Raw genomic sequence first — 288,358 nt, forward strand, 5'->3', positions numbered from 1 at the left:
CAATGCGAATTAAACATTTTGCACCATATTGTTCACAAGGTACTTTTTAGGATCTATATAACTAATGTATAGTTGCAAATGATTTAGTTAAGTTCTTTTAACGATAACCGACAAACCTTTTATTAGTTAACTGTTATACTTTTATTATTTACTTAATAGACTCTAATAAACATTTTGAGAACCGTTATAACTTTTTGCAATGTGAATTAAAAATTTTGCACCGTATAATTGACAAGGCACTTTTTAGGACCTATATAACTAATGTATAGTGCAAATGTTTTAGTTAAGTTTTCTTAACGATAACAGACAAACTTTTTATTGTTTAACTGTTATACTTTCATTATTTACTTATTAGACTCTATTAAACATTTTGAGACCAGTTAGGACATTTTGCAATGTGAATTATCTCTTTTGCACCATATAGTTCACAAGGCACTTTTTAGGACCTATATAACTATTGTAAAGTCCAAATGTTTTAGTTAAGTCCTGTTAACCATACAGACAAACCTTTTATTGGTTAACTGTTAAACTTTTAATATTTACTTATTAGACTCTATTAAACATTTTGAGACCCGTTATAACTTTTTGCAATGTGAATTATCTTGTTTGCACCATATAGTTCACAAGGCACTTTTTAGGAACAATATAACTAATGTATAGTGCAAATATTTTAGTTAAGTTCTTTTAACGATAACAGACAAACCTGTTATTGGTTAACTGTTATACTTTTATTATTTACTTATTAGACTCTAATAAACATTTTGAGACCCGTTAGAACGTTTTGCAATGGGAATTAAACATTTTGCACCATATAGTTCACAAGGCACTTTTTAGTACCAATATAACTAATGTATATTGCAAATTGTTTAGTTAAGTTCTGTTAACGATAACAGACAAACCTTTTATTGGTGAACTGTTATACTTTTATTATTTACTTATTAGACTCTAATAAACATTTTGAGACTCGTTAAAAAATTTTGCAATGTGAATTAAACATTTTGTATCATATAGTTCACAAGGCACTTTTTAGGACCAATACATCTTATGTATAGGGCAAAATTTCTAGTTAAGTTCTTTTAACGATAACAGACAAACCTTTTATTGGTTAACTGTTATACTTTTATTATTTACTTATTAGACTCTAATAAACATTTTGAGACTAGTTAGAACGTTTTGCAATGTGAATTGCACATGTGGCACCATATTGTTCACAAGGTACTTTTTAGGACCTATGTAACTAATGTATAGTGCAAATTTTTTAGTTAAGTTCTTTTAATGATAACAGACAAACCTCTCATTGGTTAACTGTTATACTTTTATTATTTACTTATTAGACTCTAATAAACATTTTGAGACCAGTTAGAACGTTTTGCAATGTGAATTGCACATTTGGCACCATATTGTTCACAAGGTACTTTTTAGGACCTATATAACTAATGTATAGTGCAAATTTTTTAGTTAAGTTGTTTTAACGATAACAGACAAACCTTTCATTGGTTAACTGTTATACTTTTATTATTTACTTATTAGACTCTAATAAACATTTTGAGACCAGTTAGAATGTTTTGCAATGTGAATTGCACATTTGGCACCATATTGTTCACAAGGTACTTTTTAGGACCTATATAACTAATGTATAGTGCAAATTTTTTAGTTAAGTTCTTTTAACGATAACAGACAAACCTCTCATTGGTTAACTGTTATACTTTTATTATTTACTTATTAGACTCTAATAAACATTTTGAGACCAGTTAGAACGTTTTGCAATGTGAATTGCACATTTGGCACCATATTGTTCACAAGGTACTTTTTAGGACCTATGTAACTAATGTATAGTGCAAATTTTTTAGTTAAGTTCTTTTAACGATAACAGACAAACCTCTCGTTGGTTAACTGTTATACTTTTATTATTTACTTATTAGACTCTAATAAACATTTTGAGACCAGTTAGAATGTTTTGCAATGTGAATTGCAAATTTGGCACCATATTGTTCACAAGGTACTTTTTAGGGCCTATATAACTAATGTATAGTGCAATTTTTTTAGTTAAGTTCTTTTAACGATAACAGACAAACCTCTTATTGGTTAACTGTTATACTTTTATTATTTACTTATTAGACTCTAATAAACATTTTGAGACCAGTTAGAACGTTTTGCAATGTGAATCGCACATTTGGCACCATATTGTTCACAAGGTACTTTTTACGACCTATGTAACTAATGTATAGTGCAAATTTTTTAGTTAAGTTCTTTTAGCGATAACAGACAAACCACTCATTGGTTAACTGTTATACTTTTATTATTTACTTATTAGACTCTAATAAACATTTTGAGACCAGTTAGAACGTTTTGCAATGTGAATTGCACATTTGGCACCATATTGTTCACAAGGTACTTTTTAGGACCTATATAACTAATGTATAGTGCAAATTTTTTAGTTAAGTTCTTTTAACGATAGCAGACAAACCTTTCATTGGTTAACTGTTATACTTTTATTATTTACTTATTAGACTCTAATAAACATTTTGAGACCATTTAGAATGTTTTGCAATGTGAATTGCACATTTAGCACCATATTGTTCACAAGGTACTTTTTAGGACCTATATAACTAATGTATAGTGCAAATTTTTTAGTTAAGTTCTTTTAACGATAACAGACAAACCTGTTATTGGTTAACTGTTATACTTTTATTATTTACTTATTAGACTCTAATAAACATTTTGAGACCCGTTAGAACGTTTTGCAATGGGAATTAAACATTTTGCACCATATAGTTCACAAGGCACTTTTTAGTACCAATATAACTAATGTATATTGCAAATTGTTTAGTTAAGTTCTGTTAACGATAACAGACAAACCTTTTATTGGTGAACTGTTATACTTTTATTATTTACTTATTAGACTCTAATAAACATTTTGAGACTCGTTAAAAAATTTTGCAATGTGAATTAAACATTTTGTATCATATAGTTCACAAGGCACTTTTTAGGACCAATACATCTTATGTATAGGGCAAAATTTCTAGTTAAGTTCTTTTAACGATAACAGACAAACCTTTTATTGGTTAACTGTTATACTTTTATTATTTACTTATTAGACTCTAATAAACATTTTGAGACTAGTTAGAACGTTTTGCAATGTGAATTGCACATGTGGCACCATATTGTTCACAAGGTACTTTTTAGGACCTATGTAACTAATGTATAGTGCAAATTTTTTAGTTAAGTTCTTTTAATGATAACAGACAAACCTCTCATTGGTTAACTGTTATACTTTTATTATTTACTTATTAGACTCTAATAAACATTTTGAGACCAGTTAGAACGTTTTGCAATGTGAATTGCACATTTGGCACCATATTGTTCACAAGGTACTTTTTAGGACCTATATAACTAATGTATAGTGCAAATTTTTTAGTTAAGTTGTTTTAACGATAACAGACAAACCTTTCATTGGTTAACTGTTATACTTTTATTATTTACTTATTAGACTCTAATAAACATTTTGAGACCAGTTAGAATGTTTTGCAATGTGAATTGCACATTTGGCACCATATTGTTCACAAGGTACTTTTTAGGACCTATATAACTAATGTATAGTGCAAATTTTTTAGTTAAGTTCTTTTAACGATAACAGACAAACCTCTCATTGGTTAACTGTTATACTTTTATTATTTACTTATTAGACTCTAATAAACATTTTGAGACCAGTTAGAACGTTTTGCAATGTGAATTGCACATTTGGCACCATATTGTTCACAAGGTACTTTTTAGGACCTATGTAACTAATGTATAGTGCAAATTTTTTAGTTAAGTTCTTTTAACGATAACAGACAAACCTCTCGTTGGTTAACTGTTATACTTTTATTATTTACTTATTAGACTCTAATAAACATTTTGAGACCAGTTAGAATGTTTTGCAATGTGAATTGCAAATTTGGCACCATATTGTTCACAAGGTACTTTTTAGGGCCTATATAACTAATGTATAGTGCAATTTTTTTAGTTAAGTTCTTTTAACGATAACAGACAAACCTCTTATTGGTTAACTGTTATACTTTTATTATTTACTTATTAGACTCTAATAAACATTTTGAGACCAGTTAGAACGTTTTGCAATGTGAATCGCACATTTGGCACCATATTGTTCACAAGGTACTTTTTACGACCTATGTAACTAATGTATAGTGCAAATTTTTTAGTTAAGTTCTTTTAGCGATAACAGACAAACCACTCATTGGTTAACTGTTATACTTTTATTATTTACTTATTAGACTCTAATAAACATTTTGAGACCAGTTAGAACGTTTTGCAATGTGAATTGCACATTTGGCACCATATTGTTCACAAGGTACTTTTTAGGACCTATATAACTAATGTATAGTGCAAATTTTTTAGTTAAGTTCTTTTAACGATAGCAGACAAACCTTTCATTGGTTAACTGTTATACTTTTATTATTTACTTATTAGACTCTAATAAACATTTTGAGACCATTTAGAATGTTTTGCAATGTGAATTGCACATTTAGCACCATATTGTTCACAAGGTACTTTTTAGGACCTATATAACTAATGTATAGTGCAAATTTTTTAGTTAAGTTCTTTTAACGATAACAGACAAACCTTTCATTGGTTAACTGTTATACTTTTATTATTTACTTATTAGACTCTAATAAACATTTTGAGACTAGTTAGAACGTTTTGCAATGTGAATCGCACATTTGGCACCATATTGTTCACTAAGTACTTTTTAGGACCAATACATCTAATGTATAGTGCAATTTTTCTAGTTAAGTTCTTTTAACAATAACAGACAAACCTTTTATTGGTTAACTGTTATACTTTTATTATTTACTTATTACACTCTAATAAACATTTTGAGACTAGTTAGAAATTTTTGCAATGTGAATTAAACATTTTGCACCATTTAGTTCACAAGGCACTTTTTAGGATCTATATAACTAATGTATAGTTGCAAATGATTTAGTTAAGTTCTTTTAACGATAACCGACAAACCACTCATTGGTTAACTGTTATACTTTTATTATTTATTTAATAGACTCTAATAAACATTTTGAGAACCGTTAGAACTTTTTGCAATGCGAATTAAACATTTTGCACCATATTGTTCACAAGGTACTTTTTAGGATCTATATAACTAATGTATAGTTGCAAATGATTTAGTTAAGTTCTTTTAACGATAACCGACAAACCTTTTATTAGTTAACTGTTATACTTTTATTATTTACTTAATAGACTCTAATAAACATTTTGAGAACCGTTATAACTTTTTGCAATGTGAATTAAAAATTTTGCACCGTATAATTGACAAGGCACTTTTTAGGACCTATATAACTAATGTATAGTGCAAATGTTTTAGTTAAGTTTTCTTAACGATAACAGACAAACTTTTTATTGTTTAACTGTTATACTTTCATTATTTACTTATTAGACTCTATTAAACATTTTGAGACCAGTTAGGACATTTTGCAATGTGAATTATTTCTTTTGCACCATATAGTTCACAAGGCACTTTTTAGGACCTATATAACTATTGTAAAGTCCAAATGTTTTAGTTAAGTCCTGTTAACCATACAGACAAACCTTTTATTGGTTAACTGTTAAACTTTTAATATTTACTTATTAGACTCTATTAAACATTTTGAGACCCGTTATAACTTTTTGCAATGTGAATTATCTTGTTTGCACCATATAGTTCACAAGGCACTTTTTAGGAACAATATAACTAATGTATAGTGCAAATATTTTAGTTAAGTTCTTTTAACGATAACAGACAAACCTGTTATTGGTTAACTGTTATACTTTTATTATTTACTTATTAGACTCTAATAAACATTTTGAGACCCGTTAGAACGTTTTGCAATGGGAATTAAACATTTTGCACCATATAGTTCACAAGGCACTTTTTAGTACCAATATAACTAATGTATATTGCAAATTGTTTAGTTAAGTTCTGTTAACGATAACAGACAAACCTTTTATTGGTGAACTGTTATACTTTTATTATTTACTTATTAGACTCTAATAAACATTTTGAGACTCGTTAAAAAATTTTGCAATGTGAATTAAACATTTTGTATCATATAGTTCACAAGGCACTTTTTAGGACCAATACATCTTATGTATAGGGCAAATTTTCTAGTTAAGTTCTTTTAACGATAACAGACAAACCTTTTATTGGTTAACTGTTATACTTTTATTATTTACTTATTAGACTCTAATAAACATTTTGAGACTAGTTAGAACGTTTTGCAATGTGAATTGCACATGTGGCACCATATTGTTCACAAGGTACTTTTTAGGACCTATGTAACTAATGTATAGTGCAAATTTTTTAGTTAAGTTCTTTTAATGATAACAGACAAACCTCTCATTGGTTAACTGTTATACTTTTATTATTTACTTATTAGACTCTAATAAACATTTTGAGACCAGTTAGAACGTTTTGCAATGTGAATTGCACATTTGGCACCATATTGTTCACAAGGTACTTTTTAGGACCTATATAACTAATGTATAGTGCAAATTTTTTAGTTAAGTTGTTTTAACGATAACAGACAAACCTTTCATTGGTTAACTGTTATACTTTTATTATTTACTTATTAGACTCTAATAAACATTTTGAGACCAGTTAGAATGTTTTGCAATGTGAATTGCACATTTGGCACCATATTGTTCACAAGGTACTTTTTAGGACCTATATAACTAATGTATAGTGCAAATTTTTTAGTTAAGTTCTTTTAACGATAACAGACAAACCTCTCATTGGTTAACTGTTATACTTTTATTATTTACTTATTAGACTCTAATAAACATTTTGAGACCAGTTAGAACGTTTTGCAATGTGAATTGCACATTTGGCACCATATTGTTCACAAGGTACTTTTTAGGACCTATGTAACTAATGTATAGTGCAAATTTTTTAGTTAAGTTCTTTTAACGATAACAGACAAACCTCTCGTTGGTTAACTGTTATACTTTTATTATTTACTTATTAGACTCTAATAAACATTTTGAGACCAGTTAGAATGTTTTGCAATGTGAATTGCAAATTTGGCACCATATTGTTCACAAGGTACTTTTTAGGGCCTATATAACTAATGTATAGTGCAATTTTTTTAGTTAAGTTCTTTTAACGATAACAGACAAACCTTTCATTGGTTAACTGTTATACTTTTATTATTTACTTATTAGACTCTAATAAACATTTTGAGACCAGTTAGAACGTTTTGCAATGTGAATCGCACATTTGGCACCATATTGTTCACAAGGTACTTTTTACGACCTATGTAACTAATGTATAGTGCAAATTTTTTAGTTAAGTTCTTTTAACGATAACAGACAAACCACTCATTGGTTAACTGTTATACTTTTATTATTTACTTATTAGACTCTAATAAACATTTTGAGACCAGTTAGAACGTTTTGCAATGTGAATTGCACATTTGGCACCATATTGTTCACAAGGTACTTTTTAGGACCTATATAACTAATGTATAGTGCAAATTTTTTAGTTAAGTTCTTTTAACGATAACAGACAAACCTTTCATTGGTTAACTGTTATACTTTTATTATTTACTTATTAGACTCTAATAAACATTTTGTGACCAGTTAGAATGTTTTGCAATGTAAATTGCACATTTGGCACCATATTGTTCACAAGGTACTTTTTAGGACCTATATAACTAATGTATAGTGCAAATTTTTTAGTTAAGTTCTTTTAACGATAACAGACAAACCTTTCATTGGTTAACTGTTATACTTTTATTATTTACTTATTAGACTCTAATAAACATTTTGTGACCAGTTAGAATGTTTTGCAATGTAAATTGCACATTTGGCACCATATTGTTCACAAGGTACTTTTTAGGACCTATATAACTAATGTATAGTGCAAATTTTTTAGTTAAGTTCTTTTAACAATAACAGACAAACCACTCATTCGTTAACTGTTATACTTTTATTATTTACTTATTAGACTCTAATAAACATTTTGAGACCAGTTAGAACGTTTTGCAATGTGAATTGCACAATTGCCACCATATTGTTCACAAGGTACTTTTTAGGACCTATATAACTAATGTATAGTGCAAATTTTTTAGTTAAGTTCTTTTAACGATCGCAGACAAACCTTTCATTGGTTAACTGTTATACTTTTATTATTTACTTATTAGACTCTAATAAACATTTTGAGACCAGTTAGAATGTTTGGCAATGTGAATTGCACATTTGGCACCATATTGTTCACAAGGTACTTTTTAGGACCTATATAACTAATGTATAGTGCAAATTTTTTAGTTAAGTTCTTTTAACGATAACAGACAAACCTCTCATTGGTTAACTGTTATACTTTTCTTTTTTACTTATTAGACTCTAATAAACATTTTGAGACCAGTTAGAATGTTTTGCAATGTGAATTGCACATTTGGCACCATATTGTTCACAAGGTACTTTTTAGGACCAATATAACTAATGTATAGTGCAAATTTTTTAGTTAAGTTCTTTTAACGATAACAGACAAACCTCTCATTGGTTAACTGTTATACTTTTATTATTTACTTATTAGACTCTAATAAACATTTTGAGACCAGTTAGAACGTTTTGCAATGTGAATTGCACATTTGGCACCATATTGTTCACAAGGTACTTTTTAGGACCTATATAACTAATGTATAGTGCAAATTTTTTAGTTAAGTTCTTTTAACGATAACAGACAAACCTCGTATTGGTTAACTGTTATACTTTTATTATTTACTTATTAGACTCTAATAAACATTTTGAGACCAGTTAGAATGTTTTGCAATGTGAATTGCACATTTGTCACCATATTGTTCACAAGGTACTTTTTAGGACCTATATAACTAATGTATAGTGCAAATTTTTTAGTTAAGTTCTTTTAACGATAACAGACAAACCTCTCATTGGTTAACTGTTATACTTTTCTTTTTTACTTATTAGACTCTAATAAACATTTTGAGACCAGTTAGAATGTTTTGCAATGTGAATTGCACATTTGGCACCATATTGTTCACAAGGTACTTTTTAGGACCTATATAACTAATGTATAGTGCAAATTTTTTAGTTAAGTTCTTTTAACGATAACAGACAAACCTCTCATTGGTTAACTGTTATACTTTTATTATTTACTTATTAGACTCTAATAAACATTTTGAGACCAGTTAGAACGTTTTGCAATGTGAATTGCACATTTGGCACCATATTGTTCACAAGGTACTTTTTAGGACCTATATAACTAATGTATAGTGCAAATTTTTTAGTTAAGTTCTTTTAACGATAACAGACAAACCTCGTATTGGTTAACTGTTATACTTTTATTATTTACTTTTTAGACTCTAATAAACATTTTGACACCAGTTAGAACGTTTTGCAATGTGAATTGCACATTTGGCACCATATTGTTCACAAGGTACTTTTTAGGACCTATGTAACTAATGTATAGTGCAAATTTTTTAGTTAAGTTCTTTTAACGATAACAGACAAACCTCTCATTGGTTAACTGTTATACTTTTATTATTTACTTATTAGACTCTAATAAACATTTTGAGACCAGTTAGAACGTTTTGCAATGTGAATTGCACATTTGGCACCATATTGTTCACAAGGTACTTTTTAGGACCTATATAACTAATGTATAGTGCAAATTTTTTAGTTAAGTTCTTTTAACGATAACAGACAAACCTCGTATTGGTTAACTGTTATACTTTTATTATTTACTTATTAGACTCTAATAAACATTTTGAGACCAGTTAGAACGTTTTGCAATGTGAATCGCACATTTGGCAGCATATTGTTCACAAGGTACTTTTTACGACCTATGTAACTAATGTATAGTGCAAATTTTTTAGTTAAGTTCTTTTAATGATAACAGACAAACCTTTCATTGGTTAACTGTTATACTTTTATTATTTACTTATTAGACTCTAATAAACATTTTGAGACCAGTTAGAACGTTTTGCAATGTGAATTGCACATTTGGCACCATATTGTTCACAAGGTACTTTTTAGGACCTATATAACTAATGTATAGTGCAAATTTTTTAGTTAAGTTGTTTTAACGATAACAGACAAACCTTTCATTGGTTAACTGTTATACTTTTATTATTTACTTATTAGACTCTAATAAACATTTTGAGACCAGTTAGAATGTTTTGCAATGTGAATTGCACATTTTGCACCATATAGTTCACAAGGCACTTTTTAGGACCAATATAACTAATGTATATTGCAAATTGTTTAGTTAAGTTCTGTTAACGATAACAGACAAACCTTTTATTGGTTAACTGTTATACTTATGTTATTTACTTATTAGACTCTATTAAACATTTTGAGACCGGTCAGAAATTTTTGCAATGTGAATTATCTCTTTTGCACCATATAGTTCACAAGGCACTTTTTAGGACCTATATAACTAATGTATACTGCAAATGTTTTAGTTAAGTTCTTTTAACGAGAACAGACCAACCTTTTATTGGTTAACTGTTATACTTTTATTATTTACTTATTAGACTCTAATAAACATTTTGAGACTCGTTAAAAATTTTTGCAATGTGAATTAAACATTTTGTATCATATAGTTCACAAGGCACTTTTTAGGACCAATACATCTAATGTATAGGGCAAATTTTCTAGTTAAGTTCTTTTAACGATAACAGACAAACCTTTTATTGGTTAACTGTTATACTTTTATTATTTACTTATTAGACTCTAATAAACATTTTGAGACTAGTTAGAACGTTTTGCAATGTGAATTGCACATGTGGCACCATATTGTTCACAAGGTACTTTTTAGGACCTATGTAACTAATGTATAGTGCAAATTTTTTAGTTAAGTTCTTTTAACGATAACAGACAAACCTCTCATTGGTTAACTGTTATACTTTTATTATTTACTTATTAGACTCTAATAAACATTTTGAGACCAGTTAAAACGTTTTGCAATGTGAATTGCACATTTGGCACCATATTGTTCACAAGGTACTTTTTAGGACCTATATAACTAATGTAAAGTGCAAATTTTTTAGTTAAGTTGTTTTAACGATAACAGACAAACCTTTCATTGGTTAACTGTTATACTTTTATTATTTACTTATTAGACTCTAATAAACATTTTGAGACCAGTTAGAATGTTTTGCAATGTGAATTGCACTTTTGGCACCATATTGTTCACAAGGTACTTTTTAGGTCCTATATAACTAATGTATAGTGCAAATTTTTTAGTTAAGTTCTTTTAACGATAACAGACAAACCTCTCATTGGTTAACTGTTATACTTTTCTTATTTACTTATTAGACTCTAATAAACATTTTGAGACCAGTTAGAACGTTTTGCAATGTGAATTGCAAATTTGGCACCATATTGTTCACAAGGTACTTTTTAGGACCTATATAACTAATGTATAGTGCAATTTTTTTAGTTAAGTTCTTTTAACGATAACAGACAAACCTCTCATTGGTTAACTGTTATACTTTTATTATTTACTTATTAGACTCTAATAAACATTTTGAGACCAGTTAGAACGTTTTGCAATGTGAATCGCACATTTGGCACCATATTGTTCACAAGGTACTTTTTACGACCTATATAACTAATGTATAGTGCAAATTTTTTAGTTAAGTTCTTTTAACGATAACAGACAAACCACTCATTTGTTAACTGTTATACTTTTATTATTTACTTATTAGACTCTAATAAACATTTTGAGACCAGTTAGAACGTTTTGCAATGTGAATTGCACATTTGGCACCATATTGTTCACAAGGTACTTTTTAGGACCTATATAACTAATGTATAGTGCAAATTTTTAGTTAAGTTCTTTTAACGATAACAGACAAACCTTTCATTGGTTAACTGTTATACTTTTATTATTTACTTATTAGACTCTAATAAACATTTTGTGACCAGTTAGAATGTTTTGCAATGTGAATTGCACATTTGGCACCATATTGTTCACAAGGTACTTTTTATGACCTATATAACTAATGTATAGTGCAAATTTTTTAGTTAAGTTCTTTTAACGATAACAGACAAACCTTTCTTGGTTAACTGTTATACTTTTATTATTTACTTATTAGACCCTAATAAACATTTTGAGACCAGTTAGAATGTTTTGCAATGTGAATTGCACATTTGGCACCATATTGTTCACAAGGTACTTTTTAGGACCTATATAACTAATGTATAGTGCAAATTTTTTAGTTAAGTTCTTTTAACGATAACAGACAAACCTCTCATTGGTTAACTGTTATACTTTTGTTATTTACTTATTAGACTCTAATAAACATTTTGAGACCAGTTAGAACGTTTTGCAATGTGAATTGCACATTTGGCACCATATTGTTCACAAGGTACTTTTTAAGACCTATGTAACTAATGTATAGTGCAAATTTTTAGTTAAGTTCTTTTAACGATAACAGACAAACCTCTTATTGGTTAACTGTTATACTTTTATTATTTACTTATTAGACTCTAATAAACATTTTGAGACCAGTTAGAATGTTTTGCAATGTGAATTGCACATTTGGCACCATATTGTTCACAAGGTACTTTTTAGGACCTATATAACTAATGTATAGTGCAAATTTTTTAGTTAAGTTCTTTTAACGATAACAGACAAACCTCTCATTGGTTAACTGTTATACTTTTTTTATTTACTTATTAGACTCTAATAAAAATTTTGAGACCAGTTAGAACGTTTTGCAATGTGAATTGCACATTTGGCACCATATTGTTCACAAGGTACTTTTTAGGACCTATGTAACTAATGTATAGTGCAAATTTTTTAGTTAAGTTCTTTTAACGATAACAGACAAACCTCTTATTGGTTAACTGTTATACTTTTATTATTTACTTATTAGACTCTAATAAACATTTTGTGACCAGTTAGAATGTTTTGCAATGTAAATTGCACATTTGGCACCATATTGTTCACAAGGTACTTTTTAGGACCTATATAACTAATGTATAGTGCAAATTTTTTAGTTAAGTTCTTTTAACGATCGCAGACAAACCTTTCATTGGTTAACTGTTATACTTTTATTATTTACTTATTAGACTCTAATAAACATTTTGAGACCAGTTAGAATGTTTTGCAATGTGAATTGCACATTTGGCACCATATTGTTCACAAGGTACTTTTTAGGACCTATATAACTAATGTATAGTGCAAATTTTTTAGTTAAGTTCTTTTAACGATAACAGACAAACCTCTCATTGGTTAACTGTTATACTTTTCTTTTTTACTTATTAGACTCTAATAAACATTTTGAGACCAGTTAGAATGTTTTGCAATGTGAATTGCACATTTGGCACCATATTGTTCACAAGGTACTTTTTAGGATCTATATAACTAATGTATAGTGCAATTTTTTTAGTTAAGTTCTTTTAACGATAACAGACAAACCTCTCATTGGTTAACTGTTATACTTTTATTATTTACTTATTAGACTCTAATAAACATTTTGAGACCAGTTAGAACGTTTTGCAATGTGAATTGCACATTTGGCACCATATTGTTCACAAGGTACTTTTTAGGACCTATATAACTAATGTATAGTGCAAATTTTTTAGTTAAGTTCTTTTAACGATAACAGACAAACCTCGTATTGGTTAACTGTTATACTTTTATTATTTACTTATTAGACTCTAATAAATATTTTGAGACCAGTTAGAATGTTTTGCAATGTGAATTGCACATTTGGCACCATATTGTTCACAAGGTACTTTTTAGGACCTATATAACTAATGTATAGTGCAAATTTTTTAGTTAAGTTCTTTTAACGATAACAGACAAACCTCTCATTGGTTAACTGTTATACTTTTCTTTTTTACTTATTAGACTCTAATAAACATTTTGAGACCAGTTAGAACGTTTTGCAATGTGAATTGCACATTTGGCACCATATTGTTCACAAGGTACTTTTTAGGACCTATATAACTAATGTATAGTGCAAATTTTTTAGTTAAGTTCTTTTAACGATAACAGACAAACCTCTCATTGGTTAACTGTTATACTTTTATTATTTACTTATTAGACTCTAATAAACATTTTGAGACCAGTTAGAACGTTTTGCAATGTGAATTGCACATTTGGCACCATATTGTTCACAAGGTACTTTTTAGGACCTATATAACTAATGTATAGTGCAAATTTTTTAGTTAAGTTCTTTTAACGATAACAGACAAACCTCGTATTGGTTAACTGTTATACTTTTATTATTTACTTATTAGACTCTAATAAACATTTTGAGACCAGTTAGAACGTTTTGCAATGTGAATTGCACATTTGGCACCATATTGTTCACAAGGTACTTTTTACGACCTATATAACTAATGTATAGTGCAAATTTTTTAGTTAAGTTCTTTTAACGATAACAGACAAACCTCTCATTGGTTAACTGTTATACTTTTATTATTTACTTATTAGACTCTAATAAACATTTTGAGACCAGTTAGAACGTTTTGCAATGTGAATTGCACATTTGGCACCATATTGTTCACAAGGTACTTTTTAGGACCTATATAACTAATGTATAGTGCAAATTTTTTAGTTAAGTTCTTTTAACGATAACAGACAAACCTCGTATTGGTTAACTGTTATACTTTTATTATTTACTTATTAGACTCTAATAAACATTTTGAGACCAGTTAGAACGTTTTGCAATGTGAATCGCACATTTGGCACCATATTGTTCACAAGGTACTTTTTACGACCTATGTAACTAATGTATAGTGCAAATTTTTTAGTTAAGTTCTTTTAATGATAACAGACAAACCTTTCATTGGTTAACTGTTATACTTTTATTATTTACTTATTAGACTCTAATAAACATTTTGAGACCAGTTAGAACGTTTTGCAATGTGAATTGCACATTTGGCACCATATTGTTCACAAGGTACTTTTTAGGACCTATATAACTAATGTATAGTGCAAATTTTTTAGTTAAGTTGTTTTAACGATAACAGACAAACCTTTCATTGGTTAACTGTTATACTTTTATTATTTACTTATTAGACTCTAATAAACATTTTGAGACCAGTTAGAATGTTTTGCAATGTGAATTGCACATTTGGCACCATATTGTTCACAAGGTACTTTTTAGGACCTATATAACTAATGTATAGTGCAAATTTTTTAGTTAAGTTCTTTTAACGATAACAGACAAACCTCTCATTGGTTAACTGTTATACTTTTCTTATTTACTTATTAGACTCTAATAAACATTTTGAGACCAGTTAGAACGTTTTGCAATGTGAATTGCACATTTGGCACCATATTGTTCACAAGGTACTTTTTAGGACCTTTGTAACTAATGTATAGTGCAAATTTTTTAGTTAAGTTCTTTTAACGATAACAGACAAACCTCTTATTGGTTAACTGTTATACTTTTATTATTTACTTATTAGACTCTAATAAACATTTTGAGACCAGTTAGAACGTTTTGCAATGTGAATTGCAAATTTGGCACCATATTGTTCACAAGGTACTTTTTAGGACCTATATAACTAATGTATAGTGCAATTTTTTTAGTTAAGTTCTTTTAACGATAACAGACAAACCTTTCATTGGTTAACTGTTATACTTTTCTTATTTACTTATTAGACTCTAATAAACATTTTGAGACCAGTTAGAACGTTTTGCAATGTGAATCGCACATTTGGCACCATATTGTTCACAAGGTACTTTTTACGACCTATGTAACTAATGTATAGTGCAAATTTTTTAGTTAAGTTCTTTTAACGATAACAGACAAACCACTCATTGGTTAACTGTTATACTTTTATTATTTACTTATTAGACTCTAATAAACATTTTGAGACCAGTTAGAACGTTTTGCAATGTGAATTGCACATTTGGCACCATATTGTTCACAAGGTACTTTTTAGGACCTATATAACTAATGTATAGTGCAAATTTTTTAGTTAAGTTCTTTTAACGATAACAGACAAACCTTTCATTGGTTAACTGTTATACTTTTATTATTTACTTATTAGACTCTAATAAACATTTTGTGACCAGTTAGAATGTTTTGCAATGTGAATTGCACATTTGGCACCATATTGTTCACAAGGTACTTTTTAGTACCTATATAACTAATGTATAGTGCAAATTTTTTAGTTAAGTTCTTTTAACGATAACAGACAAACCTCTCATTGGTTAACTGTTATACTTTTCTTATTTACTTATTAGACTCTAATAAACATTTTGAGACCAGTTAGAATGTTTTGCAATGTGAATTGCATATTTGGCACCATAATGTTCACAAGGTACTTTTTAGGACCTATATAACTAATGTATAGTGCAAATTTTTTAGTTAAGTTCTTTTAACGATAACAGACAAACCTCTTATTGGTTAACTGTTATACTTTTATTATTTACTTATTAGACTCTAATAAACATTTTGAGACCAGTTAGAACGTTTTGCAATGTGAATTGCACATTTGGCACCATATTGTTCACAAGGTACTTTTTAGGACCTATGTAACTAATGTATAGTGCAAATTTTTTAGTTAAGTTCTTTTAACGATAACAGACAAACCTCTTATTGGTTAACTGTTATACTTTTATTATTTACTTATTAGACTCTAATAAACATTTTGTGACCAGTTAGAATGTTTTGCAATGTAAATTGCACATTTGGCACCATATTGTTCACAAGGTACTTTTTAGGACCTATATAACTAATGTATAGTGCAAATTTTTTAGTTAAGTTCTTTTAACGATCGCAGACAAACCTTTCATTGGTTAACTGTTATACTTTTATTATTTACTTATTAGACTCTAATAAACATTTTGAGACCAGTTAGAATGTTTTGCAATGTGAATTGCACATTTGGCACCATATTGTTCACAAGGTACTTTTTAGGACCTATATAACTAATGTATAGTGCAAATTTTTTAGTTAAGTTCTTTTAACGATAACAGACAAACCTCTCATTGGTTAACTGTTATACTTTTCTTTTTTACTTATTAGACTCTAATAAACATTTTGAGACCAGTTAGAATGTTTTGCAATGTGAATTGCACATTTGGCACCATATTGTTCACAAGGTACTTTTTAGGATCTATATAACTAATGTATAGTGCAATTTTTTTAGTTAAGTTCTTTTAACGATAACAGACAAACCTCTCATTGGTTAACTGTTATACTTTTATTATTTACTTATTAGACTCTAATAAACATTTTGAGACCAGTTAGAACGTTTTGCAATGTGAATTGCACATTTGGCACCATATTGTTCACAAGGTACTTTTTAGGACCTATATAACTAATGTATAGTGCAAATTTTTTAGTTAAGTTCTTTTAACGATAACAGACAAACCTCGTATTGGTTAACTGTTATACTTTTATTATTTACTTATTAGACTCTAATAAATATTTTGAGACCAGTTAGAATGTTTTGCAATGTGAATTGCACATTTGGCACCATATTGTTCACAAGGTACTTTTTAGGACCTATATAACTAATGTATAGTGCAAATTTTTTAGTTAAGTTCTTTTAACGATAACAGACAAACCTCTCATTGGTTAACTGTTATACTTTTCTTTTTTACTTATTAGACTCTAATAAACATTTTGAGACCAGTTAGAACGTTTTGCAATGTGAATTGCACATTTGGCACCATATTGTTCACAAGGTACTTTTTAGGACCTATATAACTAATGTATAGTGCAAATTTTTTAGTTAAGTTCTTTTAACGATAACAGACAAACCTCTCATTGGTTAACTGTTATACTTTTATTATTTACTTATTAGACTCTAATAAACATTTTGAGACCAGTTAGAACGTTTTGCAATGTGAATTGCACATTTGGCACCATATTGTTCACAAGGTACTTTTTAGGACCTATATAACTAATGTATAGTGCAAATTTTTTAGTTAAGTTCTTTTAACGATAACAGACAAACCTCGTATTGGTTAACTGTTATACTTTTATTATTTACTTATTAGACTCTAATAAACATTTTGAGACCAGTTAGAACGTTTTGCAATGTGAATTGCACATTTGGCACCATATTGTTCACAAGGTACTTTTTACGACCTATATAACTAATGTATAGTGCAAATTTTTTAGTTAAGTTCTTTTAACGATAACAGACAAACCTCTCATTGGTTAACTGTTATACTTTTATTATTTACTTATTAGACTCTAATAAACATTTTGAGACCAGTTAGAACGTTTTGCAATGTGAATTGCACATTTGGCACCATATTGTTCACAAGGTACTTTTTAGGACCTATATAACTAATGTATAGTGCAAATTTTTTAGTTAAGTTCTTTTAACGATAACAGACAAACCTCGTATTGGTTAACTGTTATACTTTTATTATTTACTTATTAGACTCTAATAAACATTTTGAGACCAGTTAGAACGTTTTGCAATGTGAATCGCACATTTGGCACCATATTGTTCACAAGGTACTTTTTACGACCTATGTAACTAATGTATAGTGCAAATTTTTTAGTTAAGTTCTTTTAATGATAACAGACAAACCTTTCATTGGTTAACTGTTATACTTTTATTATTTACTTATTAGACTCTAATAAACATTTTGAGACCAGTTAGAACGTTTTGCAATGTGAATTGCACATTTGGCACCATATTGTTCACAAGGTACTTTTTAGGACCTATATAACTAATGTATAGTGCAAATTTTTTAGTTAAGTTGTTTTAACGATAACAGACAAACCTTTCATTGGTTAACTGTTATACTTTTATTATTTACTTATTAGACTCTAATAAACATTTTGAGACCAGTTAGAATGTTTTGCAATGTGAATTGCACATTTGGCACCATATTGTTCACAAGGTACTTTTTAGGACCTATATAACTAATGTATAGTGCAAATTTTTTAGTTAAGTTCTTTTAACGATAACAGACAAACCTCTCATTGGTTAACTGTTATACTTTTCTTATTTACTTATTAGACTCTAATAAACATTTTGAGACCAGTTAGAACGTTTTGCAATGTGAATTGCACATTTGGCACCATATTGTTCACAAGGTACTTTTTAGGACCTTTGTAACTAATGTATAGTGCAAATTTTTTAGTTAAGTTCTTTTAACGATAACAGACAAACCTCTTATTGGTTAACTGTTATACTTTTATTATTTACTTATTAGACTCTAATAAACATTTTGAGACCAGTTAGAACGTTTTGCAATGTGAATTGCAAATTTGGCACCATATTGTTCACAAGGTACTTTTTAGGACCTATATAACTAATGTATAGTGCAATTTTTTTAGTTAAGTTCTTTTAACGATAACAGACAAACCTTTCATTGGTTAACTGTTATACTTTTCTTATTTACTTATTAGACTCTAATAAACATTTTGAGACCAGTTAGAACGTTTTGCAATGTGAATCGCACATTTGGCACCATATTGTTCACAAGGTACTTTTTACGACCTATGTAACTAATGTATAGTGCAAATTTTTTAGTTAAGTTCTTTTAACGATAACAGACAAACCACTCATTGGTTAACTGTTATACTTTTATTATTTACTTATTAGACTCTAATAAACATTTTGAGACCAGTTAGAACGTTTTGCAATGTGAATTGCACATTTGGCACCATATTGTTCACAAGGTACTTTTTAGGACCTATATAACTAATGTATAGTGCAAATTTTTTAGTTAAGTTCTTTTAACGATAACAGACAAACCTTTCATTGGTTAACTGTTATACTTTTATTATTTACTTATTAGACTCTAATAAACATTTTGTGACCAGTTAGAATGTTTTGCAATGTGAATTGCACATTTGGCACCATATTGTTCACAAGGTACTTTTTAGTACCTATATAACTAATGTATAGTGCAAATTTTTTAGTTAAGTTCTTTTAACGATAACAGACAAACCTCTCATTGGTTAACTGTTATACTTTTCTTATTTACTTATTAGACTCTAATAAACATTTTGAGACCAGTTAGAATGTTTTGCAATGTGAATTGCATATTTGGCACCATAATGTTCACAAGGTACTTTTTAGGACCTATATAACTAATGTATAGTGCAAATTTTTTAGTTAAGTTCTTTTAACGATAACAGACAAACCTCTTATTGGTTAACTGTTATACTTTTATTATTTACTTATTAGACTCTAATAAACATTTTGAGACCAGTTAGAACGTTTTGCAATGTGAATTAAACATTTTGCACCATTTAGTTCACAAGGCACTTTTTAGGATCTATATAACTAATGTATAGTTGCAAATGATTTAGTTAAGTTCTTTTAACGATAACCGACAAACCACTCATTGGTTAACTGTTATACTTTTATTATTTATTTAATAGACTCTAATAAACATTTTGAGAACCGTTAGAACTTTTTGCAATGTGAATTAAACATTTTGCACCATATTGTTCACAAGGTACTTTTTAGGATCTATATAACTAATGTATAGTTGCAAATGATTTAGTTAAGTTCTTTTAACGATAACCGACAAACCTTTTATTAGTTAACTGTTATACTTTTATTATTTACTTAATAGACTCTAATAAACATTTTGAGAACCGTTATAACTTTTTGCAATGTGAATTAAAAATTTTGCACCGTATAATTGACAAGGCACTTTTTAGGACCTATATAACTAATGTATAGTGCAAATCTTTTAGTTAAGTATTCTTAACGATAACAGACAAACTTTTTATTGTTTAACTGTTATACTTTCATTATTTACTTATTAGACTCTATTAAACATTTTGAGACCAGTTAGGACATTTTTCAATGTGAATTATCTCTTTTGCACCATATAGTTCACAAGGTACTTTTTAGGACCTATATAACTATTGTAAAGTCCAAATGTTTTAGTTAAGTTCTGTTAACCATACAGACAAACCTTTTATTGGGTAACTGTTATACTTTTAATATATACTTATTAGACTCTATTAAACATTTTGAGACCCGTTATAACTTTTTGCAATGTGAATTATCTTTTTTGCACCATATAGTTCACAAGGCACTTTTTAGGAACAATATAACTAATGTATAGTGCAAATATTTTAGTTAAGTTCTTTTAACGATAACAGACAAACCTGTTATTGGTTAACTGTTATACTTTTCTTATTTACTTATTAGACTCTAATAAACATTTTGAGACCAGTTAGAACTTTTTGCAATGGGAATTAAACATTTTGCACCATATAGTTCACAAGGCACTTTTTAGAACCAATATAACTAATGTATATTGCAAATTGTTTAGTTAAGTTCTGTTAACGATAACAGACAAACCTTTTATTGGTTAACTGTTATACTTTTGTTATTTACTTATTAGACTCTATTAAACATTTTGAGACCGGTCAGAAATTTTTGCAATGTGAATTATCTCTTTTGCACCATATAGTTCACAAGGCACTTTTTAGGACCTATATAACTAATGTATACTGCAAATGTTTTAGTTAAGTTCTTTTAACGAGAACAGACCAACCTTTTATTGGTTAACTGTTATACTTTTATTATTTACTTATTAGACTCTAATAAACATTTTGAGACCAGTTAGAAAGTTTTGCAATGTGAATTGCACATTTGGCACCATATTGTTCACAAGGTACTTTTTAGGACCTATATAACTAATGTATAGTGCAAATTTTTTAGTTAAGTTCTTTTAACGATAACAGACAAACCTCTCATTGGTTAACTGTTATACTTTTCTTATTTACTTATTAGACTCTAATAAACATTTTGAGACCAGTTAGAACGTTTTGCAATGTGAATTGCAAATTTGGCACCATATTGTTCACAAGGTACTTTTTAGGACCTATATAACTAATGTATAGTGCAATTTTTTTAGTTAAGTTCTTTTAACGATAACAGACAAACCTCTCATTGGTTAACTGTTATACTTTTATTATTTACTTATTAGACTCTAATAAACATTTTGAGACCAGTTAGAACGTTTTGCAATGTGAATCGCACATTTGGCACCATATTGTTCACAAGGTACTTTTTACGACCTATATAACTAATGTATAGTGCAAATTTTTTAGTTAAGTTCTTTTAACGATAACAGACAAACCACTCATTTGTTAACTGTTATACTTTTATTATTTACTTATTAGACTCTAATAAACATTTTGAGACCAGTTAGAACGTTTTGCAATGTGAATTGCACATTTGGCACCATATTGTTCACAAGGTACTTTTTAGGACCTATATAACTAATGTATAGTGCAAATTTTTAGTTAAGTTCTTTTAACGATAACAGACAAACCTTTCATTGGTTAACTGTTATACTTTTATTATTTACTTATTAGACTCTAATAAACATTTTGTGACCAGTTAGAATGTTTTGCAATGTGAATTGCACATTTGGCACCATATTGTTCACAAGGTACTTTTTATGACCTATATAACTAATGTATAGTGCAAATTTTTTAGTTAAGTTCTTTTAACGATAACAGACAAACCTTTCATTGGTTAACTGTTATACTTTTATTATTTACTTATTAGACCCTAATAAACATTTTGAGACCAGTTAGAATGATTTGCAATGTGAATTGCACATTTGGCACCATATTGTTCACAAGGTACTTTTTAGGACCTATATAACTAATGTATAGTGCAAATTTTTTAGTTAAGTTCTTTTAACGATAACAGACAAACCTCTCATTGGTTAACTGTTATACTTTTCTTATTTACTTATTAGACTCTAATAAACATTTTGAGACCAGTTAGAACGTTTTGCAATGTGAATTACACATTTGGCACCATATTGTTCACAAGGTACTTTTTAAGACCTATGTAACTAATGTATAGTGCAAATTTTTTAGTTAAGTTCTTTTAACGATAACAGACAAACCTCTTATTGGTTAACTGTTATACTTTTATTATTTACTTATTAGACTCTAATAAACATTTTGAGACCAGTTAGAACGTTTTGCAATGTGAATTGCACATTTGGCACCATATTGTTCACAAGGTACTTTTTAGGACCTATATAACTAATGTATAGTGCAAATTTTTAGTTAAGTTCTTTTAACGATAACAGACAAACCTTTCATTGGTTAACTGTTATACTTTTATTATTTACTTATTAGACTCTAATAAACATTTTGTGACCAGTTAGAATGTTTTGCAATGTGAATTGCACATTTGGCACCATATTGTTCACAAGGTACTTTTTATGACCTATATAACTAATGTATAGTGCAAATTTTTTAGTTAAGTTCTTTTAACGATAACAGACAAACCTTTCATTGGTTAACTGTTATACTTTTATTATTTACTTATTAGACCCTAATAAACATTTTGAGACCAGTTAGAATGATTTGCAATGTGAATTGCACATTTGGCACCATATTGTTCACAAGGTACTTTTTAGGACCTATATAACTAATGTATAGTGCAAATTTTTTAGTTAAGTTCTTTTAACGATAACAGACAAACCTCTCATTGGTTAACTGTTATACTTTTCTTATTTACTTATTAGACTCTAATAAACATTTTGAGACCAGTTAGAACGTTTTGCAATGTGAATTACACATTTGGCACCATATTGTTCACAAGGTACTTTTTAAGACCTATGTAACTAATGTATAGTGCAAATTTTTTAGTTAAGTTCTTTTAACGATAACAGACAAACCTCTTATTGGTTAACTGTTATACTTTTATTATTTACTTATTAGACTCTAATAAACATTTTGAGACCAGTTAGAATGTTTTGCAATGTGAATTGCACATTTGGCACCATATTGTTCACAAGGTACTTTTTAGGACCTATATAACTAATGTATAGTGCAAATTTTTTAGTTAAGTTCTTTTAACGATAACAGACAAACCTCTCATTGGTTAACTGTTATACTTTTTTTATTTACTTATTAGACTCTAATAAAAATTTTGAGACCAGTTAGAACGTTTTGCAATGTGAATTGCACATTTGGCACCATATTGTTCACAAGGTACTTTTTAGGACCTATGTAACTAATGTATAGTGCAAATTTTTTAGTTAAGTTCTTTTAACGATAACAGACAAACCTCTTATTGGTTAACTGTTATACTTTTATTATTTACTTATTAGACTCTAATAAACATTTTGAGACCAGTTAGAACGTTTTGCAATGTGAATTGCAAATTTGGCACCATATTGTTCACAAGGTACTTTTTACGACCTATATAACTAATGTATAGTGCAATTTTTTTAGTTAAGTTCTTTTAACGATAACAGACAAACCTTTCATTGGTTAACTGTTATACTTTTATTATTTACTTATTAGACTCTAATAAACATTTTGAGACCAGTTAGAACGTTTTGCAATGTGAATCGCACATTTGGCACCATATTGTTCACAAGGTACTTTTTACGACCTATGTAACTAATGTATAGTGCAAATTTTTTAGTTAAGTTCTTTTAACGATAACAGACAAACCTCTCGTTGGTTAACTGTTATACTTTTATTATTTACTTATTAGACTCTAATAAACATTTTGAGACCAGTTAGAACGTTTTGTAATGTGAATTGCACATTTGGCACCATATTGTTCACAAGGTACTTTTTAGGACCTATATAACTAATGTATAGTGCAAATTTTTTAGTTAAGTTGTTTTAACGATAACAGACAAACCTTTCATTGGTTAACTGTTATACTTTTATTATTTACTTATTAGACCCTAATAAACATTTTGAGACTAGTTAGAACGTTTTGCAATGTGAATCGCACATTTGGCACCATATTGTTCACAAGGTACTTTTTAGGACCAATACATCTAATGTATAGTGCAATTTTTCTAGTTAAGTTCTTTTAACAATAACAGACAAACCTTTTATTGGTTAACTGTTATACTTTTATTATTTACTTATTAGACTCTAATAAACATTTTGAGACTAGTTAGAAATTTTTGCAATGTGAATTAAACATTTTGCACCATTTAGTTCACAAGGCACTTTTTAGGATCTATATAACTAATGTATAGTTGCAAATGATTTAGTTAAGTTCTTTTAACGATAACCGACAAACCACTCATTGGTTAACTGTTATACTTTTATTATTTATTTAATAGACTCTAATAAACATTTTGAGAACCGTTAGAACTTTTTGCAATGCGAATTAAACATTTTGCACCATATTGTTCACAAGGTACTTTTTAGGATCTATATAACTAATGTATAGTTGCAAATGATTTAGTTAAGTTCTTTTAACGATAACCGACAAACCTTTTATTAGTTAACTGTTATACTTTTATTATTTACTTAATAGACTCTAATAAACATTTTGAGAACCGTTATAACTTTTTGCAATGTGAATTAAAAATTTTGCACCGTATAATTGACAAGGCACTTTTTAGGACCTATATAACTAATGTATAGTGCAAATGTTTTAGTTAAGTTTTCTTAACGATAACAGACAAACTTTTTATTGTTTAACTGTTATACTTTCATTATTTACTTATTAGACTCTATTAAACATTTTGAGACCAGTTAGGACATTTTGCAATGTGAATTATCTCTTTTGCACCATATAGTTCACAAGGCACTTTTTAGGACCTATATAACTATTGTAAAGTCCAAATGTTTTAGTTAAGTCCTGTTAACCATACAGACAAACCTTTTATTGGTTAACTGTTAAACTTTTAATATTTACTTATTAGACTCTATTAAACATTTTGAGACCCGTTATAACTTTTTGCAATGTGAATTATCTTGTTTGCACCATATAGTTCACAAGGCACTTTTTAGGAACAATATAACTAATGTATAGTGCAAATATTTTAGTTAAGTTCTTTTAACGATAACAGACAAACCTGTTATTGGTTAACTGTTATACTTTTCTTATTTACTTATTAGACTCTAATAAACATTTTGAGACCCGTTAGAACTTTTTGCAATGCGAATTAAACATTTTGCACCATATAGTTCACAAGGCACTTTTTAGTACCAATATAACTAATGTATATTGCAAATTGTTTAGTTAAGTTCTGTTAACGATAACAGACAAACCTTTTATTGGTTAACTGTTATACTTTTGTTATTTACTTATTAGACTCTATTAAACATTTTGAGACCGGTCAGAAATTTTTGCAATGTGAATTATCTCTTTTGCACCATATAGTTCACAAGGCCCTTTTTAGGACCTATATAACTAATGTATACTGCAAATGTTTTAGTTAAGTTCTTTTAACGAGAACAGACCAACCTTTTATTGGTTAACTGTTATACTTTTATTATTTACTTATTAGACTCTAATAAACATTTTGAGACTCGTTAAAAATTTTTGCAATGTGAATTAAACATTTTGTATCATATAGTTCACAAGGCACTTTTTAGGACCAATACATCTTATGTATAGTGCAAATTTTCTAGTTAAGTTCTTTTAACGATAACAGACAAACCTTTTATTGGTTAACTGTTATACTTTTATTATTTACTTATTAGACTCTAATAAACATTTTGAGACTAGTTAGAACGTTTTGCAATGTGAATTGCACATGTGGCACCATATTGTTCACAAGGTACTTTTTAGGACCTATGTAACTAATGTATAGTGCAAATTTTTTAGTTAAGTTCTTTTAATGATAACAGACAAACCTCTCATTGGTTAACTGTTATACTTTTATTATTTACTTATTAGACTCTAATAAACATTTTGAGACCAGTTAGAACGTTTTGCAATGTGAATTGCACATTTGGCACCATATTGTTCACAAGGTACTTTTTAGGACCTATATAACTAATGTATAGTGCAAATTTTTTAGTTAAGTTGTTTTAACGATAACAGACAAACCTTTCATTGGTTAACTGTTATACTTTTATTATTTACTTATTAGACTCTAATAAACATTTTGAGACCAGTTAGAATGTTTTGCAATGTGAATTGCACATTTGGCACCATATTGTTCACAAGGTACTTTTTAGGACCTATATAACTAATGTATAGTGCAAATTTTTTAGTTAAGTTCTTTTAACGATAACAGACAAACCTCTCATTGGTTAACTGTTATACTTTTCTTATTTACTTATTAGACTCTAATAAACATTTTGAGACCAGTTAGAACGTTTTGCAATGTGAATTGCACATTTGGCACCATATTGTTCACAAGGTACTTTTTACGACCTATGTAACTAATGTATAGTGCAAATTTTTTAGTTAAGTTCTTTTAACGATAACAGACAAACCTCTCGTTGGTTAACTGTTATACTTTTATTATTTACTTATTAGACTCTAATAAACATTTTGAGACCAGTTAGAATGTTTTGCAATGTGAATTGCAAATTTGGCACCATATTGTTCACAAGGTACTTTTTAGGGCCTATATAACTAATGTATAGTGCAATTTTTTTAGTTAAGTTCTTTTAACGATAACAGACAAACCTTTCATTGGTTAACTGTTATACTTTTATTATTTACTTATTAGACTCTAATAAACATTTTGAGACCAGTTAGAACGTTTTGCAATGTGAATCGCACATTTGGCACCATATTGTTCACAAGGTACTTTTTACGACCTATGTAACTAATGTATAGTGCAAATTTTTTAGTTAAGTTCTTTTAACGATAACAGACAAACCACTCATTGGTTAACTGTTATACTTTTATTATTTACTTATTAGACTCTAATAAACATTTTGAGACCAGTTAGAACGTTTTGCAATGTGAATTGCACATTTGGCACCATATTGTTCACAAGGTACTTTTTAGGACCTATATAACTAATGTATAGTGCAAATTTTTTAGTTAAGTTCTTTTAACGATAACAGACAAACCTTTCATTGGTTAACTGTTATACTTTTATTATTTACTTATTAGACTCTAATAAACATTTTGTGACCAGTTAGAATGTTTTGCAATGTAAATTGCACATTTGGCACCATATTGTTCACAAGGTACTTTTTAGGACCTATATAACTAATGTATAGTGCAAATTTTTTAGTTAAGTTCTTTTAACGATAACAGACAAACCTTTCATTGGTTAACTGTTATACTTTTATTATTTACTTATTAGACTCTAATAAACATTTTGTGACCAGTTAGAATGTTTTGCAATGTAAATTGCACATTTGGCACCATATTGTTCACAAGGTACTTTTTAGGACCTATATAACTAATGTATAGTGCAAATTTTTTAGTTAAGTTCTTTTAACGATAACAGACAAACCACTCATTGGTTAACTGTTATACTTTTATTATTTACTTATTAGACTCTAATAAACATTTTGAGACCAGTTAGAACGTTTTGCAATGTGAATTGCACATTTGCCACCATATTGTTCACAAGGTACTTTTTAGGACCTATATAACTAATGTATAGTGCAAATTTTTTAGTTAAGTTCTTTTAACGATCGCAGACAAACCTTTCATTGGTTAACTGTTATACTTTTATTATTTACTTATTAGACTCTAATAAACATTTTGAGACCAGTTAGAATGTTTTGCAATGTGAATAGCACATTTGGCACCATATTGTTCACAAGGTACTTTTTAGGACCTATATAACTAATGTATAGTGCAAATTTTTTAGTTAAGTTCTTTTAACGATAACAGACAAACCTCTCATTGGTTAACTGTTATACTTTTATTATTTACTTATTAGACTCTAATAAACATTTTGAGACCAGTTAGAACGTTTTGCAATGTGAATTGCACATTTTGCACCATATTGTTCACAAGGTACTTTTTAGGACCTATATAACTAATGTATAGTGCAAATTTTTTAGTTAAGTTCTTTTAACGATAACAGACAAACCTCGTATTGGTTAACTGTTATACTTTTATTATTTACTTATTAGACTCTAATAAACATTTTGAGACCAGTTAGAATGTTTTGCAATGTGAATTGCACATTTGGCACCATATTGTTCACAAGGTACTTTTTAGGACCTATATAACTAATGTATAGTGCAAATTTTTTAGTTAAGTTCTTTTAACGATAACAGACAAACCTCTCATTGGTTAACTGTTATACTTTTCTTTTTTACTTATTAGACTCTAATAAACGTTTTGAGACCAGTTAGAATGTTTTGCAATGTGAATTGCACATTTGGCACCATATTGTTCACAAGGTACTTTTTAGGACCTATATAACTAATGTATAGTGCAAATTTTTTAGTTAAGTTCTTTTAACGATAACAGACAAACCTCTCATTGGTTAACTGTTATACTTTTATTATTTACTTATTAGACTCTAATAAACATTTTGAGACCAGTTAGAACGTTTTGCAATGTGAATTGCACATTTGGCACCATATTGTTCACAAGGTACTTTTTAGGACCTATATAACTAATGTATAGTGCAAATTTTTTAGTTAAGTTCTTTTAACGATAACAGACAAACCTCGTATTGGTTAACTGTTATACTTTTATTATTTACTTATTAGACTCTAATAAACATTTTGAGACCAGTTAGAACGTTTTGCAATGTGAATCGCACATTTGGCACCATATTGTTCACAAGGTACTTTTTAGGACCTATGTAACTAATGTATAGTGCAAATTTTTTAGTTAAGTTCTTTTAACGATAACAGACAAACCTCTCATTGGTTAACTGTTATACTTTTATTATTTACTTATTAGACTCTAATAAACATTTTGAGACCAGTTAGAACGTTTTGCAATGTGAATTGCACATTTGGCACCATATTGTTCACAAGGTACTTTTTAGGACCTATATAACTAATGTATAGTAAAAATTTTTTAGTTAAGTTCTTTTAACGATAACAGACAAACCTCGTATTGGTTAACTGTTATACTTTTATTATTTACTTATTAGACTCTAATAAACATTTTGAGACCAGTTAGAACGTTTTGCAATGTGAATCGCACATTTGGCACCATATTGTTCACAAGGTACTTTTTACGACCTATGTAACTAATGTATAGTGCAAATTTTTTAGTTAAGTTCTTTTAATGATAACAGACAAACCTTTCATTGGTTAACTGTTATACTTTTATTATTTACTTATTAGACTCTAATAAACATTTTGAGACCAGTTAGAACGTTTTGCAATGTGAATTGCACATTTGGCACCATATTGTTCACAAGGTACTTTTTAGGACCTATATAACTAATGTATAGTGCAAATTTTTTAGTTAAGTTGTTTTAACGATAACAGACAAACCTTTCATTGGTTAACTGTTATACTTTTATTATGTACTTATTAGACTCTAATAAACATTTTGAGACCAGTTAGAATGTTTTGCAATGTGAATTGCACATTTGGCACCATATTGTTCACAAGGTACTTTTTAGGACCTATATAACTAATGTATAGTGCAAATTTTTTAGTTAAGTTCTTTTAACGATAACAGACAAACCTCTCATTGGTTAACTGTTATACTTTTATTATTTACTTATTAGACTCTAATAAACATTTTGAGACCAGTTAGAACGTTTTGCAATGTGAATTGCACATTTGGCACCATATTGTTCACAAGGTACTTTTTAGGACCTATGTAACTAATGTATAGTGCAAATTTTTTAGTTAAGTTCTTTTAACGATAACAGACAAACCTCTTATTGGTTAACTGTTATACTTTTATTATTTACTTATTAGACTCTAATAAACATTTTGAGACCAGTTAGAACGTTTTGCAATGTGAATTGCAAATTTGGCACCATATTGTTCACAAGGTACTTTTTAGGACCTATATAACTAATGTATAGTGCAATTTTTTTAGTTAAGTTCTTTTAACGATAACAGACAAACCTTTCATTGGTTAACTGTTATACTTTTCTTATTTACTTATTAGACTCTAATAAACATTTTGAGACCAGTTAGAACGTTTTGCAATGTGAATCGCACATTTGGCACCATATTGTTCACAAGGTACTTTTTACGACCTATGTAACTAATGTATAGTGCAAATTTTTTAGTTAAGTTCTTTTAACGATAACAGACAAACCACTCATTGGTTAACTGTTATACTTTTATTATTTACTTATTAGACTCTAATAAACATTTTGAGACCAGTTAGAACGTTTTGCAATGTGAATTGCACATTTGGCACCATATTGTTCACAAGGTACTTTTTAGGACCTATATAACTAATGTATAGTGCAAATTTTTTAGTTAAGTTCTTTTAACGATAACAGACAAACCTTTCATTGGTTAACTGTTATACTTTTATTATTTACTTATTAGACTCTAATAAACATTTTGTGACCAGTTAGAATGTTTTGCAATGTGAATTGCACATTTGGCACCATATTGTTCACAAGGTACTTTTTAGGACCTATACAACTAATGTATAGTGCAAATTTTTTAGTTAAGTTCTTTTAACGATAACAGACAAACCTCTCATTGGTTAACTGTTATACTTTTCTTATTTACTTATTAGACTCTAATAAACATTTTGAGACCAGTTAGAATGTTTTGCAATGTGAATTGCACATTTGGCACCATAATGTTCACAAGGTACTTTTTAGGACCTATATAACTAATGTATAGTGCAAATTTTTTAGTTAAGTTCTTTTAACGATAACAGACAAACCTCTTATTGGTTAACTGTTATACTTTTATTATTTACTTATTAGACTCTAATAAACATTTTGAGACCAGTTAGAACGTTTTGCAATGTGAATTGCAAATTTGGCACCATATTGTTCACAAGGTACTTTTTAGGACCTATGTAACTAATGTATAGTGCAAATTTTTTAGTTAAGTTCTTTTAACAATAACATACAAACCTCTCATTGGTTAACTGTTATACTTTTATTATTTACTTATTAGACTCTAATAAACATTTTGAGACCAGTTAGAACGTTTTGCAATGTGAATTGCACATTTGGCACCATATTGTTCACAAGGTACTTTTTAGGACCTATATAACTAATGTATAGTGCAAATTTTTTAGTTAAGTTCTTTTAACGATAACAGACAAACCTCGTATTGGTTAACTGTTATACTTTTATTATTTACTTATTAGAATCTAATAAACATTTTGAGACCAGTTAGAACGTTTTGCAATGTGAATCGCACATTTGGTACCATATTGTTCACAAGGTACTTTTTACGACCTATGTAACTAATGTATAGTGCAAATTTTTTAGTTAAGTTCTTTTAATGATAACAGACAAACCTCTCATTGGTTAACTGTTATACTTTTCTTATTTACTTATTAGACTCTAATAAACATTTTGAGACCAGTTAGAATGTTTTGCAATGTGAATTGCACATTTGGCACCATAATGTTCACAAGGTACTTTTTAGGACCTATATAACTAATGTATAGTGCAAATTTTTTAGTTAAGTTCTTTTAACGATAACAGACAAACCTCTTATTGGTTAACTGTTATACTTTTATTATTTACTTATTAGACTCTAATAAACATTTTGAGACCAGTTAGAACGTTTTGCAATGTGAATTGCACATTTGGCACCATATTGTTCACAAGGTACTTTTTAGGACCTATATAACTAATGTATAGTGCAAATTTTTTAGTTAAGTTGTTTTAACGATAACAGACAAACCTTTCATTGGTTAACTGTTATACTTTTATTATTTACTTATTAGACTCTAATAAACATTTTGAGACCAGTTAGAATGTTTTGCAATGTGAATTGCACATTTGGCACCATATTGTTCACAAGGTACTTTTTAGGACCTATATAAGTAATGTATAGTGCAAATTTTTTAGTTAAGTTCTTTTAACGATAACAGACAAAAATCTCATTGGTTAACTGTTATACTTTTCTTATTTACTTATTAGACTCTAATAAATATTTTGAGACTAGTTAGAACGTTTTGCAATGTGAATTGCACATTTGTCACCATATTGTTCACAAGGTACTTTTTAGGACCTATGTAACTAATGTATAGTGCAAATTTTTTAGTTAAGTTCTTTTAACGATAACAGACAAACCTCTTATTGGTTAACTGTTATACTTTTATTATTTACTTATTAGACTCTAATAAACATTTTGAGACCAGTTAGAACGTTTTGCAATGTGAATTGCAAATTTGGCACCATATTGTTCACAAGGTACTTTTTAGGACCTATATAACTAATGTATAGTGCAAATTTTTTTAGTTAAGTTCTTTTAACGATAACAGACAAACCTTTCATTGGTTAACTGTTATACTTTTATTATTTACTTATTAGACTCTAATAAACATTTTGAGACCAGTTAGAACGTTTTGCAATGTGAATCGCACATTTGGCACCATATTGTTCACAAAGTACTTTTTACGACCTATGTAACTAATGTATAGTGCAAATTTTTTAGTTAAGTTCTTTTAACGATAACAGACAAACCACTCATTGGTTAACTGTTATACTTTTCTTATTTACTTATTAGACTCTAATAAACATTTTGAGACCAGTTAGAACGTTTTGCAATGTGAATTGCACATTTGGCACCATATTGTTCACAAGGTACTTTTTAGGACCTATATAACTAATGTATAGTGCAAATTTTTTAGTTAAGTTCTTTTAACGATAACAGACAAAACTTTCATTGGTTAACTGTTATACTTTTATTATTTACTTATTAGACTCTAATAAACATTTTGTGACCAGTTAGAATGTTTTGCAATGTGAATTGCACATTTGGCACCATATTGTTCACAAGGTACTTTTTAGGACCTATATAACTAATGTATAGTGCAAATTTTTTAGTTAAGTTCTTTTAACGATAACAGACAAACCTCTCATTGGTTAACTGTTATACTTTTCTTATTTACTTATTAGACTCTAATAAACATTTTGAGACCAGTTAGAATGTTTTGCAATGTGAATTGCACATTTGGCACCATAATGTTCACAAGGTACTTTTTAGGACCTATATAACTAATGTATAGTGCAAATTTTTTAGTTAAGTTCTTTTAACGACAACAGACAAACCTCTTATTGGTTAACTGTTATACTTTTATTATTTACTTATTAGACTCTAATAAACATTTTGAGACCAGTTAGAACGTTTTGCAATGTGAATTGCACATTTGGCACCATATTGTTCACAAGGTACTTTTTAGGACCTATATAACTAATGTATAGTGCAAATTTTTTAGTTAAGTTGTTTTAACGATAACAGACAAACCTTTCATTGGTTAACTGTTATACTTTTATTATTTACTTATTAGACTCTAATAAACATTTTGAGACCAGTTAGAATGTTTTGCAATGTGAATTGCACATTTGGCACCATATTGTTCACAAGGTACTTTTTAGGACCTATATAACTAATGTATAGTGCAAATTTTTTAGTTAAGTTCTTTTAACGATAACAGACAAACCTCTCATTGGTTAACTGTTATACTTTTCTTATTTACTTATTAGACTCTAATAAACATTTTGAGACCAGTTAGAACGTTTTGCAATGTGAATTGCACATTTGGCACCATATTGTTCACAAGGTACTTTTTAGGACCTATGTAACTAATGTATAGTGCAAATTTTTTAGTTAAGTTCTTTTAACGATAACAGACAAACCTCTTATTGGTTAACTGTTATACTTTTATTATTTACTTATTAGACTCTAATAAACATTTTGAGACCAGTTAGAACGTTTTGCAATGTGAATTGCAAATTTGGCACCATATTGTTCACAAGGTACTTTTTAGGACCTATATAACTAATGTATAGTGCAATTTTTTTAGTTAAGTTCTTTTAACGATAACAGACAAACCTTTCATTGGTTAACTGTTATGATTTTCTTATTTACTTATTAGACTCTAATAAACATTTTGAGACCAGTTAGAACGTTTTGCAATGTGAATCGCACATTTGGCACCATATTGTTCACAAGGTACTTTTTACGACCTATGTAACTAATGTATAGTGCAAATTTTTTAGTTAAGTTCTTTTAACGATAACAGACAAACCACTCATTGGTTAACTGTTATACTTTTATTATTTACTTATTAGACTCTAATAAACATTTTGAGACCAGTTAGAACGTTTTGCAATGTGAATTGCACATTTGGCACCATATTGTTCACAAGGTACTTTTTAGGACCTATATAACTAATGTATAGTGCAAATTTTTTAGTTAAGTTCTTTTAACGATAACAGACAAACCTTTCATTGGTTAACTGTTATACTTTTATTATTTACTTATTAGACTCTAATAAACATTTTGTGACCAGTTAGAATGTTTTGCAATGTGAATTGCACATTTGGCACCATATTGTTCACAAGGTACTTTTAGGACCTATATAACTAATGTATAGTGCAAATTTTTTAGTTAAGTTCTTTTAACGATAACAGACAAACCTCTCATTGGTTAACTGTTATACTTTTCTTATTTACTTATTAGACTCTAATAAACATTTTGAGACCAGTTAGAATGTTTTGCAATGTGAATTGCACATTTGGCACCATAATGTTCACAAGGTACTTTTTAGGACTTATATAACTAATGTATAGTGCAAATTTTTTAGTTAAGTTCTTTTAACGATAACAGACAAACCTCTTATTGGTTAACTGTTATACTTTTATTATTTACTTATTAGACTCTAATAAACATTTTGAGACCAGTTAGAACGTTTTGCAATGTGAATTGCAAATTTGGCACCATATTGTTCACAAGGTACTTTTTAGGACCTATGTAACTAATGTATAGTGCAAATTTTTTAGTTAAGTTCTTTTAACGATAACATACAAACCTCTCATTGGTTAACTGTTATACTTTTATTATTTACTTATTAGACTCTAATAAACATTTTGAGACCAGTTAGAACGTTTTGCAATGTGAATTGCACATTTGGCACCATATTGTTCACAAGGTACTTTTTAGGACCTATATAACTAATGTATAGTGCAAATTTTTTAGTTAAGTTCTTTTAACGATAACAGACAAACCTCGTATTGGTTAACTGTTATACTTTTATTATTTACTTATTAGACTCTAATAAACATTTTGAGACCAGTTAGAACGTTTTGCAATGTGAATCGCACATTTGGCACCATATTGTTCACAAGGTACTTTTTACGACCTATGTAACTAATGTATAGTGCAAATTTTTTAGTTAAGTTCTTTTAACGATAACAGACAAACCTCTCATTGGTTAACTGTTATACTTTTATTATTTACTTATTAGACTCTAATAAAAATTTTGAGACCAGTTAGAACGTTTTGCAATGTGAATCGCACATTTGGCACCATATTGTTCACAAGGTACTTTTTACGACCTATGTAACTAATGTATAGTGCAAATTTTTTAGTTAAGTTCTTTTAATGATAACAGACAAACCTTTCATTGGTTAACTGTTATACTTTTATTATTTACTTATTAGACTCTAATAAACATTTTGAGACCAGTTAGAACGTTTTGCAATGTGAATTGCACATTTGGCACCATATTGTTCACAAGGTACTTTTTAGGACCTATATAACTAATGTATAGTGCAAATTTTTTAGTTAAGTTGTTTTAACGATAACAGACAAACCTTTCATTGGTTAACTGTTATACTTTTATTATGTACTTATTAGACTCTAATAAACATTTTGAGACCAGTTAGAATGTTTTGCAATGTGAATTGCACATTTGGCACCATATTGTTCACAAGGTACTTTTTAGGACCTATATAACTAATGTATAGTGCAAATTTTTTAGTTAAGTTCTTTTAACGATAACAGACAAACCTCTCATTGGTTAACTGTTATACTTTTATTATTTACTTATTAGACTCTAATAAACATTTTGAGACCAGTTAGAACGTTTTGCAATGTGAATTGCACATTTGGCACCATATTGTTCACAAGGTACTTTTTAGGACCTATGTAACTAATGTATAGTGCAAATTTTTTAGTTAAGTTCTTTTAACGATAACAGACAAACCTCTTATTGATTAACTGTTATACTTTTATTATTTACTTATTAGACTCTAATAAACATTTTGAGACCAGTTAGAACGTTTTGCAATGTGAATCGCACATTTGGCACCATATTGTTCACAAGGTACTTTTTACGACCTATGTAACTAATGTATAGTGCAAATTTTTTAGTTAAGTTCTTTTAACGATAACAGACAAACCACTCATTGGTTAACTGTTATACTTTTATTATTTACTTATTAGACTCTAATAAACATTTTGAGACCAGTTAGAACGTTTTGCAATGTGAATTGCACATTTGGCACCATATTGTTCACAAGGTACTTTTTAGGACCTATATAACTAATGTATAGTGCAAATTTTTTAGTTAAGTTCTTTTAACGATAACAGACAAACCTTTCATTGGTTAACTGTTATACTTTTATTATTTACTTATTAGACTCTAATAAACATTTTGTGACCAGTTAGAATGTTTTGCAATGTGAATTGCACATTTGGCACCATATTGTTCACAAGGTACTTTTTAGGACCTATATAACTAATGTATAGTGCAAATTTTTTAGTTAAGTTCTTTTAACGATAACAGACAAACCTCTCATTGGTTAACTGTTATACTTTTCTTATTTACTTATTAGACTCTAATAAACATTTTGAGACCAGTTAGAATGTTTTGCAATGTGAATTGCACATTTGGCACCATAATGTTCACAAGGTACTTTTTAGGACCTATATAACTAATGTATAGTGCAAATTTTTTAGTTAAGTTCTTTTAACGATAACAGACAAACCTCTTATTGGTTAACTGTTATACTTTTATTATTTACTTATTAGACTCTAATAAACATTTTGAGACCAGTTAGAACGTTTTGCAATGTGAATTGCAAATTTGGCACCATATTGTTCACAAGGTACTCTTTAGGACCTATGTAACTAATGTATAGTGCAAATTTTTTAGTTAAGTTCTTTTAACGATAACATACAAACCTCTCATTGGTTAACTGTTATACTTTTATTATTTACTTATTAGACTCTAATAAACATTTTGAGACCAGTTAGAACGTTTTGCAATGTGAATTGCACATTTGGCACCATATTGTTCACAAGGTACTTTTTAGGACCTATATAACTAATGTATAGTGCAAATTTTTTAGTTAAGTTCTTTTAACGATAACAGACAAACCTCGTATTGGTTAACTGTTATACTTTTATTATTTACTTATTAGACTCTAATAAACATTTTGAGACCAGTTAGAACGTTTTGCAATGTGAATCGCACATTTGGCACCATATTGTTCACAAGGTACTTTTTAGGACCTATGTAACTAATGTATAGTGCAAATTTTTTAGTTAAGTTCTTTTAATGATAACAGACAAACCTCTCATTGGTTAACTGTTATACTTTTCTTATTTACTTATTAGACTCTAATAAAAATTTTGAGACCAGTTAGAATGTTTTGCAATGTGAATTGCACATTTGGCACCATAATGTTCACAAGGTACTTTTTAGGACCTATATAACTAATGTATAGTGCAAATTTTTTAGTTAAGTTCTTTTAACGATAACAGACAAACCTCTTATTGGTTAACTGTTATACTTTTATTATTTACTTATTAGACTCTAATAAACATTTTGAGACCAGTTAGAACGTTTTGCAATGTGAATTGCACATTTGGCACCATATTGTTCACAAGGTACTTTTTAGGACCTATATAACTAATGTATAGTGCAAATTTTTTAGTTAAGTTGTTTTAACGATAACAGACAAACCTTTCTTTGGTTAACTGTTATACTTTTATTATTTACTTATTAGACTCTAATAAACATTTTGAGACCAGTTAGAATGTTTTGCAATGTGAATTGCACATTTGGCACCATATTGTTCACAAGGTACTTTTTAGGACCTATATAACTAATGTATAGTGCAAATTTTTTAGTTAAGTTCTTTTAACGATAACAGACAAACATCTCATTGGTTAACTGTTATACTTTTCTTATTTACTTATTAGACTCTAATAAATATTTTGAGACTAGTTAGAACGTTTTGCAATGTGAATTGCACATTTGGCACCATATTGTTCACAAGGTACTTTTTAGGACCTATGTAACTAATGTATAGTGCAATTTTTTTAGTTAAGTTCTTTTAACGATAACAGACAAACCTCTTATTGGTTAACTGTTATACTTTTATTATTTACTTATTAGACTCTAATAAACATTTTGAGACCAGTTAGAACGTTTTGCAATGTGAATTGCAAATTTGGCACCATATTGTTCACAAGGTACTTTTTAGGACCTATATAACTAATGTATAGTGCAATTTTTTTAGTTAAGTTCTTTTAACGATAACAGACAAACCTTTCATTGGTTAACTGTTATACTTTTATTATTTACTTATTAGACTCTAATAAACATTTTGAGACCAGTTAGAACGTTTTGCAATGTGAATCGCACATTTGGCACCATATTGTTCACAAAGTACTTTTTACGACCTATGTAACTAATGTATAGTGCAAATTTTTTAGTTAAGTTCTTTTAACGATAACAGACAAACCACTCATTGGTTAACTGTTATACTTTTATTATTTACTTATTAGACTCTAATAAACATTTTGAGACCAGTTAGAACGTTTTGCAATGTGAATTGCACATTTGGCACCATATTGTTCACAAGGTACTTTTTAGGACCTATATAACTAATGTATAGTGCAAATTTTTTAGTTAAGTTCTTTTAACGATAACAGACAAACCTTTCATTGGTTAACTGTTATACTTTTATTATTTACTTATTAGACTCTAATAAACATTTTGTGACCAGTTAGAATGTTTTGCAATGTGAATTGCACATTTGGCACCATATTGTTCACAAGGTACTTTTTAGGACCTATATAACTAATGTATAGTGCAAATTTTTTAGTTAAGTTCTTTTAACGATAACAGACAAACCTCTCATTGGTTAACTGTTATACTTTTCTTATTTACTTATTAGACTCTAATAAACATTTTGAGACCAGTTAGAATGTTTTGCAATGTGAATTGCACATTTGGCACCATAATGTTCACAATGTACTTTTTAGGACCTATATAACTAATGTATAGTGCAAATTTTTTAGTTAAGTTCTTTTAACGATAACAGACAAACCTCTTATTGGTTAACTGTTATACTTTTATTATTTACTTATTAGACTCTAATAAACATTTTGAGATCAGTTAGAACGTTTTGCAATGTGAATTGCACATTTGGCACCATATTGTTCACAAGGTACTTTTTAGGACCTATATAACTAATGTATAGTGCAAATTTTTTAGTTAAGTTGTTTTAACGATAACAGACAAACCTTTCATTGGTTAACTGTTATACTTTTATTATTTACTTATTAGACTCTAATAAACATTTTGAGACCAGTTAGAATGTTTTGCAATGTGAATTGCACATTTGGCACCATATTGTTCACAAGGTACTTTTTAGGACCTATATAACTAATGTATAGTGCAAATTTTTTAGTTAAGTTCTTTTAACGATAACAGACAAACCTCTCATTGGTTAACTGTTATACTTTTCTTATTTACTTATTAGACTCTAATAAACATTTTGAGACCAGTTAGAACGTTTTGCAATGTGAATTGCACATTTGGCACCATATTGTTCACAAGGTACTTTTTAGGACCTATGTAACTAATGTATAGTGCAAATTTTTTAGTTAAGTTCTTTTAACGATAACAGACAAACCTCTTATTGGTTAACTGTTATACTTTTATTATTTACTTATTAGACTCTAATAAACATTTTGAGACCAGTTAGAACGTTTTGCAATGTGAATTGCAAATTTGGCACCATATTGTTCACAAGGTACTTTTTAGGACCTATATAACTAATGTATAGTGCAATTTTTTTAGTTAAGTTCTTTTAACGATAACAGACAAACCTTTCATTGGTTAACTGTTATACTTTTCTTATTTACTTATTAGACTCTAATAAACATTTTGAGACCAGTTAGAACGTTTTGCAATGTGAATCGCACATTTGGCACCATATTGTTCACAAGGTACTTTTTACGACCTATGTAACTAATGTATAGTGCAAATTTTTTAGTTAAGTTCTTTTAACGATAACAGACAAACCACTCATTGGTTAACTGTTATACTTTTATTATTTACTTATTAGACTCTAATAAACATTTTGAGACCAGTTAGAACGTTTTGCAATGTGAATTGCACATTTGGCACCATATTGTTCACAAGGTACTTTTTAGGACCTATATAACTAATGTATAGTGCAAATTTTTTAGTTAAGTTCTTTTAACGATAACAGACAAACCTTTCATTGGTTAACTGTTATACTTTTATTATTTACTTATTAGACTCTAATAAACATTTTGTGACCAGTTAGAATGTTTTGCAATGTGAATTGCACATTTGGCACCATATTGTTCACAAGGTACTTTTTAGGACCTATATAACTAATGTATAGTGCAAATTTTTTAGTTAAGTTCTTTTAACGATAACAGACAAACCTCTCATTGGTTAACTGTTATACTTTTCTTATTTACTTATTAGACTCTAATAAACATTTTGAGACCAGTTAGAATGTTTTGCAATGTGAATTGCACATTTGGCACCATAATGTTCACAAGGTACTTTTTAGGACTTATATAACTAATGTATAGTGCAAATTTTTTAGTTAAGTTCTTTTAACGATAACAGACAAACCTCTTATTGGTTAACTGTTATACTTTTATTATTTACTTATTAGACTCTAATAAACATTTTGAGACCAGTTAGAACGTTTTGCAATGTGAATTGCAAATTTGGCACCATATTGTTCACAAGGTACTTTTTAGGACCTATGTAACTAATGTATAGTGCAAATTTTTTAGTTAAGTTCTTTTAACGATAACATACAAACCTCTCATTGGTTAACTGTTATACTTTTATTATTTACTTATTAGACTCTAATAAACATTTTGAGACCAGTTAGAACGTTTTGCAATGTGAATTGCACATTTGGCACCATAATGTTCACAAGGTACTTTTTAGGACCTATATAACTAATGTATAGTGCAAATTTTTTAGTTAAGTTCTTTTAACGATAACAGACAAACCTCGTATTGGTTAACTGTTATACTTTTATTATTTACTTATTAGACTCTAATAAACATTTTGAGACCAGTTAGAACGTTTTGCAATGTGAATCGCACATTTGGCACCATATTGTTCACAAGGTACTTTTTACGACCTATGTAACTAATGTATAGTGCAAATTTTTTAGTTAAGTTCTTTTAATGATAACAGACAAACCTCTCATTGGTTAACTGTTATACTTTTATTATTTACTTATTAGACTCTAATAAACATTTTGAGACCAGTTAGAACGTTTTGCAATGTGAATTGCACATTTGGCACCATATTGTTCACAAGGTACTTTTTAGGACTTATATAACTAATGTATAGTGCAAATTTTTTAGTTAAGTTGTTTTAACGATAACAGACAAACCTTTCATTGGTTAACTGTTATACTTTTATTATTTACTTATTAGACTCTAATAAACATTTTGAGACCAGTTAGAATGTTTTGCAATGTGAATTGCACATTTGGCACCATATTGTTCACAAGGTACTTTTTAGGACCTATATAACTAATGTATAGTGCAAATTTTTTAGTTAAGTTCTTTTAACGATAACAGACAAACCTCTCATTGGTTAACTGTTATACTTTTATTATTTACTTATTAGACTCTAATAAACATTTTGAGACCAGTTAGAACGTTTTGCAATGTGAATTGCACATTTGGCACCATATTGTTCACAAGGTACTTTTTAGGACCTATGTAACTAATGTATAGTGCAAATTTTTTAGTTAAGTTCTTTTAACGATAACAGACAAACCTCTTATTGGTTAACTGTTATACTTTTATTATTTATTTATTAGACTCTAATAAACATTTTGAGACCAGTTAGAACGTTTTGCAATGTGAATTGCAAATTTGGCACCATATTGTTCACAAGGTACTTTTTAGGACCTATATAACTAATGTATAGTGCAATTTTTTTAGTTAAGTTCTTTTAACGATAACAGACAAACCTTTCATTGGTTAACTGTTATACTTTTATTATTTACTTATTAGACTCTAATAAACATTTTGAGACCAGTTAGAACGTTTTGCAATGTGAATCGCACATTTGGCACCATATTGTTCACAAGGTACTTTTTACGACCTATGTAACTAATGTATAGTGCAAATTTTTTAGTTAAGTTCTTTTAACGATAACAGACAAACCACTCATTGGTTAACTGTTATACTTTTATTATTTACTTATTAGACTCTAATAAACATTTTGAGACCAGTTAGAACGTTTTGCAATGTGAATTGCACATTTGGCACCATATTGTTCACAAGGTACTTTTTAGGACCTATATAACTAATGTATAGTGCAAATTTTTTAGTTAAGTTCTTTTAACGATAACAGACAAACCTCTCATTGGTTAACTGTTATACTTTTCTTATTTACTTATTAGACTCTAATAAACATTTTGAGACCAGTTAGAATGTTTTGCAATGTGAATTGCACATTTGGCACCATAATGTTCACAAGGTACTTTTTAGGACCTATATAACTAATGTATAGTGCAAATTTTTTAGTTAAGTTCTTTTAACGATAACAGACAAACCTCTTATTGGTTAACTGTTATACTTTTATTATTTACTTATTAGACTCTAATAAACATTTTGAGACCAGTTAGAACGTTTTGCAATGTGAATTGCAAATTTGGCACCATATTGTTCACAAGGTACTTTTTAGGACCTATGTAACTAATGTATAGTGCAAATTTTTTAGTTAAGTTCTTTTAACGATAACATACAAACCTCTCATTGGTTAACTGTTATACTTTTATTATTTACTTATTAGACTCTAATAAACATTTTGAGACCAGTTAGAACGTTTTGCAATGTGAATTGCACATTTGGCACCATATTGTTCACAAGGTACTTTTTAGGACCTATATAACTAATGTATAGTGCAAATTTTTTAGTTAAGTTCTTTTAACGATAACAGACAAACCTCGTATTGGTTAACTGTTATACTTTTATTATTTACTTATTAGACTCTAATAAACATTTTGAGACCAGTTAGAACGTTTTGCAATGTGAATCGCACATTTGGCACCATATTGTTCACAAGGTACTTTTTACGACCTATGTAACTAATGTATAGTGCAAATTTTTTAGTTAAGTTCTTTTAATGATAACAGACAAACCTCTCATTGGTTAACTGTTATACTTTTATTATTTACTTATTAGACTCTAATAAACATTTTGAGACCAGTTAGAACGTTTTGCAATGTGAATTGCACATTTGGCACCATATTGTTCACAAGGTACTTTTTAGGACTTATATAACTAATGTATAGTGCAAATTTTTTAGTTAAGTTGTTTTAACGATAACAGACAAACCTTTCATTGGTTAACTGTTATACTTTTATTATTTACTTATTAGACTCTAATAAACATTTTGAGACCAGTTAGAATGTTTTGCAATGTGAATTGCACATTTGGCACCATATTGTTCACAAGGTACTTTTTAGGACCTATATAACTAATGTATAGTGCAAATTTTTTAGTTAAGTTCTTTTAACGATAACAGACAAACCTCTCATTGGTTAACTGTTATACTTTTATTATTTACTTATTAGACTCTAATAAACATTTTGAGACCAGTTAGAACGTTTTGCAATGTGAATTGCACATTTGGCACCATATTGTTCACAAGGTACTTTTTAGGACCTATGTAACTAATGTATAGTGCAAATTTTTTAGTTAAGTTCTTTTAACGATAACAGACAAACCTCTTATTGGTTAACTGTTATACTTTTATTATTTACTTATTAGACTCTAATAAACATTTTGAGACCAGTTAGAACGTTTTGCAATGTGAATTGCAAATTTGGCACCATATTGTTCACAAGGTACTTTTTAGGACCTATATAACTAATGTATAGTGCAATTTTTTTAGTTAAGTTCTTTTAACGATAACAGACAAACCTTTCATTGGTTAACTGTTATACTTTTATTATTTACTTATTAGACTCTAATAAACATTTTGAGACCAGTTAGAACGTTTTGCAATGTGAATCGCACATTTGGCACCATATTGTTCACAAGGTACTTTTTACGACTTATGTAACTAATGTATAGTGCAAATTTTTTAGTTAAGTTCTTTTAACGATAACAGACAAACCACTCATTGGTTAACTGTTATACTTTTATTATTTACTTATTAGACTCTAATAAACATTTTGAGACCAGTTAGAACGTTTTGCAATGTGAATCGCACATTTGGCACCATATTGTTCACAAGGTACTTTTTACGACCTATGTAACTAATGTATAGTGCAAATTTTTTAGTTAAGTTCTTTTAATGATAACAGACAAACCTCTCATTGGTTAACTGTTATACTTTTATTATTTACTTATTAGACTCTAATAAACATTTTGAGACCAGTTAGAACGTTTTGCAATGTGAATTGCACATTTGGCACCATATTGTTCACAAGGTACTTTTTAGGACTTATATAACTAATGTATAGTGCAAATTTTTTAGTTAAGTTGTTTTAACGATAACAAACAAACCTTTCATTGGTTAACTGTTATACTTTTATTATTTACTTATTAGACTCTAATAAACATTTTGAGACCAGTTAGAATGTTTTGCAATGTGAATTGCACATTTGGCACCATATTGTTCACAAGGTACTTTTTAGGACCTATATAACTAATGTATAGTGCAAATTTTTTAGTTAAGTTCTTTTAACGATAACAGACAAACCTCTCATTGGTTAACTGTTATACTTTTATTATTTACTTATTAGACTCTAATAAACATTTTGAGACCAGTTAGAACGTTTTGCAATGTGAATTGCACATTTGGCACCATATTGTTCACAAGGTACTTTTTAGGACCTATGTAACTAATGTATAGTGCAAATTTTTTAGTTAAGTTCTTTTAACGATAACAGACAAACCTCTTATTGGTTAACTGTTATACTTTTATTATTTACTTATTAGACTCTAATAAACATTTTGAGACCAGTTAGAACGTTTTGCAATGTGAATTGCAAATTTGGCACCATATTGTTCACAAGGTACTTTTTAGGACCTATATAACTAATGTATAGTGCAATTTTTTTAGTTAAGTTCTTTTAACGATAACAGACAAACCTTTCATTGGTTAACTGTTATACTTTTATTATTTACTTATTAGACTCTAATAAACATTTTGAGACCAGTTAGAACGTTTTGCAATGTGAATCGCACATTTGGCACCATATTGTTCACAAGGTACTTTTTACGACCTATGTAACTAATGTATAGTGCAAATTTTTTAGTTAAGTTCTTTTAACGATAACAGACAAACCACTCATTGGTTAACTGTTATACTTTTATTATTTACTTATTAGACTCTAATAAACATTTTGAGACCAGTTAGAACGTTTTGCAATGTGAATTGCACATTTGGCACCATATTGTTCACAAGGTACTTTTTAGGACCTATATAACTAATGTATAGTGCAAATTTTTTAGTTAAGTTCTTTTAACGATAACAGACAAACCTTTCATTGGTTAACTGTTATACTTTTATTATTTACTTATTAGACTCTAATAAACATTTTGTGACCAGTTAGAATGTTTTGCAATGTGAATTGCACATTTGGCACCATATTGTTCACAAGGTACTTTTTAGGACCTATATAACTAATGTATAGTGCAAATTTTTTAGTTAAGTTCTTTTAACGATAACAGACAAACCTCTCATTGGTTAACTGTTATACTTTTCTTATTTACTTATTAGACTCTAATAAACATTTTGAGACCAGTTAGAATGTTTTGCAATGTGAATTGCACATTTGGCACCATAATGTTCACAAGGTACTTTTTAAGACCTATATAACTAATGTATAGTGCAAATTTTTTAGTTAAGTTCTTTTAACGATAACAGACAAACCTCTTATTGGTTAACTGTTATACTTTTATTATTTACTTATTAGACTCTAATAAACATTTTGAGACCAGTTAGAACGTTTTGCAATGTGAATTGCAAATTTGGCACCATATTGTTCACAAGGTACTTTTTAGGACCTATATAACTAATGTATAGTGCAATTTTTTTAGTTAAGTTCTTTTAACGATAACAGACAAACCTTTCATTGGTTAACTGTTATACTTTTATTATTTACTTATTAGACTCTAATAAACATTTTGAGACCAGTTAGAACGTTTTGCAATGTGAATCGCACATTTGGCACCATATTGTTCACAAGGTACTTTTTACGACCTATGTAACTAATGTATAGTGCAAATTTTTTAGTTAAGTTCTTTTAACGATAACAGACAAACCTCTCGTTGGTTAACTGTTATACTTTTAATATTTACTTATTAGACTCTAATAAACATTTTGAAACCATTTAGAACTTTTAGCAATGTGAATTGCACATTTGGCACCATATTGTTCACAAGGTACTTTTTAGGGCCTATATAACTAATGTATAGTGCAAATTTTTTAGTTAAGTTCTTTTAACGATAACAGACAAACCTTTCATTGGTTAACTGTTATACTTTTATTATTTACTTATTAGACTCTAATAAACATTTTGAGACCAGTTAGAATGTTTTGCAATGTGAATTGCACATTTGGCACCATATTGTTCACAAGTGACTTTTTAGGACCTATATAACTAATGTATAGTGCAAATTTTTTAGTTAAGTTCTTTTAACGATAACAGACAAACCTCTCATTGGTTAACTTTTATACTTTTATTATTTACTTATTAGACTCTAATAAACATTTTGAGACCAGTTAGAACGTTTTGCAATGTGAATTGCACATTTGGCACCATATTGTTCACAAGGTACTTTTTAGGACCTATGTAACTAATGTATAGTGCAAATTTTTTAGTTAAGTTCTTTTAACGATAACAGACAAACCTCTTAATGGTTAACTGTTATACTTTTCTTATTTACTTATTAGACTCTAATAAACATTTTGAGACCAGTTTGAACGTTTTGCAATGTGAATTGCAAATTTGGCACCATATTGTTCACAAGGTACTTTTTAGGACCTATATAACTAATGTATAGTGCAATTTTTTTAGTTAAGTTCTTTTAACGATAACAGACAAACCTCTCATTGGTTAACTGTTATACTTTTATTATTTACTTATTAGACTCTAATAAACATTTTGAGACCAGTTAGAACGTTTTGCAATGTGAATCGCACATTTGGCACCATATTGTTCACAAGGTACTTTTTAGGACCTATGTAACTAATGTATAGTGCAAATTTTTTAGTTAAGTTCTTTTAACGATAACAGACAAACCACTCATTGGTTAACTGTTATACTTTTATTATTTACTTATTAGACTCTAATAAACATTTTGAGACCAGTTAGAACGTTTTGCAATGTGAATTGCACATTTGGCACCATATTGTTCACAAGGTACTTTTTAGGACCTATATAACTAATGTATAGTGCAAATTTTTTAGTTAAGTTCTTTTAACGATAACAAACAAACCTCTCGTTGGTTAACTGTTATACTTTTATTATTTACTTATTAGACTCTAATAAACATTTTGAGACCATTTAGAACTTTTAGCAATGTGAATTGCACATTTGGCACCATATTGTTCTCAAGGTACTTTTTAGGGCCTATATAACTAATGTATAGTGCAAATTTTTTAGTTAAGTTCTTTTAATGATAACAGACAAACCTTTCATTGGTTAACTGTTATACTTTTATTATTTACTTATTAGACTCTAATAAACATTTTGAGACCAGTTAGAATGTTTTGCAATGTGAATTGCACATTTGGCACCATATTGTTTACAAGGTACTTTTTAGGACCTATATAACTAATGTATAGTGCAAATTTTTTAGTTAAGTTCTTTTAACGATAACAGACAAACCTCTCATTGGTTAACTGTTATACTTTTATTATTTACTTATTAGACTCTAATAAACATTTTGAGACCAGTTAGAACGTTTTGCAATGTGAATTGCACATTTGGCACCATATTGTTCACAAGGTACTTTTTAGGACCTATGTAACTAATGTATAGTGCAAATTTTTTAGTTAAGTTCTTTTAACGATAACAGACAAACCTCTCATTGGTTAACTGTTATACTTTTCTTATTTACTTATTAGACTCTAATAAACATTTTGAGACCAGTTAGAACGTTTTGCAATGTGAATTGCACATTTGGCACCATATTGTTCACAAGGTACTTTTTAGGACCTATATAACTAATGTATAGTGCAATTTTTTTAGTTAAGTTCTTTTAACGATAACAGACAAACCTCTCATTGGTTAACTGTTATACTTTTATTATTTACTTATTAGACTCTAATAAACATTTTGAGACCAGTTAGAACGTTTTGCAATGTGAATCGCACATTTGGCACCATATTGTTCACAAGGTACTTTATACGACCTATGTAACTAATGTATAGTGCAAATTTTTTAGTTAAGTTCTTTTAACGATAACAGACAAACCACTCATTGGTTAACTGTTATACTTTTATTATTTACTTATTAGACTCTAATAAACATTTTGAGACCAGTTAGAACGTTTTGCAATGTGAATTGCACATTTGGCACCATATTGTTCACAAGGTACTTTTTAGGACCTATATAACTAATGTATAGTGCAAATTTTTTAGTTAAGTTCTTTTAACGATAGCAGACAAACCTTTCATTGGTTAACTGTTATACTTTTATTATTTACTTATTAGACTCTAATAAACATTTTGAGACCATTTAGAATGTTTTGCAATGTGAGTTGCACATTTAGCACCATATTGTTCACAAGGTACTTTTTAGGACCTATATAACTAATGTATAGTGCAAATTTTTTAGTTAAGTTCTTTTAACGATAACAGACAAACCTCTCATTGGTTAACTGTTATACTTTTATTATTTACTTATTAGACTCTAATAAACATTTTGAGACCATTTAGAATGTTTTGCAATGTGAATTGCACATTTAGCACCATATTGTTCACAAGGTACTTTTTAGGACCTATATAACTAATGTATAGTGCAAATTTTTTAGTTAAGTTCTTTTAACGATAACAGACAAACCACTCATTGGTTAACTGTTATACTTTTATTATTTACTTATTAGACTCTAATAAACATTTTGAGACCAGTTAGAACGTTTTGCAATGTGAATTGCACATTTGGCACCATATTGTTCACAAGGTACTTTTTAGGACCTATATAACTAATGTAGAGTGCAAATTTTTTAGTTAAGTTCTTTTAACGATAACAGACAAACCTTTCATTGGTTAACTGTTATACTTTTATCATTTACTTATTAGACTCTAATAAACATTTTGAGACCAGTTAGAATGTTTTGCAATGTGAATTGCACATTTGGCACCATATTGTTCACAAGGTACTTTTTAGGACCTATATAACTAATGTATAGTGCAAATTTTTTAGTTAAGTTCTTTTAACGATAACAGACAAACCTCTCATTGGTTAACTGTTATACTTTTTTTTTTTACTTATTAGACTCTAATAAACATTTTGAGACCAGTTAGAATGTTTTGCAATGTGAATTGCACATTTGGCACCATATTGTTCACAAGGTACTTTTTAGGAACTATATAACTAATGTATAGTGCAAATTTTTTAGTTAAGTTCTTTTAACGATAACAGACAAACCTCTCATTGGTTAACTGTTATACTTTTCTTATTTACTTATTAGACTCTAATAAACATTTTGAGACCAGTTAGAACGTTTTGCAATGTGAATTGCACATTTGGCACCATATTGTTCACAAGGTACTTTTTAGGACCTATATAACTAATGTATAGTGCAATTTTTTTAGTTAAGTTCTTTTAACGATAACAGACAAACCTCGTATTGGTTAACTGTTATACTTTTATTATTTACTTATTAGACTCTAATAAACATTTTGAGACCAGTTAGAACGTTTTGCAATGTGAATCGCACATTTGGCACCATATTGTTCACAAGGTACTTTTTACGACCTATGTAACTAATGTATAGTGCAAATTTTTTAGTTAAGTTGTTTTAACGATAACAGACAAACCTCTCATTGGTTAACTGTTATACTTTTATTATTTACTTATTAGACTCTAATAAACATTTTGAGACCAGTTAAAACGTTTTGCAATGTGAATTGCACATTTGGCACCATATTGTTCACAAGGTACTTTTTACGACCTATATAACTAATGTATAGTGCAAATTTTTTAGTTAAGTTCTTTTAACGATAACAGACAAACCTCGTATTGGTTAACTGTTATACTTTTATTATTTACTTATTAGACTCTAATAAACATTTTGAGACCAGTTAGAACGTTTTGCAATGTGAATCGCACATTTGGCACCATATTGTTCACAAGGTACTTTTTACGACCTATGTAACTAATGTATAGTGCAAATTTTTTAGTTAAGTTCTTTTAACGATAACAGACAAACCTCTCGTTGGTTAACTGTTATACTTTTAATATTTACTTATTAGACTCTAATAAACATTTTGAGACCATTTAGAACTTTTAGCAATGTGAATTGCACATTTGGCACCATATTGTTCACAAGGTACTTTTTAGGGCCTATATAACTAATGTATAGTGCAAATTTTTTAGTTAAGTTCTTTTAACGATAACAGACAAACCTTTCATTGGTTAACTGTTATACTTTTATTATTTACTTATTAGACTCTAATAAACATTTTGAGACCAGTTAGAATGTTTTGCAATGTGAATTGCACATTTGGCACCATATTGTTCACAAGTGACTTTTTAGGATCTATATAACTAATGTATAGTGCAAATTTTTTAGTTAAGTTCTTTTAACGATAACAGACAAACCTCTCATTGGTTAACTTTTATACTTTTATTATTTACTTATTAGACTCTAATAAACATTTTGAGACCAGTTAGAACGTTTTGCAATGTGAATTGCACATTTGGCACCATATTGTTCACAAGGTACTTTTTAGGACCTATGTAACTAATGTACAGTGCAAATTTTTTAGTTAAGTTCTTTTAACGATAACAGACAAACCTCTTATTGGTTAACTGTTATACTTTTATTATTTACTTATTAGACTCTAATAAACATTTTGTGACCAGTTTGAACGTTTTGCAATGTGAATTGCAAATTTGGCACCATATTGTTCACAAGGTACTTTTTAGGACCTATATAACTAATGTATAGTGCAATTTTTTTAGTTAAGTTCTTTTAACGATAACAGACAAACCTCTCATTGGTTAACTGTTATACTTTTATTATTTACTTATTAGACTCTAATAAACATTTTGAGACCAGTTAGAACGTTTTGCAATGTGAATCGCACATTTGGCACCATATTGTTCACAAGGTACTTTTTAGGACCTATGTAACTAATGTATAGTGCAAATTTTTTAGTTAAGTTCTTTTAACGATAACAGACAAACCACTCATTGGTTAACTGTTATACTTTTATTATTTACTTATTAGACTCTAATAAACATTTTGAGACCAGTTAGAACGTTTTGCAATGTGAATTGCACATTTGGCACCATATTGTTCACAAGGTACTTTTTAGGACCTATATAACTAATGTATAGTGCAAATTTTTTAGTTAAGTTCTTTTAACGATAACAAACAAACCTCTCGTTGGTTAACTGTTATACTTTTATTATTTACTTATTAGACTCTAATAAACATTTTGAGACCATTTAGATCTTTTAGCAATGTGAATTGCACATTTGGCACCATATTGTTCTCAAGGTACTTTTTAGGGCCTATATAACTAATGTATAGTGCAAATTTTTTAGTTAAGTTCTTTTAATGATAACAGACAAACCTTTCATTGGTTAACTGTTATACTTTTATTATTTACTTATTAGACTCTAATAAACATTTTGAGACCAGTTAGAATGTTTTGCAATGTGAATTGCACATTTGGCACCATATTGTTTACAAGGTACTTTTTAGGACCTATATAACTAATGTATAGTGCAAATTTTTTAGTTAAGTTCTTTTAACGATAACAGACAAACCTCTCATTGGTTAACTGTTATACTTTTATTATTTACTTATTAGACTCTAATAAACATTTTGAGACCAGTTAGAACGTTTTGCAATGTGAATTGCACATTTGGCACCATATTGTTCACAAGGTACTTTTTAGGACCTATGTAACTAATGTATAGTGCAAATTTTTTAGTTAAGTTCTTTTAACGATAACAGACAAACCTCTCATTGGTTAACTGTTATACTTTTATTATTTACTTATTAGACTCTAATAAACATTTTGAGACCAGTTAGAACGTTTTGCAATGTGAATTGCACATTTGGCACCATATTGTTCACAAGGTACTTTTTAGGACCTATGTAACTAATGTATAGTGCAAATTTTTTAGTTAAGTTCTTTTAACGATAACAGACAAACCTCTCATTGGTTAACTGTTATACTTTTCTTATTTACTTATTAGACTCTAATAAACATTTTGAGACCAGTTAGAACGTTTTGCAATGTGAATTGCACATTTGGCACCATATTGTTCACAAGGTACTTTTTAGGACCTATATAACTAATGTATAGTGCAATTTTTTTAGTTAAGTTCTTTTAACGATAACAGACAAACCTCTCATTGGTTAACTGTTATACTTTTATTATTTACTTATTAGACTCTAATAAACATTTTGAGACCAGTTAGAACGTTTTGCAATGTGAATCGCACATTTGGCACCATATTGTTCACAAGGTACTTTTTACGACCTATGTAACTAATGTATAGTGCAAATTTTTTAGTTAAGTTCTTTTAACGATAACAGACAAACCACTCATTGGTTAACTGTTATACTTTTATTATTTACTTATTAGACTCTAATAAACATTTTGAGACCAGTTAGAACGTTTTGCAATGTGAATCGCACATTTGGCACCATATTGTTCACAAGGTACTTTTTACGACCTATGTAACTAATGTATAGTGCAAATTTTTTAGTTAAGTTCTTTTAACGATAACAGACAAACCTCTCGTTGGTTAACTGTTATACTTTTAATATTTACTTATTAGACTCTAATAAACATTTTGAGACCATTTAGAACTTTTAGCAATGTGAATTGCACATTTGGCACCATATTGTTCACAAGGTACTTTTTAGGGCCTATATAACTAATGTATAGTGCAAATTTTTTAGTTAAGTTCTTTTAACGATAACAGACAAACCTTTCATTGGTTAACTGTTATACTTTTATTATTTACTTATTAGACTCTAATAAACATTTTGAGACCAGTTAGAATGTTTTGCAATGTGAATTGCACATTTGGCACCATATTGTTCACAAGTGACTTTTTAGGATCTATATAACTAATGTATAGTGCAAATTTTTTAGTTAAGTTCTTTTAACGATAACAGACAAACCTCTCATTGGTTAACTTTTATACTTTTATTATTTACTTATTAGACTCTAATAAACATTTTGAGACCAGTTAGAACGTTTTGCAATGTGAATTGCACATTTGGCACCATATTGTTCACAAGGTACTTTTTAGGACCTATGTAACTAATGTACAGTGCAAATTTTTTAGTTAAGTTCTTTTAACGATAACAGACAAACCTCTTATTGGTTAACTGTTATACTTTTATTATTTACTTATTAGACTCTAATAAACATTTTGAGACCAGTTTGAACGTTTTGCAATGTGAATTGCAAATTTGGCACCATATTGTTCACAAGGTACTTTTTAGGACCTATATAACTAATGTATAGTGCAATTTTTTTAGTTAAGTTCTTTTAACGATAACAGACAAACCTCTCATTGGTTAACTGTTATACTTTTATTATTTACTTATTAGACTCTAATAAACATTTTGAGACCAGTTAGAACGTTTTGCAATGTGAATCGCACATTTGGCACCATATTGTTCACAAGGTACTTTTTAGGACCTATGTAACTAATGTATAGTGCAAATTTTTTAGTTAAGTTCTTTTAACGATAACAGACAAACCACTCATTGGTTAACTGTTATACTTTTATTATTTACTTATTAGACTCTAATAAACATTTTGAGACCAGTTAGAACGTTTTGCAATGTGAATTGCACATTTGGCACCATATTGTTCACAAGGTACTTTTTAGGACCTATATAACTAATGTATAGTGCAAATTTTTTAGTTAAGTTCTTTTAACGATAACAAACAAACCTCTCGTTGGTTAACTGTTATACTTTTATTATTTACTTATTAGACTCTAATAAACATTTTGAGACCATTTAGATCTTTTAGCAATGTGAATTGCACATTTGGCACCATATTGTTCTCAAGGTACTTTTTAGGGCCTATATAACTAATGTATAGTGCAAATTTTTTAGTTAAGTTCTTTTAATGATAACAGACAAACCTTTCATTGGTTAACTGTTATACTTTTATTATTTACTTATTAGACTCTAATAAACATTTTGAGACCAGTTAGAATGTTTTGCAATGTGAATTGCACATTTGGCACCATATTGTTTACAAGGTACTTTTTAGGACCTATATAACTAATGTATAGTGCAAATTTTTTAGTTAAGTTCTTTTAACGATAACAGACAAACCTCTCATTGGTTAACTGTTATACTTTTATTATTTACTTATTAGACTCTAATAAACATTTTGAGACCAGTTAGAACGTTTTGCAATGTGAATTGCACATTTGGCACCATATTGTTCACAAGGTACTTTTTAGGACCTATATAACTAATGTATAGTGCAAATTTTTTAGTTAAGTTCTTTTAACGATAACAAACAAACCTCTCGTTGGTTAACTGTTATACTTTTATTATTTACTTATTAGACTCTAATAAACATTTTGAGACCATTTAGATCTTTTAGCAATGTGAATTGCACATTTGGCACCATATTGTTCTCAAGGTACTTTTTAGGGCCTATATAACTAATGTATAGTGCAAATTTTTTAGTTAAGTTCTTTTAATGATAACAGACAAACCTTTCATTGGTTAACTGTTATACTTTTATTATTTACTTATTAGACTCTAATAAACATTTTGAGACCAGTTAGAATGTTTTGCAATGTGAATTGCACATTTGGCACCATATTGTTTACAAGGTACTTTTTAGGACCTATATAACTAATGTATAGTGCAAATTTTTTAGTTAAGTTCTTTTAACGATAACAGACAAACCTCTCATTGGTTAACTGTTATACTTTTATTATTTACTTATTAGACTCTAATAAACATTTTGAGACCAGTTAGAACGTTTTGCAATGTGAATTGCACATTTGGCACCATATTGTTCACAAGGTACTTTTTAGGACCTATGTAACTAATGTATAGTGCAAATTTTTTAGTTAAGTTCTTTTAACGATAACAGACAAACCTCTCATTGGTTAACTGTTATACTTTTATTATTTACTTATTAGACTCTAATAAACATTTTGAGACCAGTTAGAACGTTTTGCAATGTGAATTGCACATTTGGCACCATATTGTTCACAAGGTACTTTTTAGGACCTATGTAACTAATGTATAGTGCAAATTTTTTAGTTAAGTTCTTTTAACGATAACAGACAAACCTCTCATTGGTTAACTGTTATACTTTTCTTATTTACTTATTAGACTCTAATAAACATTTTGAGACCAGTTAGAACGTTTTGCAATGTGAATTGCACATTTGGCACCATATTGTTCACAAGGTACTTTTTAGGACCTATATAACTAATGTATAGTGCAATTTTTTTAGTTAAGTTCTTTTAACGATAACAGACAAACCTCTCATTGGTTAACTGTTATACTTTTATTATTTACTTATTAGACTCTAATAAACATTTTGAGACCAGTTAGAACGTTTTGCAATGTGAATCGCACATTTGGCACCATATTGTTCACAAGGTACTTTTTACGACCTATGTAACTAATGTATAGTGCAAATTTTTTAGTTAAGTTCTTTTAACGATAACAGACAAACCACTCATTGGTTAACTGTTATACTTTTATTATTTACTTATTAGACTCTAATAAACATTTTGAGACCAGTTAGAACGTTTTGCAATGTGAATCGCACATTTGGCACCATATTGTTCACAAGGTACTTTTTACGACCTATGTAACTAATGTATAGTGCAAATTTTTTAGTTAAGTTCTTTTAACGATAACAGACAAACCTCTCGTTGGTTAACTGTTATACTTTTAATATTTACTTATTAGACTCTAATAAACATTTTGAGACCATTTAGAACTTTTAGCAATGTGAATTGCACATTTGGCACCATATTGTTCACAAGGTACTTTTTAGGGCCTATATAACTAATGTATAGTGCAAATTTTTTAGTTAAGTTCTTTTAACGATAACAGACAAACCTTTCATTGGTTAACTGTTATACTTTTATTATTTACTTATTAGACTCTAATAAACATTTTGAGACCAGTTAGAATGTTTTGCAATGTGAATTGCACATTTGGCACCATATTGTTCACAAGTGACTTTTTAGGATCTATATAACTAATGTATAGTGCAAATTTTTTAGTTAAGTTCTTTTAACGATAACAGACAAACCTCTCATTGGTTAACTTTTATACTTTTATTATTTACTTATTAGACTCTAATAAACATTTTGAGACCAGTTAGAACGTTTTGCAATGTGAATTGCACATTTGGCACCATATTGTTCACAAGGTACTTTTTAGGACCTATGTAACTAATGTACAGTGCAAATTTTTTAGTTAAGTTCTTTTAACGATAACAGACAAACCTCTTATTGGTTAACTGTTATACTTTTATTATTTACTTATTAGACTCTAATAAACATTTTGAGACCAGTTTGAACGTTTTGCAATGTGAATCGCACATTTGGCACCATATTGTTCACAAGGTACTTTTTACGACCTATGTAACTAATGTATAGTGCAAATTTTTTAGTTAAGTTCTTTTAACGATAACAGACAAACCACTCATTGGTTAACTGTTATACTTTTATTATTTACTTATTAGACTCTAATAAACATTTTGAGACCAGTTAGAACGTTTTGCAATGTGAATCGCACATTTGGCACCATATTGTTCACAAGGTACTTTTTACGACCTATGTAACTAATGTATAGTGCAAATTTTTTAGTTAAGTTCTTTTAACGATAACAGACAAACCTCTCGTTGGTTAACTGTTATACTTTTAATATTTACTTATTAGACTCTAATAAACATTTTGAGACCATTTAGAACTTTTAGCAATGTGAATTGCACATTTGGCACCATATTGTTCACAAGGTACTTTTTAGGGCCTATATAACTAATGTATAGTGCAAATTTTTTAGTTAAGTTCTTTTAACGATAACAGACAAACCTTTCATTGGTTAACTGTTATACTTTTATTATTTACTTATTAGACTCTAATAAACATTTTGAGACCAGTTAGAATGTTTTGCAATGTGAATTGCACATTTGGCACCATATTGTTCACAAGTGACTTTTTAGGATCTATATAACTAATGTATAGTGCAAATTTTTTAGTTAAGTTCTTTTAACGATAACAGACAAACCTCTCATTGGTTAACTTTTATACTTTTATTATTTACTTATTAGACTCTAATAAACATTTTGAGACCAGTTAGAACGTTTTGCAATGTGAATTGCACATTTGGCACCATATTGTTCACAAGGTACTTTTTAGGACCTATGTAACTAATGTACAGTGCAAATTTTTTAGTTAAGTTCTTTTAACGATAACAGACAAACCTCTTATTGGTTAACTGTTATACTTTTATTATTTACTTATTAGACTCTAATAAACATTTTGAGACCAGTTTGAACGTTTTGCAATGTGAATTGCAAATTTGGCACCATATTGTTCACAAGGTACTTTTTAGGACCTATATAACTAATGTATAGTGCAATTTTTTTAGTTAAGTTCTTTTAACGATAACAGACAAACCTCTCATTGGTTAACTGTTATACTTTTATTATTTACTTATTAGACTCTAATAAACATTTTGAGACCAGTTAGAACGTTTTGCAATGTGAATCGCACATTTGGCACCATATTGTTCACAAGGTACTTTTTAGGACCTATGTAACTAATGTATAGTGCAAATTTTTTAGTTAAGTTCTTTTAACGATAACAGACAAACCACTCATTGGTTAACTGTTATACTTTTATTATTTACTTATTAGACTCTAATAAACATTTTGAGACCAGTTAGAACGGTTTGCAATGTGAATTGCACATTTGGCACCATATTGTTCACAAGGTACTTTTTAGGACCTATATAACTAATGTATAGTGCAAATTTTTTAGTTAAGTTCTTTTAACGATAACAAACAAACCTCGTATTGGTTAACTGTTATACTTTTATTATTTACTTATTAGACTCTAATAAACATTTTGAGACCATTTAGATCTTTTAGCAATGTGAATTGCACATTTGGCACCATATTGTTCTCAAGGTACTTTTTAGGGCCTATATAACTAATGTATAGTGCAAATTTTTTAGTTAAGTTCTTTTAATGATAACAGACAAACCTTTCATTGGTTAACTGTTATACTTTTATTATTTACTTATTAGACTCTAATAAACATTTTGAGACCAGTTAGAATGTTTTGCAATGTGAATTGCACATTTGGCACCATATTGTTTACAAGGTACTTTTTAGGACCTATATAACTAATGTATAGTGCAAATTTTTTAGTTAAGTTCTTTTAACGATAACAGACAAACCTCTCATTGGTTAACTGTTATACTTTTATTATTTACTTATTAGACTCTAATAAACATTTTGAGACCAGTTAGAACGTTTTGCAATGTGAATTGCACATTTGGCACCATATTGTTCACAAGGTACTTTTTAGGACCTATATAACTAATGTATAGTGCAAATTTTTTAGTTAAGTTCTTTTAACGATAACAAACAAACCTCTCGTTGGTTAACTGTTATACTTTTATTATTTACTTATTAGACTCTAATAAACATTTTGAGACCATTTAGATCTTTTAGCAATGTGAATTGCACATTTGGCACCATATTGTTCTCAAGGTACTTTTTAGGGCCTATATAACTAATGTATAGTGCAAATTTTTTAGTTAAGTTCTTTTAATGATAACAGACAAACCTCTCATTGGTTAACTGTTATACTTTTATTATTTACTTATTAGACTCTAATAAACATTTTGAGACCAGTTAGAATGTTTTGCAATGTGAATTGCACATTTGGCACCATATTGTTTACAAGGTACTTTTTAGGACCTATATAACTAATGTATAGTGCAAATTTTTTAGTTAAGTTCTTTTAACGATAACAGACAAACCTCTCATTGGTTAACTGTTATACTTTTATTATTTACTTATTAGACTCTAATAAACATTTTGAGACCAGTTAGAACGTTTTGCAATGTGAATTGCACATTTGGCACCATATTGTTCACAAGGTACTTTTTAGGACCTATGTAACTAATGTATAGTGCAAATTTTTTAGTTAAGTTCTTTTAACGATAACAGACAAACCTCTCATTGGTTAACTGTTATACTTTTATTATTTACTTATTAGACTCTAATAAACATTTTGAGACCAGTTAGAACGTTTTGCAATGTGAATTGCACATTTGGCACCATATTGTTCACAAGGTACTTTTTAGGACCTATGTAACTAATGTATAGTGCAAATTTTTTAGTTAAGTTCTTTTAACGATAACAGACAAACCTCTCATTGGTTAACTGTTATACTTTTCTTATTTACTTATTAGACTCTAATAAACATTTTGAGACCAGTTAGAACGTTTTGCAATGTGAATTGCACATTTGGCACCATATTGTTCACAAGGTACTTTTTAGGACCTATATAACTAATGTATAGTGCAATTTTTTTAGTTAAGTTCTTTTAACGATAACAGACAAACCTCTCATTGGTTAACTGTTATACTTTTATTATTTACTTATTAGACTCTAATAAACATTTTGAGACCAGTTAGAACGTTTTGCAATGTGAATCGCACATTTGGCACCATATTGTTCACAAGGTACTTTTTACGACCTATGTAACTAATGTATAGTGCAAATTTTTTAGTTAAGTTCTTTTAACGATAACAGACAAACCACTCATTGGTTAACTGTTATACTTTTATTATTTACTTATTAGACTCTAATAAACATTTTGAGACCAGTTAGAACGTTTTGCAATGTGAATCGCACATTTGGCACCATATTGTTCACAAGGTACTTTTTACGACCTATGTAACTAATGTATAGTGCAAATTTTTTAGTTAAGTTCTTTTAACGATAACAGACAAACCTCTCGTTGGTTAACTGTTATACTTTTAATATTTACTTATTAGACTCTAATAAACATTTTGAGACCATTTAGAACTTTTAGCAATGTGAATTGCACATTTGGCACCATATTGTTCACAAGGTACTTTTTAGGGCCTATATAACTAATGTATAGTGCAAATTTTTTAGTTAAGTTCTTTTAACGATAACAGACAAACCTTTCATTGGTTAACTGTTATACTTTTATTATTTACTTATTAGACTCTAATAAACATTTTGAGACCAGTTAGAATGTTTTGCAATGTGAATTGCACATTTGGCACCATATTGTTCACAAGTGACTTTTTAGGATCTATATAACTAATGTATAGTGCAAATTTTTTAGTTAAGTTCTTTTAACGATAACAGACAAACCTCTCATTGGTTAACTTTTATACTTTTATTATTTACTTATTAGACTCTAATAAACATTTTGAGACCAGTTAGAACGTTTTGCAATGTGAATTGCACATTTGGCACCATATTGTTCACAAGGTACTTTTTAGGACCTATGTAACTAATGTACAGTGCAAATTTTTTAGTTAAGTTCTTTTAACGATAACAGACAAACCTCTTATTGGTTAACTGTTATACTTTTATTATTTACTTATTAGACTCTAATAAACATTTTGAGACCAGTTTGAACGTTTTGCAATGTGAATTGCAAATTTGGCACCATATTGTTCACAAGGTACTTTTTAGGACCTATATAACTAATGTATAGTGCAATTTTTTTAGTTAAGTTCTTTTAACGATAACAGACAAACCTCTCATTGGTTAACTGTTATACTTTTATTATTTACTTATTAGACTCTAATAAACATTTTGAGACCAGTTAGAACGTTTTGCAATGTGAATCGCACATTTGGCACCATATTGTTCACAAGGTACTTTTTAGGACCTATGTAACTAATGTATAGTGCAAATTTTTTAGTTAAGTTCTTTTAACGATAACAGACAAACCACTCATTGGTTAACTGTTATACTTTTATTATTTACTTATTAGACTCTAATAAACATTTTGAGACCAGTTAGAACGTTTTGCAATGTGAATTGCACATTTGGCACCATATTGTTCACAAGGTACTTTTTAGGACCTATATAACTAATGTATAGTGCAAATTTTTTAGTTAAGTTCTTTTAACGATAACAAACAAACCTCTCGTTGGTTAACTGTTATACTTTTATTATTTACTTATTAGACTCTAATAAACATTTTGAGACCATTTAGATCTTTTAGCAATGTGAATTGCACATTTGGCACCATATTGTTCTCAAGGTACTTTTTAGGGCCTATATAACTAATGTATAGTGCAAATTTTTTAGTTAAGTTCTTTTAATGATAACAGACAAACCTTTCATTGGTTAACTGTTATACTTTTATTATTTACTTATTAGACTCTAATAAACATTTTGAGACCAGTTAGAATGTTTTGCAATGTGAATTGCACATTTGGCACCATATTGTTTACAAGGTACTTTTTAGGACCTATATAACTAATGTATAGTGCAAATTTTTTAGTTAAGTTCTTTTAACGATAACAGACAAACCTCTCATTGGTTAACTGTTATACTTTTATTATTTACTTATTAGACTCTAATAAACATTTTGAGACCAGTTAGAACGTTTTGCAATGTGAATTGCACATTTGGCACCATATTGTTCACAAGGTACTTTTTAGGACCTATGTAACTAATGTATAGTGCAAATTTTTTAGTTAAGTTCTTTTAACGATAACAGACAAACCTCTCATTGGTTAACTGTTATACTTTTATTATTTACTTATTAGACTCTAATAAACATTTTGAGACCAGTTAGAACGTTTTGCAATGTGAATTGCACATTTGGCACCATATTGTTCACAAGGTACTTTTTAGGACCTATGTAACTAATGTATAGTGCAAATTTTTTAGTTAAGTTCTTTTAACGATAACAGACAAACCTCTCATTGGTTAACTGTTATACTTTTCTTATTTACTTATTAGACTCTAATAAACATTTTGAGACCAGTTAGAACGTTTTGCAATGTGAATTGCACATTTGGCACCATATTGTTCACAAGGTACTTTTTAGGACCTATATAACTAATGTATAGTGCAATTTTTTTAGTTAAGTTCTTTTAACGATAACAGACAAACCTCTCATTGGTTAACTGTTATACTTTTATTATTTACTTATTAGACTCTAATAAACATTTTGAGACCAGTTAGAACGTTTTGCAATGTGAATCGCACATTTGGCACCATATTGTTCACAAGGTACTTTTTACGACCTATGTAACTAATGTATAGTGCAAATTTTTTAGTTAAGTTCTTTTAACGATAACAGACAAACCACTCATTGGTTAACTGTTATACTTTTATTATTTACTTATTAGACTCTAATAAACATTTTGAGACCAGTTAGAACGTTTTGCAATGTGAATTGCACATTTGGCACCATATTGTTCACAAGGTACTTTTTAGGACCTATATAACTAATGTATAGTGCAAATTTTTTAGTTAAGTTCTTTTAACGATAGCAGACAAACCTTTCATTGGTTAACTGTTATACTTTTATTATTTACTTATTAGACTCTAATAAACATTTTGAGACCATTTAGAATGTTTTGCAATGTGAATTGCACATTTGGCACCATATTGTTCACAAGGTACTTTTTAGGACCTATATAACTAATGTATAGTGCAAATTTTTTAGTTAAGTTCTTTTAACGATAGCAGACAAACCTTTCATTGGTTAACTGTTATACTTTTATTATTTACTTATTAGACTCTAATAAACATTTTGAGACCATTTAGAATGTTTTGCAATGTGAATTGCACATTTAGCACCATATTGTTCACAAGGTACTTTTTAGGACCTATATAACTAATGTATAGTGCAAATTTTTTAGTTAAGTTCTTTTAACGATAACAGACAAACCACTCATTGGTTAACTGTTATACTTTTATTATTTACTTATTAGACTCTAATAAACATTTTGAGACCAGTTAGAACGTTTTGCAATGTGAATTGCACATTTGGCACCATATTGTTCACAAGGTACTTTTTAGGACCTATATAACTAATGTATAGTGCAAATTTTTTAGTTAAGTTCTTTTAACGAAAACAAACAAACCTCTCGTTGGTTAACTGTTATACTTTTATTATTTACTTATTAGACTCTAATAAACATTTTGAGACCATTTAGATCTTTTAGCAATGTGAATTGCACATTTGGCACCATATTGTTCTCAAGGTACTTTTTAGGGCCTATATAACTAATGTATAGTGCAAATTTTTTAGTTAAGTTCTTTTAATGATAACAGACAAACCTTTCATTGGTTAACTGTTATACTTTTATTATTTACTTATTAGACTCTAATAAACATTTTGAGACCAGTTAGAATGTTTTGCAATGTGAATTGCACATTTGGCACCATATTGTTTACAAGGTACTTTTTAGGACCTATATAACTAATGTATAGTGCAAATTTTTTAGTTAAGTTCTTTTAACGATAACAGACAAACCTCTCATTGGTTAACTGTTATACTTTTATTATTTACTTATTAGACTCTAATAAACATTTTGAGACCAGTTAGAACGTTTTGCAATGTGAATTGCACATTTGGCACCATATTGTTCACAAGGTACTTTTTAGGACCTATGTAACTAATGTATAGTGCAAATTTTTTAGTTAAGTTCTTTTAACGATAACAGACAAACCTCTCATTGGTTAACTGTTATACTTTTATTATTTACTTATTAGACTCTAATAAACATTTTGAGACCAGTTAGAACGTTTTGCAATGTGAATTGCACATTTGGCACCATATTGTTCACAAGGTACTTTTTAGGACCTATGTAACTAATGTATAGTGCAAATTTTTTAGTTAAGTTCTTTTAACGATAACAGACAAACCTCTCATTGGTTAACTGTTATACTTTTCTTATTTACTTATTAGACTCTAATAAACATTTTGAGACCAGTTAGAACGTTTTGCAATGTGAATTGCACATTTGGCACCATATTGTTCACAAGGTACTTTTTAGGACCTATATAACTAATGTATAGTGCAATTTTTTTAGTTAAGTTCTTTTAACGATAACAGACAAACCTCTCATTGGTTAACTGTTATACTTTTATTATTTACTTATTAGACTCTAATAAACATTTTGAGACCAGTTAGAACGTTTTGCAATGTGAATCGCACATTTGGCACCATATTGTTCACAAGGTACTTTTTAGGACCTATATAACTAATGTATAGTGCAAATTTTTTAGTTAAGTTCTTTTAACGATAACAGACAAACCTCTCATTGGTTAACTGTTATACTTTTATTATTTACTTATTAGACTCTAATAAACATTTTGAGACCAGTTAGAATGTTTTGCAATGTGAATTGCACATTTGGCACCATATTGTTCACAAGGTACTTTTTAGGACCTATATAACTAATGTATAGTGCAAATTTTTTAGTTAAGTTCTTTTAACGATAACAGACAAATCTCTCATTGGTTAACTGTTATACTTTTCTTATTTATTTATTAGACTCTAATAAACATTTTGAGACCAGTTAGAACGTTTTGCAATGTGAATTGCACATTTGGCACCATATTGTTCACAAGGTACTTTTTAGGACCTATGTAACTAATGTATAGTGCAAATTTTTTAGTTAAGTTCTTTTAACGATAACAGACAAACCTCTTATTGGTTAACTGTTATACTTTTATTATTTACTTATTAGACTCTAATAAACATTTTGAGACCAGTTAGAACGTTTTGCAATGTGAATCGCACATTTGGCACCATATTGTTCACAAGGTACTTTTTACGACCTATATAACTAATGTATAGTGCAAATTTTTTAGTTAAGTTCTTTTAACGATAACAGACAAACCACTCATTGGTTAACTGTTATACTTTTATTATTTACTTATTAGACTCTAATAAACATTTTGAGACCAGTTAGAACGTTTTGCAATGTGAATTGCACATTTGGCACCATATTGTTCACAAGGTACTTTTTAGGACCTATATAACTAATGTATAGTGCAAATTTTTTAGTTAAGTTCTTTTAACGATAACAGACAAACCTTTCATTGGTTAACTGTTATACTTTTATCATTTACTTATTAGACTCTAATAAACATTTTGAGACCAGTTAGAATGTTTTGCAATGTGAATTGCACATTTGGCACCATATTGTTCACAAGGTACTTTTTAGGACCTATATAACTAATGTATAGTGCAAATTTTTTAGTTAAGTTCTTTTAACGATAACAGACAAACCTCTCATTGGTTAACTGTTATACTTTTCTTTTTTACTTATTAGACTCTAATAAACATTTTGAGACCAGTTAGAATGTTTTGCAATGTGAATTGCACATTTGGCACCATATTGTTCACAAGGTACTTTTTAGGAACTATATAACTAATGTATAGTGCAAATTTTTTAGTTAAGTTCTTTTAACGATAACAGACAAACCACTCATTGGTTAACTGTTATACTTTTATTATTTACTTATTAGACTCTAATAAACATTTTGAGACCAGTTAGAACGTTTTGCAATGTGAATTGCACATTTGGCACCATATTGTTCACAAGGTACTTTTTAGGACCTATATAACTAATGTATAGTGCAAATTTTTTAGTTAAGTTCTTTTAACGATAGCAGACAAACCTTTCATTGGTTAACTGTTATACTTTTATTATTTACTTATTAGACTCTAATAAACATTTTGAGACCATTTAGAATGTTTTGCAATGTGAATTGCACATTTAGCACCATATTGTTCACAAGGTACTTTTTAGGACCTATATAACTAATGTATAGTGCAAATTTTTTAGTTAAGTTCTTTTAACGATAACAGACAAACCTCTCATTGGTTAACTGTTATACTTTTATTATTTACTTATTAGACTCTAATAAACATTTTGAGACCAGTTAGAATGTTTTGCAATGTGAATTGCACATTTGGCACCATATTGTTCACAAGGTACTTTTTAGGACCTATATAACTAATGTATAGTGCAAATTTTTTAGTTAAGTTCTTTTAACGATAACAGACAAATCTCTCATTGGTTAACTGTTATACTTTTCTTATTTATTTATTAGACTCTAATAAACATTTTGAGACCAGTTAGAACGTTTTGCAATGTGAATTGCACATTTGGCACCATATTGTTCACAAGGTACTTTTTAGGACCTATGTAACTAATGTATAGTGCAAATTTTTTAGTTAAGTTCTTTTAACGATAACAGACAAACCTCTTATTGGTTAACTGTTATACTTTTATTATTTACTTATTAGACTCTAATAAACATTTTGAGACCAGTTAGAACGTTTTGCAATGTGAATCGCACATTTGGCACCATATTGTTCACAAGGTACTTTTTACGACCTATATAACTAATGTATAGTGCAAATTTTTTAGTTAAGTTCTTTTAACGATAACAGACAAACCACTCATTGGTTAACTGTTATACTTTTATTATTTACTTATTAGACTCTAATAAACATTTTGAGACCAGTTAGAACGTTTTGCAATGTGAATTGCACATTTGGCACCATATTGTTCACAAGGTACTTTTTAGGACCTATATAACTAATGTATAGTGCAAATTTTTTAGTTAAGTTCTTTTAACGATAACAGACAAACCTTTCATTGGTTAACTGTTATACTTTTATCATTTACTTATTAGACTCTAATAAACATTTTGAGACCAGTTAGAATGTTTTGCAATGTGAATTGCACATTTGGCACCATATTGTTCACAAGGTACTTTTTAGGACCTATATAACTAATGTATAGTGCAAATTTTTTAGTTAAGTTCTTTTAACGATAACAGACAAACCTCTCATTGGTTAACTGTTATACTTTTCTTTTTTACTTATTAGACTCTAATAAACATTTTGAGACCAGTTAGAATGTTTTGCAATGTGAATTGCACATTTGGCACCATATTGTTCACAAGGTACTTTTTAGGAACTATATAACTAATGTATAGTGCAAATTTTTTAGTTAAGTTCTTTTAACGATAACAGACAAACCTCGTATTGGTTAACTGTTATACTTTTATTATTTACTTATTAGACTCTAATAAACATTTTGAGACCAGTTAGAACGTTTTGCAATGTGAATCGCACATTTGGCACCATATTGTTCACAAGGTACTTTTTACGACCTATGTAACTAATGTATAGTGCAAATTTTTTAGTTAAGTTGTTTTAACGATAACAGACAAACCTCTCATTGGTTAACTGTTATACTTTTATTATTTACTTATTAGACTCTAATAAACATTTTGAGACCAGTTAGAACGTTTTGCAATGTGAATTGCACATTTGGCACCATATTGTTCACAAGGTACTTTTTACGACCTATATAACTAATGTATAGTGCAAATTTTTTAGTTAAGTTCTTTTAACGATAACAGACAAACCTCGTATTGGTTAACTGTTATACTTTTATTATTTACTTATTAGACTCTAATAAACATTTTGAGACCAGTTAGAACGTTTTGCAATGTGAATCGCACATTTGGCACCATATTGTTCACAAGGTACTTTTTACGACCTATGTAACTAATGTATAGTGCAAATTTTTTAGTGAAGTCCTTTTAATGATAACAGACAAACCTCTCATTGGTTAACTGTTATACTTTTATTATTTACTTATTAGACTCTAATAAACATTTTGAGACCAGTTAGAACGTTTTGCAATGTGAATTGCACATTTGGCACCATATTGTTCACAAGGTACTTTTTAGGACCTATATAACTAATGTATAGTGCAAATTTTTTAGTTAAGTTGTTTTAACGATAACAGACAAACCTTTCATTGGTTAACTGTTATACTTTTATTATTTACTTATTAGACTCTAATAAACATTTTGAGACCAGTTAGAATGTTTTGCAATGTGAATTGCACATTTGGCACCATATTGTTCACAAGGTACTTTTTAGGACCTATATAACTAATGTATAGTGCAAATTTTTTAGTTAAGTTCTTTTAACGATAACAGACAAACCTCTCATTGGTTAACTGTTATACTTTTTTTATTTACTTATTAGACTCTAATAAACATTTTGAGACCAGTTAGAACGTTTTGCAATGTGAATTGCACATTTGGCACCATATTGTTCACAAGGTACTTTTTAGGACCTATGTAACTAATGTATAGTGCAAATTTTTTAGTTAAGTTCTTTTAACGATAACAGACAAACCTCTTATTGGTTAACTGTTATACTTTTATTATTTACTTATTAGACTCTAATAAACATTTTGAGACCAGTTAGAACGTTTTGCAATGTGAATCGCACATTTGGCACCATATTGTTCACAAGGTACTTTTTACGACCTATGTAACTAATGTATAGTGCAAATTTTTTAGTTAAGTTCTTTTAACGATAACAGACAAACCACTCATTGGTTAACTGTTATACTTTTATTATTTACTTATTAGACTCTAATAAACATTTTGTGACCAGTTAGAATGTTTTGCAATGTGAATTGCACATTTGGCACCATATTGTTCACAAGGTACTTTTTAGGACCTATATAACTAATGTATAGTGCAAATTTTTTAGTTAAGTTCTTTTAACGATAACAGACAAACCTTTCATTGGTTAACTGTTATACTTTTATTATTTACTTATTAGACTCTAATAAACATTTTGTGACCAGTTAGAATGTTTTGCAATGTGAATTGCACATTTGGCACCATATTGTTCACAAGGTACTTTTTAGGACCTATATAACTAATGTATAGTGCAAATTTTTTAGTTAAGTTCTTTTAACGATAACAGACAAACCTCTCATTGGTTAACTGTTATACTTTTCTTATTTACTTATTAGACTCTAATAAACATTTTGAGACCAGTTAGAATGTTTTGCAATGTGAATTGCACATTTGGCACCATATTGTTCACAAGGTACTTTTTAGGACCTATATAACTAATGTATAGTGCAAATTTTTTAGTTAAGTTCTTTTAACGATAACAGACAAACCTCTTATTGGTTAACTGTTATACTTTTATTATTTACGTATTAGACTCTAATAAACATTTTGAGACCAGTTAGAACGTTTTGCAATGTGAATTGCAAATTTGGCACCATATTGTTCACAAGGTACTTTTTAGGACCTATATAACTAATGTATAGTGCAATTTTTTTAGTTAAGTTCTTTTAACGATAACAGACAAACCTTTCATTGGTTAACTGTTATACTTTTATTATTTACTTATTAGACTCTAATAAACATTTTGAGACCAGTTAGAACGTTTTGCAATGTGAATCGCACATTTGGCACCATATTGTTCACAAGGTACTTTTTACGACCTATGTAACTAATTTATAGTGCAAATTTTTTAGTTAAGTTCTTTTAACGATAACAGACAAACCTCTCGTTGGTTAACTGTTATACTTTTAATATTTACTTATTAGACTCTAATAAACATTTTGAGACCATTTAGAACTTTTAGCAATGTGAATTTGGCACCATATTGTTCACAAGGTACTTTTTAGGGCCTATATAACTAATGTATAGTGCAAATTTTTGAGTTAAGTTCTTTTAACGATAACAGACAAACCTCTCATTGGTTAACTGTTATACTTTTATTATTTACTTATTAGACTCTAATAAACATTTTGAGACCAGTTAGAATGTTTTGCAATGTGAATTGCACATTTGGCACCATATTGTTCACAAGGTACTTTTTAGGACCTATATAACTAATGTATAGTGCAAATTTTTTAGTTAAGTTCTTTTAACGATAACAGACAAACCTCTCATTGGTTAACTTTTATACTTTTATTATTTACTTATTAGACTCTAATAAACATTTTGAAACCAGTTAGAACGTTTTGCAATGTGAATTGCACATTTGGCACCATATTGTTCACAAGGTACTTTTTACGACCTATGTAACTAATGTATAGTGCAAATTTTTTAGTTAAGTTCTTTTAACGATAACAGACAAACCTCTTATTGGTTAACTGTTATACTTTTATTATTTACTTATTAGACTCTAATAAACATTTTGAGACCAGTTAGAACGTTTTGCAATGTGAATTGCAAATTTGGCACCATATTGTTCACAAGGTACTTTTTAGGACCTATATAACTAATGTATAGTGCAATTTTTTTAGTTAAGTTCTTTTAACGATAACAGACAAACCTCTCATTGGTTAACTGTTATACTTTTATTATTTACTTATTAGACTCTAATAAACATTTTGAGACCAGTTAGAACGTTTTGCAATGTGAATCGCACATTTGGCACCATATTGTTCACAAGGTACTTTTTACGACCTATGTAACTAATGTATAGTGCAAATTTTTTAGTTAAGTTCTTTTAACGATAACAGACAAACCACTCATTGGTTAACTGTTATACTTTTATTATTTACTTATTAGACTCTAATAAACATTTTGAGACCAGTTAGAACGTTTTGCAATGTGAATTGCACATTTGGCACCATATTGTTCACAAGGTACTTTTTAGGACCTATATAACTAATGTATAGTGCAAATTTTTTAGTTAAGTTCTTTTAACGATAACAAACAAACCTCTCGTTGGTTAACTGTTATACTTTTCTTATTTACTTATTAGACTCTAATAAACATTTTGAGACCATTTAGAACTTTTAGCAATGTGAATTGCACATTTGGCACCATATTGTTCACAAGGTACTTTTTAGGGCCTATATAACTAATGTATAGTGCAAATTTTTTAGTTAAGTTCTTTTAACGATAACAGACAAACCTTTCATTGGTTAACTGTTATACTTTTATTATTTACTTATTAGACTCTAATAAACATTTTGAGACCAGTTAGAATGTTTTGCAATGTGAATTGCACATTTGGCACCATATTGTTCACAAGGTACTTTTTAGGACCTATATAACTAATGTATAGTGCACATTTTTTAGTTAAGTTCTTTTAACGATAACAGACAAACCTCTCATTGGTTAACTGTTATACTTTTATTATTTACTTATTAGACTCTAATAAACATTTTGAGACCAGTTAGAACGTTTTGCAATGTGAATTGCACATTTGGCACCATATTGTTCACAAGGTACTTTTTAGGACCTATGTAACTAATGTATAGTGCAAATTTTTTAGTTAAGTTCTTTTAACGATAACAGACAAACCTCTCATTGGTTAACTGTTATACTTTTCTTATTTACTTATTAGACTCTAATAAACATTTTGAGACCAGTTAGAACGTTTTGCAATGTGAATTGCAAATTTGGCACCATATTGTTCACAAGGTACTTTTTAGGACCTATATAACTAATGTATAGTGCAATTTTTTTAGTTAAGTTCTTTTAACGATAACAGACAAACCTCTCATTGGTTAACTGTTATACTTTTATTATTTACTTATTAGACTCTAATAAACATTTTGAGACCAGTTAGAACGTTTTGCAATGTGAATCGCACATTTGGCACCATATTGTTCACAAGGTACTTTTTACGACCTATGTAACTAATGTATAGTGCAAATTTTTTAGTTAAGTTCTTTTAACGATAACAGACAAACCACTCATTGGTTAACTGTTATACTTTTATTATTTACTTATTAGACTCTAATAAACATTTTGAGACCAGTTAGAACGTTTTGCAATGTGAATTGCACATTTGGCACCATATTGTTCACAAGGTACTTTTTAGGACCTATATAACTAATGTATAGTGCAAATTTTTTAGTTAAGTTCTTTTACCGATAGCAGACAAACCTTTCATTGGTTAACTGTTATACTTTTATTATTTACTTATTAGACTCTAATAAACATTTTGAGACCATTTAGAATGTTTTGCAATGTGAATTGCACATTTGGCACCATATTGTTCACAAGGTACTTTTTAGGACCTATATAACTAATGTATAGTGCAAATTTTTTAGTTAAGTTCTTTTAACGATAACAGACAAACCTCTCATTGGTTAACTGTTATACTTTTCTTATTTACTTATTAGACTCTAATAAACATTTTGAGACCAGTTAGAATGTTTTGCAATGTGAATTGCACATTTGGCACCATATTGTTCACAAGGTACTTTTTAGGACCTATATAACTAATGTATAGTGCAAATTTTTTAGTTAAGTTCTTTTAACGATAACAGACAAATCTCTCATTGGTTAACTGTTATACTTTTCTTATTTACGTTTGATAACAGACAAACCTTTTATTGGTTAACTGTTATACTTTTGTTATTTACTTATTAGACTCTATTAAACATTTTGAGACCGGTCAGAAATTTTTGCAATGTGAATTATCTCTTTTGCACCATATAGTTCACAAGGCACTTTTTAGGACCTATATAACTAATGTATACTGCAAATGTTTTAGTTAAGTTCTTTTAACGAGAACAGACCAAACTTTTATTGGTTAACTGTTATACTTTTATTATTTACTTATTAGACTCTAATAAACATTTTGAGACTCGTTAAAAATTTTTGCAATGTGAATTAAACATTTTGTATCATATAGTTCACAAGGCACTTTTTAGGACCAATACATCTAATGTATAGTGAAAATTTTCTAGTTAAGTTCTTTTAACGATAACAGACAAACCTTTTATTGGTTAACTGTTATACTTTTATTATTTACTTTTTACACTCTAATAAACATTTTGAGACTAGTTAGAAATTTTTGCAATGTGAATTAAACATTTTGCACCATTTAGTTCACAAGGCACTTTTTAGGATCTATATAACTAATGTATAGTTGCAAATGATTTAGTTAAGTTCTTTTAACGATAACCGACAAACCTTTTATTAGTTAACTGTTATACTTTTATTATTTACTTAATAGACTCTAATAAACATTTTGAGACCAGTTAGAACGTTTAGCAATGTGAATTGCACATTTGGCACCATATTGTTCACAAGGTACTTTTTAGGACCTATGTAACTAATGTATAGTGCAAATTTTTTAGTTAAGTTCTTTTAACGATAACAGACAAACCTCTCGTTGGTTAACTGTTATACTTTTATTATTTACTTATTAGACTCTAATAAACATTTTGAGACCAGTTAAAACTTTTAGCAATGTGAATTGCACATTTGGCACCATATTGTTCACAATGTACTTTTTATGACCTATATAACTAATGTATAGTGCAAATTTTTTAGTTAAGTTCTTTTAACGATAACAGACAAACCTTTCATTGGTTAACTGTTATACTTTTATTATTTACTTATTAGACTCTAATAAACATTTTGAGACCAGTTAGAACTTTTAACAATGTGAATTGCACATTTGGCACCATATTGTTCACAAGGTACTTTTTAGGACCTATATAACTAATGTATAGTGCAAATTTTTAGTTAAGTTCTTTTAACGATAACAGACAAACCTCTTGTTGGTTAACTGTTATACTTTTATTATTTACTTATTAGACTCTAATAAACATTTTGAGACCAGTTAGAACGTTTAGCAATGTGAATTGCACATTTGGCACCATATTGTTCACAATGTACTTTTTAGGACCTATATAACTAATGTATAGTGCAAATTTTTTAGTTAAGTTCTTTTAACGATAACAGACAAACCTTTGATTGGTTAACTGTTATACTTTTATTATTTACTTATTAGACTCTAATAAACATTTTGAGACCATTTAGAACTTTTAGCAATGTGAATTGCACATTTGGCACCATATTGTTCACAAGGTACTTTTTAGGACCTATATAACTAATGTATAGTGCAAATTTTTTAGTTAAGTTCTTTTAACGATAACAGACAAACCTCTCATTGGTTAACTGTTATACTTTTATTATTTACTTATTAGACTCTAATAAACATTTTGAGACCAGTTAGAACGTTTTGCAATGTGAATTGCAAATTTGGCACCATATTGTTCACAAGGTACTTTTTAGGACCTATATAACTAATGTATAGTGCAATTTTTTTAGTTAAGTTCTTTTAACGATAACAGAAAAACCTTTCATTGGTTAACTGTTATACTTTTATTATTTACTTATTAGACTCTAATAAACATTTTGAGACCAGTTAGAACGTTTTGCAATGTGAATCGCACATTTGGCACCATATTGTTCACAAGGTACTTTTTACGACCTATGTAACTAATGTATAGTGCAAATTTTTTAGTTAAGTTCTTTTAACGATAACAGACAAACCACTCATTGGTTAACTGTTATACTTTTATTATTTACTTATTAGACTCTAATAAACATTTTGAGACCAGTTAGAACGTTTTGCAATGTGAATCGCATATTTGGCACCATATTGTTCACAAGGTACTTTTTAGGACCTATATAACTAATGTATAGTGCAAATTTTTTAGTTAAGTTCTTTTAACGATAACAGACAAACCTTTCATTGGTTAACTGTTATACTTTTATTATTTACTTATTAGACTCTAATAAACATTTTGAGACCATTTAGAACGTTTTGCAATGTGAATCGCACATTTGGCACCATATTGTTCACAAGGTACTTTTTAGGACCTATGTAACTAATGTATAGTGCAAATTTTTTAGTTAAGTTCTTTTAATGATAACAGACAAACCTCTCATTGGTTAACTGTTATACTTTTATTATTTACTTATTAGACTCTAATAAACATTTTGAGACCAGTTAGAACGTTTTGCAATGTGAATTGCACATTTGGCACCATATTGTTCACAAGGTACTTTTTAGGACCTATATAACTAATGTATAGTGCAAATTTTTTAGTTATATTGTTTTAACGATAACAGACAAACCTTTCATTGGTTAACTGTTATACTTTTATTATTTACTTATTAGACTCTAATAAACATTTTGAGACCAGTTAGAACGTTTTGCAATGTGAATTGCAAATTTGGCACCATATTGTTCACAAGGTACTTTTTAGGACCTATATAACTAATGTATAGTGCAATTTTTTTAGTTAAGTTCTTTTAACGATAACAGAAAAACCTTTCATTGGTTAACTGTTATACTTTTATTATTTACTTATTAGACTCTAATAAACATTTTGAGACCAGTTAGAACGTTTTGCAATGTGAATCGCACATTTGGCACCATATTGTTCACAAGGTACTTTTTACGACCTATGTAACTAATGTATAGTGCAAATTTTTTAGTTAAGTTCTTTTAACGATAACAGACAAACCACTCATTGGTTAACTGTTATACTTTTATTATTTACTTATTAGACTCTAATAAACATTTTGAGACCAGTTAGAACGTTTTGCAATGTGAATCGCATATTTGGCACCATATTGTTCACAAGGTACTTTTTAGGACCTTTATAACTAATGTATAGTGCAAATTTTTTAGTTAAGTTCTTTTAACGATAACAGACAAACCTTTCATTGGTTAACTGTTATACTTTTATTATTTACTTATTAGACTCTAATAAACATTTTGAGACCATTTAGAACGTTTTGCAATGTGAATCGCACATTTGGCACCATATTGTTCACAAGGTACTTTTTAGGACCTATGTAACTAATGTATAGTGCAAATTTTTTAGTTAAGTTCTTTTAATGATAACAGACAAACCTCTCATTGGTTAACTGTTATACTTTTATTATTTACTTATTAGACTCTAATAAACTTTTTGAGACCAGTTAGAACGTTTTGCAATGTGAATTGCACATTTGGCACCATATTGTTCACAAGGTACTTTTTAGGACCTATATAACTAATGTATAGTGCAAATTTTTTAGTTATATTGTTTTAACGATAACAGACAAACCTTTCATTGGTTAACTGTTATACTTTTATTATTTACTTATTAGACTCTAATAAACATTTTGAGACCAGTTAGAACGTTTTGCAATGTGAATCGCACATTTGGCACCATATTGTTCACAAGGTACTTTTTAGGACCTATGTAACTAATGTATAGTGCAAATTTTTTAGTTAAGTTCTTTTAATGATAACAGACAAACCTCTCATTGGTTAACTGTTATACTTTTATTATTTACTTATTAGACTCTAATAAACATTTTGAAACCAGTTAGAACGTTTTGCAATGTGAATTGCACATTTGGCACCATATTGTTCACAAGGTACTTTTTAGGACCTATATAACTAATGTATAGTGCAAATTTTTTAGTTAAGTTGTTTTAACGATAACAGACAAACCTTTCATTGGTTAACTGTTATACTTTTATTATTTACTTATTAGACTCTAATAAATATTTTGAGACTAGTTAGAACGTTTTGCAATGTGAATTGCACATGTGGCACCATATTGTTCACAAGGTACTTTTTAGGACCTATGTAACTAATGTATAGTGCAATTTTTTTAGTTAAGTTCTTTTAACGATAACAGACAAACTACTCATTGGTTAACTGTTATACTTTTATTATTTACTTATTAGACTCTATTAAACATTTTGAGACCAGTTAGAACGTTTTGCAATGTGAATCGCACATTTGGCACCATATTGTTCACAAGGTACTTTTTAGGATCTATATAACTAATGTATAGTTGCAAATGATTTAGTTAAGTTCTTTTAACGATAACCGACAAACCTTTTATTAGTTAACTGTTATACTTTTATTATTTACTTAATAGACTCTAATAAACATTTTGAGACCAGTTAGAACGTTTAGCAATGTGAATTGCACATTTGGCACCATATTGTTCACAAGGTACTTTTTAGGACCTATGTAACTAATGTATAGTGCAAATTTTTTAGTTAAGTTCTTTTAACGATAACAGACAAACCTCTCGTTGGTTAACTGTTATACTTTTATTATTTACTTATTAGACTCTAATAAACATTTTGAGACCAGTTAAAACTTTTAGCAATGTGAATTGCACATTTGGCACCATATTGTTCACAATGTACTTTTTATGACCTATATAACTAATGTATAGTGCAAATTTTTTAGTTAAGTTCTTTTAACGATAACAGACAAACCTTTCATTGGTTAACTGTTATACTTTTATTATTTACTTATTAGACTCTAATAAACATTTTGAGACCAGTTAGAACTTTTAACAATGTGAATTGCACATTTGGCACCATATTGTTCACAAGGTACTTTTTAGGACCTATATAACTAATGTATAGTGCAAATTTTTAGTTAAGTTCTTTTAACGATAACAGACAAACCTCTTGTTGGTTAACTGTTATACTTTTATTATTTACTTATTAGACTCTAATAAACATTTTGAGACCAGTTAGAACGTTTAGCAATGTGAATTGCACATTTGGCACCATATTGTTCACAATGTACTTTTTAGGACCTATATAACTAATGTATAGTGCAAATTTTTTAGTTAAGTTCTTTTAACGATAACAGACAAACCTTTGATTGGTTAACTGTTATACTTTTATTATTTACTTATTAGACTCTAATAAACATTTTGAGACCATTTAGAACTTTTAGCAATGTGAATTGCACATTTGGCACCATATTGTTCACAAGGTACTTTTTAGGACCTATATAACTAATGTATAGTGCAAATTTTTTAGTTAAGTTCTTTTAACGATAACAGACAAACCTCTCATTGGTTAACTGTTATACTTTTATTATTTACTTATTAGACTCTAATAAACATTTTGAGACCCGTTATAACTTTTTGCAATGTGAATTATCTTTTTTGCACCATATAGTTCACAAGGCACTTTTTAGGAACAATATAACTAATGTATAGTGCAAATATTTTAGTTAAGTTCTTTTAACGATAACAGACAAACCTGTTATTGGTTAACTGTTATACTTTTATTATTTACTTATTAGACTCTAATAAACATTTTGAGACCCGTTAGAACTTTTTGCAATGGGAATTAAACATTTTGCACCATATAGTTCACAAGGCACTTTTTAGGACCAATATAACTAATGTATATTGCAAATTGTTTAGTTAAGTTCTGTTAACGTTAACAGACAAACCTTTTATTGGTTAACTGTTATACTTTTGTTATTTACTTATTAGACTCTATTAAACATTTTGAGACCGGTCAGAAATTTTTGCAATGTGAATTATCTCTTTTGCACCATATAGTTCACAAGGCACTTTTTAGGACCTATATAACTAATGTATACTGCAAATGTTTTAGTTAAGTTCTTTTAACGAGAACAGACCAAACTTTTATTGGTTAACTGTTATACTTTTATTATTTACTTATTAGACTCTAATAAACATTTTGAGACTCGTTAAAAATTTTTGCAATGTGAATTAAACATTTTGTATCATATAGTTCACAAGGCACTTTTTAGGACCAATACATCTAATGTATAGTGAAAATTTTCTAGTTAAGTTCTTTTAACGATAACAGACAAACCTTTTATTGGTTAACTGTTATACTTTTATTATTTACTTTTTACACTCTAATAAACATTTTGAGACTAGTTAGAACTTTTTGCAATGTGAATTAAACATTTTGCACCATTTAGTTCACAAGGCACTTTTTAGGATCTATATAACTAATGTATAGTTGCAAATGATTTAGTTAAGTTCTTTTAACGATAACCGACAAACCTTTTATTAGTTAACTGTTATACTTTTATTATTTACTTAATAGACTCTAATAAACATTTTGAGACCAGTTAGAACGTTTAGCAATGTGAATTGCACATTTGGCACCATATTGTTCACAAGGTACTTTTTAGGACCTATGTAACTAATGTATAGTGCAAATTTTTTAGTTAAGTTCTTTTAACGATAACAGACAAACCTCTCGTTGGTTAACTGTTATACTTTTATTATTTACTTATTAGACTCTAATAAACATTTTGAGACCAGTTAAAACTTTTAGCAATGTGAATTGCACATTTGGCACCATATTGTTCACAATGTACTTTTTATGACCTATATAACTAATGTATAGTGCAAATTTTTTAGTTAAGTTCTTTTAACGATAACAGACAAACCTTTCATTGGTTAACTGTTATACTTTTATTATTTACTTATTAGACTCTAATAAACATTTTGAGACCAGTTAGAACTTTTAACAATGTGAATTGCACATTTGGCACCATATTGTTCACAAGGTACTTTTTAGGACCTATATAACTAATGTATAGTGCAAATTTTTAGTTAAGTTCTTTTAACGATAACAGACAAACCTCTTGTTGGTTAACTGTTATACTTTTATTATTTACTTATTAGACTCTAATAAACATTTTGAGACCAGTTAGAACGTTTAGCAATGTGAATTGCACATTTGGCACCATATTGTTCACAATGTACTTTTTAGGACCTATATAACTAATGTATAGTGCAAATTTTTTAGTTAAGTTCTTTTAACGATAACAGACAAACCTTTGATTGGTTAACTGTTATACTTTTATTATTTACTTATTAGACTCTAATAAACATTTTGAGACCATTTAGAACTTTTAGCAATGTGAATTGCACATTTGGCACCATATTGTTCACAAGGTACTTTTTAGGACCTATATAACTAATGTATAGTGCAAATTTTTTAGTTAAGTTCTTTTAACGATAACAGACAAACCTCTCATTGGTTAACTGTTATACTTTTATTATTTACTTATTAGACTCTAATAAACATTTTGAGACCAGTTAGAACGTTTTGCAATGTGAATTGCAAATTTGGCACCATATTGTTCACAAGGTACTTTTTAGGACCTATATAACTAATGTATAGTGCAATTTTTTTAGTTAAGTTCTTTTAACGATAACAGAAAAACCTTTCATTGGTTAACTGTTATACTTTTATTATTTACTTATTAGACTCTAATAAACATTTTGAGACCAGTTAGAACGTTTTGCAATGTGAATCGCACATTTGGCACCATATTGTTCACAAGGTACTTTTTACGACCTATGTAACTAATGTATAGTGCAAATTTTTTAGTTAAGTTCTTTTAACGATAACAGACAAACCACTCATTGGTTAACTGTTATACTTTTATTATTTACTTATTAGACTCTAATAAACATTTTGAGACCAGTTAGAACGTTTTGCAATGTGAATCGCATATTTGGCACCATATTGTTCACAAGGTACTTTTTAGGACCTATATAACTAATGTATAGTGCAAATTTTTTAGTTAAGTTCTTTTAACGATAACAGACAAACCTTTCATTGGTTAACTGTTATACTTTTATTATTTACTTATTAGACTCTAATAAACATTTTGAGACCATTTAGAACGTTTTGCAATGTGAATCGCACATTTGGCACCATATTGTTCACAAGGTACTTTTTAGGACCTATGTAACTAATGTATAGTGCAAATTTTTTAGTTAAGTTCTTTTAATGATAACAGACAAACCTCTCATTGGTTAACTGTTATACTTTTATTATTTACTTATTAGACTCTAATAAACATTTTGAGACCAGTTAGAACGTTTTGCAATGTGAATTGCACATTTGGCACCATATTGTTCACAAGGTACTTTTTAGGACCTATATAACTAATGTATAGTGCAAATTTTTTAGTTATATTGTTTTAACGATAACAGACAAACCTTTCATTGGTTAACTGTTATACTTTTATTATTTACTTATTAGACTCTAATAAACATTTTGAGACCAGTTAGAACGTTTTGCAATGTGAATCGCACATTTGGCACCATATTGTTCACAAGGTACTTTTTAGGACCTATGTAACTAATGTATAGTGCAAATTTTTTAGTTAAGTTCTTTTAATGATAACAGACAAACCTCTCATTGGTTAACTGTTATACTTTTATTATTTACTTATTAGACTCTAATAAACATTTTGAAACCAGTTAGAACGTTTTGCAATGTGAATTGCACATTTGGCACCATATTGTTCACAAGGTACTTTTTAGGACCTATATAACTAATGTATAGTGCAAATTTTTTAGTTAAGTTGTTTTAACGATAACAGACAAACCTTTCATTGGTTAACTGTTATACTTTTATTATTTACTTATTAGACTCTAATAAACATTTTGAGACCATTTAGAACGTTTTGCAATGTGAATCGCACATTTGGCACCATATTGTTCACAAGGTACTTTTTAGGACCTATGTAACTAATGTATAGTGCAAATTTTTTAGTTAAGTTCTTTTAATGATAACAGACAAACCTCTCATTGGTTAACTGTTATACTTTTATTATTTACTTATTAGACTCTAATAAACATTTTGAGACCAGTTAGAACGTTTTGCAATGTGAATTGCACATTTGGCACCATATTGTTCACAAGGTACTTTTTAGGACCTATATAACTAATGTATAGTGCAAATTTTTTAGTTATATTGTTTTAACGATAACAGACAAACCTTTCATTGGTTAACTGTTATACTTTTATTATTTACTTATTAGACTCTAATAAACATTTTGAGACCAGTTAGAACGTTTTGCAATGTGAATCGCACATTTGGCACCATATTGTTCACAAGGTACTTTTTAGGACCTATGTAACTAATGTATAGTGCAAATTTTTTAGTTAAGTTCTTTTAATGATAACAGACAAACCTCTCATTGGTTAACTGTTATACTTTTATTATTTACTTATTAGACTCTAATAAACATTTTGAAACCAGTTAGAACGTTTTGCAATGTGAATTGCACATTTGGCACCATATTGTTCACAAGGTACTTTTTAGGACCTATATAACTAATGTATAGTGCAAATTTTTTAGTTAAGTTGTTTTAACGATAACAGACAAACCTTTCATTGGTTAACTGTTATACTTTTATTATTTACTTATTAGACTCTAATAAATATTTTGAGACTAGTTAGAACGTTTTGCAATGTGAATTGCACATGTGGCACCATATTGTTCACAAGGTACTTTTTAGGACCTATGTAACTAATGTATAGTGCAATTTTTTTAGTTAAGTTCTTTTAACGATAACAGACAAACTACTCATTGGTTAACTGTTATACTTTTATTATTTACTTATTAGACTCTATTAAACATTTTGAGACCAGTTAGAACGTTTTGCAATGTGAATCGCACATTTGGCACCATATTGTTCACAAGGTACTTTTTAGGATCTATATAACTAATGTATAGTTGCAAATGATTTAGTTAAGTTCTTTTAACGATAACCGACAAACCTTTTATTAGTTAACTGTTATACTTTTATTATTTACTTAATAGACTCTAATAAACATTTTGAGACCAGTTAGAACGTTTAGCAATGTGAATTGCACATTTGGCACCATATTGTTCACAAGGTACTTTTTAGGACCTATGTAACTAATGTATAGTGCAAATTTTTTAGTTAAGTTCTTTTAACGATAACAGACAAACCTCTCGTTGGTTAACTGTTATACTTTTATTATTTACTTATTAGACTCTAATAAACATTTTGAGACCAGTTAAAACTTTTAGCAATGTGAATTGCACATTTGGCACCATATTGTTCACAATGTACTTTTTATGACCTATATAACTAATGTATAGTGCAAATTTTTTAGTTAAGTTCTTTTAACGATAACAGACAAACCTTTCATTGGTTAACTGTTATACTTTTATTATTTACTTATTAGACTCTAATAAACATTTTGAGACCAGTTAGAACTTTTAACAATGTGAATTGCACATTTGGCACCATATTGTTCACAAGGTACTTTTTAGGACCTATATAACTAATGTATAGTGCAAATTTTTAGTTAAGTTCTTTTAACGATAACAGACAAACCTCTTGTTGGTTAACTGTTATACTTTTATTATTTACTTATTAGACTCTAATAAACATTTTGAGACCAGTTAGAACGTTTAGCAATGTGAATTGCACATTTGGCACCATATTGTTCACAATGTACTTTTTAGGACCTATATAACTAATGTATAGTGCAAATTTTTTAGTTAAGTTCTTTTAACGATAACAGACAAACCTTTGATTGGTTAACTGTTATACTTTTATTATTTACTTATTAGACTCTAATAAACATTTTGAGACCATTTAGAACTTTTAGCAATGTGAATTGCACATTTGGCACCATATTGTTCACAAGGTACTTTTTAGGACCTATATAACTAATGTATAGTGCAAATTTTTTAGTTAAGTTCTTTTAACGATAACAGACAAACCTCTCATTGGTTAACTGTTATACTTTTATTATTTACTTATTAGACTCTAATAAACATTTTGAGACCCGTTATAACTTTTTGCAATGTGAATTATCTTTTTTGCACCATATAGTTCACAAGGCACTTTTTAGGAACAATATAACTAATGTATAGTGCAAATATTTTAGTTAAGTTCTTTTAACGATAACAGACAAACCTGTTATTGGTTAACTGTTATACTTTTATTATTTACTTATTAGACTCTAATAAACATTTTGAGACCCGTTAGAACTTTTTGCAATGGGAATTAAACATTTTGCACCATATAGTTCACAAGGCACTTTTTAGGACCAATATAACTAATGTATATTGCAAATTGTTTAGTTAAGTTCTGTTAACGATAACAGACAAACCTTTTATTGGTTAACTGTTATACTTTTGTTATTTACTTATTAGACTCTATTAAACATTTTGAGACCGGTCAGAAATTTTTGCAATGTGAATTATCTCTTTTGCACCATATAGTTCACAAGGCACTTTTTAGGACCTATATAACTAATGTATACTGCAAATGTTTTAGTTAAGTTCTTTTAACGAGAACAGACCAAACTTTTATTGGTTAACTGTTATACTTTTATTATTTACTTATTAGACTCTAATAAACATTTTGAGACTCGTTAAAAATTTTTGCAATGTGAATTAAACATTTTGTATCATATAGTTCACAAGGCACTTTTTAGGACCAATACATCTAATGTATAGTGAAAATTTTCTAGTTAAGTTCTTTTAACGATAACAGACAAACCTTTTATTGGTTAACTGTTATACTTTTATTATTTACTTTTTACACTCTAATAAACATTTTGAGACTAGTTAGAAATTTTTGCAATGTGAATTAAACATTTTGCACCATTTAGTTCACAAGGCACTTTTTAGGATCTATATAACTAATGTATAGTTGCAAATGATTTAGTTAAGTTCTTTTAACGATAACCGACAAACCTTTTATTAGTTAACTGTTATACTTTTATTATTTACTTAATAGACTCTAATAAACATTTTGAGACCAGTTAGAACGTTTAGCAATGTGAATTGCACATTTGGCACCATATTGTTCACAAGGTACTTTTTAGGACCTATGTAACTAATGTATAGTGCAAATTTTTTAGTTAAGTTCTTTTAACGATAACAGACAAACCTCTCGTTGGTTAACTGTTATACTTTTATTATTTACTTATTAGACTCTAATAAACATTTTGAGACCAGTTAAAACTTTTAGCAATGTGAATTGCACATTTGGCACCATATTGTTCACAATGTACTTTTTATGACCTATATAACTAATGTATAGTGCAAATTTTTTAGTTAAGTTCTTTTAACGATAACAGACAAACCTTTCATTGGTTAACTGTTATACTTTTATTATTTACTTATTAGACTCTAATAAACATTTTGAGACCAGTTAGAACTTTTAACAATGTGAATTGCACATTTGGCACCATATTGTTCACAAGGTACTTTTTAGGACCTATATAACTAATGTATAGTGCAAATTTTTAGTTAAGTTCTTTTAACGATAACAGACAAACCTCTTGTTGGTTAACTGTTATACTTTTATTATTTACTTATTAGACTCTAATAAACATTTTGAGACCAGTTAGAACGTTTAGCAATGTGAATTGCACATTTGGCACCATATTGTTCACAATGTACTTTTTAGGACCTATATAACTAATGTATAGTGCAAATTTTTTAGTTAAGTTCTTTTAACGATAACAGACAAACCTTTGATTGGTTAACTGTTATACTTTTATTATTTACTTATTAGACTCTAATAAACATTTTGAGACCATTTAGAACTTTTAGCAATGTGAATTGCACATTTGGCACCATATTGTTCACAAGGTACTTTTTAGGACCTATATAACTAATGTATAGTGCAAATTTTTTAGTTAAGTTCTTTTAACGATAACAGACAAACCTCTCATTGGTTAACTGTTATACTTTTATTATTTACTTATTAGACTCTAATAAACATTTTGAGACCAGTTAGAACGTTTTGCAATGTGAATTGCAAATTTGGCACCATATTGTTCACAAGGTACTTTTTAGGACCTATATAACTAATGTATAGTGCAATTTTTTTAGTTAAGTTCTTTTAACGATAACAGAAAAACCTTTCATTGGTTAACTGTTATACTTTTATTATTTACTTATTAGACTCTAATAAACATTTTGAGACCAGTTAGAACGTTTTGCAATGTGAATCGCACATTTGGCACCATATTGTTCACAAGGTACTTTTTACGACCTATGTAACTAATGTATAGTGCAAATTTTTTAGTTAAGTTCTTTTAACGATAACAGACAAACCACTCATTGGTTAACTGTTATACTTTTATTATTTACTTATTAGACTCTAATAAACATTTTGAGACCAGTTAGAACGTTTTGCAATGTGAATCGCATATTTGGCACCATATTGTTCACAAGGTACTTTTTAGGACCTATATAACTAATGTATAGTGCAAATTTTTTAGTTAAGTTCTTTTAACGATAACAGACAAACCTTTCATTGGTTAACTGTTATACTTTTATTATTTACTTATCAGACTCTAATAAACATTTTGAGACCATTTAGAACGTTTTGCAATGTGAATCGCACATTTGGCACCATATTGTTCACAAGGTACTTTTTAGGACCTATGTAACTAATGTATAGTGCAAATTTTTTAGTTAAGTTCTTTTAATGATAACAGACAAACCTCTCATTGGTTAACTGTTATACTTTTATTATTTACTTATTAGACTCTAATAAACATTTTGAGACCAGTTAGAACGTTTTGCAATGTGAATTGCACATTTGGCACCATATTGTTCACAAGGTACTTTTTAGGACCTATATAACTAATGTATAGTGCAAATTTTTTAGTTATATTGTTTTAACGATAACAGACAAACCTTTCATTGGTTAACTGTTATACTTTTATTATTTACTTATTAGACTCTAATAAACATTTTGAGACCAGTTAGAACGTTTTGCAATGTGAATCGCACATTTGGCACCATATTGTTCACAAGGTACTTTTTAGGACCTATGTAACTAGTGTATAGTGCAAATTTTTTAGTTAAGTTCTTTTAATGATAACAGACAAACCTCTCATTGGTTAACTGTTATACTTTTATTATTTACTTATTAGACTCTAATAAACATTTTGAAACCAGTTAGAACGTTTTGCAATGTGAATTGCACATTTGGCACCATATTGTTCACAAGGTACTTTTTAGGACCTATATAACTAATGTATAGTGCAAATTTTTTAGTTAAGTTGTTTTAACGATAACAGACAAACCTTTCATTGGTTAACTGTTATACTTTTATTATTTACTTATTAGACTCTAATAAATATTTTGAGACTAGTTAGAACGTTTTGCAATGTGAATTGCACATGTGGCACCATATTGTTCACAAGGTACTTTTTAGGACCTATGTAACTAATGTATAGTGCAATTTTTTTAGTTAAGTTCTTTTAACGATAACAGACAAACTACTCATTGGTTAACTGTTATACTTTTATTATTTACTTATTAGACTCTATTAAACATTTTGAGACCGGTCAGAAATTTTTGCAATGTGAGTTATCTCTTTTGCACGATATAGTTCACAAGGCACTTTTTAGGACCTATATAACTAATGTATACTGCAAATGTTTTAGTTAAGTTCTTTTAACGAGAACAGACCAACCTTTTATTGGTTAACTGTTATACTTTTATTATTTACTTATTAGACTCTATTAAACATTTTGAGACTCGTTAAAAAATTTTGCAATGTGAATTATCTCTTTTGCACCATATAGTTCACAAGGCACTTTTTAGGACCTATACAACTAATGTATAGTGCAAATGTTTTCGTTAAGTTCTTTTAACGAGAACAGACAAACTTTTTATTGGTTAACTGTTGTACTTTTATTATTTACTTTTTACACTCTATTAAACATTTTGAGACTTGTTAGAACTTTTTGCAATGTGAATTAAACATTTTGCACCATTTAGTTCACAAGGCACTTTTTAGGATCTATATAACTAATGTATAGTTGCAAATGATTTAGTTAAGTTCTTTTAACGATAACAGACAAACCACTCATTGGTTAACTGTTATACTTTTATTATTTATTTAATAGACTCTAATAAACATTTTGAGAACCGTTAGAACTTTTTGCAATGCGAATTAAACATTTTGCACCATATTGTTCACAAGGTACTTTTTAGGATCTATATAACTAATGTATAGTTGCAAATGATTTAGTTAAGTTCTTTTAACGATAACAGACAAACCACTCATTGGTTAACTGTTATACTTTTATTATTTATTTAATAGACTCTAATAAACATTTTGAGAACCGTTATAACTTTTTGCAATGTGAATTAAAAATTTTGTACCGTATAATTGACAAGGCACTTTTTAGGACCTATATAACTAATGTATAGTGCAAATGTTTTAGTTAAGTTTTCTTAACGATAACAGACAAACTTTTTATTGTTTAACTGTTATACTTTCATTATTTACTTATTAGACTCTATTAAACATTTTGAGACCAGTTAGGACATTTTGCAATGTGAATTATCTCTTTTGCACCATATAGTTCACAAGGCACTTTTTAGGAAATATATAACTATTGTAAAGTCCAAATGTTTTAGTTAAGTTCTGTTAATCATACAGACAAACCTTTTATTGGTTAACTGTTATACTTTTAATATTTACTTATTAGACTCTATTAAACATTTTGAGACCCGTTATAACTTTTTGCAATGTGAATTATCTTTTTTGCACCATATAGTTCACAAGGCACTTTTTAGGAACAATATAACTAATGTATAGTGCAAATATTTTAGTTAAGTTCTTTTAACGATAACAGACAAACCTGTTATTGGTTAACTGTTATACTTTTATTATTTACTTATTAGACTCTAATAAACATTTTGAGACCCGTTAGAACTTTTTGCAATGGGAATTAAACATTTTGCACCATATAGTTCACAAGGCACTTTTTAGGACCAATATAACTAATGTATATTGCAAATTGTTTAGTTAAGTTCTGTTAACGATAACCGACAAACCTTTTATTGGTTAACTGTTATACTTTTGTTATTTACTTATTAGACTCTATTAAACATTTTGAGACCGGTCAGAAATTTTTGCAATGTGAATTATCTCTTTTGCACCATATAGTTCACAAGGCACTTTTTAGGACCTATATAACTAATGTATACTGCAAATGTTTTAGTTAAGTTCTTTTAACGAGAACAGACCAAACTTTTATTGGTTAACTGTTATACTTTTATTATTTACTTATTAGACTCTAATAAACATTTTGAGACTCGTTAAAAATTTTTGCAATGTGAATTAAACATTTTGTATCATATTGTTCACAAGGCACTTTTTAGGACCAATACATCTAATGTATAGTGCAAATTTTCTAGTTAAGTTCTTTTAACGATAACAGACAAACCTTTTATTGGTTAACTGTTATACTTTTATTATTTACTTTTTACACTCTAATAAACATTTTGAGACTAGTTAGAAATTTTTGCAATGTGAATTAAACATTTTGCACCATTTAGTTCACAAGGCACTTTTTAGGATCTATATAACTAATGTATAATTGCAAATGATTTAGTTAAGTTCTTTTAACGATAACCGACAAACCTTTTATTAGTTAACTGTTATACTTTTATTATTTACTTATTAGACTCTAATAAACATTTTGAGACCAGTTAGAACGTTTAGCAATGTGAATTGCACATTTGGCACCATATTGTTCACAAGGTACTTTTTAGGACCTATGTAACTAATGTATAGTGCAAATTTTTTAGTTAAGTTCTTTTAACGATAACAGACAAACCTCTCGTTGGTTAACTGTTATACTTTTATTATTTACTTATTAGACTCTAATAAACATTTTGAGACCAGTTAGAACGTTTTAGCAATGTGAATTGCACATTTGGCACCATATTGTTCACAAGGTACTTTTTAGGGCCTATATAACTAATGTATACTGCAAATTTTTAGTTAAGTTCTTTTAACGATAACAGACAAACCTCTTGTTGGTTAACTGTTATACTTTTATTATTTACTTATTAGACTCCAATAAACATTTTGAGACCAGTTAGAACGTTTAGCAATGTGAATTACACATTTGGCACCATATTGTTCACAATGTACTTTTTAGGACCTATACAACTAATGTATAGTGCAAATTTTTTAGTTAAGTTCTTTTAACGATAACAGACAAACCTTTCATTGGTTAACTGTTATACTTTTATTATTTACTTATTAGACTCTAATAAACATTTTGAGACCAGTTAGAACGTTTTGCAATGTGAATTGCAAATTTGGCACCATATTGTTCACAAGGTACTTTTTAGGACCTATATAACTAATGTATAGTGCAATTTTTTTAGTTAAGTTCTTTTAACGATAACAGAAAAACCTTTTATTGGTTAACTGTTATACTTTTATTATTTACTTATTAGACTCTAATAAACATTTTGAGACCAGTTAGAACGTTTTGCAATGTGAATCGCACATTTGGCACCATATTGTTCACAAGGTACTTTTTACGACCTATGTAACTAATGTATAGTGCAAATTTTTTAGTTAAGTTCTTTTAACGATAACAGACAAACCACTCATTGGTTAACTGTTATACTTTTATTATTTACTTATTAGACTCTAATAAACATTTTGAGACCAGTTAGAACGTTTTGCAATGTGAATCGCACATTTGGCACCATATTGTTCACAAGGTACTTTTTAGGACCTATATAACTAATGTATAGTGCAATTTTTTTAGTTAAGTTGTTTTAACGATAACAGACAAACCTTTCATTGGTTAACTGTTATACTTTTATTATTTACTTATTAGACTCTAATAAACAGTTTGAGACCAGTTAGAACGTTTTGCAATGTGAATCGCACATTTGGCACCATATTGTTCACAAGGTACTTTTTAGGACCTATGTAACTAATGTATAGTGCAAATTTTTTAGTTAAGTTCTTTTAATGATAACAGACAAACCTCTCATTGGTTAACTGTTATACTTTTATTATTTACTTATTAGACTCTAATAAACATTTTGAAACCAGTTAGAACGTTTTGCAATGTGAATTGCACATTTGGCACCATATTGTTCACAAGGTACTTTTTAGGACCTATATAACTAATGTATAGTGCAAATTTTTTAGTTAAGTTGTTTTAACGATAACAGACAAACCTTTCATTGGTTAACTGTTATACTTTTATTATTTACTTATTAGACTCTAATAAACATTTTGAGACTAGTTAGAACGTTCTGCAATGTGAATTGCACATGTGGCACCATATTGTTCACAAGGTACTTTTTAGGACCTATGTAACTAATGTATAGTGCAATTTTTTTAGTTAAGTTCTTTTAACGATAACAGACAAACCTCTCATTGGTTAACTGTTATACTTTTATTATTTACTTATTAGACTCTATTAAACATTTTGAGATCGGTCAGAAATTTTTGCAATGTGAATTATCTCTTTTGCACGATATAGTTCACAAGGCACTTTTTAGGACCTATATAACTAATGTATACTGCAAATGTTTTAGTTAAGTTCTTTTAACGAGAACAGACCAACCTTTTATTGGTTAACTGTTATACTTTTATTATTTACTTATTAGACTCTATTAAACATTTTGAGACTCGTTAAAAAATTTTGCAATGTGAATTATCTCTTTTGCACCATATAGTTCACAAGGCACTTTTTAGGACCTATACAACTAATGTATAGTGCAAATGTTTTCGTTAAGTTCTTTTAACGAGAACAGACAAACTTTTTATTGGTTAACTGTTGTACTTTTATTATTTACTTTTTACACTCTATTAAACATTTTGAGACTTGTTAGAACTTTTTGCAATGCGAATTAAACATTTTGCACCATATAGTTCACAAGGCTGTTTTTAGGACCAATATAACTAATGTATATTGCAAATTGTTTAGTTAAGTTCTGTTAACGATAACAGACAAACCTTTTATTGGTTAACTGTTATGCTTTTGTTATTTACTTATTAGACTCTATTAAACATTTTGAGACCGGTCAGAAATTTTTGCAATGTGAATTATCTCTTTTGCACGATATAGTTCACAATGTACTTTTTAGGACCTATATGACTAATGTATAGTGCAAATATTTTAGTTAAGTTCTTTTAACGATAACAGACAAACCTTTCATTGGTTAACTGTTATACTTCTATTATTTACTTATTAGACTCTAATAAACATTTTGAGACTAGTTAGAACGTTTTGCAATGTGAATTGCACATGTGGCACCATATTGTTTACAAGGTACTTTTTAGGACCTTTGTAACTAATGTATAGTGCAATTTTTTTAGTTAAGTTCTTTTAACGATAACAGACAAACCTTTGATTGGTTAACTGTTATACTTTTATTATTTACTTATTAGACTCTAATAAACATTTTGAGACCAGCTTAAAACGTTTTGCAATGTGAATTGCACATTTGGCACCATTTTGTTCTCAAGGTACTTTTTAGGACCTATGTAACTAATGTATAGTGCAAATTTTGAGTTAAGTTCTTTTAACGATAACAGACAAACCTTTCATTGGTTAACTGTTATACTTTTATTAATTATTTTTTACACTCTAATAAACATTTTGAGACCAGTTAGAACGTTTTGCAATGTGAATTGCAAATTTGGCACCATATTGTTCACAAGGTACTTTTTAGGACCTATATAACTAATGTATAGTGCAATTTTTTTAGTTAAGTTCTTTTAACGATAACAGACAAACCTTTCATTGGTTAACTGTTATACTTTTATTATTTACTTATTAGACTCTAATAAACATTTTGAGACCAGTTAGAACGTTTTGCAATGTGAATTGCACATTTGGCACCATATTGTTCACAAGGTACTTTTTAGGGCCTATATAACTAATGTATAGTGCAAATTTTCTAGTTAAGTTCTTTTAACGATAACAGACAAACCTTTCATTGGTTAACTGTTATACTTTTATTATTTACTTATTAGACTCTAATAAACATTTTGAGACCAGTTAGAATGTTTTGCAATGTGAATTGCAAATTTGGCACCATATTGTTCACAATGTACTTTGTAGGACCTATATAACTAATGTATAGTGCAAATTTTTTAGTTAAGTTCTTTTAACGATAACAGACAAACCTTTCATTGGTTAACTGTTATACTTTTATTATTTACTTATTAGACTCTAATAAACATTTTGAGACCAGTTAGAACGTTTTGCAATGTGAATTGCACATTTGGCACCATATTGTTCACAAGGTATTTTTTAGGGCCTATATAACTAATGTATAGTGCAAATTTTTTAGTTAAGTTCTTTTAACGATAACAGACAAACCTCTCATTGGTTAACTGTTATACTTTTATTATTTACTTTTTACACTCTAATAAACATTTTGAGACCAGTTAGAACGTTTTGCAATGTGAATTGCACATTTGGCACCATATTGTTCACAAGGTATTTTTTAGGGCCTATATAACTAATGTATAGTGCAAATTTTTTAGTTAGGTTGTTTTAACGATAACAGACAAACCTTTCATTGGTTAACTGTTATACTTTTATTATTTACTTATTAGACTCTAATAAACATTTTGAGACTCGTTACAAATTTTTGCAATGTGAATTAAACATTTTGTACCATATAGTTCACAAGCAATTTTTAGGACCAATACATCTAATGTATAGTGCAAATTTTCTAGTTAAGTTCTTTTAACGATAACAGACAAACCTTTTATTGGTTAACTGTTATACTTTTATTATTTACTTTTTACACTCTAATAAACATTTTGACACTAGTTAGAAATTTTTGCAATGTGAATTAAACATTTTGTACCATTTAGTTCACAAGGCACTTTTTAGGATCTATATAACTAATGTATAGTGCAAATGTTTTAGTTAAGTTCTCTTAACGATAACAGACAAACTTTTCATTGTTTAACTGTTATACTTTTATTATTTACTTATTAGACTCTAATAAACATTTTGAGACTCGTTACAAATTTTTGCAATGTGAATTAAACATTTTGTACCATATAGTTCACAAGGCACTTTTTAGGACCAATACATCTAATGTATAGTGCAAATTTTCTAGTTAAGTTCTTTTAACGATAACCGACAAACCTTTTATTAGTTGACTGTTATTTTTTTATTATTTACTTAATAGACTCTAATAAACATTTTGAGAACCGTTATAACTTTTTGCAATGTGAATTAAAAATTTGGCACCGTATAATTGACATGGCACTTTTTAGGACCTATATAACTAATGTATACTGCAAATGTTTTAGTTAAGTTTTCTTAACGATAACAGACAAACTTTTTATTGGTTAACTGTTATACTTTTATTATTTACTTATTAGACTCTAATAAACATTTTGAGACCAGTTAGAACGTTTTGCAATGTGAATTGCAAATTTGGCACCATATTGTTCACAAGGTACTTTTTAGGACCTATATAACTAATGTATAGTGCAATTTTTTTAGTTAAGTTCTTTTAACGATAACAGAAAAACCTTTTATTGGTTAACTGTTATACTTTTATTATTTACTTATTAGACTCTAATAAACATTTTGAGACCAGTTAGAACGTTTTGCAATGTGAATCGCACATTTGGCACCATATTGTTCACAAGGTACTTTTTACGACCTATGTAACTAATGTATAGTGCAAATTTTTTAGTTAAGTTCTTTTAACGATAACAGACAAACCACTCATTGGTTAACTGTTATACTTTTATTATTTACTTATTAGACTCTAATAAACATTTTGAGACCAGTTAGAACGTTTTGCAATGTGAATCGCACATTTGGCACCATATTGTTCACAAGGTACTTTTTAGGACCTATATAACTAATGTATAGTGCAATTTTTTTAGTTAAGTTGTTTTAACGATAACAGACAAACCACTCATTGGTTAACTGTTATACTTTTATTATTTACTTATTAGACTCTAATAAACAGTTTGAGACCAGTTAGAACGTTTTGCAATGTGAATCGCACATTTGGCACCATATTGTTCACAAGGTACTTTTTAGGACCTATGTAACTAATGTATAGTGCAAATTTTTTAGTTAAGTTCTTTTAATGATAACAGACAAACCTCTCATTGGTTAACTGTTATACTTTTATTATTTACTTATTAGACTCTAATAAACATTTTGAAACCAGTTAGAACGTTTTGCAATGTGAATTGCACATTTGGCACCATATTGTTCACAAGGTACTTTTTAGGACCTATATAACTAATGTATAGTGCAAATTTTTTAGTTAAGTTGTTTTAACGATAACAGACAAACCTTTCATTGGTTAACTGTTATACTTTTATTATTTACTTATTAGACTCTAATAAACATTTTGAGACTAGTTAGAACGTTCTGCAATGTGAATTGCACATGTGGCACCATATTGTTCACAAGGTACTTTTTAGGACCTATGTAACTAATGTATAGTGCAATTTTTTTAGTTAAGTTCTTTTAACGATAACAGACAAACCTCTCATTGGTTAACTGTTATACTTTTATTATTTACTTATTAGACTCTATTAAACATTTTGAGATCGGTCAGAAATTTTTGCAATGTGAATTATCTCTTTTGCACGATATAGTTCACAAGGCACTTTTTAGGACCTATATAACTAATGTATACTGCAAATGTTTTAGTTAAGTTCTTTTAACGAGAACAGACCAACCTTTTATTGGTTAACTGTTATACTTTTATTATTTACTTATTAGACTCTATTAAACATTTTGAGACTCGTTAAAAAATTTTGCAATGTGAATTATCTCTTTTGCACCATATAGTTCACAAGGCACTTTTTAGGACCTATACAACTAATGTATAGTGCAAATGTTTTCGTTAAGTTCTTTTAACGAGAACAGACAAACTTTTTATTGGTTAACTGTTGTACTTTTATTATTTACTTTTTACACTCTATTAAACATTTTGAGACTTGTTAGAACTTTTTGCAATGCGAATTAAACATTTTGCACCATATAGTTCACAAGGCTGTTTTTAGGACCAATATAACTAATGTATATTGCAAATTGTTTAGTTAAGTTCTGTTAACGATAACAGACAAACCTTTTATTGGTTAACTGTTATGCTTTTGTTATTTACTTATTAGACTCTATTAAACATTTTGAGACCGGTCAGAAATTTTTGCAATGTGAATTATCTCTTTTGCACGATATAGTTCACAATGTACTTTTTAGGACCTATATGACTAATGTATAGTGCAAATATTTTAGTTAAGTTCTTTTAACGATAACAGACAAACCTTTCATTGGTTAACTGTTATACTTCTATTATTTACTTATTAGACTCTAATAAACATTTTGAGACTAGTTAGAACGTTTTGCAATGTGAATTGCACATGTGGCACCATATTGTTTACAAGGTACTTTTTAGGACCTTTGTAACTAATGTATAGTGCAATTTTTTTAGTTAAGTTCTTTTAACGATAACAGACAAACCTTTGATTGGTTAACTGTTATACTTTTATTATTTACTTATTAGACTCTAATAAACATTTTGAGACCAGCTTAAAACGTTTTGCAATGTGAATTGCACATTTGGCACCATTTTGTTCTCAAGGTACTTTTTAGGACCTATGTAACTAATGTATAGTGCAAATTTTGAGTTAAGTTCTTTTAACGATAACAGACAAACCTTTCATTGGTTAACTGTTATACTTTTATTAATTATTTTTTACACTCTAATAAACATTTTGAGACCAGTTAGAACGTTTTGCAATGTGAATTGCAAATTTGGCACCATATTGTTCACAAGGTACTTTTTAGGACCTATATAACTAATGTATAGTGCAATTTTTTTAGTTAAGTTCTTTTAACGATAACAGACAAACCTTTCATTGGTTAACTGTTATACTTTTATTATTTACTTATTAGACTCTAATAAACATTTTGAGACCAGTTAGAACGTTTTGCAATGTGAATTGCACATTTGGCACCATATTGTTCACAAGGTACTTTTTAGGGCCTATATAACTAATGTATAGTGCAAATTTTCTAGTTAAGTTCTTTTAACGATAACAGACAAACCTTTCATTGGTTAACTGTTATACTTTTATTATTTACTTATTAGACTCTAATAAACATTTTGAGACCAGTTAGAATGTTTTGCAATGTGAATTGCAAATTTGGCACCATATTGTTCACAATGTACTTTGTAGGACCTATATAACTAATGTATAGTGCAAATTTTTTAGTTAAGTTCTTTTAACGATAACAGACAAACCTTTCATTGGTTAACTGTTATACTTTTATTATTTACTTATTAGACTCTAATAAACATTTTGAGACCAGTTAGAACGTTTTGCAATGTGAATTGCACATTTGGCACCATATTGTTCACAAGGTATTTTTTAGGGCCTATATAACTAATGTATAGTGCAAATTTTTTAGTTAAGTTCTTTTAACGATAACAGACAAACCTCTCATTGGTTAACTGTTATACTTTTATTATTTACTTTTTACACTCTAATAAACATTTTGAGACCAGTTAGAACGTTTTGCAATGTGAATTGCACATTTGGCACCATATTGTTCACAAGGTATTTTTTAGGGCCTATATAACTAATGTATAGTGCAAATTTTTTAGTTAGGTTGTTTTAACGATAACAGACAAACCTTTCATTGGTTAACTGTTATACTTTTATTATTTACTTATTAGACTCTAATAAACATTTTGAGACTCGTTACAAATTTTTGCAATGTGAATTAAACATTTTGTACCATATAGTTCACAAGCAATTTTTAGGACCAATACATCTAATGTATAGTGCAAATTTTCTAGTTAAGTTCTTTTAACGATAACAGACAAACCTTTTATTGGTTAACTGTTATACTTTTATTATTTACTTTTTACACTCTAATAAACATTTTGACACTAGTTAGAAATTTTTGCAATGTGAATTAAACATTTTGTACCATTTAGTTCACAAGGCACTTTTTAGGATCTATATAACTAATGTATAGTGCAAATGTTTTAGTTAAGTTCTCTTAACGATAACAGACAAACTTTTCATTGTTTAACTGTTATACTTTTATTATTTACTTATTAGACTCTAATAAACATTTTGAGACTCGTTACAAATTTTTGCAATGTGAATTAAACATTTTGTACCATATAGTTCACAAGGCACTTTTTAGGACCAATACATCTAATGTATAGTGCAAATTTTCTAGTTAAGTTCTTTTAACGATAACCGACAAACCTTTTATTAGTTGACTGTTATTTTTTTATTATTTACTTAATAGACTCTAATAAACATTTTGAGAACCGTTATAACTTTTTGCAATGTGAATTAAAAATTTGGCACCGTATAATTGACATGGCACTTTTTAGGACCTATATAACTAATGTATACTGCAAATGTTTTAGTTAAGTTTTCTTAACGATAACAGACAAACTTTTTATTGGTTAACTGTTATACTTTTATTATTTACTTATTAGACTCTATTAAACATTTTGAGACCAGTTAGGACATTTTGCAATGTGAATTATCTCTTTTGCACCATATAGTTCACAAGGCACTTTTTAGGACCTATATAACTATTGTAAAGTCCAAATGTTTTAGTTAAGTTCTGTTAACCATACAGACAAACCTTTTATTGGTTAACTGTTATACTTTTAATATTTACTTATTAGACTCTATTAAACATTTTGAGACCCGTTATAACTTTTTGCAATGTGAATTATCTTTTTTGCACCATATAGTTCACAAGGCACTTTTTAGGAACAATATAACTAATGTATAGTGCAAATATTTTAGTTAAGTTCTTTTAACGATAACAGACAAACCTTTCATTGGTTACCTGTTATACTTTTATTATTTACTTATTAGACTCTAATAAACATTTTGAGACCCGTTAGAATTTTTTGCAATGCGAATTAAACATTTTGCACCATATAGTTCACAAGGCACTTTTTAGGACCAATATAACTAATGTATATTGCAAATTGTTTAGTTAAGTTCTGTTAACGATAACAGACAAACCTTTTATTGGTTAACTGTTATACTTTTGTTATTTACTTATTAGAATCTATTAAACATTTTGAGACCGGTCAGAAATTTTTGCAATGTGAATTATCTCTTTTGCACCATATTGTTCACAAGGCACTTTTTAGGACCTATATAACTAATGTATACTGCAAATGTTTTAGTTAAGTTCTTTTAACGAGAACAGACCAACCTTTTATTGGTTAACTGTTATACTTTTATTATTTACTTATTAGACTCTATTAAACATTTTGAGACTCGTTAAAAATTTTTGCAATGTGAATTATCTCTTTTGCACCATATAGTTCACAAGGCACTTTTTAGGACCTATACAACTAATGTATAGTGCAAATGTTTTCGTTAAGTTCTTTTAACGAGAACAGACAAACTTTTTAGTGGTTAACTGTTGTACTTTTATTATTTACTTTTTACAGTCTATTAAACATTTTGAGACTTGTTAGAACTTTTTGCAATGTGAATTAAACATTTGGCACCGTATAGTTGACATGGCACTTTTTAGGACCTATATAACTAATGTATAGTGCAAATGTTTTAGTTAAGTTCTTTGAACGATAAGAGACAAACCTCTCATTGGTTAACTGTTATACCTTTTTTATTTACTTATTAGACTCTATTAAACGTTTTGAGACCCGTTACAACTTTTTGCAATGTGAATTAACCTTTTTGCACCATATGGTTCACAAGGCACTTTTTAGGACCAATATATCTAATGTATCGTGCAAATGTTTTAGTTAAGTTGTTTTAACAAGAACCGACAAACCTTTCATTGGTTAACTGTTATACTTTTATTTTTTACTTATTAGACTCTAATAAATATTTTGAGACCCGTTACGAATTTTTGCAATTTGAATTAAACATTTGGCACCATATAGTTCACAAGGCACTTTTTAGGACCAATATATCTAATGTATAGTGCAAATGTTTTAGTGAAGTTCTTTTAACGATAACAGACAAAACGTTTATTGGTTAACTGTTATACTTTTACAATTTACGTACTAGACTCTAATAAACATTTTGAGACCCGTTTGAACTTTTTGCAATGCGAATTAAACATTTTGCACCATATAGTTCACAATGTACTTTTTAGGGCCTATATAACTAATGTATAGTGCAAATTTTTTAGTTAAGTTCTTTTAACGATAACAGACAAAACTCTCGTTGGTTAACTGTTATACTTTTATTATTTACTTATTAGACTCTAATAAACATTTTGAGACCAGTTAGAATGTTTTGCAATATGAATTGCACATTTGGCACCATATTGTTTACTTTTTAGGACCTATATAACTAATGTATAGTGCAAATTTTTTAGTTAAGTTCTTTTAACGATAACAGACAAACCTTTCATTGGTTAACTTTTATACTTTTATTATTTACTTATTAGACTCTAATAAACATTTTGAGACCAGTTAGAACGTTTTGCAATGTGAATTGCACATTTGGCACCATATTGTTCACAAGGTATTTTTTAGGGCCTATATAACTAATGTATAGTGCAAATTTTTTAGTTAAGTTCTTTTAACGATAACAGACAAACCTCTCATTGGTTAACTGTTATACTTTTATTATTTATTTTTTACACTCTAATAAACATTTTGAGACCAGTTAGAACGTTTTGCAATGTGAATTGCCAATTTGGCACCATATTGTTCACAAGGTACTTTTTAGGACCTATATAACTAATGTATAGTGCAATTTTTTTAGTTAAGTTCTTTTAACGATAACAGACAAACCTTTCATTGGTTAACTGTTATACTTTTATTATTTACTTATTAGACTCTAATGAACATTTTGAGACCAGTTAGAACGTTTTGCAATGTGAATCGCACATTTGGCACCATATTGTTCACAAGGTACTTTTTAGGACCTATGTAACTAATGTATAGTGCAAATTTTTTAGTTAAGTTCTTTTAACGATAACAGACAAACCACTCATTGGTTAACTGTTATACTTTTATTATTTACTTATTAGACTCTAATAAACATTTTGAGACCAGTTAGAACGTTTTGCAATGTGAATTGCACATTTGGCACCATATTGTTCACAAGGTACTTTTTAGGACCTATATAACTAATGTATAGTGCAAATTTTTTAGTTAAGTTCTTTTAACGATAACCGACAAACCTTTCATTGGTTAACTGTTATACTTTTATTATTTACTTATTAGACTCTAATAAATATTTTGAGACTAGTTAGAACGTTTTGCAATGTGAATTGCACATGTGGCACCATATTGTTCACAAGGTACTTTTTAGGACCTATGTAACTAATGTATAGTGCAATTTTTTTAGTTAAGTTCTTTTAACGATAACAGACAAACTACTCATTGGTTAACTGTTATACTTTTATTATTTACTTATTAGACTCTATTAAACATTTTGAGACCGGTCAGAAATTTTTGCAATGTGAGTTATCTCTTTTGCACGATATAGTTCACAAGGCACTTTTTAGGACCTATATAACTAATGTATACTGCAAATGTTTTAGTTAAGTTCTTTTAACGAGAACAGACCAACCTTTTATTGGTTAACTGTTATACTTTTATTATTTACTTATTAGACTCTATTAAACATTTTGAGACTCGTTAAAAAATTTTGCAATGTGAATTATCTCTTTTGCACCATATAGTTCACAAGGCACTTTTTAGGACCTATACAACTAATGTATAGTGCAAATGTTTTCGTTAAGTTCTTTTAACGAGAACAGACAAACTTTTTATTGGTTAACTGTTGTACTTTTATTATTTACTTTTTACACTCTATTAAACATTTTGAGACTTGTTAGAACTTTTTGCAATGCGAATTAAACATTTTGCACCATATAGTTCACAAGGCACTTTTTAGGACCAATATAACTAATGTATATTGCAAATTGTTTAGTTAAGTTCTGTTAACGATAACAGACAAACCTTTTATTGGTTAACTGTTATGCTTTTGTTATTTACTTATTAGACTCTATTAAACATTTTGAGACCGGTCAGAATTTTTTGCAATGTGAATTAAACATTTTGCACCATTTAGTTCACAAGGCACTTTTTAGGATCTATATAACTAATGTATAGTTGCAAATGATTTAGTTAAGTTCTTTTAACGATAACAGACAAACCACTCATTGGTTAACTGTTATACTTTTATTATTTATTTAATAGACTCTAATAAACATTTTGAGAACCGTTAGAACTTTTTGCAATGCGAATTAAACATTTTGCACCATATTGTTCACAAGGTACTTTTTAGGATCTATATAACTAATGTATAGTTGCAAATGATTTAGTTAAGTTCTTTTAACGATAACAGACAAACCACTCATTGGTTAACTGTTATACTTTTATTATTTATTTAATAGACTCTAATAAACATTTTGAGAACCGTTATAACTTTTTGCAATGTGAATTAAAAATTTTGTACCGTATAATTGACAAGGCACTTTTTAGGACCTATATAACTAATGTATAGTGCAAATGTTTTAGTTAAGTTTTCTTAACGATAACAGACAAACTTTTTATTGTTTAACTGTTATACTTTCATTATTTACTTATTAGACTCTATTAAACATTTTGAGACCAGTTAGGACATTTTGCAATGTGAATTATCTCTTTTGCACCATATAGTTCACAAGGCACTTTTTAGGAAATATATAACTATTGTAAAGTCCAAATGTTTTAGTTAAGTTCTGTTAATCATACAGACAAACCTTTTATTGGTTAACTGTTATACTTTTAATATTTACTTATTAGACTCTATTAAACATTTTGAGACCCGTTATAACTTTTTGCAATGTGAATTATCTTTTTTGCACCATATAGTTCACAAGGCACTTTTTAGGAACAATATAACTAATGTATAGTGCAAATATTTTAGTTAAGTTCTTTTAACGATAACAGACAAACCTGTTATTGGTTAACTGTTATACTTTTATTATTTACTTATTAGACTCTAATAAACATTTTGAGACCCGTTAGAACTTTTTGCAATGGGAATTAAACATTTTGCACCATATAGTTCACAAGGCACTTTTTAGGACCAATATAACTAATGTATATTGCAAATTGTTTAGTTAAGTTCTGTTAACGATAACCGACAAACCTTTTATTGGTTAACTGTTATACTTTTGTTATTTACTTATTAGACTCTATTAAACATTTTGAGACCGGTCAGAAATTTTTGCAATGTGAATTATCTCTTTTGCACCATATAGTTCACAAGGCACTTTTTAGGACCTATATAACTAATGTATACTGCAAATGTTTTAGTTAAGTTCTTTTAACGAGAACAGACCAAACTTTTATTGGTTAACTGTTATACTTTTATTATTTACTTATTAGACTCTAATAAACATTTTGAGACTCGTTAAAAATTTTTGCAATGTGAATTAAACATTTTGTATCATATTGTTCACAAGGCACTTTTTAGGACCAATACATCTAATGTATAGTGCAAATTTTCTAGTTAAGTTCTTTTAACGATAACAGAGAAACCTTTTATTGGTTAACTGTTATACTTTTATTATTTACTTTTTACACTCTAATAAACATTTTGAGACTAGTTAGAAATTTTTGCAATGTGAATTAAACATTTTGCACCATTTAGTTCACAAGGCACTTTTTAGGATCTATATAACTAATGTATAATTGCAAATGATTTAGTTAAGTTCTTTTAACGATAACCGACAAACCTTTTATTAGTTAACTGTTATACTTTTATTATTTACTTATTAGACTCTAATAAACATTTTGAGACCAGTTAGAACGTTTAGCAATGTGAATTGCACATTTGGCACCATATTGTTCACAAGGTACTTTTTAGGACCTATGTAACTAATGTATAGTGCAAATTTTTTAGTTAAGTTCTTTTAACGATAACAGACAAACCTCTCGTTGGTTAACTGTTATACTTTTATTATTTACTTATTAGACTCTAATAAACATTTTGAGACCAGTTAGAACGTTTTAGCAATGTGAATTGCACATTTGGCACCATATTGTTCACAAGGTACTTTTTAGGGCCTATATAACTAATGTATACTGCAAATTTTTAGTTAAGTTCTTTTAACGATAACAGACAAACCTCTTGTTGGTTAACTGTTATACTTTTATTATTTACTTATTAGACTCCAATAAACATTTTGAGACCAGTTAGAACGTTTAGCAATGTGAATTGCACATTTGGCACCATATTGTTCACAATGTACTTTTTAGGACCTATATAACTAATGTATAGTGCAAATTTTTTAGTTAAGTTCTTTTAACGATAACAGACAAACCTTTCATTGGTTAACTGTTATACTTTTATTATTTACTTATTAGACTCTAATAAACATTTTGAGACCAGTTAGAACGTTTTGCAATGTGAATTGCAAATTTGGCACCATATTGTTCACAAGGTACTTTTTAGGACCTATATAACTAATGTATAGTGCAATTTTTTTAGTTAAGTTCTTTTAACGATAACAGAAAAACCTTTTATTGGTTAACTGTTATACTTTTATTATTTACTTATTAGACTCTAATAAACATTTTGAGACCAGTTAGAACGTTTTGCAATGTGAATCGCACATTTGGCACCATATTGTTCACAAGGTACTTTTTACGACCTATGTAACTAATGTATAGTGCAAATTTTTTAGTTAAGTTCTTTTAACGATAACAGACAAACCACTCATTGGTTAACTGTTATACTTTTATTATTTACTTATTAGACTCTAATAAACATTTTGAGACCAGTTAGAACGTTTTGCAATGTGAATCGCACATTTGGCACCATATTGTTCACAAGGTACTTTTTAGGACCTATATAACTAATGTATAGTGCAATTTTTTTAGTTAAGTTGTTTTAACGATAACAGACAAACCTTTCATTGGTTAACTGTTATACTTTTATTATTTACTTATTAGACTCTAATAAACAGTTTGAGACCAGTTAGAACGTTTTGCAATGTGAATCGCACATTTGGCACCATATTGTTCACAAGGTACTTTTTAGGACCTATGTAACTAATGTATAGTGCAAATTTTTTAGTTAAGTTCTTTTAATGATAACAGACAAACCTCTCATTGGTTAACTGTTATACTTTTATTATTTACTTATTAGACTCTAATAAACATTTTGAAACCAGTTAGAACGTTTTGCAATGTGAATTGCACATTTGGCACCATATTGTTCACAAGGTACTTTTTAGGACCTATATAACTAATGTATAGTGCAAATTTTTTAGTTAAGTTGTTTTAACGATAACAGACAAACCTTTCATTGGTTAACTGTTATACTTTTATTATTTACTTATTAGACTCTAATAAACATTTTGAGACTAGTTAGAACGTTCTGCAATGTGAATTGCACATGTGGCACCATATTGTTCACAAGGTACTTTTTAGGACCTATGTAACTAATGTATAGTGCAATTTTTTTAGTTAAGTTCTTTTAACGATAACAGACAAACCTCTCATTGGTTAACTGTTATACTTTTATTATTTACTTATTAGACTCTATTAAACATTTTGAGATCGGTCAGAAATTTTTGCAATGTGAATTATCTCTTTTGCACGATATAGTTCACAAGGCACTTTTTAGGACCTATATAACTAATGTATACTGCAAATGTTTTAGTTAAGTTCTTTTAACGAGAACAGACCAACCTTTTATTGGTTAACTGTTATACTTTTATTATTTACTTATTAGACTCTAATAAACATTTTGAGACTCGTTAAAAAATTTTGCAATGTGAATTATCTCTTTTGCACCATATAGTTCACAAGGCACTTTTTAGGACCTATACAACTAATGTATAGTGCAAATGTTTTCGTTAAGTTCTTTTAACGAGAACAGACAAACTTTTTATTGGTTAACTGTTGTACTTTTATTATTTACTTTTTACACTCTATTAAACATTTTGAGACTTGTTAGAACTTTTTGCAATGCGAATTAAACATTTTGCACCATATAGTTCACAAGGCTGTTTTTAGGACCAATATAACTAATGTATATTGCAAATTGTTTAGTTAAGTTCTGTTAACGATAACAGACAAACCTTTTATTGGTTAACTGTTATGCTTTTGTTATTTACTTATTAGACTCTATTAAACATTTTGAGACCGGTCAGAAATTTTTGCAATGTGAATTATCTCTTTTGCACGATATAGTTCACAAGGTACTTTTTAGGACCTATATGACTAATGTATAGTGCAAATATTTTAGTTAAGTTCTTTTAACGATAACAGACAAACCTTTCATTGGTTAACTGTTATACTTCTATTATTTACTTATTAGACTCTAATAAACATTTTGAGACTAGTTAGAACGTTTTGCAATGTGAATTGCACATGTGGCACCATATTGTTTACAAGGTACTTTTTAGGACCTTTGTAACTAATGTATAGTGCAATTTTTTTAGTTAAGTTCTTTTAACGATAACAGACAAACCTTTGATTGGTTAACTGTTATACTTTTATTATTTACTTATTAGACTCTAATAAACATTTTGAGACCAGCTTAAAACGTTTTGCAATGTGAATTGCACATTTGGCACCATTTTGTTCTCAAGGTACTTTTTAGGACCTATGTAACTAATGTATAGTGCAAATTTTGAGTTAAGTTCTTTTAACGATAACAGACAAACCTTTCATTGGTTAACTGTTATACTTTTATTAATTATTTTTTACACTCTAATAAACATTTTGAGACCAGTTAGAACGTTTTGCAATGTGAATTGCAAATTTGGCACCATATTGTTCACAAGGTACTTTTTAGGACCTATATAACTAATGTATAGTGCAAATTTTTTAGTTAAGTTCTTTTAACGATAACAGACAAACCTTTCATTGGTTAACTGTTATACTTTTATTATTTACTTATTAGACTCTAATAAACATTTTGAGACCAGTTAGAACGTTTTGCAATGTGAATTGCACATTTGGCACCATATTGTTCACAAGGTACTTTTTAGGGCCTATATAACTAATGTATAGTGCAAATTTTCTAGTTAAGTTCTTTTAACGATAACAGACAAACCTTTCATTGGTTAACTGTTATACTTTTATTATTTACTTATTAGACTCTAATAAACATTTTGAGACCAGTTAGAATGTTTTGCAATGTGAATTGCAAATTTGGCACCATATTGTTCACAATGTACTTTGTAGGACCTATATAACTAATGTATAGTGCAAATTTTTTAGTTAAGTTCTTTTAACGATAACAGACAAACCTCTCATTGGTTAACTGTTATACTTTTATTATTTACTTATTAGACTCTAATAAACATTTTGAGACCAGTTAGAACGTTTTGCAATGTGAATTGCACATTTGGCACCATATTGTTCACAAGGTATTTTTTAGGGCCTATATAACTAATGTATAGTGCAAATTTTTTAGTTAAGTTCTTTTAACGATAACAGACAAACCTCTCATTGGTTAACTGTTATACTTTTATTATTTACTTTTTACACTCTAATAAACATTTTGAGACCAGTTAGAACGTTTTGCAATGTGAATTGCACATTTGGCACCATATTGTTCACAAGGTATTTTTTAGGGCCTATATAACTAATGTATAGTGCAAATTTTTTAGTTAAGTTGTTTTAACGATAACAGACAAACCTTTCATTGGTTAACTGTTATACTTTTATTATTTACTTATTAGACTCTAATAAACATTTTGAGACTCGTTACAAATTTTTGCAATGTGAATTAAACATTTTGTACCATATAGTTCACAAGCAATTTTTAGGACCAATACATCTAATGTATAGTGCAAATTTTCTAGTTAAGTTCTTTTAACGATAACAGACAAACCTTTTATTGGTTAACTGTTATACTTTTATTATTTACTTTTTACACTCTAATAAACATTTTGACACTAGTTAGAAATTTTTGCAATGTGAATTAAACATTTTGTACCATTTAGTTCACAAGGCACTTTTTAGGATCTATATAACTAATGTATAGTGCAAATGTTTTAGTTAAGTTCTCTTAACGATAACAGACAAACTTTTCATTGTTTAACTGTTATACTTTTATTATTTACTTATTAGACTCTAATAAACATTTTGAGACTCGTTAAAATTTTTGCAATGTGAATTAAACATTTTGTACCATATAGTTCACAAGGCACTTTTTAGGACCAATACATCTAATGTATAGTGCAAATTTTCTAGTTAAGTTCTTTTAACGATAACCGACAAACCTTTTATTAGTTGACTGTTATTTTTTTATTATTTACTTAATAGACTCTAATAAACATTTTGAGAACCGTTATAACTTTTTGCAATGTGAATTAAAAATTTGGCACCGTATAATTGACATGGCACTTTTTAGGACCTATATAACTAATGTATACTGCAAATGTTTTAGTTAAGTTTTCTTAACGATAACAGACAAACTTTTTATTGGTTAACTGTTATACTTTTATTATTTACTTATTAGACTCTATTAAACATTTTGAGACCAGTTAGGACATTTTGCAATGTGAATTATCTCTTTTGCACCATATAGTTCACAAGGCACTTTTTAGGACCTATATAACTATTGTAAAGTCCAAATGTTTTAGTTAAGTTCTGTTAACCATACAGACAAACCTTTTATTGGTTAACTGTTATACTTTTAATATTTACTTATTAGACTCTATTAAACATTTTGAGACCCGTTATAACTTTTTGCAATGTGAATTATCTTTTTTGCACCATATAGTTCACAAGGCACTTTTTAGGAACAATATAACTAATGTATAGTGCAAATATTTTAGTTAAGTTCTTTTAACGATAACAGACAAACCTTTCATTGGTTACCTGTTATACTTTTATTATTTACTTATTAGACTCTAATAAACATTTTGAGACCCGTTAGAATTTTTTGCAATGCGAATTGCACATTTTGCACCATATAGTTCACAAGGCACTTTTTAGGACCAATATAACTAATGTATATTGCAAATTGTTTAGTTAAGTTCTGTTAACGATAACAGACAAACCTTTTATTGGTTAACTGTTATACTTTTGTTATTTACTTATTAGAATCTATTAAACATTTTGAGACCGGTCAGAAATTTTTGCAATGTGAATTATCTCTTTTGCACCATATTGTTCACAAGGCACTTTTTAGGACCTATATAACTAATGTATACTGCAAATGTTTTAGTTAAGTTCTTTTAACGAGAACAGACCAACCTTTTATTGGTTAACTGTTATACTTTTATTATTTACTTATTAGACTCTATTAAACATTTTGAGACTCGTTAAAAATTTTTGCAATGTGAATTATCTCTTTTGCACCATATAGTTCACAAGGCACTTTTTAGGACCTATACAACTAATGTATAGTGCAAATGTTTTCGTTAAGTTCTTTTAACGAGAACAGACAAACTTTTTAGTGGTTAACTGTTGTACTTTTATTATTTACTTTTTACAGTCTATTAAACATTTTGAGACTTGTTAGAACTTTTTGCAATGTGAATTAAACATTTGGCACCGTATAGTTGACATGGCACTTTTTAGGACCTATATAACTAATGTATAGTGCAAATGTTTTAGTTAAGTTCTTTGAACGATAAGAGACAAACCTCTCATTGGTTAACTGTTATACCTTTTTTATTTACTTATTAGACTCTATTAAACGTTTTGAGACCCGTTACAACTTTTTGCAATGTGAATTAACCTTTTTGCACCATATGGTTCACAAGGCACTTTTTAGGACCAATATATCTAATGTATCGTGCAAATGTTTTAGTTAAGTTGTTTTAACAAGAACCGACAAACCTTTCATTGGTTAACTGTTATACTTTTATTTTTTACTTATTAGACTCTAATAAATATTTTGAGACCCGTTACGAATTTTTGCAATTTGAATTAAACATTTGGCACCATATAGTTCACAAGGCACTTTTTAGGACCAATATATCTAATGTATAGTGCAAATGTTTTAGTGAAGTTCTTTTAACGATAACAGACAAAACGTTTATTGGTTAACTGTTATACTTTTACAATTTACGTACTAGACTCTAATAAACATTTTGAGACCCGTTTGAACTTTTTGCAATGCGAATTAAACTTTTTGCACCATATAGTTCACAATGTACTTTTTAGGGCCTATATAACTAATGTATAGTGCAAATTTTTTAGTTAAGTTCTTTTAACGATAACAGACAAAACTCTCGTTGGTTAACTGTTATACTTTTATTATTTACTTATTAGACTCTAATAAACATTTTGAGACCAGTTAGAATGTTTTGCAATATGAATTGCACATTTGGCACCATATTGTTTACTTTTTAGGACCTATATAACTAATGTATAGTGCAAATTTTTTAGTTAAGTTCTTTTAACGATAACAGACAAACCTTTCATTGGTTAACTTTTATACTTTTATTATTTACTTATTAGACTCTAATAAACATTTTGAGACCAGTTAGAACGTTTTGCAATGTGAATTGCACATTTGGCACCATATTGTTCACAAGGTATTTTTTAGGGCCTATATAACTAATGTATAGTGCAAATTTTTTAGTTAAGTTCTTTTAACGATAACAGACAAACCTCTCATTGGTTAACTGTTATACTTTTATTATTTATTTTTTACACTCTAATAAACATTTTGAGACCAGTTAGAACGTTTTGCAATATGAATTGCCAATTTGGCACCATATTGTTCACAAGGTACTTTTTAGGACCTATATAACTAATGTATAGTGCAATTTTTTTAGTTAAGTTCTTTTAACGATAACAGACAAACCTTTCATTGGTTAACTGTTATACTTTTATTATTTACTTATTAGACTCTAATGAACATTTTGAGACCAGTTAGAACGTTTTGCAATGTGAATCGCACATTTGGCACCATATTGTTCACAAGGTACTTTTTAGGACCTATGTAACTAATGTATAGTGCAAATTTTTTAGTTAAGTTCTTTTAACGATAACAGACAAACCACTCATTGGTTAACTGTTATACTTTTATTATTTACTTATTAGACTCTAATAAACATTTTGAGACCAGTTAGAACGTTTTGCAATGTGAATTGCACATTTGGCACCATATTGTTCACAAGGTACTTTTTAGGACCTATATAACTAATGTATAGTGCAAATTTTTTAGTTAAGTTCTTTTAACGATAACCGACAAACCTTTCATTGGTTAACTGTTATACTTTTATTATTTACTTATTAGACTCTAATAAACATTTTGAGACCAGTTAGAACGTTTTGCAATGTGAATCGCACATTTGGCACCATATTGTTCACAAGGTACTTTTTAGGACCTATGTAACTAATGTATAGTGCAAATTTTTTAGTTAAGTTCTTTTAACGATAACAGACAAACCTTTCATTGGTTAACTGTTATACTTTTATTATTTACTTATTAGACTCTAATAAACATTTTGAGACCCGTTTGAACTTTTTGCAATGCGAATTAAACATTTTGCACCATATAGTTCACAATGTACTTTTTAGGGCCTATATAACTAATGTATAGTGCAAATTTTTTAGTTAAGTTCTTTTAACGATAACAGACAAACCTCTCGTTGGTTAACTGTTATACTTTTATTATTTACTTATTAGACTCTAATAAACATTTTGAGACCAGTTAGAATGTTTTGCAATGTGAATTGCACATTTGGCACCATATTGTTCACAAGGTATTTTTTAGGGCCTATATAACTAATGTATAGTGCAAATTTTTTAGTTAAGTTCTTTTAACGATAACAGACAAACCTTTCATTGGTTAACTGTTATACTTTTATTATTTACTTATTAGACTCTAATAAACATTTTGAGACCAGTTAGAACGTTTTGCAATGTGAATTGCACATTTGGCACCATATTGTTCACAAGGTATTTTTTAGGGCCTATATAACTAATGTATAGTGCAAATTTTTTAGTTAAGTTCTTTTAACGATAACAGACAAACCTCTCATTGGTTAACTGTTATACTTTTATTATTTATTTTTTACACTCTAATAAACATTTTGAGACCAGTTAGAACGTTTTGCAATGTGAATTGCCAATTTGGCACCATATTGTTCACAAGGTACTTTTTAGGACCTATATAACTAATGTATAGTGCAATTTTTTTAGTTAAGTTCTTTTAACGATAACAGACAAACCTTTCATTGGTTAACTGTTATACTTTTATTATTTACTTATTAGACTCTAATGAACATTTTGAGACCAGTTAGAACGTTTTGCAATGTGAATCGCACATTTGGCACCATATTGTTCACAAGGTACTTTTTAGGACCTATGTAACTAATGTATAGTGCAAATTTTTTAGTTAAGTTGTTTTAACGATAACAGACAAACCTTTCATTGGTTAACTGTTATACTTTTATTATTTACTTATTAGACTCTAATGAACATTTTGAGACCAGTTAGAACGTTTTGCAATGTGAATTGCACATTTGGCACCATATTGTTCACAAGGTACTTTTTAGGACCTATATGACTAATGTATAGTGCAAATGTTTTAGTTAAGTTGTTTTAACGATAACAGACAAACCTTTCATTGGTTAACTGTTATACTTTTATTATTTACTTATTAGACTCTAATAAACATTTTGAGACTAGTTAGAACGTTTTGCAATGTGAATTGCACATGTGGCACCATATTGTTCACAAGGTACTTTTTAGGACCTTTGTAACTAATGTATAGTGCAATTTTTTTAGTTAAGTTCTTTTAACGATAACAGACAAACCTTTCATTGGTTAACTGTTATACTTTTATTATTTACTTATTAGACTCTAATAAACATTTTGAGACTAGTTAGAACGTTTTGCAATGTGAATTGCACATTTGGCACCATATTGTTCACAATGTACTTTTTAGGACCTATATAACTAATGTAGAGTGCAAATTTTTTAGTTAAGTTATTTTAACGATAACAGATAAACCTCTTGTTTGTTAACTGTTATACTTTTATTATTTACTTATTAGACTCTAATAAACATTTTGAGACCATTTAGAATGTTTTGCAATGTGAATTGCACATTTGGCACCATATTGTTCACAACCTACTTTTTAGGACCTATGTAACTAATGTATAGTGCAAATTTTTTAGTTAAGTTCTTTTAACGATAACAGACAAACCTTTAATTGGTTAACTGTTATACTTTTATTATTTACTTATTAGACTCTAATAAACATTTTGAGACCAGTTAGAACGTTTTGCAATGTGAATTGCACATTTGGCACCATATTTTTCACAAGGTGTTTTTTAAGACCTATGTAACTAATGTATAGTGCAAATTTTTTAGTTAAGTTCTTTTAACGATAACAGACAAACCTCTCATTGGTTAACTGTTATACTTTTATTATTTACTTATTAGACTCTAATAAACATTTTGAGACCAGTTAGAACTTTTAGCAATGTGAATTGCACATTTGGCACCATATTGTTCACAATGTACTTTTTAGGACCTATGTAACTAATGTATAGTGCAAATTTTTTAGTTAAGTTCTTTTAACGATAACAGACAAACCTTTCATTGGTTAACTGTTATACTTTTATTATTTACGTATTAGACTCTAATAAACATTTTGAGACCAGTTAGAACGTTTTGCAATGTGAATTGCACAATTGGCACCATATTTTTCACAAGGTGTTTTTTAAGACCTATGTAACTAATGTATAGTGCAAATTTTTTAGTTAAGTTCTTTTAACGATAACAGACAAACCTCTCATTGGTTAACTGTTATACTTTTATTATTTACTTATTAGACTCTAATAAACATTTTGAGACCAGTTAGAACTTTTAGCAATGTGAATTGCACATTTGGCACCATATTGTTCACAATGTACTTTTTAGGAACTATATAACTAATGTATAGTGCAAATTTTTTAGTTAAGTTCTTTTAACGATAACAGACAAACCTTTCATTGGTTAACTGTTATACTTTTATTATTTACTTATTAGACTCTAATAAACATTTTGAGACCAGTTAGAACGTTTTGCAATGTGAATTGCACATTTGGCACCATATTGTTCACAAGGTAATTTTTAGGACCTATTTAACTAATGTATAGTGCAAATTTTTTAGTTAAGTTCTTTTAACGATAACAGACAAACCTTTCATTGGTTAACTGTTATACTTTTATTATTTACTTATTAGACTCTAATAAACATTTTGAGACCAGTTAGAAATTTTAACAATGTGAATTGCACATTTGGCACCATATTGTTCACAAGGTACTTTTTAGGACCTATATAACTAATGTATAGTGCAAATTTTTTAGTTAAGTTCTTTTAACGATAACAGACAAACCTCTCATTGGTTAACTGTTATACTTTTATTATTTACTTATTAGACTCTAATAAACATTTTGAGACCAGTTAGAACTTTTAGCAATGTGAATTGCACATTTGGCAACATATTGTTCACAATGTACTTTTTAGGAACTAAATAACTAATAAATAGTGCAAATTTTTTAGTTAAGTTCTTTTAACGATAACAGACAAACCTTTCATTGGTTAACTGTTATACTTTTATTATTTACTTATTAGACTCTAATAAACATTTTGAGACCAGTTAGAACTTTTAGCAATGTGAATTGCACATTTGGCACCATATTGTTCACAATGTACTTTTTAGGACCTACATAACTAATGTATAGTGCAAATTTTTTAGTTAAGTTCTTTTAACGATAACAGACAAACCTTTCATTGGTTAACTTTTATACTTTTATTATTTACTTATTAGACTCTAATAAACATTTTGAGACTATTTAGAACTTTTAGCAATGTGAATTGCACATTTGGCACCATATTGTTCACAGGGTTCTTTTTAGGGCCTGAATAACTAATGTATTGTGCAATTTTTTTCGTGAAGTTCTTTTAACGATAACAGACAAACTTCTCATTGGTTTACTGTTATACTTTTATTATTTACTTATTAGACTCTAATAAACATTTTGAGACCAGTTAGAATGTTTTGCAATGTGAATTGCACATTTAGCACCATATTGTTCACAAGGTACTTTTTAGGACCTATATAACTAATGTATATTGGAAATTTTTTAGTTAAGTTCTTTTAACGATAACAGACAAACCTCTCATTGGTTAACTGTTATACTTTTATTATTTACTTATTAGACTCTAATAAACATTTTGAGACCAGTTAGAACGTTTTGCAATGTGAATTGCACATTTGGCACCATATTGTTCACAATATACTTTTTAAGACCTATATAACTAATGTATAGTGCAAATTTTTTAGTTAAGTTATTTTAACGATAACAGATAAACCTCTTGTTTGTTAACTGTTATACTTTTATTATTTACTTATTAGACTCTAATAAACATTTTGAGACCATTTAGAACGTTTTGCAATGTGAATTGCACATTTGGCACCATATTGTTCACAAGCTACTTTTTAGGACCTATGTAACTAATGTATGGTGCAAATTTTTTAGTTAAGTTCTTTTAACGATAACAGACAAACCTTTCATTGGTTAACTGTTATACTTTTATTATTTACTTATTAGACTCTAATAAACATTTTGAGACCAGTTAGAACGTTTTGCAATGTGAATTGCACATTTGGCACCATATTGTTCACAATGTACTTTTTAGGACCTATATAACTAATGTATAGTGCAAATTTTTTAGTTAAGTTCTTTTAACGATAACAGACAAACCTTTCATTGGTTAACTTTTATACTTTTATTATTTACTTATTAGACTCTAATAAACATTTTGAGACTATTTAGAACTTTTAGCAATGTGAATTGCACATTTGGCACCATATTGTTCACAGGGTACTTTTTAGGGCCTACATAACTAATGTAAAGTGCAATTTTTTTAGTGAAGTTCTTTTAACGATAACAGACAAACCTCTCATTGGTTAACTGTTATCTTTTTATTATTTACTTATTAGAGTCTAATATACATTTTGAGACCAGTTAGAATGTTTTGCAATGTGAATTGCACATTTAGCACCATATTGTTCACAATGTACTTTTTAGGACCTATATAACTAATGTATAGTGCAAATTTTTTAGTTAAGTTATTTTAACGATAACAGATAAACCTCTTGTTTGTTAACTGTTATACTTTTATTATTTACTTATTAGACTCTAATAAACATTTTGAGACCATTTAGAACGTTTTGCTATGTGAATTGCACATTTGGCACCATATTGTTCACAAGCTACTTTTTAGGACCTATGTAACTAATGTATAGTGCAAATTTTTTAGTTAAGTTCTTTTAACGATAACAGACAAACCTTTAATTGGTTAACTGTTATACTTTTATTATTTACTTATTAGACTCTAATAAACATTTTGAGACCAGTTAGAATGTTTTGCAATGTGAATTGCACATTTAGCAACATATTGTTCACAATGTACTTTTTAGGACCTATATAACTAATGTATAGTGCAAATTTTTTAGTTAAGTTATTTTAACGATAACAGATAAACCTCTTGTTTGTTAACTTTTATACTTTTATTATTTACTTATTAGACTCTAATAAACATTTTGAGACCAGTTAGAACGTTTTGCAATGTGAATTGCACATTTGGCACCATATTGTTCACAATGTACTTTTTAGGACCTATATAACTAATGTATAGTGCAAATTTTTTAGTTAAGTTATTTTAACGATAACAGATAAACCTCTTGTTTGCTAACTGTTATACTTTTATTATTTACTTATTAGACTCTAATAAACATTTTGAGACCTGTTAGAATGTTTTGCAATGTGAATTGCACATTTGGCACCATATTGTTCACAATGTACTTTTTAGGACCTATATAACTAATGTATAGTGCAAATTTTTTAGTTAAGTTATTTTAACGATAACAGATAAACCTCTTGTTTGTTAACTGTTATACTTTTATTATTTACTTATTAGACTCTAATAAACATTTTGAGACCAGTTAGAACTTTTAGCAATGTGAATTGCACATTTGGCACCATATTGTTCACAATGTACTTTTTAGGACCTATATAACTAATGTATAGTGCAAATTTTTTAGTTAAGTTCTTTTAACGATAACAGATAAACCTCTTGTTTGCTAACTGTTATACTTTTATTATTTACTTATTAGACTCTAATAAACATTTTGAGACCATTTCGAACGTTTTGCAATGTGAATTGCACATTTGGCACCATATTGTTCACAACCTACTTTTTAGGACCTATGTAACTAATGTATAGTGCAAATTTTTTAGTTAAGTTCTTTTAACGATAACAGACAAACCTTTAATTGGTTAACTGTTATACTTTTATTATTTACTTATTAGACTCTAATAAACATTTTGAGACCAGTTAGAACGTTTTGCAATGTGAATTGCACATTTGGCACCATATTTTTCACAAGGTGTTTTTTAAGACCTATGTAACTAATGTATAGTGCAAATTTTTTAGTTAAGTTCTTTTAACGATAACAGACAAACCTTTAATTGGTTAACTGTTATACTTTTATTATTTACTTATTAGACTCTAATAAACATTTTGAGACCAGTTAGAACTTTTAGCAATGTGAATTGCACATTTGGCACCATATTGTTCACAATGTACTTTTTAGGAACTATATAACTAATGTATAGTGCAAATTTTTTAGTTAAGTTCTTTTAACGATAACAGACAAACCTTTCATTGGTTAACTGTTATACTTTTATTATTTACGTATTAGACTCTAATAAACATTTTGAGACCAGTTAGAACGTTTTGCAATGTGAATTGCACATTTGGCACCATATTGTTCACAATGTACTTTTTAGGACCTATATAACTAATGTATAGTGCAGATTTTTTAGTTAAGTTATTTTAACGATAACAGATAAACCTCTTGTTTGCTAACTGTTATACTTTTATTATTTACTTATTAGACTCTAATAAACATTTTGAGACCAGTTAGAACGTTTTGCAATGTGAATTGCACATTTGGCACCATATTGTTCACAAGGTACTTTTTAGGACCTATATAACTAATGTATAGTGCAAATTTTTTAGTTAAGTTATTTTAACGATAACAGATAAACCTCTTGTTTGTTAACTGTTATACTTTTATTATTTACTTATTAGACTCTAATAAACATTTTGAGACCATTTAGAACGTTTTGCAATGTGAATTGCACATTTGGCACCATATTGTTCACAACCTACTTTTTAGGACCTATGTAACTAATGTATAGTGCAAATTTTTTAGTTAAGTTCTTTTAACGATAACAGATAAACCTCTTGTTTGTTAACTGTTATACTTTTATTATTTACTTATTAGACTCTAATAAACATTTTGAGACCAGTTAGAACGTTTTGCAATGTGAATTGCACATTTGGCACCATATTTTTCACAAGGTGTTTTTAAGACCTATGTAACTAATGTATAGTGCAAATTTTTTAGTTAAGTTCTTTTAACGATAACAGACAAACCTCTCATTGGTTAACTGTTATACTTTTATTATTTACTTATTAGACTCTAATAAACATTTTGAGACCAGTTAGAACGTTTTGCAATGTGAATTGCACATTTGGCACCATATTGTTCACAATGTACTTTTTAGGACCTATATAACTAATGTATAGTGCAAATTTTTTAGTTAAGTTATTTTAACGATAACAGATAAACCTCTTGTTTGTTAACTGTTATACTTTTATTATTTACTTATTAGACTCTAATAAACATTTTGAGACCATTTAGAACGTTTTGCAATGTGAATTGCACATTTGGCACCATATTGTTCACAACCTACTTTTTAGGACCTATGTAACTAATGTATAGTGCAAATTTTTTAGTTAAGTTCTTTTAACGATAACAGACAAACCTTTAATTGGTTAACTGTTATACTTTTATTATTTACTTATTAGACTCTAATAAACATTTTGAGACCAGTTAGAACGTTTTGCAATGTGAATTGCACATTTGGCACCATATTTTTCACAAGGTGTTTTTTAAGACCTATGTAACTAATGTATAGTGCAAATTTTTTAGTTAAGTTCTATTAACGATAACAGACAAACCTCTCATTGGTTAACTGTTATACTTTTATTATTTACTTATTAGACTCTAATAAACATTTTGAGACCAGTTAGAACTTTTAGCAATGTGAATTGCACATTTGGCACCATATTGTTCACAATGTACTTTTTAGGAACTATATAACTAATGTATAGTGCAAATTTTTTAGTTAAGTTCTTTTAACGATAACAGACAAACCTCTCATTGGTTAACTGTTATACTTTTATTATTTACTTTTTACACTCTAATAAACATTTTGAGACCAGTTAGAACGTTTTGCAATGTGAATTGCACATTTGGCACCATATTTTTCACAAGGTGTTTTTTAAGACCTATGTAACTAATGTATAGTGCAATTTTTTTAGTTAAGTTCTTTTAACGATAACAGACAAACCTTGCATTGGTTAACTGTTATACTTTTATTATTTACTTATTAGACTCTAATAAACATTTTGAGACCAGTTAGAACTTTTAGCAATGTGAATTGCACATTTGGCACCATATTGTTCACAATGTACTTTTTAGGAACTATATAACTAATGTATAGTTCAAATTTTTTAGTTAAGTTCTTTTAACGATAACAGACAAACCTTTCATTGGTTAACTGTTATAGTTTTATTATTTACTTATTAGACTCTAATAAACATTTTGAGACCAGTTAGAACGTTTTGCAATGTGAATTGCACATTTGGCACCATATTGTTCACAAGGTAATTTTTAGGACCTATTTAACTAATGTATAGTGCAAATTTTTTAGTTAAGTTCTTTTAACGATAACAGACAAACCTTTCATTGGTTAACTGTTATACTTTTATTATTTACTTATTAGACTCTAATAAACATTTTGAGACCAGTTAGAAATTTTAACAATGTGAATTGCACATTTGGCACCATATTGTTCACAAGGTACTTTTTAGGACCTATATAACTAATGTATAGTGCAAATTTTTTAGTTAAGTTCTTTTAACGATAACAGACAAACCTCTCATTGGTTAACTGTTATACTTTTATTATTTACTTATTAGACTCTAATAAACATTTTGAGACCAGTTAGAACTTTTAGCAATGTGAATTGCACATTTGGCAACATATTGTTCACAATGTACTTTTTAGGAACTAAATAACTAATAAATAGTGCAAATATTTTAGTTAAGTTCTTTTAACGATAACAGACAAACCTTTCATTGGTTAACTGTTATACTTTTATTATTTACTTATTAGACTCTAATAAACATTTTGAGACCAGTTAGAACTTTTAGCAATGTGAATTGCACATTTGGCACCATATTGTTCACAATGTACTTTTTAGGACCTACATAACTAATGTATAGTGCAAATTTTTTAGTTAAGTTCTTTTAACGATAACAGACAAACCTTTCATTGGTTAACTTTTATACTTTTATTATTTACTTATTAGACTCTAATAAACATTTTGAGACTATTTAGAACTTTTAGCAATGTGAATTGCACATTTGGCACCATATTGTTCACAGGGTTCTTTTTAGGGCCTGAATAACTAATGTATTGTGCAATTTTTTTAGTTAAGTTCTTTTAACGATAACAGACAAACTTCTCATTGGTTTACTGTTATACTTTTATTATTTACTTATTAGACTCTAATAAACATTTTGAGACCAGTTAGAATGTTTTGCAATGTGAATTGCACATTTAGCACCATATTGTTCACAAGGTACTTTTTAGGACCTATATAACTAATGTATATTGGAAATTTTTTAGTTAAGTTCTTTTAACGATAACAGACAAACCTCTCATTGGTTAACTGTTATACTTTTATTATTTACTTATTAGACTCTAATAAACATTTTGAGACCAGTTAGAACGTTTTGCAATGTGAATTGCACATTTGGCACCATATTGTTCACAATATACTTTTTAGGACCTATATAACTAATGTATAGTGCAAATTTTTTAGTTAAGTTATTTTAACGATAACAGATAAACCTCTTGTTTGTTAACTGTTATACTTTTATTATTTACTTATTAGACTCTAATAAACATTTTGAGACCATTTAGAACGTTTTGCAATGTGAATTGCACATTTGGCACCATATTGTTCACAAGCTACTTTTTAGGACCTATGTAACTAATGTATGGTGCAAATTTTTTAGTTAAGTTATTTTAACGATAACAGACAAACCTTTAATTGGTTAACTGTTATACTTTTATTATTTACTTATTAGACTCTAATAAACATTTTGAGACCAGTTAGAACGTTTTGCAATGTGAATTGCACATTTGGCACCATATTGTTCACAATGTACTTTTTAGGACCTATATAACTAATGTATAGTGCAAATTTTTTAGTTAAGTTATTTTAACGATAACAGATAAACCTCTTGTTTGCTAACTGTTATACTTTTATTATTTACGTATTAGACTCTAATAAACATTTTGAGACCAGTTAGAACGTTTTGCAATGTGAATTGCACATTTGGCACCATATTGTTCACAATGTACTTTTTAGGACCTATATAACTAATGTATAGTGCAAATTTTTTAGTTAAGTTATTTTAACGATAACAGATAAACCTCTTGTTTGTTAACTGTTATACTTTTATTATTTACTTATTAGACTCTAATAAACATTTTGAGACCATTTAGAACGTTTTGCAATGTGAATTGCACATTTGGCACCATATTGTTCACAAGCTACTTTTTAGGAACTATGTAACTAATGTATAGTGAAAATGTTTTAGTTAAGTTCTTTTAACGATAACAGACAAACCTTTAATTGGTTAACTGTTATACTTTTATTATTTACTTATTAGACTCTAATAAACATTTTGAGACCAGTTAGAACGTTTTGCAATGTGAATTGCACATTTGGCACCATATTGTTCACAATGTACTTTTTAGGACCTATATAACTAATGTATAGTGCAAATTTTTTAGTTAAGTTATTTTAACGATAACAGATAAACCTCTTGTTTGCTAACTGTTATACTTTTATTATTTACGTATTAGACTCTAATAAACATTTTGAGACCAGTTAGAACGTTTTGCAATGTGAATTGCACATTTGGCACCATATTGTTCACAATGTACTTTTTAGGACCTATATAACTAATGTATAGTGCAAATTTTTTAGTTAAGTTATTTTAACGATAACAGATAAACCTCTTGTTTGTTAACTGTTATACTTTTATTATTTACTTATTAGACTCTAATAAACATTTTGAGACCATTTAGAACGTTTTGCAATGTGAATTGCACATTTGGCACCATATTGTTCACAAGCTACTTTTTAGGAACTATGTAACTAATGTATAGTGAAAATGTTTTAGTTAAGTTCTTTTAACGATAACAGACAAACCTTTAATTGGTTAACTGTTATACTTTTATTATTTACTTATTAGACTCTAATAAACATTTTGAGACCAGTTAGAACGTTTTGCAATGTGACTTGCACATTTGGCACCATATTTTTCACAAGGTGTTTTTTAAGACCTATGTAACTAATGTATAGTGCAAATTTTTTAGTTAAGTTCTTTTAACGATAACAGACAAACCTCTCATTGGTTAACTGTTATACTTTTATTATTTACTTATTAGACACTAATAAACATTTTGATACCAGTTAGAACTTTTAGCAATGTGAATTGCACATTTGGCACCATATTGTTCACAATGTACTTTTTGGGACCTACATAACTAATGTATAGTGCAAATTTTTTAGTTAAGTTCTTTTAACGATAACAGACAAACCTTTCATTGGTTAACTTTTATACTTTTATTATTTACTTATTAGACTCTAATAAACATTTTGAGACTATTTAGAACTTTTAGCAATGTGAATTGCACATTTGGCACTTTATTGTTCACAGGGTACTTTTTAAGGCCTATATAACTAATGTGTAGTGCAATTTTTTTAGTGAAGTTCTTTTAACGATAACAGACAAACCTCTCATTGGTTAACTGTTATACTTTTATTATTTACTTATTAGACTCTAATAAACATTTTGAGACCAGTTAGAATGTTTTGCAATGTGAATTGCACATTTAGCACCATATTGTTCACAAGGTACTTTTTAGGACCTATATAACTAATGTATAGTGCAAATTTTTTAGTTAAGTTCTTTTAACGATAACAGACAAACCCCTCATTGGTTAACTGTTATACTTTTATTATTTACTTATTAGACTCTAATAAACATTTTGGGACCAGTTAGAACGTTTTGCAATGTGAATTGCACATTTGGCACCATATTGTTCACAAGGTACTTTTTAGGACCTATATAACTAATGTATAGTGCAAATTTTTTAGTTAAGTTCTTTTAACGATAACAGACAAACCTCTCATTGGTTAACTGTTATACTTTTATTATTTACGTATTAGACTCTAATAAACATTTTGAGACCAGTTAGAACGTTTTGCAATGTGAATTGCACATTTGGCACCATATTGTTCACAAGGTACTTTTTAGGACCTATATAACTAATGTATAGTGCAAATTTTTTAGTTAAGTTCTTTTAACGATAACAGACAAACCTTTCATTGGTTAACTGTTATACTTTTATTATTTACTTATTAGACTCTAATAAACATTTTGAGACCAGTTAGAACGTTTTGCAATGTGAATTGCACATGTGGCACCATATTGTTCACAAGGTACTTTTTAGGACTTATGTAACTAATGTATAGTGCAATTTTTTTAGTTAAGTTCTTTTAACGATAACAGACAAACCTCTCATTGGTTAACTGTTATACTTTTATTATTTACTTATTAGACTCTAATAAACATTTTGAGACCAGTTAGAACGTTTTGCAATGTGAATTGCACATTTGGCACCATATTGTTCACAAGGTACTTTTTAGGAACTATATAACTAATGTGTAGTGCAAATTTTTTAGTTAAGTTCTTTTAACGATAACAGACAAACCTCTCATTGGTTAACTGTTATACTTTTATTATTTACTTATTAGACTCTAATAAACATTTTGAGACCAGTTAGAACGTTTTGCAATGTGAATTGCACATTTGGCACCATATTGTTCACAAGGTACTTTTTAGGACCTATATAACTAATGTATAGTGCAAATTTTTTAGTTAAGTTCTTTTAACGATAACAGACAAACCTCTCATTGGTTAACTGTTATACTTTTATTATTTACTTATTAGACTCTAATAAACATTTTGAGACCAGTTAGAACTTTTAGCAATGTGAATTGCACATGTGGCAACATATTGTTCACAATGTACTTTTTAGGAACTAAATAACTAATAAATAGTGCAAATTTTTTAGTTAAGTTCTTTTAACGATAACAGACAAACCTCTCATTGGTTAACTGTTATACTTTTATTATTTACTTATTAGACTCTAATAAACATTTTGAGACCAGTTAGAACTTTTAGCAATGTGAATTGCACATTTGGCACCATATTGTTCACAATGTACTTTTTAGGACCTACATAACTAATGTATAGTGCAAATTTTTTAGTTAAGTTCTTTTAACGATAACAGACAAACCTCTCATTGGTTAACTGTTATACTTTTATTATTTACTTATTAGACTCTAATAAACATTTTGAGACCAGTTAGAACGTTTTGCAATGTGAATTGCATATTTAGCACCATATTGTTCACAAGGTACTTTTTAGGACCTATATAACTAATGTATAATGCAAATTTTTTAGTTAAGTTCTTTTAACGATAACAGACAAACCTCTCATTGGTTAACTGTTATACTTTTATTATTTACTTATTAGACTCTAATAAACATTTTGAGACCAGTTAGAACGTTTTGCAATGTGAATTGCACATTTGGCACCATATTGTTCACAAGGTAATTTTTAGGACCTATTTAACTAATGTATAGTGCAAATTTTTTAGTTAAGTTCTTTTAACGATAACAGACAAACCTTTCATTGGTTAACTGTTATACTTTTATTATTTACTTATTAGACTCTAATAAACATTTTGAGACCAGTTAGAAATTTTAACAATGTGAATTGCACATTTGGCACCATATTGTTCACAAGGTACTTTTTAGGACCTATATAACTAATGTATAGTGCAAATTTTTTAGTTAAGTTCTTTTAACGATAACAGACAAACCTCTCATTGGTTAACTGTTATACTTTTATTATTTACTTATTAGACTCTAATAAACATTTTGAGACCAGTTAGAACTTTTAGCAATGTGAATTGCACATTTGGCAACATATTGTTCACAATGTACTTTTTAGGAACTAAATAACTTATAAATAGTGCAAATTTTTTAGTTAAGTTCTTTTAACGATAACAGACAAACCTTTCATTGGTTAACTGTTATACTTTTATTATTTACTTATTAGACTCTAATAAACATTTTGAGACCAGTTAGAACTTTTAGCAATGTGAATTGCACATTTGGCACCATATTGTTCACAATGTACTTTTTAGGACCTACATAACTAATGTATAGTGCAAATTTTTTAGTTAAGTTCTTTTTACGATAACAGACAAACCTTTCATTGGTTAACTTTTATACTTTTAATATTTACTTATTAGACTCTAATAAACATTTTGAGACTATTTAGAACTTTTAGCAATGTGAATTGCACATTTGGCACCATATTGTTCACAGGGTTCTTTTTAGGGCCTGAATAACTAATGTATTGTGCAATTTTTTTAGTGAAGTTCTTTTAACGATAACAGACAAACTTCTCATTGGTTTACTGTTATACTTTTATTATTTACTTATTAGACTCTAATAAACATTTTGAGACCAGTTAGAACGTTTTGCAATGTGAATTGCACATTTGGCACCATATTGTTCACAATATACTTTTTAGGACCTATATAACTAATGTATAGTGCAAATTTTTTAGTTAAGTTATTTTAACGATAACAGATAAACCTCTTGTTTGTTAACTGTTATACTTTTATTATTTACTTATTAGACTCTAATAAACATTTTGAGACCATTTAGAACGTTTTGCAATGTGAATCGCACATTTGGCACCATATTGTTCACAAGCTACTTTTTAGGACCTATGTAACTAATGTATAGTGCAAATTTTTTAGTTAAGTTATTTTAACGATAACAGACAAACCTTTAATTGGTTAACTGTTATACTTTTATTATTTACTTATTAGACTCTAATAAACATTTTGAGACCAGTTAGAACGTTTTGCAATGTGAATTGCACATTTGGCACCATATTGTTCACAAGGTACTTTTTAGGACCTATATAACTAATGTATAGTGCAAATTTTTTAGTTAAGTTATTTTAACGATAACAGATAAACCTCTTGTTTGCTAACTGTTATACTTTTATTATTTACGTATTAGACTCTAATAAACATTTTGAGACCAGTTAGAACGTTTTGCAATGTGAATTGCACATTTGGCACCATATTGTTCACAATGTACTTTTTAGGACCTATATAACTAATGTATAGTGCAAATTTTTTAGTTAAGTTCTTTTAACGATAACAGATAAACCTCTTGTTTGCTAACTGTTATACTTTTATTATTTACGTATTAGACTCTAATAAACATTTTGAGACCATTTAGAACGTTTTGCAATGTGAATTGCACATTTGGCACCATATTGTTCACAAGCTACTTTTTAGGAACTATGTAACTAATGTATAGTGCAAATGTTTTAGTTAAGTTCTTTTAACGATAACAGACAAACCTTTAATTGGTTAACTGTTATACTTTTATTATTTACTTATTAGACTCTAATAAACATTTTGAGACCAGTTAGAACGTTTTGCAATGTGAATTGCACATTTGGCACCATATTTTTCACAAGGTGTTTTTTAAGACCTATGTAACTAATGTATAGTGCAAATTTTTTAGTTAAGTTCTTTTAACGATAACAGACAAACCTCTCATTGGTTAACTGTTATACTTTTATTATTTACTTATTAGACTCTAATAAACATTTTGAGACCAGTTAGAACTTTTAGCAATGTGAATTGCACATTTGGCACCATATTGTTCACAAGGTACTTTTTAGGAACTATATAACTAATGTATAGTGCAAATTTTTTAGTTAAGTTCTTTTAACGATAACAGACAAACCTTTCATTGGTTAACTGTTATACTTTTATTATTTACGTATTAGACTCTAATAAACATTTTGAGACCAGTTAGAACGTTTTGCAATGTGAATTGCACATTTGGCACCATATTGTTCACAATGTACTTTTTAGGACCTATATAACTAATGTATAGTGCAAATTTTTTAGTTAAATTCTTTTAACGATAACAGACAAACCTCTCATTGGTTAACTGTTATACTTTTATTATTTACTTATTAGACTCTAATAAACATTTTGAGACCAGTTAGAACTTTTAGCAATGTGAATTGCACATTTGGCAACATATTGTTCACAATGTACTTTTTAGGAACTAAATAACTAATAAATAGTTCAAATTTTTTAGTTAAGTTCTTTTAACGATAACAGACAAACCTCTCATTGGTTAACTGTTATACTTTTATTATTTACTTATTAGACTCTAATAAACATTTTGAGACCAGTTAGAACTTTTAGCAATGTGAATTGCACATTTGGCACCATATTGTTCACAATGTACTTTTTGGGACCTACATAACTAATGTATAGTGCAATTTTTTTAGTTAAGTTCTTTTAACGATAACAGACAAACCTTTCATTGGTTAACTTTTATACTTTTATTATTTACTTATTAGACACTAATAAACATTTTGAGACTATTTAGAACTTTTAGCAATGTGAATTGCACATTTGGCACTATATTGTTCACAGGGTACTTTTTAAGGCCTATATAACTAATGTGTAGTGCAATTTTTTTAGTGAAGTTCTTTTAACGATAACAGACAAACCTCTCATTGGTTAACTGTTATACTTTTATTATTTACTTATTAGACTCTAATAAACATTTTGAGACCAGTTAGAATGTTTTGCAATGTGAATTGCACATTTAGCACCATATTGTTCACAAAGTACTTTTTAGGACCTATATAACTAATGTATAGTGCAAATTTTTTAGTTAAGTTATTTTAACGATAACAGATAAACCTCTTGTTTGCTAACTGTTATACTTTTATTATTTACGTATTAGACTCTAATAAACATTTTGAGACCAGTTAGAACGTTTTGCAATGTGAATTGCACATTTGGCACCATATTGTTCACAAGGTACTTTTTAGGAACTATATAACTAATGTATAGTGCAAATTTTTTAGTTAAGTTCTTTTAACGATAACAGACAAACCTTTCATTGGTTAACTGTTATACTTTTATTATTTACGTATTAGACTCTAATAAACATTTTGAGACCAGTTAGAACGTTTTGCAATGTGAATTGCACATTTGGCACCATATTGTTCACAATGTACTTTTTAGGACCTATATAACTAATGTATAGTGCAAATTTTTTAGTTAAATTCTTTTAACGATAACAGACAAACCTCTCATTGGTTAACTGTTATACTTTTATTATTTACTTATTAGACTCTAATAAACATTTTGAGACCAGTTAGAACTTTTAGCAATGTGAATTGCACATTTGGCACCATATTGTTCACAATGTACTTTTTAGGAACTAAATAACTAATAAATAGTTCAAATTTTTTAGTTAAGTTCTTTTAACGATAACAGACAAACCTCTCATTGGTTAACTGTTATACTTTTATTATTTAATTATTAGACTCTAATAAACATTTTGGGACCAGTTAGAACGTTTTGCAATGTGAATTGCACATTTGGCACCATATTGTTCACAAGGTACTTTTTAGGACCTATATAACTAATGTATAGTGCAAATTTTTTAGTTAAGTTCTTTTAACGATAACAGACAAACCTTTTATTGGTTAACTGTTATACTTTTATTATTTACGTATTAGACTCTAATAAACATTTTGAGACCAGTTAGAACGTTTTGCAATGTGAATTGCACATTTGGCACCATATTGTTCACAAGGTACTTTTTAGGACCTATATAAATAATGTATAGTGCAAATTTTTTAGTTAAGTTCTTTTAACGATAACAGACAAACCTTTCATTGGTTAACTGTTATACTTTTATTATTTACTTATTAGACTCTAATAAACATTTTGAGACCATTTAGAACGTTTTGCAATGTGAATTGCACATGTGGCACCATATTGTTCACAAGGTACTTTTTAGGACCTATGTAACTAATGTATAGTGCAATTTTTTTAGTTAAGTTCTTTTAACGATAACAGACAAACCTCTCATTGGTTAACTGTTATACTTTTATTATTTACTTATTAGACTCTAATAAACATTTTGAGACCAGTTAGAACGTTTTGCAATATGAATTGCACATTTGGCACCATATTGTTCACAAGGTACTTTTTAGGAACTATATAACTAATGTATAGTGCAAATTTTTTAGTTAAGTTCTTTTAACGATAACAGACAAACCTCTCATTGGTTAACTGTTATACTTTTATTATTTACTTATTAGACTCTAATAAACATTTTGAGACCAGTTAGAACTTTTAGCAATGTGAATTGCACATTTGGCAACATATTGTTCACAATGTACTTTTTAGGAACTAAATAACTAATAAATAGTGCAAATATTTTAGTTAAGTTCTTTTAACGATAACAGACAAACCCTTCATTGGTTAACTGTTATACTTTTATTATTTACTTATTAGACTCTAATAAACATTTTGAGACTAGTTAGAACTTTTAGCAATGTGAATTGCACATTTGGCACCATATTGTTCACAGGGTACTTTTTAGGGCCTATATGACTAATGTGTAGTGCAATTTTTTTAGTGAAGTTCTTTTAACGATAACAGACAAACCTCTCATTGGTTAACTGTTATACTTTTATTATTTACTTATTAGACTCTAATAAACATTTTGAGACCAGTTAGAATGTTTTGCAATGTGAATTGCACATTTAGCACCATATTGTTCACAAGGTACTTTTTAGGACCTATATAACTAATGTATAGTGCAAATTTTTTAGTTAAGTTCTTTTAACGATAACAGACAAACCTCTCATTGGTTAACTGTTATACTTTTATTATTTACTTATTAGACTCTAATAAACATTTTGAGACCAGTTAGAACGTTTTGCAATGTGAATTGCACATGTGGCACCATATTGTTCACAATATACTTTTTAGGACCTATATAACTAATGTATAGTGCAAATTTTTTAGTTAAGTTCTTTTAACGATAACAGATAAACCTCTTTTTTGTTAACTGTTATACTTTTATTATTTACTTATTAGACTCTAATAAACATTTTGAGACCATTTAGAACGTTTTGCAATGTGAATTGCACATTTGGCACCATATTGTTCACAAGCTACTTTTTAGGACCTATGTAACTAATGTATGGTGCAAATTTTTTAGTTAAGTTATTTTAACGATAACAGACAAACCTTTAATTGGTTAACTGTTATACTTTTATTATTTACTTATTAGACTCTAATAAACATTTTGAGACCAGTTAGAACGTTTTGCAATGTGAATTGCACATTTGGCACCATATTGTTCACAATGTACTTTTTAGGACCTATATAACTAATGTATAGTGCAAATTTTTTAGTTAAGTTATTTTAACGATAACAGATAAACCTCTTGTTTGCTAACTGTTATACTTTTATTATTTACGTATTAGACTCTAATAAACATTTTGAGACCAGTTAGAACGTTTTGCAATGTGAATTGCACATTTGGCACCATATTGTTCACAATGTACTTTTTAGGACCTATATAACTAATGTATAGTGCAAATTTTTTAGTTAAGTTATTTTAACGATAACAGATAAACCTCTTGTTTGTTAACTGTTATACTTTTATTATTTACTTATTAGACTCTAATAAACATTTTGAGACCAGTTAGAACGTTTTGCAATGTGAATTGCACATTTGGCACCATATTTTTCACAAGGTGTTTTTTAAGACCTATGTAACTAATGTATAGTGCAAATTTTTTAGTTAAGTTCTTTTAACGATAACAGACAAACCTCTCATTGGTTAACTGTTATACTTTTATTATTTACTTATTAGACTCTAATAAACATTTTGAGACCAGTTAGAACTTTTAGCAATGTGAATTGCACATTTGGCACCATATTGTTCACAATGTACTTTTTAGGAACTATATAACTAATGTATAGTGCAAATTTTTTAGTTAAGTTCTTTTAACGATAACAGACAAACCTTTCATTGGTTAACTGTTATACTTTTATTATTTACGTATTAGACTCTAATAAACATTTTGAGACCAGTTAGAACGTTTTGCAATGTGAATTGCACATTTGGCACCATATTGTTCACAAGGTACTTTTTAGGACCTATATAACTAATGTATAGTGCAAATTTTTTAGTTAAGTTCTTTTAACGATAAGAGACAAACCTTTCATTGGTTAACTGTTATACTTTTATTATTTACTTATTAGACTCTAATAAACATTTTGAGACCAGTTAGAAATTTTAACAATGTGAATTGCACATTTGGCACCATATTGTTCACAAGGTACTTTTTAGGACCTATATAACTAATGTATAGTGCAAATTTTTTAGTTAAATTCTTTTAACGATAACAGACAAACCTCTCATTGGTTAACTGTTATACTTTTATTATTTACTTATTAGACTCTAATAAACATTTTGAGACCAATTAGAACTTTTAGCAATGTGAATTGCACATTTGGCAACATATTGTTCACAATGTACTTTTTAGGAACTAAATAACTAATAAATAGTGCAAATTTTTTAGTTAAGTTCTTTTAACGATAACAGACAAACCTCTCATTGGTTAACTGTTATACTTTTATTATTTACTTATTAGACTCTAATAAACATTTTGAGACCAGTTAGAACTTTTAGCAATGTTAATTGCACATTTGGCACCATATTGTTCACAATGTACTTTTTGGGACCTACATAACTAATGTATAGTGCAAATTTTTTAGTTAAGTTCTTTTATCGATAACAGACAAACCTCTCATTGGTTAACTGTTATACTTTTATTATTTACTTACTAGACTCTAATAAACATTTTGAGACCAGTTAGAATGTTTTGCAATGTGAATTGCACATTTAGCACCATATTGTTCACAAGGTACTTTTTAGGACCTATATAACTAATGTATAGTGCAAATTTTTTAGTTAAGTTCTTTTAACGATAACAGACAAACCCCTCATTGGTTAACTGTTATACTTTTATTATTTACTTATTAGACTCTAATAAACATTTTGGGACCAGTTAGAACGTTTTGCAATGTGAATTGCACATTTGGCACCATATTGTTCACAAGGTACTTTTTAGGACCTATATAACTAATGTATAGTGCAAATTTTTTAGTTAAGTTCTTTTAACGATAACAGACAAACCTTTTATTGGTTAACTGTTATACTTTTATTATTTACGTATTAGACTCTAATAAACATTTTGAGACCAGTTAGAACGTTTTGCAATGTGAATTGCACATTTGGCACCATATTGTTCACAAGGTACTTTTTAGGACCTATATAACTAATGTATAGTGCAAATTTTTTAGTTAAGTTCTTTTAACGATAACAGACAAACCTTTCATTGGTTAACTGTTATACTTTTATTATTTACTTATTAGACTCTAATAAACATTTTGAGACCAGTTAGAACGTTTTGCAATGTGAATTGCACATGTGGCACCATATTGTTCACAAGGTACTTTTTAGGAACTATGTAACTAATGTATAGTGCAAATTTTTTAGTTAAGTTCTTTTAACGATAACAGACAAACCTCTCATTGGTTAACTGTTATACTTTTATTATTTACTTATTAGACTCTAATAAACATTTTGAGACCAGTTAGAACGTTTTGCAATATGAATTGCACATTTGGCACCATATTGTTCACAAGGTACTTTTTAGGAACTATATAACTAATGTATAGTGCAAATTTTTTAGTTAAGTTCTTTTAACGATAACAGACAAACCTCTCATTGGTTAACTGTTATACTTTTATTATTTACTTATTAGACTCTAATAAACATTTTGAGACCAGTTAGAACGTTTTGCAATGTGAATTGCACATTTGGCACCATATTGTTCACAAGGTACTTTTTAGGACCTATATAACTAATGTATAGTGCAAATTTTTTAGTTAAGTTCTTTTAACGATAACAGACAAACCTTTCATTGGTTAACTGTTATACTTTTATTATTAACTTATTAGACTCTAATAAACATTTTGAGACCAGTTAGAATGTTTTGCAATGTGAATTGCACATTTGGCACCATATTGTTCACAAGGTACTTTTTAGGACCTATATAACTAATGTATAGTGCAAATTTTTTAGTTAAGTTCTTTTAACGATAACAGACAAACCTCTCATTGGTTAACTGTTATACTTTTATTATTTACTTATTAGACTCTAATAAACATTTTGAGACCAGTTAGAACTTTTAGCAATGTGAATTGCACATGTGGCAACATATTGTTCACAATGTACTTTTTAGGAACTAAATAACTAATAAATAGTGCAAATTTTTTAGTTAAGTTCTTTTAACGATAACAGACAAACCTTTCATTGGTTAACTGTTATACTTTTATTATTTACTTATTAGACTCTAATAAACATTTTGAGACCAGTTAGAACTTTTAGCAATGTGAATTGCACATTTGGCACCATATTGTTCACAATGTACTTTTTAGGACCTACATAACTAATGTATAGTGCAAATTTTTTAGTTAAGTTCTTTTAACGATAACAGACAAACCTCTCATTGGTTAACTGTTATACTTTTATTATTTACTTATTAGACTCTAATAAACATTTTGAGACCAGTTAGAATGTTTTGCAATGTGAATTGCATATTTAGCACCATATTGTTCACAAGGTACTTTTTAGGACCTATATAACTAATGTATAGTGCAAATTTTTTAGTTAAGTTCTTTTAACGATAACAGACAAACCTCTCATTGGTTAACTGTTATACTTTTATTATTTACTTATTAGACTCTAATAAACATTTTGAGACCAGTTAGAAATTTTAACAATGTGAATTGCACATTTGGCACCATATTGTTCACAAGGTACTTTTTAGGACCTACATAACTAATGTATAGTGCAAATTTTTTAGTTAAGTTCTTTTAACGATAACAGACAAACCTCTCATTGGTTAACTGTTATACTTTTATTATTTACTTATTAGACTCTAATAAACATTTTGAGACCAGTTAGAACTTTTAGCAATGTGAATTGCACATTTGGCAACATATTGTTCACAATGTACTTTTTAGGAACTAAATAACTAATAAATAGTGCAAATTTTTTAGTTAAGTTCTTTTAACGATAACAGACAAACCTTTCATTGGTTAACTGTTATACTTTTATTATTTACTTATTAGACTCTAATAAACATTTTGAGACCAGTTAGAACTTTTAGCAATGTGAATTGCACATTTGGCACCATATTGTTCACAATGTACTTTTTAGGACCTACATAACTAATGTATAGTGCAAATTTTTTAGTTAAGTTCTTTTAACGATAACAGACAAACCTTTCATTGGTTAACTGTTATACTTTTGATATTTACTTATTAGACTCTAATAAACATTTAGAGACTATTTAGAACTTTTAGCAATGTGAATTGCACATTTGGCACCATATTTTTCACAGGGTTCTTTTTAGGGCCTGAATAACTAATGTATTGTGCAATTTTTTTAGTGAAGTTCTTTTAACGATAACAGACAAACTTCTCATTGGTTTACTGTTATACTTTTATTATTTACTTATTAGACTCTAATAAACATTTTGAGACCAGTTAGAACGTTTTGCAATGTGAATTGCACATTTGGCACCATATTGTTCACAATATACTTTTTAGGACCTATATAACTAATGTATAGTGCAAATTTTTTAGTTAAGTTATTTTAACGATAACAGATAAACCTCTTGTTTGTTAACTGTTATACTTTTATTATTTACTTATTAGACTCTAATAAACATTTTGAGACCATTTAGAACGTTTTGCAATGTGAATTGCACATTTGGCACCATATTGTTCACAAGCTACTTTTTAGGACCTATGTAACTAATGTATAGTGCAAATTTTTTAGTTAAGTTATTTTAACGATAACAGACAAACCTTTAATTGGTTAACTGTTATACTTTTATTATTTACTTATTAGACTCTAATAAACATTTTGAGACCAGTTAGAACGTTTTGCAATGTGAATTGCACATTTGGCACCATATTGTTCACAATGTACTTTTTAGGACCTATATAACTAATGTATAGTGCAAATTTTTTAGTTAAGTTATTTTAACGATAACAGATAAACCTCTTGTTTGCTAACTGTTATACTTTTATTATTTACGTATTAGACTCTAATAAACATTTTGAGACCAGTTAGAACGTTTTGCAATGTGAATTGCACATTTGGCACCATATTGTTCACAATGTACTTTTTAGGAACTATATAACTAATGTATAGTGCAAATTTTTTAGTTAAGTTATTTTAACGATAACAGATAAACCTCTTGTTTGTTAACTGTTATACTTTTATTATTTACTTATTAGACTCTAATAAACATTTTGAGACCATTTAGAACGTTTTGCAATGTAAATTGCACATTTGGCACCATATTGTTCACAAGCTACTTTTTAGGAACTATGTAACTAATGTATAGTGCAAATGTTTTAGTTAAGTTCTTTTAACGATAACAGACAAACCTTTAATTGGTTAACTGTTATACTTTTATTATTTACTTATTAGACTCTAATAAACATTTTGAGACCAGTTAGAACGTTTTGCAATGTGAATTGCACATTTGGCACCATATTTTTCACAAGGTGTTTTTTAAGACCTATGTAACTAATGTATAGTGCAAATTTTTTAGTTAAGTTCTTTTAACGATAACAGACAAACCTCTCATTGGTTAACTGTTATACTTTTATTATTTACTTATTAGACTCTAATAAACATTTTGAGACCAGTTAGAACTTTTAGCAATGTGAATTGCACATTTGGCACCATATTGTTCACAATGTACTTTTTAGGAACTATATAACTAATGTATAGTGCAAATTTTTTAGTTAAGTTCTTTTAACGATAACAGACAAACCTCTCATTGGTTAACTGTTATACTTTTATTATTTACTTATTAGACTCTAATAAACATTTTGAGACCAGTTAGAATGTTTTGCAATGTGAATTGCATATTTAGCACCATATTGTTCACAAGGTACTTTTTAGGACCTATATAACTAATGTATAGTGCAAATTTTTTAGTTAAGTTCTTTTAACGATAACAGACAAACCTCTCATTGGTTAACTGTTATACTTTTATTATTTACTTATTAGACTCTAATAAACATTTTGAGACCAGTTAGAACGTTTTGCAATGTGAATTGCACATTTGGCACCATATTGTTCACAAGGTAATTTTTAGGACCTATTTAACTAATGTATAGTGCAAATTTTTTAGTTAAGTTCTTTTAACGATAACAGACAAACCTTTCATTGGTTAACTGTTATACTTTTATTATTTACTTATTAGACTCTAATAAACATTTTGAGACCAGTTAGAAATTTTAACAATGTGAATTGCACATTTGGCACCATATTGTTCACAAGGTACTTTTTAGGACCTATATAACTAATGTATAGTGCAAATTTTTTAGTTAAGTTCTTTTAACGATAACAGACAAACCTCTCATTGGTTAACTGTTATACTTTTATTATTTACTTATTAGACTCTAATAAACATTTTGAGACCAGTAAAAACTTTTAGCAATGTGAATTGCACATTTGGCAACATATTGTTCACAATGTACTTTTTAGGAACTAAATAACTAATAAATAGTGCAAATTTTTTAGTTAAGTTCTTTTAACGATAACAGACAAACCTTTCATTGGTTAACTGTTATACTTTTATTATTTACTTATTAGACTCTAATAAACATTTTGAGACCAGTTAGAACTTTTAGCAATGTGAATTGCACATTTGGCACCATATTGTTCACAATGTACTTTTTAGGACCTACATAACTAATGTATAGTGCAAATTTTTTAGTTAAGTTCTTTTAACGATAACAGACAAACCTTTCATTGGTTAACTTTTATACTTTTAATATTTACTTATTAGACTCTAATAAACATTTAGAGACTATTTAGAACTTTTAGCAATGTGAATTGCACATTTGGCACCATATTGTTCACAGGGTTCTTTTTAGGGCCTGAATAACTAATGTATTGTGCAATTTTTTTAGTGAAGTTCTTTTAACGATAACAGACAAACCTCTCATTGGTTTACTGTTATACTTTTATTATTTACTTATTAGACTCTAATAAACATTTTGAGACCAGTTAGAACGTTTTGCAATGTGAATTGCACATTTGGCACCATATTGTTCACAATATACTTTTTAGGACCTATATAACTAATGTATAGTGCAAATTTTTTAGTTAAGTTATTTTAACGATAACAGATAAACCTCTTGTTTGTTAACGGTTATACTTTTATTATTTACTTATTAGACTCTAATAAACATTTTGAGACCAGTTAGAACGTTTTGCAATGTGAATTGCACATTTGGCACCATATTGTTCACAATGTACTTTTTAGGACCTATATAACTAATGTATAGTGCAAATTTTTTAGTTAAGTTATTTTAACGATAACAGATAAACCTCTTGTTTGTTAACTGTTATACTTTTATTATTTACTTATTAGACTCTAATAAACATTTTGAGACCATTTAGAACGTTTTGCAATGTGAATTGCACATTTGGCACCATATTGTTCACAAGCTAATTTTTAGGAACTATGTAACTAATGTATAGTGCAAATGTTTTAGTTAAGTTCTTTTAACGATAACAGACAAACCTTTAATTGGTTAACTGTTATACTTTTATTATTTACTTATTAGACTCTAATAAACATTTTGAGACCAGTTAGAACGTTTTGCAATGTGAATTGCACATTTGGCACCATATTGTTCACAAGGTACTTTTTAGGACCTATATAACTAATGTATAGTGCAAATTTTTTAGTTAAGTTCTTTTAACGATAACAGACAAACCTTTCATTGGTTAACTGTTATACTTTTATTATTAACTTATTAGACTCTAATAAACATTTTGAGACCAGTTAGAATGTTTTGCAATGTGAATTGCACATTTGGCACCATATTGTTCACAAGGTACTTTTTAGGACCTATATAACTAATGTATAGTGCAAATTTTTTAGTTAAGTTCTTTTAACGATAACAGACAAACCTCTCATTGGTTAACTGTTATACTTTTATTATTTACTTATTAGACTCTAATAAACATTTTGAGACCAGTTAGAACTTTTAGCAATGTGAATTGCACATTTGGCAACATATTGTTCACAATGTACTTTTTAGGAACTAAATAACTAATAAATAGTGCAAATTTTTTAGTTAAGTTCTTTTAACGATAACAGACAAACCCTTCATTGGTTAACTGTTATACTTTTATTATTTACTTATTAGACTCTAATAAACATTTTGAGACCAGTTAGAACTTTTAGCAATGTGAATTGCACATTTGGCACCATATTGTTCACAATGTACTTTTTAGGACCTACATAACTAATGTATAGTGCAAATTTTTTAGTTAAGTTCTTTTAACGATAACAGACAAACCTCTCATTGGTTAACTGTTATACTTTTATTATTTACTTATTAGACTCTAATAAACATTTTGAGACCAGTTAGAACGTTTTGCAATGTGAATTGCATATTTAGCACCATATTGTTCACAAGGTACTTTTTAGGACCTATATAACTAATGTATAGTGCAAATTTTTTAGTTAAGTTCTTTTAACGATAACAGACAAACCCTTCATTGGTTAACTGTTATACTTTTATTATTTACTGATTAGACTCTAATAAACATTTTGAGACCATTTAGAACTTTAAGCAATGTGAATTGCACATTTGGCACCATATTGTTCACAAGGTACTTTTTAGGACCTATATAACTAATAAATAGTGCAAATTTTTTAGTTAAGTTCTTTTAACGATAACAGACAAACCTTTCATTGGTTAACTGTTATACTTTTATTATTTACTTATTAGACTCTAATAAACATTTTGAGACCAGTTAGAACTTTTAGCAATGTGAATTGCACATTTGGCACCATATTGTTCACAATGTACTTTTTAGGACCTACATAACTAATGTATAGTGCAAATTTTTTAGTTAAGTTCTTTTAACGATAACAGACAAACCTTTCATTGGTTAACTTTTATACTTTTAATATTTACTTATTAGACTCTAATAAACATTTAGAGACTATTTAGAACTTTTAGCAATGTGAATTGCACATTTGGCACCATATTGTTCACAGGGTTCTTTTTAGGGCCTGAATAACTAATGTATTGTGCAATTTTTTTAGTGAAGTTCTTTTAACGATAACAGACAAACCTCTCATTGGTTTACTGTTATACTTTTATTATTTACTTATTAGACTCTAATAAACATTTTGAGACCAGTTAGAACGTTTTGCAATGTGAATTGCACATTTGGCACCATATTGTTCACAATATACTTTTTAGGACCTATATAACTAATGTATAGTGCAAATTTTTTAGTTAAGTTATTTTAACGATAACAGATAAACCTCTTGTTTGTTAACGGTTATACTTTTATTATTTACTTATTAGACTCTAATAAACATTTTGAGACCATTTAGAACGTTTTGCAATGTGAATTGCACATTTGGCACCATATTGTTCACAAGGTACTTTTTAGGACCTATGTAACTAATGTATAGTGCAAATTTTTTAGTTAAGTTATTTTAACGATAACAGACAAACCTTTAATTGGTTAATTGTTATACTTTTATTATTTACTTATTAGACTCTAATAAACATTTTGAGACCAGTTAGAACGTTTTGCAATGTGAATTGCACATTTGGCACCATATTGTTCACAATGTACTTTTTAGGACCTATATAACTAATGTATAGTGCAAATTTTTTAGTTAAGTTATTTTAACGATAACAGATAAACCTCTTGTTTGTTAACTGTTATACTTTTATTATTTACTTATTAGACTCTAATAAACATTTTGAGACCAGTTAGAACGTTTTGCAATGTGAATTGCACATTTGGCACCATATTGTTCACAAGCTAATTTTTAGGAACTATGTAACTAATGTATAGTGCAAATGTTTTAGTTAAGTTCTTTTAACGATAACAGACAAACCTTTAATTGGTTAACTGTTATACTTTTATTATTTACTTATTAGACTCTAATAAACATTTTGAGACCAGTTAGAACGTTTTGCAATGTGAATTGCACATTTGGCACCATATTGTTCACAAGGTACTTTTTAGGACCTATATAACTAATGTATAGTGCAAATTTTTTAGTTAAGTTCTTTTAACGATAACAGACAAACCTTTCATTGGTTAACTGTTATACTTTTATTATTAACTTATTAGACTCTAATAAACATTTTGAGACCAGTTAGAATGTTTTGCAATGTGAATTGCACATTTGGCACCATATTGTTCACAAGGTACTTTTTAGGACCTATATAACTAATGTATAGTGCAAATTTTTTAGTTAAGTTCTTTTAACGATAACAGACAAACCTCTCATTGGTTAACTGTTATACTTTTATTATTTACTTATTAGACTCTAATAAACATTTTGAGACCAGTTAAAACTTTTAGCAATGTGAATTGCACATTTGGCAACATATTGTTCACAATGTACTTTTTAGGAACTAAATAACTAATAAATAGTGCAAATTTTTTAGTTAAGTTCTTTTAACGATAACAGACAAACCCTTCATTGGTTAACTGTTATACTTTTATTATTTACTTATTAGACTCTAATAAACATTTTGAGACCAGTTAGAACTTTTAGCAATGTGAATTGCACATTTGGCACCATATTGTTCACAATGTACTTTTTAGGACCTACATAACTAATGTATAGTGCAAATTTTTTAGTTAAGTTCTTTTAACGATAACAGACAAACCTCTCATTGGTTAACTGTTATACTTTTATTATTTACTTATTAGACTCTAATAAACATTTTGAGACCAGTTAGAACGTTTTGCAATGTGAATTGCATATTTAGCACCATATTGTTCACAAGGTACTTTTTAGGACCTATATAACTAATGTATAGTGCAAATTTTTTAGTTAAGTTCTTTTAACGATAACAGACAAACCCTTCATTGGTTAACTGTTATACTTTTATTATTTACTGATTAGACTGTAATAAACATTTTGAGATAATTTAGAACTTTTAGCAATGTGAATTGCACATTTGGCACCATATTGTTCACAGGGTACTTTTTAGGGCCTATATGACTAATGTGTAGTGCAATTTTTTTAGTGAAGTTCTTTTAACGATAACAGACAAACCTCTCATTGGTTAACTGTTATACTTTTATTATTTACTTATTAGACTCTAATAAACATTTTGAGACCAGTTAGAATGTTTTGCAATGTGAATTGCACATTTGGCACCATATTGTTCACAAGGTACTTTTTAGGACCTATATAACTAATGTATAGTGCAAATTTTTTAGTTAAGTTCTTTTAACGATAACAGACAAACCTCTCATTGGTTAACTGTTATACTTTTATTATTTACTTATTAGACTCTAATAAACATTTTGAGACCAGTTAGAACGTTTAGCAATGTGAATTGCACATGTGGCAACATATTGTTCACAATGTACTTTTTAGGAACTAAATAACTAATAAATAGTGCAAATTTTTTAGTTAAGTTCTTTTAACGATAACAGACAAACCTTTCATTGGTTAACTGTTATACTTTTATTATTTACTTATTAGACTCTAATAAACATTTTGAGACCAGTTAGAACTTTTAGCAATGTGAATTGCACATTTGGCACCATATTGTTCACAATGTACTTTTTAGGACCTACATAACTAATGTATAGTGCAAATTTTTTAGTTAAGTTCTTTTAACGATAACAGACAAACCTCTCATTGGTTAACTGTTATACTTTTATTATTTACTTATTAGACTCTAATAAACATTTTGAGACCAGTTAGAACTTTTAGCAATGTGAATTGCACATTTGGCAACATATTGTTCACAATGTACTTTTTAGGAACTAAATAACTAATAAATAGTGCAAATTTTTTAGTTAAGTTCTTTTAACGATAACAGACAAACCTTTCATTGGTTAACTGTTATACTTTTATTATTTACTTATTAGACTCTAATAAACATTTTGAGACCAGTTAGAACTTTTAGCAATGTGAATTGCACATTTGGCACCATATTGTTCACAATGTACTTTTTAGGACCTACATAACTAATGTATAGTGCAAATTTTTTAGTTAAGTTCTTTTAACGATAACAGACAAACCTTTCATTGGTTAACTTTTATACTTTTAATATTTACTTATTAGACTCTAATAAACATTTAGAGACTATTTAGAACTTTTAGCAATGTGAATTGCACATTTGGCACCATATTGTTCACAGGGTTCTTTTTAGGGCCTGAATAACTAATGTATTGTGCAATTTTTTTAGTGAAGTTCTTTTAACGATAACAGACAAACTTCTCATTGGTTTACTGTTATACTTTTATTATTTACTTATTAGACTCTAATAAACATTTTGAGACCAGTTAGAACGTTTTGCAATGTGAATTGCACATTTGGCACCATATTGTTCACAATGTACTTTTTAGGACCTATATAACTAATGTATAGTGCAAATTTTTTAGTTAAGTTATTTTAACGATAACAGATAAACCTCTTGTTTGTTAACTGTTATACTTTTATTATTTACTTATTAGACTCTAATAAACATTTTGAGACCATTTAGAACGTTTTGCAATGTGAATTGCACATTTGGCACCATATTGTTCACAAGCTACTTTTTAGGACTTATGTAACTAATGTATAGTGCAAATTTTTTAGTTAAGTTATTTTAACGATAACAGACAAACCTTTAATTGGTTAACTGTTATACTTTTATTATTTACTTATTAGACTCTAATAAACATTTTGAGACCAGTTAGAACGTTTTGCAATGTGAATTGCACATTTGGCACCATATTGTTCACAATGTACTTTTTAGGACCTATATAACTAATGTATAGTGCAAATTTTTTAGTTAAGTTATTTTAACGATAACAGATAAACCTCTTGTTTGCTAACTGTTATACTTTTATTATTTACGTATTAGACTCTAATAAACATTTTGAGACCAGTTAGAACGTTTTGCAATGTGAATTGCACATTTGGCACCATATTGTTCACAATGTACTTTTTAGGACCTATATAACTAATGTATAGTGCAATTTTTTTAGTTAAGTTATTTTAACGATAACAGATAAACCTCTTGTTTGTTAACTGTTATACTTTTATTATTTACTTATTAGACTCTAATAAACATTTTGAGACCATTTAGAACGTTTTGCAATGTAAATTGCACATTTGGCACCATATTGTTCACAAGCTACTTTTTAGGAACTATGTAACTAATGTATAGTGCAAATGTTTTAGTTAAGTTCTTTTAACGATAACAGACAAACCTTTAATTGGTTAACTGTTATACTTTTATTATTTACTTATTAGACTCTAATAAACATTTTGAGACCAGTTAGAACGTTTTGCAATGTGAATTGCACATTTGGCACCATATTTTTCACAAGGTGTTTTTTAAGACCTATGTAACTAATGTATAGTGCAAATTTTTTAGTTAAGTTCTTTTAACGATAACAGACAAACCTCTCATTGGTTAACTGTTATACTTTTATTATTTACTTATTAGACTCTAATAAACATTTTGAGACCAGTTAGAACTTTTAGCAATGTGAATTGCACATTTGGCACCATATTGTTCACAATGTACTTTTTAGGAACTATATAACTAATGTATAGTGCAAATTTTTTAGTTAAGTTCTTTTAACGATAACAGACAAACCTCTCATTGGTTAACTGTTATACTTTTATTATTTACTTATTAGACTCTAATAAACATTTTGAGACCAGTTAGAATGTTTTGCAATGTGAATTGCATATTTAGCACCATATTGTTCACAAGGTACTTTTTAGGACCTATATAACTAATGTATAGTGCAAATTTTTTAGTTAAGTTCTTTTAACGATAACAGACAAACCTCTCATTGGTTAACTGTTATACTTTTATTATTTACTTATTAGACTCTAATAAACATTTTGAGACCAGTTAGAACGTTTTGCAATGTGAATTGCACATTTGGCACCATATTGTTCACAAGGTAATTTTTAGGACCTATTTAACTAATGTATAGTGCAAATTTTTTAGTTAAGTTCTTTTAACGATAACAGACAAACCTTTCATTGGTTAACTGTTATACTTTTATTATTTACTTATTAGACTCTAATAAACATTTTGAGACCAGTTAGAACTTTTAGCAATGTGAATTGCACATGTGGCAACATATTGTTCACAATGTACTTTTTAGGAACTAAATAACTAATAAATAGTGCAAATTTTTTAGTTAAGTTCTTTTAACGATAACAGACAAACCTTTCATTGGTTAACTGTTATACTTTTATTATTTACTTATTAGACTCTAATAAACATTTTGAGACCAGTTAGAACTTTTAGCAATGTGAATTGCACATTTGGCACCATATTGTTCACAATGTACTTTTTAGGACCTACATAACTAATGTATAGTGCAAATTTTTTAGTTAAGTTCTTTTAACGATAACAGACAAACCTCTCATTGGTTAACTGTTATACTTTTATTATTTACTTATTAGACTCTAATAAACATTTTGAGACCAGTTAGAATGTTTTGCAATGTGAATTGCATATTTAGCACCATATTGTTCACAAGGTACTTTTTAGGACCTATATAACTAATGTATAGTGCAAATTTTTTAGTTAAGTTCTTTTAACGATAACAGACAAACCTCTCATTGGTTAACTGCTATACTTTTATTATTTACTTATTAGACTCTAATAAACATTTTGAGACCAGTTAGAACTTTTAGCAATGTGAATTGCACATTTGGCACCATATTGTTCACAATGTACTTTTTAGGACCTACATAACTAATGTATAGTGCAAATTTTTTAGTTAAGTTCTTTTAACGATAACAGACAAACCTTTCATTGGTTAACTTTTATACTTTTAATATTTACTTATTAGACTCTAATAAACATTTAGAGACTATTTAGAACTTTTAGCAATGTGAATTGCACATTTGGCACCATATTGTTCACAGGGTTCTTTTTAGGGCCTGAATAACTAATGTATTGTGCAATTTTTTTAGTGAAGTTCTTTTAACGATAACAGACAAACTTCTCATTGGTTTACTGTTATACTTTTATTATTTACTTATTAGACTCTAATAAACATTTTGAGACCAGTTAGAACGTTTTGCAATGTGAATTGCACATTTGGCACCATATTGTTCACAATATACTTTTTAGGACCTATATAACTAATGTATAGTGCAAATTTTTTAGTTAAGTTATTTTAACGATAACAGATAAACCTCTTGTTTGTTAACTGTTATACTTTTATTATTTACTTATTAGACTCTAATAAACATTTTGAGACCATTTAGAACGTTTTGCAATGTGAATTGCACATTTGGCACCATATTGTTCACAAGCTACTTTTTAGGACCTATGTAACTAATGTATAGTGCAAATTTTTTAGTTAAGTTATTTTAACGATAACAGACAAACCTTTAATTGGTTAACTGTTATACTTTTATTATTTACTTATTAGACTCTAATAAACATTTTGAGACCAGTTAGAACGTTTTGCAATGTGAATTGCACATTTGGCACCATATTGTTCACAATGTACTTTTTAGGAACTATATAACTAATGTATAGTGCAAATTTTTTAGTTAAGTTATTTTAACGATAACAGATAAACCTCTTGTTTGCTAACTGTTATACTTTTATTATTTACGTATTAGACTCTAATAAACATTTTGAGACCAGTTAGAACGTTTTGCAATGTGAATTGCACATTTGGCACCATATTGTTCACAATGTACTTTTTAGGACCTATATAACTAATGTATAGTGCAAATTTTTTAGTTAAGTTATTTTAACGATAACAGATAAACCTCTTGTTTGTTAACTGTTAAACTTTTATTATTTACTTATTAGACTCTAATAAACATTTTGAGACCATTTAGAACGTTTTGCAATGTAAATTGCACATTTGGCACCATATTGTTCACAAGCTACTTTTTAGGAACTATGTAACTAATGTATAGTGCAAATGTTTTAGTTAAGTTCTTTTAACGATAACAGACAAACCTTTAATTGGTTAACTGTTATACTTTTATTATTTACTTATTAGACTCTAATAAACATTTTGAGACCAGTTAGAACGTTTTGCAATGTGAATTGCACATTTGGCACCATATTTTTCACAAGGTGTTTTTTAAGACCTATGTAACTAATGTATAGTGCAAATTTTTTAGTTAAGTTCTTTTAACGATAACAGACAAACCTCTCATTGGTTAACTGTTATACTTTTATTATTTACTTATTAGACTCTAATAAACATTTTGAGACCAGTTAGAACTTTTAGCAATGTGAATTGCACATTTGGCACCATATTGTTCACAATGTACTTTTTAGGAACTATATAACTAATGTATAGTGCAAATTTTTTAGTTAAGTTCTTTTAACGATAACAGACAAACCTCTCATTGGTTAACTGTTATACTTTTATTATTTACTTATTAGACTCTAATAAACATTTTGAGACCAGTTAGAATGTTTTGCAATGTGAATTGCATATTTAGCACCATATTGTTCACAAGGTACTTTTTAGGACCTATATAACTAATGTATAGTGCAAATTTTTTAGTTAAGTTCTTTTAACGATAACAGACAAACCTCTCATTGGTTAACTGTTATACTTTTATTATTTACTTATTAGACTCTAATAAACATTTTGAGACCAGTTAGAACGTTTTGCAATGTGAATTGCACATTTGGCACCATATTGTTCACAAGGTAATTTTTAGGACCTATTTAACTAATGTATAGTGCAAATTTTTTAGTTAAGTTCTTTTAACGATAACAGACAAACCTTTCATTGGTTAACTGTTATACTTTTATTATTTACTTATTAGACTCTAATAAACATTTTGAGACCAGTTAGAAATTTTAACAATGTGAATTGCACATTTGGCACCATATTGTTCACAAGGTACTTTTTAGGACCTATATAACTAATGTATAGTGCAAATTTTTTAGTTAAGTACTTTTAACGATAACAGACAAACCTCTCATTGGTTAACTGTTATACTTTTATTATTTACTTATTAGACTCTAATAAACATTTTGAGACCAGTTAGAACTTTTAGCAATGTGAATTGCACATTTGGCAACATATTGTTCACAATGTACTTTTTAGGAACTAAATAACTAATAAATAGTGCAAATTTTTTAGTTAAGTTCTTTTAACGATAACAGACAAACCTTTCATTGGTTAACTGTTATACTTTTATTATTTACTTATTAGACTCTAATAAACATTTTGAGACCAGTTAGAACTTTTAGCAATGTGAATTGCACATTTGGCACCATATTGTTCACAATGTACTTTTTAGGACCTACATAACTAATGTATAGTGCAAATTTTTTAGTTAAGTTCTTTTAACGATAACAGACAAACCTTTCATTGGTTAACTTTTATACTTTTAATATTTACTTATTAGACTCTAATAAACATTTAGAGACTATTTAGAACTTTTAGCAATGTGAATTGCACATTTGGCACCATATTGTTCACAGGGTTCTTTTTAGGGCCTGAATAACTAATGTATTGTGCAATTTTTTTAGTGAAGTTCTTTTAACGATAACAGACAAACTTCTCATTGGTTTACTGTTATACTTTTATTATTTACTTATTAGACTCTAATAAACATTTTGAGACCAGTTAGAACGTTTTGCAATGTGAATTGCACATTTGGCACCATATTGTTCACAATATACTTTTTAGGACCTATATAACTAATGTATAGTGCAAATTTTTTAGTTAAGTTCTTTTAACGATAACAGATAAACCTCTTGTTTGTTAACGGTTATACTTTTATTATTTACTTATTAGACTCTAATAAACATTTTGAGACCATTTAGAACGTTTTGCAATGTGAATTGCACATTTGGCACCATATTGTTCACAAGGTACTTTTTAGGACCTATGTAACTAATGTATAGTGCAAATTTTTTAGTTAAGTTATTTTAACGATAACAGACAAACCTTTAATTGGTTAACTGTTATACTTTTATTATTTACTTATTAGACTCTAATAAACATTTTGAGACCAGTTAGAACGTTTTGCAATGTGAATTGCACATTTGGCACCATATTGTTCACAATGTACTTTTTAGGACCTATATAACTAATGTATAGTGCAAATTTTTTAGTTAAGTTATTTTAACGATAACAGATAAACCTCTTGTTTGCTAACTGTTATACTTTTATTATTTACGTATTAGACTCTAATAAACATTTTGAGACCAGTTAGAACGTTTTGCAATGTGAATTGCACATTTGGCACCATATTGTTCACAATGTACTTTTTAGGACCTATATAACTAATGTATAGTGCAAATTTTTTAGTTAAATTATTTTAACGATAACAGATAAACCTCTTGTTTGTTAACTGTTATACTTTTATTATTTACTTATTAGACTCTAATAAACATTTTGAGACCATTTAGAACGTTTTGCAATGTGAATTGCACATTTGGCACCATATTGTTCACAAGCTAATTTTTAGGAACTATGTAACTAATGTATAGTGCAAATGTTTTAGTTAAGTTCTTTTAACGATAACAGACAAACCTTTAATTGGTTAACTGTTATACTTTTATTATTTACTTATTAGACTCTAATAAACATTTTGAGACCAGTTAGAACGTTTTGCAATGTGAATTGCACATTTGGCACCATATTGTTCACAAGGTACTTTTTAGGACCTATATAACTAATGTATAGTGCAAATTTTTTAGTTAAGTTCTTTTAACGATAACAGACAAACCTTTCATTGGTTAACTGTTATACTTTTATTATTAACTTATTAGACTCTAATAAACAGTTTGAGACCAGTTAGAATGTTTTGCAATGTGAATTGCACATTTGGCACCATATTGTTCACAAGGTACTTTTTAGGACCTATATAACTAATGTATAGTGCAAATTTTTTAGTTAAGTTCTTTTAACGATAACAGACAAACCTCTCATTGGTTAACTGTTATACTTTTATTATTTACTTATTAGACTCTAATAAACATTTTGAGACCAGTTAGAACTTTTAGCAATGTGAATTGCACATTTGGCAACATATTGTTCACAATGTACTTTTTAGGAACTAAATAACTAATAAATAGTGCAAATTTTTTAGTTAAGTTCTTTTAACGATAACAGACAAACCCTTCATTGGTTAACTGTTATACTTTTATTATTTACTTATTAGACTCTAATAAACATTTTGAGACCAGTTAGAATGTTTTGCAATGTGAATTGCACATTTGGCACCATATTGTTCACAAGGTACTTTTTAGGACCTATATAACTAATGTATAGTGCAAATTTTTTAGTTAAATTCTTTTAACGATAACAGACAAACCTCTCATTGGTTAACTGTTATACTTTTATTATTTACTTATTAGACTCTAATAAACATTTTGAGACCAATTAGAACTTTTAGCAATGTGAATTGCACATTTGGCAACATATTGTTCACAATGTACTTTTTAGGAACTAAATAACTAATAAATAGTGCAAATTTTTTAGTTAAGTTCTTTTAACGATAACAGACAAACCTCTCATTGGTTAACTGTTATACTTTTATTATTTACTTATTAGACTCTAATAAACATTTTGAGACCAGTTAGAACTTTTAGCAATGTGAATTGCACATTTGGCACCATATTGTTCACAATGTACTTTTTGGGACCTATATAACTAATGTATAGTGCAAATTTTTTAGTTAAGTTCTTTTAACGATAACAGACAAACCTCTAATTGGTTAACTGTTATACTTTTATTATTTACTTATTAGACTCTAATAAACATTTTGAGACCAGTTAAAATGTTTTGCAATGTGAATTGCACATTTGGCACCATATTGTTCACAAGGTACTTTTTAGGACCTATATAACTAATGTATAGTGCAAATTTTTTAGTTAAGTTCTTTTAACGATAACAGACAAACCTCTCATTGGTTAACTTTTATACTTTTATTATTTACTTATTAGACTCTAATAAACATTTTGGGACCAGTTACAACGTTTTGCAACGTGAATTGCACATTTGGCACCATATTGTTCACAAGGTACTTTTTAGGACCTATATAACTAATGTATAGTGCAAATTTTTTAGTTAAGTTCTTTCAACGATAACAGACAAACCTTTTATTGGTTAACTGTTATACTTTTATTATTTACGTATTAGACTCTAATAAACATTTTGAGACCAGTTAGAACGTTTTGCAATGTGAATTGCACATTTGGCACCATATTGTTCACAAGGTACTTTTTAGGACCTATATAACTAATGTATAGTGCAAATTTTTTAGTTAAGTTCTTTTAACGATAACAGACAAACCTTTCATTGGTTAACTGTTATACTTTTATTATTTACTTATTAGACTCTAATAAACATTTTGAGACCAGTTAGAACGTTTTGCAATGTGAATTGCACATGTAGCACCATATTGTTCACAAGGTACTTTTTAGGACCTATGTAACTAATGTATAGTGCAATTTTTTTAGTTAAGTTCTTTTAACGATAACAGACAAACCTCTCATTGGTTAACTGTTATACTTTTATTATTTACTTATTAGACTCTAATAAACATTTTGAGACCAGTTAGAACGTTTTGCAATATGAATTGCACATTTGGCACCATATTGTTCACAAGGTACTTTTTAGGAACTATATAACTAATGTATAGTGCAAATTTTTTAGTTAAGTTCTTTTAACGATAACAGACAAACCTCTCATTGGTTAACTGTTATACTTTTATTATTTACTTATTAGACTCTAATAAACATTTTGAGACCAGTTAGAACGTTTTGCAATGTGAATTGCACATTTGGCACCATATTGTTCACAAGGTACTTTTTAGGACCTATATAACTAATGTATAGTGCAAATTTTTTAGTTAAGTTCTTTTAACGATAACAGACAAACCTTTCATTGGTTAACTGTTATACTTTTATTATTAACTTATTAGACTCTAATAAACATTTTGAGACCAGTTAGAATGTTTTGCAATGTGAATTGCACATTTGGCACCATATTGTTCACAAGGTACTTTTTAGGACCTATATAACTAATGTATAGTGCAAATTTTTTAGTTAAGTTCTTTTAACGATAACAGACAAACCTCTCATTGGTTAACTGTTATACTTTTATTATTTACTTATTAGACTCTAATAAACATTTTGAGACCAGTTAGAACTTTTAGCAATGTGAATTGCACATGTGGCAACATATTGTTCACAATGTACTTTTTAGGAACTAAATAACTAATAAATAGTGCAAATTTTTTAGTTAAGTTCTTTTAACGATAACAGACAAACCTTTCATTGGTTAACTGTTATACTTTTATTATTTACTTATTAGACTCTAATAAACATTTTGAGACCAGTTAGAACTTTTAGCAATGTGAATTGCACATTTGGCACCATATTGTTCACAATGTACTTTTTAGGACCTACATAACTAATGTATAGTGCAAATTTTTTAGTTAAGTTCTTTTAACGATAACAGACAAACCTCTCATTGGTTAACTGTTATACTTTTATTATTTACTTATTAGACTCTAATAAACATTTTGAGACCAGTTAGAATGTTTTGCAATGTGAATTGCATATTTAGCACCATATTGTTCACAAGGTACTTTTTAGGACCTATATAACTAATGTATAGTGCAAATTTTTTAGTTAAGTTCTTTTAACGATAACAGACAAACCTCTCATTGGTTAACTGTTATACTTTTATTATTTACTTATTAGACTCTAATAAACATTTTGAGACCAGTTAGAACGTTTTGCAATGTGAATTGCACATTTGGCACCATATTGTTCACAAGGTAATTTTTAGGACCTATTTAACTAATGTATAGTGCAAATTTTTTAGTTAAGTTCTTTTAACGATAACAGACAAACCTTTCATTGGTTAACTGTTATACTTTTATTATTTACTTATTAGACTCTAATAAACATTTTGAGACCAGTTAGAAATTTTAACAATGTGAATTGCACATTTGGCACCATATTGTTCACAAGGTACTTTTTAGGACCTATATAACTAATGTATAGTGCAAATTTTTTAGTTAAGTTCTTTTAACGATAACAGACAAACCTCTCATTGGTTAACTGTTATACTTTTATTATTTACTTATTAGACTCTAATAAACATTTTGAGACCAGTTAGAACTTTTAGCAATGTGAATTGCACATTTGGCAACATATTGTTCACAATGTACTTTTTAGGAACTAAATAACTAATAAATAGTGCAAATTTTTTAGTTAAGTTCTTTTAACGATAACATACAAACCTTTCATTGGTTAACTGTTATACTTTTATTATTTACTTATTAGACTCTAATAAACATTTTGAGACCAGTTAGAACTTTTAGCAATGTGAATTGCACATTTGGCACCATATTGTTCACAATGTACTTTTTAGGACCTACATAACTAATGTATAGTGCAAATTTTTTAGTTAAGTTCTTTTAACGATAACAGACAAACCTTTCATTGGTTAACTTTTATACTTTTAATATTTACTTATTAGACTCTAATAAACATTTTGAGACTATTTAGAACTTTTAGCAATGTGAATTGCACATTTGGCACCATATTGTTCACAGGGTTCTTTTTAGGGCCTGAATAACTAATGTATTGTGCAATTTTTTTAGTGAAGTTTTTTTAACGATAACAGACAAACTTCTCATTGGTTTACTGTTATACTTTTATTATTTACTTATTAGACTCTAATAAACATTTTGAGACCAGTTAGAACGTTTTGCAATGTGAATTGCACATTTGGCACCATATTGTTCACAATGTACTTTTTAGGACCTATATAACTAATGTATAGTGCAAATTTTTTAGTTAAGTTATTTTAACGATAACAGATAAACCTCTCATTTGTTAACTGTTATACTTTTATTATTTACTTATTAGACTCTAATAAACATTTTGAGACCATTTAGAACGTTTTGCAATGTGAATTGCACATTTGGCACCATATTGTTCACAAGCTACTTTTTAGGACCTATGTAACTAATGTATAGTGCAAATTTTTTAGTTAAGTTATTTTAACGATAACAGACAAACCTTTAATTGGTTAACTGTTATACTTTTATTATTTACTTATTAGACTCTAATAAACATTTTGAGACCAGTTAGAACGTTTTGCAATGTGAATTGCACATTTGGCACCATATTGTTCACAATGTACTTTTTAGGACCTATATAACTAATGTATAGTGCAAATTTTTAGTTAAGTTATTTTAACGATAACAGATAAACCTCTTGTTTGCTAACTGTTATACTTTTATTATTTACGTATTAGACTCTAATAAACATTTTGAGACCAGTTAGAACGTTTTGCAATGTGAATTGCACATTTGGCACCATATTTTTCACAAGGTGTTTTTTAAGACCTATTTAACTAATGTATAGTGCACATTTTTTAGTTAAGTTCTTTTAACGATAACAGACAAACCTCTCATTGGTTAACTGTTATACTTTTATTATTTACTTATTAGACTCTAATAAACATTTTGAGACCAGTTAGAACTTTTAGCAATGTGAATTGCACATTTGGCACCATATTGTTCACAATGTACTTTTTAGGAACTATATAACAAATGTATAGTGCAAATGTTTTAGTTAAGTTCTTTTAACGATAACAGACAAACCTTTCATTGGTTAACTGTTATACTTTTATTATTTACGTATTAGACTCTAATAAACATTTTGAGACCAGTTAGAACGTTTTGCAATGTGAATTGCACATTTGGCACCATATTGTTCACAAGGTACTTTTTAGGACCTATATAACTAATGTATAGTGCAAATTTTTTAGTTAAATTCTTTTAACGATAACAGACAAACCTCTCATTGGTTAACTGTTATACTTTTATTATTTACTTATTAGACTCTAATAAACATTTTGAGACCAGTTAGAACTTTTAGCAATGTGAATTGCACATTTGGCAACATATTGTTCACAATGTACTTTTTAGGAACTAAATAACTAATAAATAGTGCAAATTTTTTAGTTAAGTTCTTTTAACGATAACAGACAAACCTCTCATTGGTTAACTGTTATACTTTTATTATTTACTTATTAGACTCTAATAAACATTTTGAGACCAGTTAGAACGTTTTGCAATGTGAATTGCACATGTGGCACCATATTGTTCACAAGGTACTTTTTAGGACCTATGTAACTAATGTATAGTGCAATTTTTTTAGTTAAGTTCTTTTAACGATAACAGACAAACCTTTCATTGGTTAACTGTTATACTTTTATTATTTACTTATTAGACTCTAATAAACATTTTGAGACCAGTTAGAATGTTTTGCAATGTGAATTGCACATTTGGCACCATATTGTTCACAAGGTACTTTTTAGGACCTATATAACTAATGTATAGTGCAAATTTTTTAGTTAAGTTCTTTTAACGATAACAGACAAACCTCTCATTGGTTAACTGTTATACTTTTATTATTTACTTATTAGACTCTAATAAACATTTTGAGACCAGTTAGAACTTTTAGCAATGTGAATTGCACATTTGGCAACATATTGTTCACAATGTACTTTTTAGGAACTAAATAACTAATAAATAGTGCAAATTTTTTAGTTAAGTTCTTTTAACGATAACAGACAAACCCTTCATTGGTTAACTGTTATACTTTTATTATTTACTTATTAGACTCTAATAAACATTTTGAGACCAGTTAGAACTTTTAGCAATGTGAATTGCACATTTGGCACCATATTGTTCACAATGTACTTTTTAGGACCTACATAACTAATGTATAGTGCAAATTTTTTAGTTAAGTTCTTTTAACGATAACAGACAAACCTCTCATTGGTTAACTGTTATACTTTTATTATTTACTTATTAGACTCTAATAAACATTTTGAGACCAGTTAGAATGTTTTGCAATGTGAATTGCATATTTAGCACCATATTGTTCACAAGGTACTTTTTAGGACCTATATAACTAATGTATAGTGCAAATTTTTTAGTTAAGTTCTTTTAACGATAACAGACAAACCTTTCATTGGTTAACTGTTATACTTTTATTATTTACTTATTAGACTCTAATAAACATTTTGAGACCAGTTAGAACGTTTTGCAATGTGAATTGCACATTTGGCACCATATTGTTCACAATGTACTTTTTAGGACCTATATAACTAATGTATAGTGCAAATTTTTTAGTTAAGTTATTTTAACGATAACAGACAAACCTCTTGTTTGTTAACTGTTATACTTTTATTATTTACTTATTAGACTCTAATAAACATTTTGAGACCAGTTAGAACGTTTTGCAATGTGAATTGCACATTTGGCACCATATTGTTCACAATGTACTTTTTAGGACCTATATAACTAATGTATAGTGCAAATTTTTTAGTTAAGTTCTTTTAACGATAACAGACAAACCTTTCATTGGTTAACTTTTATACTTTTATTATTTACTTATTAGACTCTAATAAACATTTTGAGACCATTTAGAACTTTTAGCAATGTGAATTGCACATTTGGCACCATATTGTTCACAGGGTACTTTTTAGGACCTATATGACTAATGTGTAGTGCAATTTTTTTAGTGAAGTTCTTTTAACGATAACAGACAAACCTCTCATTGGTTAACTGTTATACTTTTATTATTTACTTATTAGACTCTAATAAACATTTTGAGACCAGTTAGAATGTTTTGCAATGTGAATTGCACATTTAGCACCATATTGCTCACAAGGTACTTTTTAGGACCTATATAACTAATGTATAGTGCAAATTTTTTAGTTAAGTTCTTTTAACGATAACAGACAAACCTTTCATTGGTTAACTGTTATACTTTTATTATTTACTTATTAGACTCTAATAAACATTTTGAGACCAGTTAGAACGTTTTGCAATGTGAATTGCACATGTGGCACCATATTGTTCACAATATACTTTTTAGGACCTATATAACTAATGTATAGTGCAAATTTTTTAGTTAAGTTATTTTAACGATAACAGACAAACCTCTTGTTTGTTAACTGTTATACTTTTATTATTTACTTATTAGACTCTAATAAACATTTTGAGACCATTTAGAACGTTTTGCAATGTGAATTGCACATTTGGCACCATATTGTTCACAAGCTACTTTTTAGGACCTATGTAACTAATGTATGGTGCAAATTTTTTAGTTAAGTTATTTTAACGATAACAGACAAACCTTTAATTGGTTAACTGTTATACTTTTATTATTTACTTATTAGACTCTAATAAACATTTTGAGACCAGTTAGAACGTTTTGCAATGTGAATTGCACATTTGGCACCATATTGTTCACAATGTACTTTTTAGGACCTATATAACTAATGTATAGTGCAAATTTTTTAGTTAAGTTATTTTAACGATAACAGATAAACCTCTTGTTTGCTAACTGTTATACTTTTATTATTTACGTATTAGACTCTAATAAACATTTTGAGACCAGTTAGAACGTTTTGCAATGTGAATTGCACATTTGGCACCATATTGTTCACAATGTACTTTTTAGGACCTATATAACTAATAAATAGTGCAAATTTTTTAGTTAAGTTCTTTTAACGATAACAGACAAACCTCTCATTGGTTAACTGTTATACTTTTATTATTTACTTATTAGACTCTAATAAACATTTTGAGACCAGTTAGAACTTTTAGCAATGTGAATTGCACATTTGGCACCATATTGTTCACAATGTACTTTTTAGGAACTATATAACTAATGTGTAGTGCAAATTTTTTAGTTAAGTTCTTTTAACGATAACAGACAAACCTTTCATTGGTTAACTGTTATACTTTTATTATTTACGTATTAGACTCTAATAAACATTTTGAGACCAGTTAGAACGTTTTGCAATGTGAATTGCACATTTGGCACCATATTGTTCACAAGGTACTTTTTAGGACCTATATAACTAATGTATAGTGCAAATTTTTTAGTTAAGTTCTTTTAACGATAAGAGACAAACCTTTCATTGGTTAACTGTTATACTTTTATTATTTACTTATTAGACTCTAATAAACATTTTGAGACCAGTTAGAAATTTTAACAATGTGAATTGCACATTTGGCACCATATTGTTTACAAGGTACTTTTTAGGACCTATATAACTAATGTATAGTGCAAATTTTTTAGTTAAATTCTTTTAACGATAACAGACAAACCTCTCATTGGTTAACTGTTATACTTTTATTATTTACTTATTAGACTCTAATAAACATTTTGAGACCAGTTAGAACTTTTAGCAATGTGAATTGCACATTTGGCAACATATTGCTCACAATGTACTTTTTAGGAACTAAATAACTAATAAATAGTGCAAATTTTTTAGTTAAGTTCTTTTAACGATAACAGACAAACCTCTCATTGGTTAACTGTTATACTTTTATTATTTACTTATTAGACTCTAATAAACATTTTGAGACCAGTTAGAACTTTTAGCAATGTGAATTGCACATTTGGCACCATATTGTTCACAATGTACTTTTTGGGACCTACATAACTAATGTATAGTGCAAATTTTTTAGTTAAGTTCTTTTAACGATAACAGACAAACCTTTCATTGGTTAACTTTTATACTTTTATTATTTACTTATTAGACTCTAATAAACATTTTGAGACTATTTAGAACTTTTAGCAATGTGAATTGCACATTTGGCACTATATTGTTCACAGGGTACTTTTTAAGGCCTATATAACTAATGTGTAGTGCAATTTTTTTAGTGAAGTTCTTTTAACGATAACAGACAAACCTCTCATTGGTTAACTGTTATACTTTTATTATTTACTTATTAGACTCTAATAAACATTTTGAGACCAGTTAGAATGTTTTGCAATGTGAATTGCACATTTAGCACCATATTGTTCTCAAGGTACTTTTTAGGACCTATATAACTAATGTATAGTGCAAATTTTTTAGTTAAGTTCTTTTAACGATAACAGACAAACCTTTCATTGGTTAACTGTTATACTTTTATTATTTACTTATTAGACTCTAATAAACATTTTGAGACCAGTTAGAACTTTTAGCAATGTGAATTGCACATTTGGCACCATATTGTTCACAATGTACTTTTTAGGACCTACATAACTAATGTATAGTGCAAATTTTTTAGTTAAGTTCTTTTAACGATAACAGACAAACCTCTCATTGGTTAACTGTTATACTTTTATTATTTACTTATTAGACTCTAATAAACATTTTGAGACCAGTTAGAATGTTTTGCAATGTGAATTGCATATTTAGCACCATATTGTTCACAAGGTACTTTTTAGGACCTATATAACTAATGTATAGTGCAAATTTTTTAGTTAAGTTCTTTTAACGATAACAGACAAACCTCTCATTGGTTAACTGTTATACTTTTATTATTTACTTATTAGACTCTAATAAACATTTTGAGACCAGTTAGAACGTTTTGCAATGTGAATTGCACATTTGGCACCATATTGTTCACAAGGTAATTTTTAGGACCTATTTAACTAATGTATAGTGCAAATTTTTTAGTTAAGTTCTTTTAACGATAACAGACAAACCTCTCATTGGTTAACTGTTATACTTTTATTATTTACTTATTAGACTCTAATAAACATTTTGAGACCAGTTAGAACTTTTAGCAATGTGAATTGCACATTTGGCACCATATTGTTCACAATGTACTTTTTGGGACCTACATAACTAATGTATAGTGCAAATTTTTTAGTTAAGTTCTTTTAACGATAACAGACAAACCTTTAATTGGTTAACTTTTATACTTTTATTATTTACTTATTAGACTCTAATAAACATTTTGAGACTATTTAGAACTTTTAGCAATGTGAATTGCACATTTGGCACTATATTGTTCACAGGGTACTTTTTAAGGCCTATACAACTAATGTGTAGTGCAATTTTTTTAGTGAAGTTCTTTTAACGATAACAGACAAACCTCTCATTGGTTAACTGTTATACTTTTATTATTTACTTATTAGACTCTAATAAACATTTTGAGACCAGTTAGAATGTTTTGCAATGTGAATTGCACATTTAGCACCATATTGTTCACAAGGTACTTTTTAGGACCTATATAACTAATGTATAGTGCAAATTTTTTAGTTAAGTTCTTTTAACGATAACAGACAAACCTTTCATTGGTTAACTGTTATACTTTTATTATTTACTTATTAGACTCTAATAAACATTTTGAGACCAGTTACAACTTTTAGCAATGTGAATTGCACATTTGGCACCATATTGTTCACAATGTACTTTTTAGGACCTACATAACTAATGTATAGTGCAAATTTTTTAGTTAAGTTCTTTTAACGATAACAGACAAACCTCTCATTGGTTAACTGTTATACTTTTATTATTTACTTATTAGACTCTAATAAACATTTTGAGACCAGTTAGAATGTTTTGCAATGTGAATTGCATATTTAGCACCATATTGTTCACAATGTACTTTTTAGGACCTATATAACTAATGTATAGTGCAAATTTTTTAGTTAAGTTCTTTTAACGATAACAGACAAACCTCTCATTGGTTAACTGTTATACTTTTATTATTTACTTATTAGACTCTAATAAACATTTTGAGACCAGTTAGAACGTTTTGCAATGTGAATTGCACATTTGGCACCATATTGTTCACAAGGTACTTTTTAGGACCTATTTAACTAATGTATAGTGCAAATTTTTTAGTTAAGTTCTTTTAACGATAACAGACAAACCTCTCATTGGTTAACTGTTATACTTTTATTATTTACTTATTAGACTCTAATAAACATTTTGAGACCAGTTAGAACGTTTTGCAATGTGAATTGCACATTTGGCACCATATTGTTCACAATGTACTTTTTAGGACCTATATAACTAATGTATAGTGCAAATTTTTTAGTTAAGTTATTTTAACGATAACAGACAAACTTCTTGTTTGTTAACTGTTATACTTTTATTATTTACTTATTAGACTCTAATAAACATTTTGAGACCAGTTAGAACGTTTTGCAATGTGAATTGCACATTTGGCACCATATTGTTCACAATGTACTTTTTAGGACCTATATAACTAATGTATAGTGCAAATTTTTTAGTTAAGTTCTTTTAACGATAACAGACAAACCTTTCATTGGTTAACTTTTATACTTTTATTATTTACTTATTAGACTCTAATAAACATTTTGAGACCATTTAGAACTTTTAGCAATGTGAATTGCACATTTGGCACCATATTGTTCACAGGGTACTTTTTAGGACCTATATGACTAATGTGTAGTGCAATTTTTTTAGTTAAGTTCTTTTAACGATAACAGACAAACCTCTCATTGGTTAACTGTTATACTTTTATTATTTACTTATTAGACTCTAATAAACATTTTGAGACCAGTTAGAATGTTTTGCAATGTGAATTGCACATTTAGCACCATATTGTTCACAAGGTACTTTTTAGGACCTATATAACTAATGTATAGTGCAAATTTTTTAGTTAAGTTCTTTTAACGATAACAGACAAACCTTTCATTGGTTAACTGTTATACTTTTATTATTTACTTATTAGACTCTAATAAACATTTTGAGACCAGTTAGAACGTTTTGCAATGTGAATTGCACATGTGGCACCATATTGTTCACAATATACTTTTTAGGACCTATATAACTAATGTATAGTGCAAATTTTTTAGTTAAGTTATTTTAACGATAACAGATAAACCTCTTGTTTGTTAACTGTTATACTTTTATTATTTACTTATTAGACTCTAATAAACATTTTGAGACCAGTTAGAACGTTTTGCAATGTGAATTGCACATTTGGCACCATATTGTTCACAATGTACTTTTTAGGACCTATATAACTAATAAATAGTGCAAATTTTTTAGTTAAGTTCTTTTAACGATAACAGACAAACCTCTCATTGGTTAACTGTTATACTTTTATTATTTACTTATTAGACTCTAATAAACATTTTGAGACCAGTTAGAACTTTTAGCAATGTGAATTGCACATTTGGCACCATATTGTTCACAATGTACTTTTTAGGAACTATATAACTAATGTATAGTGCAAATTTTTTAGTTAAGTTCTTTTAACGATAAGAGACAAACCTTTCATTGGTTAACTGTTATACTTTTATTATTTACTTATTAGACTCTAATAAACATTTTGAGACCAGTTAGAACGTTTTGCAATGTGAATTGCACATGTGGCACCATATTGTTCACAATATACTTTTTAGGACCTATATAACTAATGTATAGTGCAAATTTTTTAGTTAAGTTATTTTAACGATAACAGACAAACCTCTTGTTTGTTAACTGTTATACTTTTATTATTTACTTATTAGACTCTAATAAACATTTTGAGACCATTTAGAACGTTTTGCAATGTGAATTGCACATTTGGCACCATATTGTTCACAAGCTACTTTTTAGGACCTATGTAACTAATGTATGGTGCAAATTTTTTAGTTAAGTTATTTTAACGATAACAGACAAACCTTTAATTGGTTAACTGTTATACTTTTATTATTTACTTATTAGACTCTAATAAACATTTTGAGACCAGTTAGAACGTTTTGCAATGTGAATTGCACATTTGGCACCATATTGTTCACAATGTACTTTTTAGGACCTATATAACTAATGTATAGTGCAAATTTTTTAGTTAAGTTATTTTAACGATAACAGATAAACCTCTTGTTTGCTAACTGTTATACTTTTATTATTTACGTATTAGACTCTAATAAACATTTTGAGACCAGTTAGAACGTTTTGCAATGTGAATTGCACATTTGGCACCATATTGTTCACAATGTACTTTTTAGGACCTATATAACTAATAAATAGTGCAAATTTTTTAGTTAAGTTCTTTTAACGATAACAGACAAACCTCTCATTGGTTAACTGTTATACTTTTATTATTTACTTATTAGACTCTAATAAACATTTTGAGACCAGTTAGAACTTTTAGCAATGTGAATTGCACATTTGGCACCATATTGTTCACAATGTACTTTTTAGGAACTATATAACTAATGTGTAGTGCAAATTTTTTAGTTAAGTTCTTTTAACGATAACAGACAAACCTTTCATTGGTTAACTGTTATACTTTTATTATTTACGTATTAGACTCTAATAAACATTTTGAGACCAGTTAGAACGTTTTGCAATGTGAATTGCACATTTGGCACCATATTGTTCACAAGGTACTTTTTAGGACCTATATAACTAATGTATAGTGCAAATTTTTTAGTTAAGTTCTTTTAACGATAAGAGACAAACCTTTCATTGGTTAACTGTTATACTTTTATTATTTACTTATTAGACTCTAATAAACATTTTGAGACCAGTTAGAAATTTTAACAATGTGAATTGCACATTTGGCACCATATTGTTTACAAGGTACTTTTTAGGACCTATATAACTAATGTATAGTGCAAATTTTTTAGTTAAATTCTTTTAACGATAACAGACAAACCTCTCATTGGTTAACTGTTATACTTTTATTATTTACTTATTAGACTCTAATAAACATTTTGAGACCAGTTAGAACTTTTAGCAATGTGAATTGCACATTTGGCAACATATTGCTCACAATGTACTTTTTAGGAACTAAATAACTAATAAATAGTGCAAATTTTTTAGTTAAGTTCTTTTAACGATAACAGACAAACCTCTCATTGGTTAACTGTTATACTTTTATTATTTACTTATTAGACTCTAATAAACATTTTGAGACCAGTTAGAACTTTTAGCAATGTGAATTGCACATTTGGCACCATATTGTTCACAATGTACTTTTTGGGACCTACATAACTAATGTATAGTGCAAATTTTTTAGTTAAGTTCTTTTAACGATAACAGACAAACCTTTCATTGGTTAACTTTTATACTTTTATTATTTACTTATTAGACTCTAATAAACATTTTGAGACTATTTAGAACTTTTAGCAATGTGAATTGCACATTTGGCACTATATTGTTCACAGGGTACTTTTTAAGGCCTATATAACTAATGTGTAGTGCAATTTTTTTAGTGAAGTTCTTTTAACGATAACAGACAAACCTCTCATTGGTTAACTGTTATACTTTTATTATTTACTTATTAGACTCTAATAAACATTTTGAGACCAGTTAGAATGTTTTGCAATGTGAATTGCACATTTAGCACCATATTGTTCTCAAGGTACTTTTTAGGACCTATATAACTAATGTATAGTGCAAATTTTTTAGTTAAGTTCTTTTAACGATAACAGACAAACCTTTCATTGGTTAACTGTTATACTTTTATTATTTACTTATTAGACTCTAATAAACATTTTGAGACCAGTTAGAACTTTTAGCAATGTGAATTGCACATTTGGCACCATATTGTTCACAATGTACTTTTTAGGACCTACATAACTAATGTATAGTGCAAATTTTTTAGTTAAGTTCTTTTAACGATAACAGACAAACCTCTCATTGGTTAACTGTTATACTTTTATTATTTACTTATTAGACTCTAATAAACATTTTGAGACCAGTTAGAATGTTTTGCAATGTGAATTGCATATTTAGCACCATATTGTTCACAAGGTACTTTTTAGGACCTATATAACTAATGTATAGTGCAAATTTTTTAGTTAAGTTCTTTTAACGATAACAGACAAACCTCTCATTGGTTAACTGTTATACTTTTATTATTTACTTATTAGACTCTAATAAACATTTTGAGACCAGTTAGAACGTTTTGCAATGTGAATTGCACATTTGGCACCATATTGTTCACAAGGTAATTTTTAGGACCTATTTAACTAATGTATAGTGCAAATTTTTTAGTTAAGTTCTTTTAACGATAACAGACAAACCTCTCATTGGTTAACTGTTATACTTTTATTATTTACTTATTAGACTCTAATAAACATTTTGAGACCAGTTAGAACTTTTAGCAATGTGAATTGCACATTTGGCACCATATTGTTCACAATGTACTTTTTGGGACCTACATAACTAATGTATAGTGCAAATTTTTTAGTTAAGTTCTTTTAACGATAACAGACAAACCTTTAATTGGTTAACTTTTATACTTTTATTATTTACTTATTAGACTCTAATAAACATTTTGAGACTATTTAGAACTTTTAGCAATGTGAATTGCACATTTGGCACTATATTGTTCACAGGGTACTTTTTAAGGCCTATACAACTAATGTGTAGTGCAATTTTTTTAGTGAAGTTCTTTTAACGATAACAGACAAACCTCTCATTGGTTAACTGTTATACTTTTATTATTTACTTATTAGACTCTAATAAACATTTTGAGACCAGTTAGAATGTTTTGCAATGTGAATTGCACATTTAGCACCATATTGTTCACAAGGTACTTTTTAGGACCTATATAACTAATGTATAGTGCAAATTTTTTAGTTAAGTTCTTTTAACGATAACAGACAAACCTTTCATTGGTTAACTGTTATACTTTTATTATTTACTTATTAGACTCTAATAAACATTTTGAGACCAGTTACAACTTTTAGCAATGTGAATTGCACATTTGGCACCATATTGTTCACAATGTACTTTTTAGGACCTACATAACTAATGTATAGTGCAAATTTTTTAGTTAAGTTCTTTTAACGATAACAGACAAACCTCTCATTGGTTAACTGTTATACTTTTATTATTTACTTATTAGACTCTAATAAACATTTTGAGACCAGTTAGAATGTTTTGCAATGTGAATTGCATATTTAGCACCATATTGTTCACAATGTACTTTTTAGGACCTATATAACTAATGTATAGTGCAAATTTTTTAGTTAAGTTCTTTTAACGATAACAGACAAACCTCTCATTGGTTAACTGTTATACTTTTATTATTTACTTATTAGACTCTAATAAACATTTTGAGACCAGTTAGAACGTTTTGCAATGTGAATTGCACATTTGGCACCATATTGTTCACAAGGTACTTTTTAGGACCTATTTAACTAATGTATAGTGCAAATTTTTTAGTTAAGTTCTTTTAACGATAACAGACAAACCTCTCATTGGTTAACTGTTATACTTTTATTATTTACTTATTAGACTCTAATAAACATTTTGAGACCAGTTAGAACGTTTTGCAATGTGAATTGCACATTTGGCACCATATTGTTCACAATGTACTTTTTAGGACCTATATAACTAATGTATAGTGCAAATTTTTTAGTTAAGTTATTTTAACGATAACAGACAAACCTCTTGTTTGTTAACTGTTATACTTTTATTATTTACTTATTAGACTCTAATAAACATTTTGAGACCAGTTAGAACGTTTTGCAATGTGAATTGCACATTTGGCACCATATTGTTCACAATGTACTTTTTAGGACCTATATAACTAATGTATAGTGCAAATTTTTTAGTTAAGTTCTTTTAACGATAACAGACAAACCTTTCATTGGTTAACTTTTATACTTTTATTATTTACTTATTAGACTCTAATAAACATTTTGAGACCATTTAGAACTTTTAGCAATGTGAATTGCACATTTGGCACCATATTGTTCACAGGGTACTTTTTAGGACCTATATGACTAATGTGTAGTGCAATTTTTTTAGTTAAGTTCTTTTAACGATAACAGACAAACCTCTCATTGGTTAACTGTTATACTTTTATTATTTACTTATTAGACTCTAATAAACATTTTGAGACCAGTTAGAACGTTTTGCAATGTGAATTGCACATGTGGCACCATATTGTTCACAATATACTTTTTAGGACCTATATAACTAATGTATAGTGCAAATTTTTTAGTTAAGTTCTTTTAACGATAACAGACAAACCTCTCATTGGTTAACTGTTATACTTTTATTATTTACTTATTAGACTCTAATAAACATTTTGAGACCAGTTAGAACTTTTAGCAATGTGAATTGCACATTTGGCACCATATTGTTCACAATGTACTTTTTAGGAACTATATAACTAATGTATAGTGCAAATTTTTTAGTTAAGTTCTTTTAACGATAAGAGACAAACCTTTCATTGGTTAACTGTTATACTTTTATTATTTACTTATTAGACTCTAATAAACATTTTGAGACCAGTTAGAACGTTTTGCAATGTGAATTGCACATGTGGCACCATATTGTTCACAATATACTTTTTAGGACCTATATAACTAATGTATAGTGCAAATTTTTTAGTTAAGTTATTTTAACGATAACAGACAAACCTCTTGTTTGTTAACTGTTATACTTTTATTATTTACTTATTAGACTCTAATAAACATTTTGAGACCATTTAGAACGTTTTGCAATGTGAATTGCACATTTGGCACCATATTGTTCACAAGCTACTTTTTAGGACCTATGTAACTAATGTATGGTGCAAATTTTTTAGTTAAGTTATTTTAACGATAACAGACAAACCTTTAATTGGTTAACTGTTATACTTTTATTATTTACTTATTAGACTCTAATAAACATTTTGAGACCAGTTAGAACGTTTTGCAATGTGAATTGCACATTTGGCACCATATTGTTCACAATGTACTTTTTAGGACCTATATAACTAATGTATAGTGCAAATTTTTTAGTTAAGTTATTTTAACGATAACAGATAAACCTCTTGTTTGCTAACTGTTATACTTTTATTATTTACGTATTAGACTCTAATAAACATTTTGAGACCAGTTAGAACGTTTTGCAATGTGAATTGCACATTTGGCACCATATTGTTCACAATGTACTTTTTAGGACCTATATAACTAATAAATAGTGCAAATTTTTTAGTTAAGTTCTTTTAACGATAACAGACAAACCTCTCATTGGTTAACTGTTATACTTTTATTATTTACTTATTAGACTCTAATAAACATTTTGAGACCAGTTAGAACTTTTAGCAATGTGAATTGCACATTTGGCACCATATTGTTCACAATGTACTTTTTAGGAACTATATAACTAATGTGTAGTGCAAATTTTTTAGTTAAGTTCTTTTAACGATAACAGACAAACCTTTCATTGGTTAACTGTTATACTTTTATTATTTACGTATTAGACTCTAATAAACATTTTGAGACCAGTTAGAACGTTTTGCAATGTGAATTGCACATTTGGCACCATATTGTTCACAAGGTACTTTTTAGGACCTATATAACTAATGTATAGTGCAAATTTTTTAGTTAAGTTCTTTTAACGATAAGAGACAAACCTTTCATTGGTTAACTGTTATACTTTTATTATTTACTTATTAGACTCTAATAAACATTTTGAGACCAGTTAGAAATTTTAACAATGTGAATTGCACATTTGGCACCATATTGTTTACAAGGTACTTTTTAGGACCTATATAACTAATGTATAGTGCAAATTTTTTAGTTAAATTCTTTTAACGATAACAGACAAACCTCTCATTGGTTAACTGTTATACTTTTATTATTTACTTATTAGACTCTAATAAACATTTTGAGACCAGTTAGAACTTTTAGCAATGTGAATTGCACATTTGGCAACATATTGCTCACAATGTACTTTTTAGGAACTAAATAACTAATAAATAGTGCAAATTTTTTAGTTAAGTTCTTTTAACGATAACAGACAAACCTCTCATTGGTTAACTGTTATACTTTTATTATTTACTTATTAGACTCTAATAAACATTTTGAGACCAGTTAGAACTTTTAGCAATGTGAATTGCACATTTGGCACCATATTGTTCACAATGTACTTTTTGGGACCTACATAACTAATGTATAGTGCAAATTTTTTAGTTAAGTTCTTTTAACGATAACAGACAAACCTTTCATTGGTTAACTTTTATACTTTTATTATTTACTTATTAGACTCTAATAAACATTTTGAGACTATTTAGAACTTTTAGCAATGTGAATTGCACATTTGGCACTATATTGTTCACAGGGTACTTTTTAAGGCCTATATAACTAATGTGTAGTGCAATTTTTTTAGTGAAGTTCTTTTAACGATAACAGACAAACCTCTCATTGGTTAACTGTTATACTTTTATTATTTACTTATTAGACTCTAATAAACATTTTGAGACCAGTTAGAATGTTTTGCAATGTGAATTGCACATTTAGCACCATATTGTTCTCAAGGTACTTTTTAGGACCTATATAACTAATGTATAGTGCAAATTTTTTAGTTAAGTTCTTTTAACGATAACAGACAAACCTTTCATTGGTTAACTGTTATACTTTTATTATTTACTTATTAGACTCTAATAAACATTTTGAGACCAGTTAGAACTTTTAGCAATGTGAATTGCACATTTGGCACCATATTGTTCACAATGTACTTTTTAGGACCTACATAACTAATGTATAGTGCAAATTTTTTAGTTAAGTTCTTTTAACGATAACAGACAAACCTCTCATTGGTTAACTGTTATACTTTTATTATTTACTTATTAGACTCTAATAAACATTTTGAGACCAGTTAGAATGTTTTGCAATGTGAATTGCATATTTAGCACCATATTGTTCACAAGGTACTTTTTAGGACCTATATAACTAATGTATAGTGCAAATTTTTTAGTTAAGTTCTTTTAACGATAACAGACAAACCTCTCATTGGTTAACTGTTATACTTTTATTATTTACTTATTAGACTCTAATAAACATTTTGAGACCAGTTAGAACGTTTTGCAATGTGAATTGCACATTTGGCACCATATTGTTCACAAGGTAATTTTTAGGACCTATTTAACTAATGTATAGTGCAAATTTTTTAGTTAAGTTCTTTTAACGATAACAGACAAACCTCTCATTGGTTAACTGTTATACTTTTATTATTTACTTATTAGACTCTAATAAACATTTTGAGACCAGTTAGAACTTTTAGCAATGTGAATTGCACATTTGGCACCATATTGTTCACAATGTACTTTTTGGGACCTACATAACTAATGTATAGTGCAAATTTTTTAGTTAAGTTCTTTTAACGATAACAGACAAACCTTTAATTGGTTAACTTTTATACTTTTATTATTTACTTATTAGACTCTAATAAACATTTTGAGACTATTTAGAACTTTTAGCAATGTGAATTGCACATTTGGCACTATATTGTTCACAGGGTACTTTTTAAGGCCTATACAACTAATGTGTAGTGCAATTTTTTTAGTGAAGTTCTTTTAACGATAACAGACAAACCTCTCATTGGTTAACTGTTATACTTTTATTATTTACTTATTAGACTCTAATAAACATTTTGAGACCAGTTAGAATGTTTTGCAATGTGAATTGCACATTTAGCACCATATTGTTCACAAGGTACTTTTTAGGACCTATATAACTAATGTATAGTGCAAATTTTTTAGTTAAGTTCTTTTAACGATAACAGACAAACCTTTCATTGGTTAACTGTTATACTTTTATTATTTACTTATTAGACTCTAATAAACATTTTGAGACCAGTTACAACTTTTAGCAATGTGAATTGCACATTTGGCACCATATTGTTCACAATGTACTTTTTAGGACCTACATAACTAATGTATAGTGCAAATTTTTTAGTTAAGTTCTTTTAACGATAACAGACAAACCTCTCATTGGTTAACTGTTATACTTTTATTATTTACTTATTAGACTCTAATAAACATTTTGAGACCAGTTAGAATGTTTTGCAATGTGAATTGCATATTTAGCACCATATTGTTCACAATGTACTTTTTAGGACCTATATAACTAATGTATAGTGCAAATTTTTTAGTTAAGTTCTTTTAACGATAACAGACAAACCTCTCATTGGTTAACTGTTATACTTTTATTATTTACTTATTAGACTCTAATAAACATTTTGAGACCAGTTAGAACGTTTTGCAATGTGAATTGCACATTTGGCACCATATTGTTCACAAGGTACTTTTTAGGACCTATTTAACTAATGTATAGTGCAAATTTTTTAGTTAAGTTCTTTTAACGATAACAGACAAACCTCTCATTGGTTAACTGTTATACTTTTATTATTTACTTATTAGACTCTAATAAACATTTTGAGACCAGTTAGAACGTTTTGCAATGTGAATTGCACATTTGGCACCATATTGTTCACAATGTACTTTTTAGGACCTATATAACTAATGTATAGTGCAAATTTTTTAGTTAAGTTATTTTAACGATAACAGACAAACCTCTTGTTTGTTAACTGTTATACTTTTATTATTTACTTATTAGACTCTAATAAACATTTTGAGACCAGTTAGAACGTTTTGCAATGTGAATTGCACATTTGGCACCATATTGTTCACAATGTACTTTTTAGGACCTATATAACTAATGTATAGTGCAAATTTTTTAGTTAAGTTCTTTTAACGATAACAGACAAACCTTTCATTGGTTAACTTTTATACTTTTATTATTTACTTATTAGACTCTAATAAACATTTTGAGACCATTTAGAACTTTTAGCAATGTGAATTGCACATTTGGCACCATATTGTTCACAGGGTACTTTTTAGGACCTATATGACTAATGTGTAGTGCAATTTTTTTAGTTAAGTTCTTTTAACGATAACAGACAAACCTCTCATTGGTTAACTGTTATACTTTTATTATTTACTTATTAGACTCTAATAAACATTTTGAGACCAGTTAGAACGTTTTGCAATGTGAATTGCACATGTGGCACCATATTGTTCACAATATACTTTTTAGGACCTATATAACTAATGTATAGTGCAAATTTTTTAGTTAAGTTATTTTAACGATAACAGATAAACCTCTTGTTTGTTAACTGTTATACTTTTATTATTTACTTATTAGACTCTAATAAACATTTTGAGACCATTTAGAACGTTTTGCAATGTGAATTGCACATTTGGCACCATATTGTTCACAAGCTACTTTTTAGGACCTATGTAACTAATGTATGGTGCAAATTTTTTAGTTAAGTTATTTTAACGATAACAGACAAACCTTTAATTGGTTAACTGTTATACTTTTATTATTTACTTATTAGACTCTAATAAACATTTTGAGACCAGTTAGAACGTTTTGCAATGTGAATTGCACATTTGGCACCATATTGTTCACAATGTACTTTTTAGGACCTATATAACTAATAAATAGTGCAAATTTTTTAGTTAAGTTCTTTTAACGATAACAGACAAACCTCTCATTGGTTAACTGTTATACTTTTATTATTTACTTATTAGACTCTAATAAACATTTTGAGACCAGTTAGAACTTTTAGCAATGTGAATTGCACATTTGGCACCATATTGTTCACAATGTACTTTTTAGGAACTATATAACTAATGTATAGTGCAAATTTTTTAGTTAAGTTCTTTTAACGATAACAGACAAACCTTTCATTGGTTAACTGTTATACTTTTATTATTTACGTATTAGACTCTAATAAACATTTTGAGACCAGTTAGAACGTTTTGCAATGTGAATTGCACATTTGGCACCATATTGTTCACAAGGTACTTTTTAGGAACTATATAACTAATGTATAGTGCAAATTTTTTAGTTAAGTTCTTTTAACGATAAGAGACAAACCTTTCATTGGTTAACTGTTATACTTTTATTATTTACGTATTAGACTCTAATAAACATTTTGAGACCAGTTAGAAATTTTAACAATGTGAATTGCACATTTGGCACCATATTGTTCACAAGGTACTTTTTAGGACCTATATAACTAATGTATAGTGCAAATTTTTTAGTTAAATTCTTTTAACGATAACAGACAAACCTCTCATTGGTTAACTGTTATACTTTTATTATTTACTTATTAGACTCTAATAAACATTTTGAGACCAGTTAGAACTTTTAGCAATGTGAATTGCACATTTGGCAACATATTGTTCACAATGTACTTTTTAGGAACTAAATAACTAATAAATAGTGCAAATTTTTTAGTTAAGTTCTTTTAACGATAACAGACAAACCTCTCATTGGTTAACTGTTATACTTTTATTATTTACTTATTAGACTCTAATAAACATTTTGAGACCAGTTAGAACTTTTAGCAATGTGAATTGCACATTTGGCACCATATTGTTCACAATGTACTTTTTGGGACCTACATAACTAATGTATAGTGCAAATTTTTTAGTTAAGTTCTTTTAACGATAACAGACAAACCTTTCATTGGTTAACTTTTATACTTTTATTATTTACTTATTAGACTCTAATAAACATTTTGAGACTATTTAGAACTTTTAGCAATGTGAATTGCACATTTGGCACTATATTGTTCACAGGGTACTTTTTAAGGCCTATATAACTAATGTGTAGTGCAATTTTTTTAGTGAAGTTCTTTTAACGATAACAGACAAACCTCTCATTGGTTAACTGTTATACTTTTATTATTTACTTATTAGACTCTAATAAACATTTTGAGACCAGTTAGAATGTTTTGCAATGTGAATTGCACATTTAGCACCATATTGTTCACAAGGTACTTTTTAGGACCTATATAACTAATGTATAGTGCAAATTTTTTAGTTAAGTTCTTTTAACGATAACAGACAAACCTTTCATTGGTTAACTGTTATACTTTTATTATTTACTTATTAGACTCTAATAAACATTTTGAGACCAGTTAGAACTTTTAGCAATGTGAATTGCACATTTGGCACCATATTGTTCACAATGTACTTTTTAGGACCTACATAACTAATGTATAGTGCAAATTTTTTAGTTAAGTTCTTTTAACGATAACAGACAAACCTCTCATTGGTTAACTGTTATACTTTTATTATTTACTTATTAGACTCTAATAAACATTTTGAGACCAGTTAGAATGTTTTGCAATGTGAATTGCATATTTAGCATCATATTGTTCACAAGGTACTTTTTAGGACCTATATAACTAATGTATAGTGCAAATTTTTTAGTTAAGTTCTTTTAACGATAACAGACAAACCTCTCATTGGTTAACTGTTATACTTTTATTATTTACTTATTAGACTCTAATAAACATTTTGAGACCAGTTAGAACGTTTTGCAATGTGAATTGCACATTTGGCACCATATTGTTCACAAGGTACTTTTTAGGACCTATTTAACTAATGTATAGTGCAAATTTTTTAGTTAAGTTCTTTTAACGATAACAGACAAACCTTTCATTGGTTAACTGTTATACTTTTATTATTTACTTATTAGACTCTAATAAACATTTTGAGACCAGTTAGAACTTTTAGCAATGTGAATTGCACATTTGGCACCATATTGTTCACAATGTACTTTTTAGGACCTACATAACTAATGTATAGTGCAAATTTTTTAGTTAAGTTCTTTTAACGATAACAGACAAACCTCTCATTGGTTAACTGTTATACTTTTATTATTTACTTATTAGACTCTAATAAACATTTTGAGACCAGTTAGAATGTTTTGCAATGTGAATTCCATATTTAGCACCATATTGTTCACAAGGTACTTTTTAGGACCTATATAACTAATGTATAGTGCAAATTTTTTAGTTAAGTTCTTTTAACGATAACAGACAAACCTCTCATTGGTTAACTGTTATACTTTTATTATTTACTTATTAGACTCTAATAAACATTTTGAGACCAGTTAGAACGTTTTGCAATGTGAATTGCACATTTGGCACCATATTGTTCACAAGGTAATTTTTAGGACCTATTTAACTAATGTATAGTGCAAATTTTTTAGTTAAGTTCTTTTAACGATAACAGACAAACCTCTCATTGGTTAACTGTTATACTTTTATTATTTACTTATTAGACTCTAATAAACATTTTGAGACCAGTTAGAACTTTTAGCAATGTGAATTGCACATTTGGCACCATATTGTTCACAATGTACTTTTTGGGACCTACATAACTAATGTATAGTGCAAATTTTTTAGTTAAGTTCTTTTAACGATAACAGACAAACCTTTAATTGGTTAACTTTTATACTTTTATTATTTACTTATTAGACTCTAATAAACATTTTGAGACTATTTAGAACTTTTAGCAATGTGAATTGCACATTTGGCACTATATTGTTCACAGGGTACTTTTTAAGGCCTATACAACTAATGTGTAGTGCAATTTTTTTAGTGAAGTTCTTTTAACGATAACAGACAAACTTCTCATTGGTTAACTGTTATACTTTTATTATTTACTTATTAGACTCTAATAAACATTTTGAGACCAGTTAGAATGTTTTGCAATGTGAATTGCACATTTAGCACCATATTGTTCACAAGGTACTTTTTAGGACCTATATAACTAATGTATAGTGCAAATTTTTTAGTTAAGTTTTTTTAACGATAACAGACAAACCTTTCATTGGTTAACTGTTATACTTTTATTATTTACTTATTAGACTCTAATAAACATTTTGAGACCAGTTAGAACTTTTAGCAATGTGAATTGCACATTTGGCACCATATTGTTCACAATGTACTTTTTAGGACCTACATAACTAATGTATAGTGCAAATTTTTTAGTTAAGTTCTTTTAACGATAACAGACAAACCTCTCATTGGTTAACTGTTATACTTTTATTATTTACTTATTAGACTCTAATAAACATTTTGAGACCAGTTAGAATGTTTTGCAATGTGAATTGCATATTTAGCACCATATTGTTCACAATGTACTTTTTAGGACCTATATAACTAATGTATAGTGCAAATTTTTTAGTTAAGTTCTTTTAACGATAACAGACAAACCTCTCATTGGTTAACTGTTATACTTTTATTATTTACTTATTAGACTCTAATAAACATTTTGAGACTAGTTAGAACATTTTGCAATGTGAATTGCACATTTGGCACCATATTGTTCACAAGGTACTTTTTAGGACCTATTTAACTAATGTATAGTGCAAATTTTTTAGTTAAGTTCTTTTAACGATAACAGACAAACCTCTCATTGGTTAACTGTTATACTTTTATTATTTACTTATTAGACTCTAATAAACATTTTGAGACCAGTTAGAACGTTTTGCAATGTGAATTGCACATTTGGCACCATATTGTTCACAATGTACTTTTTAGGACCTATATAACTAATGTATAGTGCAAATTTTTTAGTTAAGTTATTTTAACGATAACAGACAAACCTCTTGTTTGTTAACTGTTATACTTTTATTATTTACTTATTAGACTCTAATAAACATTTTGAGACCAGTTAGAACGTTTTGCAATGTGAATTGCACATTTGGCACCATATTGTTCACAATGTACTTTTTAGGACCTATATAACTAATGTATAGTGCAAATTTTTTAGTTAAGTTCTTTTAACGATAACAGACAAACCTTTCATTGGTTAACTTTTATACTTTTATTATTTACTTATTAGACTCTAATAAACATTTTGAGACCATTTAGAACTTTTAGCAATGTGAATTGCACATTTGGCACCATATTGTTCACAGGGTACTTTTTAGGACCTATATGACTAATGTGTAGTGCAATTTTTTTAGTGAAGTTCTTTTAACGATAACAGACAAACCTCTCATTGGTTAACTGTTATACTTTTATTATTTACTTATTAGACTCTAATAAACATTTTGAGACCAGTTAGAATGTTTTGCAATGTGAATTGCACATTTAGCACCATATTGTTCACAAGGTACTTTTTAGGACCTATATAACTAATGTATAGTGCAAATTTTTTAGTTAAGTTCTTTTAACGATAACAGACAAACCTTTCATTGGTTAACTGTTATACTTTTATTATTTACTTATTAGACTCTAATAAACATTTTGAGACCAGTTAGAACGTTTTGCAATGTGAATTGCACATGTGGCACCATATTGTTCACAATATACTTTTTAGGACCTATATAACTAATGTATAGTGCAAATTTTTTAGTTAAGTTATTTTAACGATAACAGATAAACCTCTTGTTTGTTAACTGTTATACTTTTATTATTTACTTATTAGACTCTAATAAACATTTTGAGACCATTTAGAACGTTTTGCAATGTGAATTGCACATTTGGCACCATATTGTTCACAAGCTACTTTTTAGGACCTATGTAACTAATGTATTGTGCAAATTTTTTAGTTAAGTTATTTTAACGATAACAGACAAACCTTTAATTGGTTAACTGTTATACCTTTATTATTTACTTATTAGACTCTAATAAACATTTTGAGACCAGTTAGAACGTTTTTCAATGTGAATTACACATTTGGCACCATATTGTTCACAATGTACTTTTTAGGACCTATATAACTAATGTATAGTGCAAATTTTTTAGTTAAGTTATTTTAACGATAACAGATAAACCTCTTGTTTGCTAACTGTTATACTTTTATTATTTACGTATTAGACTCTAATAAACATTTTGAGACCAGTTAGAACGTTTTGCAATGTGAATTGCACATTTGGCACCATATTGTTCACAATGTACTTTTTAGGACCTATATAACTAATAAATAGTGCAAATTTTTTAGTTAAGTTCTTTTAACGATAACAGACAAACCTCTCATTGGTTAACTGTTATACTTTTATTATTTACTTATTAGACTCTAATAAACATTTTGAGACCAGTTAGAACTTTTAGCAATGTGAATTGCACATTTGGCACCATATTGTTCACAATGAACTTTTTAGGAACTATATAACTAATGTATAGTGCAAATTTTTTAGTTAAGTTCTTTTAACGATAACAGACAAACCTTTCATTGGTTAACTGTTATACTTTTATTATTTACGTATTAGACTCTAATAAACATTTTGAGACCAGTTAGAACGTTTTGCAATGTGAATTGCACATTTGGCACCATATTGTTCACAAGGTACTTTTTAGGAACTATATAACTAATGTATAGTGCAAATTTTTTAGTTAAGTTCTTTTAACGATAAGAGACAAACCTTTCATTGGTTAACTGTTATACTTTTATTATTTACGTATTAGACTCTAATAAACATTTTGAGACCAGTTAGAAATTTTAACAATGTGAATTGCACATTTGGCACCATATTGTTCACAAGGTACTTTTTAGGACCTATATAACTAATGTATAGTGCAAATTTTTTAGTTAAATTCTTTTAACGATAACAGACAAACCTCTCATTGGTTAACTGTTATACTTTTATTATTTACTTATTAGACTCTAATAAACATTTTGAGACCAGTTAGAACTTTTAGCAATGTGAATTGCACATTTGGCAACATATTGTTCACAATGTACTTTTTAGGAACTAAATAACTAATAAATAGTGCAAATTTTTTAGTTAAGTTCTTTTAACGATAACAGACAAACCTCTCATTGGTTAACTGTTATACTTTTATTATTTACTTATTAGACTCTAATAAACATTTTGAGACCAGTTAGAACTTTTAGCAATGTGAATTGCACATTTGGCACCATATTGTTCACAATGTACTTTTTGGGACCTACATAACTAATGTATAGTGCAATTTTTTTAGTGAAGTTCTTTTAACGATAACAGACAAACCTTTCATTGGTTAACTTTTATACTTTTATTATTTACTTATTAGACTCTAATAAACATTTTGAGACTATTTAGAACTTTTAGCAATGTGAATTGCACATTTGGCACTATATTGTTCACAGGGTACTTTTTAAGGCCTATATAACTAATGTGTAGTGCAATTTTTTTAGTGAAGTTCTTTTAACGATAACAGACAAACCTCTCATTGGTTAACTGTTATACTTTTATTATTTACTTATTAGACTCTAATAAACATTTTGAGACCAGTTAGAATGTTTTGCAATGTGAATTGCACATTTAGCACCATATAGTTCACAAGGTACTTTTTAGGACCTATATAACTAATGTATAGTGCAAATTTTTTAGTTAAGTTCTTTTAACGATAACAGACAAACCTTTCATTGGTTAACTGTTATACTTTTATTATTTACTTATTACACTCTAATAAACATTTTGAGACCAGTTAGAACTTTTAGCAATGTGAATTGCACATTTGGCACCATATTGTTCACAATGTACTTTTTAGGACCTACATAACTAATGTATAGTGCAAATTTTTTAGTTAAGTTCTTTTAACGATAACAGACAAACCTCTCATTGGTTAACTGTTATACTTTTATTATTTACTTATTAGACTCTAATAAACATTTTGAGACCAGTTAGAATGTTTTGCAATGTGAATTGCATATTTAGCACCATATTGTTCACAAGGTACTTTTTAGGACCTATATAACTAATGTATAGTGCAAATTTTTTAGTTAAGTTATTTTAACGATAACAGATAAACCTCTTGTTTGTTAACTGTTATACTTTTATTATTTACTTATTAGACTCTAATAAACATTTTGAGACCATTTAGAATGTTTTGCAATGTGAATTGCACATTTGGCACCATATTGTTCACAAGCTACTTTTTAGGAACTATGTAACTAATGTATAGTGCAAATGTTTTAGTTAAGTTCTTTTAACGATAACAGACAAACCTTTAATTGGTTAACTGTTATACTTTTATTATTTACTTATTAGACTCTAATAAACATTTTGAGACCAGTTAGAACGTTTTGCAATGTGAATTGCACATTTGGCACCATATTTTTCACAAGGTGTTTTTTAAGACCTATGTAACTAATGTATAGTGCAAATTTTTTAGTTAAGTTCTTTTAACGATAACAGACAAACCTTTCATTGGTTAACTGTTATACTTTTATTATTTACGTATTAGACTCTAATAAACATTTTGAGACCAGTTAGAACGTTTTGCAATGTGAATTGCACATTTGGCAACATATTGTTCACAATGTACTTTTTAGGAACTAAATAACTAATAAATAGTGCAAATTTTTTAGTTAAGTTCTTTTAACGATAACAGACAAACCTCTCATTGGTTAACTGTTATACTTTTATTATTTACTTATTAGACTCTAATAAACATTTTGAGACCAGTTAGAACTTTTAGCAATGTGAATTGCACATTTGGCAACATATTGTTCACAATGTACTTTTTAGGAACTAAATAACTAATAAATAGTGCAAATTTTTTAGTTAAGTTCTTTTAACGATAACAGACAAACCTCTCATTGGTTAACTGTTATACTTTTATTATTTACTTATTAGACTCTAATAAACATTTTGAGACCAGTTAGAACGTTTTGCAATGTGAATTGCACATTTGGCACCATATTGTTCACAAGGTACTTTTTAGGACCTATATAACTAATGTATAGTGCAAATTTTTTAGTTAAGTTCTTTTAACGATAACAGACAAACCTTTCATTGGTTAACTGTTATACTTTTATTATTTACTTATTAGACTCTAATAAACATTTTGAGACCAGTTAGAACGTTTTGCAATGTGAATTGCACATGTGGCACCATATTGTTCACAAGGTACTTTTTAGGACCTATATAACTAATGTATAGTGCAAATTTTTTAGTTAAATTCTTTTAACGATAACAGACAAACCTATCATTGGTTAACTGTTATACTTTTATTATTTACTTATTAGACTCTAATAAACATTTTGAGACCAGTTAGAACTTTTAGCAATGTGAATTGCACATTTGGCAACATATTGTTCACAATGTACTTTTTAGGAACTAAATAACTAATAAATAGTGCAAATTTTTTAGTTAAGTTCTTTTAACGATAACAGACAAACCTCTCATTGGTTAACTGTTATACTTTTATTATTTACTTATTAGACTCTAATAAACATTTTGAGACCAGTTAGAACGTTTTGCAATGTGAATTGCACATTTGGCACCATATTGTTCACAAGGTACTTTTTAGGACCTATATAACTAATGTATAGTGCAAATTTTTTAGTTAAGTTCTTTTAACGATAACAGACAAACCTTTCATTGGTTAACTGTTATACTTTTATTATTTACTTATTAGACTCTAATAAACATTTTGAGACCAGTTAGAACGTTTTGCAATGTGAATTGCACATGTGGCACCATATTGTTCACAAGGTACTTTTTAGGACCTATGTAACTAATGTATAGTGCAATTTTTTTAGTTAAGTTCTTTTAACGATAACAGACAAACCTCTCATTGGTTAACTGTTATACTTTTATTATTTACTTATTAGACTCTAATAAACATTTTGAGACCAGTTAGAACGTTTTGCAATATGAATTGCACATTTGGCACCATATTGTTCACAAGGTACTTTTTAGGAACTATATAACTAATGTAAAGTGCAAATTTTTTAGTTAAGTTCTTTTAACGATAACAGACAAACCTTTCATTGGTTAACTGTTATACTTTTATTATTAACTTATTAGACTCTAATAAACATTTTGAGACCAGTTAGAATGTTTTGCAACGTGAATTGCACATTTGGCACCATATTGTTCACAAGGTACTTTTTAGGACCTATATAACTAATGTATAGTGCAAATTTTTTAGTTAAGTTCTTTTAACGATAACAGACAAACCTCTCATTGGTTAACTGTTATACTTTTATTATTTACTTATTAGACTCTAATAAACATTTTGAGACCAGTTAGAACTTTTAGCAATGTGAATTGCACATTTGGCAACATATTGTTCACAATGTACTTTTTAGGAACTAAATAACTAATAAATAGTGCAAATTTTTTAGTTAAGTTCTTTTAACGATAACAGACAAACCTCTCATTGGTTAACTGTTATACTTTTATTATTTACTTATTAGACTCTAATAAACATTTTGAGACCAGTTAGAACGTTTTGCAATGTGAATTGCACATTTGGCACCATATTGTTCACAAGGTACTTTTTAGGACCTATATAACTAATGTATAGTGCAAATTTTTTAGTTAAGTTCTTTTAACGATAACAGACAAACCTTTCATTGGTTAACTGTTATACTTTTATTATTTACTTATTAGACTCTAATAAACATTTTGAGACCAGTTAGAACGTTTTGCAATGTGAATTGCACATGTGGCACCATATTGTTCACAAGGTACTTTTTAGGACCTATGTAACTAATGTATAGTGCAATTTTTTTAGTTAAGTTCTTTTAAAGATAACAGACAAACCTCTCATTGGTTAACTGTTATACTTTTATTATTTACTTATTAGACTCTAATAAACATTTTGAGACCAGTTAGAACGTTTTGCAATATGAATTGCACATTTGGCACCATATTGTTCACAAGGTACTTTTTAGGAACTATATAACTAATGTAAAGTGCAAATTTTTTAGTTAAGTTCTTTTAACGATAACAGACAAACCTTTCATTGGTTAACTGTTATACTTTTATTATTAACTTATTAGACTCTAATAAACATTTTGAGACCAGTTAGAATGTTTTGCAATGTGAATTGCACATTTGGCACCATATTGTTCACAAGGTACTTTTTAGGACCTATATAACTAATGTATAGTGCAAATTTTTTAGTTAAGTTCTTTTAACGATAACAGACAAACCTCTCATTGGTTAACTGTTATACTTTTATTATTTACTTATTAGACTCTAATAAACATTTTGAGACCAGTTAGAACTTTTAGAAATATGAATTGCACATTTGGCAACATATTGTTCACAATGTACTTTTTAGGAACTAAATAACTAATAAATAGTGCAAATTTTTTAGTTATATTCTTTTAACGATAACAGACAAACCCTTCATTGGTTAACTGTTATACTTTTATTATTTACTTATTAGACTCTAATAAACATTTTGAGACCAGTTAGAACTTTTAGCAATGTGATATGCACATTTGGCACCATATTGTTCACAATGTACTTTTTAGGACCTACATAACTAATGTATAGTGCAAATTTTTTAGTTAAGTTCTTTTAACGATAACAGACAAACCTCTCATTGGTTAACTGTTATACTTTTATTATTTACTTATTAGACTCTAATAAACATTTTGAGACCAGTTAGAATGTTTTGCAATGTGAATTGCATATTTAGCACCATATTGTTCACAAGCTACTTTTTAGGACCTATATAACTAATGTATAGTGCAAATTTTTTAGTTAAGTTCTTTTAACGATAACAGACAAACCTCTCATTGGTTAACTGTTATACTTTTATTATTTACTTATTAGACTCTAATAAACATTTTGAGACCAGTTAGAACGTTTTGCAATGTGAATTGCACATTTGGCACCATATTGTTCACAATGTACTTTTTAGGACCTATATAACTAATGTATAGTGCAAATTTTTTAGTTAAGTTATTTTAACGATAACAGACAAACCTCTCATTTGTTAACTGTTATACTTTTATTATTTACTTATTAGACTCTAATAAACATTTTGAGACCAGTTAGAACGTTTTGCAATGTGAATTGCACATTTGGCACCATATTGTTCACAATGTACTTTTTAGGACCTATATAACTAATGTATAGTGCAAATTTTTTAGTTAAGTTCTTTTAACGATAACAGACAAACCTTTCATTGGTTAACTTTTATACTTTTATTATTTACTTATTAGACTCTAATAAACATTTTGAGACCATTTAGAACTTTTAGCAATGTGAATTGCACATTTGGCACCATATTGTTCACAGGGTACTTTTTAGGACCTATATGACTAATGTGTAGTGCAATTTTTTTAGTGAAGTTCTTTTAACGATAACAGACAAACCTCTCATTGGTTAACTGTTATACTTTTATTATTTACTTATTAGACTCTAATAAACATTTTGAGACCAGTTAGAATGTTTTGCAATGTGAATTGCACATTTAGCACCATATTGTTCACAAGGTACTTTTTAGGACCTATATAACTAATGTATAGTGCAAATTTTTTAGTTAAGTTCTTTTAACGATAACAGACAAACCTTTCATTGGTTAACTGTTATACTTTTATTATTTACTTATTAGACTCTAATAAACATTTTGAGACCAGTTAGAACGTTTTGCAATGTGAATTGCACATGTGGCACCATATTGTTCACAATATACTTTTTAGGACCTATATAACTAATGTATAGTGCAAATTTTTTAGTTAAGTTATTTTAACGATAACAGATAAACCTCTTGTTTGTTAACTGTTATACTTTTATTATTTACTTATTAGACTCTAATAAACATTTTGAGACCATTTAGAACGTTTTGCAATGTGAATTGCACATTTGGCACCATATTGTTCACAAGCTACTTTTTAGGACCTATGTAACTAATGTATAGTGCAAATTTTTTAGTTAAGTTATTTTAACGATAACAGATAAACCTCTTGTTTGCTAACTGTTATACTTTTATTATTTACGTATTAGACTCTAATAAACATTTTGAGACCAGTTAGAACGTTTTGCAATGTGAATTGCACATTTGGCACCATATTGTTCACAATGTACTTTTTAGGACCTATATAACTAATAAATAGTGCAAATTTTTTAGTTAAGTTCTTTTAACGATAACAGACAAACCTCTCATTGGTTAACTGTTATACTTTTATTATTTACTTATTAGACTCTAATAAACATTTTGAGACCAGTTAGAACTTTTAGCAATGTGAATTGCACATTTGGCACCATATTGTTCACAATGTACTTTTTAGGAACTATATAACTAATGTATAGTGCAAATTTTTTAGTTAAGTTCTTTTAACGATAACAGACAAACCTTTCATTGGTTAACTGTTATACTTTTATTATTTACGTATTAGACTCTAATAAACATTTTGAGACCAGTTAGAACGTTTTGCAATGTGAATTGCACATTTGGCACCATATTGTTCACAAGGTACTTTTTAGGACCTATATAACTAATGTATAGTGCAAATTTTTTAGTTAAGTTCTTTTAACGATAAGAGACAAACCTTTCATTGGTTAACTGTTATACTTTTATTATTTACTTATTAGACTCTAATAAACATTTTGAGACCAGTTAGAAATTTTAACAATGTGAATTGCACATTTGGCACCATATTGTTCACAAGGTACTTTTTAGGACCTATATAACTAATGTATAGTGCAAATTTTTTAGTTAAATTCTTTTAACGATAACAGACAAACCTCTCATTGGTTAACTGTTATACTTTTATTATTTACTTATTAGACTCTAATAAACATTTTGAGACCAGTTAGAACTTTTAGCAATGTGAATTGCACATTTGGCAACATATTGTTCACAATGTACTTTTTAGGAACTAAATAACTAATAAATAGTGCAAATTTTTTAGTTAAGTTCTTTTAACGATAACAGACAAACCTCTCATTGGTTAACTGTTATACTTTTATTATTTACTTATTAGACTCTAATAAACATTTTGAGACTATTTAGAACTTTTAGCAATGTGAATTGCACATTTGGCACTATATTGTTCACAGGGTACTTTTTAAGGCCTATATAACTAATGTGTAGTGCAATTTTTTTAGTGAAGTTCTTTTAACGATAACAGACAAACCTCTCATTGGTTAACTGTTATACTTTTATTATTTACTTATTAGACTCTAATAAACATTTTGAGACCAGTTAGAATGTTTTGCAATGTGAATTGCACATTTAGCACCATATTGTTCACAAGGTACTTTTTAGGACCTATATAACTAATGTATAGTGCAAATTTTTTAGTTAAGTTCTTTTAACGATAACAGACAAACCCCTCATTGGTTAACTGTTATACTTTTATTATTTACTTATTAGACTCTAATAAACATTTTGGGACCAGTTACAACGTTTTGCAACGTGAATTGCACATTTGGCACCATATTGTTCACAAGGTACTTTTTAGGACCTATATAACTAATGTATAGTGCAAATTTTTTAGTTAAGTTCTTTTAACGATAACAGACAAACCTCTCATTGGTTAACTGTTATACTTTTATTATTTACGTATTAGACTCTAATAAACATTTTGAGACCAGTTAGAACGTTTTGCAATGTGAATTGCACATTTGGCACCATATTGTTCACAAGGTACTTTTTAGGACCTATATAACTAATGTATAGTGCAAATTTTTTAGTTAAGTTCTTTTAACGATAACAGACAAACCTCTCATTGGTTAACTGTTATACTTTTATTATTTACTTATTAGACTCTAATAAACATTTTGAGACCAGTTAGAACTTTTAGCAATGTGAATTGCACATGTGGCACCATATTGTTCACAAGGTACTTTTTAGGACCTATGTAACTAATGTATAGTGCAATTTTTTTAGTTAAGTTCTTTTAACGATAACAGACAAACCTCTCATTGGTTAACTGTTATACTTTTATTATTTACTTATTAGACTCTAATAAACATTTTGAGACCAGTTAGAACTTTTAGCAATGTGAATTGCACATTTGGCACCATATTGTTCACAATGTACTTTTTAGGAACTATATAACTAATGTATAGTGCAAATTTTTTAGTTAAGTTATTTTAACGATAACAGACAAACCTTTCATTGGTTAACTGTTATACTTTTATTATTTACGTATTAGACTCTAATAAACATTTTGAGACCAGTTAGAACGTTTTGCAATGTGAATTGCACATTTGGCACCATATTGTTCACAAGGTACTTTTTAGGACCTATATAACTAATGTATAGTGCAAATTTTTTAGTTAAGTTTTTTTAACGATAAGAGACAAACCTTTCATTGGTTAACTGTTATACTTTTATTATTTACTTATTAGACTCTAATAAACATTTTGAGACCAGTTAGAAATTTTAACAATGTGAATTGCACATTTGGCACCATATTGTTCACAAGGTACTTTTTAGGACCTATATAACTAATGTATAGTGCAAATTTTTTAGTTAAATTCTTTTAACGATAACAGACAAACCTCTCATTGGTTAACTGTTATACTTTTATTATTTACTTATTAGACTCTAATAAACATTTTGAGACCAGTTAGAACTTTTAGCAATGTGAATTGCACATTTGGCAACATATTGTTCACAATGTACTTTTTAGGAACTAAATAACTAATAAATAGTGCAAATTTTTTAGTTAAGTTCTTTTAACGATAACAGACAAACCTCTCATTGGTTAACTGTTATACTTTTATTATTTACTTATTAGACTCTAATAAACATTTTGAGACTATTTAGAACTTTTAGCAATGTGAATTGCACATTTGGCACTATATTGTTCACAGGGTACTTTTTAAGGCCTATATAACTAATGTGTAGTGCAATTTTTTTAGTGAAGTTCTTTTAACGATAACAGACAAACCTCTCATTGGTTAACTGTTATACTTTTATTATTTACTTATTAGACTCTAATAAACATTTTGAGACCAGTTAGAATGTTTTGCAATGTGAATTGCACATTTAGCACCATATTGTTCACAAGGTACTTTTTAGGACCTATATAACTAATGTATAGTGCAAATTTTTTAGTTAAGTTCTTTTAACGATAACAGACAAACCCCTCATTGGTTAACTGTTATACTTTTATTATTTACTTATTAGACTCTAATAAACATTTTGGGACCAGTTACAACGTTTTGCAATGTGAATTGCACATTTGGCACCATATTGTTCACAAGGTACTTTTTAGGACCTATATAACTAATGTATAGTGCAAATTTTTTAGTTAAGTTCTTTTAACGATAACAGACAAACCTTTCATTGGTTAACTGTTATACTTTTATTATTTACGTATTAGACTCTAATAAACATTTTGAGACCAGTTAGAACGTTTTGCAATGTGAATTGCACATTTGGCACCATATTGTTCACAAGGTACTTTTTAGGACCTATATAACTAATGTATAGTGCAAATTTTTTAGTTAAGTTCTTTTAACGATAACAGACAAACCTTTCATTGGTTAACTGTTATACTTTTATTATTTACTTATTAGACTCTAATAAACATTTTGAGACCAGTTAGAACTTTTAGCAATGTGAATTGCACATGTGGCACCATATTGTTCACAAGGTACTTTTTAGGACCTATGTAACTAATGTATAGTGCAATTTTTTTAGTTAAGTTCTTTTAACGATAACAGACAAACCTCTCATTGGTTAACTGTTAAACTTTTATTATTTACTTATTAGACTCTAATAAACATTTTGAGACCAGTTAGAACGTTTTGCAATATGAATTGCACATTTGGCACCATATTGTTCACAAGGTACTTTTTAGGAACTATATAACTAATGTATAGTGCAAATTTTTTAGTTAAGTTCTTTTAACGATAACAGACAAACCTCTCATTGGTTAACTGTTATACTTTTATTATTTACTTATTAGACTCTAATAAACATTTTGAGACCAGTTAGAACGGTTTGCAATGTGAATTGCACATTTGGCACCATATTGTTCACAAGGTACTTTTTAGGACCTATATAACTAATGTATAGTGCAAATTTTTTAGTTAAGTTCTTTTAACGATAACAGACAAACCTCTCATTGGTTAACTGTTATACTTTTATTATTTACTTATTAGACTCTAATAAACATTTTGAGACCAGTTAGAACTTTTAGCAATGTGAATTGCACATGTGGCAACATATTGTTCACAATGTACTTTTTAGGAACTAAATAACTAATAAATAGTGCAAATTTTTTAGTTAAGTTCTTTTAACGATAACAAACAAACCTTTCATTGGTTAACTGTTATACTTTTATTATTTACTTATTAGACTCTAATAAACATTTTGAGACCAGTTAGAACTTTTAGCAATGTGAATTGCACATTTGGCACCATATTGTTCACAATGTACTTTTTAGGACCTACATAACTAATGTATAGTGCAAATTTTTTAGTTAAGTTCTTTTAACGATAACAGACAAACCTCTCATTGGTTAACTGTTATACTTTTATTATTTACTTATTAGACTCTAATAAACATTTTGAGACCAGTTAGAATGTTTTGCAATGTGAATTGCATATTTAGCACCATATTGTTCACAAGGTACTTTTTAGGACCTATATAACTAATGTATAGTGCAAATTTTTTAGTTAAGTTCTTTTAACGATAACAGACAAACCTCTCATTGGTTAACTGTTATACTTTTATTATTTACTTATTAGACTCTAATAAACATTTTGAGACCAGTTAGAACTTTTAGCAATGTGAATTGCACATTTGGCACCATATTGTTCACAATGTACTTTTTAGGAACTATATAACTAATGTATAGTGCAAATTTTTTAGTTAAGTTCTTTTAACGATAACAGACAAACCTTTCATTGGTTAACTGTTATACTTTTATTATTTACGTATTAGACTCTAATAAACATTTTGAGACCAGTTAGAACGTTTTGCAATGTGAATTGCACATTTGGCACCATATTGTTCACAAGGTACTTTTTAGGACCTATATAACTAATGTATAGTGCAAATTTTTTAGTTAAATTCTTTTAACGATAACAGACAAACCTCTCATTGGTTAACTGTTATACTTTTATTATTTACTTATTAGACTCTAATAAACATTTTGAGACCAGTTACAACTTTTAGCAATGTGAATTGCACATTTGGCAACATATTGTTCACAATGTACTTTTTAGGAACTAAATAACTAATAAATAGTGCAAATTTTTTAGTTAAGTTCTTTTAACGATAACAGACAAACCTCTCATTGGTTAACTGTTATACTTTTATTATTTACTTATTAGACTCTAATAAACATTTTGAGACCAGTTAGAACGTTTTGCAATGTGAATTGCACATGTGGCACCATATTGTTCACAAGGTACTTTTTAGGACCTATGTAACTAATGTATAGTGCAATTTTTTTAGTTAAGTTCTTTTAACGATAACAGACAAACCTCTCATTGGTTAACTGTTATACTTTTATTATTTACTTATTAGACTCTAATAAACATTTTGAGACCAGTTAGAACGTTTTGCAATATGAATTGCACATTTGGCACCATATTGTTCACAAGGTACTTTTTAGGAACTATATAACTAATGTATAGTGCAAATTTTTTAGTTAAGTTCTTTTAACGATAACAGACAAACCTCTCATTGGTTAACTGTTATACTTTTATTATTTACTTATTAGACTCTAATAAACATTTTGAGACCAGTTAGAACGTTTTGCAATGTGAATTGCACATTTGGCACCATATTGTTCACAAGGTACTTTTTAGGACCTATATAACTAATGTAAAGTGCAAATTTTTTAGTTAAGTTCTTTTAACGATAACAGACAAACCTCTCATTGGTTAACTTTTATACTTTTATTATTTACTTATTAGACTCTAATAAACATTTTGAGACCAGTTAGAACTTTTAGCAATGTGAATTGCACATTTGGCACCATATTGTTCACAATGTACTTTTTAGGACCTACATAACTAATGTATAGTGCAAATTTTTTAGTTAAGTTCTTTTAACGATAACAGACAAACCTCTCATTGGTTAACTGTTATACTTTTATTATTTACTTATTAGACTCTAATAAACATTTTGAGACCAGTTAGAATGTTTTGCAATGTGAATTGCATATTTAGCACCATATTGTTCACAAGGTACTTTTTAGGACCTATATAACTAATGTATAGTGCAAATTTTTTAGTTAAGTTCTTTTAACGATAACAGACAAACCTCTCATTGGTTAACTGTTATACTTTTATTATTTACTTATTAGACTCTAATAAACATTTTGAGACCAGTTAGAACGTTTTGCAATGTGAATTGCACATTTGGCACCATATTGTTCACAATGTACTTTTTAGGACCTATATAACTAATGTATAGTGCAAATTTTTTAGTTAAGTTATTTTAACGATAACAGACAAACCTCTTGTTTGTTAACTGTTATACTTTTATTATTTACTTATTAGACTCTAATAAACTTTTTGAGACCAGTTAGAACGTTTTGCAATGTGAATTGCACATTTGGCACCATATTGTTCACAATGTACTTTTTAGGACCTATATAACTAATGTATAGTGCAAATTTTTTAGTTAAGTTCTTTTAACGATAACAGACAAACCTTTCATTGGTTAACTTTTATACTTTTATTATTTACTTATTAGACTCTAATAAACATTTTGAGACTATTTAGAACTTTTAGCAATGTGAATTGCACATTTGGCACCATATTGTTCACAGGGTACTTTTTAGGGCCTATATGACTAATGTGTAGTGCAATTTTTTTAGTGAAGTTCTTTTAACGATAACAGACAAACCTCTCATTGGTTAACTGTTATACTTTTATTATTTACTTATTAGACTCTAATAAACATTTTGAGACCAGTTAGAATGTTTTGCAATGTGAATTGCACATTTAGCACCATATTGTTCACAAGGTACTTTTTAGGACCTATATAACTAATGTATAGTGCAAATTTTTTAGTTAAGTTCTTTTAACGATAACAGACAAACCTTTCATTGGTTAACTGTTATACTTTTATTATTTACTTATTAGACTCTAATAAACATTTTGAGACCAGTTAGAACGTTTTGCAATGTGAATTGCACATGTGGCACCATATTGTTCACAATATACTTTTTAGGACCTATATAACTAATGTATAGTGCAAATTTTTTAGTTAAGTTATTTTAACGATAACAGATAAACCTCTTGTTTGTTAACTGTTATACTTTTATTATTTACTTATTAGACTCTAATAAACATTTTGAGACCATTTAGAACGTTTTGCAATGTGAATTGCACATTTGGCACCATATTGTTCACAAGCTACTTTTTAGGACCTATGTAACTAATGTATGGTGCAAATTTTTTAGTGAAGTTATTTTAACGATAACAGACAAACCTTTCATTGGTTAACTGTTATACTTTTATTATTTACTTATTAGACTCTAATAAACATTTTGAGACCAGTTAGAACGTTTTGCAATGTGAATTGCACATTTGGCACCATATTGTTCACAATGTACTTTTTAGGACCTATATAACTAATGTATAGTGCAAATTTTTTAGTTAAGTTCTTTTAACGATAACAGATAAACCTCTTGTTTGCTAACTGTTATACTTTTATTATTTACGTATTAGACTCTAATAAACATTTTGAGACCAGTTAGAACGTTTTGCAATGTGAATTGCACATTTGGCACCATATTGTTCACAATGTACTTTTTAGGACCTATATAACTAATGTATAGTGCAAATTTTTTAGTTAAGTTATTTTAACGATAACAGATAAACCTCTTGTTTGTTAACTGTTATACTTTTATTATTTACTTATTAGACTCTAATAAACATTTTGAGACCATTTAGAACGTTTTGAAATGTGAATTGCACATTTGGCACCATATTGTTCACAAGCTACTTTTTAGGAACTATGTAACTAATGTATAGTGCAAATGTTTTAGTTAAGTTCTTTTAACGATAACAGACAAACCTTTAATTGGTTAACTGTTATACTTTTATTATTTACTTATTAGACTCTAATAAACATTTTGAGACCAGTTAGAACTTTTAGCAATGTGAATTGCACATTTGGCAACATATTGTTCACAATGTACTTTTTAGGAACTAAATAACTAATAAATAGTGCAAATTTTTTAGTTAAGTTCTTTTAACGATAACAGACAAACCCTTCATTGGTTAACTGTTATACTTTTATTATTTACTTATTAGACTCTAATAAACATTTTGAGACCAGTTAGAACTTTTAGCAATGTGAATTGCACATTTGGCACCATATTGTTCACAATGTACTTTTTAGGACCTACATAACTAATGTATAGTGCAAATTTTTTAGTTAAGTTCTTTTAACGATAACAGACAAACCTCTCATTGGTTAACTGTTATACTTTTATTATTTACTTATTAGACTCTAATAAACATTTTGAGACCAGTTAGAATGTTTTGCAATGTGAATTGCATATTTAGCACCATATTGTTCACAAGGTACTTTTTAGGACCTATATAACTAATGTATAGTGCAAATTTTTTAGTTAAGTTCTTTTAACGATAACAGACAAACCTCTCATTGGTTAACTGTTATACTTTTATTATTTACTTATTAGACTCTAATAAACATTTTGAGACCAGTTAGAACGTTTTGCAATGTGAATTGCACATTTGGCACCATATTGTTCACAATGTACTTTTTAGGACCTATATAACTAATGTATAGTGCAAATTTTTTAGTTAAGTTATTTTAACGATAACAGACAAACCTCTTGTTTGTTAACTGTTATACTTTTATTATTTACTTATTAGACTCTAATAAACATTTTGAGACCAGTTAGAACGTTTTGCAATGTGAATTGCACATTTGGCACCATATTGTTCACAATGTACTTTTTAGGACCTATATAACTAATGTATAGTGCAAATTTTTTAGTTAAGTTCTTTTAACGATAACAGACAAACCTTTCATTGGTTAACTTTTATACTTTTATTATTTACTTATTAGACTCTAATAAACATTTTGAGACTATTTAGAACTTTTAGCAATGTGAATTGCACATTTGGCACCATATTGTTCACAGGGTACTTTTTAGGGCCTATATGACTAATGTGTAGTGCAATTTTTTTAATGAAGTTCTTTTAACGATAACAGACAAACCTCTCATTGGTTAACTGTTATACTTTTATTATTTACTTATTAGACTCTAATAAACATTTTGAGACCAGTTAGAATGTTTTGCAATGTGAATTGCACATTTAGCACCATATTGTTCACAAGGTACTTTTTAGGACCTATATAACTAATGTATAGTGCAAATTTTTTAGTTAAGTTCTTTTAACGATAACAGACAAACCTTTCATTGGTTAACTGTTATACTTTTATTATTTACTTATTAGACTCTAATAAACATTTTGAGACCATTTAGAACGTTTTGCAATGTGAATTGCACATTTGGCACCATATTGTTCACAAGCTACTTTTTAGGACCTATGTAACTAATGTATAGTGCAAATTTTTTAGTTAAGTTATTTTAACGATAACAGACAAACCTTTAATTGGTTAACTGTTATACTTTTATTATATACTTATTAGACTCTAGTAAACATTTTGAGACCAGTTAGAACGTTTTGCAATGTGAATTGCACATTTGGCACCATATTGTTCACAATGTACTTTTTAGGACCTATATAACTAATGTATTGTGCAAATTTTTTAGTTAAGTTATTTTAACGATAACAGATAAACCTCTTGTTTGCTAACTGTTATACTTTTATTATTTACGTATTAGACTCTAATAAACATTTTGAGACCAGTTAGAACGTTTTTCAATGTGAATTGCACATTTGGCACCATATTGTTCACAATGTACTTTTTAGGACCTATATAACTAATGTATAGTGCAAATTTTTTAGTTAAGTTATTTTAACGATAACAGATAAACCTCTTGTTTGTTAACTGTTATACTTTTATTATTTACTTATTAGACTCTAATAAACATTTTGAGACCATTTAGAACGTTTTGCAATGTGAATTGCACATTTGGCACCATATTGTTCACAAGCTACTTTTTAGGAACTATGTAACTAATGTATAGTGCAAATGTTTTAGTTAAGTTCTTTTAACGATAACAGACAAACCTTTAATTGGTTAACTGTTATACTTTTATTATTTACTTATTAGACTCTAATAAACATTTTGAGAGCAGTTAGAACGTTTTGCAATGTGAATTGCACATTTGGCACCATATTTTTCACAAGGTGTTTTTTAAGACCTATGTAACTAATGTATAGTGCAAATTTTTTAGTTAAGTTATTTTAACGATAACAGACAAACCTCTCATTGGTTAACTGTTATACTTTTATTATTTACTTATTAGACTCTAATAAACATTTTGAGACCAGTTAGAACTTTTAGCAATGTGAATTGCACATTTGGCACCATATTGTTCACAATGTACTTTTTAGGAACTATATAACTAATGTATAGTGCAAATTTTTTAGTTAAGTTCTTTTAACGATAAGAGACAAACCTTTCATTGGTTAACTGTTATACTTTTATTATTTACTTATTAGACTCTAATAAACATTTTGAGACCAGTTAGAACGTTTTGCAATGTGAATTGCACATTTGGCACCATATTGTTCACAAGGTACTTTTTAAGACCTATATAACTAATGTATAGTGCAAATTTTTTAGTTAAGTTCTTTTAACGATAAGAGACAAACCTTTCATTGGTTAACTGTTATACTTTTATTATTTACTTATTAGACTCTAATAAACATTTTGAGACCAGTTAGAAATTTTAACAATGTGAATTGCACATTTGGCACCATATTGTTCACAAGGTACTTTTTAGGACCTATATAACTAATGTATAGTGCAAATTTTTTAGTTAAATTCTTTTAACGATAACAGACAAACCTCTCATTGGTTAACTGTTATACTTTTATTATTTACTTATTAGACTCTAATAAACATTTTGAGACCAGTTAGAACTTTTAGCAATGTGAATTGCACATTTGGCAACATATTGTTCACAATGTACTTTTTAGGAACTAAATAACTAATGTATAGTGCAAATTTTTTAGTTAAGTTCTTTTAACGATAACAGACAAACCTCTCATTGGTTAACTGTTATACTTTTATTATTTACTTATTAGACTCTAATAAACATTTTGAGACCAGTTAGAACTTTTAGCAATGTGAATTGCACATTTGGCACCATATTGTTCACAATGTACTTTTTGGGACCTACATAACTAATGTATAGTGCAAATTTTTTAGTTAAGTTCTTTTAACGATAACAGACAAACCTTTCATTGGTTAACTTTTATACTTTTATTATTTACTTATTAGACTCTAATAAACATTTTGAGACTATTTAGAACTTTTAGCAATGTGAATTGCACATTTGGAACTATATTGTTCACAGGGTACTTTTTAAGGCCTATATAACTAATGTGTAGTGCAATTTTTTTAGTGAAGTTCTTTTAACGATAACAGACAAACCTCTCATTGGTTAACTGTTATACTTTTATTATTTACTTATTAGACTCTAATAAACATTTTGAGACCAGTTAGAATGTTTTGCAATGTGAATTGCACATTTAGCACCATATTGTTCACAAGGTACTTTTTAGGACCTATATAACTAATGTATAGTGCAAATATTTTAGTTAAGTTCTTTTAACGATAACAGACAAACCCCTCATTGGTTAACTGTTATACTTTTATTATTTACTTATTAGACTCTAATAAACATTTTGGGACCAGTTACAACGTTTTTCAATGTGAATTGCACATTTGGCACCATATTGTTCACAAGGTACTTTTTAGGACCTATATAACTAATGTATAGTGCAAATTTTTTAGTTAAGTTCTTTTAACGATAACAGACAAACCTTTTATTGGTTAACTGTTATACTTTTATTATTTACGTATTAGACTCTAATAAACATTTTGAGACCAGTTAGAACATTTTGCAATGTGAATTGCACATTTGGCACCATATTGTTCACAAGGTACTTTTTAGGACCTATATAACTAATGTATAGTGCAAATTTTTTAGTTAAGTTCTTTTAACGATAACAGACAAACCTTTCATTGGTTAACTGTTATACTTTTATTATTTACTTATTAGACTCTAATAAACATTTTGAGACCAGTTAGAACGTTTTGCAATGTGAATTGCACATGTGGCACCATATTGTTCACAAGGTACTTTTTAGGACCTATGTAACTAATGTATAGTGCAATTTTTTTAGTTAAGTTCTTTTAACGATAACAGACAAACCTCTCATTGGTTAACTGTTATACTTTTATTATTTACTTATTAGACTCTAATAAACATTTTGAGACCAGTTAGAACGTTTTGCAATGTGAATTGCACATTTGGCACCATATTGTTCACAAGGTACTTTTTAGGACCTATATAACTAATGTATAGTGCAAATTTTTTAGTTAAGTTCTTTTAACGATAACAGACAAACCTTTCATTGGTTAACTGTTATACTTTTATTATTAACTTATTAGACTCTAATAAACATTTTGAGACCAGTTAGAATGTTTTGCAATGTGAATTGCACATTTGGCACCATATTGTTCACAAGGTACTTTTTAGAACCTATATAACTAATGTATAGTGCAAATTTTTTAGTTAAGTTCTTTTAACGATAACAGACAAACCTCTCATTGGTTAACTGTTATACTTTTATTATTTACTTATTAGACTCTAATAAACATTTTGAGACCAGTTAGAACGTTTAGCAATGTGAATTGCACATGTGGCAACATATTGTTCACAATGTACTTTTTAGGAACTAAATAACTAATAAATAGTGCAAATTTTTTAGTTAAGTTCTTTTAACGATAACAGACAAACCTTTCATTGGTTAACTGTTATTCTTTTATTATTTACTTATTAGACTCTAATAAACATTTTGAGACCAGTTAGAACTTTTAGCAATGTGAATTGCACATTTGGCACCATATTGTTCACAATGTACTTTTTAGGACCTACATAACTAATGTATAGTGCAAATTTTTTAGTTAAGTTCTTTTAACGATAACAGACAAACCTCTCATTGGTTAACTGTTATACTTTTATTATTTACTTATTAGACTCTAATAAACATTTTGAGACCAGTTAGAACGTTTTGCAATGTGAATTGCACATTTGGCACCATATTGTTCACAAGGTAATTTTTAGGACCTATTTAACTAATGTATAGTGCAAATTTTTTAGTTAAGTTCTTTTAACGATAACAGACAAACCTTTCATTGGTTAACTGTTATACTTTTATTATTTACTTATTAGACTCTAATAAACATTTTGAGACCAGTTAGAAATTTTAGCAATGTGAATTGCACATTTGGCAACATATTGTTCACAAGGTACTTTTTAGGACCTATATAACTAATGTATAGTGCAAATTTTTTAGTTAAGTTCTTTTAACGATAACAGACAAACCTCTCATTGGTTAACTGTTATACTTTTATTATTTACTTATTAGACTCTAATAAACATTTTGAGACCAGTTAGAACTTTTAGCAATGTGAATTGCACATTTGGCAACATATTGTTCACAATGTACTTTTTAGGAACTAAATAACTAATAAATAGTGCAAATTTTTTAGTTAAGTTCTTTTAACGATAACAGACAAACCTTTCATTGGTTAACTGTTATACTTTTATTATTTACTTATTAGACTCTAATAAACATTTTGAGACCAGTTAGAACTTTTAGCAATGTGAATTGCACATTTGGCACCATATTGTTCACAATGTACTTTTTAGGACCTACATAACTAATGTATAGTGCAAATTTTTTAGTTAAGTTCTTTTAACGATAAGAGACAAACCTTTCATTGGTTAACTTTTATACTTTTATTATTTACTTATTAGACTCTAATAAACATTTTGAGACTATTTAGAACTTTTAGCAATGTGAATTGCACATTTGGCACCATATTGTTCACAGGGTTCTTTTTAGGGCCTGGATAACTAATGTATTGTGCAATTTTTTTAGTGAAGTTCTTTTAACGATAACAGACAAACTTCTCATTGGTTTACTGTTATACTTTTATTATTTACTTATTAGACTCTAATAAACATTTTGAGACCAGTTAGAACGTTTTGCAATGTGAATTGCACATTTGGCACCATATTGTTCACAATATACTTTTTAGGACCTATATAACTAATGTATAGTGCAAATTTTTTAGTTAAGTTATTTTAACGATAACAGATAAACCTCTTGTTTGTTAACTGTTATACTTTTATTATTTACTTATTAGACTCTAATAAACATTTTGAGACCGTTTAGAACGTTTTGCAATGTGAATTGCACATTTGGCACCATATTGTTCACAAGCTACTTTTTAGGACCTATGTAACTAATGTATTGTGCAAATTTTTTAGTTAAGTTATTTTAACGATAACAGACAAACCTTTAATTGGTTAACTGTTATACTTTTATTATTTACTTATTAGACTCTAATAAACATTTTGAGACCAGTTAGAACGTTTTGCAATGTGAATTGCACATTTGGCACCATATTGTTCACAATGTACTTTTTAGGACCTATATAACTAATGTATAGTGCAAATTTTTTAGTTAAGTTATTTTAACGATAACAGATAAACCTCTTGTTTGCTAACTGTTTTACTTTTATTATTTACGTATTAGACTCTAATAAACATTTTGAGACCAGTTAGAACGTTTTGCAATGTGAATTGCACATTTGGCACCATATTGTTCACAATGTACTTTTTAGGACGTATATAACTAATGTATAGTGCAAATTTTTTAGTTAAGTTATTTTAACGATAACAGATAAACCTCTTGTTTGTTAACTGTTATACTTTTATTATTTACTTATTAGACTCTAATAAACATTTTGAGACCATTTAGAACGTTTTGCAATGTGAATTGCACATTTGGCACCATATTGTTCACAAGCTACTTTTTAGGAACTATGTAACTAATGTATAGTGCAAATGTTTTAGTTAAGTTCTTTTAACGATAACAGACAAACCTTTAATTGGTTAACTGTTATACTTTTATTATTTACTTATTAGACTCTAATAAACATTTTGAGACCAGTTAGAACGTTTTGCAATGTGAATTGCACATTTGGCACCATATTTTTCACAAGGTGTTTTTTAAGACCTATGTAACTAATGTATAGTGCAAATTTTTTAGTTAAGTTCTATTAACGATAACAGACAAACCTCTCATTGGTTAACTGTTATACTTTTATTATTTACTTATTAGACTCTAATAAACATTTTGAGACCAGTTAGAACTTTTAGCAATGTGAATTGCACATTTGGCACCATATTGTTCACAATGTACTTTTTAGGAACTATATAACTAATGTATAGTGCAAATTTTTTAGTTAAATTCTTTTAACGATAACAGACAAACCTCTCATTGGTTAACTGTTATACTTTTATTATTTACTTATTAGACTCTAATAAACATTTTGAGACCAGTTAGAACTTTTAGCAATGTGAATTGCACATTTGGCAACATATTGTTCACAATGTACTTTTTAGGAACTAAATAACTAATAAATAGTGCAAATTTTTTAGTTAAGTTCTTTTAACGATAACAGACAAACCTCTCATTGGTTAACTGTTATACTTTTAATATTTACTTATTAGACTCTAATAAACATTTTGAGACCAGTTAGAACTTTTAGCAATGTGAATTGCACATTTGGCACCATATTGTTCACAATGTACTTTTTGGGACATACATAACTAATGTATAGTGCAAGTTTTTTAGTTAAGTTCTTTTAACGATAACAGACAAACCTTTCGTTGGTTAACTTTTATACTTTTATTATTTACTTATTAGACTCTAATAAACATTTTGAGACTATTTAGAACTTTTAGCAATGTGAATTGCACATTTGGCACTATATTGTTCACAGGGTACTTTTTAAGGCCTATATAACTAATGTGTAGTGCAATTTTTTTAGTGAAGTTCTTTTAACGATAACAGACAAACCTCTCATTGGTTGACTGTTATACTTTTATTATTTACTTATTAGACTCTAATAAACATTTTGAGACCAGTTAGAATGTTTTGCAATGTGAATTGCACATTTAGCACCATATTGTTCACAAGGTACTTTTTAGGACCTATATAACTAATGTATAGTGCAAATTTTTTAGTTAAGTTCTTTTAACGATAACAGACAAACCTCTCATTGGTTAACTGTTATACTTTTATTATTTACTTATTAGACTCTAATAAACATTTTGAGACCAGTTAGAACGTTTTGCAATATGAATTGCACATTTGGCACCATATTGTTCACAAGGTACTTTTTAGGAACTATATAACTAATGTATAGTGCAAATTTTTTAGTTAAGTTCTTTTAACGATAACAGACAAACCTCTCATTGGTTAACTGTTATACTTTTATTATTTACTTATTAGACTCTAATAAACATTTTGAGACCGTTTAGAACGTTTTGCAATGTGAATTGCACATTTGGCACCATATTGTTCACAAGCTACTTTTTAGGACCTATGTAACTAATGTATTGTGCAAATTTTTTAGTTAAGTTATTTTAACGATAACAGACAAACCTTTAATTGGTTAACTGTTATACTTTTATTATTTACTTATTAGACTCTAATAAACATTTTGAGACCAGTTAGAACGTTTTGCAATGTGAATTGCACATTTGGCACCATATTGTTCACAATGTACTTTTTAGGACCTATATAACTAATGTATAGTGCAAATTTTTTAGTTAAGTTATTTTAACGATAACAGATAAACCTCTTGTTTGCTAACTGTTTTACTTTTATTATTTACGTATTAGACTCTAATAAACATTTTGAGACCAGTTAGAACGTTTTGCAATGTGAATTGCACATTTGGCACCATATTGTTCACAATGTACTTTTTAGGACGTATATAACTAATGTATAGTGCAAATTTTTTAGTTAAGTTATTTTAACGATAACAGATAAACCTCTTGTTTGTTAACTGTTATACTTTTATTATTTACTTATTAGACTCTAATAAACATTTTGAGACCATTTAGAACGTTTTGCAATGTGAATTGCACATTTGGCACCATATTGTTCACAAGCTACTTTTTAGGAACTATGTAACTAATGTATAGTGCAAATGTTTTAGTTAAGTTCTTTTAACGATAACAGACAAACCTTTAATTGGTTAACTGTTATACTTTTATTATTTACTTATTAGACTCTAATAAACATTTTGAGATCAGTTAGAACGTTTTGCAATGTGAATTGCACATTTGGCACCATATTTTTCACAAGGTGTTTTTTAAGACCTATGTAACTAATGTATAGTGCAAATTTTTTAGTTAAGTTCTATTAACGATAACAGACAAACCTCTCATTGGTTAACTGTTATACTTTTATTATTTACTTATTAGACTCTAATAAACATTTTGAGACCAGTTAGAACTTTTAGCAATGTGAATTGCACATTTGGCACCATATTGTTCACAATGTACTTTTTAGGAACTATATAACTAATGTATAGTGCAAATTTTTTAGTTAAATTCTTTTAACGATAACAGACAAACCTCTCATTGGTTAACTGTTATACTTTTATTATTTACTTATTAGACTCTAATAAACATTTTGAGACCAGTTAGAACTTTTAGCAATGTGAATTGCACATTTGGCAACATATTGTTCACAATGTACTTTTTAGGAACTAAATAACTAATAAATAGTGCAAATTTTTTAGTTAAGTTCTTTTAACGATAACAGACAAACCTCTCATTGGTTAACTGTTATACTTTTAATATTTACTTATTAGACTCTAATAAACATTTTGAGACCAGTTAGAACTATTAGCAATGTGAATTGCACATTTGGCACCATATTGTTCACAATGTACTTTTTGGGACATACATAACTAATGTATAGTGCAAGTTTTTTAGTTAAGTTCTTTTAACGATAACAGACAAACCTTTCGTTGGTTAACTTTTATACTTTTATTATTTACTTATTAGACTCTAATAAACATTTTGAGACTATTTAGAACTTTTAGCAATGTGAATTGCACATTTGGCACTATATTGTTCACAGGGTACTTTTTAAGGCCTATATAACTAATGTGTAGTGCAATTTTTTTAGTGAAGTTCTTTTAACGATAACAGACAAACCTCTCATTGGTTGACTGTTATACTTTTATTATTTACTTATTAGACTCTAATAAACATTTTGAGACCAGTTAGAATGTTTTGCAATGTGAATTGCACATTTAGCACCATATTGTTCACAAGGTACTTTTTAGGACCTATATAACTAATGTATAGTGCAAATTTTTTAGTTAAGTTCTTTTAACGATAACAGACAAACCTCTCATTGGTTAACTGTTATACTTTTATTATTTACTTATTAGACTCTAATAAACATTTTGAGACCAGTTAGAACGTTTTGCAATATGAATTGCACATTTGGCACCATATTGTTCACAAGGTACTTTTTAGGAACTATATAACTAATGTATAGTGCAAATTTTTTAGTTAAGTTCTTTTAACGATAACAGACAAACCTCTCATTGGTTAACTGTTATACTTTTATTATTTACTTATTAGACTCTAATAAACAATTTGAGACCAGTTAGAACGTTTTGCAATGTGAATTGCACATTTGGCACCATATTGTTCACAAGGTACTTTTTAGGACCTATATAACTAATGTATAGTGCAAATTTTTTAGTTAAGTTCTTTTAACGATAACAGACAAACCTTTCATTGGTTAACTGTTATACTTTTATTATTAACTTATTAGACTCTAATAAACATTTTGAGACCAGTTAGAATGTTTTGCAATGTGAATTGCACTTTTGGCACCATATTGTTCACAAGGTACTTTTTAGGACCTATATAACTAATGTATAGTGCAAATTTTTTAGTTAAGTTCTTTTAACGATAACAGACAAACCTCTCATTGGTTAACTGTTATACTTTTATTATTTACTTATTAGACTCTAATAAACATTTTGAGACCAGTTAGAACTTTTAGCAATGTGAATTGCACATTTGGCAACATATTGTTCACAATGTACTTTTTAGGAACTAAATAACTAATAAATAGTGCAAATTTTTTAGTTAAGTTCTTTTAACGATAACAGACAAACCCTTCATTGGTTAACTGTTATACTTTTATTATTTACTTATTAGACTCTAATAAACATTTTGAGACCAGTTAGAACGTTTAGCAATGTGAATTGCACATTTGGCACCATATTGTTCACAATGTACTTTTTAGGACCTACATAACTAATGTATAGTGCAAATTTTTTAGTTAAGTTCTTTTAACGATAACAGACAAACCTCTCATTGGTTAACTGTTATACTTTTATTATTTACTTATTAGACTCTAATAAACATTTTGAGACCAGTTAGAATGTTTTGCAATGTGAATTGCATATTTAGCACCATATTGTTCACAAGGTACTTTTTAGGACCTATATAACTAATGTATAGTGCAAATTTTTTAGTTAAGTTCTTTTAACGATAACAGACAAACCTCTCATTGGTTAACTGTTATACTTTTATTATTTACTTATTAGACTCTAATAAACATTTTGAGACCAGTTAGAACGTTTTGCAATGTGAATTGCACATTTGGCACCATATTGTTCACAATGTACTTTTTAGGACCTATATAACTAATGTATAGTGCAAATTTTTTAGTTAAGTTATTTTAACGATAACAGATAAACCTCTTGTTTGTTAACTGTTATACTTTTATTATTTACTTATTAGACTCTAATAAACATTTTGAGACCAGTTAGAACGTTTTGCAATGTGAATTGCACATTTGGCACCATATTGTTCACAATGTACTTTTTAGGACCTATATAACTAATGTATAGTGCAAATTTTTTAGTTAAGTTCTTTTAACGATAACAGACAAACCTTTCATTGGTTAACTTTTATACTTTTATTATTTACTTATTAGACTCTAATAAACATTTTGAGACTATTTAGAACTTTTAGCAATGTGAATTGCACATTTGGCACCATATCGTTCACAGGGTACTTTTTAGGGCCTATATGACTAATGTGTAGTGCAATTTTTTTAGTGAAGTTCTTTTAACGATAACAGAAACCTCTCATTGGTTAACTGTTATACTTTTATTATTTACTTATTAGACTCTAATAAACATTTTGAGACCAGTTAGAATGTTTTGCAATGTGAATTGCACATTTAGCACCATATTGTTCACAAGGTACTTTTTAGGACCTATATAACTAATGTATAGTGCAAATTTTTTAGTTAAGTTCTTTTAACGATAACAGACAAACCTTTCATTGGTTAACTGTTATACTTTTATTATTTACTTATTAGACTCTAATAAACATTTTGAGACCAGTTAGAACGTTTTGCAATGTGAATTGCACATGTGGCACCATATTGTTCACAAGGTACTTTTTAGGACCTATGTAACTAATGTATAGTGCAATTTTTTTAGTTAAGTTCTTTTAACGATAACAGACAAACCTCTCATTGGTTAACTGTTATACTTTTATTATTTACTTATTAGACTCTAATAAACATTTTGAGATCAGTTAGAACGTTTTGCAATGTGAATTGCACATTTGGCACCATATTGTTCACAATGTACTTTTTAGGACCTATATAACTAATGTATAGTGCAAATTTTTTAGTTAAGTTATTTTAACGATAACAGACAAACCTCTGATTGGTTAACTGTTATACTTTTATTATTTACTTATTAGACTCTAATAAACATTTTGAGACCAGTTAGAACGTTTTGCAATGTGAATTGCACATTTGGCACCATATTGTTCACAAGGTACTTTTTAGGACCTATATAACTAATGTATAGTGCAAATTTTTTAGTTAAGTTCTTTTAACGATAACAGACAAACCTTTTATTGGTTAACTGTTATACTTTTATTATTTACTTATTAGACTCTAATAAACATTTTGAGACCAGTTAGAACGTTTTGCAATGTGAATTGCACATGTGGCACCATATTGTTCACAAGGTACTTTTTAGGACCTATGTAACTAATATATAGTGCAATTTTTTTAGTTAAGTTCTTTTAACGATAACAGACAAACCTCTCATTGGTTAACTGTTATACTTTTATTATTTACTTATTAGACTCTAATAAACATTTTGAGACCAGTTAGAACGTTTTGCAATATGAATTGCACATTTGGCACCATATTGTTCACAAGGTACTTTTTAGGAACTATATAACTAATGTATAGTGCAAATTTTTTAGTTAAGTTCTTTTAACGATAACAGACAAACCTCTCATTGGTTAACTGTTATACTTTTATTATTTACTTATTAGACTCTAATAAACATTTTGAGACCAGTTAGAACGTTTTGCAATGTGAATTGCACATTTGGCACCATATTGTTCACAAGGTACTTTTTAGGACCTATATAACTAATGTATAGTGCAAATTTTTTAGTTAAGTTCTTTTAACGATAACAGACAAACCTTTCATTGGTTAACTGTTATACTTTTATTATTAACTTATTAGACTCTAATAAACATTTTGAGACCAGTTAGAATGTTTTGCAATGTGAATTGCACATTTGGCACCATATTGTTCACAAGGTACTTTTTAGGACCTATATAACTAATGTATAGTGCAAATTTTTTAGTTAAGTTCTTTTAACGATAACAGACAAACCTCTCATTGGTTAACTGTTATACTTTTATTATTTACTTATTAGACTCTAATAAACATTTTGAGACCAGTTAGAACTTTTAGCAATGTGAATTGCACATTTGGCAACATATTGTTCACAATGTACTTTTTAGGAACTAAATAACTAATAAATAGTGCAAATTTTTTAGTTAAGTTCTTTTAACGATAACAGACAAACCCTTCATTGGTTAACTGTTATACTTTTATTATTTACTTATTAGACTCTAATAAACATTTTGAGATCAGTTAGAACGTTTTGCAATGTGAATTGCACATTTGGCACCATATTGTTCACAATGTACTTTTTAGGACCTATATAACTAATGTATAGTGCAAATTTTTTAGTTAAGTTATTTTAACGATAACAGACAAACCTCTCATTGGTTAACTGTTATACTTTTATTATTTACTTATTAGACTCTAATAAACATTTTGAGACCAGTTAGAACGTTTTGCAATGTGAATTGCACATTTGGCACCATATTGTTCACAAGGTACTTTTTAGGACCTATATAACTAATGTATAGTGCAAATTTTTTAGTTAAGTTCTTTTAACGATAACAGACAAACCTTTCATTGGTTAACTGTTATACTTTTATTATTTACTTATTAGACTCTAATAAACATTTTGAGACCAGTTAGAACGTTTTGCAATGTGAATTGCACATGTGGCACCATATTGTTCACAAGGTACTTTTTAGGACCTATGTAACTAATGTATAGTGCAATTTTTTTAGTTAAGTTCTTTTAACGATAACAGACAAACCTCTCATTGGTTAACTGTTATACTTTTATTATTTACTTATTAGACTCTAATAAACATTTTGAGATCAGTTAGAACGTTTTGCAATGTGAATTGCACATTTGGCACCATATTGTTCACAATGTACTTTTTAGGACCTATATAACTAATGTATAGTGCAAATTTTTTAGTTAAGTTCTTTTAACGATAACAGATAAACCTCTTGTTTGCTAACTGTTATACTTTTATTATTTACTTATTAGACTCTAATAAACATTTTGAGACCATTTAGAACGTTTTGCAATGTGAATTGCACATTTGGCACCATATTGTTCACAAGGTACTTTTTAGGACCTATTTAACTAATGTATAGTGCAAATTTTTTAGTTAAGTTATTTTAACGATAACAGACAAACCTCTGATTGGTTAACTGTTATACTTTTATTATTTACTTATTAGACTCTAATAAACATTTTGAGACCAGTTAGAACGTTTTGCAATGTGAATTGCACATTTGGCACCATATTGTTCACAAGGTACTTTTTAGGACCTATATAACTAATGTATAGTGCAAATTTTTTAGTTAAGTTCTTTTAACGATAACAGACAAACCTTTTATTGGTTAACTGTTATACTTTTATTATTTACTTATTAGACTCTAATAAACATTTTGAGACCAGTTAGAACGTTTTGCAATGTGAATTGCACATGTGGCACCATATTGTTCACAAGGTACTTTTTAGGACCTATGTAACTAATGTATAGTGCAATTTTTTTAGTTAAGTTCTTTTAACGATAACAGACAAACCTCTCATTGGTTAACTGTTATACTTTTATTATTTACTTATTAGACTCTAATAAACATTTTGAGACCAGTTAGAACGTTTTGCAATATGAAATGCACATTTGGCACCATATTGTTCACAAGGTACTTTTTAGGAACTATATAACTAATGTATAGTGCAAATTTTTTAGTTAAGTTCTTTTAACGATAACAGACAAACCTCTCATTGGTTAACTGTTATACTTTTATTATTTACTTATTAGACTCTAATAAACATTTTGAGACCAGTTAGAACGTTTTGCAATGTGAATTGCACATTTGGCACCATATTGTTCACAAGGTACTTTTTAGGACCTATATAACTAATGTATAGTGCAAATTTTTTAGTTAAGTTCTTTTAACGATAACAGACAAACCTTTCATTGGTTAACTGTTATACTTTTATTATTAACTTATTAGACTCTAATAAACATTTTGAGACCAGTTAGAATGTTTTGCAATGTGAATTGCACATTTGGCACCATATTGTTCACAAGGTACTTTTTAGGACCTATATAACTAATGTATAGTGCAAATTTTTTAGTTAAGTTCTTTTAACGATAACAGACAAACCTCTCATTGGTTAACTGTTATACTTTTATTATTTACTTATTAGACTCTAATAAACATTTTGAGACCAGTTAGAACTTTTAGCAATGTGAATTGCACATTTGGCAACATATTGTTCACAATGTACTTTTTAGGAACTAAATAACTAATAAATAGTGCAAATTTTTTAGTTAAGTTCTTTTAACGATAACAGACAAACCCTTCATTGGTTAACTGTTATACTTTTATTATTTACTTATTAGACTCTAATAAACATTTTGAGACCAGTTAGAACGTTTTGCAATGTGAATTGCACATTTGGCACCATATTGTTCACAAGGTACTTTTTAGGACCTATGTAACTAATGTATAGTGCAATTTTTTTAGTTAAGTTCTTTTAACGATAACAGACAAACCTCTCATTGGTTAACTGTTATACTTTTATTATTTACTTATTAGACTCTAATAAACATTTTGAGACCAGTTAGAACGTTTTGCAATATGAATTGCACATTTGGCACCATATTGTTCACAAGGTACTTTTTAGGAACTATATAACTAATGTATAGTGCAAATTTTTTAGTTAAGTTCTTTTAACGATAACAGACAAACCTCTCATTGGTTAACTGTTATACTTTTATTATTTACTTATTAGACTCTAATAAACATTTTGAGACCAGTTAGAACGTTTTGCAATGTGAATTGCACATTTGGCACCATATTGTTCACAAGGTACTTTTTAGGACCTATATAACTAATGTATAGTGCAAATTTTTTAGTTAAGTTCTTTTAACGATAACAGACAAACCTTTCATTGGTTAACTGTTATACTTTTATTATTAACTTATTAGACTCTAATAAACATTTTGAGACCAGTTAGAATGTTTTGCAATGTGAATTGCACATTTGGCACCATATTGTTCACAAGGTACTTTTTAGGACCTATATAACTAATGTATAGTGCAAATTTTTTAGTTAAGTTCTTTTAACGATAACAGACAAACCTCTCATTGGTTAACTGTTATACTTTTATTATTTACTTATTAGACTCTAATAAACATTTTGAGACCAGTTAGAACTTTTAGCAATGTGAATTGCACATTTGGCAACATATTGTTCACAATGTACTTTTTAGGAACTAAATAACTAATAAATAGTGCAAATTTTTTAGTTAAGTTCTTTTAACGATAACAGACAAACCCTTCATTGGTTAACTGTTATACTTTTATTATTTACTTATTAGACTCTAATAAACATTTTGAGACCAGTTAGAACTTTTAGCAATGTGAATTGCACATTTGGCACCATATTGTTCACAATGTACTTTTTAGGACCTACATAACTAATGTATAGTGCAAATTTTTTAGTAAAGTTCTTTTAACGATAACAGACAAACCTCTCATTGGTTAACTGTTATACTTTTATTATTTACTTATTAGACTCTAATAAACATTTTGAGACCAGTTAGAATGTTTTGCAATGTGAATTGCATATTTAGCACCATATTGTTCACAAGGTACTTTTTAGGACCTATATAACTAATGTATAGTGCAAATTTTTTAGTTAAGTTCTTTTAACGATAACAGACAAACCTCTCATTGGTTAACTGTTATACTTTTATTATTTACTTATTAGACTCTAATAAACATTTTGAGACCAGTTAGAACGTTTTGCAATGTGAATTGCACATTTGGCACCATATTGTTCACAATGTACTTTTTAGGACCTATATAACTAATGTATAGTGCAAATTTTTTAGTTAAGTTATTTTAACGATAACAGATAAACCTCTTGTTTGTTAACTGTTATACTTTTATTATTTACTTATTAGACTCTAATAAACATTTTGAGACCAGTTAGAACGTTTTGCAATGTGAATTGCACATTTGGCACCATATTGTTCACAATGTACTTTTTAGGACCTATATAACTAATGTATAGTGCAAATTTTTTAGTTAAGTTCTTTTAACGATAACAGACAAACCTTTCATTGGTTAACTTTTATACTTTTATTATTTACTTATTAGACTCTAATAAACATTTTGAGACTATTTAGAACTTTTAGCAATGTGAATTGCACATTTGGCACCATATTGTTCACAGGGTACTTTTTACGGCCTATATGACTAATGTGTAGTGCAATTTTTTTAGTGAAGTTCTTTTAACGATAACAGACAAACCTCTCATTGGTTAACTGTTATACTTTTATTATTTACTTATTAGACTCTAAGAAACATTTTGAGACCAGTTAGAATGTTTTGCAATGTGAATTGCACATTTAGCACCATATTGTTCACAAGGTACTTTTTAGGACCTATATAACTAATGTATAGTGCAAATTTTTTAGTGAAGTTCTTTTAACGATAACAGACAAACCTCTCATTGGTTAACTGTTATACTTTTATTATTTACTTATTAGACTCTAATAAACATTTTGAGACCAGTTAGAACGTTTTGCAATATGAATTGCACATTTGGCACCATATTGTTCACAAGGTACTTTTTAGGACCTATATAACTAATGTATAGTGCAAATTTTTTAGTTAAGTTCTTTTAACGATAACAGACAAACCTTTCATTGGTTAACTGTTATACTTTTATTATTAACTTATTAGACTCTAATAAACATTTTGAGACCAGTTAGAATGTTTTGCAATGTGAATTGCACATTTGGCACCATATTGTTCACAAGGTACTTTTTAGAACCTATATAACTAATGTATAGTGCAAATTTTTTAGTTAAGTTCTTTTAACGATAACAGACAAACCTCTCATTGGTTAACTGTTATACTTTTATTATTTACTTATTAGACTCTAATAAACATTTTGAGACCAGTTAGAACGTTTAGCAATGTGAATTGCACATGTGGCAACATATTGTTCACAATGTACTTTTTAGGAACTAAATAACTAATAAATAGTGCAAATTTTTTAGTTAAGTTCTTTTAACGATAACAGACAAACCTTTCATTGGTTAACTGTTATTCTTTTATTATTTACTTATTAGACTCTAATAAACATTTTGAGACCAGTTAGAACTTTTAGCAATGTGAATTGCACATTTGGCACCATATTGTTCACAATGTACTTTTTAGGACCTACATAACTAATGTATAGTGCAAATTTTTTAGTTAAGTTCTTTTAACGATAACAGACAAACCTCTCATTGGTTAACTGTTATACTTTTATTATTTACTTATTAGACTCTAATAAACATTTTGAGACCAGTTAGAACGTTTTGCAATGTGAATTGCACATTTGGCACCATATTGTTCACAAGGTAATTTTTAGGACCTATTTAACTAATGTATAGTGCAAATTTTTTAGTTAAGTTCTTTTAACGATAACAGACAAACCTTTCATTGGTTAACTGTTATACTTTTATTATTTACTTATTAGACTCTAATAAACATTTTGAGACCAGTTAGAAATTTTAGCAATGTGAATTGCACATTTGGCAACATATTGTTCACAAGGTACTTTTTAGGACCTATATAACTAATGTATAGTGCAAATTTTTTAGTTAAGTTCTTTTAACGATAACAGACAAACCTCTCATTGGTTAACTGTTATACTTTTATTATTTACTTATTAGACTCTAATAAACATTTTGAGACCAGTTAGAACTTTTAGCAATGTGAATTGCACATTTGGCAACATATTGTTCACAATGTACTTTTTAGGAACTAAATAACTAATAAATAGTGCAAATTTTTTAGTTAAGTTCTTTTAACGATAACAGACAAACCTTTCATTGGTTAACTGTTATACTTTTATTATTTACTTATTAGACTCTAATAAACATTTTGAGACCAGTTAGAACTTTTAGCAATGTGAATTGCACATTTGGCACCATATTGTTCACAATGTACTTTTTAGGACCTACATAACTAATGTATAGTGCAAATTTTTTAGTTAAGTTCTTTTAACGATAAGAGACAAACCTTTCATTGGTTAACTTTTATACTTTTATTATTTACTTATTAGACTCTAATAAACATTTTGAGACTATTTAGAACTTTTAGCAATGTGAATTGCACATTTGGCACCATATTGTTCACAGGGTTCTTTTTAGGGCCTGGATAACTAATGTATTGTGCAATTTTTTTAGTGAAGTTCTTTTAACGATAACAGACAAACTTCTCATTGGTTTACTGTTATACTTTTATTATTTACTTATTAGACTCTAATAAACATTTTGAGACCAGTTAGAACGTTTTGCAATGTGAATTGCACATTTGGCACCATATTGTTCACAATATACTTTTTAGGACCTATATAACTAATGTATAGTGCAAATTTTTTAGTTAAGTTATTTTAACGATAACAGATAAACCTCTTGTTTGTTAACTGTTATACTTTTATTATTTACTTATTAGACTCTAATAAACATTTTGAGACCGTTTAGAACGTTTTGCAATGTGAATTGCACATTTGGCACCATATTGTTCACAAGCTACTTTTTAGGACCTATGTAACTAATGTATTGTGCAAATTTTTTAGTTAAGTTATTTTAACGATAACAGACAAACCTTTAATTGGTTAACTGTTATACTTTTATTATTTACTTATTAGACTCTAATAAACATTTTGAGACCAGTTAGAACGTTTTGCAATGTGAATTGCACATTTGGCACCATATTGTTCACAATGTACTTTTTAGGACCTATATAACTAATGTATAGTGCAAATTTTTTAGTTAAGTTATTTTAACGATAACAGATAAACCTCTTGTTTGCTAACTGTTTTACTTTTATTATTTACGTATTAGACTCTAATAAACATTTTGAGACCAGTTAGAACGTTTTGCAATGTGAATTGCACATTTGGCACCATATTGTTCACAATGTACTTTTTAGGACGTATATAACTAATGTATAGTGCAAATTTTTTAGTTAAGTTATTTTAACGATAACAGATAAACCTCTTGTTTGTTAACTGTTATACTTTTATTATTTACTTATTAGACTCTAATAAACATTTTGAGACCATTTAGAACGTTTTGCAATGTGAATTGCACATTTGGCACCATATTGTTCACAAGCTACTTTTTAGGAACTATGTAACTAATGTATAGTGCAAATGTTTTAGTTAAGTTCTTTTAACGATAACAGACAAACCTTTAATTGGTTAACTGTTATACTTTTATTATTTACTTATTAGACTCTAATAAACATTTTGAGACCAGTTAGAACGTTTTGCAATGTGAATTGCACATTTGGCACCATATTTTTCACAAGGTGTTTTTTAAGACCTATGTAACTAATGTATAGTGCAAATTTTTTAGTTAAGTTCTATTAACGATAACAGACAAACCTCTCATTGGTTAACTGTTATACTTTTATTATTTACTTATTAGACTCTAATAAACATTTTGAGACCAGTTAGAACTTTTAGCAATGTGAATTGCACATTTGGCACCATATTGTTCACAATGTACTTTTTAGGAACTATATAACTAATGTATAGTGCAAATTTTTTAGTTAAATTCTTTTAACGATAACAGACAAACCTCTCATTGGTTAACTGTTATACTTTTATTATTTACTTATTAGACTCTAATAAACATTTTGAGACCAGTTAGAACTTTTAGCAATGTGAATTGCACATTTGGCAACATATTGTTCACAATGTACTTTTTAGGAACTAAATAACTAATAAATAGTGCAAATTTTTTAGTTAAGTTCTTTTAACGATAACAGACAAACCTCTCATTGGTTAACTGTTATACTTTTAATATTTACTTATTAGACTCTAATAAACATTTTGAGACCAGTTAGAACTTTTAGCAATGTGAATTGCACATTTGGCACCATATTGTTCACAATGTACTTTTTGGGACATACATAACTAATGTATAGTGCAAGTTTTTTAGTTAAGTTCTTTTAACGATAACAGACAAACCTTTCGTTGGTTAACTTTTATACTTTTATTATTTACTTATTAGACTCTAATAAACATTTTGAGACTATTTAGAACTTTTAGCAATGTGAATTGCACATTTGGCACTATATTGTTCACAGGGTACTTTTTAAGGCCTATATAACTAATGTGTAGTGCAATTTTTTTAGTGAAGTTCTTTTAACGATAACAGACAAACCTCTCATTGGTTGACTGTTATACTTTTATTATTTACTTATTAGACTCTAATAAACATTTTGAGACCAGTTAGAATGTTTTGCAATGTGAATTGCACATTTAGCACCATATTGTTCACAAGGTACTTTTTAGGACCTATATAACTAATGTATAGTGCAAATTTTTTAGTTAAGTTCTTTTAACGATAACAGACAAACCTCTCATTGGTTAACTGTTATACTTTTATTATTTACTTATTAGACTCTAATAAACATTTTGAGACCAGTTAGAACGTTTTGCAATATGAATTGCACATTTGGCACCATATTGTTCACAAGGTACTTTTTAGGAACTATATAACTAATGTATAGTGCAAATTTTTTAGTTAAGTTCTTTTAACGATAACAGACAAACCTCTCATTGGTTAACTGTTATACTTTTATTATTTACTTATTAGACTCTAATAAACATTTTGAGACCGTTTAGAACGTTTTGCAATGTGAATTGCACATTTGGCACCATATTGTTCACAAGCTACTTTTTAGGACCTATGTAACTAATGTATTGTGCAAATTTTTTAGTTAAGTTATTTTAACGATAACAGACAAACCTTTAATTGGTTAACTGTTATACTTTTATTATTTACTTATTAGACTCTAATAAACATTTTGAGACCAGTTAGAACGTTTTGCAATGTGAATTGCACATTTGGCACCATATTGTTCACAATGTACTTTTTAGGACCTATATAACTAATGTATAGTGCAAATTTTTTAGTTAAGTTATTTTAACGATAACAGATAAACCTCTTGTTTGCTAACTGTTTTACTTTTATTATTTACGTATTAGACTCTAATAAACATTTTGAGACCAGTTAGAACGTTTTGCAATGTGAATTGCACATTTGGCACCATATTGTTCACAATGTACTTTTTAGGACGTATATAACTAATGTATAGTGCAAATTTTTTAGTTAAGTTATTTTAACGATAACAGATAAACCTCTTGTTTGTTAACTGTTATACTTTTATTATTTACTTATTAGACTCTAATAAACATTTTGAGACCATTTAGAACGTTTTGCAATGTGAATTGCACATTTGGCACCATATTGTTCACAAGCTACATTTTAGGAACTATGTAACTAATGTATAGTGCAAATGTTTTAGTTAAGTTCTTTTAACGATAACAGACAAACCTTTAATTGGTTAACTGTTATACTTTTATTATTTACTTATTAGACTCTAATAAACATTTTGAGACCAGTTAGAACGTTTTGCAATGTGAATTGCACATTTGGCACCATATTTTTCACAAGGTGTTTTTTAAGACCTATGTAACTAATGTATAGTGCAAATTTTTTAGTTAAGTTCTATTAACGATAACAGACAAACCTCTCATTGGTTAACTGTTATACTTTTATTATTTACTTATTAGACTCTAATAAACATTTTGAGACCAGTTAGAACTTTTAGCAATGTGAATTGCACATTTGGCACCATATTGTTCACAATGTACTTTTTAGGAACTATATAACTAATGTATAGTGCAAATTTTTTAGTTAAATTCTTTTAACGATAACAGACAAACCTCTCATTGGTTAACTGTTATACTTTTATTATTTACTTATTAGACTCTAATAAACATTTTGAGACCAGTTAGAACTTTTAGCAATGTGAATTGCACATTTGGCAACATATTGTTCACAATGTACTTTTTAGGAACTAAATAACTAATAAATAGTGCAAATTTTTTAGTTAAGTTCTTTTAACGATAACAGACAAACCTCTCATTGGTTAACTGTTATACTTTTAATATTTACTTATTAGACTCTAATAAACATTTTGAGACCAGTTAGAACTTTTAGCAATGTGAATTGCACATTTGGCACCATATTGTTCACAATGTACTTTTTGGGACATACATAACTAATGTATAGTGCAAGTTTTTTAGTTAAGTTCTTTTAACGATAACAGACAAACCTTTTGTTGGTTAACTTTTATACTTTTATTATTTACTTATTAGACTCTAATAAACATTTTGAGACTATTTAGAACTTTTAGCAATGTGAATTGCACATTTGGCACTATATTGTTCACAGGGTACTTTTTAAGGCCTATATAACTAATGTGTAGTGCAATTTTTTTAGTGAAGTTCTTTTAACGATAACAGACAAACCTCTCATTGGTTGACTGTTATACTTTTATTATTTACTTATTAGACTCTAATAAACATTTTGAGACCAGTTAGAATGTTTTGCAATGTGAATTGCACATTTAGCACCATATTGTTCACAAGGTACTTTTTAGGACCTATATAACTAATGTATAGTGCAAATTTTTTAGTTAAGTTCTTTTAACGATAACAGACAAACCTCTCATTGGTTAACTGTTATACTTTTATTATTTACTTATTAGACTCTAATAAACATTTTGAGACCAGTTAGAACGTTTTGCAATATGAATTGCACATTTGGCACCATATTGTTCACAAGGTACTTTTTAGGAACTATATAACTAATGTATAGTGCAAATTTTTTAGTTAAGTTCTTTTAACGATAACAGACAAACCTCTCATTGGTTAACTGTTATACTTTTATTATTTACTTATTAGACTCTAATAAACAATTTGAGACCAGTTAGAACGTTTTGCAATGTGAATTGCACATTTGGCACCATATTGTTCACAAGGTACTTTTTAGGACCTATATAACTAATGTATAGTGCAAATTTTTTAGTTAAGTTCTTTTAACGATAACAGACAAACCTTTCATTGGTTAACTGTTATACTTTTATTATTAACTTATTAGACTCTAATAAACATTTTGAGACCAGTTAGAATGTTTTGCAATGTGAATTGCACTTTTGGCACCATATTGTTCACAAGGTACTTTTTAGGACCTATATAACTAATGTATAGTGCAAATTTTTTAGTTAAGTTCTTTTAACGATAACAGACAAACCTCTCATTGGTTAACTGTTATACTTTTATTATTTACTTATTAGACTCTAATAAACATTTTGAGACCAGTTAGAACTTTTAGCAATGTGAATTGCACATTTGGCAACATATTGTTCACAATGTACTTTTTAGGAACTAAATAACTAATAAATAGTGCAAATTTTTTAGTTAAGTTCTTTTAACGATAACAGACAAACCCTTCATTGGTTAACTGTTATACTTTTATTATTTACTTATTAGACTCTAATAAACATTTTGAGACCAGTTAGAACGTTTAGCAATGTGAATTGCACATTTGGCACCATATTGTTCACAATGTACTTTTTAGGACCTACATAACTAATGTATAGTGCAAATTTTTTAGTTAAGTTCTTTTAACGATAACAGACAAACCTCTCATTGGTTAACTGTTATACTTTTATTATTTACTTATTAGACTCTAATAAACATTTTGAGACCAGTTAGAATGTTTTGCAATGTGAATTGCATATTTAGCACCATATTGTTCACAAGGTACTTTTTAGGACCTATATAACTAATGTATAGTGCAAATTTTTTAGTTAAGTTCTTTTAACGATAACAGACAAACCTCTCATTGGTTAACTGTTATACTTTTATTATTTACTTATTAGACTCTAATAAACATTTTGAGACCAGTTAGAACGTTTTGCAATGTGAATTGCACATTTGGCACCATATTGTTCACAATGTACTTTTTAGGACCTATATAACTAATGTATAGTGCAAATTTTTTAGTTAAGTTATTTTAACGATAACAGATAAACCTCTTGTTTGTTAACTGTTATACTTTTATTATTTACTTATTAGACTCTAATAAACATTTTGAGACCAGTTAGAACGTTTTGCAATGTGAATTGCACATTTGGCACCATATTGTTCACAATGTACTTTTTAGGACCTATATAACTAATGTATAGTGCAAATTTTTTAGTTAAGTTCTTTTAACGATAACAGACAAACCTTTCATTGGTTAACTTTTATACTTTTATTATTTACTTATTAGACTCTAATAAACATTTTGAGACTATTTAGAACTTTTAGCAATGTGAATTGCACATTTGGCACCATATCGTTCACAGGGTACTTTTTAGGGCCTATATGACTAATGTGTAGTGCAATTTTTTTAGTGAAGTTCTTTTAACGATAACAGAAACCTCTCATTGGTTAACTGTTATACTTTTATTATTTACTTATTAGACTCTAATAAACATTTTGAGACCAGTTAGAATGTTTTGCAATGTGAATTGCACATTTAGCACCATATTGTTCACAAGGTACTTTTTAGGACCTATATAACTAATGTATAGTGCAAATTTTTTAGTTAAGTTCTTTTAACGATAACAGACAAACCTTTCATTGGTTAACTGTTATACTTTTATTATTTACTTATTAGACTCTAATAAACATTTTGAGACCAGTTAGAACGTTTTGCAATGTGAATTGCACATGTGGCACCATATTGTTCACAAGGTACTTTTTAGGACCTATGTAACTAATGTATAGTGCAATTTTTTTAGTTAAGTTCTTTTAACGATAACAGACAAACCTCTCATTGGTTAACTGTTATACTTTTATTATTTACTTATTAGACTCTAATAAACATTTTGAGATCAGTTAGAACGTTTTGCAATGTGAATTGCACATTTGGCACCATATTGTTCACAATGTACTTTTTAGGACCTATATAACTAATGTATAGTGCAAATTTTTTAGTTAAGTTATTTTAACGATAACAGACAAACCTCTGATTGGTTAACTGTTATACTTTTATTATTTACTTATTAGACTCTAATAAACATTTTGAGACCAGTTAGAACGTTTTGCAATGTGAATTGCACATTTGGCACCATATTGTTCACAAGGTACTTTTTAGGACCTATATAACTAATGTATAGTGCAAATTTTTTAGTTAAGTTCTTTTAACGATAACAGACAAACCTTTTATTGGTTAACTGTTATACTTTTATTATTTACTTATTAGACTCTAATAAACATTTTGAGACCAGTTAGAACGTTTTGCAATGTGAATTGCACATGTGGCACCATATTGTTCACAAGGTACTTTTTAGGACCTATGTAACTAATGTATAGTGCAATTTTTTTAGTTAAGTTCTTTTAACGATAACAGACAAACCTCTCATTGGTTAACTGTTATACTTTTATTATTTACTTATTAGACTCTAATAAACATTTTGAGACCAGTTAGAACGTTTTGCAATATGAATTGCACATTTGGCACCATATTGTTCACAAGGTACTTTTTAGGAACTATATAACTAATGTATAGTGCAAATTTTTTAGTTAAGTTCTTTTAACGATAACAGACAAACCTCTCATTGGTTAACTGTTATACTTTTATTATTTACTTATTAGACTCTAATAAACATTTTGAGACCAGTTAGAACGTTTTGCAATGTGAATTGCACATTTGGCACCATATTGTTCACAAGGTACTTTTTAGGACCTATATAACTAATGTATAGTGCAAATTTTTTAGTTAAGTTCTTTTAACGATAACAGACAAACCTTTCATTGGTTAACTGTTATACTTTTATTATTAACTTATTAGACTCTAATAAACATTTTGAGACCAGTTAGAATGTTTTGCAATGTGAATTGCACATTTGGCACCATATTGTTCACAAGGTACTTTTTAGGACCTATATAACTAATGCATAGTGCAAATTTTTTAGTTAAGTTCTTTTAACGATAACAGACAAACCTCTCATTGGTTAACTGTTATACTTTTATTATTTACTTATTAGACTCTAATAAACATTTTGAGACCAGTTAGAACTTTTAGCAATGTGAATTGCACATTTGGCAACATATTGTTCACAATGTACTTTTTAGGAACTAAATAACTAATAAATAGTGCAAATTTTTTAGTTAAGTTCTTTTAACGATAACAGACAAACCCTTCATTGGTTAACTGTTATACTTTTATTATTTACTTATTAGACTCTAATAAACATTTTGAGATCAGTTAGAACGTTTTGCAATGTGAATTGCACATTTGGCACCATATTGTTCACAATGTACTTTTTAGGACCTATATAACTAATGTATAGTGCAAATTTTTTAGTTAAGTTATTTTAACGATAACAGACAAACCTCTCATTGGTTAACTGTTATACTTTTATTATTTACTTATTAGACTCTAATAAACATTTTGAGACCAGTTAGAACGTTTTGCAATGTGAATTGCACATTTGGCACCATATTGTTCACAAGGTACTTTTTAGGACCTATATAACTAATGTATAGTGCAAATTTTTTAGTTAAGTTCTTTTAACGATAACAGACAAACCTTTCATTGGTTAACTGTTATACTTTTATTATTTACTTATTAGACTCTAATAAACATTTTGAGACCAGTTAGAACGTTTTGCAATGTGAATTGCACATGTGGCACCATATTGTTCACAAGGTACTTTTTAGGACCTATGTAACTAATGTATAGTGCAATTTTTTTAGTTAAGTTCTTTTAACGATAACAGACAAACCTCTCATTGGTTAACTGTTATACTTTTATTATTTACTTATTAGACTCTAATAAACATTTTGAGATCAGTTAGAACGTTTTGCAATATGAATTGCACATTTGGCCCCATATTGTTCACAATGTACTTTTTAGGACCTATATAACTAATGTATAGTGCAAATTTTTTAGTTAAGTTCTTTTAACGATAACAGATAAACCTCTTGTTTGCTAACTGTTATACTTTTATTATTTACTTATTAGACTCTAATAAACATTTTGAGACCATTTAGAACGTTTTGCAATGTGAATTGCACATTTGGCACCATATTGTTCACAAGGTACTTTTTAGGACCTATTTAACTAATGTATAGTGCAAATTTTTTAGTTAAGTTATTTTAACGATAACAGACAAACCTCTGATTGGTTAACTGTTATACTTTTATTATTTACTTATTAGACTCTAATAAACATTTTGAGACCAGTTAGAACGTTTTGCAATGTGAATTGCACATTTGGCACCATATTGTTCACAAGGTACTTTTTAGGACCTATATAACTAATGTATAGTGCAAATTTTTTAGTTAAGTTCTTTTAACGATAACAGACAAACCTTTTATTGGTTAACTGTTATACTTTTATTATTTACTTATTAGACTCTAATAAACATTTTGAGACCAGTTAGAACGTTTTGCAATGTGAATTGCACATGTGGCACCATATTGTTCACAAGGTACTTTTTAGGACCTATGTAACTAATGTATAGTGCAATTTTTTTAGTTAAGTTCTTTTAACGATAACAGACAAACCTCTCATTGGTTAACTGTTATACTTTTATTATTTACTTATTAGACTCTAATAAACATTTTGAGACCAGTTAGAACGTTTTGCAATATGAAATGCACATTTGGCACCATATTGTTCACAAGGTACTTTTTAGGAACTATATAACTAATGTATAGTGCAAATTTTTTAGTTAAGTTCTTTTAACGATAACAGACAAACCTCTCATTGGTTAACTGTTATACTTTTATTATTTACTTATTAGACTCTAATAAACATTTTGAGACCAGTTAGAACGTTTTGCAATGTGAATTGCACATTTGGCACCATATTGTTCACAAGGTACTTTTTAGGACCTATATAACTAATGTATAGTGCAAATTTTTTAGTTAAGTTCTTTTAACGATAACAGACAAACCTTTCATTGGTTAACTGTTATACTTTTATTATTAACTTATTAGACTCTAATAAACATTTTGAGACCAGTTAGAATGTTTTGCAATGTGAATTGCACATTTGGCACCATATTGTTCACAAGGTACTTTTTAGGACCTATATAACTAATGTATAGTGCAAATTTTTTAGTTAAGTTCTTTTAACGATAACAGACAAACCTCTCATTGGTTAACTGTTATACTTTTATTATTTACTTATTAGACTCTAATAAACATTTTGAGACCAGTTAGAACTTTTAGCAATGTGAATTGCACATTTGGCAACATATTGTTCACAATGTACTTTTTAGGAACTAAATAACTAATAAATAGTGCAAATTTTTTAGTTAAGTTCTTTTAACGATAACAGACAAACCCTTCATTAGTTAACTGTTATACTTTTATTATTTACTTATTAGACTCTAATAAACATTTTGAGACCAGTTAGAACGTTTTGCAATGTGAATTGCACATTTGGCACCATATTGTTCACAAGGTACTTTTTAGGACCTATGTAACTAATGTATAGTGCAATTTTTTTAGTTAAGTTCTTTTAACGATAACAGACAAACCTCTCATTGGTTAACTGTTATACTTTTATTATTTACTTATTAGACTCTAATAAACATTTTGAGACCAGTTAGAACGTTTTGCAATATGAATTGCACATTTGGCACCATATTGTTCACAAGGTACTTTTTAGGAACTATATAACTAATGTATAGTGCAAATTTTTTAGTTAAGTTCTTTTAACGATAACAGACAAACCTCTCATTGGTTAACTGTTATACTTTTATTATTTACTTATTAGACTCTAATAAACATTTTGAGACCAGTTAGAACGTTTTGCAATGTGAATTGCACATTTGGCACCATATTGTTCACAAGGTACTTTTTAGGACCTATATAACTAATGTATAGTGCAAATTTTTTAGTTAAGTTCTTTTAACGATAACAGACAAACCTTTCATTGGTTAACTGTTATACTTTTATTATTAACTTATTAGACTCTAATAAACATTTTGAGACCAGTTAGAATGTTTTGCAATGTGAATTGCACATTTGGCACCATATTGTTCACAAGGTACTTTTTAGGACCTATATAACTAATGTATAGTGCAAATTTTTTAGTTAAGTTCTTTTAACGATAACAGACAAACCTCTCATTGGTTAACTGTTATACTTTTATTATTTACTTATTAGACTCTAATAAACATTTTGAGACCAGTTAGAACTTTTAGCAATGTGAATTGCACATTTGGCAACATATTGTTCACAATGTACTTTTTAGGAACTAAATAACTAATAAATAGTGCAAATTTTTTAGTTAAGTTCTTTTAACGATAACAGACAAACCCTTCATTGGTTAACTGTTATACTTTTATTATTTACTTATTAGACTCTAATAAACATTTTGAGACCAGTTAGAACTTTTAGCAATGTGAATTGCACATTTGGCACCATATTGTTCACAATGTACTTTTTAGGACCTACATAACTAATGTATAGTGCAAATTTTTTAGTAAAGTTCTTTTAACGATAACAGACAAACCTCTCATTGGTTAACTGTTATACTTTTATTATTTACTTATTAGACTCTAATAAACATTTTGAGACCAGTTAGAATGTTTTGCAATGTGAATTGCATATTTAGCACCATATTGTTCACAAGGTACTTTTTAGGAACTATATAACTAATGTATAGTGCAAATTTTTTAGTTAAGTTCTTTTAACGATAACAGACAAACCTCTCATTGGTTAACTGTTATACTTTTATTATTTACTTATTAGACTCTAATAAACATTTTGAGACCAGTTAGAACGTTTTGCAATGTGAATTGCACATTTGGCACCATATTGTTCACAATGTACTTTTTAGGACCTATATAACTAATGTATAGTGCAAATTTTTTAGTTAAGTTATTTTAACGATAACAGATAAACCTCTTGTTTGTTAACTGTTATACTTTTATTATTTACTTATTAGACTCTAATAAACATTTTGAGACCAGTTAGAACGTTTTGCAATGTGAATTGCACATTTGGCACCATATTGTTCACAATGTACTTTTTAGGACCTATATAACTAATGTATAGTGCAAATTTTTTAGTTAAGTTCTTTTAACGATAACAGACAAACCTTTCATTGGTTAACTTTTATACTTTTATTATTTACTTATTAGACTCTAATAAACATTTTGAGACTATTTAGAACTTTTAGCAATGTGAATTGCACATTTGGCACCATATTGTTCACAGGGTACTTTTTAGGGCCTATATGACTAATGTGTAGTGCAATTTTTTTAGTGAAGTTCTTTTAACGATAACAGACAAACCTCTCATTGGTTAACTGTTATACTTTTATTATTTACTTATTAGACTCTAAGAAACATTTTGAGACCAGTTAGAATGTTTTGCAATGTGAATTGCACATTTAGCACCATATTGTTCACAAGGTACTTTTTAGGACCTATATAACTAATGTATAGTGCAAATTTTTTAGTTAAGTTCTTTTAACGATAACAGACAAACCTCTCATTGGTTAACTGTTATACTTTTATTATTTACTTATTAGACTCTAATAAACATTTTGAGACCAGTTAGAATGTTTTGCAATGTGAATTGCATATTTAGCACCATATTGTTCACAAGGTACTTTTTAGGACCTATATAACTAATGTATAGTGCAAATTTTTTAGTTAAGTTCTTTTAACGATAACAGACAAACCTCTCATTGGTTAACTGTTATACTTTTATTATTTACTTATTAGACTCTAATAAACATTTTGAGACCAGTTAGAACGTTTTGCAATGTGAATTGCACATTTGGCACCATATTGTTCACAATGTACTTTTTAGGACCTATATAACTAATGTATAGTGCAAATTTTTTAGTTAAGTTATTTTAACGATAACAGATAAACCTCTTGTTTGTTAACTGTTATACTTTTATTATTTACTTATTAGACTCTAATAAACATTTTGAGACCAGTTAGAACGTTTTGCAATGTGAATTGCACATTTGGCACCATATTGTTCACAATGTACTTTTTAGGACCTATATAACTAATGTATAGTGCAAATTTTTTAGTTAAGTTCTTTTAACGATAACAGACAAACCTTTCATTGGTTAACTTTTATACTTTTATTATTTACTTATTAGACTCTAATAAACATTTTGAGACTATTTAGAACTTTTAGCAATGTGAATTGCACATTTGGCACCATATTGTTCACAGGGTACTTTTTAGGGCCTATATGACTAATGTGTAGTGCAATTTTTTTAGTGAAGTTCTTTTAACGATAACAGACAAACCTCTCATTGGTTAACTGTTATACTTTTATTATTTACTTATTAGACTCTAATAAACATTTTGAGACCAGTTAGAATGTTTTGCAATGTGAATTGCACATTTAGCACCATATTGTTCACAAGGTACTTTTTAGGACCTATATAACTAATGTATAGTGCAAATTTTTTAGTTAAGTTCTTTTAACGATAACAGACAAACCTTTCATTGGTTAACTGTTATACTTTTATTATTTACTTATTAGACTCTAATAAACATTTTGAGACCAGTTAGAACGTTTTGCAATGTGAATTGCACATGTGGCACCATATTGTTTACAATATACTTTTTAGGACCTATATAACTAATGTATAGTGCAAATTTTTTAGTTAAGTTATTTTAACGATAACAGATAAACCTCTTGTTTGTTAACTGTTATACTTTTATTATTTACTTATTAGACTCTAATAAACATTTTGAGACCATTTAGAACGTTTTGCAATGTGAATTGCACATTTGGCACCATATTGTTCACAAGCTACTTTTTAGGACCTATGTAACTAATGTATGGTGCAAATTTTTTAGTTAAGTTATTTTAACGATAACAGACAAACCTTTAATTGGTTAACTGTTATACTTTTATTATTTACTTATTAGACTCTAATAAACATTTTGAGACCAGTTAGAACGTTTTGCAATGTGAATTGCACATTTGGCACCATATTGTTCACAATGTACTTTTTAGGAACTATATAACTAATGTATAGTGCAAATTTTTTAGTTAAGTTATTTTAACGATATCAGATAAACCTCTTGTTTGCTAACTGTTATACTTTTATTATTTACGTATTAGACTCTAATAAACATTTTGAGACCAGTTAGAACGTTTTGCAATGTGAATTGCACATTTGGCACCATATTGTTCACAATGTACTTTTTAGGACCTATATAACTAATGTATAGTGCAAATTTTTTAGTTAAGTTCTTTTAACGATAACAGATAAAACTCTTGTTTGTTAACTGTTATACTTTTATTATTTACTTATTAGACTCTAATAAACATTTTGAGACCATTTAGAACGTTTTGCAATGTGAATTGCACATTTGGCACCATATTGTTCACAAGGTACTTTTTAGGACCTATATAACTAATGTATAGTGCAAAATTTTTAGTTAAGTTCTTTTAACGATAAGAGACAAACCTTTCATTGGTTAACTGTTATACTTTTATTATTTACTTATTAGACTCTAATAAACATTTTGAGACCAGTTAGAAATTTTAACAATGTGAATTGCACATTTGGCACCATATTGTTCACAAGGTACTTTTTAGGACCTATATAACTAATGTATAGTGCAAATTTTTTAGTTAAATTCTTTTAACGATAACAGACAAACCTCTCATTGGTTAACTGTTATACTTTTATTATTTACTTATTAGACTCTAATAAACATTTTGAGACCAGTTAGAACTTTTAGCAATGTGAATTGCACATTTGGCAACATATTGTTCACAATGTACTTTTTAGGAACTAAATAACTAATAAATAGTGCAAATTTTTTAGTTAAGTTCTTTTAACGATAACAGACAAACCTCTCATTGGTTAACTGTTATACTTTTATTATTTACTTATTAGACTCTAATAAACATTTTGAGACCAGTTAGAACTTTTAGCAATGTGAATTGCACATTTGGCACCATATTGTTCACAATGTACTTTTTGGGACCTACATAACTAATGTATAGTGCAAATTTTTTAGTTAAGTTGTTTTAACGATAACAGACAAACCTTTCATTGGTTAACTTTTATACTTTTATTATTTACTTATTAGACTCTAATAAACATTTTGAGACCAGTTAGAACTTTTAGCAATGTGAATTGCACATTTGGCACCATATTGTTCACAATGTACTTTTTGGGACCTACATAACTAATGTATAGTGCAAATTTTTTAGTTAAGTTATTTTAACGATAACAGATAAACCTCTTGTTTGTTAACTGTTATACTTTTATTATTTACTTATTAGACTCTAATAAACATTTTGAGACCAGTTAGAACGTTTTGCAATGTGAATTGCACATTTGGCACCATATTGTTCACAATGTACTTTTTAGGACCTATATAACTAATGTATAGTGCAAATTTTTTAGTTAAGTTCTTTTAACGATAACAGACAAACCTTTCATTGGTTAACTTTTATACTTTTATTATTTATTTATTAGACTCTAATAAACATTTTGAGACTATTTAGAACTTTTAGCAATGTGAATTGCACATTTGGCACCATATTGTTCACAGGGTACTTTTTAGGGCCTATATGACTAATGTGTAGTGCAATTTTTTTAGTGAAGTTCTTTTAACGATAACAGACAAACCTCTCATTGGTTAACTGTTATACTTTTATTATTTACTTATTAGACTCTAATAAACATTTTGAGACCAGTTAGAATGTTTTGCAATGTGAATTGCACATTTAGCACCATATTGTTCACAAGGTACTTTTTAGGACCTATATAACTAATGTATGGTGCAAATTTTTTAGTTAAGTTCTTTTAACGATAACAGACAAACCTTTCATTGGTTAACTGTTATACTTTTATTATTTACTTATTAGACTCTAATAAACATTTTGAGACCAGTTAGAACGTTTTGCAATGTGAATTGCACATGTGGTACCATATTGTTTACAATATACTTTTTAGGACCTATATAACTAATGTATAGTGCAAATTTTTTAGTTAAGTTATTTTAACGATAACAGATAAACCTCTTGTTTGTTAACTGTTATACTTTTATTATTTACTTATTAGACTCTAATAAACATTTTGAGACCATTTAGAACGTTTTGCAATGTGAATTGCACATTTGGCACCATATTGTTCACAATGTACTTTTTAGGACCTATGTAACTAATGTATGGTGCAAATTTTTTAGTTAAGTTATTTTAACGATAACAGACAAACCTTTAATTGGTTAACTGTTATACTTTTATTATTTACTTATTAGACTCTAATAAACATTTTGAGACCAGTTAGAACGTTTTGCAATGTGAATTGCACATTTGGCACCATATTGTTCACAATGTACTTTTTAGGACCTATATAACTAATGTATAGCGCAAATTTTTTAGTTAAGTTATTTTAACGATAACAGATAAACCTCTTGTTTGTTAACTGTTATACTTTTATTATTTACTTATTAGACTCTAATAAACATTTTGAGACCATTTAGAACGTTTTGCAATGTGAATTGCACATTTGGCACCATATTGTTCACAAGCTACTTTTTAGGAACTATGTAACTAATGTATAGTGCAAATGTTTTAGTTAAGTTCTTTTAACGATAACAGACAAACCTTTAATTGGTTAACTGTTATACTTTTATTATTTACTTATTAGACTCTAATAAACATTTTGAGACCAGTTAGAACGTTTTGCAATGTGAAATGCACATTTGGCACCATATTTTTCACAAGGTGTTTTTTAAGACCTATGTAACTAATATATAGTGCAAATTTTTTAGTTAAGTTCTTTTAACGATAACAGACAAACCTCTCATTGGTTAACTGTTATACTTTTATTATTTACTTATTAGACTCTAATAAACATTTTGAGACCAGTTAGAACTTTTAGCAATGTGAACTGCACATTTGGCACCATATTGTTCACAATGTACTTTTTAGGAACTATATAACTAATGTATAGTGCAAATTTTTTAGTTAAGTTCTTTTAACGATAACAGACAAACCTTTCATTGGTTAACTGTTATACTTTTATTATTTACTTATTAGACTCTAATAAACATTTTGAGACCAGTTAGAACGTTTTGCAATGTGAATTGCACATGTGGCACCATATTGTTTACAATATACTTTTTAGGACCTATATAACTAATGTATAGTGCAAATTTTTTAGTTAAGTTATTTTAACGATAACAGATAAACCTCTTGTTTGTTAACTGTTATACTTTTATTATTTACTTATTAGACTCTAATAAACATTTTGAGACCATTTAGAACGTTTTGCAATGTGAATTGCACATTTGGCACCATATTGTTCACAAGCTACTTTTTAGGACCTATGTAACTAATGTATGGTGCAAATTTTTTAGTTAAGTTATTTTAACGATAACAGACAAACCTTTAATTGGTTAACTGTTATACTTTTATTATTTACTTATTAGACTCTAATAAACATTTTGAGACCAGTTAGAACGTTTTGCAATGTGAATTGCACATTTGGCACCATATTGTTCACAATGTACTTTTTAGGACCTATATAACTAATGTATAGTGCAAATTTTTTAGTTAAGTTATTTTAACGATATCAGATAAACCTCTTGTTTGCTAACTGTTATACTTTTGTTATTTACGTATTAGACTCTAATAAACATTTTGAGACCAGTTAGAACGTTTTGCAATGTGAATTGCACATTTGGCACCATATTGTTCACAATGTACTTTTTAGGACCTATATAACTAATGTATAGTGCAAATTTTTTAGTTAAGTTATTTTAACGATAACAGATAAACCTCTTGTTTGTTAACTGTTATACTTTTATTATTTACTTATTAGACTCTAATAAACATTTTGAGACCATTTAGAACGTTTTGCAATGTGAATTGCACATTTGGCACCATATTGTTCACAAGCTACTTTTTAGGAACTATGTAACTAATGTATAGTGCAAATGTTTTAGTTAAGTTCTTTTAACGATAACAGACAAACCTTTAATTGGTTAACTGTTATACTTTTATTATTTACTTATTAGACTCTAATAAACATTTTGAGACCAGTTAGAACGTTTTGCAATGTGAATTGCACATTTGGCACCATATTTTTCACAAGGTGTTTTTTAAGACCTATGTAACTAATATATAGTGCAAATTTTTTAGTTAAGTTCTTTTAACGATAACAGACAAACCTCTCATTGGTTAACTGTTATACTTTTATTATTTACTTGTTAGACTCTAATAAACATTTTGAGACCAGTTAGAACGTTTTGCAATGTGAATTGCACATGTGGCACCATATTGTTCACAAGGTACTTTTTAGGACCTATGTAACTAATGTATAGTGCAATTTTTTTAGTTAAGTTCTTTTAACGATAACAGACAAACCTCTCATTGGTTAACTGTTATACTTTTATTATTTACTTATTAGACTCTAATAAACATTTTGAGACCAGTTAGAACGTTTTGCAATATGAATTGCACATTTGGCACCATATTCTTCACAAGGTACTTTTTAGGAACTATATAACTAATGTATAGTGCAAATTTTTTAGTTAAGTTCTTTTAACGATAACAGACAAACCTCTCATTGGTTAACTGTTATACTTTTATTATTTACTTATTAGACTCTAATAAACATTTTGAGACCAGTTAGAACGTTTTGCAATGTGAATTGCACATTTGGCACCATATTGTTCACAAGGTACTTTTTAGGACCTATATAACTAATGTATAGTGCAAATTTTTTAGTTAAGTTCTTTTAACGATAACAGACAAACCTTTCATTGGTTAACTGTTATACTTTTATTATTAACTTATTAGACTCTAATAAACATTTTGAGACCAGTTAGAATGTTTTGCAATGTGAATTGCACATTTGGCACCATATTGTTCACAAGGTACTTTTTAGGACCTATATAACTAATGTATAGTGCAAATTTTTTAGTTAAGTTCTTTTAACGATAACAGACAAACCTCTCATTGGTTAACTGTTATACTTTTATTATTTACTTATTAAACTCTAATAAACATTTTGAGACCAGTTAGAACTTTTAGCAATGTGAATTGCACATGTGGCAACATATTGTTCACAATGTACTTTTTAGGAACTAAATAACTAATAAATAGTGCAAATTTTTTAGTTAAGTTCTTTTAACGATAACAGACAAACCTTTCATTGGTTAACTGTTATACTTTTATTATTTACTTATTAGACTCTAATAAACATTTTGAGACCAGTTAGAACTTTTAGCAATGTGAATTGCACATTTGGCACCATATTGTTCACAATGTACTTTTTAGGACCTACATAACTAATGTATAGTGCAAATTTTTTAGTTAAGTTCTTTTAACGATAACAGACAAACCTCTCATTGGTTAACTGTTATACTTTTATTATTTACTTATTAGACTCTAATAAACATTTTGAGACCAGTTAGAATGTTTTGCAATGTGAATTGCATATTTAGCACCATATTGTTCACAAGGTACTTTTTAGGACCTATATAACTAATGTATAGTGCAAATTTTTTAGTTAAGTTCTTTTAACGATAACAGACAAACCTCTCATTGGTTAACTGTTATACTTTTATTATTTACTTATTAGACTCTAATAAACATTTTGAGACCAGTTAGAACGTTTTGCAATGTGAATTGCACATTTGGCACCATATTGTTCACAAGGTAATTTTTAGGACCTATTTAACTAATGTATAGTGCAAATTTTTTAGTTAAGTTCTTTTAACGATAACAGACAAACCTTTCATTGGTTAACTGTTATACTTTTATTATTTACTTATTAGACTCTAATAAACATTTTGAGACCAGTTAGAAATTTTAGCAATGTGAATTGCACATTTGGCAACATATTGTTCACAAGGTACTTTTTAGGACCTATATAACTAATGTAAAGTGCAAATTTTTTAGTTAAGTTCTTTTAACGATAACAGACAAACCTCTCATTGGTTAACTGTTATACTTTTATTATTTACTTATTAGACTCTAATAAACATTTTGAGACCAGTTAGAACTTTTAGCAATGTGAATTGCACATTTGGCAACATATTGTTCACAATAAACTTTTTAGGAACTAAATAACTAATAAATAGTGCAAATTTTTTAGTTAAGTTCTTTTAACGATAACAGACAAACCTTTCATTGGTTAACTGTTATACTTTTATTATTTACTTATTAGACTCTAATAAACATTTTGAGACCAGTTAGAACTTTTAGCAATGTGAATTGCACATTTGGCACCATATTGTTCACAATGTACTTTTTAGGACCTACATAACTAATGTATAGTGCAAATTTTTTAGTTAAGTTCTTTTAACGATAACAGACAAACCTTTCATTGGTTAACTTTTATACTTTTAATATTTACTTATTAGACTCTAATAAACATTTTGAGACTATTTAGAACTTTTAGCAATGTGAATTGCACATTTGGCACCATATTGTTCACAGGGTTCTTTTTAGGGCCTGAATAACTAATGTATTGTGCAATTTTTTTAGTGAAGTTCTTTTAACGATAACAGACAAACTTCTCATTGGTTTACTGTTATACTTTTATTATTTACTTATTAGACTCTAATAAACATTTTGAGACCAGTTAGAACGTTTTGCAATGTGAATTGCACATTTGGCACCATATTGTTCACAATATACTTTTTAGGACCTATATAACTAATGTATAGTGCAAATTTTTTAGTTAAGTTATTTTAACGATAACAGATAAACCTCTTGTTTGTTAACTGTTATACTTTTATTATTTACTTATTAGACTCTAATAAACATTTTGAGACCGTTTAGAACGTTTTGCAATGTGAATTGCACATTTGGCACCATATTGTTCACAAGCTACTTTATAGGACCTATGTAACTAATGTATAGTGCAAATTTTTTAGTTAAGTTATTTTAACGATAACAGACAAACCTTTAATTGGTTAACTGTTATACTTTAATTATTTACTTATTAGACTCTAATAAACATTTTGAGACCAGTTAGAACGTTTTGCAATGTGAATTGCACATTTGGCACCATATTGTTCACAATGTACTTTTTAGGACCTATATAACTAATGTATAGTGCAAATTTTTTAGTTAAGTTATTTTAACGATAACAGATAAACCTCTTGTTTGTTAACTGTTATACTTTTATTATTTACTTATTAGACTCTAATAAACATTTTGAGACCATTTAGAACGTTTTGCAATGTGAATTGCACATTTGGCACCATATTGTTCACAAGCTACTTTTTAGGAACTATGTAACTAATGTATAGTGCAAATGTTTTAGTTAAGTTCTTATAACGATAACAGACAAACCTTTAATTGGTTAACTGTTATACTTTTATTATTTACTTATTAGACTCTAATAAACATTTTGAGACCAGTTAGAACGTTTTGCAATGTGAATTGCACATTTGGCACCATATTTTTCACAAGGTGTTTTTTAAGACCTATGTAACTAATGTATAGTGCAAATTTTTTAGTTAAGTTCTTTTAACGATAACAGACAAACCTCTCATTGGTTAACTGTTATACTTTTATTATTTACTTATTAGACTCTAATAAACATTTTGAGACCAGTTAGAACTTTTAGCAATGTGAATTGCACATTTGGCACCATATTGTTCACAATGTACTTTTTAGGAACTATATAACTAATGTATAGTGCAAATTTTTTAGTTAAGTTCTTTTAACGATAACAGACAAACCTTTCATTGGTTAACTGTTATACTTTTATTATTTACGTATTAGACTCTAATAAACATTTTGAGACCAGTTAGAACGTTTTGCAATGTGAATTGCACATTTGGCACCATATTGTTCACAAGGTACTTTTTAGGACCTATATAACTAATGTATAGTGCAAATTTTTTAGTTAAATTCTTTTAACGATAACAGACAAACCTCTCATTGGTTAACTGTTATACTTTTATTATTTACTTATTAGACTCTAATAAACATTTTGAGACCAGTTAGAACGTTTAGCAATGTGAATTGCACATTTGGCAACATATTGTTCACAATGTACTTTTTAGGAACTAAATAACTAATAAATAGTGCAAATTTTTTAGTTAAGTTCTTTTAACGATAACAGACAAACCTCTCATTGGTTAACTGTTATACTTTTATTATTTACTTATTAGACTCTAATAAACATTTTGAGACCAGTTAGAACTTTTAGCAATGTGAATTGCACATTTGGCACCATATTGTTCACAATGTACTTTTTGGGACCTACATAACTAATGTATAGTGCAAGTTTTTTAGTTAAGTTCTTTTAACGATAACAGACAAACCTTTCATTGGTTAACTTTTATACTTTTATTATTTACTTATTAGACTCTAATAAACATTTTGAGACTATTTAGAACTTTTAGCAATGTGAATTGCACATTTGGCACTATATTGTTCACAGGGTACTTTTTAAGGCCTATATAACTAATGTGTAGTGCAATTTTTTTAGTGAAGTTCTTTTAACGATAACAGACAAACCTCTCATTGGTTAACTGTTATACTTTTATTATTTACTTATTAGACTCTAATAAACATTTTGAGACCAGTTAGAATGTTTTGCAATGTGAATTGCACATTTAGCACCATATTGTTCACAAGGTACTTTTTAGGACCTATATAACTAATGTATAGTGCAAATTTTTTAGTTAAGTTCTTTTAACGATAACAGACAAACCTCTCATTGGTTAACTGTTATACTTTTATTATTTACTTATTAGACTCTAATAAACTATTTGGGACCAGTTAGAACGTTTTGCAATGTGAATTGCACATTTGGCACCATATTGTTCACAAGGTACTTTTTAGGACCTATATAACTAATGTATAGTGCAAATTTTTTAGTTAAGTTCTTTTAACGATAACAGACAAACCTTTCATTGGTTAACTTTTATACTTTTATTATTTACTTATTAGACTCTAATAAACATTTTGAGACCAGTTAGAACGTTTTGCAATGTGAATTGCACATGTGGCACCATATTGTTCACAAGGTACTTTTTAGGACCTATGTAACTAATGTATAGTGCAAATTTTTTAGTTAAGTTCTTTTAACGATAACAGACAAACCTCTCATTGGTTAACTGTTATACTTTTATTATTTACTTATTAGACTCTAATAAACATTTTGAGACCAGTTAGAACGTTTTGCAATGTGAATTGCACATTTGGCACCATATTGTTCACAATGTACTTTTTAGGACCTATATAACTAATGTATAGTGCAAATTTTTTAGTTAAGTTCTTTTAACGATAACAGACAAACCTCTCATTGGTTAACTGTTATACTTTTATTATTTACTTATTAGACTCTAATAAACATTTTGAGACCAGTTAGAACTTTTAGCAATGTGAATTGCACATTTGGCAACATATTGTTCACAATGTACTTTTTAGGAACTACATAACTAATAAATAGTGCAAATTTTTTAGTTAAGTTCTTTTAACGATAACAGACAAACCTCTCATTGGTTAACTGTTATACTTTTATTATTTACTTATTAGACTCTAATAAACATTTTGAGACCAGTTAGAACTTTTAGCAATGTGAATTGCACATTTGGCAACATATTGTTCACAATGTACTTTTTAGGAACTAAATAACTAATAAATAGTGCAAATTTTTTAGTTAAGTTCTTTTAACGATAACAGACAAACCCTTCATTGGTTAACTGTTATACTTTTATTATTTACTTATTAGACTCTAATAAACATTTGAGACCAGTTAGAACTTTTAGCAATGTGAATTGCACATTTGGCACCATATTGTTCACAATGTACTTTTTAGGACCTACATAACTAATGTATAGTGCAAATTTTTTAGTTAAGTTCTTTTAACGATAACAGACAAACCTCTCATTGGTTAACTGTTATACTTTTATTATTTACTTATTAGACTCTAATAAACATTTTGAGACCAGTTAGAATGTTTTGCAATGTGAATTGCATATTTAGCACCATATTGTTCACAAGGTACTTTTTAGGACCTATATAACTAATGTATAGTGCAAATTTTTTAGTTAAGTTCTTTTAACGATAACAGACAAACCTCTCATTGGTTAACTGTTATACTTTTATTATTTACTTATTAGACTCTAATAAACATTTTGAGACCAGTTAGAACGTTTTGCAATGTGAATTGCACATTTGGCACCATATTGTTCACAATGTACTTTTTAGGACCTATATAACTAATGTATAGTGCAAATTTTTTAGTTAAGTTCTTTTAACGATAACAGACAAACCTTTCATTGGTTAACTTTTATACTTTTATTATTTACTTATTAGACTCTAATAAACATTTTGAGACTATTTAGAACTTTTAGCAATGTGAATTGCACATTTGGCACCATATTGTTCACAGGGTACTTTTTAGGGCCTATATGACTAATGTGTAGTGCAAATTTTTTAGTTAAGTTCTTTTAACGATAACAGACAAACCTTTCATTGGTTAACTGTTATACTTTTATTATTAACTTATTAGACTCTAATAAACATTTTGAGACCAGTTAGAATGTTTTGCAATGTGAATTGCACATTTGGCACCATATTGTTCACAAGGTAATTTTTAGGACCTATATAACTAATGTATAGTGCAAATTTTTTAGTTAAGTTCTTTTAACGATAACAGACAAACCTCTCATTGGTTAACTGTTATACTTTTATTATTTACTTATTAGACTCTAATAAACATTTTGAGACCAGTTAGAACTTTTAGCAATGTGAATTGCACATTTGGCAACATATTGTTCACAATGTACTTTTTAGGAACTAAATAACTAATAAATAGTGCAAATTTTTTAGTTAAGTTCTTTTAACGATTACAGACAAACCTCTCATTGGTTAACTGTTATACTTTTATTATTTACTTATTAGACTCTAATAAACATTTGAGACCAGTTAGAACTTTTAGCAATGTGAATTGCACATTTGGCACCATATTGTTCACAATGTACTTTTTAGGACCTACATAACTAATGTATAGTGCAAATTTTTTAGTTAAGTTCTTTTAACGATAACAGACAAACCTCTCATTGGTTAACTGTTATACTTTTATTATTTACTTATTAGACTCTAATAAACATTTTGACACCAGTTAGAATGTTTTGCAATGTGAATTGCATATTTAGCACCATATTGTTCACAAGGTACTTTTTAGGACCTATATAACTAATGTATAGTGCAAATTTTTTAGTTAAGTTCTTTTAACGATAACAGACAAACCTCTCATTGGTTAACTGTTATACTTTTATTATTTACTTATTAGACTCTAATAAACATTTTGAGACCAGTTAGAACGTTTTGCAATGTGAATTGCACATTTGGCACCATATTGTTCACAATGTACTTTTTAGGACCTATATAACTAATGTATAGTGCAAATTTTTTAGTTAAGTTCTTTTAACGATAACAGACAAACCTTTCATTGGTTAACTTTTATACTTTTATTATTTACTTATTAGACTCTAATAAACATTTTGAGACTATTTAGAACTTTTAGCAATGTGAATTGCACATTTGGCACCATATTGTTCACAGGGTACTTTTTAGGGCCTATATGACTAATGTGTAGTGCAATTTTTTTAGTGAAGTTCTTTTAACGATAACAGACAAACCTCTCATTGGTTAACTGTTATACTTTTATTATTTACTTATTAGACTCTAATAAACATTTTGAGACCAGTTAGAATGTTTTGCAATGTGAATTGCACATTTAGCACCATATTGTTCACAAGGTACTTTTTAGGACCTATATAACTAATGTATAGTGCAAATTTTTTAGTTAAGTTCTTTTAACGATAACAGACAAACCTTTCATTGGTTAACTGTTATACTTTTATTATTTACTTATTAGACTCTAATAAACATTTTGAGACCAGTTAGAACGTTTTGCAATGTGAATTGCACATGTGGCACCATATTGTTCACAAGGTACTTTTTAGGACCTATGTAACTAATGTATAGTGCAATTTTTTTAGTTAAGTTCTTTTAACGATAACAGACAAACCTCTCATTGGTTAACTGTTATACTTTTATTATTTACTTATTAGACTCTAATAAACATTTTGAGATCAGTTAGAACGTTTTGCAATGTGAATTGCACATTTGGCACCATATTGTTCACAATGTACTTTTTAGGACCTATGTAACTAATGTATAGTGCAAATTTTTTAGTTAAGTTCTTTTAACGATAACAGACAAACCTCTCATTGGTTAACTGTTATACTTTTATTATTTACTTATTAGACTCTAATAAACATTTTGAGACCAGTTAGAACGTTTTGCAATGTGAATTGCACATTTGGCACCATATTGTTCACAATGTACTTTTTAGGACCTATATAACTAATGTATAGTGCAAATTTTTTAGTTAAGTTCTTTTAACGATAACAGACAAACCTTTCATTGGTTAACTTTTATACTTTTTTTATTTACTTATTAGACTCTAATAAACATTTTGAGACTATTTAGAACTTTTAGCAATGTGAATTGCACATTTGGCACCATATTGTTCACAGGGTACTTTTTAGGGCCTATATGACTAATGTGTAGTGCAATTTTTTTAGTGAAGTTCTTTTAACGATAACAGACAAACCTCTCATTGGTTAACTGTTATACTTTTATTATTTACTTATTAGACTCCAATAAACATTTTGAGACCAGTTAGAATGTTTTGCAATGTGATTTGCACATTTAGCACCATATTGTTCACAAGGTACTTTTTAGGACCTATATAACTAATGTATAGTGCAAATTTTTTAGTTAAGTTCTTTTAACGATAACAGACAAACCTTTCATTGGTTAACTGTTATACTTTTATTATTTACTTATTAGACTCTAATAAACATTTTGAGACCAGTTAGAACGTTTTGCAATGTGAATTGCACATGTGGCACCATATTGTTCACAAGGTACTTTTTAGGACCTATGTAACTAATGTATAGTGCAATTTTTTTAGTTAAGTTCTTTTAACGATAACAGACAAACCTCTCATTGGTTAACTGTTATACTTTTATTATTTACTTATTAGACTCTAATAAACATTTTGAGATCAGTTAGAACGTTTTGCAATGTGAATTGCACATTTGGCACCATATTGTTCACAATGTACTTTTTAGGACCTATATAACTAATGTATAGTGCAAATTTTTTAGTTAAGTTATTTTAACGATAACAGACAAACCTCTCATTGGTTAACTGTTATACTTTTATTATTTACTTATTAGACTCTAATAAACATTTTGAGACCATTTAGAACGTTTTGCAATGTGAATTGCACATTTGGCACCATATTGTTCACAAGGTACTTTTTAGGACCTATGTAACTAATGTATAGTGCAAATTTTTTAGTTAAGTTCTTTTAACGATAACAGACAAACCTCTCATTGGTTAACTGTTATCTTTTTATTATTTACTTATTAGACTCTAATAAACATTTTGAGACCAGTTAGAACTTTTAGCAATGTGAATTGCACATTTGGCACCATATTGTTCACAATGTACTTTTTAGGACCTACATAACTAATGTATAGTGCAAATTTTTTAGTTAAGTTCTTTTAACGATAACAGACAAACCTTTTATTGGTTAACTTTTATACTTTTATTATTTACTTATTAGACTCTAATAAACATTTTGAGACTATTTAGAACTTTTAGCAATGTGAATTGCACATTTGGCACTATATTGTTCACAAGGTACTTTTTAAGGCCTATATAACTAATGTGTAGTGCAATTTTTTTAGTGAAGTTCTTTTAACGATAACAGACAAACCTCTCATTGGTTAACTGTTATACTTTTATTATTTACTTATTAGACTCTAATAAACATTTTGGGACCAGTTAGAACGTTTTGCAATGTGAATTGCACATTTGGCACCATATTGTTCACAAGGTACTTTTTAGGACCTATATAACTAATGTATAGTGCAAATTTTTTAGTTAAGTTCTTTTAACGATAACAGACAAACCTTTCATTGGTTAACTGTTATACTTTTATTATTTACGTATTAGACTCTAATAAACATTTTGAGACCAGTTAGAACGTTTTGCAATGTGAATTGCACATTTGGCACCATATTGTTCACAAGGTACTTTTTAGGACCTATATAACTAATGTATAGTGCAATTTTTTTAGTTAAGTTCTTTTAACGATAACAGACAAACCTCTCATTGGTTAACTGTTATACTTTTATTATTTACTTATTAGACTCTAATAAACATTTTGAGACCAGTTAGAACGTTTTGCAATGTGAATTGCACATTTGGCACCATATTGTTCACAAGGTACTTTTTAGGACCTATATAACTAATGTATAGTGCAAATTTTTTAGTTAAGTTCTTTTAACGATAACAGACAAACCTTTCATTGGTTAACTGTTATACTTTTATTATTTACTTATTAGACTCTAATAAACATTTTGAGACCAGTTAGAACGTTTTGCAATGTGAATTGCACATGTGGCACCATATTGTTCACAAGGTACTTTTTAGGACCTATGTAACTAATGTATAGTGCAATTTTTTTAGTTAAGTTCTTTTAACGATAACAGGCAAACCTCTCATTGGTTAACTGTTATACTTTTATTATTTACTTATTAGACTCTAATAAACATTTTGAGATCAGTTAGAACGTTTTGCAATGTGAATTGCACATTTGGCACCATATTGTTCACAATGTACTTTTTAGGACCTATATAACTAATGTATAGTGCAAATTTTTTAGTTAAGTTATTTTAACGATAACAGACAAACCTCTCATTGGTTAACTGTTATACTTTTATTATTTACTTATTAGACTCTAATAAACATTTTGAGATCAGTTAGAACGTTTTGCAATGTGAATTGCACATTTGGCACCATATTGTTCACAATGTACTTTTTAGGACCTATATAACTAATGTATAGTGCAAATTTTTTAGTTAAGTTCTTTTAACGATAACAGATAAACCTCTTGTTTGCTAACTGTTATACTTTTATTATTTACGTATTAGACTCTAATAAACATTTTGAGACCATTTAGAACGTTTTGCAATGTGAATTGCACATTTGGCACCATATTGTTCACAAGGTACTCTTTAGGACCTATTTAACTAATGTATAGTGCAAATTTTTTAGTTAAGTTCTTTTAACGATAACAGACAAACCTCTCATTGGTTAACTGTTATACTTTTATTATTTACTTATTAGACTCTAATAAACATTTTGAGACCAGTTAGAACTTTTAGCAATGTGAATTGCACATTTGGCTACATATTGTTCACAATGTACTTTTTAGGAACAAAATAACTAATAAATAGTGCAAATTTTTTAGTTAAGTTCTTTTAACGATAACAGACAAACCTCTCATTGGTTAACTGTTATACTTTTATTATTTACTTATTAGACTCTAATAAACATTTTGAGACCAGTTAGAACTTTTAGCAATGTGAATTGCACAATTGGCACCATATTGTTCACAATGTACTTTTTAGGACCTACATAACTAATGTATAGTGCAAATTTTTTAGTTAAGTTCTTTTAACGATAACAGACAAACCTTTCATTGGTTAACTTTTATACTTTTATTATTTACTTATTAGACTCTAATAAACATTTTGAGACTATTTAGAACTTTTAGCAATGTGAATTGCACATTTGGCACTATATTGTTCACAAGGTACTTTTTAAGGCCTATATAACTAATGTGTAGTGCAATTTTTTTAGTGAAGTTCTTTTAACGATAACAGACAAACCTCTCATTGGTTAACTGTTATACTTTTATTATTTACTTATTAGACTCTAATAAACATTTTGGGACCAGTTAGAACGTTTTGCAATGTGAATTGCACATTTGGCACCATATTGTTCACAAGGTACTTTTTAGGACCTATATAACTAATGTATAGTGCAAATTTTTTAGTTAAGTTCTTTTAACGATAACAGACAAACCTTTCATTGGTTAACTGTTATACTTTTATTATTTACGTATTAGACTCTAATAAACATTTTGAGACCAGTTAGAACGTTTTGCAATGTGAATTGCACATTTGGCACCATATTGTTCACAAGGTACTTTTTAGGACCTATATAACTAATGTATAGTGCAATTTTTTTAGTTAAGTTCTTTTAACGATAACAGACAAACCTCTCATTGGTTAACTGTTATACTTTTATTATTTACTTATTAGACTCTAATAAACATTTTGAGACCAGTTAGAACGTTTTGCAATGTGAATTGCACATTTGGCACCATATTGTTCACAAGGTACTTTTTAGGACCTATATAACTAATGTATAGTGCAAATTTTTTAGTTAAGTTCTTTTAACGATAACAGACAAACCTTTCATTGGTTAACTGTTATACTTTTATTATTTACTTATTAGACTCTAATAAACATTTTGAGACCAGTTAGAACGTTTTGCAATGTGAATTGCACATGTGGCACCATATTGTTCACAAGGTACTTTTTAGGACCTATGTAACTAATGTATAGTGCAATTTTTTTAGTTAAGTTCTTTTAACGATAACAGGCAAACCTCTCATTGGTTAACTGTTATACTTTTATTATTTACTTATTAGACTCTAATAAACATTTTGAGATCAGTTAGAACGTTTTGCAATGTGAATTGCACATTTGGCACCATATTGTTCACAATGTACTTTTTAGGACCTATATAACTAATGTATAGTGCAAATTTTTTAGTTAAGTTATTTTAACGATAACAGACAAACCTCTCATTGGTTAACTGTTATACTTTTATTATTTACTTATTAGACTCTAATAAACATTTTGAGATCAGTTAGAACGTTTTGCAATGTGAATTGCACATTTGGCACCATATTGTTCACAATGTACTTTTTAGGACCTATATAACTAATGTATAGTGCAAATTTTTTAGTTAAGTTCTTTTAACGATAACAGATAAACCTCTTGTTTGCTAACTGTTATACTTTTATTATTTACTTATTAGACTCTAATAAACATTTTGAGACCATTTAGAACGTTTTGCAATGTGAATTGCACATTTGGCACCATATTGTTCACAAGGTACTCTTTAGGACCTATTTAACTAATGTATAGTGCAAATTTTTTAGTTAAGTTCTTTTAACGATAACAGACAAACCTCTCATTGGTTAACTGTTATACTTTTATTATTTACTTATTAGACTCTAATAAACATTTTGAGACCAGTTAGAACTTTTAGCAATGTGAATTGCACATTTGGCTACATATTGTTCACAATGTACTTTTTAGGAACAAAATAACTAATAAATAGTGCAAATTTTTTAGTTAAGTTCTTTTAACGATAACAGACAAACCTCTCATTGGTTAACTGTTATACTTTTATTATTTACTTATTAGACTCTAATAAACATTTTGAGACCAGTTAGAACTTTTAGCAATGTGAATTGCACAATTGGCACCATATTGTTCACAATGTACTTTTTAGGACCTACATAACTAATGTATAGTGCAAATTTTTTAGTTAAGTTCTTTTAACGATAACAGACAAACCTTTCATTGGTTAACTTTTATACTTTTATTATTTACTTATTAGACTCTAATAAACATTTTAGACTATTTAGAACTTTTAGCAATGTGAATTGCACATTTGGCACTATATTGTTCACAAGGTACTTTTTAAGGCCTATATAACTAATGTGTAGTGCAATTTTTTTAGTGAAGTTCTTTTAACGATAACAGACAAACCTCTCATTGGTTAACTGTTATACTTTTATTATTTACTTATTAGACTCTAATAAACATTTTGAGACCAGTTAGAATGTTTTGCAATGTGAATTGCACATTTAGCACCATATTGTTCACAAGGTACTTTTTAGGACCTATATAACTAATGTATAGTGCAAATTTTTTAGTTAAGTTCTTTTAACGATAACAGACAAACCTCTCATTGGTTAACTGTTATACTTTTATTATTTACTTATTAGACTCTAATAAACATTTTGGGACCAGTTAGAACGTTTTGCAATGTGAATTGCACATTTGGCACCATATTGTTCACAAGGTACTTTTTAGGACCTATATAACTAATGTATAGTGCAAATTTTTTAGTTAAGTTCTTTTAACGATAACAGACAAACCTCTCATTGGTTAACTGTTATACTTTTATTATTTACGTATTAGACTCTAATAAACATTTTGAGACCAGTTAGAACGTTTTGCAATGTGAATTGCACATTTGGCACCATATTGTTCACAAGGTACTTTTTAGGACCTATATAACTAATGTATAGTGCAATTTTTTTAGTTAAGTTCTTTTAACGATAACAGACAAACCTCTCATTGGTTAACTGTTATACTTTTATTATTTACTTATTAGACTCTAATAAACATTTTGAGACCAGTTAGAACGTTTTGCAATATGAATTGCACATTTGGCACCATATTGTTCACAAGGTACTTTTTAGGAACTATATAACTAATGTATAGTTCAAATTTTTTAGTTAAGTTCTTTTAACGATAACAGACAAACCTCTCATTGGTTAACTGTTATACTTTTATTATTTACTTATTAGACTCTAATAAACATTTTGAGACCAGTTAGAACGTTTTGCAATGTGAATTGCACATTTGGCACCATATTGTTCACAAGGTACTTTTTAGGACCTATATAACTAATGTATAGTGCAAATTTTTTAGTTAAGTTCTTTTAACGATAACAGACAAACCTCTCATTGGTTAACTGTTATACTTTTATTATTTACTTATTAGACTCTAATAAACATTTTGAGACCAGTTAGAACTTTTAGCAATGTGAATTGCACATTTGGCAACATATTGTTCACAATGTACTTTTTAGGAACTAAATAACTAATAAATAGTGCAAATTTTTTAGTTAAGTTCTTTTAACGATAACAGACAAACCTTTCATTGGTTAACTGTTATACTTTTATTATTTACTTATTAGACTCTAATAAACATTTTGAGACCAGTTAGAAATTTTAGCAATGTGAATTGCACATTTGGCACCATATTGTTCACAATGTACTTTTTAGGACCTACATAACTAATGTATAGTGCAAATTTTTTAGTTAAGTTCTTTTAACGATAACAGACAAACCTCTCATTGGTTAACTGTTATACTTTTATTATTTACTTATTAGACTCTAATAAACATTTTGAGACCAGTTAGAACGTTTTGCAATGTGAATTGCACATGTGGCACCATATTGTAGACAAGGTACTTTTTAGGACCTATGCAACTAATGTATAGTGCAAATTTTTTAGTTAAGTTCTTTTAACGATAACAGCCAAACCTTTCATTGGTTAACTGTTATACTTTTATTATTTACTTATTAGACTCTGATAAACATTTTGAGACTATTTAGAACTTTTAGCAATGTGAATTGCACATTTGGCACCATATTGTTCACAGGGTTCTTTTTAGGGCCTATATAACTAATGTATAGTGCAAAGTTTTTTTAGTGAAGTTCTTTTAACGATAACAGACAAACCTCTCATTGGTTAACTGTTATACTTTTATTATTTACTTATTAGACTCTAATAAACATTTTGAGACCAGTTAGAACGTTTTGCAATGTGAATTGCACATTTGGCAACATATTGTTCACAATGTACTTTTTAGGAACTAAATAACTAATAAATAGTGCAAATTTTTTAGTTAAGTTCTTTTAACGATAACAGACAAACCTTTCATTGGTTAACTGTTATACTTTTATTATTTACTTATTAGACTCTAATAAACATTTTGAGACCAGTTAGAACTTTTAGCAATGTGAATTGCACATTTGGCACCATATTGTTCACAATGTACTTTTTAGGACCTACATAACTAATGTATAGTGCAAATTTTTTAGTTAAGTTCTTTTAACGATAACAGACAAACCTTTCATTGGTTAACTTTTATACTTTTATTATTTACTTATTAGACTCTAAGAAACATTTTGAGACTATTTAGAACTTTTAGCAATGTGAATTGCACATTTGGCACTATATTGTTCACAAGGTACTTTTTAAGGCCTATATAACTAATGTGTAGTGCAATTTTTTTAGTGAAGTTCTTTTAACGATAACAGACAAACCTCTCATTGGTTAACTGTTATACTTTTATTATTTACTTATTAGACTCTAATAAACATTTTGGGACCAGTTAGAACGTTTTGCAATGTGAATTGCACATTTGGCACCATATTGTTCACAAGGTACTTTTTAGGACCTATATAACTAATGTATAGTGCAAATTTTTTAGTTAAGTTCTTTTAACGATAACAGACAAACCTCTCATTGGTTAACTGTTATACTTTTATTATTTACTTATTAGACTCTAATAAACATTTTGAGACCAGTTAGAACGTTTTGCAATATGAATTGCACATTTGGCACCATATTGTTCACAAGGTACTTTTTAGGAACTATATAACTAATGTATAGTGCAAATTTTTTAGTTAAGTTCTTTTAACGATAACAGACAAACCTCTCATTGGTTAACTGTTATACTTTTATTATTTACTTATTAGACTCTAATAAACATTTTGAGACCAGTTAGAACGTTTTGCAATGTGAATTGCACATTTGGCACCATATTGTTCACAAGGTACTTTTTAGGACCTATATAACTAATGTATAGTGCAAATTTTTTAGTTAAGTTCTTTTAACGATAACAGACAAACCTTTCATTGGTTAACTATTATACTTTTATTATTAACTTATTAGACTCTAATAAACATTTTGAGACCAGTTAGAATGTTTTGCAATGTGAATTGCACTTTTGGCACCATATTGTTCACAAGGTACTTTTTAGGACCTATATAACTAATGTATAGTGCAAATTTTTTAGTTAAGTTCTTTTAACGATAACAGACAAACCTTTCATTGGTTAACTGTTATACTTTTATTATTTACTTATTAGACTCTAATAAACATTTTGAGACCAGTTAGAACGTTTTGCAATGTGAATTGCACATGTGGCACCATATTGTTCACAAGGTACTTTTTAGGACCTATGTAACTAATGTATAGTGCAATTTTTTTAGTTAAGTTCTTTTAACGATAACAGACAAACCTCTCATTGGTTAACTGTTATACTTTTATTATTTACTTATTAGACTCTAATAAACATTTTGAGATCAGTTAGAACGTTTTGCAATGTGAATTGCACATTTGGCACCATATTGTTCACAATGTACTTTTTAGGACCTATATAACTAATGTATAGTGCAAATTTTTTAGTTAAGTTATTTTAACGATAACAGACAAACCTCTCATTGGTTAACTGTTATACTTTTATTATTTACTTATTAGACTCTAATAAACATTTTGAGATCAGTTAGAACGTTTTGCAATGTGAATTGCACATTTGGCACCATATTGTTCACAATGTACTTTTTAGGACCTATATAACTAATGTATAGTGCAAATTTTTTAGTTAAGTTATTTTAACGATAACAGATAAACCTCTTGTTTGCTAACTGTTATACTTTTATTATTTACTTATTAGACTCTAATAAACATTTTGAGACCATTTAAAACGTTTTGCAATGTGAATTGCACATTTGGCACCATATTGTTCACAAGGTACTTTTTAGGACCTATTTAACTAATGTATAGTGCAAATTTTTTAGTTAAGTTCTTTTAACGATAACAGACAAACCTCTCATTGGTTAACTGTTATACTTTTATTATTTACTTATTAGACTCTAATAAACATTTTGAGACCAGTTAGAACTTTTAGCAATGTGAATTGCACATTTGGCAACATATTGTTCACAATGTACTTTTTAGGAACAAAATAACTAATAAATAGTGCAAATTTTTTAGTTAAGTTCTTTTAACGATAACAGACAAACCTCTAATTGGTTAACTGTTATACTTTTATTATTTACTTATTAGACTCTAATAAACATTTTGAGACCAGTTAGAACTTTTAGCAATGTGAATTGCACATTTGGCACCATATTGTTCACAATGTACTTTTTAGGACCTACATAACTAATGTATAGTGCAAATTTTTTAGTTAAGTTCTTTTAACGATAACAGACAAACCTTTCATTGGTTAACTTTTATACTTTTATTATTTACTTATTAGACTCTAATAAACATTTTGAGACTATTTAGAACTTTTAGCAATGTGAATTGCACATTTGGCACTATATTGTTCACAAGGTACTTTTTAAGGCCTATATAACTAATGTGTAGTGCAATTTTTTTAGTGAAGTTCTTTTAACGATAACAGACAAACCTCTCATTGGTTAACTGTTATACTTTTATTATTTACTTATTAGACTCTAATAAACATTTTGAGACCAGTTAGAATGTTTTGCAATGTGAATTGCACATTTAGCACCATATTGTTCACAAGGTACTTTTTAAGACCTATATAACTAATGTAAAGTGCAAATTTTTTAGTTAAGTTCTTTTAACGATAACAGACAAACCTCTCATTGGTTAACTGTTATACTTTTATTATTTACTTATTAGACTCTAATAAACATTTTGGGACCAGTTAGAACGTTTTGCAATGTGAATTGCACATTTGGCACCATATTGTTCACAAGGTACTTTTTAGGACCTATATAACTAATGTATAGTGCAAATTTTTTAGTTAAGTTCTTTTAACGATAACAGACAAACCTTTCATTGGTTAACTGTTATACTTTTATTATTTACGTATTAGACTCTAATAAACATTTTGAGACCAGTTAGAACGTTTTGCAATGTGAATTGCACATTTGGCACCATATTGTTCACAAGGTACTTTTTAGGACCTATATAACTAATGTATAGTGCAATTTTTTTAGTTAAGTTCTTTTAACGATAACAGACAAACCTCTCATTGGTTAACTGTTATACTTTTATTATTTACTTATTAGACTCTAATAAACATTTTGAGACCAGTTAGAACGTTTTGCAATATGAATTGCACATTTGGCACCATATTGTTCACAAGGTACTTTTTAGGAACTATATAACTAATGTATAGTGCAAATTTTTTAGTTAAGTTCTTTTAACGATAACAGACAAACCTCTCATTGGTTAACTGTTATACTTTTATTATTTACTTATTAGACTCTAATAAACATTTTGAGACCAGTTAGAACGTTTTGCAATGTGAATTGCACATTTGGCACCATATTGTTCACAAGGTACTTTTTAGGACCTATATAACTAATGTATAGTGCAAATTTTTTAGTTAAGTTCTTTTAACGATAACAGACAAACCTTTCATTGGTTAACTATTATACTTTTATTATTAACTTATTAGACTCTAATAAACATTTTGAGACCAGTTAGAATGTTTTGCAATGTGAATTGCACTTTTGGCACCATATTGTTCACAAGGTACTTTTTAGGACCTATATAACTAATGTATAGTGCAAATTTTTTAGTTAAGTTCTTTTAACGATAACAGACAAACCTTTCATTGGTTAACTGTTATACTTTTATTATTTACTTATTAGACTCTAATAAACATTTTGAGACCAGTTAGAACGTTTTGCAATGTGAATTGCACATGTGGCACCATATTGTTCACAAGGTACTTTTTAGGACCTATGTAACTAATGTATAGTGCAATTTTTTTAGTTAAGTTCTTTTAACGATAACAGACAAACCTCTCATTGGTTAACTGTTATACTTTTGTTATTTACTTATTAGACTCTAATAAACATTTTGAGATCAGTTAGAACGTTTTGCAATGTGAATTGCACATTTGGCACCATATTGTTCACAATGTACTTTTTAGGACCTATATAACTAATGTATAGTGCAAATTTTTTAGTTAAGTTATTTTAACGATAACAGACAAACCTCTCATTGGTTAACTGTTATACTTTTATTATTTACTTATTAGACTCTAATAAACATTTTGAGATCAGTTAGAACGTTTTGCAATGTGAATTGCACATTTGGCACCATATTGTTCACAATGTACTTTTTAGGACCTATATAACTAATGTATAGTGCAAATTTTTTAGTTAAGTTCTTTTAACGATAACAGATAAACCTCTTGTTTGCTAACTGTTATACTTTTATTATTTACTTATTAGACTCTAATAAACATTTTGAGACCATTTAGAACGTTTTGCAATGTGAATTGCACATTTGGCACCATATTGTTCACAAGGTACTTTTTAGGACCTATTTAACTAATGTATAGTGCAAATTTTTTAGTTAAGTTCTTTTAACGATAACAGACAAACCTCTCATTGGTTAACTGTTATACTTTTATTATTTACTTATTAGACTCTAATAAACATTTTGAGACCAGTTAGAACGTTTTGCAATATGAATTGCACATTTGGCACCATATTGTTCACAAGGTACTTTTTAGGAACTATATAACTAATGTATAGTGCAAATTTTTTAGTTAAGTTCTTTTAACGATAACAGACAAACCTCTCATTGGTTAACTGTTATACTTTTATTATTTACTTATTAGACTCTAATAAACATTTTGAGACCAGTTACAACGTTTTGCAATGTGAATTGCACATTTTGCACCATATTGTTCACAAGGTACTTTTTAGGACCTATATAACTAATGTATAGTGCAAATTTTTTAGTTAAGTTCTTTTAACGATAACAGACAAACCTTTCATTGGTTAACTATTATACTTTTATTATTAACTTATTAGACTCTAATAAACATTTTGAGACCAGTTAGAATGTTTTGCAATGTGATTTGCACTTTTGGCACCATATTGTTCACAAGGTACTTTTTAGGACCTATATAACTAATGTATAGTGCAAATTTTTTAGTTAAGTTCTTTTAACGATAACAGACAAACCTTTCATTGGTTAACTGTTATACTTTTATTATTTACTTATTAGACTCTAATAAACATTTTGAGACCAGTTAGAACGTTTTGCAATGTGAATTGCACATGTGGCACCATATTGTTCACAAGGTACTTTTTAGGACCTATGTAACTAATGTATAGTGCAATTTTTTTAGTTAAGTTCTTTTAACGATAACAGACAAACCTCTCATTGGTTAACTGTTATACTTTTATTATTTACTTATTAGACTCTAATAAACATTTTGAGATCAGTTAGAACGTTTTGCAATGTGAATTGCACATTTGGCACCATATTGTTCACAATGTACTTTTTAGGACCTATATAACTAATGTATAGTGCAAATTTTTTAGTTAAGTTATTTTAACGATAACAGACAAACCTCTCATTGGTTAACTGTTATACTTTTATTATTTACTTATTAGACTCTAATAAACATTTTGAGATCAGTTAGAACGTTTTGCAATGTGAATTGCACATTTGGCACCATATTGTTCACAATGTACTTTTTAGGACCTATATAACTAATGTATAGTGCAAATTTTTTAGTTAAGTTCTTTTAACGATAACAGATAAACCTCTTGTTTGCTAACTGTTATACTTTTATTATTTACTTATTAGACTCTAATAAACATTTTGAGACCATTTAGAACGTTTTGCAATGTGAATTGCTTATTTGGCACCATATTGTTCACAAGGTACTTTTTAGGACCTATTTAACTAATGTATAGTGCAAATTTTTTAGTTAAGTTCTTTTAACGATAACAGACAAACCTCTCATTGGTTAACTGTTATACTTTTATTATTTACTTATTAGACTCTAATAAACATTTTGAGACCAGTTAGAACTTTTAGCAATGTGAATTGCACATTTGGCAACATATTGTTCACAATGTACTTTTTAGGAACAAAATAACAAATAAATAGTGCAAATTTTTTAGTTAAGTTCTTTTAACGATAACAGACAAACCTCTAATTGGTTAACTGTTATACTTTTATTATTTACTTATTAGACTCTAATAAACATTTTGAGACCAGTTAGAACTTTTAGCAATGTGAATTGCACATTTGGCACCATATTGTTCACAATGTAATTTTTAGGACCTATGTAACTAATGTATAGTGCAATTTTTTTAGTTAAGTTCTTTTAACGATAACAGACAAACCTCTCATTGGTTAACTGTTATACTTTTATTATTTACTTATTAGACTCTAATAAACTTTTTGAGACCAGTTAGAACGTTTTGCAATATGAATTGCACATTTGGCACCATATTGTTCACAAGGTACTTTTTAGGAACTATATAACTAATGTATAGTGCAAATTTTTTAGTTAAGTTCTTTTAACGATAACAGACAAACCTCTCATTGGTTAACTGTTATACTTTTATTATTTACTTATTAGACTCTAATAAACATTTTGAGACCAGTTAGAACGTTTTGCAATATGAATTGCACATTTGGCACCATATTGTTCACAAGGTACTTTTTAGGAACTATATAACTAATGTATAGTGCAAATTTTTTAGTTAAGTTCTTTTAACGATAACAGACAAACCTCTCATTGGTTAACTGTTATACTTTTATTATTTACTTATTAGACTCTAATAAACATTTTGAGACCAGTTAGAACGTTTTGCAATGTGAATTGCACATTTGGCACCATATTGTTCACAAGGTACTTTTTAGGACCTATATAACTAATGTATAGTGCAAATTTTTTAGTTAAGTTCTTTTAACGATAACAGACAAACCTTTCATTGGTTAACTGTTATACTTTTATTATTAACTTATTAGACTCTAATAAACATTTTGAGACCAGTTAGAACGTTTTGCAATGTGAATTGCACATTTGGCACCATATTGTTCACAAGGTACTTTTTAGGACCTATATAACTAATGTATAGTGCAAATTTTTTAGTTAAGTTCTTTTAACGATAACAGACAAACCTTTCATTGGTTAACTGTTATACTTTTATTATTAACTTATTAGACTCTAATAAACATTTTGAGACCAGTTAGAATGTTTTGCAATGTGAATTGCACATTTTGCACCATATTGTTCACAAGGTACTTTTTAGGACCTATATAACTAATGTATAGTGCAAATTTTTTAGTTAAGTTCTTTTAACGATAACAGACAAACCTTTCATTGGTTAACTGTTATACTTTTATTATTTACTTATTAGACTCTAATAAACATTTTGAGACCAGTTAGAACGTTTTGCAATGTGAATTGCACATTTGGCACCATATTGTTCACAAGGTACTTTTTAGGACTTATGTAACTAATGTATAGTGCAAATTTTTTAGTTAAGTTCTTTTAACGATAACAGACAAACCTCTCATTGGTTAACTGTTATACTTTTATTATTTACTTATTAGACTCTAATAAATATTTTGCAACCAGTTACAACGTTTTGCAATGTGAATTGCACATTTGGCACCATATTGTTCACAAGGTACTTTTTAGGACCTATGTAACTAATGTATAGTGCAAATTTTTTAGTTAAGTTCTTTTAACGATAACAGACAAACCTTTCATTGGTTAACTGTTATACTTTTATTATTTACTTATTAGACTCTAATAAACATTTTGAGACCAGTTAGAATGTTTTGCAATGTGAATTGCACATTTGGCACCATATTGTTCACAAGGTACTTTTTAGGAACTGTATAACTAATGTATAGTGCAAATTTTTTAGTTAAGTTCTTTTAACGATAACAAACAAACCACTCATTGCTTAACTGTTATACTTTTATTATTTACTTATTAGACTCTAATAAACATTTTGAGACCAGTTAGAACGTTTTGCAATGTGAATTGCACATGTGGCACCATATTGTTCACAAGGTACTTTTTAGGACCTATATAACTAATGTATAGTGCAAATTTTTTAGTTAAGTTCTTTTAACGATAACAGACAAACCTTTCATTGGTTAACTGTTATACTTTTATTATTTATGTATTAGACTCTAATAAACATTTTGAGACCAGTTAGAACGTTTTGCAATGTGAATTGCACATTTGGCACCATATTGTTCACAAGGTACTTTTTAGGACCTATATAACTAATGAATAGTGCAAATTTTTTAGTTAAGTTCTTTTAACGATAACAGACAAACCTTTCATTGGTTAACTGTTATACTTTTATTATTTACTTATTAGACTCTAATAAACATTTTGAGACCAGTTAGAACGTTTTGCAATGTGAATTGCACATGTGGCACCATATTGTTCACAAGGTACTTTTTAGGACCTATGTAACTAATGTATAGTGCAATTTTTTTAGTTAAGTTCTTTTAACGATAACAGACAAACCTCTCATTGGTTAACTGTTATACTTTTATTATTTACTTATTAGACTCTAATAAACTTTTTGAGACCAGTTAGAACGTTTTGCAATATGAATTGCACATTTGGCACCATATTGTTCACAAGGTACTTTTTAGGAACTATATAACTAATGTATAGTGCAAATTTTTTAGTTAAGTTCTTTTAACGATAACAGACAAACCTCTCATTGGTTAACTGTTATACTTTTATTATTTACTTATTAGACTCTAATAAACATTTTGAGACCAGTTAGAACGTTTTGCAATATGAATTGCACATTTGGCACCATATTGTTCACAAGGTACTTTTTAGGAACTATATAACTAATGTATAGTGCAAATTTTTTAGTTAAGTTCTTTTAACGATAACAGACAAACCTCTCATTGGTTAACTGTTATACTTTTATTATTTACTTATTAGACTCTAATAAACATTTTGAGACCAGTTAGAACGTTTTGCAATGTGAATTGCACATTTGGCACCATATTGTTCACAAGGTACTTTTTAGGACCTATATAACTAATGTATAGTGCAAATTTTTTAGTTAAGTTCTTTTAACGATAACAGACAAACCTTTCATTGGTTAACTGTTATACTTTTATTATTAACTTATTAGACTCTAATAAACATTTTGAGACCAGTTAGAACGTTTTGCAATGTGAATTGCACATTTGGCACCATATTGTTCACAAGGTACTTTTTAGGACCTATATAACTAATGTATAGTGCAAATTTTTTAGTTAAGTTCTTTTAACGATAACAGACAAACCTTTCATTGGTTAACTGTTATACTTTTATTATTTACTTATTAGACTCTAATAAACATTTTGAGACCAGTTAGAACGTTTTGCAATGTGAATTGCACATTTGGCACCATATTGTTCACAAGGTACTTTTTAGGACCTATGTAACTAATGTATAGTGCAAATTTTTTAGTTAAGTTCTTTTAACGATAACAGACAAACCTCTCATTGGTTAACTGTTATACTTTTATTATTTACTTATTAGACTCTAATAAATATTTTGCAACCAGTTACAACGTTTTGCAATGTGAATTGCACATTTGGCACCATATTGTTCACAAGGTACTTTTTAGGACCTATGTAACTAATGTATAGTGCAAATTTTTTAGTTAAGTTCTTTTAACGATAACAGACAAACCTTTCATTGGTTAACTGTTATACTTTTATTATTTACTTATTAGACTCTAATAAACATTTTGAGACCAGTTAGAACGTTTTGCAATGTGAATTGCACATTTGGCACCATATTGTTCACAAGGTACTTTTTAGGAACTGTATAACTAATGTATAGTGCAAATTTTTTAGTTAAGTTCTTTTAACGATAACAAACAAACCACTCATTGCTTAACTGTTATACTTTTATTATTTACTTATTAGACTCTAATAAACATTTTGAGACCAGTTAGAACGTTTTGCAATGTGAATTGCACATTTGGCACCATATTGTTCACAAGGTACTTTTTAGGACCTATATAACTAATGTATAGTGCAAATTTTTTAGTTAAGTTCTTTTAACGATAACAGACAAACCTTACATTGGTTAACTGTTATACTTTTATTATTTATGTATTAGACTCTAATAAACATTTTGAGACCAGTTAGAACGTTTTGCAATGTGAATTGCACATTTGGCACCATATTGTTCACAAGGTACTTTTTAGGACCTATATAACTAATGAATAGTGCAAATTTTTTAGTTAAGTTCTTTTAACGATAACAGACAAACCTTTCATTGGTTAACTGTTATACTTTTATTATTTACTTATTAGACTCTAATAAACATTTTGAGACCAGTTAGAACGTTTTGCAATGTGAATTGCACATGTGGCACCATATTGTTCACAAGGTACTTTTTAGGACCTATGTAACTAATGTGTAGTGCAATTTTTTTAGTTAAGTTCTTTTAACGATAACAGACAAACCTCTCATTGGTTAACTGTTATACTTTTATTATTTACTTATTAGACTCTAATAAACATTTTGAGACCAGTTAGAACGTTTTGCAATATGAATTGCACATTTGGCACCATATTGTTCACAAGGTACTTTTTAGGAACTATATAACTAATGTATAGTGCAAATTTTTTAGTTAAGTTCTTTTAACGATAACAGACAAACCTCTCATTGGTTAACTGTTATACTTTTATTATTTACTTATTAGACTCTAATAAACATTTTGAGACCAGTTAGAACGTTTAGCAATGTGAATTGCACATTTGGCACCATATTGTTCACAAGGTACTTTTTAGGACCTATATAACTAATGTATAGTGCAAATTTTTTAGTTAAGTTCTTTTAACGATAACAGACAAACCTCTCATTGGTTAACTGTTATACTTTTATTATTTACTTATTAGACTCTAATAAACAGTTTGAGACCAGTTAGAACTTTTAGCAATGTGAATTGCACATTTGGCACCATATTGTTCACAAGGTACTTTTTAGGAACTATATAACTAATGTATAGTGCAAATTTTTTAGTTAAGTTCTTTTAACGATAACAGACAAACCTTTCATTGGTTAACTGTTATACTTTTATTATTTACTTATTAGACTCTAATAAACATTTTGAGACCAGTTAGAACGTTTTGCAATGTGAATTGCACATGTGGCACCATATTGTTCACAAGGTACTTTTTAGGACCTATGTAACTAATGTATAGTGCAATTTTTTTAGTTAAGTTCTTTTAACGATAACAGACAAACCTCTCATTGGTTAACTGTTATACTTTTATTATTTACTTATTAGACTCTAATAAACATTTTGAGACCAGTTAGAACGTTTTGCAATATGAATTGCACATTTGGCACCATATTGTTCACAAGGTACTTTTTAGGAACTATATAACTAATGTATAGTGCAAATTTTTTAGTTAAGTTCTTTTAACGATAACAGACAAACCTCTCATTGGTTAACTGTTATACTTTTATTATTTACTTATTAGACTCTAATAAACATTTTGAGACCAGTTAGAACGTTTTGCAATGTGAATTGCACATTTGGCACCATATTGTTCACAAGGTACTTTTTAGGACCTATATAACTAATGTATAGTGCAAATTTTTTAGTTAAGTTCTTTTAACGATAACAGACAAACCTTTCATTGGTTAACTGTTATACTTTTATTATTTACTTATTAGACTCTAATAAACAGTTTGAGACCAGATAGAACTTTTAGCAATGTGAATTGCACATTTGGCACCATATTGTTCACAATGTACTTTTTAGGAACTATATAACTAATGTATAGTGCAAATTTTTAGTTAAGTTCTTTTAACGATAACAGACAAACCTTTCATTGGTTAACTGTTATACTTTTATTATTTACTTATTAGACTCTAATAAACATTTTGAGACCAGTTAGAACGTTTTGCAATGTGAATTGCACATTTGGCACCATATTGTTCACAAGGTACTTTTTAGGACCTATGTAACTAATGTATAGTGCAAATTTTTTAGTTAAGTTCTTTTAACGATAACAGACAAACCTCTCATTGGTTAACTGTTATACTTTTATTATTTACTTATTAGACTCTAATAAATATTTTGCAACCAGTTACAACGTTTTGCAATGTGAATTGCACATTTGGCACCATATTGTTCACAAGGTACTTTTTAGGACCTATGTAACTAATGTATAGTGCAAATTTTTTAGTTAAGTTCTTTTAACGATAACAGACAAACCTTTCATTGGTTAACTGTTATACTTTTATTATTTACTTATTAGACTCTAATAAACATTTTGAGACCAGTTAGAACGTTTTGCAATGTGAATTGCACATTTGGCACCATATTGTTCACAAGGTACTTTTTAGGAACTGTATAACTAATGTATAGTGCAAATTTTTTAGTTAAGTTCTTTTAACGATAACAAACAAACCACTCATTGCTTAACTGTTATACTTTTATTATTTACTTATTAGACTCTAATAAACATTTTGAGACCAGTTAGAACGTTTTGCAATGTGAATTGCACATTTGGCACCATATTGTTCACAAGGTACTTTTTAGGACCTATATAACTAATGTATAGTGCAAATTTTTTAGTTAAGTTCTTTTAACGATAACAGACAAACCTTACATTGGTTAACTGTTATACTTTTATTATTTATGTATTAGACTCTAATAAACATTTTGAGACCAGTTAGAACGTTTTGCAATGTGAATTGCACATTTGGCACCATATTGTTCACAAGGTACTTTTTAGGACCTATATAACTAATGAATAGTGCAAATTTTTTAGTTAAGTTCTTTTAACGATAACAGACAAACCTTTCATTGGTTAACTGTTATACTTTTATTATTTACTTATTAGACTCTAATAAACATTTTGAGACCAGTTAGAACGTTTTGCAATGTGAATTGCACATGTGGCACCATATTGTTCACAAGGTACTTTTTAGGACCTATGTAACTAATGTGTAGTGCAATTTTTTTAGTTAAGTTCTTTTAACGATAACAGACAAACCTCTCATTGGTTAACTGTTATACTTTTATTATTTACTTATTAGACTCTAATAAACATTTTGAGACCAGTTAGAACGTTTTGCAATATGAATTGCACATTTGGCACCATATTGTTCACAAGGTACTTTTTAGGAACTATATAACTAATGTATAGTGCAAATTTTTTAGTTAAGTTCTTTTAACGATAACAGACAAACCTCTCATTGGTTAACTGTTATACTTTTATTATTTACTTATTAGACTCTAATAAACATTTTGAGACCAGTTAGAACGTTTAGCAATGTGAATTGCACATTTGGCACCATATTGTTCACAAGGTACTTTTTAGGACCTATATAACTAATGTATAGTGCAAATTTTTTAGTTAAGTTCTTTTAACGATAACAGACAAACCTCTCATTGGTTAACTGTTATACTTTTATTATTTACTTATTAGACTCTAATAAACAGTTTGAGACCAGTTAGAACTTTTAGCAATGTGAATTGCACATTTGGCACCATATTGTTCACAAGGTACTTTTTAGGAACTATATAACTAATGTATAGTGCAAATTTTTTAGTTAAGTTCTTTTAACGATAACAGACAAACCTTTCATTGGTTAACTGTTATACTTTTATTATTTACTTATTAGACTCTAATAAACATTTTGAGACCAGTTAGAACGTTTTGCAATGTGAATTGCACATGTGGCACCATATTGTTCACAAGGTACTTTTTAGGACCTATGTAACTAATGTATAGTGCAATTTTTTTAGTTAAGTTCTTTTAACGATAACAGACAAACCTCTCATTGGTTAACTGTTATACTTTTATTATTTACTTATTAGACTCTAATAAACATTTTGAGACCAGTTAGAACGTTTTGCAATATGAATTGCACATTTGGCACCATATTGTTCACAAGGTACTTTTTAGGAACTATATAACTAATGTATAGTGCAAATTTTTTAGTTAAGTTCTTTTAACGATAACAGACAAACCTCTCATTGGTTAACTGTTATACTTTTATTATTTACTTATTAGACTCTAATAAACATTTTGAGACCAGTTAGAACGTTTTGCAATGTGAATTGCACATTTGGCACCATATTGTTCACAAGGTACTTTTTAGGACCTATATAACTAATGTATAGTGCAAATTTTTTAGTTAAGTTCTTTTAACGATAACAGACAAACCTTTCATTGGTTAACTGTTATACTTTTATTATTTACTTATTAGACTCTAATAAACAGTTTGAGACCAGATAGAACTTTTAGCAATGTGAATTGCACATTTGGCACCATATTGTTCACAATGTACTTTTTAGGAACTATATAACTAATGTATAGTGCAAATTTTTAGTTAAGTTCTTTTAACGATAACAGACAAACCTTTCATTGGTTAACTGTTATACTTTTATTATTTACGTATTAGACTCTAATAAACATTTTGAGACCAGTTAGAACGTTTTGCAATGTGAATTGCACATGTGGCACCATATTGTTCACAAGGTACTTTTTAGGACCTATGTAACTAATGTATAGTGCAATTTTTTAGTTAAGTTCTTTTAACGATAACAGACAAACCTTTCATTGGTTAACTGTTATACTTTTATTATTTACGTATTAGACTCTAATAAACATTTTGAGACCAGTTAGAACGTTTTGCAATGTGAATTGCACATGTGGCACCATATTGTTCACAAGGTACTTTTTAGGACCTATGTAACTAATGTATAGTGCAATTTTTTTAGTTAAGTTCTTTTAACGATAACAGACAAACCTCTCATTGGTTAACTGTTATACTTTTCGTATTTACTTATTAGACTCTAATAAACAGTTTGAGACCAGTTAGAACGTTTTGCAATATGAATTGCACATTTGGCACCATATTGTTCACAAGGTACTTTTTAGGAACTATATAACTAATGTATAGTGCAAATTTTTTAGTTAAGTTCTTTTAACGATAACAGACAAACCTCTCATTGGTTAACTGTTATACTTTTATTATTTACTTATTAGACTCTAATAAACATTTTGAGACCAGTTAGAACTTTTAGCAATGTGAATTGCACATTTGGCACCATATTGTTCACAAGGTACTTTTTAGGACCTATATAACTAATGTATAGTGCAAATTTTTTAGTTAAGTTCTTTTAACGATAACAGACAAACCTCTCATTGTTTAACTGTTATACTTTTATTATTTACTTATTAGACTCTAATAAACAGTTTGAGACCAGTTAGAACTTTTAGCAATGTGAATTGCACATTTGGCATCATAATGTTCACAAGGTACTTTTTAGGAACTATATAACTAATGTATAGTGCAAATTTTTTAGTTAAGTTCTTTTAACGATAACAGACAAACCTTTCATTGGTTAACTGTTATACTTTTATTATTTACGTATTAGACTCTAATAAACATTTTGAGACCAGTTAGAACGTTTTGCAATGTGAATTGCACATTTGGCACCATATTGTTCACAAGGTACTTTTTAGGACCGATATATAACTAATGTATTGTGCAAATTTTTTGGTTAAGTTCTTTTAACGATAACAGACAAACCTTTCATTGGTTAACTGTTATACTTTTATTATTTACTTATTAGACTCTAATAAACATTTTGAGACCAGTTAGGACGTTTTGCAATGTGAATTGCACATGTGGCACCATATTGTTCACAAGGTACTTTTTAGGAACTATATAACTAATGTATAGTGCAAATTTTTTAGTTAAGTTCTTTTAACGATAACAGACAAACCTTTCATTGGTTAACTGTTATACTTTTATTATTTACGTATTAGACTCTAATAAACATTTTGAGACCAGTTAGAACGTTTTGCAATGTGAATTGCACATTTGGCACCATATTGTTCACAAGGTACTTTTTAGGACCGATATATAACTAATGTATAGTGCAAATTTTTTAGTTAAGTTCTTTTAACGATAACAGACAAACCTGTCATTGGTTAACTGTTATACTTTTATTATTTACTTATTAGACTCTAATAAACATTTTGAGACCAGTTAGAACGTTTTGCAATGTGAATTGCACATGTGGCACCATATTGTTCACAAGGTACTTTTTAGGACCTATGTAACTAATGTATAGTGCAATTTTTTTAGTTAAGTTCTTTTAACGATAACAGACAAACCTCTCATTGGTTAACTGTTATACTTTTATTATTTACTTATTAGACTCTAATAAACATTTTGAGACCAGTTAGAACGTTTTGCAATATGAATTGCACATTTGGCACCATATTGTTCACAAGGTACTTTTTAGGAACTATATAACTAATGTATAGTGCAAATTTTTTAGTTAAGTTCTTTTAACGATAACAGACAAACCTCTCATTGGTTAACTGTTATACTTTTATTATTTACTTATTAGACTCTAATAAACATTTTGAGACCAGTTAGAACGTTTTGCAATGTGAATTGCACATTTGGCACCATATTGTTCACAAGGTACTTTTTAGGACCTATATAACTAATGTATAGTGCAAATTTTTTAGTTAAGTTCTTTTAACGATAACAGACAAACCTCTCATTGGTTAACTATTATACTTTTATTATTTACTTATTAGACTCTAATAAACAGTTTGAGACCAGTTAGAACTTTTAGCAATGTGAATTGCACATTTGGCACCATATTGTTCACAATGTACTTTTTAGGAACTATATAACTAATGTATAGTGCAAATTTTTTAGTTAAGTTCTTTTAACGATAACAGACAAACCTTTCATTGGTTAACTGTTATACTTTTATTATTTACGTATTAGACTCTAATAAACATTTTGAGACCAGTTAGAACGTTTTGCAATGTGAATTGCACATGTGGCACCATATTGTTCACAAGGTACTTTTTAGGACCTATGTAACTAATGTATAGTGCAATTTTTTTAGTTAAGTTCTTTTAACGATAACAGACAAACCTCTCATTGGTTAACTGTTATACTTTTATTATTTACTTATTAGACTCTAATAAACATTTTGAGACCAGTTAGAACGTTTTGCAATATGAATTGCACATTTGGCACCATATTGTTCACAAGGTACTTTTTAGGAACTATATAACTAATGTATAGTGCAAATTTTTTAGTTAAGTTCTTTTAACGATAACAGACAAACCTCTCATTGGTTAACTGTTATACTTTTATTATTTACTTATTAGACTCTAATAAACATTTTGAGACCAGTTAGAACGTTTTGCAATGTGAATTGCACATTTGGCACCATATTGTTCACAAGGTACTTTTTAGGACCTATATAACTAATGTATAGTGCAAATTTTTTAGTTAAGTTCTTTTAACGATAACAGACAAACCTCTCATTGGTTAACTGTTATACTTTTATTATTTACTTATTAGACTCTAATAAACAGTTTGAGACCAGTTAGAACTTTTAGCAATGTGAATTGCACATTTGGCACCATATTGTTCACAATGTACTTTTTAGGAACTATATAACTAATGTATAGTGCAAATTTTTTAGTTAAGTTCTTTTAACGATAACAGACAAACCTCTCATTGGTTAACTGTTATACTTTTATTATTTACTTATTAGACTCTAATAAACATTTTGAGACCAGTTAGAACGTTTTGCAATGTGAATTGCACATTTGGCACCATATTGTTCACAAGGTACTTTTTAGGACCTATATAACTAATGTATAGTGCAAATTTTTTAGTTAAGTTCTTTTAACGATAACAGACAAACCTTTCATTGGTTAACTGTTATACTTTTATTATTAACTTATTAGACTCTAATAAACATTTTGAGACCAGTTAGAACGTTTTGCAATGTGAATTGCACATTTGGCACCATATTGTTCACAAGGTACTTTTTAGGACCTATATAACTAATGTATAGTGCAAATTTTTTAGTTAAGTTCTTTTAACGATAACAGACAAACCTTTCATTGGTTAACTGTTATACTTTTATTATTTACTTATTAGACTCTAATAAACATTTTGAGACCAGTTAGAACGTTTTGCAATGTGAATTGCACATTTGGCACCATATTGTTCACAAGGTACTTTTTAGGACCTATGTAACTAATGTATAGTGCAAATTTTTTAGTTAAGTTCTTTTAACGATAACAGACAAACCTCTCATTGGTTAACTGTTATACTTTTATTATTTACTTATTAGACTCTAATAAATATTTTGCAACCAGTTACAACGTTTTGCAATGTGAATTGCACATTTGGCACCATATTGTTCACAAGGTACTTTTTAGGACCTATGTAACTAATGTATAGTGCAAATTTTTTAGTTAAGTTCTTTTAACGATAACAGACAAACCTTTCATTGGTTAACTGTTATACTTTTATTATTTACTTATTAGACTCTAATAAACATTTTGAGACCAGTTAGAACGTTTTGCAATGTGAATTGCACATTTGGCACCATATTGTTCACAAGGTACTTTTTAGGAACTGTATAACTAATGTATAGTGCAAATTTTTTAGTTAAGTTCTTTTAACGATAACAAACAAACCACTCATTGGTTAACTGTTATACTTTTATTATTTACTTATTAGACTCTAATAAACATTTTGAGACCAGTTAGAACGTTTTGCAATGTGAATTGCACATTTGGCACCATATTGTTCACAAGGTACTTTTTAGGACCTATATAACTAATGTATAGTGCAAATTTTTTAGTTAAGTTCTTTTAACGATAACAGACAAACCTTTCATTGGTTAACTGTTATACTTTTATTATTTATGTATTAGACTCTAATAAACATTTTGAGACCAGTTAGAACGTTTTGCAATGTGAATTGCACATTTGGCACCATAATGTTCACAAGGTACTTTTTAGGACCTATATAACTAATGAATAGTGCAAATTTTTTAGTTAAGTTCTTTTAACGATAACAGACAAACCTTTCATTGGTTAACTGTTATACTTTTATTATTTACTTATTAGACTCTAATAAACATTTTGAGACCAGTTAGAACGTTTTGCAATATGAATTGCACATTTGGCACCATATTGTTCACAAGGTACTTTTTAGGAACTATATAACTAATGTATAGTGCAAATTTTTTAGTTAAGTTCTTTTAACGATAACAGACAAACCTCTCATTGGTTAACTGTTATACTTTTATTATTTACTTATTAGACTCTAATAAACATTTTGAGACCAGTTAGAACGTTTAGCAATGTGAATTGCACATTTGGCACCATATTGTTCACAAGGTACTTTTTAGGACCTATATAACTAATGTATAGTGCAAATTTTTTAGTTAAGTTCTTTTAACGATAACAGACAAACCTCTCATTGGTTAACTGTTATACTTTTATTATTTACTTATTAGACTCTAATAAACAGTTTGAGACCAGTTAGAACTTTTAGCAATGTGAATTGCACATTTGGCACCATATTGTTCACAAGGTACTTTTTAGGAACTATATAACTAATGTATAGTGCAAATTTTTTAGTTAAGTTCTTTTAACGATAACAGACAAACCTTTCATTGGTTAACTGTTATACTTTTATTATTTACTTATTAGACTCTAATAAACATTTTGAGACCAGTTAGAACGTTTTGCAATGTGAATTGCACATGTGGCACCATATTGTTCACAAGGTACTTTTTAGGACCTATGTAACTAATGTATAGTGCAATTTTTTTAGTTAAGTTCTTTTAACGATAACAGACAAACCTCTCATTGGTTAACTGTTATACTTTTATTATTTACTTATTAGACTCTAATAAACATTTTGAGACCAGTTAGAACGTTTTGCAATATGAATTGCACATTTGGCACCATATTGTTCACAAGGTACTTTTTAGGAACTATATAACTAATGTATAGTGCAAATTTTTTAGTTAAGTTCTTTTAACGATAACAGACAAACCTCTCATTGGTTAACTGTTATACTTTTATTATTTACTTATTAGACTCTAATAAACATTTTGAGACCAGTTAGAACGTTTTGCAATGTGAATTGCACATTTGGCACCATATTGTTCACAAGGTACTTTTTAGGACCTATATAACTAATGTATAGTGCAAATTTTTTAGTTAAGTTCTTTTAACGATAACAGACAAACCTTTCATTGGTTAACTGTTATACTTTTATTATTTACTTATTAGACTCTAATAAACAGTTTGAGACCAGATAGAACTTTTAGCAATGTGAATTGCACATTTGGCACCATATTGTTCACAATGTACTTTTTAGGAACTATATAACTAATGTATAGTGCAAATTTTTAGTTAAGTTCTTTTAACGATAACAGACAAACCTTTCATTGGTTAACTGTTATACTTTTATTATTTACGTATTAGACTCTAATAAACATTTTGAGACCAGTTAGAACGTTTTGCAATGTGAATTGCACATGTGGTACCATATTGTTCACAAGGTACTTTTTAGGACCTATGTAACTAATGTATAGTGCAATTTTTTAGTTAAGTTCTTTTAACGATAACAGACAAACCTTTCATTGGTTAACTGTTATACTTTTATTATTTACGTATTAGACTCTAATAAACATTTTGAGACCAGTTAGAACGTTTTGCAATGTGAATTGCACATGTGGCACCATATTGTTCACAAGCTACTTTTTAGGACCTATGTAACTAATGTATAGTGAAATTTTTTTAGTTAAGTTCTTTTAACGATAACAGACAAACCTCTCATTGGTTAACTGTTATACTTTTATTATTTACTTATTAGACTCTAATAAACAGTTTGAGACCAGTTAGAACGTTTTGCAATATGAATTGCACATTTGGCACCATATTGTTCACAAGGTACTTTTTAGGAACTATATAACTAATGTATAGTGCAAATTTTTTAGTTAAGTTCTTTTAACGATAACAGACAAACCTCTCATTGGTTAACTGTTATACTTTTATTATTTACTTATTAGACTCTAATAAACATTTTGAGACCAGTTAGAACTTTTAGCAATGTGAATTGCACATTTGGCACCATATTGTTCACAAGGTACTTTTTAGGACCTATATAACTAATGTATAGTGCAAATTTTTTAGTTAAGTTCTTTTAACGATAACAGACAAACCTCTCATTGGTTAACTGTTATACTTTTATTATTTACTTATTAGACTCTAATAAACAGTTTGAGACCAGTTAGAACTTTTAGCAATGTGAATTGCACATTTGGCATCATAATGTTCACAAGGTACTTTTTAGGAACTATATAACTAATGTATAGTGCAAATTTTTTAGTTAAGTTCTTTTAACGATAACAGACAAACCTTTCATTGGTTAACTGTTATACTTTTATTATTTACGTATTAGACTCTAATAAACATTTTGAGACCAGTTAGAACGTTTTGCAATGTGAATTGCACATTTGGCACCATATTGTTCACAAGGTACTTTTTAGGACCGATATATAACTAATGTATAGTGCAAATTTTTTGGTTAAGTTCTTTTAACGATAACAGACAAACCTTTCATTGGTTAACTGTTATACTTTTATTATTTACTTATTAGACTCTAATAAACATTTTGAGACCAGTTAGGACGTTTTGCAATGTGAATTGCACATGTGGCACCATATTGTTCACAAGGTACTTTTTAGGAACTATATAACTAATGTATAGTGCAAATTTTTTAGTTAAGTTCTTTTAACGATAACAGACAAACCTTTCATTGGTTAACTGTTATACTTTTATTATTTACGTATTAGACTCTAATAAACATTTTGAGACCAGTTAGAACGTTTTGCAATGTGAATTGCACATTTGGCACCATATTGTTCACAAGGTACTTTTTAGGACCGATATATAACTAATGTATAGTGCAAATTTTTTAGTTAAGTTCTTTTAACGATAACAGACAAACCTGTCATTGGTTAACTGTTATACTTTTATTATTTACTTATTAGACTCTAATAAACATTTTGAGACCAGTTAGAACGTTTTGCAATGTGAATTGCACATGTGGCACCATATTGTTCACAAGGTACTTTTTAGGACCTATGTAACTAATGTATAGTGCAATTTTTTTAGTTAAGTTCTTTTAACGATAACAGACAAACCTCTCATTGGTTAACTGTTATACTTTTATTATTTACTTATTAGACTCTAATAAACATTTTGAGACCAGTTAGAACGTTTTGCAATATGAATTGCACATTTGGCACCATATTGTTCACAAGGTACTTTTTAGGAACTATATAACTAATGTATAGTGCAAATTTTTTAGTTAAGTTCTTTTAACGATAACAGACAAACCTCTCATTGGTTAACTGTTATACTTTTATTATTTACTTATTAGACTCTAATAAACATTTTGAGACCAGTTAGAACGTTTTGCAATGTGAATTGCACATTTGGCACCATATTGTTCACAAGGTACTTTTTAGGACCTATATAACTAATGTATAGTGCAAATTTTTTAGTTAAGTTCTTTTAACGATAACAGACAAACCTCTCATTGGTTAACTGTTATACTTTTATTATTTACTTATTAGACTCTAATAAACAGTTTGAGACCAGTTAGAACTTTTAGCAATGTGAATTGCACATTTGGCACCATATTGTTCACAATGTACTTTTTAGGAACTATATAACTAATGTATAGTGCAAATTTTTTAGTTAAGTTCTTTTAACGATAACAGACAAACCTTTCATTGGTTAACTGTTATACTTTTATTATTTACGTATTAGACTCTAATAAACATTTTGAGACCAGTTAGAACGTTTTGCAATGTGAATTGCACATGTGGCACCATATTGTTCACAAGGTACTTTTTAGGACCTATGTAACTAATGTATAGTGCAATTTTTTTGGTTAAGTTCTTTTAACGATAACAGACAAACCTCTCATTGGTTAACTGTTATACTTTTATTATTTACTTATTAGACTCTAATAAACATTTTGAGACCAGTTAGAACGTTTTGCAATATGAATTGCACATTTGGCACCATATTGTTCACAAGGTACTTTTTAGGAACTATATAACTAATGTATAGTGCAAATTTTTTAGTTAAGTTCTTTTAACGATAACAGACAAACCTCTCATTGGTTAACTGTTATACTTTTATTATTTACTTATTAGACTCTAATAAACATTTTGAGACCAGTTAGAACGTTTTGCAATGTGAATTGCACATTTGGCACCATATTGTTCACAAGGTACTTTTTAGGACCTATATAACTAATGTATAGTGCAAATTTTTTAGTTAAGTTCTTTTAACGATAACAGACAAACCTCTCATTGGTTAACTGTTATACTTTTATTATTTACTTATTAGACTCTAATAAACAGTTTGAGACCAGTTAGAACTTTTAGCAATGTGAATTGCACATTTGGCACCATATTGTTCACAATGTACTTTTTAGGAACTATATAACTAATGTATAGTGCAAATTTTTTAGTTAAGTTTTTTTAACGATAACAGACAAACCTCTCATTGGTTAACTGTTATACTTTTATTATTTACTTATTAGACTCTAATAAACATTTTGAGACCAGTTAGAACGTTTTGCAATGTGAATTGCACATTTGGCACCATATTGTTCACAAGGTACTTTTTAGGACCTATATAACTAATGTATAGTGCAAATTTTTTAGTTAAGTTCTTTTAACGATAACAGACAAACCTCTCATTGGTTAACTGTTATACTTTTATTATTTACTTATTAGACTCTAATAAACAGTTTGAGACCAGTTAGAACTTTTAGCAATGTGAATTGCACATTTGGCACCATATTGTTCACAATGTACTTTTTAGGAACTATATAACTAATGTATAGTGCAAATTTTTTAGTTAAGTTCTTTTAACGATAACAGACAAACCTTTCATTGGTTAACTGTTATACTTTTATTATTTACGTATTAAACTCTAATAAACATTTTGAGACCAGTTAGAACGTTTTGCAATGTGAATTGCACATGTGGCATCATATTGTTCACAAGGTACTTTTTAGGACCTATGTAACTAATGTATAGTGCAATTTTTTTAGTTAAGTTCTTTTAACGATAACAGACAAACCTCTCATTGGTTAACTGTTATACTTTTATTATTTACTTATTAGACTCTAATAAACAGTTTGAGACCAGTTAGAACGTTTTGCAATATGAATTGCACATTTGGCACCATATTGTTCACAAGGTACTTTTTAGGAACTATATAACTAATGTATAGTGCAAATTTTTTAGTTAAGTTCTTTTAACGATAACAGACAAACCTCTCATTGGTTAACTGTTATACTTTTATTTATTACTTATTAGACTCTAATAAACATTTTGAGACCAGTTAGAACGTTTTGCAATGTGAATTGCACATTTGGCACCATATTGTTCACAAGGTACTTTTTAGGAACTATATAACTAATGTATAGTGCAAATTTTTTAGTTAAGTTCTTTTAACGATAACAGACAAACCTCTCATTGGTTAACTGTTATACTTTTATTATTTACTTATTAGACTCTAATAAACATTTTGAGACCAGTTAGAACTTTTAGCAATGTGAATTGCACATTTGGCACCATATTGTTCACAAGGTACTTTTTAGGACCTATATAACTAATGTATAGTGCAAATTTTTTAGTTAAGTTCTTTTAACGATAACAGACAAACCTCTCATTGGTTAACTGTTATACTTTTATTATTTACTTATTAGACTCTAATAAACAGTTTGAGACCAGTTAGAACTTTTAGCAATGTGAATTGCACATTTGGTATCATAATGTTCACAAGGTACTTTTTAGGACCTATATAACTAATGTATAGTGCAAATTTTTTAGTTAAGTTCTTTTAACGATAACAGACAAACCTCTCATTGGTTAACTGTTATACTTTTATTATTTACTTATTAGACTCTAATAAACAGTTTGAGACCAGTTAGAACTTTTAGCAATGTGAATTGCACATTTGGCACCATATTGTTCACAATGTACTTTTTAGGAACTATATAACTAATGTATAGTGCAATTTTTTTAGTTAAGTTCTTTTAACGATAACAGACAAACCTCTCATTGGTTAACTGTTATACTTTTATTATTTACTTATTAGACTCTAATAAACAGTTTGAGACCAGTTAGAACGTTTTGCAATATGAATTGCACATTTGGCACCATATTGTTCACAAGGTACTTTTTAGGAACTATATAACTAATGTATAGTGCAAATTTTTTAGTTAAGTTCTTTTAACGATAACAGACAAACCTTTCATTGGTTAACTGTTATACTTTTATTATTTACGTATTAGACTCTAATAAACATTTTGAGACCAGTTAGAACGTTTTGCAATGTGAATTGCACATGTGGCACCATATTGTTCACAAGGTACTTTTTAGGACCTATGTAACTAATGTATAGTGCAATTTTTTTAGTTAAGTTCTTTTAACGATAACAGACAAACCTCTCATTGGTTAACTGTTATACTTTTATTATTTACTTATTAGACTCTAATAAACAGTTTGAGACCAGTTAGAACGTTTTGCAATATGAATTGCACATTTGGCACCATATTGTTCACAAGGTACTTTTTAGGAACTATATAACTAATGTATAGTGCAAATTTTTTAGTTAAGTTCTTTTAACGATAACAGACAAACCTCTCATTGGTTAACTGTTATACTTTTATTATTTACTTATTAGACTCTAATAAACATTTTGAGACCAGTTAGAACGTTTTGCAATGTGAATTGCACATTTGGCACCATATTGTTCACAAGGTACTTTTTAGGAACTATATAACTAATGTATAGTGCAAATTTTTTAGTTAAGTTCTTTTAACGATAACAGACAAACCTCTCATTGGTTAACTGTTATACTTTTATTATTTACTTATTAGACTCTAATAAACATTTTGAGACCAGTTAGAACTTTTAGCAATGTGAATTGCACATTTGGCACCATATTGTTCACAAGGTACTTTTTAGGACCTATATAACTAATGTATAGTGCAAATTTTTTAGTTAAGTTCTTTTAACGATAACAGACAAACCTCTCATTGGTTAACTGTTATACTTTTATTATTTACTTATTAGACTCTAATAAACAGTTTGAGACCAGTTAGAACTTTTAGCAATGTGAATTGCACATTTGGCATCATAATGTTCACAAGGTACTTTTTAGGACCTATATAACTAATGTATAGTGCAAATTTTTTAGTTAAGTTCTTTTAACGATAACAGACAAACCTCTCATTGGTTAACTGTTATACTTTTATTATTTACTTATTAGACTCTAATAAACAGTTTGAGACCAGTTAGAACTTTTAGCAATGTGAATTGCACATTTGGCACCATATTGTTCACAATGTACTTTTTAGGAACTATATAACTAATGTATAGTGCAAATTTTTTAGTTAAGTTCTTTTAACGATAACAGACAAACCTCTCATTGGTTAACTGTTATACTTTTATTATTTACTTATTAGACTCTAATAAACATTTTGAGACCAGTTAGAACGTTTTGCAATGTGAATTGCACATTTGGCACCATATTGTTCACAAGGTACTTTTTAGGACCTATATAACTAATGTATAGTGCAAATTTTTTAGTTAAGTTCTTTTAACGATAACAGACAAACCTCTCATTGGTTAACTGTTATACTTTTATTATTTACTTATTAGACTCTAATAAACATTTTGAGACCAGTTAGAACTTTTAGCAATGTGAATTGCACATTTGGCACCATATTGTTCACAATGTACTTTTTAGGAACTATATAACTAATGTATAGTGCAAATTTTTTAGTTAAGTTCTTTTAACGATAACAGACAAACCTTTCATTGGTTAACTGTTATACTTTTATTATTTACGTATTAGACTCTAATAAACATTTTGAGACCAGTTAGAACGTTTTGCAATGTGAATTGCACATGTGGCACCATATTGTTCACAAGGTACTTTTTAGGACCTATGTAACTAATGTATAGTGCAATTTTTTTAGTTAAGTTCTTTTAACGATAACAGACAAACCTCTCATTGGTTAACTGTTATACTTTTATTATTTACTTATTAGACTCTAATAAACAGTTTGAGACCAGTTAGAACGTTTTGCAATATGAATTGCACATTTGGCACCATATTGTTCACAAGGTACTTTTTAGGAACTATATAACTAATGTATAGTGCAAATTTTTTAGTTAAGTTCTTTTAACGATAACAGACAAACCTCTCATTGGTTAACTGTTATACTTTTATTATTTACTTATTAGACTCTAATAAACATTTTGAGACCAGTTAGAACGTTTTGCAATGTGAATTGCACATTTGGCACCATATTGTTCACAAGGTACTTTTTAGGACCTATGTAACTAATGTATAGTGCAAATTTTTTAGTTAAGTTCTTTTAACGATAACAGACAAACCTCTCATTGGTTAACTGTTATACTTTTATTATTTACTTATTAGACTCTAATAAACATTTTGAGACCAGTTAGAACGTTTTGCAATGTGAATTGCACATTTGGCACCATATTGTTCACAAGGTACTTTTTAGGACCTATATAACTAATGTATAGTGCAAATTTTTTAGTTAAGTTCTTTTAACGATAACAGACAAACCTCTCATTGGTTAACTGTTATACTTTTATTATTTACTTATTAGACTCTAATAAACAGTTTGAGACCAGTTAGAACTTTTAGCAATGTGAATTGCACATTTGGCACCATATTGTTCACAATGTACTTTTTAGGAACTATATAACTAATGTATAGTGCAAATTTTTTAGTTAAGTTCTTTTAACGATAACAGACAAACCTTTCATTGGTTAACTGTTATACTTTTATTATTTACGTATTAGACTCTAATAAACATTTTGAGACCAGTTAGAACGTTTTGCAATGTGAATTGCACATGTGGCACCATATTGTTCACAAGGTACTTTTTAGGACCTATGTAACTAATGTATAGTGCAATTTTTTTAGTTAAGTTCTTTTAACGATAACAGACAAACCTCTCATTGGTTAACTGTTATACTTTTATTATTTACTTATTAGACTCTAATAAACAGTTTGAGACCAGTTAGAACGTTTTGCAATATGAATTGCACATTTGGCACCATATTGTTCACAAGGTACTTTTTAGGAACTATATAACTAATGTATAGTGCAAATTTTTTAGTTAAGTTCTTTTAACGATAACAGACAAACCTCTCATTGGTTAACTGTTATACTTTTATTATTTACTTATTAGACTCTAATAAACATTTTGAGACCAGTTAGAACGTTTAGCAATGTGAATTGCACATTTGGCACCATATTGTTCACAAGGTACTTTTTAGGACCTATATAACTAATGTATAGTGCAAATTTTTTAGTTAAGTTCTTTTAACGATAACAGACAAACCTCTCATTGGTTAACTGTTATACTTTTATTATTTACTTATTAGACTCTAATAAACAGTTTGAGACCAGTTAGAACTTTTAGCAATGTGAATTGCACATTTGGCATCATAATGTTCACAAGGTACTTTTTAGGAACTATATAACTAATGTATAGTGCAAATTTTTTAGTTAAGTTCTTTTAACGATAACAGACAAACCTTTCATTGGTTAACTGTTATACTTTTATTATTTACGTATTAGACTCTAATAAACATTTTGAGACCAGTTAGAACGTTTTGCAATGTGAATTGCACATTTGGCACCATATTGTTCACAAGGTACTTTTTAGGACCGATATATAACTAATGTATAGTGCAAATTTTTTGGTTAAGTTCTTTTAACGATAACAGACAAACCTTTCATTGGTTAACTGTTATACTTTTATTATTTACTTATTAGACTCTAATAAACATTTTGAGACCAGTTAGAACGTTTTGCAATGTGAATTGCACATGTGGCACCATATTGTTCACAAGGTACTTTTTAGGACCTATGTAACTAATGTATAGTGCAATTTTTTTAGTTAAGTTCTTTTAACGATAACAGACAAACCTCTCATTGGTTAACTGTTATACTTTTATTATTTACTTATTAGACTCTAATAAACATTTTGAGACCAGTTAGAACGTTTTGCAATATGAATTGCACATTTGGCACCATATTGTTCACAAGGTACTTTTTAGGAACTATATAACTAATGTATAATGCAAATTTTTTAGTTAAGTTCTTTTAACGATAACAGACAAACCTCTCATTGGTTAACTGTTATACTTTTATTATTTACTTATTAGACTCTAATAAACATTTTGAGACCAGTTAGAACGTTTTGCAATGTGAATTGCACATTTGGCACCATATTGTTCACAAGGTACTTTTTAGGACCTATATAACTAATGTATAGTGCAAATTTTTTAGTTAAGTTCTTTTAACGATAACAGACAAACCTCTCATTGGTTAACTGTTATACTTTTATTATTTACTTATTAGACTCTAATAAACATTTTGAGATCAGTTAGAACTTTTAGCAATGTGAATTGCACATTTGGCACCATATTGTTCACAATGTACTTTTTAGGAACTATATAACTAATGTATAGTGCAAATTTTTTAGTTAAGTTCTTTTAACGATAACAGACAAACCTTTCATTGGTTAACTGTTATACTTTTATTATTTACGTATTAGACTCTAATAAACATTTTGAGACCAGTTAGAACGTTTTGCAATGTGAATTGCACATGTGGCACCATATTGTTCACAAGGTACTTTTTAGGACCTATGTAACTAATGTATAGTGCAATTTTTTTAGTTAAGTTCTTTTAACGATAACAGACAAACCTCTCATTGGTTAACTGTTATACTTTTATTATTTACTTATTAGACTCTAATAAACATTTTGAGACCAGTTAGAACGTTTTGCAATATGAATTGCACATTTGGCACCATATTGTTCACAAGGTACTTTTTAGGAACTATATAACTAATGTATAGTGCAAATTTTTTAGTTAAGTTCTTTTAACGATAACAGACAAACCTCTCATTGGTTAACTGTTATACTTTTATTATTTACTTATTAGACTCTAATAAACATTTTGAGACCAGTTAGAACGTTTTGCAATGTGAATTGCACATTTGGCACCATATTGTTCACAAGGTACTTTTTAGGACCTATATAACTAATGTATAGTGCAAATTTTTTAGTTAAGTTCTTTTAACGATAACAGACAAACCTCTCATTGGTTAACTGTTATACTTTTATTATTTACTTATTAGACTCTAATAAACAGTTTGAGACCAGTTAGAACTTTTAGCAATGTGAATTGCACATTTGGCACCATATTGTTCACAATGTACTTTTTAGGAACTATATAACTAATGTATAGTGCAAATTTTTTAGTTAAGTTCTTTTAACGATAACAGACAAACCTCTCATTGGTTAACTGTTATACTTTTATTATTTACTTATTAGACTCTAATAAACATTTTGAGACCAGTTAGAACGTTTTGCAATGTGAATTGCACATTTGGCACCATATTGTTCACAATGTACTTTTTAGGACCTATGTAACTAATGTATAGTGCAAATTTTTTAGTTAAGTTCTTTTAACGATAACAGACAAACCTCTCATTGGTTAACTGTTATACTTTTATTATTTACTTATTAGACTCTAATAAACAGTTTGAGACCAGTTAGAACTTTTAGCAATGTGAATTGCACATTTGGCACCATATTGTTCACAATGTACTTTTTAGGAACTATATAACTAATGTATAGTGCAAATTTTTTAGTTAAGTTCTTTTAACGATAACAGACAAACCTTTCATTGGTTAACTGTTATACTTTTATTATTTACGTATTAGACTCTAATAAACATTTTGAGACCAGTTAGAACGTTTTGCAATGTGAATTGCACATTTGGCACCATATTGTTCACAAGGTACTTTTTAGGACCTATATAACTAATGTATAGTGCAAATTTTTTAGTTAAGTTCTTTTAACGATAACAGACAAACCTCTCATTGGTTAACTGTTATACTTTTATTATTTACTTATTAGACTCTAATAAACAGTTTGAGACCAGTTAGAACTTTTAGCAATGTGAATTGCACATTTGGCACCATATTGTTCACAATGTACTTTTTAGGAACTATATAACTAATGTATAGTGCAAATTTTTTAGTTAAGTTCTTTTAACGATAACAGACAAACCTTTCATTGGTTAACTGTTATACTTTTATTATTTACGTATTAGACTCTAATAAACATTTTGAGACCAGTTAGAACGTTTTGCAATGTGAATTGCACATTTGGCACCATATTGTTCACAAGGTACTTTTTAGGACCTATATAACTAATGTATAGTGCAAATTTTTTAGTTAAGTTCTTTTAACGATAACAGACAAACCTTTCATTGGTTAACTGTTATACTTTTATTATTTACTTATTAGACTCTAATAAACATTTTGAGACCAGTTAGAACGTTTTGCAATGTGAATTGCACATGTGGCACCATATTGTTCACAAGGTACTTTTAGGACCTATGTAACTAATGTATAGTGCAATTTTTTTAGTTAAGTTCTTTTAACGATAACAGACAAACCTCTCATTGGTTAACTGTTAAACTTTTATTATTTACTTATTAGACTCTAATAAACATTTTGAGACCAGTTAGAACGTTTTGCAATATGAATTGCACATTTGGCACCATATTGTTCACAATGTACTTTTTAGGAACTATATAACTAATGTATAGTGCAACTTTTTTAGTTAAGTTCTTTTAACGATAATAGACAAACCTTTCATTGGTTAACTGTTATACTTTTATTATTTACGTATTAGACTCTAATAAACATTTTGAGACCAGTTAGAACGTTTTGCAATGTGAATTGCACATGTGGCACCATATTGTTCACAAGGTACTTTTTAGGACCTATGTAACTAATGTATAGTGCAATTTTTTTAGTTAAGTTCTTTTAACGATAACAGACAAACCTCTCATTGGTTAACTGTTATACTTTTATTATTTACTTATTAGACTCTAATAAACATTTTGAGACCAGTTAGAACGTTTTGCAATATGAATTGCACATTTGGCACCATATTGTTCACAAGGTACTTTTTAGGAACTATATAACTAATGTATAGTGCAAATTTTTTAGTTAAGTTCTTTTAACGATAACAGACAAACCTCTCATTGGTTAATTGTTATACTTTTATTATTTACTTATTAGACTCTAATAAACATTTTGAGACCAGTTAGAACGTTTTGCAATGTGAATTGCACATTTGGCACCATATTGTTCACAAGGTACTTTTTAGGACCTATGTAACTAATGTATAGTGCAAATTTTTTAGTTAAGTTCTTTTAACGATAACAGACAAACCTCTCATTGGTTAACTGTTATACTTTTATTATTTACTTATTAGACTCTAATAAACATTTTGAGACCAGTTAGAACTTTTAGCAATGTGAATTGCACATTTGGCACCATATTGTTCACAAGGTACTTTTTAGGACCTATATAACTAATGTATAGTGCAAATTTTTTAGTTAAGTTCTTTTAACGATAACAGACAAACCTCTCATTGGTTAACTGTTATACTTTTATTATTTACTTATTAGACTCTAATAAACAGTTTGAGACCAGTTAGAACTTTTAGCAATGTGAATTGCACATTTGGCATCATATTGTTCACAAGGTACTTTTTAGGAACTATATAACTAATGTATAGTGCAAATTTTTTAGTTAAGTTCTTTTAACGATAACAGACAAACCTTTCATTGGTTAACTGTTATACTTTTATTATTTACGTATTAGACTCTAATAAACATTTTGAGACCAGTTAGAACGTTTTGCAATGTGAATTGCACATGTGGCACCATATTGTTCACAAGGTACTTTTTAGGACCTATGTAACTAATGTATAGTGCAATTTTTTTAGTTAAGTTCTTTTAACGATAACAGACAAACCTCTCATTGGTTAACTGTTATACTTTTATTATTTACTTATTAGACTCTAATAAACATTTTGAGACCAGTTAGAACGTTTTGCAATATGAATTGCACATTTGGCACCATATTGTTCACAAGGTACTTTTTAGGAACTATATAACTAATGTATAGTGCAACATTTTTAGTTAAGTTCTTTTAACGATAACAGACAAACCTCTCATTGGTTAACTGTTATACTTTTATTATTTACTTATTAGACTCTAATAAACATTTTGAGACCAGTTAGAACGTTTTGCAATGTGAATTGCACATTTGGCACCATATTGTTCACAAGGTACTTTTTAGGACCTATATAACTAATGTATAGTGCAAATTTTTTAGTTAAGTTCTTTTAACGATAACAGACAAACCTCTCATTGGTTAACTGTTATACTTTTATTATTTACTTATTAGACTCTAATAAACAGTTTGAGACCAGTTAGAACTTTTAGCAATGTGAATTGCACATTTGGCACCATATTGTTCACAATGTACTTTTTAGGACCTATATAACTAATGTATAGTGCAAATTTTTTAGTTAAGTTCTTTTAACGATAACAGACAAACCTCTCATTGGTTAACTGTTATACTTTTATTATTTACTTATTAGACTCTAATAAACATTTTGAGACCAGTTAGAACGTTTTGCAATGTGAATTGCACATTTGGCACCATATTGTTCACAATGTACTTTTTAGGACCTATGTAACTAATGTATAGTGCAAATTTTTTAGTTAAGTTCTTTTAACGATAACAGACAAACCTCTCATTGGTTAACTGTTATACTTTTATTATTTACTTATTAGACTCTAATAAACAGTTTGAGACCAGTTAGAACTTTTAGCAATGTGAATTGCACATTTGGCACCATATTGTTCACAATGTACTTTTTAGGAACTATATAACTAATGTATAGTGCAAATTTTTTAGTTAAGTTCTTTTAACGATAACAGACAAACCTTTCATTGGTTAACTGTTATACTTTTATTATTTACGTATTAGACTCTAATAAACATTTTGAGACCAGTTAGAACGTTTTGCAATGTGAATTGCACATTTGGCACCATATTGTTCACAAGGTACTTTTTAGGACCTATATAACTAATGTATAGTGCAAATTTTTTAGTTAAGTTCTTTTAACGATAACAGACAAACCTTTCATTGGTTAACTGTTATACTTTTATTATTTACTTATTAGACTCTAATAAACATTTTGAGACCAGTTAGAACGTTTTGCAATATGAATTGCACATTTGGCACCATATTGTTCACAAGGTACTTTTTAGGAACTATATAACTAATGTATAGTGCAAATTTTTTAGTTAAGTTCTTTTAACGATAACAGACAAACCTCTCATTGGTTAACTGTTATACTTTTATTATTTACTTATTAGACTCTAATAAACATTTTGAGACCAGTTAGAACGTTTTGCAATGTGAATTGCACATTTGGCACCATATTGTTCACAAGGTACTTTTTAGGACCTATGTAACTAATGTATAGTGCAAATTTTTTAGTTAAGTTCTTTTAACGATAACAGACAAACCTCTCATTGGTTAACTGTTATACTTTTATTATTTACTTATTAGACTCTAATAAACATTTTGAGACCAGTTAGAACTTTTAGCAATGTGAATTGCACATTTGGCACCATATTGTTCACAAGGTACTTTTTAGGACTTATATAACTAATGTATAGTGCAAATTTTTTAGTTAAGTTCTTTTAACGATAACAGACAAACCTCTCATTGGTTAACTGTTATACTTTTATTATTTACTTATTAGACTCTAATAAACAGTTTGAGACCAGTTAGAACTTTTAGCAATGTGAATTGCACATTTGGCATCATATTGTTCACAAGGTACTTTTTAGGAACTATATAACTAATGTATAGTGCAAATTTTTTAGTTAAGTTCTTTTAACGATAACAGACAAACCTTTCATTGGTTAACTGTTATACTTTTATTATTTACGTATTAGACTCTAATAAACATTTTGAGACCAGTTAGAACGTTTTGCAATGTGAATTGCACATGTGGCACCATATTGTTCACAAGGTACTTTTTAGGACCTATGTAACTAATGTATAGTGCAATTTTTTTAGTTAAGTTCTTTTAACGATAACAGACAAACCTCTCATTGGTTAACTGTTATACTTTTATTATTTACTTATTAGACTCTAATAAACATTTTGAGACCAGTTAGAACGTTTTGCAATATGAATTGCACATTTGGCACCATATTGTTCACAAGGTACTTTTTAGGAACTATATAACTAATGTATAGTGCAACATTTTTAGTTAAGTTCTTTTAACGATAACAGACAAACCTCTCATTGGTTAACTGTTATACTTTTATTATTTACTTATTAGACTCTAATAAACATTTTGAGACCAGTTAGAACGTTTTGCAATGTGAATTGCACATTTGGCACCATATTGTTCACAAGGTACTTTTTAGGACCTATATAACTAATGTATAGTGCAAATTTTTTAGTTAAGTTCTTTTAACGATAACAGACAAACCTCTCATTGGTTAACTGTTATACTTTTATTATTTACTTATTAGACTCTAATAAACAGTTTGAGACCAGTTAGAACTTTTAGCAATGTGAATTGCACATTTGGCACCATATTGTTCACAATGTACTTTTTAGGAACTATATAACTAATGTATAGTGCAAATTTTTTAGTTAAGTTCTTTTAACGATAACAGACAAACCTCTCATTGGTTAACTGTTATACTTTTATTATTTACTTATTAGACTCTAATAAACATTTTGAGACCAGTTAGAACGTTTTGCAATGTGAATTGCACATTTGGCACCATATTGTTCACAATGTACTTTTTAGGACCTATGTAACTAATGTATAGTGCAAATTTTTTAGTTAAGTTCTTTTAACGATAACAGACAAACCTCTCATTGGTTAACTGTTATACTTTTATTATTTACTTATTAGACTCTAATAAACAGTTTGAGACCAGTTAGAACTTTTAGCAATGTGAATTGCACATTTGGCACCATATTGTTCACAATGTACTTTTTAGGAACTATATAACTAATGTATAGTGCAAATTTTTTAGTTAAGTTCTTTTAACGATAACAGACAAACCTTTCATTGGTTAACTGTTATACTTTTATTATTTACGTATTAGACTCTAATAAACATTTTGAGACCAGTTAGAACGTTTTGCAATGTGAATTGCACATTTGGCACCATATTGTTCACAAGGTACTTTTTAGGACCTATATAACTAATGTATAGTGCAAATTTTTTAGTTAAGTTCTTTTAACGATAACAGACAAACCTTTCATTGGTTAACTGTTATACTTTTATTATTTACTTATTAGACTCTAATAAACATTTTGAGACCAGTTAGAACGTTTTGCAATGTGAATTGCACATGTGGCACCATATTGTTCACAAGGTACTTTTAGGACCTATGTAACTAATGTATAGTGCAATTTTTTTAGTTAAGTTCTTTTAACGATAACAGACAAACCTCTCATTGGTTAACTGTTAAACTTTTATTATTTACTTATTAGACTCTAATAAACATTTTGAGACCAGTTAGAACGTTTTGCAATATGAATTGCACATTTGGCACCATATTGTTCACAATGTACTTTTTAGGAACTATATAACTAATGTATAGTGCAAATTTTTTAGTTAAGTTCTTTTAACGATAACAGACAAACCTCTAATTGGTTAACTGTTATACTTTTATTATTTACTTATTAGACTCTAATAAACATTTTGAGACCAGTTAGAACGTTTTGCAATGTGAATTGCACATTTGGCACCATATTGTTCACAAGGTACTTTTTAGGACCTATATAACTAATGTATAGTGCAAATTTTTTAGTTAAGTTCTTTTAACGATAACAGACAAACCTCTCATTGGTTAACTGTTATACTTTTATTATTTACTTATTAGACTCTAATAAACAGTTTGAGACCAGTTAGAACTTTTAGCAATGTGAATTGCACATTTGGCACCATATTGTTCACAATGTACTTTTTAGGAACTATATAACTAATGTATAGTGCAACTTTTTTAGTTAAGTTCTTTTAACGATAACAGACAAACCTTTCATTGGTTAACTGTTATACTTTTATTATTTACGTATTAGACTCTAATAAACATTTTGAGACCAGTTAGAACGTTTTGCAATGTGAATTGCACATGTGGCACCATATTGTTCACAAGGTACTTTTTAGGACCTATGTAACTAATGTATAGTGCAATTTTTTTAGTTAAGTTCTTTTAACGATAACAGACAAACCTCTCATTGGTTAACTGTTATACTTTTATTATTTACTTATTAGACTCTAATAAACATTTTGAGACCAGTTAGAACGTTTTGCAATATGAATTGCACATTTGGCACCATATTGTTCACAAGGTACTTTTTAGGAACTATATAACTAATGTATAGTGCAAATTTTTTAGTTAAGTTCTTTTAACGATAACAGACAAACCTCTCATTGGTTAACTGTTATACTTTTATTATTTACTTATTAGACTCTAATAAACATTTTGAGACCAGTTAGAACGTTTTGCAATGTGAATTGCACATTTGGCACCATATTGTTCACAAGGTACTTTTTAGGACCTATGTAACTAATGTATAGTGCAAATCTTTTAGTTAAGTTCTTTTAACGATAACAGACAAACCTCTCATTGGTTAACTGTTATACTTTTATTATTTACTTATTAGACTCTAATAAACATTTTGAGACCAGTTAGAACTTTTAGCAATGTGAATTGCACATTTGGCACCATATTGTTCACAAGGTACTTTTTAGGACCTATATAACTAATGTATAGTGCAAATTTTTTAGTTAAGTTCTTTTAACGATAACAGACAAACCTCTCATTGGTTAACTGTTATACTTTTATTATTTACTTATTAGACTCTAATAAACAGTTTGAGACCAGTTAGAACTTTTAGCAATGTGAATTGCACATTTGGCATCATATTGTTCACAAGGTACTTTTTAGGAACTATATAACTAATGTATAGTGCAAATTTTTTAGTTAAGTTCTTTTAACGATAACAGACAAACCTTTCATTGGTTAACTGTTATACTTTTATTATTTACGTATTAGACTCTAATAAACATTTTGAGACCAGTTAGAACGTTTTGCAATGTGAATTGCACATTTGGCACCATATTGTTCACAAGGTACTTTTTAGGACCGATATATAACTAATGTATAGTGCAAATTTTTTAGTTAAGTTCTTTTAACGATAACAGACAAACCTCTCATTGGTTAACTGTTATACTTTTATTATTTACTTATTAGACTCTAATAAACAGTTTGAGACCAGTTAGAACTTTTAGCAATGTGAATTGCACATTTGGCACCATATTGTTCACAATGTACTTTTTAGGAACTATATAACTAATGTATAGTGCAAATTTTTTAGTTAAGTTCTTTTAACGATAACAGACAAACCTTTCATTGGTTAACTGTTATACTTTTATTATTTACGTATTAGACTCTAATAAACATTTTGAGACCAGTTAGAACGTTTTGCAATGTGAATTGCACATTTGGCACCATATTGTTCACAAGGTACTTTTTAGGACCTATATAACTAATGTATAGTGCAAATTTTTTAGTTAAGTTCTTTTAACGATAACAGACAAACCTTTCATTGGTTAACTGTTATACTTTTATTATTTACTTATTAGACTCTAATAAACATTTTGAGACCAGTTAGAACGTTTTGCAATGTGAATTGCACATGTGGCACCATATTGTTCACAAGGTACTTTTAGGACCTATGTAACTAATGTATAGTGCAATTTTTTTAGTTAAGTTCTTTTAACGATAACAGACAAACCTCTCATTGGTTAACTGTTAAACTTTTATTATTTACTTATTAGACTCTAATAAACATTTTGAGACCAGTTAGAACGTTTTGCAATATGAATTGCACATTTGGCACCATATTGTTCACAATGTACTTTTTAGGAACTATATAACTAATGTATAGTGCAAATTTTTTAGTTAAGTTCTTTTAACGATAACAGACAAACCTCTAATTGGTTAACTGTTATACTTTTATTATTTACTTATTAGACTCTAATAAACATTTTGAGACCAGTTAGAACGTTTTGCAATGTGAATTGCACATTTGGCACCATATTGTTCACAAGGTACTTTTTAGGACCTATATAACTAATGTATAGTGCAAATTTTTTAGTTAAGTTCTTTTAACGATAACAGACAAACCTTTCATTGGTTAACTGTTATACTTTTATTATTTACTTATTAGACTCTAATAAACATTTTGAGACCAGTTAGAACGTTTTGCAATGTGAATTGCACATGTGGCACCATATTGTTCACAAGGTACTTTTAGGACCTATGTAACTAATGTATAGTGCAATTTTTTTAGTTAAGTTCTTTTAACGATAACAGACAAACCTCTCATTGGTTAACTGTTAAACTTTTATTATTTACTTATTAGACTCTAATAAACATTTTGAGACCAGTTAGAACGTTTTGCAATATGAATTGCACATTTGGCACCATATTGTTCACAATGTACTTTTTAGGAACTATATAACTAATGTATAGTGCAAATTTTTTAGTTAAGTTCTTTTAACGATAACAGACAAACCTCTAATTGGTTAACTGTTATACTTTTATTATTTACTTATTAGACTCTAATAAACATTTTGAGACCAGTTAGAACGTTTTGCAATGTGAATTGCACATTTGGCACCATATTGTTCACAAGGTACTTTTTAGGACCTATATAACTAATGTATAGTGCAAATTTTTTAGTTAAGTTCTTTTAACGATAACAGACAAACCTCTCATTGGTTAACTGTTATACTTTTATTATTTACTTATTAGACTCTAATAAACAGTTTGAGACCAGTTAGAACTTTTAGCAATGTGAATTGCACATTTGGCACCATATTGTTCACAATGTACTTTTTAGGAACTATATAACTAATGTATAGTGCAACTTTTTTAGTTAAGTTCTTTTAACGATAACAGACAAACCTTTCATTGGTTAACTGTTATACTTTCATTATTTACGTATTAGACTCTAATAAACATTTTGAGACCAGTTAGAACGTTTTGCAATGTGAATTGCACATGTGGCACCATATTGTTCACAAGGTACTTTTTAGGACCTATGTAACTAATGTATAGTGCAATTTTTTTAGTTAAGTTCTTTTAACGATAACAGACAAACCTCTCATTGGTTAACTGTTATACTTTTATTATTTACTTATTAGACTCTAATAAACATTTTGAGACCAGTTAGAACGTTTTGCAATATGAATTGCACATTTGGCACCATATTGTTCACAAGGTACTTTTTAGGAACTATATAACTAATGTATAGTGCAAATTTTTTAGTTAAGTTCTTTTAACGATAACAGACAAACCTCTCATTGGTTAACTGTTATACTTTTATTATTTACTTATTAGACTCTAATAAACATTTTGAGACCAGTTAGAACGTTTTGCAATGTGAATTGCACATTTGGCACCATATTGTTCACAAGGTACTTTTTAGGACCTATGTAACTAATGTATAGTGCAAATCTTTTAGTTAAGTTCTTTTAACGATAACAGACAAACCTCTCATTGGTTAACTGTTATACTTTTATTATTTACTTATTAGACTCTAATAAACATTTTGAGACCAGTTAGAACTTTTAGCAATGTGAATTGCACATTTGGCACCATATTGTTCACAAGGTACTTTTTAGGACCTATATAACTAATGTATAGTGCAAATTTTTTAGTTAAGTTCTTTTAACGATAACAGACAAACCTCTCATTGGTTAACTGTTATACTTTTATTATTTACTTATTAGACTCTAATAAACAGTTTGAGACCAGTTAGAACTTTTAGCAATGTGAATTGCACATTTGGCATCATATTGTTCACAAGGTACTTTTTAGGAACTATATAACTAATGTATAGTGCAAATTTTTTAGTTAAGTTCTTTTAACGATAACAGACAAACCTCTCATTGGTTAACTGTTATACTTTTATTATTTACTTATTAGACTCTAATAAACATTTTGAGACCAGTTAGAACGTTTTGCAATATGAATTGCACATTTGGCACCATATTGTTCACAAGGTACTTTTTAGGAACTATATAACTAATGTATAGTGCAAATTTTTTAGTTAAGTTCTTTTAACGATAACAGACAAACCTCTCATTGGTTAACTGTTATACTTTTATTATTTACTTATTAGACTCTAATAAACATTTTGAGACCAGTTAGAACGTTTTGCAATGTGAATTGCACATTTGGCACCATATTGTTCACAAGGTACTTTTTAGGACCTATATAACTAATGTATAGTGCAAATTTTTTAGTTAAGTTCTTTTAACGATAACAGACAAACCTTTCATTGGTTAATTGTTATACTTTTATTATTTACTTATTAGACTCTAATAAACATTTTGAGACCAGTTAGAACGTTTTGCAATGTGAATTGCACATGTGGCACCATATTGTTCACAAGGTACTTTTAGGACCTATGTAACTAATGTATAGTGCAATTTTTTTAGTTAAGTTCTTTTAACGATAACAGACAAACCTCTCATTGGTTAACTGTTAAACTTTTATTATTTACTTATTAGACTCTAATAAACATTTTGAGACCAGTTAGAACGTTTTGCAATATGAATTGCACATTTGGCACCATATTGTTCACAATGTACTTTTTAGGAACTATATAACTAATGTATAGTGCAAATTTTTTAGTTAAGTTCTTTTAACGATAACAGACAAACCTCTAATTGGTTAACTGTTATACTTTTATTATTTACTTATTAGACTCTAATAAACATTTTGAGACCAGTTAGAACGTTTTGCAATGTGAATTGCACATTTGGCACCATATTGTTCACAAGGTACTTTTTAGGACCTATATAACTAATGTATAGTGCAAATTTTTTAGTTAAGTTCTTTTAACGATAACAGACAAACCTCTCATTGGTTAACTGTTATACTTTTATTATTTACTTATTAGACTCTAATAAACAGTTTGAGACCAGTTAGAACTTTTAGCAATGTGAATTGCACATTTGGCACCATATTGTTCACAAGGTACTTTTTAGGAACTATATAACTAATGTATAGTGCAATTTTTTTAGTTAAGTTCTTTTAACGATAACAGACAAACCTCTCATTGGTTAACTGTTAAACTTTTATTATTTACTTATTAGACTCTAATAAACATTTTGAGACCAGTTAGAACGTTTTGCAATATGAATTGCACATTTGGCACCATATTGTTCACAATGTACTTTTTAGGAACTATATAACTAATGTATAGTGCAAATTTTTTAGTTAAGTTCTTTTAACGATAACAGACAAACCTCTAATTGGTTAACTGTTATACTTTTATTATTTACTTATTAGACTCTAATAAACATTTTGAGACCAGTTAGAACGTTTTGCAATGTGAATTGCACATTTGGCACCATATTGTTCACAAGGTACTTTTTAGGACCTATATAACTAATGTATAGTGCAAATTTTTTAGTTAAGTTCTTTTAACGATAACAGACAAACCTCTCATTGGTTAACTGTTATACTTTTATTATTTACTTATTAGACTCTAATAAACAGTTTGAGACCAGTTAGAACTTTTAGCAATGTGAATTGCACATTTGGCACCATATTGTTCACAATGTACTTTTTAGGAACTATATAACTAATGTATAGTGCAACTTTTTTAGTTAAGTTCTTTTAACGATAACAGACAAACCTTTCATTGGTTAACTGTTATACTTTTATTATTTACGTATTAGACTCTAATAAACATTTTGAGACCAGTTAGAACGTTTTGCAATGTGAATTGCACATGTGGCACCATATTGTTCACAAGGTACTTTTTAGGACCTATGTAACTAATGTATAGTGCAATTTTTTTAGTTAAGTTCTTTTAACGATAACAGACAAACCTCTCATTGGTTAACTGTTATACTTTTATTATTTACTTATTAGACTCTAATAAACATTTTGAGACCAGTTAGAACGTTTTGCAATATGAATTGCACATTTGGCACCATATTGTTCACAAGGTACTTTTTAGGAACTATATAACTAATGTATAGTGCAAATTTTTTAGTTAAGTTCTTTTAACGATAACAGACAAACCTCTCATTGGTTAACTGTTATACTTTTATTATTTACTTATTAGACTCTAATAAACATTTTGAGACCAGTTAGAACGTTTTGCAATGTGAATTGCACATTTGGCACCATATTGTTCACAAGGTACTTTTTAGGACCTATGTAACTAATGTATAGTGCAAATCTTTTAGTTAAGTTCTTTTAACGATAACAGACAAACCTCTCATTGGTTAACTGTTATACTTTTATTATTTACTTATTAGACTCTAATAAACATTTTGAGACCAGTTAGAACTTTTAGCAATGTGAATTGCACATTTGGCACCATATTGTTCACAAGGTACTTTTTAGGACCTATATAACTAATGTATAGTGCAAATTTTTTAGTTAAGTTCTTTTAACGATAACAGACAAACCTCTCATTGGTTAACTGTTATACTTTTATTATTTACTTATTAGACTCTAATAAACAGTTTGAGACCAGTTAGAACTTTTAGCAATGTGAATTGCACATTTGGCATCATATTGTTCACAAGGTACTTTTTAGGAACTATATAACTAATGTATAGTGCAAATTTTTTAGTTAAGTTCTTTTAACGATAACAGACAAACCTTTCATTGGTTAACTGTTATACTTTTATTATTTACGTATTAGACTCTAATAAACATTTTGAGACCAGTTAGAACGTTTTGCAATGTGAATTGCACATT

This window comes from Clavelina lepadiformis, chromosome 7, assembly GCF_947623445.1.
Source record: "Clavelina lepadiformis chromosome 7, kaClaLepa1.1, whole genome shotgun sequence".
Classification (NCBI taxonomy): domain Eukaryota; kingdom Metazoa; phylum Chordata; class Ascidiacea; order Aplousobranchia; family Clavelinidae; genus Clavelina; species Clavelina lepadiformis.